Source organism: Amphiprion ocellaris, chromosome 5 (assembly GCF_022539595.1).
Source record: "Amphiprion ocellaris isolate individual 3 ecotype Okinawa chromosome 5, ASM2253959v1, whole genome shotgun sequence".
NCBI classification, from domain to species: domain Eukaryota; kingdom Metazoa; phylum Chordata; class Actinopteri; family Pomacentridae; genus Amphiprion; species Amphiprion ocellaris.
The window spans coordinates 8152389-8440746 of record NC_072770.1 but is presented as its reverse complement, the minus strand read 5'-3'; the positions used below and the strand labels follow the sequence as shown (position 1 = coordinate 8440746).

The following is a 288358-nucleotide window of genomic DNA, read 5'->3' as shown; positions in this document are numbered from 1 at the left end:
TCCAAACAAATCTCTTCTGCTTGTTGCTTTTCCTTAGTAGTGGTTTCTTAGCAGCTATTTGACCATAAAGTCCTGATTGGTCAGTCTCCTCTGAACAGTTGATGTAGAGATGTGTCTGCTACTAGAACTCTGTGTGGCATTTATCTGGGCTCTAATCTGAGGTGCTGTTAACTTGTGATTTCTGAGGCTGGTGACTCGGATTCACTTATCCTCAGCAGCAGAGGAGACTCTTGGTCTTCCTTCCTGGGGAGGTCCTCATGTGAGCCAGTTTGGTCGTAGCATTTGATGGTTTTTGCGACTGCACTTGGGGATACATTCAACATCCTTGTAGGTTCTTGGGTAGTTCCTAGATGGTTCTTGGCGAGACAGTCCAGAATAGATGGTTTTAGTTCCTCAAACATGCGGAGGGATGAGGTCATTGCTCATGTTAATTAAGTGTGCTGTCATTGCATATGCAAAAGGGTTCACTTTACCATAAATTACACCTGATCGAGACAGAAGTTGGGAATTGTTGCGAGGTGGTCACTCGTTGCAAGCCAGGGTAGAAATGCTCTTAGCAAAGAGGATTTTACCATGTAGCTCGGACGGGGGATTTAACATGATCTGCAAAGGAATAACTGTTCTACTGGAATTATGGACTAAAGGACTGCTCTTTCTACACTGTTTGAGGATTACAAAAGACTGTGATCTAAAAATAACGCTGACTGAAGGAATATTACTGAGCTCTCTTTTCTCCGTGAGGAACAACACCAGAATGGTTTAATAAGGTTTTTACTGGCCCAAACAACAAAAATGGATTCACGCAGATATAAATCTGGACCGAACCCCCTCCACTTCCCCCTGAAGCCGGTGAGCCTCGGAGGCTCGTCGGTCTTCAGGTAAGCAGCCGGCGATGGCCAGGCCGACTGCTCTTCCCCTCTAAATTACGTAATCTGGGTGATTATTACTTCTTTTATATGAAAGCATAGTTCCAGTTATGAGTCATGTTAAGCAATTGAAATAATATTAATGTTTGATTGATTGTTTGATGATTAACAGCTTATGCTGTGCCCTTGCTGAAATTATAATAAAACATTTATCCTGCAATTAAAGGTAACAGATTGGAAATTCACTTTATTCCTATCACAATAATGAGTTAATTATATATATCTTCTCTGGTTGTAAAAAGTCAGGTGTCAGTCAGTGTGCATTACATCTAAACAGGTTCTGTAAGGTTACTAGTCTTTGTGGCTGAGGGTGGCCTTTTTTAAACCTACCCCAGGGATTATTCATGTCCAACCCTCTAAACTTTAACCTAGCAACTTACCAAGTGCCAAACCCATGAGAGGAAAACTGCCGTTAACAGACATGACTGGTTATTAATTTAACCACTCGATAGGGGCTACTCAGATTAGTTATCAGAGGATGCGGGATAGGCGTCTGGATGGAGGCAGTTAGAAGCTAGGCAAATTTCTTCGCTCTGACCAGCTTAATCGTTCCTCAGAATCCCACCTGGGCTAGATTCCCTCTGGGCTATAGGGACCGGACCCGTTAGATGGAGAGCTGGTCCAGTGATTCTCTAAAAATCAATTAATTTAGTTGGTTTAGGAGATTTACTGCTATGACCTTAGGTTTTACACAGGTGACTACCTCATGAAGCTCATGGAGAGAATGCCAAGAGTGTGCAAATGCAAAGGGTGGCTATTTTGAGGAATCTAAAATATAAAACATGTTTTGACTTTTTTTCACACTTTTTTATTTACTACATAATTCCAGATGTGTTCATTCGTGGTTTTGATGCCTTCAGTGAGAATCTACAATGTAAATAGTCATGAAAATAAAGAAAAAGCATTAAATGCGAAGTAGTGTCCAAACTTTTGACTGGTAGTGTAAATAAGAAAATTCCTGTTTAGCCAAATGACTGTTTATCATTTTCTATTTGTTTAACAATTATAACTTTTTAAATCATTTGTTTTAATTGTTTGATTACCGATAGGAAAGGAAGTCGTGAAATTATTATTATCATTGTACATAATTTTAAAAATCAGGCAAAATCGATGAGAACAAAATTTTAAAAAGGTCAAAGAAAAAAGTTTTTTTCTTACAAAATATTATATAAGTAATTTTATTGTTTTATACATGTCTGTTTTTTCACTTTTCTTCGTTGTTATTTCTATTACCGTTCACTGAGCCATATGTTAGCATATTTGTCCAGTTTGTGAGCTGTATGTGTAACTGAAAATTTGGAGTTTAATTATAAAAATTTTGTGTTTCATTGCAAAAGTTTGGTCATTTATTGTGAAAGTTTGGTCTTTATTTTTGAAAATTTAATGTTTAATTGTGAAAGTTTGGTGTTTAATTTGGAAGTTTTGTGTTTAATTGTGAAAGCTTGGTGTTCAATTTTTGAAAGTTTGGTGTTTAATTGTAAAAATTTCGTAGTTTATTGTGAAAGTTTGGTGTTTAATTGTAAAAGTTTGGTGTTTAATTTTGAAAGTTTAGTATTTAGTTGTAAAAGTCTGGTGTTTAATTTTTTGAAAGTTTAGTGTTTAATTTTGAAAGTTTAGTGTTAATTTTTGAAAGTTTAGTGTTTAATTTTGAAAGTTTGGTGTTTAATTTTGAAGATTGGTATTTAACTGTGAAAGTTTGGTGTTTAATTATAAAGGTTTGGTGTTTAATTGTAAAAGTTTCATAGTTTATTGTGAAAGTTTGGTGTTTAATTGTAAAAGTTTGGTGTTTAATTGTGAAAACTTGATGTTTATTTTTTGAAAGTTTGGTGTTTAATTTTTGAAAGTCTAGTGTTTAATTGTAAAAGTTTGGTGTTTAATTTTGAAAGTTTGGTATTTAGTTGTAAAAGTCTGGTGTTTAATTTTTGAAAGTTTAGTGTTAAATTTTGAAAGTTTAGTGTTAATTTTTGAAAGTTTAGTGTTTCATTTTGAAAGTTTGGTGTTTAATTTTGTAGACTGGTATTTAACTGTGAACGTTTGGTGTTTAATTGTGAAAGTTTGGTGTTTAATTTGAAAGTTTTGTGTTTAATTGTGAAAGCCTGGTGTACAATTTCTGAAAGTTTAGTGTTAATTTTTGAAAGTTTAGTGTTTAATTTTGAAAGTTTGGTGTTTAATTTTGAAGATTGGTATTTAACTGTGAAAGTTTGGTGTTTAATTATAAAGGTTTGGTGTTTAATTGTAAAAGTTTCATAGTTTATTGTGAAAGTTTGGTGTTTAATTGTAAAAGTTTGGTGTTTAATTGTGAAAACTTGATGTTTATTTTTTGAAAGTTTGGTGTTTAATTTTTGAAAGTCTAGTGTTTAATTGTAAAAGTTTGGTGTTTAATTTTGAAAGTTTGGTATTTAGTTGTAAAAGTCTGGTGTTTAATTTTTGAAAGTTTAGTGTTAAATTTTGAAAGTTTAGTGTTAATTTTTGAAAGTTTAGTGTTTCATTTTGAAAGTTTGGTGTTTAATTTTGTAGATTGGTATTTAACTGTGAACGTTTGGTGTTTAATTGTGAAAGTTTGGTGTTTAATTTGAAAGTTTTGTGTTTAATTGTGAAAGCCTGGTGTACAATTTTTGAAAGTTTGGTGTTTAATTGTGAAAGCCTGGTGTACAATTTTTGAAAGTTTGGTGTTTAATTGTAAAAATTTTATATTTAATTTTGAAAGTTTTGTTTTTAATTATAAAAGTTTGGTGTTTAATTGTAAAAGTTCCATAGTTTATTGTGAAAGTTTGGTGTTTAATTGTAAAAGTTTGGTGTTTAGTTGTGAGAATTTGATGTTTATTGTGAAAGTTTAGTATTTAATTGTGAAAGTTTGGTGTTTATTTTTGAAGTGTGGTGTTTAATTTTGAAAACTCGATTTAATTGAAACGTCTGGTGTTTGATTGTGAAAGTTTGGTGTTTAATTTTGAAAACTTGATTTAATGCTAAACGTTTAGTGTTTGATTGTGAAAGTTTGTTGTTTAATTTTGAAACTTGATTTAATTGAAACGTCTGGTGTTTGATTGTGAAAGTTTGGTGTGTAATTGTAAAAGTCTGGTTTAACTGTTAAAGTTTGGTGTTTAATTGTAAAGGCTAGGTCTTTAATTGTGAAGGTGTGACCGGATGTCGCCATCCTCACTGCCGCCGCCTTGACTCGTCTATCAGCTCTGTTGCAGACGGAGCGTCTTTGTGGTGATTCGGGATCGATACGGATCTGATCGGTGTGATCGACGTGAAGCATGATGAACAGTGCAGGTAGGACCTTAAACTCACCACAAAACACTACAACAAACACAGGGCAGGAGCCTGAACGCCCCACCGACCCGCTGCAGCCAAAATACCCGCCCCCGGGGCAAATCTCTGAAACTGCAGCTAAAAACTGAGTTTCTGGGACTAACCGAGTCCAGGTTGAACTCGGTGCAGATTCTGACTTAGATCTGATTGAAAATAGGGCTTTTATTGTCACAGAATTTAGGTTTTTGCAGAATTTTCGCAGCTTTTAAAGCGCCAGCGAATGCGACATTCACCAGGATTAAGAAACCAGAGTCAGTAAAGTGTTTATCAGGTGGAATATGATTATTATTTCCCTGCAGAACTCTTAGACAAACAGCCGAGAGTTCACAGAGGAAACATGAGGACAGTTCGTGCTGCAGGGGCGTCTGCAGAAGCTTTCATAAGGGGGGCGCTGAAACCACAAGGTAGAGGGGATTAAAGATTCCTATGAGATTAATGGGGGGTATTTAGAGTGTTTCATTCAGAAAAACTCAAGAGAAGAAAACCTGTAGGGGAAAAGTTAATCTGTGATGTGTTCAAGGACATCTGGGTTAATCAGTTCTTACTTATAAGTCACCACAGTGAAAACAAACCCACTGATACACAGGAAATTTAGTTTATTAGACTCAGCTCTGCTTTGCTAATGTGCTTAGTCTTTATCTTTCTGCCTTCAGTGCTAATTAGCTGCTACCTGTGACATGTAGCCAATCAGAGGGAGCGGGGGGTGGGGGGGGATAGCCAAATATCAGCCTCAATAATCAGTCAAACCCAGTAAAACTCAGCCTGGTGCTGCAGATATCATCTATAAACTGTATTCATTTATTTATTTATCTGACATATTTATTTGCATAATTTTGATTAAACCGACATTTTTCAGTCCCGTTGTTTGAATGTTAGCACAAATTGAAGCCAGAATCGACCTGAATCACTTCCAACAACGCATCAATTGATTAGTTCTTCACGCTTAAATTAATCAGTCTGAGTCATTTTTTTATTAAAATGTGAGTGCAGCTTCTTAGATGTGACTATTTGCTAGTTTCTTTTCTCCTCTGTGACAGTAAACTGAATAGGATTGGACAAAACAACACTTTCTTTTACTATTTCCGAACTTTTATCGGCCAAGCTAATAAATTAATACAGTAATATTGTGCTTTTATGTCAGCTGTTGCTTTGTTTTTCTGTTTCTGGCTGGTTATAACTTCAAAATAGCAAAATATGCAAATTAGATTAAAGGATTTGAGCTTATATTTGACTAAATAATGGTAAAGTAAAGCCATGTGTTAAAAAAATTTGAATTATAATGAAAAACAAAAGAAAAGGTTGAAATGAGGGAACAAAAAACAGTCTAAATTCTGTGATTGCAGCTTCTTAAATGTCTTTTTTCCTCATTTTTGACTGTAAACTAAATATCTCTGGAGAAAATAAGACATTTGAGGAAACTCTGATCCACATTTTTCACTATTTTCTGATGTTTTAGCAAAAAAAAAAAAAAAACACCAAACCCTTGAATTAATACAGCAAATACTCAACAATGAAGATAGTAATTAATATTCGCTCTGCATGGAGTTGTAGTTTCTAATGGCTGGTTAGGACTACAAAAATGGCCAATTATGAAGATTAAATAAAAGATTATTAGAGTTTGTATGTGTATAAATAAGCGTGAAACATATCAGTATGTTCAGAGATAATTTAAATCCTAATAAAAGACAACAAACAAGATTAAAATGAGGAAACAGGGCAAAAATAATTATTTATACCTAGCAAAGTTGCAATATTTAATCAGTTAGTTGTCAACTATTTCAATCAATTAATTTTGGCAACTTTTTAAGAAAAAATATCTAAATTCTGTAATTGCAGCTTCTTAAATGTGAATATTTTCTGTTTTTTACTCCTTTTTGACAGTAAATGGAATAAATTTGGACAAAATAAGACATTTAAGGAAACTTTTGTCCACATTTTTCACTATTTTCTGACTTTATAAAAAACAAATTGATTAATTATTACAGAAAATACTCAGCATGTCATTGCAGTTTCTAATGGCTGGTTAGGACCACAAAATTTGCAAATTACGAAGGTTAAAGTGTTTTAAATGAGGCAAAGGTGGGTGAAAATATTTATTCTGTTTTAATAAAGTTGCAATGATTGATCAGTTAGTTGTCAGCTATTTATTCAATTAATTACTTTTAACAATTTTTAAATATAAACTCTCTAAATTCTCTGATAGCAGCATTTTAAATGTAAATATTTTCAGTTCTTTCTTCCCTTATGACAGTAAACTGAATATTTTTGGACCAAACAAGAGATTTTAGTAAACTGATCCACTTTTTAAAAAAAAATTTTTTTTGTACCATTTTTTGACTTTTTATGGACTAAATAGCTAATCAGTGAATCTAGAAACAGGATGTCCTCGGATAAAAATGATTTATTGCAGCTCCATAATGATGCTAAACGGTCTGGATGTTGCTCTCAGGTGACACCAAAACATGAGGCTGAAGATGTTAAAAAAAAGCAACAAAAAATCTGATTGTGATTCTTTGGACAAGAGTGGAAAAAGTTCAGGACAAACAAACATGTTGCTGCATGTTGGAGATGAAGAGTTGTGGGCCGGAGGTTTTCTGTAGCATCAGAATTCTTCTTTTATTTAAGGTTTGTTCCAACATGTTTCATCTTTCACTAAAAAAATGCAGCTCCTGTGATTTGGATTTTACACTCGGAGACATCATGATAATATGAAGTCATTATCTTTCATGCAGACGGGTTGAAAAAGTGTTTTGTCTTTTAACAAAACAACAGAATTACCTTTTTCATCAGCCTGAAAGTGTAAAAAAACAGAAATAATCATCAGATTTCCAGCTTGTCCTTGAACTACTCATCTGTGACGTGCTACTCTGTTGAAAAACTGAACCAAAGCTGAACTTAAAATCATATTTTATCAAAATTACTTTATTTCACAAGTCTTACTTACAGAAACAAGCTAGAATTACAACATTTATCAGCCAAAAACTGTAAAAACATCAGAAACTGACCCAAATCTGAGCTTAAAATTTAAATATTTAATTAAAATCAATTTAATCTACATGTCTGCTTTAAAAAAAATAAACTAAAACAAATATGACAACATTTATCAGATAAAAACTGTAAAAATATCAGAAAATGAAGCAAATCTGAGCTTCAATTTGTGATATTTCATTAAAATCACTTTATTCAACATGTCTGATTTAAAAATTCACCACAAAGAAACCCTTCGATTAAGCCAGACTCTGTAAGAAACAAAAAATTCTGTGATGTTTGGTGCAACTTTGAAGCCATCAGTGACTCAGCTGTGATCAACAGTTATGTGACAAAAATTCACAGTTTTGGCTGAACTGCAGGCAGTGTTTACAGTGCAGAGAGGAAACAAGTATGGAAAACCAGTAAAAAATGTAAATAATTAAATATCTACAATATGTAGAGCTCCTGGTGTTTTTTAGGAGTTAATAACAACTGTGTACATTTTGAAAAATGTTAAATATCTTGATTCCAGGTTTTTTAAGTTTTTTGAAATATAGATAACAAAAAAAATCTACTTTTGTTCGTTTCCTGCATTTTCTGATTTCTGTCACTCAAACTTTGTCCAACTGCACACAAGACATTTCTGAGTTTCGGCCATTTTTCATCACTCTTTAGTTGTCATGTCTTTTTTTTATTGTTGTTTCGCTTTACATTTTGGTTCTGCACCTCTATAGAAACAGAACAATCATGACTAGAAGGAGAGAGAAATCTTCTGTGCAAATATGATGCAGTTAGAATCACAGAAATCAGAAAAAAAAGTAGAATTTCTTTTTATTTATTTCACAAACTTTTAACAAAACCCTGAAGTCAACAGGTTTTCTGCATAATTTGCCATTTTTGTAGTCATCATAGAAATTACACCACCATGCAGAGCGAATATTAAAGAAAAAAGTTCATGATCAGTTTCATTGTTGAGCATTTTCTCTCTACTAATTGATCGGTTTCATCGCTAAAGTGTCAGAAACCGGCAAAAAAACTCCCAGAATTTTTGTCGCATGACAGTTGGTCACAGCTGAGTCATTAATATCTCCACAGATTTACCAAAGAAAGCAAAATTTTTGTGTTTTCACAGAATCTGGTTAGAGGAAAGAGTTTATTTTTGGCAAATTTTGAAATTTGAAATAAAATGAGTTTAAATTTGGTTTCAGATGAGTAGTTCAAGGATGAGTTGGAAAATTCGTTTTTACAGTTTCTGGCTTATAAATGGTGTCATTATAGAAATTTTGTGGGTATTTTGCTTACACCAAGTAAGAAATAAGAAATTAAAAGTATTACAGATGTTCTGTATTAAATCTTTGCTTCTTTTCAAACCTAGAGGAGGTTTTGGACTGAACTCCTGCAGCTTATAACTCTAGATAAGCAAAAGAGTTCTTTTGTGATGATTCACGAAGTCGAACAAAACAATCCACTGAAAAAATAAGTACTACACTTTCTCACAGGAAATCTCTGGTACTGTTCTTTTTTCTTAGGTTTTTTGTAGGATAATAACTTTAGTCCTCAATTAATCAGGTTAAGCGTAATAATTAATAAAACTGTCAGCCTTCATATACTGTAAATTATAGTCATGTAAAGTTGTATTTAATATCATTTTTGCAGGGTTTTATTCCTTTATATGCACATTTGTTGGTAAAATCACACCTAAAATAACACTGTAGAGTCTTAATCTCAATATGTAAACTTGTTGGGGTTAATTTGCAACACAAATTAAAACTTTTTTTTCCTGAAAAGTAGTTCAATGCATCAGCTCTTGTCTTAAAAATGGTATAAAACTAACATTAACTTTAATTACCTACTTCATATTTGCATGTTTAGGATCTTGTTGAATGTGTTTTCATTATTTGTTGTCTTGTAAAGCAGTTTTGATCGCTAAAAAGTGCTGCACGAATGTAGGTATTATGATTATTATGATGAATTATTCAGATTATAGGTTTGAGCAGAAACGGGGCTCATATCGGAGCTGCAGTTGGTGTTTTTAGTGAAAAACTTTGTGGATTAAAGTGATGATGGACCTCCGTTAGTTTCTTTGATCGGGCTGATTGATCAGATAGAAGATGATCATCTGTTGGTTATCGGTTGATTCAATGACACCAGATAAACTCGATATCTGTGTGGGAATCCTGTGGGGAAAAGCTCACGCTGAGAGTGTTTTCCTGCAAACAGAGCAGAGTGGGGGCTCTTTAAAGCCCCTCCACCACCGTTTAAGTTGACTTACTGGAACAGCTGCGTGGGCGGTGGGAGGATCCGGGGAAATGACTGCAGCCTCTCCTTTCATGTTTACAGGAGTTTTAGGCGGAAAAACGTGGCGTCGCTGCTTCTCACTGTTAAACCAGAGCAGGGAGGCTCCAATTCTAACAGTTTTTCCATTAAAACATCACCTAAAACTGAAGAAATTTTCCCTTAACCTCCTCAGAATCAGCTGATTTTATTCTCCTATAATAACTTTAGTGTATTTAATGAAGCTGTGCAAAGCTTTACCTTCATACTATGAATATTTTCAGAGTTGCAGATGCAAATTTTTGCAGTTTTTAGTACTTTTTCCATCATTTCTGAGCCTCAGAGCTTCATCAGTTCAGCAGATAGACATATGGCATTTGAGTTCTGTTAAAAACTGCAACCAGATCAGTTTTTCATCCACTAAAGGATGCTAACCCAAGGCATTTTCCTTTTATTGTGGCTAATGCTGGTGTTAGCCACAGAACATGCTAACACCAATGACTGTCCTATTGTTGTTGGGACACACAGTAACCCACCAGTCCTGTTTACTGGTTTAAAGTTTCCACAGGGATCTGACCAGTGGACATATCATCAAAGCTAGTGGTAGCCACATTAGCCACACAATGTGCTAACTCAAAGGATTTGACTATTGTTGTGGCCAATACTAATACCCCAATAGCCACATAACATGCTAACCCACAGCATTTTCATATTGTTATTGCACATTAGCAAAAACAACATGCTAACTCACAGGATTCTCCTGTTGTTGTGGGGACACAGTAACCCACACAGTTGTTGTTTATTGGTTTAAAATTTCCACAGAGGTCTAACCTGTGGGCATATCATCAAAGCTAGTGTTAGCCACATTAGCCACACAGGGTGCTTGCTCAAAGGATTTGGCTATTGTCATGGCTAATACTAAAGCCACATTAGCCACCACAACAAGCTAAACCACAAAATTTTCCTTTTGTTGTGGCTAATATTAATACTAGCGACAATAATAGGAAATTCCACAGACCATGCCAACACCAAGGATTCTTCTATTGTTGTGGGGACACACAGTCACCCAACAAGTCCTTGTTTATTGGTTTAAAGTTTCCACAGAGGTCTGACCTGTGGGCACATCATCAAAGCTAATGTTAGCCACATTAGCCACGACAGTAGCCAAATCCTGTGAGTTGGCTGATGGTAATGCCACAATAGATGTATGACAAGCTTACCCAACACATTTTCCTATTGTTGTGTGACTAATGCTAATGTTAGCCACATTACCTACACAAAATGCTAAAACTAAGGATTGTCCTTGTTGACTCCTATTGGTTCCTCAGTTTGTTACCAGATTGATAATATTAGGAGTCCGTCTAGTAGTTAGTATATGTGTGGGGTACAGTATGATTGATATGATTTTTTATGATATGATATCATCCTGTTAAGTTAGTGTTATAGTTGGGTTAAGGATATAAGCAACTGCCAAAGTTCTGTCCAGGCCTGCTCTAAGAACTGTTTGGTTGTTTGTTTGTTGTTTATTCCAGCTATCTACCCCTCTCTCAATGCCCCCACTACCCCGGCCAACATGTTTGGCAGCGTCCCCGGATACGAAGGCCTGGTTCCCGGAGGAGGTAAAAGGATTCTCAGCTATTCACACAATGTTCATGCTTTCACTGCATGACTTTTTATAAAAGCGTCGTCGTATCTGCAGGAGGTTTCCTTCCACCTCCGATGCCCGCTGAGCCTGTAGCGCCACCCCAACCAGGAGCTGTACCTGACGACTGGAGGTATGACATCACCTGAGCGGCTCATCTACCTGTAACAACCAGCCAATCACGTACTGCCCTGCATCTGTGGAGTTCAGAGAATATTCAACACTTTATTTTTATTTGTGTTTGTGTGTTGCAGCATCCCCTCTCTGTCAGAGGATGTGGCTAATGATGCGTTCAAGAGCTTCGCCTCGTCTCACTGCTGCTACAGTAAAGCTCCGGCCAACGACGGCGTCATCACCAAGATGGAGCCGTTCAACACGTACAGGGTGACTGATGTTCACACTCTTTGCTGCTGTTAGCTGTTTAAACGTAGCTGAGCTGCTGCTGGCCTCGCCCCCTTCAGGAAGAAGACTCTGTCTGTGATTGACAGATGAATGAGTATGTGAAAGCAGGACTTTATGTCTCCTAACTTTCTCTGTGAGTATCATTTTACATGAAATATCTGTGAATTCTCAGCACAGGTGTTGTTTTTAACTCATGTATTTGGTGAGTTTGTCAGACGACATCATAAAATCTGTATTTCAGCTGCAGAGTAGCAGCTTGGAAATGAAGTAACTGCTGGTTCACATGTTGTCTGAAGGAGTTTCAGTCAATATTTCATCCTCGTTCTGCTGTCTGACAACAGAAACAGGAAAATACACGCATGAGAATAGCTTTATTGTGAATTCAGCTGTATTAAAATGCAGTTTATGTGAGCACAGAGAGCAGGAGAGAAGCTAACAGATGCTAACAGCAGCTGAGTTTAGGTTGAACTGAAGTACAACATGAAAACACGGCAACCCACCCACTCCTTGTTTAATGGTTTAAATTAAAGTTTCCACGGAGCTCTGACTTATGAACACACCATCAAAGCTAACATTAGCTTCATTAGCCACACAGTGAGCCAAATCAAAGGATTTGGCTTTTGTTGTAGCTAATGCTAACGTTGGTCACATTAGCCACACAAGCTAACACTATGGAGACATTAGCATCAATAATACCAGTAATCCACTGGGTGTTCAGTTGCTCAGATGCTGTCAGTGCATGGAGACTCTTGTGTTCACTCTTACAGCAGAACATTTGGTGAGTTTAGTTCGGCCTTCAGACATTTTAGAATTTAGCAGAAGCAGCTGTAGAAAGTAAACAAACCTGGTGGACCGAGAGACAGCTGCTCATTCTGGTTGGTTCACCTGGAAGCCGTGAGGGGGGCGGTGCTACACAAAGCTGGTTCCTCAGTTGTACCAGGCTGGTAAAGTTAGGAGGCCGTCTAGTTGAGGTACAGATACTGGAATTTCAGAAGTAAACTTCACATTCTCAGAGCTTTTATTTCACACCTCTGAGTTTAGAACACCCACAAAACAGTTTTAAAAAAAGATTTCCCCATATGGGACCTTTGATTCTACATTAACAACAAATTGGAGTGTTCCCATGCCTCTAATTTGGCCACATCAGCATCAACTGTGCAGCTCTGTCACTCAACTGTAATGACCGCATGTATGTTACATGACTGGACTTGTGCACAAAGCTCTAATAAATACCCCCACAGGCTGTTATGTCAGCAAGATTTATTATGCAAGAACATCCAACTCGGTTACTGAACCACACTGGATTAGACAGTATGGTGTAATATGGGCTGTGTGAAATAAATTATGTGTCAATAGTTTCAACTTTACTTTGTGAAAAGTGAAAGTTTCATTTGGAAACCTGAAAAATTACAGCAGACTTCTGCATTTACAACTTGGGCCTCATTTGTCAACATGAAAACACAGTAACCCACCCACGTATTTTTACACATACTGTTCAATTTATCAGTCTTCTCTTCTTTATTGTACCTTTTTTTAAGTATTGGTGACACTAAGAGCAAAACAAAACAAACTGGAGCAATAAAATAAATGCAGCATGGCTCAAAAACAGTAAATGCAAATTTTTATATGAGATTTACAGAATGAAGTTATTTCAATATAATGTCATGACTTTAAGCTTAGATTTGAGTAATTAGTTCAATGGACCTATACATCACAGATAATACTTTTATTGTTAGAAAGTTGAAAATCTGATAATCTGGCAAATAAATGATAAAATTTGGGCGATATTGGCAAAAATGTAGCACCAATTTCAATTTCAAACCTGCCGGCATGTTTTTAGGCTTCAGAGGGTTAAGTGAGCCATAACAAGAATAAAATATTTAATTTTTTCTGTCATGTTTGCAACTTGTTCCTGTAACTTGTGGAACAAGAGACCACAAGTTAAAGTGGAAGTCTTTTTCTACTGAAACTTGTCTACTATCTGCTCTGTGTAAAAACTGCCTGCAGTTAATCTTAAAAGTCCCTGAATTTTTGTCACATGACTGTTGGTCACATCTGAGTCACTAATAGCTTCACAGTTGAACTATAAGTCACACATGATTGGTCCAACAAATTCTGTAATCTGTCAATACATTATGTAATTTTGGCAGTTTTTTAGAAAGATTTAAAAAAAAAACAACTCTTATTTCAAAGCCAAACTGTTGTTTTTTGGGTTAATAGTATTAATCCCAGACTCTCCTGTTCCTCCTTGTTCGACTAAATGAATCCACACAAAGAACGTTACTCCATAGACAGTTTCACATCAGTTTATAAACACTTGATTCTCACATAAATGTCATGTGACATTACAATGTGAGTTATGGTTTAAATGTTTGAGCTGATGAAGCATCTTGATGTCTGAAATAGGAATCTTGACTTACTGTTTTGCAAATATACTTATATTCAATCCAAGTCGCCACACAACAGCTCATGTTTCACTTTCACTTTATCCACAAATCTACAACCAAAAAGTCAAAATATATCTGTACCTTGAGGTGCTGCTCTGTAGTTAAAGTGTGTTTTCTGTTCTGCAGTACCGTTTGGAGACATTTACTGAGTCCAGGTCGACTGATTGGGCCACCAAGCCTCATGAAGGTACTGTACATTTGTTCAGTCGGTGTTGCTTATTATTGGTGTTTTTGGTGCAGGTGTTTGATTGACAGCTGGTTGTGGTGTGATTGACAGGTGAGCCGGCTGACTTCTACACCCAGACCGCCCCCCGACCCTGGGAGATCCAGGCCACGGCCCCAAAACTCTTCTCGGACCACAAAGAAGAGATCCGGGTGCCCTACACCTCCTCAATCAAGGTGATTGGCCAACTGCAGCTGTCTGTCAAAGTCCGCCTGGTTGCTAGGGTTACCTGCGTTTGATCTCTACTGTGTTTTTAACAAGTTTAGAGTTTGAATACTTTAGGAATCCTTGAGAAAGTTCCAGAAATGTCAGAGTGAGTTCTGTTGGTTCAGTAGGAGGTCTGAGGGGTCCTGGAAAAGACCGACATGGTCCTTTAGGCAGATGACATGAGTTGAAGAGTTTCCACAATGGATTGAAAAGATGTTGGAAGATAATTAACAGTCTTTGAAGGGTCTCAATGGACCCTTGAGAATATTTAAATTGTTCTTGGGTTGGCTCCAAATGGCACTGAAAAGCTCCCACTGGTCCTTAAACATCTCTTAGGAATTGAGGAGGTAATTACATGGTCCTTGAAATGTTTACTGGGCTCTATTCAGAGATCTCAGTGGTCCTAGAGGGGTTCCAAAACTTCTTGAAAATGTTTTAGAGACCCTGAAAGATGTTTCAAGGGTTCTTTCAAAAGTTGCTCATCGAGAAACTTTTCCATTAAGATGTTTAACAGGTTAGGTTTTTTCCACAGGTCCATGAGGTGTTCACAAGATGTCCCAAGGATCACTGAAAAGGTTTAAGAGTTCCTTGAGAAAGTTCCAATGATAATTGAAGGAGGTCATTTATATACTCCACCATAAACCTTCAGGAGTCCTTGAATAGATTCCAGAAGTAGAAAAAAACTGTTCTTACAATTTTCAAGATATTTCACAGAGACCTTGGTCTGAAAATGTGGTTGGGGTCCTTCAAGATGTCAGAATATTGAGGAGGTTCTATGGAAACCTTAGAGTTATTTGGGTTGTTGAAGTCCCAACTTGATCTCTTTAGTTTTGTGAGGATCTCTTAGATGGTTCAAATTATTCTACAGGACGTTGCTTGAGGATGTTCCAAATTTTCTTAATGTTGTCTTTGTAAATTCTGCAGATGTTTTAGAAGTTCTTCAAAGTCACTGGTTTAGGGAGGGTATAATGCACCTTGTGAGTACATATGAAGCCTTACAGACCTTCTAAGGGTCCAGAGGTTCATGAAAACTGTTCAGAAGTATAGTGCATTTTCTTCTGCTCATCAGGAATTGGGTCAGGCCAGCTCTTTCTGGGAAATCCTGAAGTGTTTCCAGGCCAAATGAGATATATACTCCCTCTAGAGAATTCTGGGTCTACCCTGAAGTTTCCTCCCAGCTTTTCACACAGAAGATTCTGTCACAAGAAATTTCCACCGTTTGGAAAGCTCCTGCTGCATGCCATGTCGTATACCTGTGATGAAATAAACTATCTTTGTTGTTGAGGTGTTTACAACAAACTGGGAGCTTCCTGCTCAAAAGGATGAGGTGATGTTGTCTTGCTGGAAGTTTTGAAAGCTTTGCCTATTTTGCTTGGGTAACTCTCCAAGGTAGTCAGCTGAACCCGGTGAGTGCACTCTGGAGGGGTCTTAAGGGTTTAATGAAGAGTTTCAGAATCTTTTAAGATGTCCCAGTGATCTTTGAAAAGCTTTCTACGGAGGGTTCCTGGATTGATGATGAGTTTCTGCCCCAAGTGAAGAAGTTTAAGTATCTTAGGAGGAGGTTCCAGAAGTCCTTGTAGCTCTTCAAGGGGTTCTTGAGGTTCCTAAGGTCCCATGTCTTGGGGAGGAGGTTCAAGTTGTGTTTGAGCAGGTTCTGCAGGCCCGCAAAGGACAACCTGGGGTTCCTTGAAGGGGTTTCAAAAGTCGTGGAGATGCCAGGGCCCCTGAAGTTAATGTGCAATGGCCCTTTCCCAGAGAATGCAACACCAGCAGCAGGTTTCTACAACAATATGGGAGCTTCCTGCTTGAAAAGATGAGGCAACATTGTCCCGCTAGAAGTTTTGAAAACTACCTGGGTCTGTTGAGGTTTTTCTGAGGTTTCTGTTAATGTTGCTTGGGTCTAGAGTCGACTGCTAACACAGCAAGTAGCATCTGCACTGTTGCCAAGGTAACTTGTTTAATTTAGGCTGAGCTCTGACGGGAACTTAAAATTTGCTGGGAATGAACAGCTGACAGCCAATTAGAGAGCAGGATTCTGAATGTCCAGCAGATAGTGATGCTATTTTTAACTCTACTGTGTGTGTGTGTTTGTGCAGGACTGCCATACCTGTCACACCACTGGGACGATGCCGTGCCAAGAGTGCCAGGGAAATGGATCCGTAAGCAGACGTCAATCTCTCAATTAATGAATCACTAATAATAACATTCATAATCACTGTTGACAGGAAAAGCTTGATGAGAATATAGAATATAGACTGAGGCATTTTATTTACCGAACAGTATCTGCATCAACATCAACCCGATTCTTTGTTTACGGCTGCTGTTACACAAATTTCTTAAAGGGAGGAAACTTGTGATGCAAATGTAGAATAAATTTCAAAATTAAAAGTCAGCAGCATAATCAAGCAATAGTGGGCATTTTTCCTGTACTGATAATGTTTTACTCAACAGACACAAGATTTCGGCCACAAAGTCAAAGAAAGTCGTTGTCGTCAATCCTAAATTGCCACAAAAGCGCTGGTCGGAGGTCATTAAGCACCATGGAAGTCTTTGTCACGGTGCCCATTGCTAACTAAACTCCTACAATGCTCTCTGCTTACCAATATTGACAATGTTATATATCTATTAACTGCTATTTAACTGTGTAATCACTAAAATGTGCCCAAATTCCATGGCATTAGCCCTCAGTATTAGCATTACATGTTACTATTAGCATTAGCCGTCAGTATTAGCATCAGCCATCAGTATTGGCATTAGTCGTCACTGTTAGCATTAGCCAGCAGTATTGGTATTAGTCGTCGCTGTTAGCATTAGCCAGCAGTATTAGCATTAACCATAAATATTGAAATTAGTCATCACTGTTAGCGTATGCCATAACTATTAGCATTAGCCATCAGTATTAGCATTACAAATCACTATTAGCATTAGCCATCACTGTTAGCATTTTACATCACTATTAGTATTAGCCATCAGTAGTAGCGCCAGCTAATATTAATACTTATGGGTAATGGTAATAGACTCAGATTCAGATTCTGAATCAGTATTGGCATTATCATCACTGTTAGCATTAGCCATCAATATTAGCATTAGCCATCAGTATTAGCATCAGTCGTCACTGTTAGCATTACACATCGCTGTTAGCATTTGCCATCACTATTAGCATTAGCCATCAGTATTAGCGCCAGGAAATATTAATACTGATGGCTATAGGTAATAGTCTCAGATTCAGATTCTGAATCAGTATTGGCATTATCAATCACTGTTAGCATTAGTCGTCACTGTTAGCATTAGCCATCAGTATTAGCATTAGCCATCAGTATTGGCATTCGTCGCCACTGTTAGCATTAGCCATCTTTTTTTTGTACAAATTCAATCGTGCTTCCAAACTTTTAGCCTGTAGTGTGCATCGGGTTGATACACATAAAATCAGCTGGATCTGATGTAATGTGGGTTTACCGTGAAACGTTCGTTTGATTTGTGTCTCCACAGAAACCCTGCTGGGTATGTAACGGTTCTGGGACCAACAACAATGACAGCTGCCATCGCTGCAACGGTTCCGGCCAAGACAAGTAAGCAACTCTGTGTGAAGGGCACCAAAATCAGCTTACATCCTCCAGTGATGTTCCCGTTTGTAGAGTTTTCATATTCAGACCGAAAGATGAAGTGAAGCCGAGCCTCCTGGTTTTGTAGTAGGAGTAATAAAATGTCATTGACAGTCCTGCAGAGCGTTTACAGAAACTTTAGTTTCACCATGATGAGGGGTGTTCTGTTTTTAACCAGATTCAAGACAAAACGTTTACATGAAGTACAATCATACACATGAATGTATGGTAATCTGGATATTGACTGTGCAGTTCTTTGCTTCTTTTTTTATTATTTTATTTTTATATATTGTTTTACATTTAATTTTTATGTATTTTTAAAATTTTATTTTAAAATATTTTATTTTTATGTATTATTTTATTTTCATTTATTTTTGTATTTTCATATTTTATTTCTATTTTTCTTATCTCTATTGAACAGTCTGATCTTTCTTCAACATAATTTCTTAATTTCACATTTTACTCTTTAATTACTCCTGCTAAAAAATGTCAGTGATTTTACTAAATAATACCTGCAATTTACCAAAAAAGAAAAAAAAAGAATATTTAAAATTTTTCAATCCTTAATGTATTTTTTTCCCTTTAAATAACAGCAAAGATCTTGAAAATAATTATATTTTTGGGCAATTTTAAAATTACCCAAAAATACAATTTTAAAATTTTAAAAATTCTCTCACTAACTTTTTCTGTGATTTTATTAGTTATTATATGTGGATTAAAAATTAGGGGAAAAGGCGATAAAATAACAGTTTAAAATGATATTTACCATTTTTCAGTGGTTAATATTAATTTTTCTTTCAAATAAATTAAAATGTCTGCAAAAATTATATTTTGCTGATTAAAATACAATAAAATGCTGCATTCTTTTAAAGGTTAATCATAAAAAACACAAATAAAACAGGGTAAAAATGTAGATAGATTTTTCACATTGTGCTACAATAAAAACACACAGATTTTTACTGTATTTAAATAAGCAAACAATATATTTTTTAAAGATATTGCTGATATTTTAAAGAAAAAATATGTATATAAAGGAATGAAAAATGGTCAATAAATTTTAAACTGTTGTATAGATTTTCTTTTTATTAAGCTATAGCAAATATTGAGTAAAGTTACAAAGAAGAGTATTAATTAGATGTTGACTACAATAAAGCAAGAAAAAAAAATCTAATTCAGTGTTATTAGAAATACTAGTTTGTTCTTTTACAGTGTTTGACTGTAAAATTAAGCTATTTCTACTGTATTTAAAATATTATTTTACAGAAACTTGCAGTTTTATTATTATTATTATTATTACTATTATTTTAGTTATTCTTTTAGTTATTCTTTTTTATTATTATTATTCTTTATTATTATTATTATTATTATTATTATTATTATTATTATTATTATTATTATTATTATTTACAGTTTTTAAATGTTACAGCTTTTATTGTCTATTTTTTCTGGCACCATTTTATCCATATTTTCAGTTCTTTTAACAGATTTTTCACACTCCTATTAATATACCACTCTTGAATCAAGATAGGAAACTAACTGGATATTCTGCTACTATCTGCGTTACCACACAACATTTTTGGGTGATAATTTAAAATAAATTAATGACTGATCTTAATGACTGTGAGGAATTATGTGAGTCTATAAAGTGATGATTTGTACTTAATTCTAAGTTAATCTGTTATCTCTGTCCGCTAGCCTAGCACTTAGCAGTTAGCATGGCTTCTCCCTCTTCCTCTCCTTCTCTTTCCTGCTCAGTGTGTCACATGTTTAGTTACTCCTCTGCCTCCTTTAGTGATAATGATACCTGTAATAAATGCAGTCTGTTTGTAGCTTTGGAGGCGAGGCTCTCTGAATTGGAAGCGCGGCTCCGCACCATGGAAAACACCCCGCTAGCTGTTAGCCAGGCTCCCTTAGCCGGTGCGGACCGCAATAATATAGCTGCTAGTGTAGCTTCTGCTAGCCGTACCCTAGCAGCACCCGAGCAGCCGGGAAGTCAGGGTAGCTGGGTGACAGTTCGTAGGAAACGTAGTCCTAAGCTCAAGCCCGCTGTCCCGGCACACCACAAACCGCTTCACGTTTCTAATCGTTTTTCCCCACTCAATGACACACCCGCTGAGAAACCAACTCTGATCATTGGCAGCTCCGTAGTCAGAAACGTGAAGCTAGCGACACCAGCGACCATAGTAAAATGCCTCCCAGGAGCCAGAGCGGGCGACATAGAAGCAAATTTGAAACTGCTGGCTAAAGATAATCGTAAATACAGTAAGATTGTTATTCATGTCGGCGGTAATGACACCCGGTTACGCCAATCGGAGGTCACCAAAGTTAGTGTGGCATCGGTGTGTAACTTTGCCAAAACCATGTCGGACTCCGTAGTTTTCTCTGGACCCCTGCCTGATCTGACAAGCGATGATATGTTTAGCCGTATGGCATCGTTTCGCCGCTGGTCGTCTACGTGGTGTACTGCAAACGACGTTGGCTTTATAGACAATTGGAGCTCTTTCTGGGGAAAACCTGGTCTGATTAGGAGAGACGGCATCCATCCCACTTTGGCTGGTGCAGCTCTCATTTCTAGAAATATGGCTGATTTTATTAGAACTCCTAAAGCATGACAACCCAGAGTTCAGACCAGGATGCAGAGTTGTAGCCTTCCACACCTCTCTGCAGTTTCCTCTCAGCTGTCACCCTCCAGGAATTCAGCTAGCTTTATTGAGACTGTGTCTGTCCCCCGACCACCAAAATTCAATAAATTAAGCAAATCAAAAATAAACAAAAGACATAGTAACCATAAAAATCTAATTAAAATTAATACCACTATTTCAACTGAGCGAAGAAACAGGACAATTAAATGTGGTCTGTTAAATATTAGATCTCTCTCGTCTAAATCTCTGTTAGTAAATGATTTGATAACTGATAACCAGATTGATTTGTTCTGTTTGACTGAAACCTGGTTGCAGCAGGAAGAATATGTTAGTCTAAATGAATCAACTCCTACTAGTCATACTAACTGTCATGTTCCTCGAATCACGGGCCGAGGAGGAGGAGTGGCAGCAATTTACCGCTCTAGCTTAAAAATGAACCAGAGACCTAAACCTAGTTACAGTTCATTTGAAAATCTTACTCTCAGTCTCTCTCATCCAGATTTGAAAGCTCAGAAACCAGTTTTATTTGTTGTTGTATATCGTCCTCCTGCTCCTTACTCTGAGTTTTTATCTCAATTCTCAGACTTTTTATCTGATTTAGTGCTCAGCTCAGATAAAGTCATTATTGTGGGTGACTTCAACATTCATGTTGACGTGGACAGTGACAGCCTTACGACTGCTTTTAATTCAATATTAGACTCAATTGGGTTTTCTCAACATGTAAATAAACCAACTCATAGTTTTAATCATACCCTTGACCTCGTTCTGACTTATGGCATAGAAATCAAACAGTTAACAGTATTTCCCCGGAACCCTCTTCTTTCTGACCATTTTATGATAACATTTCAATTTACAACAATAGATTGTATAGGAGTTAAGAATAAATATCATTACAGTAGATGTCTGTCTCACAATTCGGTGACTAAATTTAAGGAAATAATACCCTCTCTATTTAGTCCAGCACCACTTACTGATATAATGGAAGGGAAATATTATAATTTTACCCCCACAGAAGTGGATTATATTGTTAATAATGCTGCAGCCTCACTGCGTACAACACTTGATAGTGTTGCACCTGTAAAAAAGAAAGTTCTATCTCAGAGAGGACCTGCTCCTTGGTATAATTCCCAGCTGCGGACTTTAAAGCAGGCGTCCCGAAAGCTGGAAAGGAAGTGGTACTCCACTAATTTAGAGGAAGTTTATGTAGCTTGGAAAAAAAGTCTAGTAATTTATAAAAAAGCTCTTCGTAATGCCAGGACAACATATTATTCATCTTTAATAGAGGAAAACAAGAACAACCCCAGGTTTCTCTTCAGCACTGTAGCCAGGCTGACAAAGAGTCAGAGCTCTGTTGAAACTTGTATTCCTTTAGCTTTGAGCAGTAACAACTTCATGAGCTTCTTTACAAATAAAATTATTACGATTAGAAAAAAAATTAATCTGGCCCTTCCTGCAAATGTCACAGATGTATCATCGAGTACAGATACTTTAGAATTGGCTGTAAGACCAGATGGATATTTAGAATTTTTCACCCCCATACATCTCTCTGAACTCATTTCAATAGTTTCTACATCCAAACCATCGACATGTCTTTTAGATCCTATCCCAACTAGACTGTTCAAGGAGGCTTTACCTTTAATTAATTCCTCAATGTTAGATCTGATTAATCTCTCTCTAGTAACAGGTTATGTACCACAGGCTTTTAAGGTTGCTGTAATCAAACCTTTACTTAAAAAGCCCACTCTAGATCCAGATGTTTTAGCCAACTATAGACCAATTTCCAACCTCCCATTTCTCTCTAAAATTCTGGAAAGAACAGTTGCAAATCAATTATATGAACATTTACAAAGGAACAGCCTGTTTGAAGAGTTTCAGTCAGGCTTCAGAGTGCATCATAGCACAGAAACAGCTCTGGTGAAAGTTACTAATGACCTTCTCATAGCGTCAGATAATGGACTGGTCTCTATACTTATTTTATTGGACCTTAGTGCAGCATTCGATACAATCGACCACAAACTTTTATTACAGCGACTAGAACATTCTATTGGCATTAAAGGGACAGCACTGGACTGGTTTAAATCCTACTTATCAGACAGGTTCCAGTTTGTGCATGTCAACAATGACTCTTCTGAGCATACTAGGGTTAATCATGGAGTTCCTCAGGGTTCTGTCTTAGGACCAATACTGTTCACATTATACATGCTTCCCTTAGGCAACATTATTAGGAAGCACTGTATTAATTTCCATTGTTATGCTGACGACACTCAATTGTATTTATCTATGAAGCCAAATGAAACTAATCAGCTAGCTAGACTGCAAGATTGTCTTAAGGACATAAAGACCTGGATGACCTATAATTTCTTACTACTAAATTCAGACAAGACTGAAGTCATTGTATTTGGCCCCAAACATCTTAGAGAATTGCTTTCAAAGCATATAGTTACTCTGGATGGCATTACATTGGCCTCCAGTACTACTGTGAGGAACCTCGGCGTTATCTTTGACCAGGACATGTCCTTTAACTCGCACATAAAACAAATCTGTAGGACTTCCTTTTTCCACCTGAGAAATATTGTGAAAATCAGGAACATCCTGTCTCAGAGTGATGCAGAAAAACTAGTCCATGCATTTGTTACTTCTAGGCTTGACTACTGTAATTCCTTATTATCAGGTTGTCCCAATAGCTCTCTGAAACATCTACAGCTGATCCAAAACGCTGCAGCCAGAGTACTGACGGGAGTTAGCAAGAGAGATCATATTTCTCCTATATTGGTTTCTCTTCATTGGCTCCCTGTTAAATCTAGAATAGAATTCAAAATCCTTCTTCTGACATATAAAGCTCTTAACAACCAATCTCCATCATATCTTAAAGACCTGATAGTACCATATTACCCTAGCAGAACTCTTCGCTCTCAGACTGCAGGCTTACTTGTTGTTCCTAGAATCTCTAAAAGTAGAATGGGAGGCAGAGCCTTCAGTTATCAGGCACCTCTCCTGTGGAACCAGCTCCCAGTTTGGGTTCGGGAGGCGGACACCCTCTCTATTTTTAAGACCAGGCTTAAAACCTTCCTTTTCGACAAAGCTTATAGTTAGGGCTGACTGGGTGACCCTGATGGGGTGAGCTGGTGTTTTCATTTGCACAACTGACTTCCCCTCTTGACGTCCCTTTAGTTTGCCCCTAGTTATGCTGCTATAGGCCTAGGCTGCTGGGGAACCTCTCTGGATGCACTGAGCCCTTCTCTAACTACCTATGTATTTACTATATATACCATTATTGCATTACATTCACTCTGTTTCTTTCTGTGTCCTTTCTCCGAGTGTCCCTGGTCCCAGAGCTGGATGCTGGATGCTTCAGATGTGTGGCTGTGTTTTATGGTCCTTGTGTCCCACCCCCCCACCTCTCTATCTCTACCCCTCTATCTGTATCCCTCTATCTCTACCCCTCTATCTCTACCTCTCTACTTCTTCTGTCCCTCTCAACCCGCCCGGCCAGCAGGCAGATGGGTCCCCCCACATTAGAGCCGGGTTCTGCTCGAGGTTTTTTTTCCCTGTTAAAAGGGTGTTTTCCTTGCCACTGTCGCCTTTTGGCTTGCTCTGGGGGTCAGGCATATGGGTTCTGTAAAGCGTCTCGAGACAATTTGACTGTAATTGGCGCTATATAAATAAAATTGAATTGAATTGAATTGAATTAAAGCATTGTGCAGCATTCAGAGTTTATGTAGAAACAGCGGCGTGTCCCTTTAAACCCCAGCTTGGATCAGACCTCTGAAGAATGTCATACATGCATGTTACATGTCTGACCCGTGTGCACGTGTGTCATGTGTGTGCGTGTTTAGGTGCTCAGAGTGCCAGGGAAGAGGGACGAAGGACTGTGAGACCTGTAAAGGAAGACGACAGCTACTGGCCTACATCCAGCTCACGGTGCAGTGGTGAGTGCTGGTGCTGTGGTGCCTTCAGGGACCCTCAGATTCAGTTCAGCCAGGTCCTCCAAAGTTCAGATGGTGCTTGAGGGCATTTTAGAAGCTCTTAGGGGGTCTCTGAGGGGGTTGCAGAGGTTCCTGTGGTCCTGGAAGATGCTCCAGGTGGTCCTTGGAGTCATTGGGTATATTTTACCAGCTTCCAAAGCCTCTACCATCAGTAGAATCTCGTAGGAGACAAGAACTGAGCTGCAAACGGTTCTAAATGTTGTAATTATGTTTGTAAATTCTAGGTTTGTGGTCCTACATGTGTCTGTGTCTGGTTTGTGACAGTTTTACCTGTTTGTAGTCGATAAGGCACACGTGTCTTTTTTTTGTCTTGTTTTTCTTGTTTCGTGTCATTTTTGAATGTTTTCTGTCTCGTTTTGGTCATTGTTTGTCTCATTCTTAAGATTTTGTGCCACATTTTTGGATGTTTTGTATCTCCTTTTGGATATTTTGTGTCTAATTTATGACAATTTGTGTCAAATTTATAAAATTTTGTGGCTAATTTTGGTCATTTTCAGTCTCATTCTTTATATTTTGTGTCTCTTTTTGGTCATTTTATGTCTTATTTTCAATGTTTTGGGTCTGGTTTTGATCTTTTTGCCTAATTTTTAAATATTTTTGTCTCTCTTTTGCCATTTTGTATCCAATTTTTAATATTTTGTGTCTCGTTTTGGTCATTTTATGTCTAATTTAAAACATTTCATATCTCATTTAGATTGTTTTTTGTGTAATTTTTGACAATTTATTTCCCATCTTGGTTATTTTAGATCTTGTGTCAATTGTTTTGTGTCTCATTTTTTATATTTTATATTTTTGGTTTGGTAGTTGAAGGCTTTGAAAAGTTGTGGAAATTTTCTGAAACCATGAAGGTGGTGCAGTGATCCCTAAGGAGGTTTTTGCTCCTGTGTCATTTTTCCTCATTTTTCACTGCAATATAAAGTCCTGAACCTCTATGGAAACAACCGTGAAGGAGAGAGAATTCAGTAATATCTTCTGTGGAGTTTAATGAAGTTTTATTACCATAAATAATTATTTTTAAAAAGCAAAGACAAAAGTTAATTTTCTTTGTTTACTTGCTTACTTTTTAATGAACTTTACACAAATATAAATAATGTAGAATCAACATGTGCAACATTTTTCCAAGTGTCCACAGTTGTTACCAACACTTGGAACAAATGAAAGCTCCACATACTACAGATGTTTGACTATTTATATATTTAATTAGTTTCCAGATTTAGCTCTTCTCAGCTCTGTGTAAACAGTGTATGCCATTCAGCAAAGAAGTCCCAGAATTTTTGTCACATGACTGTTGGTCACAGCTGAGTCATTAATAATTTCACAGTTGCATCAAGGAGCTCAAATTTTTTTGTTTGTTACAGAATCTGGTTTCTGCAAACGATTTACTTTTGGGAAAATTTTAAATCAGATGAATGTAGAATACACTTATTAAATTTTAGGCTCATATTTGATTAACAAAGATTCTTCAGTGGTCCTTGAGAAAGTTCCAGGAGTAACAGAGAGGGTTCTAAAGGCCCTGAGGGTCTTGAAGGTGTTCCTTGATTGACTGAGGATGTTACAGTGTTCACCGTGGTTGTTTGGGGCCTTGAGGAGGTTTGAGGGATCCTTGAAAGTTCATGGGGTCCTTGAGGGGCTTCTAAGAATCACTCAGGAGGTTTGAAAGGTCCTTGAGAAAACTTGAAGATGTTACAGTTGTCCTTGAGGAAATTTTCTGAAACCTCAACAAACTTCTAGGGGTCCAGCGGTCCTTGAAGATGTTGCAGGGAGTTCCTGAGAAAGTTTGAGAGAGCCTTGAGGATGGTTTCCACAGTCCTAGAAAAAGTTTCAACAGTCCTTGGCGAAGATTTAAAGAGCCTTGAAAGGTTTCCATCCTTGAATAAATTTCAGAGGTCCTTGAGGGGGTTTCTGACTATTTCAATGGTCCTTGAAGATGTTCCAGAGGTTCTTCAGGGATTTTTTTAGGGTTTCTGAGGGTCTTGAAGATGTTCTTTCAGTGACTAAAGATGTCATAGTGTTCACTGAGGGGTTTTGGGCCTTGAGGAGGTTTGAGGAATACTTAAGGGGTTTGTAGGAATCACTACGGAGGTTTGAAAGGTGTTACAGTGGTCCTTGAGGACATTTTCTGAAACCTCAACAAACTTCTAGGGGTCAAGTGGTCCTTGAGGGTGTGACAGAGACTTCCTACAGAAGTTTGAGAGGGCCTAGAAAGAGCCTTGAATTGTTTACATTGGTTTTTGAGGGGCCTGAAAAGTCCTTGAAGATGCTCCAGTGGTCTTTGAGGGGTTGCTGGAAGGTTTGTGAGTATCCTTGAAGATGTTCCAGGAGTGAGTGAAGATGCTACAGTGCTCAGTGAGGTTGTTTGGGGCCTTGTAGAGGTTTGTGGGGTCCTTGACTGGTTCCCTGGTTATTTAAGGAGGTTGCAGGAGGGATTTTTCAGGGTCCTTGAGCAGGTTCGGATGGTTCCAGGTGTCCTTGACAGTCTGATACTGTAACCAGTATTACTACACTATCAACCTCCACTGTGTGAGGATGATATTATGGCGTCCCCTGTTGAACAAAGAGAAAATAATGACATCGAATTTACAACATTTTGTATCAAATTTCTAACATTTTGTGTCTCGTTTTGGACTTTTTGTGTCTAAGTGATAACATTTTTTGTCTCGTTTGGGACATTTTATGTTTAATTTATAACATTTTGTGTCTCATTTTGGTTGTTTTGTGTCTCAGTTTGGATATTTTGTGTCTAACTTCTAAGGTTGTGTGTCTCATCATGGACATTTTATGTCTAATTTATAGCATTTTGTGTCTTGTTTTGGTTGTTTTGTGTCTCATTTTGGACATTTTGTGTCTAATTTCTATCATTTTGTGTCTTGTTTTCATTATTTTGTGTTTAATTTATAACATTTTATGTCTTGTATTCAACATTTTATGTCTAATTTATAAAATTTTATTTCTTGTTGGGGACATTTTATGTCTAATTTATAACATGTATCTTCTTTTAGACATTTTGAAGTTTCTCAAAAGTAGAATTTATGGCAGAGCTGTTGTGTTGGACTGCATTGTATTTTACAGTAGTGTCTATCATATATTTACACAGAGTGTGTATTATTTACATATGTACGCCATGTAAACACTGTGTCTGTGTGCGTTTGTGTTCAGGACCAACCATGTGACTGACCACGTGGTCGAGCAGAACTCTGGTCTGAAGGTCGATGATCTGAGTTCAGTTAGTGGGAAGGAACTGTTCAAGAACAACCAGTACCAGGTACACACACACACACACACACACACACACACACACACACACACACACACACACACACACACACACACACACACACACACACACACACGCACACACACACATACTTCTCATTCTTCATATTTTGGTTCTCTGTTTGGTCATTTTGTATCTTATGTTTGATGTTTTGGGCCTGGTTTTGAATATTCTGTCTAAGTTGTAACATTTTGTGTTTTCTCAGCTCTACCCACTGCTCGGGTTCCCAAACCCGGCCATCTCCCAGGCCTCCGAGCGACTCATCCAGGAGCACCTGGCCCAGTTCGCCCAGAGCTCCAGGATCCTGCAGCAGGTAGGACGAGAAAGATGGAACAAAAAGAGTACCTGAGAGCACACAGATAGAAAGCAAGTTATTTAACATACATGCAGACGTGCAGCAGGGGGCGCTCAACACCATCAGTGGGAAATTAACTAAAGAGTCAGACGGGTTTCAGGAAATAAGAAAATGCACAGTCTCAGATTTAGTTCAGAGTTTTTTTTTTATTTGTTATTTGGGACTCAAAACTGAGTTCTGTAAAGTATTTTCTTTTTTTAGCCTCATGAAACACTAAAGAAGAGATTTTATCTGTTTAGTACTTCCAGAATTAAAACTCACACTGACATGAAATCTGGTGAGAACACAGACAGGATAGTTTCCAGCAGATGTACAGGATTAAATGAGTCTCATTTTTAACATTTTGTCTTGTTTTGGTCATTTAATGTCTCGTTTTTGACACTTTATCTCCTTTTGGTCATTTTGTGGCTGATAGATTGTGTATTTTTTGACAGTTTATGTCATGTTTACGTTGCTATGTATTTAATTTCTAACATTTTGTTTCTCCATCAGGTCATTTTGTGTCTTATTTTTACAGATTGTACTGTGTCATTTTTGACAATTTTTGTCTCGCTTTGGTCATTTTGTACCTCACTGTATAGATTTTGTGTCACTTTTGATAGTTTATGTCTCCTTTAGGTCGTTTTGTGTCTCATTTTTAAAATTTTGTGTCTCCTTTTGGTCATTTTGTGTCCTGTTTTGGACTATTTTTGTCTAATTTCTAACATTTTGTGTCTTGTTTTGGTTGTTATGTGTCTCATTTGTTAGATTTTGTGTCCAATTTTTGATGTTTTTTGTCTCGCTTTGGTTGTTTTTGTGTTTCATTTTTATATCTTATTAATAATTTACACAACTTAGCTTTGAATCACTAAAAAAAGTAAAGTGTGGCGGTTCAGGAACACTGAAATAACAACTGAACCAATAGTCGATTAGAAAAAGGCAAAGCTAAGCTTATGTTTGCTGAACTTGTGCTTTAACCTCAGAGGCAGACGGTGGAGCTGATCCCCATCACTAAGGTCAACTACAAGTGGAAAGGTGACACTCATGTCTACTATGTTTACGGCAACGAGAACAAAGTCAACGCCGACGACTATCCAGCAACCTGCTGCTGCGTCATCCAGTAGAAACCAACACACTTTTTTCCCTTCAGCTCCTTTTCCAGATGAATATACATCATATTTCCAGATTTAACCATTAGATCAGAGCTGCTCGAACATGTTAATCTGATATTATTCTGTCATTTAAATCTGTGTTTCACTGCAGCTTCCTTTTAATCAATTACCTGTCCTTCACACAGTGCTGAAACTTTAGCAACAAAGTGCCCGTAAAAACACACAGCAGCCTTTTCCTGAAGTTTTTCAGCATTTCTACCAGAATTATTCTGTGGATCAGTTCAGACTCTACCTCCTGTTAAAACGCTGGGATGCTTCATCAGAGGAAATAATGGACATTAGCTGCACCTCTGATTCTTTAATTTAACCTTTATGTCAACTGTTTTATCTGATTTTTTTCATTGTTAAACCACCCAACCCCAGAACATGCTGGCAGGTTTGAAAGACATTTTATCTTTTTAATAAAATACCAAAATTGCAACATTTGTCAGAAAAAAACTGTGAAACTGAAAATTTTTCATGTCTACTAAGATGTTCCATCAGAAAATGTGACCAAATCAGAGCTTAAAATTGTGATGTTATAAATATCACCAAAATTGCATCTTTTTTAGAGCCAGAAACTGTAAAAACAGAATAAATTGTCAGATTTCCAACTTTCTGGTAGTCCTTGAACTACTCATCTGCGACAAGAGCTTAAAACTGTAAAATATCATCAAAATCACTTTTTACAAAATGGGTCAAAATTTGTCCAAAATGGGTCAAAATTAGAAAAACAGATGAGTTTTTTTTTTTAAATGACTCCAGATTTATCCAAAATGACTCTAAAATGGTCTAAATGAGTTCAAAAATTTCCAAAATGACTCAAAACATTTACACAATGACTCAGATTCTATCCAAAAATGATGTAACACTGTCCAGAATTACTCCCAGTTTGGCCAAAATGACTCAAAACTCACCTAACGTGACTCAGACTTTTTCCAAAGTGGCTCAAAAGTGAAGAAAAAATGAGTCCACAGTGAGGATAAAATAGCCAACAGTGATGAAAAATGACCTCATGTCACGTCAAAATAAGCCGACAGAAATGAAAAATTAGCCCACAGTGATAGAAAAATGAACCAGTGAAGAAAAATGTGACAAGAGCAAAAAAACCCACCCAGAGTCTGTTTGTTGGGGTTCAGAGGTTTGAACCAGTTTGCTGTTGAGTCCATTATTGCTTCTGTGTTGACGTCTCTTCAACTTTCCAAAGGTTTTTTCCAGTTACAGTTTACTGCGAACATGTACCAGTACATGCCACGTTATACACAGAAACCTCATTTATCTGAAATATTTCTAGATGCTGTTTTTTTCTGACATCTGAGCTCAACTTGTGTTAGCACCAGTAAAAGGTTAAAAAAAAAAAAGGTGAATCAGTTTGTAGAGAAATGACAGAATCTGGTTCTTCTGGTTTGTTTTTTTTCTTTCCTGTTGAAGCCTGAAGGTAGAAACCACTTCAGAGTTCTAACTGTGGCGAAGCAAAAGGTGGTTTTTATTTCTCTTAAAGTTCAGTTATTCTAACTCTCAGCTTCTTTGTTTTCATCTCAGGACTTCAAATCTTTTACGGAAGAAAAAGCACTCAGAGTTGGTTCCATGTTTTCATCCCATCTGCTAACTGGAACCATGTTTTTGTGTTGCTGAATCTCAACAAAAAGCTAATAAATGACATTTTGGACGCTGCAGCCCAACGTCACGACATTTTTTTATTAGTCGGTGCCACAAATTACTCCCAATTTAGCCAAAATGGGGCAAACGTGTCCAAAATGACTCAAAACTAATCTAAAGTAACCCAAAATATTTCCAAAATGGCTCAAAACCATCCAAAATTAGTAGAGATTTGTTGGATAAAACTCAAAATTGATCAAAAATAGTCAAAAAATAGTTTAAAAAATGTCCGAAACTTAAAATTTGCCCAAAATGACACGAAACATTTCCAAAATGGCACCAATTCTGTCCATAAATGACTGAGCATCGTCCAAAATTACTCACAATTTGGCCAAAATGGGGCAAAATTGTCCAAAATTATTCCAAAATTAGCTAAAACTTCTTCCAAAATGACTTACACCTTAGTCAAAAAATCGAAATTTATTGGCTATAACTCAAAATTTATCCAAAATGACTCTAAAATGGTCAGAAATGAGTTAGAAAAATGTCCAAAATGACTCAAAATTTGCCCAAAATAACTTCAAATTGTCCAGCATTTGCTAAAACTTTTTCCAAAATGACTTAAAACTCAGTTGAAAAGTGGAAATTTGTTGGATATATTTCAAAATTTATCCAAAACAAATTGAAAATGGTCAAAATTAGTTCAAAAAAAGTTTCCATAATGACTTCAAATTTGGCAAAATGACCCTAAATATTCACACAATGACTCGGATTCTGTCCAAAATTGACTGAACATTGGCCAACATTTTGGCCAAAATAACTCAAAACTCACCTAAAGTGACTCAAACTTTTTCCAAAATGGCTCAAAACCATCCAAAGTTAGTCGAGATTTGGTGGATATAATTCAAAATTAATCAAAAATTAATCTAAAATTGTCAAAAAATTATTTTAAAAATGTCCAAAACAACTAAAAATTTGGCCAAAATGGCCCAAAACATTTACACCATGACTCAGATTCTGTCCAGAAATGACTGAACATTGTCCAGCATTATTCACAATTTTGCCAAAACGGGTCAAAATTTTCCAAAATGAACTAAAACTTTTTCCAAAATTACTTGAAATACAGTTGAAATTTGTTGGATATAACTCTACATTTATCCAAAATTGGTTCCATGTTTTCATCCCGTCTGCTAACTGGAACCATGTTTTTGTGTTGCTGAATCTCAACAAAAAGCTAATAAATGACATTTTGGATGGTGCAACCCAACAGTTTTTTAATTTATTGGCGCCACAAATTGGTGCATCAAAGTTTAAAAAGTCGTTCAGATTTAATTCACCCCGACTGTTTGTGACTTTCAATGGAATCAGTTGATTTTGCAGCTATAAATTTGCAGTTTAAATGCTTTTATGGTTGCACTCTCTGTGTTTACAGGCTAGTAAAGTGGTTCCCAAAATGGGGAAATGATCTCCAGAAATTCTAGAGTATTTAAAAAAAATAAGGAAACTATATTTTAGCCATTATTGTTACCGGATATAAAAAAAAACAGAGTCTGCTGCTCCGACGTACTGTATGTCTACTACAGTTTCTACATGTAGATTACTTTGACTGATGTGCTCTGATGTGCATTTAAAGTTTTAAACAGAAGTGTAATATCACTTAAATGTCCAATAATTCTATTTTGTATCACCTCTTAATGAATAACTGCATTATTTCTTAGTTGAACAGTAGAAATTTAGCACTTTATAAAGACGATATAACATTAACTTCTATGGACAGAGAACAAGAAAAACAACCTTGTTGCTGTTCAGAGCTAGACTTCCAGAGAAAACAATGATAAGAAAAACTTGATAAGAAGTCTGGCGAATGTTAGTGACACGTTCTTCAGTCACATGATACCAAAATAAATTTGTTTGACTCAGAAACCTGAATGTAAATATATGACACAAACCTTTTCAAAACTACTCAATGTTACACTGCAACATAAATTACTCAAAATCTGACCATTATGAGTTAAAATCTGTGCACAATACCTTAAAATGAGTCCAAAATGGCTTTAAAGTTAGTCTAAAATTAATTATCAACTTCCAAATGGGTTTAAAGTGACTCAAAACTCATCCAAAATGGCTCAAAAGTTGTACAAAATGTTTAGAGTTGTCAAAAATAAAACAAGATTTGTCCAAAATTACTCAAATTGTGTCTGAACTCACGCAAAATTATGCAAAAATATGTACACAATGGCTTAAAACCTGTCCCAAAATGAGGAAACATTGTCCAAAATGACTCAATATTTGTACAAAATAGCTCAAAAATGTTAGACGTCCAAATGTGCTCAAAATGGCACAAAGCCCATCCAAAGCTGTCTTAAAACTGTCCAGAATGACTCAAAGCTTTGCCAATGAGATTAAAAATGCTCATAGGGACTTAAACTTTGTCAAAATGTGTACACAATGACTCAGTACCTGTCTAAAAATGACTCCACATTGACCCATTTTATCCAGATCTCATTCAAAATGATTCAAGATTTGTCAAAAATAAATTTAAAAGATGTCCAAGACGAGTTAAAATTTGGACAAAATGACCCAAAACATTCACGCAATGACTCAGATTCTGTCCAAAAATGACTGAACATTGTCCAACATTACTCACAGTTTGGCCAAAATTACTCAAAACATTTACACAATGGCTTGAAACCTGTCAAATAATGACAACAACTAAATTACTCACAATTTGACCACAGTAAGTTAAAATTTGTCCAAAATGACTCAAAACTCACCTAAAGTGACTCAAAATATTTCCAAAATGACCGAAAATCATCCAAAATTAGCTACAACCTTTTCCAAATTGAAAGTGGAAATTTGTTGGATATGAATTGAAATTTATCCAAAATGACTAAAATGATCAAACATAACTTTCCATAATGACTTCAAATTTGGCCAAATGACCCTAAACATTCACAGAATGACTCAGATTCTGTCCAAAAATGACAGAACATCGTCCAAAATTATCGCAATTCACAATTTGGCCAAAATAACTCAAAATCATTCAAAATTGGATGAAACTTTTTCCAAAATTTCTTAAAACTCAGTTGAATAGTGGAAATTTGTTGGATATAACTCAAAATTTATCCAAAATGGATCTAAAGTAGTCAAAATTAATTTTTAAAAAAATGTCCAACATTACTCAAAATTTGCCCAGAATGACTTAAAATTCTCCAAATTTGACTCGGACAAAATATCAACATTAACATTGGAGACTTAGAGGTAATCTGATTACTCTGAGGTGATGCACTTGTGAATTAAATTAAAATTAAGTGATATTCCTCCCATCTGTTGAGTCCTATAAATACAGTATTCTATAAAATGTTACTCTGGTTGTTGGGTTGTTGTCTTCTTTTGTGTTTTTTCTTTAAATCCGCCTCGTTTTGGGGTCGAGGCTGAAAAGTTTGCAAACCCTGACACTGGATGAAATCATTTAGAATGACTGTTTCCTGATCTACCTGAAGTCCTTCATATTTTACCTTCAGAGCTTCGTGTGTTCACGTTTCCTGTCCTGGAAGCTGAAAGGAATTCTGGGTAGAAGAAACCAACAAAGAGAGGAAGGAAGGAAGGAAACAGAGGTCTGGAGGGAGTTTAGGACAGAAAGAAACAGTTTTAAATCTTTAAATGCTGTTTGATGCTTGAAGTTTTAACTCATCTTTAGAGATTAAAAGCATGTAAAAGTAAAAGTAGATTACACTTTTATTGATGTTGAAGTTTAAATGCTGAATAACTAATAGTTTAAGGGCTAATTGTGTTTTTATATAGTCTAGAGGGGTTTACTGTGCTTCAAGTTCATCAAATCCAGACTTTCTTTGAGTTAACTGGATCAATTAAACCTAAAACCCCAATTAGAGATAATGATCTCCTTAATTCACCTGAACGTTGATGTTTAAATGAATAAAGTTTAAAATTTGAGAGCTCTAATATGCAGCTGTGAGTTAAAAATAAGCAGCTAAGAGTCACCGAGTGGGAAAATAAATATATTAACTTACAGCTTTAACAGTTTTCTGCACCGTAAGAAAAATTCTGTCAAAAAAACCCTGCGAAACAGTGGAATAGTGTGAAAAAGTGTAAAAACAGTGAAAATAATAAGCATTATTAGTTGATTTAATTGCACTAAAAATAGTTTTACGTTCACACACTGCACAGAATTTTAAATTATAGATTTTTCATGTGGAAACTTTCTTTTTCATTCAACAGTTCAAAATAAAAAAAAATTTAGTCTTTTTAAAATCTCTAATATGCATATTTTTTCTTTCAAATACCAACAAATATCTGTCAAATACCAACATTTTTTAAAAACTTTTTATTTATTCCACAGAGGTAAAACAGATGAAGATGTACAAAAATCACATCACCACAATTTACAAACTACTCAGTCCATATCTTGTTACTTCAGTCATAAATACATATACATATCTCCTTTCCGTACAAGTCATACACCAGTCAAGATTATATATTTTACATAGATACCAACAACAATCTTGAATTCTGACTTCTAATATTCACTCGCACGGGTAAGTACGCAACCAAAAAGCTACTTATATAAATAAAAAAAATACATTGGAAAAAAAAGGGAGGTATTTAGAGCTCTGGCATCGCTTGTATAATCGGTTTCCATCTTCTCTCAAATTTTCCTAGTTTCGGTTGTAGTCTTGCTGTAATTTTTTCCATTATAAAAACCTTTTTTACTCTTTACTTGCCGTATCACATATTCCTTAACTTTGTAATCCAGAAAGCGCACAATGATTGCTCTCGGCGGTGCCACGCTGTCCTTGGGTTTAGCCACCAGTGACCGGTGCGCCCTCTCCATGCATATTTCCATGTCACCTGCGATTTGGACTTAATAAGTCCCATTGTGAAGTCAATGGTATAGTTCTTCTCTGCACCCTCTGGGATGCTGTGAATCCCTATGTTGTTGTGCCTAATTCTTGACTCCAAGTCATCGCACTTGACTGACAGTTTGGCCGTTTGATGAAGAAGGAAGGCAGCTGTCCTCCGTATTTTCAGTTCTTTCCTCCGTGTTCCCCGTTCTTTGCTCAAGGGATGCCGTTCTTTCCATAAGCTCTTTCATGTTCGTTTCGAGCCTAGCCATTGCTCTCTTGTTGTCACTTACTGCTTCGGCTTGTTCCTGTCTTAATTTGCGTAGCTCCATTAATATGACGGAATCATGTTCTCTTCTAGCCGACTCTAGCCGCGCCGTCTCTGGGGTCGTTCCCTCCACTGACTCGGTACAACTTTCCTTTGCACCGTCCTCCTCTCCCGACTTCCCTATCTTAACCATATTTTTCATACACTTTGTTCGTCGACTTATTTTCCTGATTTCCGTACCTTCTTTTGACGTTTTTGCTTTAGTTAAGAGCTAGATTTAATTGGTTTTCTTCTGAGCTACTTTTCTTGCTACTATCTACAACATGGCGCCACCGGAATTCCCACCAACATTTTTTTAATACAGTAAAAACACACAAAAAATTTTAAAAACAGTAAACAGTCAGGGGTTTTTGTAAAAATAATAATAATAATAATAATAATAATAATAATAATAATAATAATAATAATAATAATAATAATAATAATAATAATAATAATAATGTGGAGATTGTTCACAGTTAACATTATTCAAAGTTTTTTTCAATTTGTTATAAATATTACCTGTGATTAAATTATTAAAAGAGAAAATCTGTAAAATTACAAATTATTTACCATTTTTCATTCCTTCACATTATTTTTGCTTTCAAATAATGGCAAATGAGAATATTTCTTGCTGGTTTAAACACAGTTTTAAAAAAAACTAATTTTTTATGGTCAAATGTTGCAAAAATAACAGTTTATTTGAAAAAAAAATATTTTCTATATTTTTAGTTTTAATATTCATAATTTTTCTTTCAAATAACAGCAAATATCTGTCACATATCAATGTTTTTTACTGATTTAAATACAGTTAAAAAAATTTAAAGTTTTGAAAAAATAAGAAGTCTGTTTTTTACTTTTTTCAAACTTAAAAAATAAATAAGTATAAAAATATTGTTTTTTAATGTGGACATTATTCACAGTTCGCATTATTCAAAAGATTTTTTAGTAATTTGTACAAAATATCTGTAATTTAAATTGTTAACAGAGAAAATATGTATAATTATTTATCATTTTTGATTCATTCACATTATCTTTACTTTCCAATAATGGCAAATAAAATATTTATGGCTGGTTTAAACAGTTAAAAAAATAGTGTAATTTTATGGTCAAATGATTTGCTATTTAAATATAGTAAAACAAAATTAAAAAATGATTAAATTTTTACTTGGTTTCTTTTTTTTGTTTGTTTTTTACAAACATTGTAAAGGAACAAATTATGTATAAAAACTACATTTTTTTAATGCAGACTTTTTTTGTTACAGTTTTGGCCTTCTTTTTTTACTGTCAACATATAAATTAAGTATTTTTTCTCGTCATAATCTGTTATTTAATAAAACATGAAGCATCTGTAAAATAAACAGTAAATTCTTCAAAAAAGGACAATTTAAAAACTGTAGAAAAAGAAAAAAGTAATTTTTACAGTGTACCACATTCCTCTCATACATCATTTGCAGTAAAAATCTTGAATTTTACGGTAATTTTTTTTTTTCTGCACAAGTCTCCATTTTAACAACTTGTTAGTCTGACCTACACAGGCAACACATCATTGATCGATTTACTGCAGAAGAAGATGATGCCACAAACGATACGCATCATCTCTAGATTTTATTAATTCAGCAAACTCAAAGAAAGCCAGGCTTACTTTCTTCCTACTTCCTCCCACTGGTCCATTTGTCTCTAGTTTCAGTCAACATAAATAAATAAGTAAATAAATAAGGGGGGGGGGGGGGGGTCTAAAAAATAGGTTTTCACATTCTGGATAAAATCAGAGTAACAGACTCACTGTGTCATCACAAGTCTACCTATAAAACATTTTTAAAACACATTTATTTGGTCTTTCTTCAAAAATCCTTTGCTGCTTCGATGGCCACACCTCCTTGACCTTTCAACTTCTCTCCGCGCTTTCTTCAGGTTGGCTTCTAGTTCATCCAGATTCATTAGTTTGTGTGCAGTTAGAAAATTACTGATGGAAACGGTGCCTGAAAAACACAAAACGGGCGAAGATTCCTCAGTACCTAAAAACCTCGAGAGTTATCTTAAATTTGTTTTTATCAAAGGATAAGACAGAATTATGTTATTTGTAGTGAAATGCTCGCAAATGACAGCATGAAACCAGCGAATTACGACGACGTCAGGAAACAAAACACAGTTCGGTAAAGTCGGAAAGATATTCATAAATTCGGACTTCCGGCATCAATAACTCATTAAATATACGTTGTCTAAACATAAACGATGCCTCTTTTCCATCGTTGTAAGGTAGACAATGTACTACAAGCCCAATTTAATCAAAAGTATCTGTCTTTCAAGCTGCAGAAATAACATTGGTGTCTATATGAGCAGCTGGCTGTGCGACGAGTGAACAGGGACCGTCTGCAAAATGCAAAACCGCTGCAAACAGCGAAGAGACACAAATATTCAACAAATTTACTGCAGCCAGCAACTGATTCCTGCTGGTCATACTACAACTCTTGGTTTGATATTAAAACATTTTTTTAATATAATTTTAAGGATTTTTTAGTAAAAAAGAAAATCAATAACTTAACTCTAATGCATTGTAGTGTCACCAAATTTACTGCAGCCATAAACTCTCTCCTCCTCGTCAGACTACAACTCTTGGTTTGATACAAAATTTTTTTTTTTTTTAAATAATTTTGTGGAGTTTTCTATTAGTAATACAATCCAATAACTTCCCTCTTATGTTTTGCAGTGTACTTATGGGGTGGTAGGCGCCGTGCTGGGTGGGCGCTGGGGCTGGAGTGCAGCTTATAACAGGTTGGGAACCACTGCTGTAGAGGGTGCTCAGTGCCTCTGCCGCCCCTGCTGGCTGTTTCATCCATGACACTCAGGACAAATCAACGTCATTTTTACGTTTTTACTCCAAATGCTTAACCAACAGTACATGTGTTTTTATTTTTATTACCAGTGTATTTGCTACAGATATGATGTCAGTTTCTGCTTTTCATAAAAATATTTTTACAGTTAGCTGCTGAGCCTTTTGTATCCTAAATATCATAATATCTGCGTTTTTCCTGTGTCGGTATAGCTCAGCTGTCAGCGCGTTGTGATTGTAGATGTTTAACATCTCAGTGTGATGCTGCTGTGGCTAACCAGCATTAGTGCTACTAACCTAAAGATGTGATGATGCCGTTACTCTGTCTGTAATATTCTCATTCTACAGTAGATCATTAATCGTATGTTACTGTTCAAACCAAAAATAAACTCTGTGACTCCCCTGCTTCTGTCTGGTTGTTTTTATTTTGTTTTATTTGAGGTGATGCAAGAAGTTTATGAATGAATTAAATAAACAGATTATTGCTGTTTTGGGGTTTTGATGAGAGGAAATAATTGATTTAACCTAAAATCCAACATCAAGTTTAAAAGGAATGGTGTTTTTCTAAATAAGCAAAATTACACCATTTATCAGCCAGAAACTCTAAATAAAACAAGAATAATAATCAGATTTTAAACCTTTTTGTGGTCTCATCTGTGCCGTTCTGCCAGGAAGATTAGCCAAATCAGAGCTTAAAACTGTCACTTCATTTTTTTTAAATCACCAAAAATAAACCATTTGCTTTAATCAGATTGTGTAAAAAGCAAAAAAATTCTGTGAAGTCATTTTTGACTCACCCGTGATTAACAGTCATGTGACAAAAATTTGCCAACTTCTCAGTTGAAATGCAGGTTGTGTTTACACAGAGCATTGAGGCGTCAAGTATGGAAACTAATTCATTTATAATTTCATAAATTTGCTCTAATCAGATTCTGTAAAAAGCAAAAAATTCAGAGTTCCTTAATGCAACTGTGTGTATGCTTCATTTACAGGGTCAACAGGTGCAAATTAGCTGCTAGCTAGCTCTGGCTAGCTCTCTAGCTCTTTTAATTATGCACCGTCCCTGCCAAAAATAAATACTTTGCTCTAAAAAGATTCTGTGAAAAACAAAAAATTCTGTTCTCCTTGACAAAACTGTAAAGCTTTAATTGACTCAACTGGGGCCAACAGTTACATGATAAAAATTCAGAGAGTTTTCAGCTGAACTGCAGGCAGTGTTTACACAGCAGAGAGGAGACGCTAATAAACTGGTTAAAAACATAAATAGTTAAGTATCTCTACTATGTACAGCCTCAGTGTTTTTTGTTCAGAATTAGTAACATCTGTAGACACTTGAAACTGTTGTACATGTGGAATTTTTAGTTTTTACATTTTTTTGTAAAATAAATTCTCTAAATAAATCCTACATTTTTCTGATTTCTGTCATTCTAACTGTTAAACTACACAGAAGACATTTCTGAGTTTGCGCTCCTTCTTCATTCTGTTTATATAGAGGTGCAGGACTTTGTAGTGAAAAATGAGCCTCACGATGAGTAAAAATGCTCAGAAACTGCCCAGAGTTCAGATGGTTTTAGCATAAAAATGCAACATAACAAACTGTAAGAATTCCCTTTAATTTAGATTTTAACATCACAAACAGTAACTGCTTGTTCAACAGGGACGTTAAAGTGTTAGTTTTCATTCATCTAAGTTTGTTTTAGCAAATAAGATATTCTTTAATATATAGGTGACAGAGAAAATCTGCATTTTTTTTAAGAAGGATTAAAGCAGAAATTCACTTCTACTACATAACATGAGCCTTATTCCTTTAATATTTGACCAAAGCAGTTTTTATTTCACACTCTGTAAAAGTTCAGACCAGAACACTTGCTTTGAATTCCGTCCTTTGGATGTGGGAGAGGTACAGTTTGTAAAGAATGTGACGGGAAGATAAGAGCTCACCCAGACATGAACTTCTCTGACATCAGCTGACAGCGCAGGAGGAACTACTAAGGTTTCAGAACAAATACCATCATTAAAAACACAGTGTGAGGCCACAGAACAACAGCAAACATCTGGTCAGATCCAGAAGTAAAAATAAGAGGCCATTTCTGCACGTGTGTTGTCCTGAAAACCCACCTGGTCTCATGATATAAATAAAAATAACAGCTAAGTTGATCACTGACTTCATCTGTTGTTTTGTCACTTTTTATTCTTATTTTTGCAGGATTTGTCCTCATGTTATTGTGTTTTATTGTCTTGTACGACCTGCAGTTTCAGTTTTTTTTACATATTATTTACTATTTACATACCTTTTAAACCAGATGTATTTGGGAAAAGTAGGTTCCGAGTGATTTATTTTGACCTGAGACATGACGTAAAGTATTTAATGAACATGCAATGCAGCTATAGTCTACATCCACTGTAGAAACCTTGTATATCATGTCAGTGACTCCTTTAACTCTGAATTTTTAAAATCCTGTACGTCTTTGTCACACAAAAACAATCGCGTTTTGGTTCTTTCATAGATTTATTCAAGATTATCTGGAAATATGACAAAATCTGCTGGGTCAAAAATATACAAACAGCAATGTGTGGTTAAACGTCCGTTGTCCATTTTCACCTCAGTTAGGTCGTTATGGTTTCCATCCACATGTTTTTGGTTAATCTTTGACTCCTTTTGACGGAACTGGTGCAGTTAAACTAAATGTAGCCGCTTTCCGACTCCAACTTTTTTCTTCATCACAGTTCACAGGTTCTTCATTGGGTTTAAGTCAATCATTCAGACCGAGCCTCATCATCAAGGCTGTCTATGATGTCCTGCCATCGCCCAAGAATCTCAGCCAACCGTATGGTGAACACCCAACATACTCACTCTGCCCGACTCCAGCTACACTCACACACATCTCAGTGGACTGTGAGACCAGCCTCACCCAAGGCCGTTACACCTGACAACCAGGTGCTGAAGTGTCTGGCACTAAGTGCTGGAGACACGGTGGGTGAGCGTCAACGCCGTTCCACCCATGTCTTCCTGTTGGCAAGAAACAACATTTGTCCGGAATGGTGAGGGTCAAGCCTGTCTCGCCACCTCAAGACCAGATCCTGGGCAGTTGAGAGGGGCTTGCGATTGGAGGATGCTGGTAGACCTGGACCAAAAGCTCTGCTTTCCATCTGAGATCGCATCCACCAGCCTGCAACCAGACCTAGTGCTATGGTCAGCTTTGCTTAGGCACGTCCACATCATCGAGCTCACAGTGCCCTGGGAGAGCTCAGTAGAAGAGGTCTACAAGTGCAAGAAGCTGAGGAGCTTGCCGCTGATGCAAAACAGCGAGGCTGTAAGGTGAGGGTCTGACCAGTTGAAATAGGCTGCAGAAGATTTGTATCCACATTGACATTCAGGCTTCTCCAGGAGATGGGAGTGCACAGGACGGCCCACCGGCAGGCAATCAAGGACCTCTCCAGAGCTACTGAAAAGGGAAGTCAGTGGCTGTGGATGAAGAGAAAGGACTCCACCTGGGACTTCAGGTGAGTAGATGGCATCTAGGGGGTGAACCTGGTACGCTGGAATTCACTGCTGAACCCTCTGGAGGTGTCGTGGGCCTATCAGTGAAACACTGATGAAGGAGGGCGCCCACTTGATAAACCAGAGGATGCCCTCACTCACTTGACCATCCCACCGAATCTTAGTAGGTGTCTCATGAGAGATATCAACATCTAGTCCTACATAACAGATCAGAGGACTTTGTGGAGACCAGTCTAAAACCTTAATTCCAGCCGATTTAACCCTTTCTTTAGCATTTCCTCCAGAAGTCTTAAGCAAGCATAAGTTATGGCAACTGGACTAACCTCGTGTGAGTCGAAAACGTTTCACCTCTCATCCAAGAGGCTTCTTCAGTTCTGAAAGCCTGGTGGGGAGTACCAGATATTTATCCACCAGGAGGGTGGTGGCAAAAACAAGTGGACAAAGACCCGAAACCAACAGACTCGTTAGGTGTTAATGTGAGTCGTTAGCCTTTGATGGGCGGTCGTTACCCCTCCCAGCCCTCTAGGAGGGTGGTTGGGGATCACCTGACTGCAAGTGGGACAGATGGCTGCACCTCCTTGGGAGGGCTCTAAGAACAGCATTGTAAGTGGGAGACAAGTGGTGTCTGAGGCCCCCTCCTCTGTTCAAAGATGGCCGTTCTAGTTTGACATGAATGGCTTCTTTTACCCCTCTCTCAAACCATCTGTCCTCTCTCGCTAGAATGCGCACCTTGTGGTCATCAAAGGAGTGCCCCTTCTCCTTGAGGTGGAGGTGGACTGCTAGGTCCTGGCCTGTGGTCGTGGCCCTCCTGTGTTGTGCCATGCGCTTGTGTAATGGCTGCTTAGTCTCTCCAATGTACAGGTCAGAGCATTCCTCATTGCACTGCACTGCGTACACCACATTGCTCTGTTTCTCCCTTGGAATTTTGTCCTTGGGATGGACCAGCTTTTGCCTCAGAGTGTTGCTGGGCTTGAAGTGTACTGGGATCTGGTGGGTGTTAAAGATCCTCCTGAGTTTCTCTGAAATTCCTGCCACATAGGGGATGACAATGTTGAAACAACATTGTCAAAATTGATTTATTAGCATGCACATTTAGTTTACATATTTCATTATTTTGCTATTTGTTTGTAGTAATTCATTTCTCCCTTGTTTATGGGGCAGCATGGCTCAGTGGGTAGAGTGGCCGTCTTATAACTGGAGGGTTGTCGGTTCGATCCTTGCCTGGAGAGCTCATGTCCAGGTGTCCCTGAGCAAGACACCGAACCCCTAACTGCTCCTGATGGGTCGTGGTTAGCGCCTTGCATGGCAGCTTCCGCCATCAGTGTGTGAATGTGTGTGTGAATGGGTGAATGTGATGTATAATGTAAAGCGCTTTGGGTATCGTTTCCGGTATAGTAAAGCGCTATATAAATACAGACCATTTACCATTTGTTTGAGTTACCTGGCTGCTGCATGGCATTTCTGGCTTGGACAAACAAAAGATGGGGCTGAGGGCGGAGCAGAGCTTTATGCTGAAGGCCCTCTCATGGACCAAACCAAGAGCTTTTACATCATGGGGGGGATCAGGGTTTTGTTTAGCTAGTTTTATTTATTGTGTATGTAGTTTCCCCCTGTGTGTTAAATGTGTTCTGATCCATCACTATATATGTTGCCCCAGTGTCTCATTCTGGCAGGTCTGTTATTTGAGTTGGTGTTTAGGTTCTGTCAGTCTTATTTTCAGGAGCGTTATAATTTGTTGACCTCTTTTAAGGGCCCTACAACTGTGATTTAATTACCTTTAGTCATTTCTTTTGTAAAAGTTACTTTTGGAAAATAAATCCTTCTTTTTTTGAACTTTAAACCTGTGTTATTTTGTGCTTGACTGCTTGGCCCACCACAGAAGATAACATTAAATGAATCATAAATCCAGTCTAGACATTGTTAATGTGGTAAATGACTATTCTAGCTGGAAACAGCTGATTTTTTAATGGAATATCTACATAGTGGTACAGAGGAGCATTTCCAGTAACCATCACTCCTGTGTTCTAATGCTACATTGTGTTAGCTAATGGTGTTGAAAGGCTAATTGACGATTAGAAAACCCTTGTGCAGGTATGTTAGCACATGAATAAATATGTGAGTTTTCATGGAAAACATGAAATTGTCTGGGTGACCCCAAACTTTTGATCGGTAGTGTACACATATATATATATATATACATATATATATATATATATATATATATATATATATATATATATATATATATATATATATATATATATATATATATATACATACACTATATTGCCAAAAGTATTTGCTCACCTGCCTTGACTCGCATATGAACGTAAGTGACATCCCATTCCTAATCCATAGGGTTCAATATGACGTCGGTCCACCCTTTTCAGCTATAACAACTTCAACTCTTCTAGGAAGGCTGTCCACAAGGTTTAGGAGTGTGTTTATGGGAATTTTTGACCATTCTTCAAGAAGCACATTTGTGAGGTCACACACTGATGTTGGACCAGAAGCCCTGGCTCTCAGTCTCCACTCTAATTCATCCCAAAGGTGTTCTGTCGGGTTGAGGTCAGGACTCTGTGCAGGCCAGTCAAGTTCATCCACACCAGACTCTGTCATCCATGTCTTTATGGACCTTGCTTTGTGCACTGGTGCACAGTCATGTTGGAAGAGGAAGGGGCCAGCTCCAAACTGTTCCCACAAAGTTGGGAGCATGGAATTGTCCAAAATGTCTTGGTATGCTGAAGCATTCAGAGTTCCTTTCACTGGAACTAAAGGGCCAAGCCCAGCTCCTGAAAAACAACCTCACACCATAATCCCCCCCTCCACCAAAATTTACACTTGGCACAATGCAGTCCGACAAGTATCGTTCTCCTGGCAACCGTCAAACCCAGACTCGTCCATCAGATTGCCAGATGGAGAAGCGCGATTCATCACTCCAGAGAACGTGTCTCCACTGCTCTAGAGTCCAGTGGTGGCGTGCTTTACACCACTGCATCCCACGCTTTGCATTGCACTTGGTGATGTATGGCTTGGATGCAGCTGCTCGGCCATGGAAACCCATTCCATGAAGCTCTCTGCTGAAGCACTGTTCTTGAGCTAATCTGAAGGCCACATGAAGTTTGAAGGTCTGTAGCGATTGACTCTGCAGAAAGTTGGCACTATGCACCTCAGCATCTGCTGACCCGGCTCCATCAGTTTACATGGCCTACCACTTGGTGGCTGAGTTGCTGTCGCTCCCACAGAATTCCACTTTCTTATAATACAGCTGACAGTTGACTGTGGAATATTTAGGAGCGAGGAAATGTCACGACCGGATTTGTAGCACATGTGGCATCCTATCACAGTTCCACGCTGGAATTCACTGAGCTCCTGAGAGCGACCCATTCTTTCACAAATGTTTGTAAAAGCAGTCTGCATGCCTAGGTGCTTGATTTTATACACCTGTGGCCATGGAAGTGATTGGAACACCTGATTCTGATTATTTGGATGGGTGAGCGAATACTTTTGGCAATATAGTGTATATATGTATGTATACATGTATGTATATATGTATGTGTATATATATATATATATATATATATATATATATATATATATATATATATATGTATATATATATAGATATAGATAGATAGATAGATAGATAGATAGATAGATAGATAGATAGATAGATAGATAGATAGATAGATAGATAGATAGATAGATATAGATATTAGGTGTGGACACGATTAAAAAATTAATCTAATTAATTACAGGCTTTGTAATTAATTAATCACAATTAATTGCAGTTTTGTCAAATAGCAATATTTGACACAATAAGTGAAGTTTTTCAATTCAAATAAAATTGTGGTTGACAGTTGAATCAATGAATAGTGTGTTTATAATTTGAAATTTATTTAAAAAAAGAAAATGGGACATATAGAAAAAAGTGATTTTGATGACTTAAAGCCTGAATTTAGTTGTTTTTTCCACTGTATGGCATATAAAATCAGCATAAGTAGTTCAAGGAGCTTCATAAAGTTGAAAATCCAGAGATTCACTCCGTTTTCATCTTTTCTGGGTCTGATAAATGATGTAGTTTTGATGGTTCTTTTTATAGGAATATCAATTTTTATTTATGTAATTTTTTCATAAACAAAAAGTTTATAATTAAGTTATTAAAAGAGATATTTTTGTTGTTTAGGTTATTCCTCCTCCAAGGAGGCAGAGCCTCGACGGAGTAAAAACTTAAACCACAAAAATGTTTCATTTCTATTTATCTGCATTTTTCATCTGTCTGCTACATTCACAGATTACTGCAAATCTAAGTGCAATTATAGCGATTTTATTCAACATTTTAAGACTTTCTGTAAACTCAAGTACTGTCTACAAAAGTGGTCTATTATGGGATGGCTACATTGTTAGCCGTTAGCATGACTCGTAGCTAACGTTAGCTCTGGTGCTAACAGCAACATGTTTTACATTGAGGTGATACCGTCGGCTTGAAGTGACGCAGTGATCAGAAAACTCTTTGTTGTACAATTTGCACACAACCAGGCTTTTATCCAAGCTGCCATCGGGAAGATTTTTAAAAGGAAACTTTCTGCCCAACAAGCTCAATCTCATCTTCCTTCACTGTTCACCAGTGCCTGACTTCACTCAGTGCTTCCTGTGCTTCTTCTTCATGGCTACAAACTGACTTTAGGTTCATTACCGCCACCTACTGGGCTGGAGTGTTCATCAGAGTTACCGGTGTGCCAGAAATGTGGGAACTGAGGAGGATGCAATTATTTGCGTTATTATTTTTAACACGTTATTTTCGCTGCAAGTAATTAATCGAAATTAACGCGTTAACTTCATATATATATATATATATATATACATATATATACATATATACATATATATACATATATACACACACACACACACACACACACACACACACACACACACACACACACACACACACATACACATACATACACATACATACATATACATACATATACATACATATATATATATATATATATGCGCATGTGTGTGTGTTGCACTGTCAGAGTGCCTCAGGTGGTTTGTTGGTTTGTTTTTATAACAAAATGAATCTTAGAGGAGACACTGCACTCTGTCTCTGTTATCTGTCTCCGTCACTTACATTCATTCAGCCTCGTGTCTTCTTGCTCTACTCTGACATTTTGGAGACGTCTCTATCAGATCAACTCTCAGATGCCCTTTCTATCTGGAGCTCGTCCCAGAATGCACTGCAGCACAGCAACACAAAAAAACCCCCACAGAAACCGACCTGTTTGAAGCATTGTGTCTCTGCTGGAGGCGAACATTGGAGCTCGTCTCGCCTCCAGTCCTCAGATAAAGACAACAGGTGTCTCTCACCTGAGCTCTGGGGCTTTAACATGTTTACATTTCTCAGGTAAAGAATTAATTTCCATCCAGGGCGTCCACAGATCACCGGTTTATTTACATTATCTCACATATTATGATCAAAAACCCGCGAGCCAGGGCAGAGCCTTGAATACAATTTCTTTTTAGTCTTTTTCCTGTTCAGGGCGCGGCTGCATCGGCTCTGTTCTGGGGAACTTTAATCTTCAGGAAATGTAGCTGACAATAGTTTCACATTCACACACCAGTCGCTTCCTCTTTTCATCTGCAGCTTTACAAACAAACTGTTCAGCACATAGACATGAAAACAACCTGATTTTATTTTCTTACAGCTAGAAACTTCTTCATGTGTTTCTGTTTCCATGTGCATGACCTGGTTAACCTCCTCTCAGTACAGTCAGCTTCATTATGAACACAGATAGACAGAAATCAACCAGCATTAACGTTAAAATCATCATCAGAAAGAAGAAAATACCTCAAATTCTCTCGTTCTGGCATCTGAAATGTAAACATTTTCTGGTTTTCTTAATCTGAAACTCAAAATTTTCAACTCTTAGGAAGATAATAAAAGTAATTGTTTTGATAAAGAGGAAATTGTTGGCAGCAGACTGTCTGTGAATCATTTACTTGAAAAAATATAAACTTTACAGCAAATTATCTTAATGCTAAACTATGCTGTGTTAGAAATAATTATACTTATAGCTGATTTAAATACAACAAAGCTGTGTAATTATACAGCCACACATTAAAAAGAGCAAATTAAATATTTAAAACGTGGACAGTTAATTGCAGTTTTGTTTTTCTGTTTGATTTTTTTTTTTTACAGGTGACACCTAAATTAGTAACTTTTTCTGTGATTTTGCAAAATATTATTGTTTTTGTTTTTTTCGTTTTATTAGCTGTTACCTGTAATTTAAAAAATCTGGAAAAGCATATTTTTAAAAGGTTATTTAGCACTTTTAGATCCTTAATGTACACATCTTTTCTTTTGAATAACAGGTATCTTTAAAATATAGCAATGCTTTTTCTGATTTAAATAAAGTTAATGTACAGTGTAATATTACTGTCAAACATTGTGAACGAATGAATTATTTTTGTAAAAATACAGACAATATTTTACAGTTTTGGCATGATTTTATACAGTTAATGTGCGTATAATCCTTTTTTGTTTTTGTGGTTCTAGTATTCAAAAAAATAGGCAAAATGACAGCTCATCTGCTATTTTTGATATCCTTAATATTAATAACTTTCCCTTCAAGTATCAGCAAATATTGGTAAAATAATAACATTGCTGGCTTTTTAATTGCAGTGGAAAATAATGTAATTTTGCTGTCTGCCGTTGTAAAAGAAAAAACTACAATCAGTAAAAATACACTTTTTGGTAGGGGGGATGTGGACACTTCACAGTTTTGTTTATGAAATCACAGTTAAATATCACAAATGTAAACATTAGTTTTAGAGGATGAATCAGCTGGAAATATGCAAACATCAGCAGAGTTTTAACAACTCATGGTTACAGAAAAGAGAAGCTTTGAATGTTCTTTTGCGGATAGAAACCCACATCTGCATTCAAACACAATCCTAAAACTAGAAAAGCACTCAGAGAGCACAGTACTCTACCAAGGCTGTTCATTCCCTCATATGGTATTGTCAGAAATGCAGCATTTTTTCAAAAAGAAATGCAGCATTTGTTTATTTGTTTTTGATGATCAGAAATCACAGTAACATAGAATGTGACCATTTTATATAGATTTACCCACAAACAAAATGACCTTGCACTGAGCACAGGCGTGTGTTATGCATGTGTACGTTATGTATGGATGCCGAATCACGTGACCAAAATATGTAGCGGGAATTGATGGGACTCAGAAACACCTTCACAATTTAAGCAATTGTTTCTTGTATCATTTTCAACGGATAAGTCCCAGTAAGTCCTCAGTGGTGGATTTGTAGCAGGATCACAGTCATGTGATCATCAGCAGGCAGCTGACGTAGTGTTCACTTGTTGTCGTAGTTACAGTGACTCTGTGCTGCTATCTTGCAATTTTAACAAATCTGTGGATTCAGACAATAAGCCATATCACTGCCAAAATCTAATCACTTTGTCCTTGTGTCATTTTTGACCTTCCCTGAAAATTTCATCCAAATCTGTTTGTCTGTTTCTAAGTAACGTTGTGCACAGACGAAATAGCAGACAAACAAACGTACGGTGATCATCACATGACTCCGCTGCGTTCCTTGGCGGAGTAACAAACATAGAATAAATAAAATGCTCTATAGAGAAATGGTGACTCGGCCACTGACTGACAGTGATGTTAACGTTTTGACCTGTAGCTTTGAAAAAAAGAATCCAACCAAGAAAAACTCAAACTATGAAAACCAGAAACCACAGATATGAAAAGTGTGACATGAAACTGTGACTATTAGTTCAGCTCTTTAGGATCCACATATTTAAGCTGTGTGACAGTTTAGTGTGTTTCATTATTTGCACGTGTCTCGTGGTTGACGTTTTTTTCTTACTCTTCTGGTTTTGGACACGTGCACACACACACACACTCTCACACACACACACACACACACACACACACACTCACACACACACACACACACACGCACACGCACACACACTAAGCCCAACATAACCTGACATAACCTCATGTATGTTTTTTTAATAGTTAATATTATTTTATATATATTTTTGTAGTTTAAAACTCGATAATATGTAAATAATTAAAGTAAAATCACACCATAAATAACACTAGAGGGTGTGAACCCCAATATTTACAATGTCTAGGTTAATTTGCAATGCCGTCTATAATCATTTTTGTTGAAAACAACTTTGACGACTGTTATTTTAAATGTTCTGTATAAAAAGCGTGATATGACTTAACTCCTTTTAAGCACTTTCAGTAGTGTTTGTACTGTTTTTTTTACTGTATGCTTGTAGCACTGAGATTTCTTTAAATGAAAAGTGCTTTATAAATAAAGTGTTGTTATTTTCATAATTATTATTGTTATTATTATTATTTTCATTATTATTATTATTATTATTATTATTATTATTATATTATTATTATTATTATTATTATTATTATTATTATTATTATTATTATTATTATTATTATTATTATTATTATTTTCATTATTATTATTATTATTATTATTATTATTATTATTATTATTATTATTATTATTATTATTCCTGTTATTAAACTGAAAGCAACTATAGAAACTGTTCTCGAGTCTTCTTTGCTCGATTGTCGTTTGCAGTTTTTTAAAATTAAAAGTTATTGAAATGTGGGTTTTTTGTTGTTTTTTTACTTGTTGTAAAAATTTTAGGGTTTTTTACAGGTCTTCCCAGTCTTGTTACATAAGATGTAATAGTAAAATGAAAGAAAAACATTATTTTATTGACTGTAAAGACAAAAAAAGTAAATAATTTTTTTCCAAATAGTAATTTGTTCTTAAACATTTAATCAGAAAATTGTAGGTTTGTTTTTTTACTCTATTTAAATCAGCAAACATATTTTTTAAAAGATATTTCATTATGTGTAGTATTCCAATCTAATTTTCAATATTTAGATTTCCTGTGGAATATTTTAACTACATGTACAATATTTTGTATTGTATTTAAATTGAATTAGCAATGTTTTATTTAATTACCATGTGTAATATTTCAGCTGCGTATATTTCATTATCAAGTGTAATTTTCTGTTTGATTTATAATATTTCATTATTGTGTGTGATATTTATATTTCAAGTGCAATATTTTATTTCATTATCATATGTAGTATTTCTTTGTCATGTGCAGTATTTCATTATGATTTGCAATATTTAAAATTAATTTGAAATATTTATTTAATTATCATGTGCAATATTTAAGCTGTATATGTTTGTACTATATTTTATTTAATTAGCAACATTTAAGTTATTTATCGTGTGTAGAATGTTTTTTTGTGCGCAATCTTTCATTATTATGTGTAATACCTTAATCCATTTGTAGTATTTCTTTATGTGTGATATAACTTTGCAAAATAAAAGTATAAGATTAGCTCATACTTTTCTATACTGTTTTATTTTAGCTCACTTTTTTCTTTTGTCGTACTTATATCTTATTGCTTTCCATTTAGAACTAAATTCATTCTCATGTTATGTGATTTATTTTATTTTTGTGAGTGATATCTGACTCTGGAAGTCCTTTGTGTCTGCTAAAGTTCATATTAATTCTTATCCTAAAGCCAAGAGGACATGTGTGAGAGGAGCAGCGATAAAAATCCTCATACTAAGTTTTTATGTCATTCTAAACACAATAAATGTGGGATTGTAAATCTTTATGTTGGTAAAATGAAGGCGGGTCGCCACATTTTAATTATAAACATATTTATGTTCCGCTCTGACATTTTAAAGCCCACCTAATGTTGCGAAAAACATACATAAAGAAATAAAAAATAAAGATTAAAACGCATCCTTGTTACGCCCCGCCCCCATGTACGTAACCCCGCCCTGTCATCATAGTGGGCGTGGCCTCCGCTCTGCATCATCACAGCGCTGCAGCTTCACAGAGGAGAAGAAGAAAAGGAGCCGAAGAAGCAGAAATAGAAGGAGAGCCGTCCGCCACTACATGTAAGTCCTCCTTCGTTCCTTCTTACCGGAGCTCCGTACGGTGTTACCGGCTTAGTGGGAGTGAGTGTGTGAGTCTTGTGTGTCTGTGGCGGCGCAGACAGAAAACTTCGCAAAGTTTCCCCGAAACTTCATGTGAATTTGTGCTGATTTTAGCGCCGGTTGTCGGTTGTTGTGTTCGGTTTGTCGGTTTGCTGGCGGGAACAAAACTACCGTGAGTCCGGTCACAAGGAGGCAGAACAGGCAGGGGGGCGAGCCGAGCCGAGCCAAGCCGAGCCAGGACAAACTACCTCCAGACTTTCTGTCTCTACTTTATCAGGCGAGTTTTCTCTGTAGTACTACTGCGGTCCGTGTGTCTACTGTAGTATCAGACGCAGTACTTTCTGTAGTAAACCTTCTTCAGTATTTGCCTTTTTACCGTTTTCCGTTAGTCGATGATTTACCGTTATAACCGGACGACGCTTTAAATTCGGTGCTTCAAGGAAAGTTTGGGAGAAACTACAGACTGGAGTTTAACACAGAGTTTCAAGACTATTTAAAACATTTATTTTCATCTATTAAACCTTTATTCTGCTCGTCAGAGTTTAAAATAAAAGGGAATTTCACTCTTTATTCCGCAATTACTCCACACTAAATATAAAATTACTGTATATAAACTTATCAAAACTAGTCTCAGTTGACCTACAGAGGTGGGAAACTCTTTAAAACATTTGTGAAATCCTTTTTTCCAATTTTTTGGAAGGGCCGAAAAAGGTGATTTCACTGCTTTTATTTTTGTTTTTTTCCAGCACAGTTGTACAACCACTGTCAGATCTGGACTACCTTAACCCAGAGTGGCCAAAGATTCTTTAGAACACAATTTCTAAATTGGGAAAACTTTATTTTAGTGCTTGGAAGTGAAAAAAGGGAGATTAGACTTTTTTTTGTTAACATGTAGACCACATTAGAGGCAGTACAGATTTAAAACCCTGGTATGTAGACAGGTTAAATCAGGACTAGATTGTCCCAGGAAGACCAAAGACTCTTTAAAACACAGTTTCTGAATTTTAAAACCTTCCCTATATTGGTGAAAATGGGAAAAAAAAGAGAGATTTTTTTGGATCAAGACCACATTAGACCAAGTCCCGATATAAAATATTTTGTTGATGGTTACAATCTGGACTAGATTTTCCCTGAGAGGCAACAGATTCTTTAAAGTACAGTTTCTAAATTTCAAAGCCCTTATTTTATCTGTGTAAGTGAATAAAGGGAGGTTAAACTCCTTTTTTCATATGTAGACTGTATTAGAGGCAGTACAGATTTTAAACCACAATACGTAGACGGGTCAATTCAGGACTACATTAACCCAGAAAGACTAAAGACTCTTTTAAAACACAGTTTCTGAATAGCAAAACCTTCGTTATATTGGTGAAAGTGGAAAAAAAGTAGATTTTTCCGATTGAAACCACATTAGACCAAGTCCCGATATAAATTATTTATATATAGATTGATCAAACCTGGACTAGATTTTCCCAGAGAGACTAAAGACTCTGTAAGACACAGTTTGTAATTTGCTTTTTGCTGTTTATTTCACATACAGACTGTATTTTTACTGATGTTTCCTGTTTTTGTGCTACCCTCATTGCTGCTGTAAAGACGACAGATTTCCCGACTGTGGGATCAATAAATCATTATCTTCTGTTGCCTTATCTGACACCTGGACCACATAAAACCAGGTCCAGATCTAAAACCTGTACTTTGACTGATCAGATCTGGACTAGACTGTCATACGAGTCAAGCGATTCTTTAAAACACAATTTTTGATCTGTGAAACTTTTATTCTGTTTGTGAATGCGGTTAAAGAAAAGTAGTTGACACTCTTTTGTCCACATGCAGAACACGTCAGACTAGGTTTAGGTCTGTGAAACCTTTATTCTGTTGTTTGGAAGTGGGAAAAGGGAGATTACACTCCTTTTTTCACACGTCAACTACATTAGATCAGTACAGATGTAAAACACTGATGTATAGATGGATCTACATTATCTACATTATCTCAGAGAGACTAAAGACTCTTTAAAACACAGAATCTGAATTGTGAAATCTTTTTTTTATTTGTGAAAGCCAAAAAAGTAGATTTTACTCGTTTTTTCACACATAGACCACATTACACTAAGTCCAGATTTAAAATATTTATTTTTAGATGAGTCAAATCTGGACTAGATTGTCCTAAAGAGGCCAAATATTCTTTAAAAAACAGTTTCTGATTTGGGAAAGTTTTATTTTATTAGTAAAAATACAAAATAAGAGCGTTTTTTCACATATAGACTCTTTTTTTGACTAATGTTCCCTGTGTTTTTGTGCTGTAAACACTGCAAATTGACCCACTGCACGATCAGTAAAGCATCATCTTATCTTGTGTTAATTTATCTGACATCATCATAGATTCCACTGGTATTTTTTCCACACATAGACCGCATCAGACCAGGTCCAGATCTGAAATAATTACATGTAGACGAGTTAAATCTGGACTAGATTGTCCCAAAGAGGCCAAAGATTCTTTGTAAAACAGTTTCTGATTTGGAAAAGTTTTATTTTATTAATGGAAAGAACAAAAAGACAGATACAGAGTCTTCCTTTCCCCATGTTTCCTGTAGTTTTATGCTATCCCCATTGCTGCTGTAAACACTACAAAATTCCTCACTGTGGGATCAATAAATCATTATCTTATCTTATCTAGCATCTGGACCACGTAAAACCAGGTCCAGATCTAAAACCGCCATACTTAGGCTGATGTAATCTGGACTAGATTGTCATACAGAGGCAAAAGAGTCTTTAAAACACAGTTTTTGATCTGTGAAACTTTTATTGTTTGAAAGTGGAACAAAAGGAGATTACACTCCATTTTTCACATCAACCACATTAGATCCAGTACAGATATAAAACACTGATGGATCTGACCTGGACTAGATTAACCCAGAGAGATTAAAGATACAGTTTCTGAATTGTGAAACCTTTTTTTATTTGTGAAAGCCAAAAAAGTAGATTTCACTCTCGTTTTTCTACATGAAGACCACATTATACTAGGTCCAGATCTAAAATAATTACATGTAGACAAGTCACATGTGGACTAGATTGTCCCAGAGAAGCCAAAGATTCTTTAAAAAACTGTTTCTGATTTGGGAAAGTTTTATTTTGTTAGTGGAAAATACAAAAAATGTTTTTTTTTGTTGCTTTTCTCACATACAGACTCTTCCTTTTCCCGTGTTTCCTGTGGTTTTATGCTATTCACATTGCTGCTGTAAATACTACAAAATTTCTCACTGTGGGATCAATAAATCATTATCTTGTCTTTGATTATCTTATCTGGCATCTGGACCACATAAAACCAGTTGAAAAAGGGGTTATTTCCCTTCTTTATTATCATGTAGAATCACATTACACCATATTTAGATCTAGAACCGCTGTGTGTAAATGGCTCCAACCAGCGTTAGATTGTCTCTGAGAGGCTGAAGACTTTTTAAAACACAGTCTTAGATTTGTCAGAGCTTTGTTTTATTTGTAAAACCAACTATACTTAGCCTTTTTGGGACAATCTGGTCCAGATTTGACCTGTCTTTATGTCGTGGTTTTATATTTGGACTTGGTCTAATGTGGTCCAGATGTGGAGAAAAGCCTTGCAAATTCCCTTCGTTTCCATTTGAACAAACAGAGTGAAGGTTTCAATAGAGCTGAGGAAGGTTTTAGGCATAAAAACAGAGAAATAAACAAGAGAACCACTCGCTCAGCACTGCAAGTTAAATTTTCCATCACGTGCCGAATTAGTCAGCTTGTTTATTCAACTTCTTTGTTGCAGAAGTCTATTTTAGTCTCATTTTGCGCTGTTGGCTTCGTATTATCTAAGTAGTGTTTATGTGGAACATAGTTGACCCGTTTTGACCTGAACTGTTGTGTTGATCTCCTGAGCAATATCTGTGGGTCATTTGGGTTTTTAAATGATTTTTCTTTTTATAAATTTAACTCACTGGTAGTTGTAAATGTACTTTATTGTAATTTAATGTCCTCAATTTTGTCGCATTTACTGTTTTACTGTATTATTCTACTCCTGTTGATACTTCCAGCTTCTATATCTCCTATAATACAGTTTTTCTCAATTGATAAGACACTGTTCCTGAAAAATAGCACACATTTCCTAACACACTGCACACTATTTTTTTTATTTGACCACAGTTCACAAAGTACTGCACACTTGTGTCAAAAGCGCACTTTATTGTCAAATTTTGAACTTTGTTTCCAAAATTAAGACACACGAAGCAGAAGTAGGACACTGCACTGCTAAATACAAAACACTCTTCTCTCACTGTTTTCACATGAAGTGTAAAAAAATGATACAGTCCTCAAAAAAAATGACAATTTCAACACAAATGCATCTTATAAATGAATCAGAGGGGTCATTGCAGTGCCTGACTGTACATTTCAAAATAAAAATAATGTTAGACAAAAAATACAGCACTGTATTGTACACAGTACAGTATGCATATATATATTTACACCACATTTGCATCAGTTCTTTCAGCCTGGTAAGACCACAGGACCTCATCAACATCACAAGCTATGTTTTCTCTGGAAAGAAAGACCTAATTTGTCTGATCCATCCCTGACATGCATCAACAGAAACATCACCACATGACAAGACCCCTGATTGCAAGAGATTTTCCCAAAGTATGGCTGCTGCTCATATACCTTCCACCTCCATGTAGAGAAGAATTCTTCTATAGGATTCAGAAAGGGAGGATATGGTGGCAGAAAAACCACAATAATTTGAGGATTCATATTGAACTATTCCTGAATCAATAGTCCTCTATGAAAACTAACATCCTCCCAGACAACAACAAAAACCGTGTCTTCTTGCCAAACGCCCTGCTGCACCGTGTCAGTAGACCCTCACCAAGTCCATCTAGGAAAGTCAACAAATGCTGGATGTTCTATGGGCCCAGAACTGCATGATGGTCAATTACTCCATGATTGCTTCTTGCAGCACAGAGGGTTACGTTGCCCCACGCTGACCTGTGATGTTCACTATAGCCCATTGTCCAATGATGTTTCTCCCTCTTCTCCTCCTCTTGGCCAGGTTGAAACCAGCCTCATCCACATAGATTTAATCATGTGTTTCATCAGAATCCAACTGAAAAACTCTCTGGAACAAACACACACCAAACAGAGAAAAAGTCAGTCATGTACACTTTCTGTAATTTTACTAGCACTTGTGAACCAGAATTATGCATTAGATTTTTTACAGTATTCTCAGAACATTTCTGACTGCTTGTATTGTTCCAGTACAGACATGTCACTGAAGTGACAAACAACATTTACATACCATGTAAAGTGGTCCAGGACCAGGTGCAGGGGCAAGTCCAGGTTCTGGTTCTGGTTCTGGCCGTGGTCTGGGTCGTCCATGTCCTCTTCTTCCAACACAACCTCTTGCTCCTCTGACATCCATTCTGTCCCAATTCTGCTTCCTAGTGTTCAGTTTTGAAAAATGTGTGCTATGAGTGAAAAAGTGTGTTCAAATGAGCAAAAAAACGTGTTCAGTCTTTTGCAAAAAGAGTGCAAGAGTTTTGGAAACTGTGTGCAAACCATGAATAGTGTCCAAAATTTGGACAGCAGTGTCCTGTTTTTGAGAAATGTGTGCAGTCAGTTGGTGGCTGTGTGCAGTGAATGGCATTTAGTGTCTTATCAATTGAGAAAAACTGTAATCATTAACTAGTAACCTGACTGCAGTTTAGTTATATTATTGTAGGATTTCTTCCTTATAACCTCTGATACATTTACAGTTAGAGTTATTAAGCTGTCTCTGATAATATATAGAGAACTTTATGTATTTTAAAGGGGAGTTTAAGTGCTGCAGCTGTCACCTCACACACAGGATGAATATATGATCCCGTGACACTTGTTTTCTGTCGGTTTTCTGGTTATAAACGTCACCTTTGACCTTGATATGTTTCACTGTTACGTCCTTTAGTCGTGAAGTTGACCTCCTCATTAATATCGGTGGGTCATTTTGGGTTTTTAAATGGTTTTCTGTTAATAATATGTACTTTCTGGTGGTTGAAATGTATGTAGTTTAATACCCTAAATTTTGTCGTATTTACTGTTTTACTGTATTATTCTGCTTTTATAGCTACTATAATAATCATTAACTAGTAACCTGGCTGCAATTTAGTTATATTATTGTAGGATTTCTTCCTTATAACCTCTGATACATTTACATTTACAGTTATTATCTGAGAATAGATAGATAACTTTATTTATTTTAAAGGGGAGTTTCGGTACTACAGCTGTCACCTCTCACACAGGATGAATATATGATCCCCTGATATCCGTTTTCTGTCGTTTTGTGGTTATCTGACATGGTGGGTTTATAACTGTTTGCTGTACTCGCTTTGACTTTTAAATACTTCACTGTACTGTTCTCTCCTCGTACTTTTACGATATTACAACGTCTTATGGTTGTTTGAAGGAGCTCCGCTGTCGTATTTAGTGTTTGCGTAGAACATAAACGTGTTTTTAAACCTGTAATATTCACGTCAGCTGTGGTTTCCTGGAACTCTTTGATGGCCGTTGTGCAGATTTTACTGCAGACAATTAGAAGTTTCATCTGCACTTTTCCCACAGGAACACTTAAGATCAGATCAGACTATTGATCCTCAGGAGGGAAATTCAGCTTTACAGCAGCACAAGAAGCTAAGCAAATGTAGTAAATAGTTACAGGCATTTATGTCATATTTCTTTAGCATTTTTCATAATATTCCAAATCCTGTCAGTGCATTGTTGAATAATATAATAGTAGTTTATTAATACAGCTGCAACGACTAATGAATTAGCTGTCAAGTTAATCAGTTTTGAGTATTTTTTTAAATAAAATTTCCTAAATGTGAATATTTTCTGGTTTCTTTCCTCCTGTATGACAGTACAGTGAATATCTTTTGGACAAAATTAGTCATTTGTCATTTTAAGCTTTGGGAAACAATAATTTTCACAATTTTCTGACATTTTAGAGACCAAGAAACTAATATGTTATTTGATAAAATAATCGAAAATGGAAATAATTGGTTAGTTCCAGCTTTCTGTTCATATTTACGCAACATTTCACTTGAATATTTTCTAATTTGGTGTTTTATTTTCTAGATTGTGCCATGTTATCTCTTATTCGATATATCCAGATTTACCTTTTACAGTTTGCTTTGTCTGGATTTTATTTTGATAATCTGAGGATGAGTTGTAATGATTTAAAGATGGGATTAAACTTTGTTGATCCTGAGAAGGGTGCAGGTAGGTTTAAAAGCAGCATAATAATCCACATCCTGTCAATCGAATCAATTATCTGTCTTGGTAATCAGTTGGAGCATTTTTTAAAAATAAAATAGTCTGGTTACAGCTTCTTAAATGTAAATATTTTCTAGTTTATTTCCTCCTGTATGACAGTAAACTGAATATCTTTGGGCAAAACAAGACACTGATGGACATTTGTCACAATTTTCTGACACTTTAGAGACCAAACAACTAATCAATTATTTGAGAAAATAATCGAAAATGGAAATAATTAGTTAGGTGCAACCATGTTTTTCAATTGTTTCGGTTTCTGTTGATATTTAAATGGTACTTCCATTGAATGTGGTCTATTTTCTAGATTGTGCTGTTATCTCTTATTTGACATATCCAGATTGTTTACCTTTTACAGTTAGCTTTGTCTGGATTTTATTGTGATAATCTGAGCGGGACTTGTAATCATTTCCAGATGGCATTAAACTTTGTAAAAATAGCGCAAGAAACAGCGCAGCGAGACAGGAATAAATGATTGATTTCTGTTATGTTCCTGATTTTCTGTTGCACCCTGTGTTGACCTTATTGTTGTAGATTCTGTGGGAGTACTGCTGTAGTAGTAGTTTGATGTTATTACAGTATTTTTTACATATTAACTTGGTTGTCTCGTAATATTTCTACATTATCGTCATGTGTCGATGTTGTCTGTGTGGTCTTCGTGACTCAAAACCTGCCAGCGTGTTTAAAAGGCACGTTGTCTCGTAAAAAAAAAAGAAAAAAAAAAGTCAAAATCAAATACCAAAGCCACAAACTGTAAAAACGGAAAGAATCATCAGCTTTTCTGCTTTCCTACAGTCATTGAACTACTCATCTGTGACATGCTATGAGCTTAAAATCACAGTATTTTATTAACATCATGTCTCATTTAAAATTTTGCAAAAAATATACCTTTAGCTTTAACCAGATTCTTTAAAAATCTAAAAATTCTGCATTCTTCTGCGCAGCTGTGAAACAATTAATGACTCGCCTGCGACTAACAGACACATGACAAAAATTCAGAGTTTTCAGCTGAACTGCAGGCAGTGATTACACAGAGCAGCGTGGACACAAGTCTGGAAACAAATATGTTTGTTCTGTTTCCATGGAGGCGCAGGACTTTTTATTGCAGTGAAAATGAGCTGACAGTGGAGGAAAAACTCCAATTAAACTTTGCATTGGCGTTTACAAACTAAAAGTATTGTATGACACTCTACTCATACTGTAAAACGCTCCAATAATTGCTCTTTAGTTTGTCTGTTGGATCTGTTTTATCGGCACTTTACTCCGTGTGGCATCTATCTTTTATAGTATTTTGACTTTTATACATTTAAAGGAGCAGCGTTCTTCCCCTCTTTGCATCTTTATGTTCCTAAATCTGTCTGTTTTGGTCTGTTTTATTCATTTATATACCATCCTGTATGTCAAAATTATAATTTTGTGTTTACAGTAGTTGATTCTGTCGTCTTATTAAAGAGTTTCAGCAGTAAATCTGTGGAACTTTGATGGCAACAAATTACAAAACTCACACAAAAGTACTACTTTTATAATACAGGTTTAAAAAGTTATGGATCAGTATAAAGTGCTCAGACAGCGAGTAGACTATGAGGAGATATTCTCTGAATTCGATCAAGCATATTATTTGCTAGCATTCAAAATAGCAAAGGCTAGCTAGCCTTTCTCCGAAGGGGAGTTTTTGAAAGAATGCATGGTAGGGACAGCAGGTCTCCTGTGTCCAGAGAGCAAAAACAAATTTGAAAAAATTTGTTTATCACACAGGACAGTTACTTGCCGTGTTGAACAGATGGACGAAGACTTAGCCAGCTCACTGAACGAAAAAGCGGAGTCCTTCAAGTTATATTCATTAGCACTGGACGAAAGTGATGGCATAAAAGACACTGCTCAGCTTTTAATTTTTATTTGAGGGATTAATGACAATTTTGAGAAAACGGGAATTTTTGACCATGGAATCCATGAAGGGAAAAACACGAGCAGAGGACTTGTACGACAGGGTGTCTGGGGTCATCGAGAGGCTGAAGCTGCCTTGGTGTAAACTCGCCAATGTCACCAAGGATGGATCCCCAAACTTGACAGGAAAAAACGTAGGGCTGCTGAAAAGAATCCAGGATAAAGTGAAGGAGGAAAACCCTGAGCTGGATGTGATTTTCCTACACTGCATAATCCATCAGGAAGCGCTCTGTAAGTCTGTTTTGCATCTTGATCATGTCGTGAAGCCAGTCGTAAAACTCGTTAACTTTATACGAGCGAGAGGGCTTCAGCATCGTTAGTTCATTAAGTTTCTTGAAGAAACTGATGCTGATCACCAGCACTTGCTTTACCGCTCTCATGTCTGCTGGTTAAGTTTGGGGAAAGTATGTCAGCAATTGTGGGACCTCAAAGGCGAGATAAGGTCATTTTTGGAGTTAATCAGGAAAACTGATGATTTTCCTGAGCTGCGCGACAGAGACTGGCTCTGTGATTTTGCTTTTGCTGTGGACATACTGACGCACATGAATGAACTGAACGTGAAGCTGCAAGGGAAAGATTAATTTGTGCACGAAATGTACACAAATGTGACAGCCTTCAAAACCAAACTGACTTTATTCTCAAGACAAATGTCAAAAAAATCCTTCGCTCATTTCCCTACACTGGCGATGCTGACAGAGGCCTCTTGACATGTGAAGAAATATAAGGAATCACTACACAACCTACACGGAGAATTCTGCCGTTGGTTCTCTGATTTTGAAAAAATTGACAAGTCACTTCAGCTGGTGTCATGTCACCTTGTCACAAGACTCAGAAACAGCACCTCAGGAGTTGCAGTTGGAACTGATCGATCTTCAAAGTGACTCAGTCTTAAAGGAGAAGTTCAGCTCCCTTAAACTGAATGACTTTTACGCATCACTAAGTGAAGCCAAGTTTCCAAACATTTGGAAGGTGGCACAGAGGATGTTGGTGTTGTTCGGATCTACCTACGTGTGTGAGCAGCTGTTTAGCATGATGAATATCAACAAAGCACACCACAGATCCCAGTTAACTGATGAAAACCTCAGATCTACCCTGAGAATTGCCACAACCAAATTGACACCAGACTTTGATGCACTGGCAAAAAAGGGTAACCAACAACACTGTTCCCACGAAAACTGAATGTGAGTATTCTTTACTTTGTCAGTAATGTCTTTAACATGTAATTCATATTAGTTTGCACAATCTCCATCCATCTGTTGCTGGCCTGGCCCGTCTGTCGAATTTCAAAAATCAATGTGGCCCCTGAGCCAAAAAGTTTGCCCACCCCTGGACTAGACCTTATCCTTAATTGACACTGGCTTGCTCTGTTTACCTCTGCTGGGCTTTGCTGACATCTTTCTCCATTTTATAGCTACATATTTCTTTTTTATCTTGTTTGATGTTACAGTTGAAATCATTTATTGTTTTATAACATCAAGTGAGAGAGGCAGCTGCAAGGTTAATTGTACTTAGGACAATAAAATTTGCTATTTCTAATCTAAAATTTTGGTCAGCCAGCTGTGGTTTGAGCACACAACCCGGTGTTTTGGATGACCTTGGATGAGATGGATGAGTTGGTTAAATGGATCCATCTCAGAACATGTTTATGAGCTGTAAAGTGGCGATAAAGTAGTTCTTTGTTATTTACTGAAACACCAGATACATTTAGGCCACCCTGTGTGTTTTAACTCATGTTTTTAGCTGCACAAGCAACAGTGTCTGGGTGTTTCTTTGCTCCTGTCTCATTTTTCCTCACTGTGGGTTCATTTTTAACCACAATATAAAGTCCTGAATCTCTATGGAAACAGAACAACCATGACTAGAAGGAGAGAGAACTCAGAAATATATTCTGTGCTGTATATTAAAGTTATCATAAAAAAAGAAAAAAATGAAAGTCGAAAATGTAAATCAACATTTACAATATTTTTTCTAGTGCTAGAAAAAAATACTGGCTCCACATATTTAATAGTAGATATTTGATTGGTTTCCATGCTTATTATTTCTCAGCTCAGATTATTCTTTTTTTGTAGAGTTTCTGACTGACCGCAATGTTTTTGGGTTCTCATCTTCTGTATATAATGTTCTTGAAATCTCATCTTTTTGTAAATAATGTTTCTCCGCAATTATTCTACTGTGTAAATAATTTAATCTTAAGCTGCTCTTTTACCCCTTTGTCTATCTAACGGTAAACTTTCACCGCTGTGGGATCAATAAAGTTTATCTTATCTTATTTGTAAACACACTGCCTGCAGTTTAGCCGAGGAGACGTTCGATTTTTGTCACGTGACTGCTGGTCACAGTTGAGTCAATCATGGCTTCCTGGTTGTGCTGAGAAATTTAGAATTTTTTGTTTTTTACAGAATCTGGTTGAAGGAAACTGTTGATTTTTATTAATATTTTAAAATTAAATCTGTAGAATAAAGATTGCTGTTGAAATACTATAAATTTTAAGGTCAGATTTAGTCAAGTTTTCTGACCTGCACACCACAGATGAGTAGTTTAAAGACTTAAGGGTTAATTATTTTCACTGTATTGTTGTCTCTTTCAGTATTTCTGTTGTCCAGAAGTCATGGATTTATTACTCCAGTGATTTTTCTGCAGTCTAGTTGCAGTCCGAGCAGACTTTCCTTTACTCTGTTATTAACTCTAATAACACAAGAGTTTCCCACAGAGTTGGATTCTATTTGTGTCTGTGTTTGCGGACAAGGGGCCGGCTGAAGGGGAAGGAGCAAGGAGGCACACCCAGCATCAGATAATACTGTTTATAAGGCGCCTGGCTGCGAATATTTTACTTTCCAGGTACTTTGCGACAAGAAAATTACAGAGCAGCGCATTCAGCCGCCTCTCTGTGGAGTCTGGCTGCAGCTGGTGATGGCAGTCGACCACATCGTGACTGATAAGTGGACTCGATGGCGTCCTTGTTCTGCTCTGAGGCATCGGAGAGCTTTTCACTGTGCAGGTTCTTGTTGCAGTGACCCTCCAGCAGAACCAGAACTGTCGCCAGCAGCTGCAGTCCAAGATGGTGGAGGGTCTCTGGAGGGGAAGCTGAACGATTGAGGACTGACTGGGCAGCAGCCTGCAGGTCTAGAAACACTAGTTAGCATTTAAAATAACATATTGTGGTGGAGCGCTGTAAATAAGTCAACGTATAACAAACACTGAACACTACTATGTAGGTTAATAGTAATAATAATAATAATAATAATAATAATAATAATACTTTATACTACAGCTCAGAAGTTTGGGGTCACTTAGAAATGTCTTTATTTTTGGAAGAAAAGCAATATTTTTTTCCAATGAAGATAACATTAAATTAATCATAAATCCAGTCTAGACATTGTTAATGTGGTAAATGACTATTCTAGCTGGAAACAGCTGATTTTTAATGGAATATCTACAAAGGGCACAGAGGAACATTTCCAGCAACCATCACTCCTGTGTTCTAATGCTACAACCAAAACCTTTCAGAATTTTTGTCACATGACTGTTGGTCACATTTGGGTCATTAATAGTTTCACAGTTGCGTCCAGTTGTGCAGAATTTTAATGCTTTTTGCAGAATTCGATTTGAGCAAATTGTTTATTTTGGGCAAATTTTTAAATAAGACGTTCAGAATAAAGAGATTTTATTGAAATGTGATGATTTTAAGCAAAGATTTGGTTCAATTTAAAACACACAGAATGACACGAAACAGATGAGTAGCTCAAGGACTGTTGAAAAGCTCAAAATAATTTAAGATGCGTTTCTAATCGTTATGGTCATTTTTTGAGTCCTTTTGTGTAATTTTTGAGTCATTTCAGACAAGTTTAGGGGGAAAAGAGGTGCATTCTGGGTAAACTTTGATATCAGCATGTATGGTAGGTGGTTGGTCAGAACAAGTTCTAGAGAATGAAAGGATCATTTTTTAAATCTTCATTTTGATTATTTTTGATAATTTTGGCTCATTTTGGAAAAGTTTTTGTCATTTTGGCCAAAGATTTAGTAATTTAGGAGAGGTTTCTGATCATTTTGGGTGAGTTTTGGGGTCCTTTTGGATAAGTTTGGGGGGGAAAAGGTACGTTCTGGGTACATTTTCAAGGCTCATATCAGCATGTGTGATAGGTGGTTGGTCAGAACAAATTAGAGACAATGAAAGGATCTTTTCTTAACTTACATTTTGGTTATTTTTGACATTTTTGGGTCATTTTCTTAAGTTTTTGTCATTTTGGCAAAAAATTTATAATTTAGGAGAGGTTTCTGATCATTTTGGGTGAGATTTAGGGGTATTTTTGACATCTTTCGAGTCATTTTGCAAAATTTTTGAGTCATTTTGGACAACTTTAGGGGAAAAACTGCAATTCCGGCTAAACTCAAAATCTGATGATTCTTTATGTTTGTAAAGTTTCTGGCTGATAAATGTTGTTTTGTTTTTTTATTTAGAGGACATGCTTTTCAGACCTATCTGCAGGTTTTAGGATTCAGAGGATTGATGTGAAAAATTTTCTGTCATCACTGAAGAATGTTTGTGAAGCTCTTCATGTGTGTTCTGCATGAGTCCTGTGGTTGTGATATTTAGCTTGATGAGACAACCGAAACAGGACACTGAAACGCTCATGTAATTACAGACGGACATGCAGGTTGTGTGGTCTGAGTAAGATTTTGTGCAGATGTAATTACAGAGGCCTTGAATGTACTTCTGAGCTGCAGAAACTGATTTTTAGACTGTCTGTCTGTGTCTCTGCTTTAAGTTTGGTTTCATTTCTTCAACCCAGAATCACAGAAAAGTCCAGTGTGACTCAAACAAACCCAGACAGACGGGAGTCAACAGCTGGACGGTTATTATGTGGAGAAACGTGGCGGCCGCTGCCAGATTAATGCAGCACAAATATACAGAATTTCAAAGCGAGCGTACACGCCTGACTGTAACAGGATGTGAGTGAGCAGTGTTTTTTTCTGAGTTGTCGCTGAAGTCACTATTTAAAGCTTCCTCAGTGTGTTGGTGTGTTCTCAGATGTCTGTCTTTGTGAGCACCGGTTGGAGTTTTAAGAGGAGTTTCTGGAAAATGAGAGCAATCTGGTTGGTTTTGATGTATTAGCACCATCTTAAAGTTAGTTTAAATGTGTATGTGGTTTGTAGTGAAGATATTTCTGCTTTGTGAGGACATCTTGGGTCTGTTTGAGGGTTTTAGGGTTATGGATAAAATGGGTAAAATTAGCTTACTTGGGTAGAGGAATGCATTATGTCATCCAGTGTCTGTGTAAAAATAGAAAGACACACGTTGGCCTTCTTGAACCTCTCAGAGCTCGACTAATTTTCCGTCGTGTTTCAGGTCAGCGAGGCTTAACAGGAATAACAATGTCCCGTTTCTGCTGCCTTCTTGGAAACTCAAACACTCATGCATGTGCTGCTGGTGTTAAACCAGGCGTTGAGGATTTTACTTTGTGTTTTTAGAGTTTTGTAGGAGAATCGAACGCTCAAACATAAACCCTACTTGGCATAGAGCTGCAACTAGTGCTGCAATGAAGAAGGAGAAACCTGGCATGTGTTAATAATTAACTGATTAAAATACATTACTTGATTACCTGTAATTCGTAATTCAGATGTAAAAAGTGCATTCTGAGTAAACTTTCAAGGCTCATGTCAGCATGTGTGATAGGTGGTTGGCCAGAACAAATTAGAGACAATGACAGGACCTTTTTTTAACCTATATTTTGGTTATTTTTGACATTTTTGTATCATTTCGGAGAAGCTTTTGATATTTTGGACAAAAATTGAGTAGGAGACGTTTCTGATAATTTTTGATGATTTTTGAGGGTATTTTGGACATTTTTTGAGTCGTTTTGGACAAGTTTAGGGGAAAAAGGTGCGTTCTGGGTAAACTTACAAGGCTCATATCAGCATGTGTGATAGATGGTTGGTCAGAACAAGTTCTGGGCAATGAAAGGATCATTTTAAGGAATAACTAGTAAACGGGATTCCTTCTGTGGAAAAACTATTCTCTAATATATTCACATTTTAACACTCGCCCTCAATTTTTATTACGATTCTACCATCATGATTTTGATGCGTAGAGCTTGTTATCGAAAAAGGGAACATAAAGCAGATTTCGTCTTTATATTGTGTTCTGTTGTGGATGTGGAGCTGATTTTGTTGCAGATTTTAACAGAACTTCAATGTGTTTTTCAGCCCTGGAAACTTAATGTGTCTATCTGCTTTAATTATAAAGTTATGAGGCTCAGAAATGATGGAAAATGTAACGCCAATTGAAAACCCAAAATCTGGTCCCACCATTTGGATCACTCAAGAGGACCTGTCAGTCTGAAAATATTCATAGTATGAAGGTAAAATGTTTCATGGCTTCATTAAATAAACTAAAACCATTGTAGTAAAAAACATCTGCTGATTCTGAGGGGGTCAGGGGAGGAATTAGATTTTTATTTTGGAATGACAATAAACCAGTCAGCTGAGTCTCTCCCCATCTGTGTAAACAGTGAAGTGAGTTTTCCTCTCCATCGCCGTGGCAGCCGGTGTGAGAACTGGCTCCGTTCATCTTCTGTGGTGCCGTTATTTTCCAGCTCCAGAGCAGCTGCCTTCCATCATGCCGTCGACTCTGGGGGTCGGAGGTCGCGGAGAAAGACGGCGAGCGAGGCAGGAAGGAGCGCCGTCAGAAAGTTTTCTCAGCACAGGAAACCATGTGGCCTTTAACCCCGCCCCCCCACCCTGCATACCCTGAAATAACACACAGACTGTGACTCGGCTGATAGTCATTAACCCTCCACCGTCCTTTCAACTCGGCCCCGTACGCTGCGTTTACAGGCCCTTAAGTGGAGGTTTTCTCTGCTGTAAGAAGAGGAACCGGGTTTCTAATCAGCTCTTTACACTAAAAGGCTTCAGGCGGGGAAAGTAATGGCAGAAACAAGAGACTGTTTCATGTAGAACTGCATTGTTTTATTGATAATAATTCCACTGAGTGTCCAAGAATTCAATGAAGACATAATTAGGCCCTTTTCAGACATTGTTTATCTGTCAATGCTGGCTTTGTGGAGCAGTTTCAGGGAATTTTCAGCTCCTTTCACTTTTTTCCTCACTGTCTTTCACTGCATTATAAAGTCCTGCACCTCTATGAAAACAAAACAACCAAGAGTAGATGTAGAGAACTCAGAAATGTCTTCTGTGCAGAATGACACCATTAGATGTACAGAAATCAGAAAAAATATGATTATTTATTTTATGAAAATTGAGAAACCCCGAAGTCAACGTATCTAGAATTTGTCCACAGGTGTTATAAATCCTGAAAAGAATAGAGGTTTGACTTGCTAAAGATATTTACGATTTTAATTTGTGTTTATAGTTAAACACAATCCTAGCTTCTATGCACTGCCTACAGTTCATCCGAAAAGTCGCAGAATTGTGGTCATGTGATTCTCAGTCACAGCTGAGTCTCTAATATCTTAATGGTTGCGTCGGGATACACAGAAATTTTTGTTTTTTACAAAATCTGGTTCGAGCAAAGAGTTTATGTTTGTCGAATTTTTAAATGAGACGTAAAATACAGTGATGTTGAAATGTTGTGATTTTTAGTTTAGTTTTGATAAAGTTTTCAGACAGAATGATGTCTCAGATGATTTGTGATGATTAGGACCACTGAAAATTCTCTGTTTTTACAATTTTTGTGTTTGATAAATGGTGTAATTTTGCCAATTTTTTTTTGTATTTTTTAAAGACAAGCAAGCCTCGGACTGTTAAGTGACCACAGACATGGGTGACTTCACATTTATGTTTCTCACAGCTTTATTCAGACATTGCAACACAGTATTTAGATTTTTTTGAAAGTTTATTTTGAACATTTAAGCATTTTAAAAAAAACAACAAAAGACTAATAATATTTAGTCACAGTTTAGACACAAATTGCTTCACAGTTGTACCAAAAAGCACAAAATTTTTTGATTTTTTTTTTTTTTTTACAAAATTTTTTACGAGAAAATTTTTTATTTTGGGCCATTTCTTAAATTAAGCATGCAGAATAGTTATAATGAAATTTTGCGAGTTTAAGCGTAGATTTAGTTAAATTTTTCAAATTAATGTCACATCACAGATGAGTAGTTCAAGGATTGTTAGCAGTTCTCTCTGTTTAGTTTCTATGTCTGATAAATGGTGTAATTTTGTGGATTTTTAAATTTTTTTTTAAAGAACAAACTTTAGACAGTTGTGTTTTTCACAGACGTTGCAACACACAATATTTGATATCTTAGACCCCAGACAAAGCAGTGGAGGAAGTTTCTGCATTTTTTTATCTCGTTCTCTGCATGAAGGAAGAGCAGCTCTGTGATAACAGCCGTTATCCGGTGTGGTTGTTGACCAAGGAGTCCAGAACAAATTCTTTTGTGCAGTCAAACTTGTTGCTTCTGAGCTTTACTTCAGTAAACAGACACAATATATAATATATCCTACACGAATATAATCTTCCTCATGTTTATAGATCAGCGTGACACCAATAATACAGAAATAATAGTTGGTCCAAGCTTGACAGATGAATTTTTTTGAACCCTCTGAACTCCAAGCAGCAGTTTCTGGTCATTTTCAGCTCCTTTCACATTTTTACTCAGTTTTTCAATGCAATATAGAGTCCCGCACCTCTGTGGAAACAGAACAACCAAAAATAGACAGAGAGAGAACTCAGAATGACAGGAATAAGGTAAAGGAACAAAATAGTGTTACTTTTTTTTGGAAAGACTTATTTTACAAAATGTAGAAACCTGGAATCAACATGCCCAACATTTTTCCAAGTGTCCACAGGTGATCTAACACTGGATAAAAATGGAGACATTACATACTACAGATACTTTATTGCTTCTAGTTTTAATCTGTTTTCATCCTTCTATCAGCTCTGTGTGAACACTGCCTGCAGTTCAGCTGAAAAGTTCCTCAATTTTTGTCACATAGCGTTTAATCGCACGTGACTCACTGAAGGCTTCATGGTTGAGTCAAGGAACTAAGAATTTTTTCGTTTTTTACAAAATCTGATTAAGTCAAATAGTCTATTTTTGGCGAAAATTTAAATGAATAAGCAGATTTATTTAAAAATATAGTAAAATGATAGGTTCAGACTGTTGGAAAGTTCAACTTTGGAATATTCTTTCTGTTTGTAGAATTTCTGGCTGATTGATTTTTAATACATACAGGTAGAATAAATTCATTTTGATGATGGTTTTTGGTTATGTTTTCAGATTGAACAACGTGTCATTGATGGTTAGTTCAAGGACAGATGGAAAGTTGAATTTTCTTGCTAAAACTTGTTTTCTGTTTTTCCAGTTTCTGGCTGATAAATGGTATCATTTTTGAAGACTTGCCCTTCAAACCCACCGGTAGAATTTGGTGTTCAAGGGGTTCATGTTTTGAGCTTATTTTGATGTAAATTCCCGACTGGATAACGCATAACAAATGAGCAGTTCAAAGACAATGGGAAAGTTGAAAATCCAAAGATTCTTTCTGTTTTTATAGTTTCTGACATTGATAAATGGTGCAGTTTTGTTGATCTTTGTTTTTAAAAGAAATAGGGCTGCAACGACGAATCGATAATAATCTATTATTAAAAGCGTTGGCAACGAATTTCGTTATCGATTCGTTGTGTCGCGCGATTCATGTGTCACTCGCCATGTCGCGGAGCCGTCTACTTCACGTGCAGGGCTTTGTCAATGCTGGCTAACTGAAATAAAGTTTAAAAAAAAAAACTCCACCTGCGAGGTGGATGCAGAGCGGAGGCAGTATTTTCAAGGGAAAAGTAAATTCAACAAATGAAACATGACCGACACGGAGAAAACAGTTTGACCGAAGTCCTCAAAAGTCTGGGAGCATTTCACGCTTCACAAAAAACATGCGTAACATGCAAGCTTTACAAAAGTGATATGAGATGGCACAGGAGCACCACGATGATGATAGAGCGCCTGAAACGGAAACACGTTGGAGTCGCCAATGAGGATGAAAGGAGCTCAACACCAGGGTAAATCACTACAGTATCCTACGTTTGTTCCGTTATACAGCGAGGAAACATAACGTTAGTCTCTCTGGTAGCTTACCTGATGCTAGGCGTTTGTTTGTTAGCCGATTAATGACAGTCATAGGACACGTGTGTGTGTGTATATATGTATGTGTGTATATATATATGTATATATGTGTGTGTGTGTGTGTGTGTGTGTGTGTGTGTGTGTGTGTGTGTGTGTGTGTGTGTGTGTGTGTGTGTGTATATATATATATATATATATATATATATATATATATATATATATATATATATGTTAGGGATGGTCCGATCCAGGCCAAAATGACTGGATCGGGCATCGGAGTTTTTTATTAGAACCCGTCCGATCCGAACCATAAACCCAATCTATCTCATATATCCTCAACTTCACTTTGCGCGCGAACAGAGGCGAAAAGTAAAACAGCTGAGTGCAACGTTTGCAAAATGAGTGTCTCAAGGGGCGGCAGCAAAACCGGACATTTTAACACAACAGACTTAATAAAGCATCTGCAGAAGCATCATGGAAAGGAGTACGGAGACCTTTTACATGCGAGTGCAAAGAAAAGTGAACCGCGGCAACCATCGTTGCAGGAAACACTGCAGAAGAGTGCAAAACTCGCTCCAGAGAGCACCAAGGCCAAAATGATAACAGATAAAATTGTCGAGTTCATTTTGCTGGATGACCAACCACTTTGTGTGGTGGAAAATGCGGGTTTTCGAGGTTTGGTACAATATAGGGAGCCACGCTATCAGCTAGCAAACCGGCACAGCATCTCTGACACACTAATCCCACTGAAGTACAAACAGGTGAGTGAGTTCATCTCTAAACGTTTGGAAAGTGCAGTCATGGTTAGTTTAACAACTGACATTTGGAGTTCAGACGTGTGTCCAGTGTCCCTAATCAGTCTGACAGCACAGTGGATAGACTCAAGTTTTACTTAGCAGAAAGCTGTGCTACAAGCTAAGAAGTTTCATGGCTCACACACAGGAGAGGCTATCGCTACAGCAACAGATGAGATACTGAATGTATGGAAAGTTGAGAAGAGCAGAGTCCATGTAATCTTGCGGGACAATGCCAGTAATATGATAAAGGCAATGGATCGTCTTGGGGTTGCCAATGTAGATGCTTCGCCCACACACTGCAGCTTGTTGTTAATGAGGGGCTGCTGTCGCAGCATAATGTGAGTGACGCGCTAGCTGTTGGAAGAAAAATTGTGGGTCATTTCAAACACTCACAACTTGCATACTCACGCTTGCAAGACATTCAAGAGGAGTTGAATATGCCGCCCAAACGTCTGCAGCAAGACTTACGGACACGGTGGTACAGCTCGTATTACACGATCCAGAGCCTCCTTGCAGAGAAACGAGCCCTGTGTGCATACACAGCAGAGTACGACCTGCCAGCCACACTGACTGCGACCCAGTGGGATCTACTAGAAAAGACTGTACAAGTTCTAGCCCCTTTTGAGGAGTTGACAAGGGAGGTGAGCTCCTCATCTCCTTCTGCATCTGATGTCATCCCCATGGTCCAAGTCCTGAAACGCCTTCTCAGTCGACCAGAGGAGGCAGACGAGGGAATAAGGACCATAAAAGGCACCCTCTTGGAGGCTGTGAGAAGACGTTTCACACACCTGGAAACTGAGCCAATATACTCAGTTGCAACGCTTCTGGATCCAAGATATAAGCACAGGTATGTGTGGTTTCTTTACTTTATTAGAGTGAGTGAGTGGATGAATGACAGATTCACATACACAAACTGAATAATCCCACACCTATCAGTGTGTATGGATTTTTAAAAACTTATGCACTGTTATTCATAGTAAGAATGGATTTAATCACTGGATATTATGGCAGGTAAACGTTAAACCATGCATATGTTTATTTTATCGTTCCAGGTACTTCTCAGATGCAGAAGCCTCAAGACGGGAAAAGGATGTGCTATTGGCAGAGGTAATGAAGATGAAGGAAGTGATTAGGAGGACCAGAGCAGGAGCCTCAGAGCCAGCAAAGAAGACAGCACAGGTGGAGGCTGCAAGCAAGAGCAAACTTGGAAACATTTTTGACGAAATCATGGAGGAAAGCACACCTTGTCCTGAGCCAGCCACAACAAGTGCACGTGTTGAAGTGCAGACCTACTTCAGCGAGCCAACTATTCTGCGTTCAGACAATCCACTGCTGTATTGGAAGGTTAACCAACCTAGACTGCCCTCCTTGGCAGTCACAGCTGCTGAATTTCTTTGTGCACTTTCAACAAGTGTGGAGAGCGAGAGGCTCTTCAGCACAGCCTCCAACATTATTGATGAAAAGAGGAGCAGACTGACAGCTGAGAAGGCTGAAATGTTAATCTTTCTGAAGAAACATCTGCCCCTCATGTTGCAAGACAAGGCAGTTTAAGTACTTTCAGTTCAAGGTCAGGCAGCTAACATGTTTTATTGTTTTCTGTGAACATAATGTGAGTATTGGAATAGTGTTCATTCTAATATTTAGTTTCATGAGTGTTTTACATACAGTACAACATCAGCAGCTGCATGCTTGGCTTTTTGTCTCTTTTATTTCACTTGACTATCACCTCTAATGTGAGGAGAATCTTTTGAACAACTTTAATCTGCTCATTCAGTGTTTACAAAAAGAACATTGTGCTTCTTCTGTAGTTCTGACAAACCCTAGAATAATAAACGTTCCTTTTAGGTGGTCTACAGAGTTCTGAGAATGTTCTGTTTAAAAGTGAGTCAAATGATAAGCTGGTGAAATTATGTTGTCAGTAGAAAGAGAAAAATTGATAATCTTTTCCAGGTAATGTTAGAGACGAATATATTTAAGTATTCAGATTTAATTAAGGCACTAATATACTTGTTTACATATATCCCATTGCAAGTAAGGGTTCATAATTTACCTTTCTTCTGAAGAAAAGTAATCTCTACAGAAAAACAGTCTGTTATCTAAGACGTTGTTGGATTGTGTGTTCTACAGCGTGTATGAACTTGAAGCATATCCGTCATCGTAGAATATTGAATAATTTGTCGTCTTTTGACCTCGAACAGTTACTTAATCCTCTGAACTTCCGAGCCGTTTCACATTTTTCTTTGTTGTCTCGCTTTGTTCCTCACTATGACCTCATTTTTACTGCAGTATAAAGTCCAGCACAGCCATGGCTAGATATCATAATCATGCCATAAAAAATAAGACATGAAAGTGAAATTTGTCTTAGTTTGCTTTAAAAAAAAAAAAAAAAAAACTGCAATCAACATTTTTATGTCCACATATGTCACCAACACTGGATTAAATGGTGGCTAAAACACTATAGATATTTAACTATTTGCATTTTTTTTTGTTTTCATGTGTAAACACAGCCTGAGGTTCAACTGAAAAGTTTTTGAATTTTTTAAATGTAGCTGTTGGTCACAGCTGAGTCTCTAATGGCTTCACAGTAGCGATAAGGAGACCAGAATTTTTCGTTTTTAACAGGATCTGGTTAGAGCAAACGGTATATTTTTTTTAAACAACACATACAGTATACTGTAATTTTGATGAAATGTCACAATTTTAGGCTTCGTTTTAATTGAGTTCCCCAATGAGCAGTTCAAGGACTGCAGGAAAACAGTGTCTGGCTTTGATAAATGGTGTATCATTGACTTTTATTTAATTATTTATAAAACAAAATGCCTTTCAAACCTCCCCTGGTGGGTTTTTGGGCTTAAATGCTACCTTCCAGCACTGCATTTAGTGCAACTTTAATGGAGCTTTAGTGGTGCTGGTGGACGGAAAAGTAATATGTGTATTGTGGGGACATAAATCTGTGTTTGTGGACAAAACCCAAGAGTCCCTTGAATGTAAATCAATAAATTTTAGGTTAAAGTCTTAGGCCAGTAGTGCCTCCAGTGTGATGATGCAAACACAACTGTCTAAATGTCTGAGAGCAGTCGGGACAGATATCGTGGAATCAACTGGTATAGCTATTAGTTGCACAACAGTAGTGAAAAAAAAAACACATCAGCTGACAGGTTGGACCACGCACGCACGCGTGCGCGCGCGGGGTGAGAGAGGGACATTGAAGCAGACGGGACGAGAGCTGAAACAGGAGAAGCTGAACCGAATCCAGATCTGATTTGTATTCAGAGACCAAGTCCGTCTGCAGGGAGACATTCCTGCCGGAGGAGAGGGGAGGTGGGGAGGTGCAGTGGGGGAGGAGGTGAGAGAGAGGGGGGAGGAAGGGGGCGACTCCATTCATCAGCTAGAACTAGGAGCTGGTCCTCTTGTTGTGTTGTCCCCCAAGGAGATCCGTGTGTTTGTTGATGATGATGATGATGTCATCGTTCAATCTTCACTATCATCAACAGCAACGGTGACATCATCAGCAACATGCCAACACATGTTCTTGTTGTTGTTGTAGTGCATGTTGGTGGTTGCATTTTTACAAATAGTTGTTACAGATAGTTTGTCGTCAATCATTTGAGGTTTGATCAAAAAGTTACAAGAAAGTACCTGTAAAAAACAGCATGGTGAATGATACACTGTACCTTCTACAGCTTCCTTATAATGGAATTCCATTTAAAGTATTGCTGTTTGGACATAATTTAGCAGATTTATTTCAATGTGTTCACTAAACAGGACTTCAAGGTGGCATTAAAAGTGTTGCAGGAGCACTGGGAGCAGAGCATCGCTGCCCAAGTAGGCTACTTTAATAAGGATGGCGACCAAATTTAAATCAGATACAGTTTTTTGCTTTTTCTGGGCTCAGTCTTGGAACTTTATGATCATTCCTCATATGTAACATTCATAAATAGCTAATTTACAAGGTGAGATCAAAAAGTTCTGGGACCGTACCTATAAAAAGTAAAAACTGAACCTGATTTCAATTTTTTAAGCATGATACTTGTGTATTGTTGGGAAAACTAGGGTTTTATGAAATGTTATTGCTTTTTAGTAAATGCTTTCTACACGTTGTGCTTGCCAGGTGTGGATTTTGTCACGGATAACTGATCTGTCATGTGGAGAACTGCTTAGAGTAAAAATTAGAGGTTGACCGATATGAGATTTTCAAAGGCCGATGCCGATACAGATTTTTTAAAAAATTTTCAGCCGATGGCCGATATCTAAAGCCGATTGTAGAAGCCGATTTTTAAGGCCGATATCCTTTTTTTTTTAAATTACAAAAGGCAATTTCAACACTAAAAATATATACATGCATATATTACAAATTAAATATACTGCATTTTCTCTCTTACCAAGAAACAAATCTCTTACCTGTTTTTTTTTACCAAATAAGCAGGTGTGGAGCGAGGCTTGTTGTTGCCTGGCTCACTCGCTCCGCTCATGCTCCGCTCTCTGAGTGCCAGGGGTCCTTCTAAGGGAAAAGCGGTCGCGGCAGCTGCCCGTACGGGTGCCTGATCACAAATCTGCTTTATATTTGTAAATACCGGCCGATGGCCGATATTGAAAAAAGTCCATATATCGGCCCAAAATATCGGCCGGCCGATATATCGGTCGACCTCTAGTAAAAATGAAAACGTCCAAAATATGAAAACATGGGTTGATGTAAAAAATAAAGTAGTTATCAAAAATAAATCTGTTCACTTAGCCAGCTAACTTTATTTAACATGCCTGTTTGTAATGTCAGTGTGTTGCAAAAATAAAACTAATTAGTTCAACTGTATGGTGCCAAAAGTCTGCAGATGTTTTTTGTTTTTACACAAATATGATAATCTTATGAGTTGTAATACAAAGAATCATTCATATACGTCAAACAGAATGACATCATTGTATTTTTGGTGATACTGACGTCCTTTTGTCTGCCTGACCACAGATCTGTCTCCACCAAACAGAAGGCAGCAGCTGCCTTCATGGAGGTGAAGCTGAGCGCAGAGCCGATGGACACGAGGACGTCGTCCAGATGACGACAGATGACACTATGCTGACATAACAGCGGCTGATTGGTCAAAGACACGTCCTCCCTCCTCCCAGCCTGCCGCCGCCCACTCACCGCCCGTCCAGACATGTTGTTGAGAAGGAAGCTGTGCGTTGCCGTGGTGATCGCCGCCATCCTCTTCCTCATGCTCGCCAGTCAGAGCATCCAGAGGAGACACTTCCTCCCGTCGGCCAACAGCCGGGCCACGCCCACCGTCAGAGACCCAGGTAACAAGTGAACGCACCTTTAAGCACACATTAGGTCTGTGACTGTCCCATGATGAAGGAGACGTGGAAGTCACATTACCTATTGGCCAAATCAGAGTGAATTAAATTTCTATTCCGTGTTCTATCAGCTGCAGTAGGAGGAAATAAAACTGGGCAGTAAATCAGGATTAAACATCAAACCATATTTGTACGTTTTCTACATTACCAACTAAATGCATGTAGGATTCCATGGCAACATTCAGGCATCCTGCTGTAGCTGCACGGCTTCGTTCAGTGGGATTCTAACGTACAGATCAGCCGGTTTGCAAATAAAAAGCTGATTTAAATCCCAAAGTCTGAACACAGCTTTCTCCAGAGCAGGTTAGCGGTGCAGCATCAGTTTCTATTCTGATGTGGTTGTGCAGCATCTGTTCCCATGATGCTGTTAGTCACTGTTAGCAGTTGTAGCGTTGTGATGGTGATGGTTAACGGTGTAGCAGCAGTAGAAGTAGCATTAGCTGCACTAGTGCTGTGTATGTACTGTATACCAGCTAGCGGTTAGCAGACCTCCCATGATGCATCATTCTCTGACTCGCAGTCTGGTTCTTTGCAGTGGTCGCAGCCACAGCACCTCCTGCTGTCCGGACCAAAAAACTGACCCTCCCTCCCCCTATCACCACCCGGTTTGAGGCCCAGGAGAAGAAGGAGGTTAAGGAGGAGGAGAAGTCCCAGTACGCCCAGAGGTAACACACTGGAGGTCATGAACTCAGTATCCCATGATCCTCTGCTCTGTCCCTGTCTGACTCCCGTGTGTCGTCCTCTTCAGGCCCTGCAGTTGTCTTGAGTCCTGCATCTCAGACCTGGACGGCTCGGACTGGTTCAGCCAGAGATACGACCCCAAACAGCAGCCGATCCTCCGGGAGGCCAACAACAACTTCGACCCCGCTGCACTGACATGGTGGCTGGTAAGGAACAAAGAAGAAGTGATATTTCCGTTAACGCTGCTGTTTCTGTTCCAGTTAGACAGAATTTAAAATACATATCTGCACTTTGATTAATCAGTTGAAAGTTCAACGTCCAAATTTAAAAGTTAAGTTGGAATAAGCCGTATTATTATCAAGGTTTTGTTTGCCAAGAAAACATTAACAAAGCCTGATAATCTCCTAATCCACAGTAATTCTTTGAACCATTTTATTAGTCTGAAATTTATCGTTGTAAACTAGTTACAGATTGACATTTGTAAAGTTAAGTTTTTTGACTTTGTGAATGCCCTGACCTGAAGAAAATCTTTTTACTGCAATCTAAGGTCCTGCACCTCTATGGAAACAGAACAACCATGAAGGAGAGAGAACTTAGAAATGTCTTCTGTGCAGAATAACAGAAAAAGATAATAATGACAACAAAAATAACAGGCAAAAAGGACGCAAAAGACACAAAAGTTACAAAAAAAGACACAAAAATTTATAAAATGACACAAAATACACAAAAAGATATTTAAAAAACGACAACAATCCAAAAACAAAAGGCAAAATGACAAAAAGACACAAACGTAGCAAAAAAGGACACAAAAACAAGCAAAAAGGTGCGAAATTACACAAAAAGATGTAGAGAAAACAATTGTCTAAAAAATGTCTATATAAATATAAACACAATCAATCCAAAGTCCTGAACCTCTATGGGAACAGATTAGCTGTGAACAAGGAGAGAGAAGTCAGAAATGTATGATGCACAAAATGACAGAAAGAGATAATAATGACAGCAAAAATGATGCAAAAGTCACCAAAAAAGAGATGCAAAAAGGTGTGAAATTCCTAATCTAAATATATTCCAATATATGACATAAGATAGTGAAACATGATTTCGGACCAATTATTTCACACCTTTTCACTGTGTGGCTTAAAGTCCAACAATTTGCAAAAATACATTCTAACTTTTTCTGTCAGTCTCCAATCTTTCGTAATTTTAGTTTTCTATTTGATGGAAAACCAATTTCCTTCCCCTAGTGGAGTGATAGAGGAATAAACACTCTTCAAGACGTTACAGGGAAACAAGGTCTCCTTGAATTCCAGGAATTACAAAGAACTTTTGACCTTCCGGGCACTTCCCTTTTCTTTTATCTACAGTTATGTACAGCATTGCACGCTCAAGGCGTTCCATGGGCTCTGAATTAGAAGATCATCCTTTTCATATCAAATTGAGTACTAAAGATAAAAACAAAGGTATTGCCTCTGAGCTGTACAAACTGATAGCTGAGGCTTCATATAAACATCTGCATTTAAACAGACTCTGGAAAAGTGATATTGATGCTTCCTCATCTAGAAATCCAAACCATCAGATGATTCACGATAAATGTATCCATCGGTCCCATTTTACATCTCAAAGACTTCATCAAATGAGACCCAGAAATAACACATTTTATGATTTCTGTCCAGGCAATACCATTGTTACATTTTTTATTTAGTTTGGCAGTGCCCGGAAGTTAACAGTTTATGGAGGAATATTTCAAGTATATTATCTGATGTATTGGAGAGAGTGGTTCCTTGTTCACTATCTCTACTGTTACTTAATGACATTTCTTCTCTGAAATAAACAACAAACAACAGCCGTCTTCTGTTGGCTGGACTCACAGCAGCCCAGAGGACGATAGCTTGCCACTGGAAAACCCCACATATACTGTCAACCAAGGAATGACTTTCTACTTACAAGGACATTGCACAGCTAGAGCTGACCACACCACGAATACGTTCAGCTAAGGCACAAAATATCAACTATTGGTCAAACCTGGTAAGAAAAATTGAGAACTTATTATAAGAACTACATTCTAATCCTCATTTCTGGCTGTACAGTGAATTCTATGCTTATCTCTTGTGTATTTTGTTTCCTGTCCATCTGGTTAAAATGTATAAAATGTGATACAGATGTGTTTGCATGAACTGATATACTGGTATGTACACAGTGATCATGAGATTTCTGGACTAGGGTAGAATGAGTGAGTGAATGAATGATGTATGAGTGACATTTTTTTTGTTTTCTCTTTTTTTCTGCCCTTTTTTGTGTATATTTTTTGTTATTTGAACAATTTTGTGAATTTAATATGCTAACTGGGAGTAGGGTGGGGGGAAGGGAGTTAATGGTATGAGAACAAAGACAACAAAGGCAGCAATGCATTATACTAACCCGATCGATGTTTTTTTTTCTTTTCTTTTCTCATTTGTCTTAATTGTTCTCTGCAAAAGTCAATAAGCAGTTGATCACAAAAAAAGGTGCGAAATTTCACAAAAAAACGTTTTTTCAGATGTCCACAAGTGTTATCAATACTGGGGGGAAAATGGTGAATCTATTATAGATATTTTACTATTTACATTTTTAATTTGATTCCATACTTGTGTCCTCTCTGCTCTGAGTAAACGCTTCCTGCAGTTCAGCCGAAAAGTCATTGAACTTTTGCCACGTGACTGTTGGTCACAGCTTAGTCAGTCAGGGCTTCAAAGTTGCATTGTAGATTGCATGATTTTTTTATTTTTTACAGAATGTGGTTGCTGCAAATGGTTTATTTGCAAATTTTTCAATAAGATGTGCAGAAAAAAGTGATTATGTTTAAATATTACAATTTTAAGCTTGCATTTGGTTTAGTTTTCCAACAGAAAGATGAGTAGTTCAAGGACTGTTAGACAGCTGGAAATGTGAGGATTCTTATTACTCTGCCAAGGAACGTGGTGGAGTTGTGTGACGATCGGCGTTGGTTTGTCTGTCTCTCTGTCTGTCTGTTCTCAACATTACTCAAAAACTAACAGATTAGGGTGAAATTTCCAGGGAAGGTCAGGACCAAGTAATTAGATTTTGGCAGTGATGTGGCTTATAGTCTTGATCCACAGATTTGTTAAAGATTTCTGTATTATTGCAAGATAGCGGCATGGAGTCACTGTAACTATGACAACAAGTGAACACTACATCAGCTGCCTGCTGACGATCACATGATTGCAATCCTAATACAAATCCACCGCTGTGGACTTATCAGGACTTATCTGTCTGAAATGATCCAAGGAACAGTTGATTAAATTGTGGGGGTGTTTCTGAGTCCCATCAATTCTTGCCTGCTACATATTTAGGTCACGTACATAACGTACACATATATAACACACGCCTGGAAGGTCATTTTGTGTGTTGGTACATCTATATTAAATGGCCACATTCTATGGTGCCATGATTTCTGATCATCAATAACTAATAAACAAATGCTGCATTTCTAACACTGCCATATGGGGGAATGAACAGCCTTGGAGGCACTCTGCACTCTGAGTCACAGAGAAGTTTTGAAGGTGCCTTTTTTTTCTTTCTTCAGTTGTTGCCTGCAGTTTAAGAGCGATAACAAAGTGGGAGTTGTCTTCCAGGAAGTTACTGCAGGCCGAGGTGTCAACACTAATAATCAGTAAATCAGCTGATTCACTGGGAAACTTTTTTTGTTTTTGGCAAAAGAAGACTGGAGGGTAATGTGTAATGCATTGCATGGTTTTCAGTAAATAGTCAGGACCAGTAATGTATATTTCAGAGAACTGAAATGTTTCAGACAGCAGTCTGCATGAGGAGACCAACGTCTGAGTCTTTTTCCTGCATTTATAGATTAAGTCCTGCTGCAGAAACCATTAGTAGATTAAGGGGGGGGGGGGGGGGGGGGGCAGTAATGCTGCTAACATCATCAGTCTGGTCCACAGCGTACAGTATTTATTCTGAATTAACCAAGAAGCAGAGCTGCATGCTGGCACTACACTCTAGAAACACCAACGGTTTCATTCTTCATTTGTCTTTGTTGTAATTAATCTATCAGAGAAGATGAGGATGAGCCCAAATTAGTCACCTCTGACAAGCTGGAAGTTAAAGAATGTTGGTCACAGTGAGCTGAAGCTTTAAAAACACGAACAAACTAGATAAAGGCAAGGCAAGTTTATTTGTATAACACAATTCATACACAAGGTGATTCAAGGTGCTTTACAATGGCAAAGGAGTACATTCAGAAAAATGATTTAAAGGTAAACGTACATTACTGTTAGTTTTCCATGAAAACTCGTACTTTTATTCATGTGCTAACATAACTGCACAAGGGTTTACTAATCATCAATTAGCCTTTCAACACCATTAGCTAACACAATGTAGCATTAGAACACAGGAGTGATGGTTGCTGGAAATGTTCCTCTGTACCTCTATGGAGATACTTCATTAAAAATCAGACAGCTAGAATAGTCATTTACCACATTAACAATGTCTAGACTGGATTTCTGATTAATTTAATGTTATCTTCATTGAAAAAAACTACTTTTCTTTCAAAAATAAGGACATTTCTAAGTGAAACCAAACTTTTGAACGGTAGACATACATTAACATCATACAAAAAACATAAAAGTAGACGTTAAGATCATAAAAGTGAATTAAAAGGCAAGAAAACAGTGAGCATCTAAGAGAAAGCTGCGTCAAACAATCTGGTTTTCAGACCTGATTTAAAAGAGCCGACAGTTTGAGCAGACCTCAGGTGTTCAAAAAGTTTGGAGCATAATAACCTAAATGCTGCTTCACTAGTCTTCATTCTGGTTCTGGGAACACAGTAAACCTGTCCCTGATGACCAGAGGGCTCTGGATGCTTCATATGGAGATAATAAGTCCAAGAATAAAGAATAACACAAGAGAAGAACAAATACTTTCATAAAGGTGCATTTTTATATTTTTAGCTTCACGAAGCTGTTTTAACTTGAAGCTGAAACTCTCAACTGATTCTGCTCGTGTGCTGTATGGTACAGTTAGAATGACAAAAAAAATTTTTGAATTTCTTTCAGTTATTTAAAAATAGTGTTAAAAAACAAGGAATCAACATTTCTCAAGTGTCCATAAAAGTAAAGGTTATGGTTTCCATATGCCTCCTCAATGTTCTGTGGAAACACACAGCAGTTCATCCAAAAACATTTTATTTGCAGTGAGACTGTTAATCAATAATGGCTTCACTGTTGAGTCAAAGAGCTTTAGTTTTTTACAGAATCTGTTGTGTGAACAGAATATGTGTTTTGAATAGTAAAATGAGACATGTAGAGTGAAGTACTTTTGATGACATCAGAATTTTACTTTTCCTGATGAAACCAAAAGTCACACATTATTAGTATGAATGAATGAATGGTTTATTTCGGTTACAAAAATTTAATTGTGTGCATTCAGCTGACGAAGAATTATTATACATGCTTGCAGTAAACCTTATTTTTCTCAAAGAAAAATTTTAAGTACGAGCGATCAATGGAAAGTAAAAAAATCAATTTTTTCTGTTTTTACAGATTATTGTTTTGATAATGGTGTGATTTAAATGATTTATTATAGTGGGGCAGATAACTGCAAAATACACCCAGAATACTTCGGTTTGTGATGCAAGCATGAAATTTGCCAGAAATACTCTTTTTGGTCCACTCTGTTAAAAAAAATGGCGCTGGCCACCAAAAAAATCAAGATGGCGACCATTTTTCAAGATGGCCGCCATCCAGATGGAAAAGGTTTTATTCTTAAAGTAAGAAATTGACTTTAAGACAATATTTTTAGTGTATACCTATGTTTCAGGGGTCAAAGAAGCTAATAGGAATGTTTTCTTGGCTCTAGTACATAATCAAATGCTCATATCAAAGATGCTGTCCAAGATGGCTGCCATGAAATCTATAAATCTTATAATATATAAATCTAACCCTAACCCTAACCCTAACCCCCTACCAAGCTGGTTGTGTGTGGGCCCAGGCAACACAATGTCAACCAAAATCAGAGAGCCCTGCTGACTGGGGATGCCAATGGTGTGGTGAAGAATGGGAGGTCTTCTGGACAGCCAACTTTGCCATTTCTCAAAGTTGTCAACAGACTAAGTGCAACTGTAAATCAGTCTGCTGTGGGAGGTGCAAGTGCTACAGACTTGGTCTGAGCTGCACATCTCTATGCAGTTGCAGTTGCGAGGTTTAACAGCTTTTCACCTGATTGAGTTAAAGGGAGTGATGGATGTACTGGTTGTACCCTGTAAGGGCCTGGTGGGGGCACCTAGAAACCCAACCCTGATTACGCTGAATTGGCGTGTCAGGTTTCCCATCATGCATGTCTTGTGTTCTGTGGCGATGGTACTGGTTGTACCCTGTAAGGGTCCTGCGTGGCAGGAGCCAAGCCCTAGTTTGTGCTGAGCACGGTGGGGGCACCTAGAAACCCAACTTTTATTAGGCAAAGTCACTTGTGATCTGTGATGTTTGTGATGTTCATGAATAAGACCTGAGACCGCATTCTGACTTCACCACGTTTCCATTACCACACCACCCAAACCAACGCCAACTGCACGTGTTAGTAGGCTCCTGTCGCATATCGTGTCAGGGGCTTAGGCAGATGGACTATGCATGTTACACTGGTGAGCCAGCAGTAACAAAGTGTAGGCTTCATAATTTTAACAAATGGTTTATAACCATATCTATCAATAAGTAAACCCTAAAAATCTTAATTTTCTACCAAATGCTAGTTGGTGAACAATGGTTTAATGCTGTTGTGACAGCCATCTTGGATTGTATCTTTGTTTCAGCAATACCCATGGGAACTAGGAATCTAAAAGCATGTCCAACTAATTTAATGTTTCCGAAAACCTAGGTATAGATCACAAAATAGGATTCTATGTCTAATGTTTCCTGAGGTATCAGCATTTTTTTTTTGGTTTTGCGACAGACATCTTGGATACTATCTTTGTTATAACTATGCTGTGATGTGTTACAACGAATAATCAAACTAAAAATCTTAGACACAAAAAAACTTTGGTTTTAAGGCTTAATGTTGTGTTCTTTTTCAAATATTTAACTGCAGTAGAGGAATTTGCTGTGCATGTGGCGGCCATCTTGAAAAATGGCCACTATCTTGGAATTTTGCGTGGCCAGCGCCTTTTTTTTTTAAAAAAGTGGACCTAAAAGAGTATTTGTGCAAAATTTAATGCTTGCATCACAAACCGAATTATTTTGCAGTTATCTGCTCCACTATTAGTTTTTGTTTGTTAAAAAAAAAGACAAGATGTTCTTCAGACTGCACAGTGGTGTGGTGATTAGCATTTTCACCCTGCAGCTAGAAGAACCCTGGTTCGCGTCCCGGCCTTCCTGGATCTTTCTGCATGGAGTTTGCATGTTCTCCCTGTGCATGTGTGGGTTTTCTCCGGGTACTCCGGCTTCCTCCCACAGTTCAAAAACATGCTCAGGTTAATTGGTAATTCTAAATTGTCTGTAAGTGTGAATGTGAGTATGATTGTTTGTCTCTATATGTAGTCCTGTGATAGACTGGTGACCTGTCCAAGGTGTCTCTTGCCTCTTCACCCTAAGTCAGCTGGGATAGACTCCAGCCCCTCCGCGACCCTAATGAGGATTAAGTGGTGTATAGATAATGGATGGATGGATGGGTGATGTTCTTCAAAGCTGCTGCAGGTTTTAATGTATATAGGATTAAGAAATATCCGTTATGTCTTCCTCTCTTTAGGCTCTTCAGCGATCCGGCAACGACCAGACTTTAGAGAACGTGATGTCAGAGATGTTCCAGGTCATTTCCCCGCCCACTGTGGACTTCAAGCCCCTCCCCTCCAAATGCCGTAGCTGTGCAGTGGTCGGCAACTCTGGCAACCTGCGGCAGTCTGGAAACGGCAACCTGATTGATTCTCACGACTCCGTGATCCGGTTCACATCTCCAAACCTTCAAACACACACAAACGTGAGAATTCAAAGGGAAGTATTTCTCTAATCGTCCTCGTTGTCTCCCTCCTCTCCAGGATGAACAAGGCGGTGACTCGAGGGTTTGAGAAGGACGTTGGGAATCGGACGACACATCACTTCCTGTACCCGGAGAGCGCGGTGGACGTGAACCACGGCGTCAGCCTTGTCCTGCTGCCGTTCAAACTCAGAGACCTGGAGTGGCTGACCAGTGCTCTGTCCACCGGCCAGGTCAAAATGTACGACACAAACGCAAATATACCCAAAATAAACAAGATGCACGCAGAAATATGATCCACATACAACAAACGTACACAAAAATATGTATATCAGACTGAACAAAGTGCCCCAAAAACAGTTGAGGGGGTTAGAAGCAGAGTGGTCTGACCCATGAAAGATCCAAAATTGAGTTTTATATTATTTCTGTAATATTTTATGGTCTAGATTTTAGTGGTAAAGTGGTCTACACCCACAGCCCAAATACAGTGTGACAGTGAGTGTTAGACCATTCTAGAAAACACAAAAATTTGAACCCATTTTTCTCAAAAACTACAGAAAGTGGGTTAGACCATTCTGCTTCCAAACCCACCATTTTCCACCAGATAATCCACAATAAAATACAAATCCAACACATTCTGTTCATATATCCATGAAAAAGAGAAATGAAATGCACATTTGAATAAAAGTTGATTTTTCCTTCACCTCACCTGGTTCAATAAATGCATCACTAACATGAGACTGAAGAAACATGAAGTCAGATCAAGGGAAAGCAAAGACCAGATTCAGAAGAACATTCAAAGTCATTTACTGCTACATTTTCATGTAACGCTTAAGTTGCAAAATAGTTTTGAGAAGGTAAAATATGACTACAGGGAAATATTAACAATAAAATGCAAAGAATAAAATGTGAATTTATTGATTTCATGTGTCAGGCTGCTACAGATGTTCTATTTATTGTTGATGTTTAAATGTTTCACCTCTAAAAACTGTGTCTCTCAGCCGTTCAGTGACGAATCAGTCTTTTTTTTTTCTTTTAGATGATAAATTGACAGAAAACATGAAACACTGACTCAAATCCATTCAGACAAACTGGTTGTTCATCAATAATAATCTCAGCTGTCACACAGAAAATATCAAACAGAAATGATGAAACTATGGATTACAGGACTTCCGTTAATGATTATTTTATGCTGATTATTTTCTCTGTGAATCATTTGGAGCATAAAATGTCAGAAAATACTAAAACAAATATTTTAATCCCCCACAGCTCAACAATTCAACAGTTTGAATCCAAAACCCACAAAACATTCAGTTTCTTGTTAGATATGAAAAATAAAATCAACAAACTGGTTGTTCAGAAGCTGAAAGCAGATTTAAAAATCAAACAGTTCCATCGTTATGTGACTAATTAATGCTGCAACTACAGAAGTAAACTGTAGATCATGAACTTAAATCAGGGTTGAACATGAACCGACCCTCAGACACTGGAATTACTCTGTTTGAGGTTAAGGAACTCTGCAGTGGTTCCAGCATACAAAAGCCAAACTCTAAAATCTAAAAGTCAAACTCCACATGTAGGGGCTCAGTGAATGTGGTCTGGACTCTGTGGAGGAGAGTCATGGTGTCAGAGACGCTGTAGAAAGACAGAATACCTGCTCTGTGATCCAGATAAACTCCGATTCTGGAGGACTGAGGACCAGAGATGGGAGTTTCAGTGTTGTTGCATAAAAATGTGTAACTGTTGGTGTGATAACGTAAAGCCCAAGATTTGTCATTGAATCCAAATCCACATTCATCTAAGCCTCCATCTCTGCTGATATTCTTGTATGAGACAGCTACAGCAACTCCTAGTCCTCTCGACTCCACCTCCCAGTAACAACGTCCAATCAGACCCTCTTTACTCAGGACCTCATAACATTCAGTGAATCTGTCCGGATGATCAGTATAGTGTTGCTCTTCTGTCTTTACTGCTACTCTTCTGTTCTCCTCAGATAATTCCAGACATCCGTGTGCTGTGTTTGGATCCAGACTGATTTCTCTTGAATATTTTAAGAACTCATCTCTGGTCTTTGGTTCTGGTTCTGACAGTAAAACATCCACTTCAGTGATTGCCACTGAGATGTTTGTCCACATGTCCTTCAGATTGTCCTGTAGTTTACCTCTGAGCTCTTTCACATTTGCTGTCACGTCCTCATAGTGTCTCCAAGGACGAATGTTGATGCTGGATGAGTGTGTGGACTCACTGAGTGCTGACACTGAGGGGTAGTTGTGGAGAAACTGGGTGTGATCTGGTGTATCTGAGAGCTGCTTCAGCTCAGCGTCTTTCCTCTACAGGTCACTGATCTCCTGCTCCAGCTTCTCCTGAAGCTCTTTGACTCGACTCACTTCAGTCCCCTGCTGGGATCTGATCTGCTGCTTCACATCAAAGCTTCTTTTCTGGATGAGATGGATCATCTGGGTGAACATCTCCTCACCGTCCTTCACTGTTTTATGAGCAGAGCCATTGATGGCCTCCAGCTCCTGTTGAAGCAGCTTCACATCTTTCTGTCTGTCCTGGATTCTCTGCTGGATGTTCAGTCGACTCACCTCCAGCTTCTTCTGCTTCTTCTTCCTTTCTGCCGCTGCTGGGACTGTTTCATGGCCTTTATGTTCATCCATTGTGCAGAGATAACAAATCAACTGCTGATCAGTGTGACAGAAAATCTCCACCATCTTATCATGATGAGAGCAGATGTTCTCCTGGAGGTTCTTGGAGGGCTCCACCAGCTGGTGTTTCATTAGTTGAGCCACATTATAGTGAGGTTGGAGGTGACTGTCACAGTAGGAGACCAGACAGACCAGACAGGACTTGACAGCCTTCAGTTTCCTCCCAGTGCAGACATCACAGGCCACATCTTCAGTTCCAGCATAGCAGAGATCAGAAGCAACAGCTTGGAGTCGGGTCTTCTTCAGCTCCTCCACTAACTCTGCTAACATGGTGTTTTTCATCAGGACAGGCCTCGGTGTGAAAGCCTTCCTGCACTGAGGGCAGCTATAGATTCTCTTATCATCCTCTCCATCCCAGTGTGTTCTAATACAGTCCCAGCAGTAGCTGTGTCCACAAGAAATAGAGACCGGATCCTTCAGGAGATCCAGACAGATGGAACAAGAGATTTTCTCTGAATCCGGCTAATTTCTTTGCTGCGCCATTTCTCCTCTCGGTCACGCAGACTGTTCGTGTTTGACTTCTTCGTACCTGAGATTAGTTTGAGCTCTGACCTACAAATCATGTGTTCCTGCAGTGAACGTTGCCTATCAGCTCTTCCAGCCATCTTCAGAGTGCCAATCTCAAAGGGAGTAACCAGGAAAGGTGTGGAAAAATGAGCTGCTGTGTTTGTAGAGCAGGAAGAGGAGTTTTATCAGGCTGAGCTTCATTCCAGGAAGAGCAGAGAGACGTTGAGTGTTGAACCTTTTTCCAGCAGAGCTCATTTCTCATGCAACCCTCAGACGTTGGGTTTATAAAACTTACTCAGATTTCCATACTGATCAAAAAATGCTCATCAAAAACACAGCGATGAAAATATTAAATGTTCACATTATTTAGACTTTGGCTGAGCACAACTGACAAATTTAACCCTTTAAATGCCAGTTTGTTTACGTAATGTCACTGTTATTTATGATGAAAATAAATATAAAATGACTTATTTTTAATATAATCAGTGATAAGTTATAAATTCTGCCCTTTGATTATTACAATCAGGAATATATTAAAGATTATTGACGTTGAATCTGGAGTGGCTGACCAGCGTTCTGTCCACCGGCCTGGTCAAAATATACGTTACAAACACAAATATACCAAAAATATACACTCAGAAGTATGATCCAAATACAACAAACCTTCATTAAAATACGTACATCAGACTGGACAAAGTGCCCCAAAAACAGTTAAGGAGGTTAGAAGCAGAGTGGTCTGACACACAAAAAATCCAAAATTGAGTTTTATATCATTTCTGTAATATTTTATGGTCTAGATTTTAGTGGCAAAGTGGTCTAAACCCACAACCCAAATAAAGCGTTACAGTGAATGTTAGACCATTTTAGAAAACACTAAACTTTGAAACCATTTTTCTCAAAAACTACAGAAAGTGGCTCAGACCACTCTGTTTCCAAACCTATATTGCCCAAGATGCTTCAAAAATGGTCCTGAATGATTCAAAATGTGTCCAAAATGACTTGAAAATGATACAGAATTATTGAAAATTTTGAATATTTGAAAATTTGTTCAGAATGACATGAAAATAGTCTAAAATGACTGGAAAATGATCCAGAATTGCCAAAAATTTGTCCAGAATTAGACATAAATTGTCAGAAATGACAAAAATCTTCCCAAAATGACTCAAAATGATTTCAAAATGCACAAAATAACCTGAAAATTGTCCAAAATTACTAAATCTGTTCAGAATGAAGTGAAAATTATTAAAAATGACTCGAGGAGGTTAGAAGCAGAGTGGTCTAACCCACAGCCCAAATATAGCGTCCAATATTAGACCATTCTAGAAAACACCAAACTTTGAAATCATTTTTCTTAAAAACTACAGAAAGTGGGTCAGACCACTCTGCTTCCAAACCCTTATTGTCCAAGATGCTTCAAAAATGATCCCGAATGACTCAAAATGTGTCCAAAATGTCTTGAAAATTATCCAGAATTACTGAAAATTTTCCAAAAATGATCTAAGATGAAAAAGATTTCTTCAGAATTACATGAAAATAGTCTAAAATGACTGGAAAATCATCCAAAATCAGTCAGAATTTCTCTCAAACGGTTAAAAATGATCCAGACTGACTGAAAATTTGTCCAAGATGCTTTAAAAATCATCCAAAATGACTCAAAATTTGTCTAAAATGACTTGAAAATCATCTAGAATTGCAGAAAATTTGTCCAAAATTAGACAAAAGTTGTCAGAAATGACAAAAATCTTCCCAAAATGACTCAAAATGATTTCAAAATGCACAAAATGACCCAAAAATTGTCCAGAATTACTAAATCTGTTCAGAATGAAATGAAAATTATTAAAAATGACACGAGGAGGTTAGAAGCAGAGTGGTCTAACCCACAACTCAAATATAGCGTTACAGTGAATGTTAGACCATTCTAGAAAACACTAAACTTTGAACCCATTTTTCTCAAAAACTACACAAAGTGGATCAGACCACTCTGCTTCCAGAACCCCTCAGTTAGAACCATATATAATGAATATAAATTTACTGCATATTTTGTATGTGAGGATTTGTGTACAGACTTATATATAACTGGTTTAATAATAATTAGTCAAATATAAAATAGTAGATGCTTAATAAAGGATAAATCAATGTGTGTATGTATAAGAATATAATAGTGTGTAATTATAATAATAATAATTCATCCATTTATTTTAACTGTCCACGCTGATACAATACAGACATTTAAATTGATCAGCAACTTTTGTTAATCGATTGATCAATCCAGAATATTTTGTTTGTTTGTTTTCTGGTTTCTTTCCTCCTCTATGACTGTAAACTGAATATCTCTGGACAAAACATTTGTCATCTTAAGCACTGGGAAACACTGGTATTTTCCAACATTTTCAGACTAAACAGCTAATAGATTTTTCCAGAAAATAATCAATAATGAATAAAATATTTAGTTGCAGCCTTAAACAGAATGTGTGAATAAGTATAAAGTATGAATATTTAACATATCAAGATCTACTCTGTGTTACAAACTGAATGTTCTAATGCAGACTTTGTGTTTTCAGGACCTACATGAGGGTTAGAGACCGAGTGCAGGCTGATAAAGACAAGGTAAATAAACTCTCTTAATATGTTCTCTTCACTTTTCTTTCTTTTTGTTTTCAGGAACTTTTCATTTCTTCATTTCTACTCAAGTTTCTGTCTATTTTTTTTTCTTAAACTTGTGGTTTAACCTACTTTAGTTTGATGCTCTGACACAAGTTTTTATCTGCTGTGTTCCCATGATTCCTGTGTTCAGTTTAATATGTTACTATGGTAACACTGTGGCTGTGTGTGCAGGTTCTGGTGGTGAACCCGGTGTTCTTTAAGTACGTTCATGATCACTGGACCGAGCATCACGGTCGCTACCCGTCCACCGGCATGCTGGCCATCATCTTCGCTCTGCACATCTGCGACCAGGTAGGAGGAGAAGGGGGCGGAGTATGTGGCTTCATCCATGTCACACTTAAACTGTCATCATGTCCTGCAGCTGAGAGCAAAACTCATCCTGCTGGTACATTCAGGGACATGCAGACATTTTTTCTTTTATATCCATGTACAGTTATTTGATTATTGATGTCTTTAAATGAGCCACCAAGGAGAAAATGAGTGTTAGAGCTGCATAACATGTAGGTTCAACAACGACGATTGTGACAATAAATTAAATCAAATACTATTTTACTTGGTACAAAAAGAAAATTCTGCGGTTCTCATTGTACTGTCTGATAAACATAATTAACTCTGATTTAAGGCTTCTTGGAGTTTATTTTCACTTTATTTAAAAGGTTTGTTATCCTGCAACTCTAATATAAGCCCAGGAACCCAAGACAAACACTGAAAAGAAGGATTCTGTGGTCAAATTAAATCAGCTGTAGAAGCAGTGAAATTAGATCATATCTAAAGAGTTTGATTTGTTTCTAGTGTTGCTGTACATTTAGATCAGGAAATTCTGAAAATTGGCCTCATCGTGCTCGTTTTGATGCTTAAAACTAATCGTTACAAAGACTTGTCATCTTTGTGACTGTTTGTGATTCTTCTGTCGCTGTAGATGAGATTTTAACTTTACTGACCAAAAATAATGGCAAAATAATCACAAAGCAGCAGCAACAACAAAAAAACAACTAAATTATAAAGGATACGAAATGACAAGATGTGGATATGAGTGTGTGTTTAGTGACAGTACAGCTCTACAATTCTACAGTTTCATTTAGATGATGCTTTTATCCAAAGCCACCTACATTACTGGTCAAAAGTTTGGGGTCACCCAGACAATTTCCTGTTTTCCATTAAAACTCACACTTTTATTCATGTGTTAACATAACTGCAAAAGGGTTTTCTAATCATCAATTAGCCTTTCAACACCATTAGCTAACACAATGTAGCATTAGAACACAGGAGTGATGGTTGCTGGAAATGTTCCTCTGTACCCCTATGGAGATATTCCATTAAAAATCAGCCGTTTACAGCTAGAATAGTCATTTACCACATTAACAATGTCTAGACTAGATTTCTGATTTATTTAATGTTATCTTCATTGAAAAAAATGCTTTTCTTTCAAAAATAAGGACATTTCTAAGTGACCCCAAACTTTTGAACGGTAGTGTACATCTGAAAGTCGATACAACACCAGCAAGGATCTAGTCAGGAGAAAACAACCTGGATAAGCGACGTAAAACAAGTTAAAGTGTGATAATAGGAGCGTGGTGCCTACAGGCAGTGCAGAAGTAGTAAGATTTTTTACTTTCTTACTGTCAAGTGCAAAGGTGTCCAGTGAAGATCTGGTTTTTAGTCTTTAGTCTGTTAAAGACTGAGAGAGACTCTGCAGATCTAACAGAGTTTGGTAACCCGTTCCACTACCGGGGAACCACAGAGGAGAAGATTCCAGCTATGGACCAGGCCAGTAATGGATCAGGCGGCTTTTGTTAGCCGGCCGTAGTGAGTGGGAGGGAGTGTAGACCTGAATGACAGAGTTCAGGTAGGAGTTTGGTCATATGTGTTGTCACAGCATCCCTCTGTGTCTGTGTTCAGGTGTCGGTGTTCGGTTATGGTGCCGACAAACTGGGGAACTGGCATCATTACTGGGAGGAGAATCGCTACGCCGGAGCCTTCAGGAAAACCGGCGTCCACAGCGCCGACTTTGAGACGGAGGTAATCCACCGACTCGCCAAGGAAGGTAAGATCAGCCTCCACCTGTGACAAAACCACTGACCTGCTGACCGATTGTAGACCACCGATCTGCTGACTGATGGATGGACTTACAGACCAGCCAACCAGGAGTCTGGCTGTCAAATGACACTTAACCAAATCTGAGCCAGCTCTGGACCCTGTGTGCCTTATTTTTGGGGGGATGTGGACCCAATCAGACCCCTGTACTTCTTCTATATCAAACACTAGGTCTGCCTTAAGTCAGACATCCAAATATGCTGGATCGAGGATGCTGTTGGACCGAGACGTTTTAAATACCTGGATTACCTGTGGAGGCAGCTGTGGAGCTGAACATACTGCATAGGATCAGATTTCCTCCTCTGCACACTTCAGTTGGGTGTTTTTCGGAGCCTCGACCAACCGTCCTGCCGTCTGCGACTGCTGGGACCGACCACAATAACCTTTGCTCTGAGCGGGAAACAACCACAGACTTTTCATATCTTTTTTTATCTGATTTTATAGACATTTTACAGGGATAACCTCTTTATTTTTATTAAAGCACTTTGTCCTGAAGAAGAAATGGTGGGAAGATGCCATATTGTTGATCGCTGTCCAACCATGTTAGAAGACTTCTTGCATTTCATATTGTTTGTAATCCATCCATTTATTTCAGCTGAACTTTATCCGTCCTGATCGAGATGATCCTGACAGACTGGAATCAGGACGTTTTTCTTTCACGTCTATTTTTGGAAGCCAGTGATGCTTCCTGTCGACCATATATGGACCTGGAGGAAGAGTGAGAGGAGCCTGTGTTTGGTTCTTGGCCTGTGTTTGAGTGTTTCCATGATGATTCAACAGTCTGCACGTGGGATGATTATCGGTAAATTGATTACTAGGCATTCATTACTTAAGAGATTAAAATAAATGAACCAATAGCGCAGCACCAGATGGAGGCTCTGACTGTTTAAAATAAAAGACTGCAGCTTAAGATTGCAGCAACTAGTGATATTCTTGACTGGCAATCAACAGGCTGATCTATCAATAATTGGTTATTGATAACACAAGCTGAATACAGTAAATATTATCCCATAAGCTAATATTGCTATTATAAAATCATTAGCAGCTCAGTTATATGTGTGTCTGAGCTAGTATTCAAGTGTCTTGTATATATGGGCTATGAAGCGTCACAGAAGTCTTTGTCATGGTGCCCATTGCTAGTTAAACTCCCACAATGCTTTCTACCCACAAAGAGTGATTTTTCTGTAGTCTGAGTGACTGTCTCCTCTGATTGCTAAAATGTTTAACAGTAAAAAGCTCCATCCAACGGAAAAAACAGGTTCTAGAGATAATCTACAGGGGTATCCCTAAGGTCTGGACACATAGGAAATCTCATTAACTATCATTTTTTGCCTCCATTGATTAAATATGGCTTTCACGAAAGAAGAAAGAGTTGAACTGGTATTTCTCGGTGACCGTGAAGGATGGACATATCGAAAGTTGGGGTTCGGGTTAAGGTTAAGGTTGGAGTTGAGTTGAGTTGAGGTGAGGGTTAGGGTTGGGGTTAGGGAAGTGATTTTTTTGGGGCTGGCATATATTCTAGTCATGACCAATTCTTTAGTTTCGGCTGATACGTTTGATCGTCCAGAATGGGGTTTGTCCATGACACTGCCTGTTTCTTTAAACTTTTTAACCACCTTCACCACTGTGGAAAAGCCAAGTGGAATCCTCCTTGGATGCATCAAATTCATCTGCGATCTTTCGATATGTCCATCCTTCATGACCACTGAGAAGTACCAGTTCAACTCTTTCTTCCTTCGACACTTTAGGGACACCCTGTACAACACTTTATCTGACATAACTTTAATCGGTTAAATTATTAATGGAAATTAATCAGTCACACCCCTAGTAGGGGACATGAGGAGGCGGCTAGTTCCGTGTTGGCAGGCGGAGAGCATTTTGAGGTTTAGCTAGGAATGGGCCACCATGACAAAGACTTCTGTGACACTTAATGACCTCCAACCAGAGCTCAAGTTCTCAATACAAGTCGGAGTTTACTTGGAGAGCATTCCTATTGTGAAATGGTTGATGTAATCAAGACATTTTTGCTGCTAAAGCCACCTTTTTGTGGCCAAAACAGCTTCAGCATATGGAATAATGTCTGCTGTACATCATTCACATTAATAATTTATGACTTTGTAACTCTGCCAAGTATCGGTTATGGAAATGTAAAATTTGCAGCTCTAGTCTGCAGGCTGACAGCTCACAGGAACAATTTGTTCTAAAGGAATCATGATTTATTGAGACATGTTTTTTTCTAATCAGTTGTGTTGGTCCAGTAGCCAATAATATTTACGGTAAGCAGTGAAGCCAGACTGATATGAGTCACTAAGTGAAGCTGCAGACTGTTGAACTTCATGGACAGATGTGATGCGTTCCTCTGCACCACAGACAAACATGAAGGAGACCGTGTACGACTTCAACTCAAGATTTATTTAACAAAACTTATCATACAATCAGTAACATCACCGGTGTGTGCCATGAACGGATGAGTGGAAGATGTAGTGCAATTTTACTCACAGTCCAACCAAAAATAACCATTTCAACGGAGAGAGACTGAAGAGTCCAGCAGGTGGGAGCTGGGAGGTGACACGCCTGTACTGTGAATGTTCAAAAACTGTTGCTGATTGTCAATCACGGTCATCTGAATGTTAGTAGCTTCGTTTACTCTGAGAGGAGTTTCAGGGCGCTTTCATACCAAGTTTGTTTGAGTCAAAAACCTGAAATCTACTGTTGATCTTGAGCGCTAATATGATGAACAATCAGCTGTTGTTGGCTGTATGTGCAACATATGAGTAGTCAGCATCAGTTATATCAACATCAGGACTTGTGTTACTCGTGTTTGTGACACTGCCAGCTGGACATGAGTAATTCCCAACCTTTCACAGGGCAAACAGCAGCTGGACGATCCGACCTGGTGACCACAGGAGGTCTGCAGCTACCACCAAGAGAACAAACAGCAGTCTAACAGTTTTCTTCAACATTCATGGAGTTGTTACCATGAATTCGTCCCTCAGAGTTGGACTGTCAACGCAGAGTTCAACTGTAAAGTCCTGAGATGTCTGACGGAAAACATTTGGAGCTAAACACTTGACATGTTGGTACTCCAAAGTCTCTCAGCTTGGTGAAAACCAGCAGGTTTTTTTGGCCACAACAGCACAATCGTCGCTTTCCTCCCGTCTTACTCACCAGATTTGTCTCCCAGTGACGACGACTTCTTCCCCCAAAGGAAATTCTGGTTTAAATCCCACCATTTTGACACAGTTTATGAGATTCAGTTCATCACAGGTGGTGCTTGATGCACTTACCAAACAGGATATTCAGGGAGGGTTGCAGGAGCACTGGGAGCAGAGTTTCACTGTACCAGGACACTTACTCCAACAGGGATGGAAGTTAAATTCAAACTAGGTACAGTTTTTGCTTTTTATAGGCACGATCTCATGATCACACCCTGCATATTTGCTTTTATCTGTGTATTTATGCATAAAAGGTGTGATCAAAAAGTTTCAAGACTGTGCCTGTAAGAAGTAAACACCATACCTGATTTCTATTTGGCCGCCATCCACATGAAAGTAGTGTCCTTGTGCAGTGATGCTCTGTTGCTAGTGCTCCTGCAACACTTGTAATGCTCCCTGGAATCAGTGATGAGCTGAATCTCTTGAACTCTGTCAAAACAGCAACTCTTAAACTTCAAGTTTTTTGGGGGGTAGATGACTAAAGTCACAGGGAGACAAATCTGGTAAGTCGAGCAGATGGAGAGCAACGATTGTGGTGAGTGTTGTGTTAGATGCTTTTGTTCCACAGTTCAAGTCCTTTAAATGTTCTTCGTCAGACTCCTCAGGACGTTACAGTAGAACCATCAGTTGACAGTCCGACTGTGAAAAACAAGTTCATGGTGTACCAGCATTTTGAAAACAACAGCGAGCAGAAACTACAGCTCTCCTACTGTTAGACTGCTGTTTGTTCTCTGGATGGGAGCTGTTGACCCTCCTCTGGATACCGGTGATGATTCTCCACAAGAAGATTGGATCATTTCGTGCTGTTGATGTCACAAACTTTGACATGATGCTGCTTCTGTAAGCCCATGGTGAAATCGTAAACCTGGAAGTGGTCACAAAAACACATCCTGCCTCGTGAAAGCTACTGCTAACAACGAATCAGCGCTTTCTGATCACACCTCGTAGCCTTAAACTCAAAACCATTAGACTCTACAAACCATAAAACAGTGCAGTAACGTTTGAGAAAGAACATAAAAAGAACTTTCATGAATTTTGTGCTGCACATGGATGTTTAATATAATCGACGTGGGCATAATTAACATTCAACTAGTTAATTTGTTAATTCAAGACATTTCTTCGCTTTTAAAAGTTAGCAAGGACGGCAATTAACATTTTTCTTGTAGTTCTCGTTACCACAATGAACCCTGATGTTTACATTGTGCAAATTTTAAAAGGAAAATATGTGTAAATTTTACTTTCAATTGTGGAATTTAACATTGTAATTCATCCCTGATCTGCCCCCTAGTGGATGTGAGATATTTATTCATCCACATGAACAACATCCTCAGAATTGCAGTTTTTAAAGTGTACACTTAGTAAAGTCTTGTGTTAGCTCTTTAACCTCACTGTTCTGCTTGTAGGTTTCTTAACTCGACCATTTTCTTTATGAAAATGCCACAAATGTGCAGTTTTCCAGTTGGATTCCAACATATTTGTCTGAAGATGCTTAGCTGAGGTTTCCTGAGGGCTGCAATACAAAGCAAGATTAACGTGTTAGCAGCTATTTTGAGCCTTAAGTCTAAGTTTTCAGTGTCATAAAGGTGCCTTTAATTAACCAGCTAGATCACCATGGTAACTGAGATTCTGTTCAGAGTTTTAAATTTAAATAATCTGTCTTTCACCAGTTCTTTATCTGGGGTTTTAGGTTTTCATTATCCAAAGAACCCGGATATGTTGAACTTGCTTCATGGTGCATCCCTCTGCTTGATTTAGGTACAGGATCAGTAAAAGTGCTGATAAGACTGAATGTTTGGTCTCCTGACAGACGTGTCGGTGTGAAACCGCCCTGAAACCGACTCAATCTGCTTCAAACAAACTTCATGTTTCAGTGCTTCACTCAGTTGTTAAAGTGAAAGAAGTTGCTGCACTGTTGGGAAAAGGGGGTTTCAAACACAAAGAGCAGTTTGTTTGAAGCACACCGAGGAGCTATAGATGATCATAAATGCTGAAATATCATCTGGAGGCTGCTGCTCTGTCAGGTGGGCTGCGTTCAAAACCACCGACTACAGCTGCAGAACCAAAATGTAGAACGCAAAATCTGCAGTTTGTAAAAATACCTGGATGTTGAACTGATTCTAGAAACGTCTCCAGTTTACCTCATTCACTTTGTCTCAACACTTCATAACAACTTTGCTGAAGTGACATGACTATATGGACTTTTACCACCAGAAGATTTCTTGGCTGGCTTGAGTTTTAGATTTTTATTATAGGCAGAGGTATAACTAAATTTTACTTTAAAAGGTAACCTTATCATTGTGACTGATGCTGGTAGTATCAGTCAGCAACTCTGATTAAAAAGCACCCAGATTAATGTTATGTTTCAAGGCAGAAATACCAGGAGAACTACCTTAAACTCACGATTTATAACAGTTATGTGACAAAACTCCTGAGAATCTGATCCTATTTCCAATCATTTGTCATCCACATTTTTAACTTCTCCTGGACTTTTCAAGAAAAATTGGATGCGACAAAAAACAGAAACCATCTAAATCTGCCATAAAATACTGCAAAATAACACAATATAAGAGTACTGCATACTACAATGGCACACAGTAGTATGACAAGCTGCCTGCTTTGGTCGCTAGTATGCAATCGGTGGTTTTGAACACAGCCTTGGTCTCATAAATCCAACTGCTGAGCTGGCAGAAGCTTCGGTTTAATATAAAACATCTGCTGCTTGTTTTGAACGTCGTCATTCGCTGCTGAGTTTAACACTTTGTAGCTTTGTTCAAGAAAACCTCCTGCCAGCTAAACAAAGTAATTATCTTGTTCACAAGGAGCTCCGATGTCCCGTAAAGCGGAGTTCAGGCTCTAAATGACAGAGCAGCGGCCCCGAGCTTGATTCAACGTCTGGCTGAAAGGGTTTGAAAGCTGTTGTAAACACATTTGCTTCTTCACGCTTCACTTTATTGTGCCTTTAAATCCAAAGTTGTGCTCATCAGATTCCCTGCAGTGTGGAAAACGTGGAGTTTGTTCTCTGCAGATTTAAATCAGCTGCTTGTGATTCCACCGTAAATATGTCTAGATTTAGAACCGAGCGCCGACCAAACCAGACGTGTGAGATGTGCGTTCAGTTAATGTAGCTTTAATTCAGTTTATCATTGTGTTCACACCCAGACTCTGATGAATACGGAAACCTGCGAGGGTCAAAACGAAGGTTTAGATTTGCTTTCACTCGCTGTATGTTTCACCAGGTGTGTTGATCCAGCTGCAGCAAACAGTTTAAAGAAACAACCAGCAGATACAGAAAACACAAAGATGAGACACTTGATGATAAATGGTGCTTTAGTACTAATTATTAGACCACCTGCTGCTTTCTTTGTAAAAGGCTTAAAAAATAAGGATTTTAGTGATTACTTATTGTTCCAATAATTGCCATAGATTTAAATGATTAAAAACATATTACCCGATAAAGCAGAAAACATGCATGTCAGTAAATGTAGATCAGCTTTAGTACCCGGTTGTTCCACTAGCCTTATTGTTTAAGACTGTAGAGACTGCGAAGGAAAAATTCCTCCTAACTTTTTAAATTATCTTCCAACAGGCAGACGCTGTAGGCAACAGATATGCCAGGACTTTCTGCTTTGGTTGAGGTTAGAAATTACGTCCTCGACCTACGGCGTTCTGTGGTTATGTCGCCATCTTCCATAAATTTATTAAGGAAGTCTTCTTCCATCATTCCGACGTAGCGCGTTTGCGATGTTAAAACAAATTTCGCGTGGGAACTAGTTGGCGAGTGGATTGGATGAATACGTCACCACTCGCCGCTATACGAGGAAAACGGCTTTGTTTATATTCGCCGGTTGTACGCCACATTGGATTGTGCTACATTCACTTTCTTTTGTCTTTTTTTAAAACTTTTTGTCCTCCATCATGGCTCCCAAGTGTTTCTATGTCCTAGATTATGATTTTACCACTGTGTTAGTGTAGGTGAGTGACATAAGTACTTATGTACCTATGTGAGTTCCGACTTACGGAGAAAATTGCATTACGTCGTGCAGTAGGAACGGAATTGTGACGCAAGTCCAGACCCCCCTATATTTGTCTATTCTGACATGACAAAGAAGACGAATTGTCTCCATATTGGTCTGTAATCTAAATATGACCTTCTTCCAACTACAATATTTACCCAAAGATCAAAGAGAATCCTCAGAACTGAAGCTGGCGTTGCTTGCATGAACTGCTGTTCTGTCGGTGTCACTTCTCCTGATATCAGTGAACATTACTAACCTAAGTCCTCTCAGTCTCCAGTGTGTCTCTGTCTGCCTCACCGTCCCTGAACTTCCACAACAGAGACCAGAGGTAGCGAACTTATGTCATTTTCGTGTTGGCCAGCAGAGAGCATTGTGGAAGTTCAGCTACGAAAGTGCAACCATGACAACGGCTCCTGTGACACTTAATGACCTCCAACCACAGCTCATGATTAGTTGCACTAAATCGCGCCACCTTAGTGGTATTTCAAGACTGGAACCAATGAATTGTGCTACATAGGTGCTTTATGTCATGTTGCAGAGGCTGGAAAAAATGTTTCTATCATGTGACTGTAACAAGGACATGAACAATCGATTATTGATTACTAAAGCTGCTGATTCCAACTATCGGTTTAAGGAAACTAGTGAAAATTTGCATCTTTATTCAGCGCTGATCATTTAGTTTGATTTGAGAAGCTGCACATGTGACATCAACAGATAATCCAAACTGAATTTTTACACAAAAACAAGAAGATCTTTAACCTTCTAACTGGTCTGGAATCCGCAAAACGCCATCTTTTACAACCTGAAGAAGAAAACGCAGAATAGTTCCACCAAGAACCACAGAAGAAGAGACAGAAAGGTGGTCTGATAATTGTTTATAAAGCCGTTTGTCCAGATGTTGCTGTTTAAATCTGCAGATTAGTTTGTGGTGCCTTTAACTCGAAGTACTTGAGTGTTTCATTGAAGACCTGCAGGTTTAAACAGCAGCTAAAGTCCAAAAAACAACCAAACGTCAAAGATCGACCTTTTAAAATCAACAAATGCAACATTTGTGTTTCTGTATCTGCAGATTGTTTCTATAAACTGTGTTCTAACTGGACTGAACCAACACACCGGCTGTTCTTATGAAGCAGAATAAAGATAAAACTTCAAGAAAACAAGAAAACAGCAACAATCCTTAAAAAAATCCTGGCTTCGACCTTTTATCGGTTTCTGTGAATCGGAGTCTCGATGTGAGTTTCTCTTAACAACCTGCTGACCATCGGTTCATTCATAGATGCCAAACAGATGGCAGAGAACATGAACCTACCGCTGTCACTTTGAATGCAATAATAATAAAGAAATCAAAATATCTGAAAACTGAACTCCAGAAGTTTTGTTTTTTGTTTCCTCCTAGAAAAGTCGTACAAACTCCGGAGGCAAAAGTTCGGAGACTTCTTATAACAAGATATTTTTCAGTTTACAAGTTTGAGCGGGTTTTAACAAGAAACTTTACTTTGTAGGGAAAAAAAAGAAGCTTCTTGATCAGCTGATGTCACTTTTTAATAAGAATTATTTGTTCCTTTAACAAGATTTACTGGCAAAAGGTATTTTATTGTAAAGAGATGTGTTGCTACAACCAGGATTGTACATCAGTAGTTATTTTGTGTACTCTGTGCAGGTTTACTGAAGTATTTTTGCTGCTTTTAAGATCAATACACAGTAAAAACCAAAGTTACATGATCAATTCCTGCAGTTTTTGAGAGTAAAAGTACAAAAGATGCAGCAGAGGAGTAAAATTAAGGATGTCTGAGCTATTTTTTACCTTAAGATGTCACATTTTTGCTCAAAGTTAAAAAAAAAAAACCACTCCGTATATTTTAACTCATTTCCTTTCTATTTTTATCTGATTAAAATGTACTTGAGTTTACTTTTTCCCCTTACCTCTGATATTTTAAGTTTCTTGTTGAATCTTTTGGTTTTGTAGTTGAGAGAAAAATATCTTGTTATTGTGTGAGAAACATTTAAAAAGACACCGAGGATCGTTATTCCTGACCTGCCGCTTTACTCGCTGAGGTGTTGGGATTTTCTCGGGACTTTGAAGGCAGCTGGAAGCGTCGGATGGTTCCTGATTCAGACGTCTGCTGAAGCTCATGGATCTGAAACGTCTTCAGTTCACCTGAAAGTTACAGCTTTGGTCTTCGGCGTCTCAGAATTCTTTGTGCTCTGGTGGGTTTAAAGTTTCTGGTCCTGCACCGATGAAGAGGAAAAGTCCGAAGAGCAGCAGCAGCGACTCCGTAAATAAATTAAAATCAATAAATTAAAGGTACAAGTGGATTGCTGTGTGTGTTGTCCATGTGCTTAATAAAATACCCTTTTTGACTTTAAATGAATAAATAAAAAGGAACCGGAAAGGTCAACGGTAACGTTTCCATGGCAACAGAAGGCATGAAGGCGCCCGGAACATGGTCACGTGACACGGCATGTGTCTGGAGGGTGGATCAGGATCGTACCGTCGGCAGCTGCAGGTTCTGGTCCAGGATCAGATCTGTCAGTCCGACAGCAGCTGGACGAAGGAGGACGGAAACAAACCTCTCTGGTCGGGTTCGTCCTCGATGCATCCGTGCTGCATTCAAACACAAACATGTTCATGGTTTAATAACATTACTGAACATTTAGGGAAACCTAACACTTAGAAGTTGATTTGAAGACTTGCTGGTCAGTCTAAAAGGCCTCTAACCTTAAAAAAAAAACAAAACACCAAAATGAGTGAATTTATCAGATACAAATTGTAAAAGCAAACAATTGTCAGATTTTCTACTTTCTGACATTCCTTGAACTACTCATCTGTCATGTGATCTTGTAATTTTGAGTCTCATCCATCTATCTATAGTCTATAATCTATCTAGTCTATAGTCTATTTATAGTCTATCTATCTATCTCTATCCATCCATCCATTTATGCTAATCTAATTAACCAGAAGGAATCCCATTGAGATTAAGAACCTCTTTTTCCAGGGAGTCCTGGCCAAGATAGACAGCAGCAAAAACAAAACAGGGTTACAAAGTTACACAGTTAGAATAAAACACAAAAAAGGACTCAATGAAATTAACTTGGTTAGTTTCTGGTCTTTCTGCAACGTGCAGAAAAAATGATGTCATTTTGGTAATTTCTTTAAAAAATTAAATGCCGTTCACACCCACCGGTGAGTTCTGGGGTTCTATGTCTTAATTAAAAGATATTTAATTATTAGTCAATCTAAATACTGTCTGATTGAGTAACCACTGCGGCTCAGTGGACGGCAGAGTTTCCTGTGAGAGCACCAATCAGAGAGCAGGACACTGATACATACCCACCAATCACTGTCCTCCTGCCCCAGCACCACCAGAACCTGACCTTCAGAGAAGCTCAGCTCGTCGTGGTGGTCGGCCTGACAGTCGTACAGAGCCTGAGCCCTCCGACTGGCTGATCCCCGAGGCTGACGGACACGATTAAACAAATAAACATAAACATCTTCAAGAGAAGATGAGTAAATCGATTTAAACAAACTGGACGCTACTTTAATGAATTAGTTTAGATCAAATTCTTAAACGTGAATAATTTCTGGCTTCTTTTCTCACCAATGACCTGCGAGGAAGCGGCTGGGGGGCAGGGCCTCTGCTGTCAAATTCAAAGCTCTGAGAGCGCGGATTGGTTGGGGAGCCGTTGGGCGGGGCTTTGCTGGAAGGGTGCAGGAAGTGCGAGGAGCTACAGTCGCTCTCCGCCCGCCGGAAACCTCAAAAGAAAACAAATTCAGAACTGATTCATGGGAAAATGTCAAATTATTTCCAACCTGGAAGGACCAGAGCTGCTACATCAAAAACAGGTTTTATACAGGAACTAAAACACATCACTAAAATATATATTATATACAGATAAATTAAATATTTAACTTACCAAAATCAGTCCAATAAAACAAAGAGATGAGATGAAGTTGAAGTGGTGAGTTTATGTCCTGATGGTTTCATAAACACACCATGCAAATAAACTTGGCTGAACACTGGGACTAATTCAGTGATTTTATTTTAAATATGTAATTTTACCCTGATTATTTTGTTAATAAATGACTACAAATATTTGTGAACATGTGATTAATATTTGTGATACATACACTGTTTTAAGGTTACATGAGTAGTCGACCTGCATATGAACCTTATTGTTCTAATTAATTAAAGTATATATTTACTTTTTTTAAATGAATAATTATATTTTTAGTTTGTTCTTTTCATCATAACTTCAGAGTTGCTATAATTTAAACTATAAAGGAATTTAAATGTGAAAACAGCAGCTGCTTTTAAATATCTAAATTTTAAATCAGATTTGGTTTGGCAGGATTTTCATCACAACTTTTGACTTCTTGTCTTTATTTCTACAGAACAGAAAATAAAGAAAACCTCCCCTATAAGAATGTTTTTCCAGACCTTTGATTGGTCCTGAATATTTAAAGCGACATTTATTTGCTTTACAAGAAAAGTTAAATAGAGGGAAAAATAAAATCTGCAGCTGGAAATGTAATGAAAACTTTTAGAATAAAATATCACAACAGTAATAATAAATATGCAGACTACTGGCTCAATTAATTGATTATTTGGTCTGTAAAATGCCAAATAATGATAAAAACAAAGGTTAATCCCAGTTTCTTTTTTGTTTTTTTTCCATCTATTTCCTGCTATTCGAGCAAATTCTTACATCGGAGAAGCTTCATGTCACATTTTGAGTATTTTTGCTGTATTTTGACCATCACTTCTTCTCTTTATCAATAAAAATCATCAAAATCTTGTATTAACAAATAAAATTGAAAATATAATGACAGTTTCTAGTCTTAGAGGCTGTTTGTGGACAGTAAACGTACCTCTATCTGGTCGTTCAGTCAGAGAACTGAGAGGAGACGATGGACTGTAGGAACAGAAACAAAGAGAACAGAGTTTTATTGTCTGATGAAGTTTTAAATTGAAACACTGACCTGTAATTCAGCTTCTGTCCACCAGAGGTCAGTAAATCTGACAGCAGCTGAAGAAAAACTGCTTTATCTTCTTTACAAGAACAAACTCCAGATTTTTACTCAATATCTGTTTTTTTCTTCCATCTAATCACGTTATAATTTTTTCAGTAAATCGTAAAAATAACAAAAACAAGATTTACTGCTGCAGAAGGCTAGAGATTGCTAATTATTGCCCAAAACAGTTCAGATTATGCATGTAATCATCTTTTTGCATTTAAAAAAATGATTGAAAAACTATAGTCATTTACATTAGAATATTTTAATACATCTGTCACAGATTAAAGAAGCAATATAGGTTTGATAAACACAATTAGAGCCATTTAAAAAAAATCTGGCATAAAATATAATAAATAAATTACCACTTTGCCATTTTGGCCACTAAAATAAAACAAAAATAAAACAAAATAAAATAATAAAATGAATGAAATAAAATAACAAAGAAAATAAAATAATAAATAAAATAACAAAATAAATAAATAAATAAAATAATAAATAAAATCTGAACAAAATGTATTCATTAAAATTAAATTGATAATGAAAAAACAAATAGTGTCAGTTAAAGCTACTTCACTGTTTGTATAGTTTGAATCCAGCCTCAGATACTCACACACACTTCTTGAAGGAGGACTCGGGGCCACTGTAGATCCTGGGGCTGGTCGGCATCCCATAATCTGCAGAAAGACGTGGGAGTTAAAAACCGCGTCGCCCTGACAGATTAATCACACACCGTCTCGCTCCTTACCCAGCCTGCTGGACTCAGAGCAGCTTCTCTTGTTGCGGGCGGCGATGGGAGGCGGAGGAGTCGTCTTCCTGTTGGTCGTCAGGTTGAAAAAGACCTCGCCCTCCTCCTCATCCTCCCTCAAACCCTCCCCTCCAGCCGGGGGAGGAGGAGGAGGAACGCTGGGAGCTGCAGGACGAACAACACTGAGTTTTATACGCAGATTAAATAGAACAACAGGTTTTTATTTGATGGTGTCTCAGAGTAAATCCTTGTTGTTTTCAACCTTGCTGCTGTTTAAGGCATCTTATGGTTTCATCATACTATTTATCAGAGCTAGAAATTGTAAAAACTGAAAGAATTGTTGGATTTTTCTGAACTTTCTTTCAGTTTCTCATCTGTGACGAGCTGTTCTGTCAGGAAAATGACCAAATCTGAGCTTAAAATAGTCATATTTCATCAAAACCATTTTATTTCATGTTATCTTTGAAAATTTGCCAAAAATGAACCATTTGCATTAACCAGATTCTGTAAAAAACAAAAAAATCTTCACTCTTATGCACAAGCAAGAAGCCATCAGTGTCTCAGCTGTGACCAACAGTCAGGTGATTAAAAAAAAAATCAGAGTTTTGGGGATGAACTGCAGGCAGTGTTTCCACAGAGCAGGGAGGAGACAACGATGTAAACTAAGAATGTAAATAGTTTAATATCTGCTGTATGTGGATCCTCCATTTGTTCCAGTGTTAGTAACACATCTTATTGTTTTGGGGGGGTTTTTTGTCTCGCTTGTGTTGTTTGTTCAGTTTTTTGTCGTTTCTTGCTTTTGTCATTTTTTGTCTCGTTTGTCCATTTTTTGGTGCTTTGTAAGTGTTCTTTTTTTTGTCTCTTTTTTGTTCTGTTTCGTGTCATTTGTCTAATTTTTTTGTCATTGTGTTTCTCGCTTTTGTGATTTTGTATCTCATTTTTGTAATATTTTGTCTTGATTTGTCTGACTTTGGTCATTTTGATCATAAAATGAAATCCTATGTCATTCAGTTCCAGATGACTAAATGGTTTGTGCCTTTGAAGATAAACTGTGATCTGGAAGTTGTAATGTGCAAATGATAAACTGAGGCATAATGTTGTTGAAATTGAACTTATTTTTCTTAAGAAATTTCACGGTTTCCTTAAATGTGAACATTTTTGCACTATAACAAAGGAAAAAATTGGAATTTTGGTTATTTTGGTTATTTATCAGTAAAATAATAATAATAATGCTGTAATTTCACTGATAATTTTACTAATTTCACTTGAGATTAAATTGGGCTGAATGTGGAACATGAAGTAAAATGAGTTTGACACCCCTGCAATAAGGGATTCATGAGACTCCAATACAGTAGAGGTAATTCCAGCTGTCTTTGTGTTTTAAAGGTTTTTATTAGCAGCACACGCTCATTTGTTGATGCTTTTATTTGAAAATCAGCTTTTATTTTGGAATTTCTGTCATAAAAGGACAAAAGCATCAAGTTGTGCCATTTTAAAATCATTTATATAAACTAAATTGACGTGGACGGGAGCTGACCTTTAACCCTGGGGGGCAGCGGGGGGGCGGGGGAGGATGGCGGTGGCGGTGGCGGGCTGGGGGCGGAGCCTGACGGGCGGCTGTGGAGCTCCATGGCCATGGCTAACCTCCGACCCACGCTGAGGAGGCCTCCAGCTGCTGGACCTGGAGCTGCTGAGGAGGACGGAGCCACTGAGGAGGAGGAGGAGGAGGTCTGACTGAAGCTGAAGGGCCGAGAGGAGAAGGAGAAGGAGGGAGTGAAGGAGGAAGAGGAGGAGGAGGAGGAGCGCTCCTTCTTCACTGGACCGTTCTGGAAAAACAGACCGAGAGATGTTAGTTTAACGAGGTTTGTTCCTGGTCTCCATCCAGCCCCAACTACAAGGAGGAGAAAACAAACTGGACACAAATGACTTCAAGAATCTGCTTTCTGCAAATAAATCAAATGTAAATCCATTATATTCTTTTGTTGCATTAAAACAAGATGCAAAAGGCACACAAAACTATCAAAATTAGACACAATTGAACAAAAAACAAGTAACAAAATGTTTACAAAGAGATGAAATTGTCAAAAACACAAAATAAAAACAAGACAGAAAATGACTACACACACACAAAACTACCAAACCAAAACAACAAAAACAAGAAACAAATGTTTGTTTAAATCATACCCAAAAACACACAAAACAAAAACAAGACAAAAAAATTGTCCCAAAGACACACATAACTAGCAAAACAAGACACAAAAACGTCAATAGATAGATAGATAGATAGATAGATAGATAGATAGATAGATAGATAGATAGATAGATAGATAGATAGATAGACAACATAAAATAACAAAAAGGCGGGTTAGTACCATTAACATTAAAGGTTAGTATATACTCTGAAAATCTTGCTGTACAATACTATACTATAAAAAAACACTTCTAATTTAAAAATCTACTGAATACTAAATGTAAATAAAATTCAATATACAGTGTTTACACATTTCAAGGCACGGTGATTTAAAGTGACTTTGAGTGATTTAAAGTGATTTTGACAGGTAGCAGGAAAACAGTTGTATCAAACTACCTAAAGTGCAAAGACATTCTATAATAATCACATTCACATCACACAAAAATGACACAAAACAACAAAAAACAAGAAGAATTATGACCAGAAAGAGACAAAATTGTCCCAAAGAGACACAAAATTAGAAAAATGAGACACAAAATGATCTAAACAACACAAAAAAACAACAAAAAGGAATAACAGAATGTAATAAAATTTACGATCAAGAACAAAACAGACACAAAACAACAAAAAATAGACTAAATAATAGAAAGTAGACTAAAAACTAAAAAATATGGACATGGATCCATATATTTACACTTACGTGAACTTTCTGTGGTCAGAATACCACCCCTGTCAGAAAGCTTTTTTCTTTTTGTAAAAGCAAATTATTCAAAATGTGTCCTGTACTGGAGCTGTTAAATTATTTAGATCTGCTGGAAACAACTTTGTCTGTGTTCTCACCACATTTCATGGCTGTGGGAGTTTAATTTCTGAAGATATTGAACCCTTAAAGTGACTTCATAAGTATAAAATTCTCAGATCTGAAAGCACAAAATTCAGCCAAATTCTTTCACAGAACTCAGTTTTGGTTCCAAACACCAAATAAACAAACTCAATAAAATCTGAAATAGTAGAAAAATATATTTCCTGGATTCTGTGTCACTGGACAGACTGACCCAGCTGTGCGTTGCCAAGGTTACCTTGTCTTCGAAGTCGTCGTCGCTGTCGTACAGGTCGTCATGGCGAAGCCTCCACTCGTACTCCACATGGACGTGGTGGTCCAGCTGGTTGGACTGGGCCTGCTGGAGCTGTGGATGAAAAACAACCAGCAGCTGGATTCATTTAAACTTTTTATTCTGGCTTTTAATTAACATTAATGAAGATTTTACCTGCTGCTATCTTACTATTTACTGATAAAATTATAGTTTTATTTGTTCTGTTGTACTATTGGTAAAAACGTGGATCAATAACCGGATCGATGGACTCACCAGCGCCTCACAGTGGTTGTGCTTCAACCTGCGACTCACATCCAGAGCAGTTTCTCCCAAATCGTTCTCTGAAACACAAACAGGTCAAACGTTAAGAGTCTTTGTGTCTGTTAGTGGCTATTAGTAATGAGTGTGTGTGTGTGTGTGTGTGTGTGTGTGTGTGTGTGTGTGTGTGTGTGTGTGTGTGTGTGTGTGTGTGTGTGTGTGTGTGTGTGTGTGTGTGTGTGTGTGTGTGTGTGTGTGTGTGTGTGTTTTACTGATGTGTGTGTGTGTGTGTGTGTGTGTATTATTGATATGTGTGTATTACTGATGTGTGTGTTGGCTCTGGCTCTCAGCAGCAGTTTCACACAGTCGCTCTTGTTGTGTAAACAACTGTAGTGCAGTGCAGTGTTTCCTGCTGACGTTGGAGTGTCCACGTTAGAGCTGCAAAACAAACACACACAGGTAAACAAACAGGCAAAGAAACAGGTAAACACACAGGTAAATAAGAGGTAAACAAATAGATAAACAAGAAGTAAACAAACAGGTAAATAAGAGGTGTACACCCTTACAGACTGGTATACACTGTAGCACACACGTAAACACACTGACCAGTTCTGAGCCAGGAAGTCCAGGATATGCAGCGATGTCCTGTCAGCCAATAGGACGGCTAGATGGAGCGCCGTCTCACCTTTCTCCTGTTGGCATGGAAACTGTTGAGTATGTGTGTGTGTGTGTGTGTGTGTGTGTGTGTGTGTGTATGTGTGGGTGTGTGTGTGTGTATACCTGTGTACATATACTTGTATGTCAATGTGAAAATATAACTGAGTGTATACTTAAAGGGTGAGTACCAGTATGTGTATATAGTGTATTTATACCTGTATGCATGTGTACGCCTGTATGTGTGTATACCTGTGCGTATATTTGTACCTGTGCTTGGATATATCTCTGTGTATACGTGTGCGTACGTGTGTGTATGGTATACTTGTGCCCGTAGGTATATGTACCTGTGTACATGTGTATGTGTATACCTGTGTGTGCAGTATATTTGTATCTGTTTTGTGTGTACTTGTGTATATCTGTACCTGTATATATCTGTGTGTGTATACCTGCATGTGTATATATTTCTACCTGTTTGTGTGTACACCTGTGTATACTACATCTGAGTACCTGTTTGTGTACATTTGTACCTGTATGTGTGTACATGTGTGCATATCCGTATGTGTGTATACGTTTGTGTACCTGTGTATATCTATATATTTATGTATATTTTAGGGATGTCAAATTATTGTGTTATTACGATTAATTAATTACAGTCACATTTAGCATGTTATGTTTTTTTTAGTCGCGTTAATCTAATTTTTAATCTTTAACTTTACTGTTACTGTATGCCAGTTGCCTTTTTATAAAATCCGTTTTTATGTGTTGGCTTACTTGTGCTTGACTTGTTGGGGGTGCAAAACAATGGTCAGTCACACCCTAAAGTGGACATTGATTGGCTGTCATTGTGTTTGGGCTTGTTTAGCATAAACTGCTCCCATTGAAGTTGGGAGGGTGAGGAGCAGAGAGATGTGAAAATGGAGGAGCATGTGAGAGTTGTTGGTCCCATGAATGGAAAATTTACATTTCAAAAACGCCTCGACGACACCATTGATAAAGGTAGAGTGATATCCATTCTTTGTAAGAAGGAGTTTGCTTACCACCGAAGTAGCTCAAGCTTAGCTTACCACATCAACGCAAAGCACCCAGTCGCGAGCTAGTGTTAGCAACAAAGGCGTTAGCAGTTTAGCGTGCCATAGCAAAGCTCTTCCCAAAACTAAACTTGAGGAGAACACCCCGTGTATGAGCAAGTCTGCGACAGACAGGCTGACGAATGTTCTTGCCAAGTGGATAGCGATGAACTGCAGGCCGATAAACATAGTGGAAGACGAGGGGTTAACAGAGGTGTTGCAAACTGCGTCCAATGACCCATCATACAAGCCACCAATGCAGGACTACAGTGACGAACAAAATCAGCAAGATGTACGACAGCGAAAAGAAAAAAAACTCCAGATTTTGTTGGAGGATTCACATCATTCGTTAAATAGCTGTGGCAACCACAGCTATTTGGGGGTGACCGGACACTTTATTGATGGTGAGTGGAACCTCAACTCATTTGCACTGACTGTCATGAAAACAGAAACCAGGCACTGCTGATAAATGCGTCAAACAGTTTCTCAAAGTGGCAAATGACTGCTGAATTGAAAACAATATATCCACCATCGGTACAGACAGCGCAGCAAACATGCTGGCTGCTATGAGAGCTCTTCCATACGAGCCATCGCCTGCAATGCTCACATTCTCCAGAGGAGCATCACGATCTGCCTCAATAGCAGCGGGTTTTCCGGTGTACGAGCAAAGTGCCGCAAGATTGTTGGCCATTTTAAACAAAGTCCTGCGAGTACCACGGAACTTAACCAACAACAAGTAGCACTTGGAAAAATGAGCAAGCAACTTATACAGGATGTACCGACCAGGTGGAATTCGACTCTCGCAATGGTCTCACGCCTCCTACGCAACCGAGAAGCTGTCCAGGCTACATTGGACCAACAGAACAACCACAGATTGGTTATTCCAACCAAAGCTGAGTGGGGAAAACTGCAGAGGCTGGAGGTCCTGCTTGAACCATGCAGGTAAGCCCAAATAAACACCTGTCCATTTTAATGAAACAAACTACTGTTACATGTGTAATACAAAAAATAATGAGCATTAGGCAGTTACTTTTAAGGGCAATTAAACTGGAAATCAATTACACTTTAAATATCCAGCTAAGTTTATTTTGCAAACCTATCCACCTGTGCAGGTATGTGACTGAGCTGCTGCGTGGTGAGGCCTACGTCTCTTGCTCTGTAGTGCTGCCTGCTTTTCGTCATCTGGACCGTGTCATGGACATCACTGATGATGATCCTGCCTCTACATGGTAAAGTTCAAGAATGCCTTCCAGAGGATCTAGCAGCACGGCGAGCTGATGCCAACGAAACATGGTGTAGGTGGCCACAGCACTGGATCCACGTTTTAAGGATTTGAAATATCTTCCAAGAGAAAAGAGAAAACAGGTAAAGACTATAAGGATAAGCTGGACTATTGAGTCCAATTCATCAAATCAGACTTTATTTATAGAACATTTCACACATAAGAAATGAAACACAAGGTGCTTCACAAAATAAAATAAAACAAAAAGTAAAATAAAATGGCTTACCGCACTTAGTATTAATGACATTTATTCATCCACTTGTCCATGTATGCATTCATTCATTCATTCATTCATTCATTCATTCATTCATTCAGGTGTGGACCAGTCTGGAGAACATGTTCCAAGCAGCAGAGCCCAGAAAAGCAGCTACTCTCCAGCCCTCCACAGAGGATGATGAACCAGCGCAGAAGAAGAGGAGGAGCTCTCTCCTACTGGGGTCTGACTCTGACTCAGAAGAAGATGGAATGGAGTCTGGAGAGCTGCTGTGCTACAGAGCAGAACCCAGCATCAGTACTGATGACTGTCCCCTGCAGTGGTGGTATGCTAACTCAAGAGCCTATGAACAGCTGTCAGCTCTAGCACGCAAGTACCTGGCCTCCCCGGCAACCTCCTTACCTTGTGAGAGCCTCGCAGGCCACATAAGTGCAAAAAAAAGGGCAGCCTTGCTCCCAGAAAATGTGACCAAGCTGGTCTGTCTCAGCGACTGGCTGAAGAGGAAATAAGAGGCATGAGGTCAGCATAGCTGCTATGTCCTCTGTAGCCTACTAGAAATTATTGCTTGTTATTTCAGCACTTTATTTTGTGATGATGAACAATATTATTTTGATGTGCTAACTTACAGCACTGTGATTGATGGGTCTGTTTTAGTTATTTTATATTATCGGAAGCAGAAGAAACGCAACAAGTTCTGTGTTCAATACTTGTATTGCTCAGATAAAGATAAGATAAGATAAAGATAAAGATAAAGTTCTTTATTTCTCCCCACTCCAGGGGAAATTTACATTGTTACAGCAGCTTTATTTACAATATATACAAGGGTGGCAAAATTTTTTAACAGAAAAAATAAAAATAAAGTTTAAAAGTGCAGAGATGTGCAGTGCAAGAATGTCAGTGCAAATTTTATGGTTTGGGGTGGTAATGATGTAGTCCAGTTTATGTTAACATCAGCCAGTGATGCTGATGTTGTAAAGTCTTATAGCAGATGGGATGAAGGACCTGCGATAGCGCTCTTTCTTGCAGGGTGGATGTCTCAGTCTGCTGCTGAAGGAGCTGCTTAAAGACCCCACAGTGTCATGCAGTGGGTGAGAGGGATTGTCCATGATGGATGTGAGCTTTGACAACATCCTCCTCTCACCCACCTCCTCTATGGAGTCCAGGGAACAGTCCAGGACAGAACCAGCCCTCCTGACCAGTCTGTTTAGTCTCTTTCTGTCCCTTTCAGTGCTCCCCGCTCCCCAGCAGACCACTGCATAGAAAATAGCAGACGCTACCACAGAGTCGTAGAATGTCCTAAGCAGAGTCCTGCACACTCCAAAGGACCTCAGTCTCCTCAGCAGGTGGAGACGACTTTGGCCCTTCTTGTACAGGACCTCTGTATTGTGTGTCCAGTCCAGTTTATTATTGAGGTGAACACCCAGGTATTTGTATGTGTCCACCATGTCAATGTCCAAACCCTGGATGTTCACCGGTGCAGTCCGGGGTGTCCTCCTCCTGCGGAAGTCCACGATCATCTCCTTCGTCTTACTGGCGTTGAGCTGCAGATGGTTTCGCTCACACCAGTCCACAAAGTCAGAGATGACCATCCTGTACTCCCGCTCGTCCCCTTCAGATACGCACCCAACAATGGCTGTATCATCGGAGAACTTCTGGAGGTGACAGCTCCCAGAGTTGTAGTGGAAGTCCGATGTGTACAGGGTGAAGAGAAAGGGGGAGAGCACTGTCCCCTGTGGGGCCCCCATGCTGCTGACTACCACATCAGACACACAGTCCTGAAGCCTCACGTACTGTGGTCTGTTGGTGAGGTAGTCGATGGTCCAAGCAGCCAGGTGACAGTCTACTCCCACTCCTTCAAGCTTCACCCTAAGCAGAGAAGGCTGGATGGTGTTGAAAGCACTGGAGAAGTCAAAGAACATGACCCTCACAGTGCTGCTGGGTTTCTCCAGGTGAGTCAGTGATCTGTGCAGCAGGTAGACCACTGCATCATCCACTCCAATGTTCGGTTGGTAGGCGAACTGCAGTGGATCCAGATACTGGCTCACCTGGGGACGGAGGTTCCTGAGGACGATCCTCTCCATGGTCTTCATCAGGTGAGAAGTGAGGGCCACAGGTCTGAAGTGGTTAGGCTCCCTGGGGTTCCTGGTCTTAGAGACAGGAACCAGGCAGGAAGTCTTCCATAACAGAGGAACCCTCTCCAGACTAAGGCTCAGGTTAAAGATGTGCAGCAGCACCTGACAGAGCTGGTCTGCACAGTCTCTAAGGAGTCTGGAGCTGATTCCATCAGGACCTGCAGCTTTCCTGGTCTTGATCTTTTTAAGTTCACTTCTCACCTGATCAGCTGTTATGGAGAGGCAGGGGGAGGGGTGATGGTGGTGGTGGGGGGTGAGACGAGGAGGGGTGATGGGGCTGTATGTGGAGTCCGGAGGTGGTAGAAGACGGGGATCGGAGGAGGGGTGCTGTTGGTGGTGTTGGTGGTAGAGAGCTGAGGTGTGAAGAAGGAGCTGGCTGGTCGGTGCTTTGATGAGAGGGGGGAGGAGTGGGAGCAGAGTCGAATCTGTTAAAGAACAGATTCAGCTCATTGGCCCACTCCTGGCCTCCTGCTGCAGCTCCCCTCTCATGGCCTCTGCTGTAACCAGAGATGGATCTCAGGTCTCTCCAGACCTCCCTTGTGTTATTGTCCTGCAGGTGAGATTCCATCTTGGTCCTGTAGCTGGCCTTGTCCGCCTTGATCTTCTTCTTTATCTCCTTCTGCACCCTCCTCAGCTCCTCTTTGTCCCCAGATCCAAAGACCCTCCTCTTCTCCTTCAGCAGGGCCTTCAGTTCCAGGGACACCCAGGGTTTGCTGTTAGAGAAACACCGTACTTTCCTGGTCGGTACGATGTTCTCTGCACAGAAGTTGATATAGTCCGTAACAGTGTCTGTCAGTGCATCAATGTCCTCCCCGTGTGGACCACACAGCACATCCCAGTCTGTGGTCTCAAAGCAGTCCTGCAGCGCCTCAGTGGCCTCGTCAGACCACTTCTTCACATACCTGGTGGTGGGGGGTTGTTTCTTCACCATAGGTATGTAAATGGGCTGCAGTCTCACCAGGTTGTGATCTGAGTGGCCCAGTGGGGGGAGGGGTGAGGAGCTGTATGCATCCTTGATGTTTGCATACAGCAGGTCCAGGGTTTTATTGTCTCTGGTATGGCAGGTCACGTACTGGGTGAACGTGGGGAGAGTGGCAGAGAGCGATGCATGATTAAAGTCTCCTGAGATGATGATAAGAGACTGAGGGTGAGATGTTTGCAGCTGGGACACTTCACTGTGGATGAGTTCACAGGCTGCAGCCGCATCAGCCGAGGGAGGGATGTACACAGTAATGGCTATTACATGTGAATACTCCCGGGGCAGATAGAACGGACGCAGACTGACCGCCAGTAATTCTACATCCTTAGTGCAGAGCTGCTCTTTAACGCTAATGTGTCCAGCATTACACCATCTCTCATTCACATACATCGCGAGGCCCCCACCCTTTCTCTTACCACTCTCCCTCGCGTTCCGGTCCGCTCTGACCAGATGGAATCCGTCCAGAGTTAAAAGTGAGTCCGGAGTGAGTTCGTTCAGCCATGACTCCGTGAACATCATGAGGCTGCTCTCCCTATACTCCCACTGCCGCCTGGTCAGCGCCGTCAGTTCTTCCATCTTATTCGGGAGAGACCTCACATTCCCCATAATCACAGATGGAACGGACGGCTTGTAGCGTCTCCTCTTCTCCCGACGCTTCAGTCCTGCCCGGCATCCTCTCCTCCTTCTGCGGAGCTCAGCTGGGATGTCTGGTCTCTCCCACGACGGCGGCCTGGCCTGGCTCAGCGCCAACAGCTGTTCCCGACTGTAAACAATGGAGCCATGGCTGAACGGGTCACCAGATGCGGATTTAAAAAGTTCCGAAAACAGTAGTAAACAAAGTAGGGAAAACGCTATTTGCACATCCATGTCTGTCCCGTACAAAAGCGTCACCCTACTTGCTGAAAAGAAAAACTTAAAAAGAGAAGAAAACTACAAAAATAACTAAACAGACCTAAAGTTAACCGGAGCTGCTGTAACTAGCTGCTGCTGGCACGGCGCCATCTTGAAAAATAAGTATTCTTACTGTTTTTTGGTGTTAATTTACAGCACTTTATATGGAACTGATGTTTTATTTTATTTTCTAATTATTTAGAGATTGACAAAAGAACACAGCAATATTCCTCTGGTGGTCAAAAGTAAAGGTTTCAGGCAGCACTTAGGACTAGTCTTAAATACATAAATGGTTAGAAATGCATTTGTTCAAGTCTGTTGAAAACAATAAATTACTTTATAAAGCCACTTTTTTGTTATATATCAATCTTTTGATCTGCCACAATAATGTAATGAATTTAAATGGAAATACCTCAACTTGAGGGCTTTTCTCAGCAATTTTTAGGTGAGATTAAAAAAAGATTAATTAATTGCAGATCATAATTAATTAATCTCTCCTTTTTTTTAATCTCTTGACAGCAGTAGTATATTTATACCTGTGTGTGTGTGTCTGTGTCTACCTGTGTGTAGACATACATTTATACCTGTGTATAAATGTATGCGTGTGTACCTGTGCATATGTATGTGTATACCTGTGTGTATGTTCCTACCTGTATGTGTATACCTCTGTGTATGTTCCTACCTGTATGTGGATGTGCAGCGGCTGGCTAAGCTCCGCCCTCTGAGCGTACAGTTGTATCAGACTGTAAATGTCGCAGCTCTTTGTTGCCTCCTGCAGGCCGAGTCGCAGCGCTGCAGCTGAACTGTGGCTTCGCCTCACAAAGTGAACGTCCTGGTACTTAGACAGGATGAAGTCTTTACGTTCCGCCCTGAACGCCATAAACACACAGCACCACATTAAATTAAATTGATTTATAATAATGCAACAGACTGTGTGTTAGCGTGTCTTACATGTGGCTGTGCTGGGAGGGTTTCAGAGATGTACTCAGCAGGTTTGCCTCCAGTATTTCATTAAAACCAGAGTTACCAACATTCCTGGCCAACTGGGAGAGACAGAGAGGAATACAGATGAGTATTACTTATTGTTATACTGTTATTATGAAAACAAAACTGGAGTCATGTGACAAACTTTATGATCTAGAACTAACTACAGTATCAAAACTCAAGAAAAATCTAAGCTGACTGAATACAGAAGCTAACTCCAAGCTAGATGGACATTTAGGCTAACTCTAAGCTAGCAGGATATTTATGTTACCTCTAAGTTAATTGGACATAAATGTTAATTCTAAACTAACTACACCAAGAAGCCAACACTAAACTAATATGATATAGACGTTGACTATAAGCTAACTGGACCTAGACGCTAACTCTAAGCTAACAGACATTGATGTTACCCTGTCGCTAACTGGGTTTACAACCCAACTCTCAGCAAAATGCACCTAGACAGAAACAATAAGCTAACTGGAAAAAGAACCAGTTGGCCCTGAAAGCTAACATTAGGCTAACTGGATCCAGTGTTGCCAACTCCTCAGTAAGGAAAGTAGCTGTTGGTTGTCCTAAAAGTCACTAGAAGTCGCTAAATGACATCATTGCCTAATTTGCATAATTTTCCGTTTACATGTAGTTGTAATCAACGTTGTAGGCAAGAGGAATAACATTGTGGGAGAGACAAAAAGTGAATATAAAACACCCAAAATATGTTTTTATACTAGAGGCTAAATGTAGTGATTTATTTTAGTATGACAGTGAAGAAACATTTTCATTTACATCCCGCTCTGTAAGCCAGGACGAGATCTGCAACGACTTTGCGCATGTGCGATTTATCTGCCGTCTGGCCGCGGAGTGATGTGGGTCTCCTATAATCAGACAGTGGGACTGCTGCGGGGTTACTGGACTGACCGGCTGTGCTCTGTGAAGGGGAGGAGCTCACAGCGCCACCTGCTGCTCGTTGAGGGCAGTAACTGCAGAATGATCCGAGCTTTCACATCAGAGTATCCAAAACACCAGAAAAAGTTGCTAGATTTGTTGCTAGTCGCTTTTGACAAAGAAAAGTCGCCAGGAGGCTTTGGAAAGTCGCCAGATTTAGATTAGATTAGATTTAGAGAAAGTCGCCAAGTTGGCAACACTGACTGGACTTGTGAGCTAGTTCTAGATCTGCATGCTACCTCTAAGCTACATGGACATATGAACAAGTTCAACCTAGAAGTTACTTCCAAGCGAAGTTGACTTACTTTATGTTAACAAGGTTTAAAAGAAAACTCTAAGCTAACTGGATTTAGAAGCTCCCTTCTCGCTAACTGGACCTAGAACCTCACTCAAAGCTAACTGGACCTAGAAGCTAGCTGGAATTAAAAGCTAAATTTCATTCAACTGGACTGCTAAGCTGTCTGATGTTACATTGCAGCTTTCGAACAACTAAACCTGTAGCTAAATCAAAGCTAACTGGACATGAAGCTAATTTAATTCAAGGTTCTATCTCAAACTTTCTAAATTGCGGTAAATGTTCCGTCTTCTGATACGCAGAGCATAGTAAACCTGGCTGACCAAGTTCAATTCAATTCAATTTTATTTATATAGTGCCAATTACAGGTCAAATTGTCTCAAGATACTTTACAGAACCCAAGTGACCACGCATTCGGCTGCTAAAGGATTAGCTTGTATGGAATTTCATTGTACACTTGCAATGACAATAAAGCTTCTTAATCTTGCTGGCTAACAGGTGAGACCCACCAGCAGGTCTGAGGTTCCCAGACTGTCCAGGCTCAGAGACTGGATCCTGGACACGTGGACGCCCATCTCCCTGTGGATCCCTGAACACTCGATACAGGTGAGGATGCCCAGGTTGGTGGAGAGCCATCCAGGATCTACAGAGAGACAGAGCTCACCTGAACACCACCTGTAGATTTTCACCTTAAACACTAAATGATGCCCTTTGACCTCCTGGATGTTTATTCCAGAGATACAGTAATAAATGTATAAATGGTAATAGTGTTTGTGCAGCAGAATGTCAGAACCAACCAACCAACCTTCATTTGTTCACATCTGATAAATAAGCAGTTTTTGAATATCCACAGACACTTGGTAAAATAATAATTTATACACAAAAACAGTACAAATTAAAGTGTATATTTACAGTTTATATTTTGAATTAGTTTCCATACTTTTATCTTGTTTGCTCTGTCTAAATACGGTCTGTAGTCTGTAAAAGTGCCCAAATTTCCGTCACGACTGTTGGTTGCAGCTGAGTCATTAAAGGCATCACAGTGAGGCTGAGGAGTCCAGAATTTTTTGTTTTTTACAGAATATATTTAGCAGTGACGTGCGGTGAGGTTCATGGCTGGTGAGGCACTGACGTCATCACAGCCAGATTTACAAACATATGAACTCTACAGAGTAGCTTATTCACCATTTGATTGGCAACAGTTAACGTGTTTTGTTTAAAATGTCATGTCAGCATTCTTTACATATACAAACTGTAGTATAGAAAAAAAGAATTTAAAAAAAACGTTATTATCATGTTACCTTTACTTATAAATGAAGTCCATGCGCCGCTCCTTCTGAAAAAAGGCATCGATAACTTCTTTGTAGAAGCCTTCCTTATCTTTCTTCAGTTTTAAAAGTCTCTCTGTCTCAATGGAGATCACTGCCAGTGAAGAAAGTCGTCCTTGATCAGTCCTGTTCCGACTGTATGTTTTCAGTCTTTTCAGTGCTGAGAATGACCGCTCCACCGATGCTGTAGTAGCTGGAATGGTGAGCACGAGCTGGAGCAACTTTGTCGCCTCAGGAACAGTTTCAATGAGATCCTTCTGGGCCAAAAAGCTAAGAAGCTGTCCAGGAGATTTACATCCATCCCTCACCGTTTGTGAGCTATACAGTCCAACGAGATCCGCCTTTAGCTTCATAAAGTCAAAGAATCTGGCATATTTTGACAGGCTCTGCAGTTTCGCGTCATCAAAGTTTTGGGACATTTCACCGAATTTTGCGCAGTCCACCAAACCAAGGAAAGCCAGCTCACCAAAATGATCAAACCTGGCCTTCATTTGACAGCTTATGTTCTCCAGAATGTTACAGAACACTCGTTTTCGTTCACATCTAATCGAATGTCTGTCTCCACTCTCTGTCAGGCCCAGTGTGCTGCATTTCTGCTCAAATCTGTCACAGAAACTGTCGAACTTCAGTCTCATGCGCTCGAGAGCTGCAACAGTGTCGCGGATGCGTACAAGACAATATTCAATGTCCATCACTTTGTTTTGCAGCACTCTAAAAAGTGCGTCAGTTTCATTGAAAATGTCCTCATACGCCATAAGGAGAAAGCATGTTGATGCTTTTGACAGCCACCGATCGTATCCTGCTGCCATCATCAGCGTGTCATTATCCCAGCTGTCGGGATTTTCCGTAATTACCCGAAATAACGTGCGCAGATCATTTTGGTGCATGCTTATTGTCTGCAGCAGCCTGGAGTTAGAGCTCCATCTTGTAGGTGCTGCTCTGGGTAAACGGCGCTTTACAACATCATCCAGCAAGTGAGTGCGCTTTGTGGACTTGCTGAAAAATGCCGCTAGTCCCTCAGCTGTTTTAAAAAACGTGCGACATTCGGGCATGCACTTCGCTGAATGCAAGAGCACCAAGTTCAGTTTGTGTGCGTAACAGTGCGTAAACATGGCTTCGGGCACTTTTTCTTTAATTTTAGCTTGCACACCATTAAGTTCTGAGGCCATTACAGCGGCTCCATCATATGTCTGAGCTACAAGCTTGTCAGCACAGTCATATTTCTCCAACACTCCGAGGACGTACTCAGCAATGGCAGGAGCGCGTCTGTCCTCACTCACATCGTCAAAGCCCAAAAACGCTTCCTTCACCTCACAGCCTGCTTCAGATGTAGCTACATACCGTAATATGACCGAAATCTGAGCTTGGTTTGTAACATCTGTGGTCTCATCTACTTCTACAGCAACAAATGGGGCTGCACCGATCTCCTTTTTAATGTCATTTCTAATGACATCACCAACTGCTTCGATTAAATCGTTCTGTATTCTATTAGACAGGCCAGAAAATACAGTGGATGTCTCCAAATGTCTCGCTAGCCTGTCATCTTTCTCAGCGAAAGCATGTAATAGTTCAACATAGTTGCCACGATTAGCAGAGCCTGTACTTTCATCATTTCCACGAAATGCCAGCTGTTGTTTGGCAAGGAAGCAGGTGGCATTGATGAGATCTTTTAAAATCTCTCGGTTCTCCTTTACCTTAGCATTGTGGATGCTGATGTTGAGTCTTCGCTGTTCATCCAAAGCCAAGTCGATCCTGGACATCCCGAACGTTTTTAGCGCCATTTGACTTTGAATGTGCGCGGTCGACTGATGTTTGATGAGGCTTCTTTGTAAATTCTTCAGGTCGCAATATCCCATCTGAGTCCAGACATTGTCACAAGTTGAGAAAAGAAGGCAGGAAAAGCAGAAAAGGCGGTTTCTTGCTGGACATCCACACAGCCAGCTTTTTCGTGTGTACCAGTCTGTCTGAAAAGAACGGGTCTTCTGTCCCGTTGTCTGAAGCAAACTTTTTAGCTCCGGTGTTGGTCTTCCTTTAATTATTATCTCCTGCTTCGATTGAAAGTCCAGTTTAGAAAATTCTTTCAATTTAGATATGTAATCTTCCATTTTGAAAATAAGGCCAAGCAATACGAGAAAATAAATGGATGGTTGCACTTGACTTGCTAACTGTTTACTGTAGCTTGCTGTCACTAATTCTATTATTCTGCAGCCGGGGGAATCTCTGGAATCACCAGCGCCCCCTGTCATGAGGCAGAAGAACTGCGTGCCTCACCTAGTGCCTCTTCGCAGCGGTTTTATGATCGCTCAGCGCAAGAATATGTTACACACATACAGTTGTTGATAAAAATAAAATAAAATAAACACTGTACCAATTAAACTATATACACCAATTAAACTGTAGAAATTTAGTTCATAAACTAAAAGTGTTTGAACATTTTAATAGCGATATGCAGAGGGACAGCAATGCGGTCTCACTGCAGAGCAAGCCAGCAGTTAGCATAGTCATTGTGCAATCCATGGTGAGGCTCAGCGGGCTGCTGCCTCACCGCTCGTCTCTACTTAGTATTTGAACGGTAAATGTGAAAATTCAGCGATTTTGAAAAAAAAAAAATCAAAAAATGGCGAAGTTAAATGGAAAAGAACTTTAAAGTACTAAATAAATATAACTGTTTAATTTATTTTTAATTTGATATTTCCGTGATGACAGGTGAGGCCGTGCCTCACCTGCCTCCCCTGACTGCACGTCACTGATATTTAGAGCAAACAGTTTATTTTTGGTAAATGTTTGGACAAGACATGGAGAAAAAAAGAGATTTTCATGAAAAGTCTCGATTCTAAGCTTAGATTTGGTTATTTTTCCTCATCCTTCTCAACTCATCTTTCCATTTTCACAGTTTCTGACTGGTAAAATCGTGTAATTCTGGCACTTTTTTAAAGATGACATGCCTTTCAAACCTGCTGGTGGATTTTGGGGTTGAAGAGTTACTGTATCCTTTTATTATTTCCAAACAAGCCAATGCAATAATTAGTAAATTTTAGAGAGTAACGTTACAAAGACTGCAAATAAATATAGGATTCTCTCTTCAGGACTCTTTTCAACCTGAATTATCCAATAAATAATGTCTTTCATTATGGAATAATTATTTATTTTATTTATTATGATGAATAATAATAATATTTTTTTTAAAAAACAGTTCCCTAGAATCTGAGTGACATCAATTATTGAAATTCTTGCAGATAACTAAAACATTTCAGTCATTTCAAGATAAAACCTGTTGAGGTTGTTTGTTTTGAAGCTGGAGCAGAGAGGAAGAGGATCAGAGAGCAGACATGATTGTTTGATTGATTGATTGTTTCATTGATTGATTGATTGATTGATTGATTACCTGGAGCTCCACAGTCACAGCAGCTGCTGTTTCCTGGCATGCGTCGTATGTCATCGGTGATGGCTCGGGTCAGATCCTCCACGCTGCTCTCGCCGCCTCCACCTCCTCTCCGACCGCCATCCAGAGCAACGCTCAGAGCTTCCTGCTTGCTGTTACTGAGCACCGAGATCCAGCTGGACACAGAACATGTTCTCAAGTGATCAGAAACATCAGTACAGCAGAACAACACAGAGTCTCATTAAAAGAACAATCTAGCAGCTTAGCATTGCGGTCCAGTAACACTGTACTGAGACTGTAGTCTGTCCTTGACAATCTAACACTATACATAAAATATAAAGATGCTACATGGAAACAAAGATGGTTCTTCATAGTGATACAACAGAAGAAATATTTTTAGATCCACAAAGAACCTTTCAGCAAGAAGTTCTTTAAAGAACCATCAAAATGATACCTTTAGGCACCACGAATAGCACTTCAAAAATGGAACTACTTTCAAGATAGTTCTTTAAGGTTCTCCCTGGTTCTGTTTTGATTTCAGGATTTTCTGTGTTCTGATGTTTTGTAGAACAAAAGATTCATCCAGAATAAAAATCATTACATAGTTGAGGCTCTAAAGGCATGTTGTCAGCTGACACCAAACCAAATGAAGAAGTTCTTCAAAAGGTGAAGCCACTTTGAAGAACGATTTCAGAACCATAATTCTTTGGGTAATAAAAGAATGCTACCAATTTAGCATTGCACTCCGTAACATTGTTCTTTGTATTTTGTCGATGTCCATTCAACATTTTAACTCTACAAAATAAATATACAAACTGGACCCAAAAATGGTTCTTCGCAGTGATGAAGAAGAACCATTTTTAGATCCACAAAGAATCATTTATCAAGAGGTTTTTTACAGAACTCTCACAGGAATCTCAAAGAACCATCAAAAAATGAGTCCCATAGGCACCATGAATTGCGCTCCAAAGAACAAAAAAGGTTCTTTCAGGAACTATATTCAAGACTGTTCTTTTCTGTTTTTTGATGTTTAATAGAACCCATGATTCATCCAGAATAAAAATCATTTCTTAGTTGCGGCTCTAATGCCATGGTGCTACCTGCCATCAAACCAAAAAAAGAGGTTCTTCAAGAGGTGAAGTCACTTTGAAGAACCATTTAAGAACACTATCAATTTAGCATATCACTCCAGTAACATTTTTCTTTGACTGTATTTTGTCGATGTTCTTTTGACATTCTAACCCTACAGAATAAATATACAAACTGGAACCAAAAGTGGTTGCTTTTCAGTGATGCTACAGAACAAATTTCAGCTTCACAAAGAACCTTTTACCAAGAGGTTCTTCAAAGAACCATTCAACAGTTTTGTAACAAATCACCAAAGTTTCCTCAAAGAGCCAGTAAAAAATAGCTTATCTGGTCACCATAAATGGAGCTCCAAAGAACTTTGGCAAAAAATTTGGTTCTTAAAGGAACCTTTTTTAAGACAGTTCTCCAGAGATCGACCTGGTTCTGTTTCTATAACAGGACTTGATAATCAATTTTGAAGCAAAAAATGCAACAAATTGCAGCATTTCTGGGTTCTTTTCATTAGAAGACCTTTAAAATGTTGGGTTCTGGATGGTTGGTCAGAGAGAACATGTTTAAAGATGCCAGAAATTTCTTACTCACGCCACACATTCAGGTTCATCCTCAGCCAGGAAGTGATACGTCCGATTATCTGGAGGAGAAGATGTCTGCTGTTTATTACACAGGTCTTTATTTGTGTTTATATCATCAGTGTAGATACTGTTTTCATTGTTTGTTTCATTAACACTAACTGTGTTCTGTGCTTATGTGCCGTGTAAAGTTTACTAAATTTCATCTGTTGTTGTGTTTATTTGTGTGTTTGTGTCTTACGAGAGATGAGGTCGAAGCACTTCTTGTCCTCCACGCTGGGTTTAACCTGACAGGTGAGAAGATTCAGTCTGGTGGGAGGTTTGTTAGGCTGAGACACAAACAGAAGGAAGAGGGTCGATAAGAGTCGATTAATCAAAGCTTAATGTGTAGAACAGACCTTATAGAGGACACACACACACAGAAAGACACACACACACACACACACACACACACACACACACACACACACACACACACACACACACACACACACACACACACACACACACACACACACACACACACACACACACACACACACACACACACACACACTCTCTTACAGTAGCGTGTGCGATGGTCAGGTAACAGTTGTGAACCGAACATTTCCTTTTCTGCCACATTTTCCTCAACCTGAAACACAAACAAATACCTTTAGTCCTTCAGTAACACTAATAACATCAGCGGTGTGTGTAGTTGTGCGTTTGTCTTTGTGAGGATGAATTTGCGTACTGGATTTTTCAAAAGTGATGATGTTTTATCTGCTTTCTACTCCAGGACAGATCTTCAAAGTGTTCCATTGAAAGGTTAAAGTTCCAGATAGATAAATAGAACAGACATGCAGCATTCATCATGTCACTAGTCTTTAATCTCATGAACATTAAAAGTTATGTTATCTTTGAAGAAATGACAAAATTCCACCTTTATCAGAGGCAAAAACTGCAAAAACAAAGAGAATCTCCAGATTGTCATCTTTCTGACAGTCCTTGAACTACTCATTTGTGATATTTGATGAAAATTAACCAGATGTGAGGTCAAAATCGAGACTTTTTTAAATCAAATTCACAGTCTTGTTCAAAAATGTACCAAAAATAAACTGTTTGCTCTAAACAGATTCTGTAAAAAACAAAAAATTCTGGACTCCTCAGCAAAACCGCAAGGCCTTTAATGACTCAGCTGCGACTGACAGTCATGTTACAAAAATTCAAGGACTTTTCATCTGAACTGCAGGTTGTGTTTACGCATAGGAGAGGCAAATTAAAATGTAAATAATTAAATATGTACAGTGTGTATGTACATTACACATGATGCAGTCAAGGACAGTCAGAAAATTAAAAATCTGAGGAATCTGTTTATACAGTTTCTGGCTCTGATAAATGCTGTAACTCTGTTGATATTTTAAAGATAACATGACTTTTTAAAGCAGATTTTAGGTTTCCACGGGGTTAAAATATCTCTTAAATTAGAAAATTTGCTCCTGTAAAAAATGTATTATATTTCCTGGTTATTGCTTATGATGAACTGCAAATATTTTTAACTATTTTACATTGTCTTTGGTAACATAAACACCTTTAATGTATAAAACAGTACACAAATTCAGTGTTTAATTAACTTCTCTATTACATCACTGTCAGATTAAACACATGCAGGTCAGTTGTTTCTGTACTTACCCGTCACTCTTCTTGTAGAGGAACCCTGACCTCTCTGTTCCGTACTGTTTATCTCCCAGCAGCTGATGCATGCTGTACACCTGCTTCGGCAACGAGTCCTGCACTCACACAAACACACACACACACACAAACACACAAACAAACACACACACACACACACACACACACACACACGTTACTCACCTGTGCTGTACAGGTAAATGATACGGTGTCAGTCAGTGTTTGTGTGTTGGACCTGCTCTGGTTGGACAACGGGCCTCAGTTGATCTCTGAGGGCACAAAGCTGCTTCTTCTCTTCCTCCTGACGCTGCTTCACCTGCAGACAAACAAACAAACAAACAAACAAACAAACATCTCACCTCTGATCTGCAGCAGCAAAGCAGACTAATATGGCTGCTCTAGATCACCACGGTAACAGATGCTGCGCAGCTACATCACCGTGGTAACGGATGCTGTATGGCTACATCACCATGGTAACGGATGCTACACGGCTACATCACCATGGTAACTGATGCTGCATAGCTAGGTCACCATTTTATCACCAGTGATTCTTTATCAACAATAACTTTGGTACATTTAATTAATTAATGCAAAGTTTTATCTTCATTCTATGAATATTTCCTGGGTTTCAGGTCCTTGAAGTACATAGAGGTGGGTCCAAATTTCTACTTTTTAAATTTACTTTTTCCATCATTTCTGAGCCTCAGAATTTCATCAGTTCAGCAGATAGACTCATGACATTTTAGGAGGAAAAACACGCTTGAGTTCAACAAAATCAGTTTTACATTCACTCCAGTGTCACAATATAAAGACTAAATCTGTTTTTTGTTCATTTTTTCTTATAACCAACTTTGAGCATCAATATTATGGGATGTATCATAGTTTGAACAGTAAAACTGCAGCAGTTTAATGTCTATGAGTCCTAGAAATAATCATTGGTGTCCTGGATGTGTTTCTGTTTTCTGATAATTCACCAGAGAAAACCTTAAAAAGTGCATTCTGGGGTAACTTTAAGGCTCATATCAGCGTGTTGATAGGTGGTTGGTCAGAACAAGTGAGAGACAAAGAAAGGATCTTTTTTTTTAACCTACATTTTTGATAATTTTTGACAATTTGGGGTCATTTTGGAGAAGCTTTTGTCCTTTTCGGCAAAAATTGAGTAATTTAAGAGATGTTTCTGATCATTTTGGGTGAATTTTTGGGGGTATTTTGGACATCTTCTGACTCATTTTACGCAATTTTTGAGTCATCCTGGACAAGTTTAGGGGAAAAACTGCATTCTGGGTAAACTTTCAAGGCTCATATCAGTATGTGTGATAGGTGGTTGGTCAGAACAAGTTAGAGATATGAAAGGATAATTTTTAATTACCACCAACGTAACCTTGGACTTGCCAAAACCTTGCTAGAAGCATGATGCTGCTTCTATACATGCTGCGACTTCAGTTATTTACTTTGGTAGGTGGCGCTATAGAGAAAAACAAGGCTCCCAGAGCAACGTTCCTTTACTGCAGACACAAAGGACTACGGAACTATGACAACACCACTAGAACTCTGTACTAGCGCCCCCTGCAGGCTGCTTATTGTCATTACTGTGGTCAGGACTCCATTCAGCTCTTCCATGTACTGCTTCAGCCTCTGAGTGGTGGAAACACACTCCTGCAGGAAACTGACACAAAACACACACAGTAAACACAACATGTTGATTTACTGTGTGTGTGTGTGTGTGTGTGTGTGTGTGTGTGTGTGTGTGTGTGTGTGTGTGCGCGTGTGTGTTCCTACTTGTTGTGGCTGTGGTAGTGTTTGATGAGGTTCTGCAGCAGGTCGACGCCTCGCTTCGTCTTGATCTCGTTCACCTTAATCAGATACTGACAGACAGAAGATACGAGCTACTGAGGAGGTGAAGAACACCGAAGAACCAGCTGGCAGAGAACATTCCAGAACATTACCTATAAGTTCTAATAAAGTTTTTAGGGAAACATAGTAATAGAACGTTCTTCTAAAAACATGTCCACAATGATAGCAAAGGGCAAATATTACAGCAACATTTAGAAAAACGTTCTCAAGAGGTTTTTGAGACAGAAGATTCTTGATAGGACATCCCTGAAATGTGACTAATAAATTAATAAACAAGACTGGAACATTCTGCTTAGAGCATTTTCAGAATGCTTTAGGGATGTTGGGGGAACATTTTTTAGAACATACTTCTATAAACATTTTCACAAATTTTCATGATAACAAAGGAGGAACGTTCTCAAACCAACATTCAAAAGATGCTTTCCAGATGTTATCAAGGCCTCAGACTAAAGAACATTTTTTTGCAGAATGTTTATAACGTTCCTGTAATGCAATATATTAAAGGTAGAACATTTTCTCGTTTGGTTGAGGGAACACAATATAGAACATTCCTAAATAAAACATTACTACAATGATATCAAAGGAGAAACGTTCTCAAGCCAACATTCAAAAAATGCTTTCCAGATATTATCGAGGCCCAAGATGATTTTTCCTTTTTTCCTTTCCTTTAACGTTCAGACTCTATGGAACATTCTTCGATGAAACAATTATCACAGTGTTCTCCAAAAAGGTATCACATCACACACGAAAAACATTTTTACGTGTTAGAGACCTCAGACACCACGCAGTTTTTCATAAGGAACTTTTTAGAACGTTCTTGTAATCCGATATATCAAAGGTAGAACATTTAGCCGTTGTGTTGGTTGAACGCATTACAGAACATTCAATGTTCCATGATAACGATATTATCAAAGGTGGAACATTATGGCTGCAATGTTCTGAGCACATTTTGGGGATGTTGTTAAGGGAACGTGTTATAGCATCTATAAAATGTTACCACAATGTTTAATGATAACAAAGAAATGCAACATTGATGTTTGAAAACGTTCCAACAGTGTTATCGCCAAATATTGTTGGAACATCTTTAGTTATCCTCCCTTCAAGAAGAAGATTCTTGGAATTAAAAGAAAAATTCCTGTTAAAAATACTAGTAGAACTGTCTAGAACTTCCTCAGAACGTTCTAACAGTGTTATCGCCAAACATTGTTAGAATATCTTTAGTTATCTTGCTTTCAAGAACAAGATTATGGGAACTGAAAAAGAAGGCCCTGCTGAAATTTCTAAAAGATCTTTGAAAAACTTCCTCAGAACGTTCTAAAGGTGCTATTGTCAAATATTGTTAGAACATCTTTAGATATTCTGCCTTCAAGAAAAAGATTCTGGGAAGTAAAAGAGAACTTCCTGTTGAAAATGCTACAACAACTTTCTAGAACCTCCTCAGAACGTTCTAACAATGCTATCGCCAAACATTGTTAGAACATCTTTAGTTATCTTGCTTTCAAGAACAAGATTATGGGAACTGAAAAAGAAGGCCCTGCTGAAATTTCTAAAAGATCTTTGAAAAACTTCATCAGAACGTTCTAAAGGTGCTATTGTCAAATATTTTTAGACCATCTTTAGATATCCTGCCTTCAAGAAGAAGATTCTGGGAAGTAAAAGAGAACTTCCTGCTGAAAATATTGGTAGAACTTTCAAGAACTTCCTCAGAACGTTCTTGGAACAAAAACAAAATCCATCTCAAAAAGAAGAGGAGAAACACGAAGTAGAGCAGGAAGAGGAAGTAAAGGAGAAATGGGAGGCGGGGTCACTGACCTCGCACATGCTCAGTTGGAAGGAGCGCCTCTCCTTCTCAAGCTCCTCGGCGATTTCTCCTCCACTGACCTCGCTCCTCACCATCCCATACTGCCGAGCCAGCTCCCTCTTCTCCTTCTCCACCTGCTTACTGCAAACACACTCAGCTTCATCTCTCTTCCACCTGCTTCAGAATTCAAACACAAAACAAAGACGCCCTGCAACAGATTACAGTAAAATTCAGTTTGATCTTCACTCACAATCTGCTCTCATAGTCTCTCCAGGCTCTGTCGAAAGGCTTCTTCAGATCCTACAGAAACAAAACACCATTATTAGAGAGTCACTGTAATTATTATTAGTTTGACAACATTATTTTGAGGCATTTAAAAAAATATGGCCGATAAAACCATTAAACTGTAATGGTTCCTCACCCCCTTCACCTCCCGCAGGTCTCCTTTAACCACAGAGTCCAGGAAGAAGTTGATGTTGTGCAGCATGCTCTTTAACTGCACACAAACAAGCATAGGTCATCCAAAAGATTAACTCCTGAAAGGTATCGGGTAATATTTTAGGGATTACTTCATAAGGGCAACACCAGGAATATTGAATAAGACACAAGTAGATTTTTCATTTTAAAATGTTGGTTTACAAACAAAATTAACCCTCCGCACCAAAATTTGAAAATCACATTTTCAGAACCAGAAACTGTAAAAACTGAAAAAATTGCCAGATTCTCAACTTTCCCACAGTCCTTGAACTACCCATCTGTGACACTGTGTTCAGTCAGTTAAATGAATATAAATATCAGATGAGCTACACAACTGTTCAAAAGTTTGGGGTCACCCAGACAATTTCATGTTTTCCATGAAAACTCACACTTTTATTCGTGTGCTAACATAATTGCACCATCAATCAACTAATCATCAGCCTTTCAACATCATTAGCTAACACAATGTAGCATTAGAACACAGGAGTGATGGTTGCTGGAAATGTTCCTCTGTACCCCTATGGAGATATTCAATTAAAAATTTCCAGCTAGAATATTCATTTACCACATTGACAATGTCTAGACTGGATTTATGACTCATTTAATGTTATCTTCATTGGGAAAAATGCTTTTTTTTTTCGAAAATAAGGACATTTCTAAGCGACCCCAAACTTTTGAACTCTAGTGTACATGCTGCTTGATCAGTGCCACAAAGGTGAAAACCACATGACACAAAATCATATGATTCTAAATCAGAGGTTTTTCCAGTGGAATTTGGAACGGACCATCTAACTGGAATCACACAGTTTTCATTAGACGACTATTAAAGGAAGTTTGAACCGTTCAAGAATGAATCATAGGTTTTCAATCATCGAGTTAAAAGCTGAATCATTTTTAATCTAAATTCTAAAACACTTCACAGGAGAGGTTTTAAGTGCAAATATTAAGCTTGGATGTTTTAACTGTAAGTTTTCTGAATTAAATTGGGAATGATTTGGTTCTGGGAAACAGAACAACCATGACTAGAAAGAGAGAGAACTTAAAAATATCTTCTGTCCAGAATGATTCAGTCAGAATGACAGAAATCAGAAAAAAAAAAGAATTTGTTTGATTATTTATTTTACAAAAAAAGGGTTAATTAACTGGAAATAACATGTCCATCATTTTCCAAGTGCCCACAGGTGTTACCAACACTGGAAAAAAACATATTGTAGATATTGTATTACTTCCGTTTTTAATTTGTGTCCATACTTTTCGCCTCTGCTCTGTAATGAACACCGCCTGCAATTCAACTGAAAGTCCTTGAATTTTGTCATGTAACTGTAGGTCACATCCAAGTCATTAATGGCTACTCGGTGGTGCCAAGGACAGTAGTTTTTTGTTTTTCACAGAATCTGGTTACATCAAACAATGTATTTTTGTTGGTCTCAGCTGAGTCACTGATGGCTTCACAGTTACACAGACGGGTGCAGAATTTCACACACACACACACACACACACACACACACACACACACACACACACACACACACACACACACACACACACACACACACACACACACACACACACACACACACACACACACACACACACACACACACACACACACACACACACACACACACACACACACACACACACACTTTTTTTTTTTTACAGAATTTTTACTTTTCCGTTAAAAACTATGATTTTCTAATGATTTTTTTGCATCACACTGCACAGAAGATAAGGTTTGTAAGTAAGGATTGTGTTTAGGCATGGAAGAGATTAAAATTATACTTAGTTAAATATTCAGTTCAATCGTAGTCAGCTTTATTTATATAGAGCAGATTCACAGCAAACACTACGGTTCAAAAGTTTGGAGTCACTTAGAAATGTCCTTATTTTCGAATGAAAATCTTTTTTTAATGAATATAACATTAAATTAAGCAGAAATACAGTCTAAACATAGTTAATGTGGTAAATGACTATTCTAGCTGGAAACATCTGATTTTTAATGGAATATCTCCATAGAGGTTCAGAGGAACATTTCCAGCAACCATCACTCTTGTGTTCTAATGGTACATTGTGTTAGCTAATGGTGTTGAAAGGCTTTTATCCATGTTAGCACATGGATAAAAGTGTGAGTTTTCATGGGAAACATGAAATTGTCTGGGTGACCCCAAGCTTTTGAACAGTAGTGTGTCATCTCACAGTGCTTAGCATAGTAAGGTACAGACCTTACAAATTCTAAACAGAGAACAGAAAACTCAACAGTCCAAAGATGCCTTTAGTTTCCCTATGAGCAATGGTGGGAAGGAACGAAAAAATCCCTACAATACTAAAGGGAAAAAACCTCCAACAGAACCAGGCTCAGGGAAGGCGGCCGTCTGCCTCTACCAGTGGGGTGAGGTATCTATAGTATGTAGAGACAACTGTGGACACGTATAGTTGGTCATGTTGATTCCAAGTTTCTGTTGGTATGAAAACCACTGGGATCGCAGTGAGTAAGCTGGTAAATGAACTAAACTGAATTTTCATGAGAATCTGTTCACTTTAGATTTATTCAAGTAACCCTCAAAACTTCTACAGACTTATTCAGCTATAAGGTAACTTGCAAGATATCTGTACATTGCATTGAACGGTGGACACTTGCTCTGCATGGACTCTAAAATAATTTAATTGTAATCTGTGTGACGGTTTAACTTACTCGATGACAAATCGGTGCTTCATCATACAGGTAGATGCGGGGATGTGTACATAATCACTGTCTACACAGTGACAACAGTTCAGCCTGTCTTATTTAAATTGCTACTGTCTTTTTTTTTTCTCTCTCTCTCAATAATGAAAATATTTTTGTTTGTTTTTGGTAGTTTCTGATAGGTGAACTGTGTTAATAAACATGCGGTTGCATAGAGTTTCACACTGAGCACAATATGGTTTCATTTATCCTTGTTAAAACAGAGTTTAAGAGTAAATTAGGGGCTATCTGTGATGACAGATAGAAGAGTAGTGTTCAGGGCCCTCATCTTCACCCAGATACACTTGTGGTTTTTTTTTTCGTTCTTTTTTTTGCTTGTTTGTTTGTTGGTTTTGCTTTTTTTATTCTGTTTATTCAATTTGGTTCTTTTTTCTTTTTTTCTTCTCTCTCCCTCCCCATCTTCGTGTTTCCATCTTGCCTATGCTCCAGTATCATCCAACTTATAAGACATGACAAGAACAAATAACTCTAATTGAAGTCGACCTGTCCATTTTGTCTCTCTAAATGTTAAAGGGATGAATAGCAGGGTGAAAAGGCAGAAAATCATGTCCTATCTACAGCACCTGCACAGATGTAGCTTTTCTGCAGGAAACACACCTGAAAAATAATCATGTTAACTATCTTAGGAATGGCTGGGTAGGTCAGGTGTACCACTCACAGTTTAATACTACTGCTAGAGGTACTGCAATCCTAATACATAAGGATATTCCCTTCCAGGCAAAGGAGGTGATAACTGATTTAAGTGGAAGATTTGTAATAGTCTCGGGTGTGTTGTTTTCCAGCTTTGTTACGTTGGTCAATGTGTATGCCCCAAACTTTGATGAATACTCCTTTTTTGACAAACTATTCTCCACTATACCTAGTGATAACAACTACAGCCTGATAATAGGGGGAGATTTCAATTGTGTGCTTAATAGCACATTAGATAGATCATCAAATAAAGCCTACTCCGTTACAAGATCTGCCAAAGTCGTGAACAATTTTATCACCCGGAATGGTGTCTCAGATATCTGGAGATTTAAATTTGACAACAAGAAAGCATTCTCTTTTTTCTCTAATGTTCACCACACATACACTCGTATTGATTACTTCCTTCTGGACAACAGACTACTTGGTAATGTTAGCGCCTGCTCATACCAAAGTATTACAATATCAGACCATGGTGCTGTTTCATTTCATTTAGATTAATCTAAATGCATTAGGCCATCTCGTAACTGGAGGCTGAACCCTCTTCTCCTAGTTGACGAACAATTTGTATCTCATGTTTCCACTCAAATCCGTTTTTTTCTTGACACCAACACCTCTACAGAAATTTCTCACTCCACCCTATGGGAGATACTTAAAGCCGATATTCAGGGGCAAATAATTGAATACTCCTCTAGAGCAAAAAAATTAAGAGCCTCCAAACTTAATGATATCTCTGAACTTATTGCCAATATCGATAGCCAATACTCAGCCTCACCCTCCCCAATGCTATTTAAAGAAAGATTAGGTTTGCAGACAGAATATGACTTACTAACAACAGATCGGGCAGTACATTTACTCTCAAAAGCTCAGTTTAATGTTTATGATTCAGGCGACAAGGCCGGCAAGCTATTAACCCAACAATCCCATCAAGCCCAGTCCTCTCGCCTCATTCCTAAAATATATAATCAAATAGGGGAAACACTCACAGATCGCAGAGAAATAAACAATGCTTTTAAGCAGTATTACAGCAAATTATACACCTCCGAATGTGACAACAACCCATCACAGCTTAGACTCTTTCTGGAAAAACTTAACCTCCCATCAGTTGCAGTGGAACACAACTCTATGCTAGGAGGTGAAATCTCCAAGGTAGAGATTCTGGAAGCCATTAAATCCTTGAAGCATGGCAAAACTCCAGGACCAGATGGCTACACTTCTGAATTTTACAAAAAATTCGCTCATCAGTTATGCCCTCTGCTTCAAGCCATGTACAATGAGTCATTATCACTGGGAAGTCTCCCCCCAATTCTTCGAAAAGCAGTTATAACATTGCTACCAAAAAGTGGTAAGGATCTGCTTCATTGCGCCTCCTTTCGGCCTATCTCTTTGCTAAATGTCGTCTGCAAAAGTCTATCAAAGGTGTTAGCAATGAGACTGGAAAAGGTCGTTCCACAAATAATTTCACCAGACCAAACGGGCTTCATTTCAAAAAGATATCCATGTTCAAACCTTCAACGGCTTTTTAATATTATTTATTCTCCTCCATCTGACTCTCCTGAAATGGTGACATCACTTGACGGTGAGAAAGCATTTGATCGAGTCGAGTGGCAACATCTATTTTCTTCACTCAGAAAATTCAAATTTGAGGAATCCTTTATCTTTTGGGTAAAACTGCTGTATTCTCAACCCCTGGCTGCAATAATAACAAATGGACAACAATCTGATTATTTCCCTCTTGGTAGAGGTACCCGCCAAGGCTGTAGCCTTTCTCCCCTCCTTTTTGCTATCACGATTGAACCTCTGGCTGCCGCCCTTAGACAAGCCAAGGACTTTGTTGGTATCGAGCATGGGGGGCTTGTTCATAAAATATCTTTATATGCGGATGACATCCTTTTATATGTCGCAAAGCCTCTGTTATCTATACCTGTCATACGTACTACCTTAAACCAATTTGGGAAAAAATCTCAGGCTATAAGATCAACGTTGATGAAAGCGAAATGTTCCCTATAAATCAGGCAGCCACTCAAATATTACCATCACATTCTCCATTTAGAATCATCAGCAAGGGCTTTAAATATCTTGGAGTTGAGGTCACATCTGCATTCTCATCACTTTTTGTTAAGAACTTTGGTGTTTTATTTGAGAAATGTAAAAAAGACATGGAAAGATGGAGAAATATTTCGCTGTCCATAATTGGACGAATTAACCTGATCAAAATGATTGTCCTGCCAAAATTTCTCTATCTGTTCCAAAACCTTCCAATTTTGATTCAAAAATCCTTTTTGAAATCACTCGACAAAAGCATACTGTCTTTTATCTGGAACGGAAAGCCACATAGAATCAAAAAGAGTGCCCTTCAAAGACCTAAAAATCTTGCTGGCCTGGCTTTACCCAATTTCATGCACTATTACTGGTCATGCAATATAAAATCTATGCTGAATTGGACTGATGAAAACCTAACCAATAATCCTGAGGTCTGGGTCCAAATGGAGTATACCTGCAGCCCAGTTGACTTAAAGTCTGTTCTATGTGCACCAACAACTCCTCCTCTCAGCCAGTTTCGCATTAACCCAGTGGTTTATCACTCAGTTAGAATCTGGTCCCAGTTTAGAAGACATTTCAACTTCCAGACTACCTCAATATTTTCTCCTATTAGAAATAATTATAATTTCCCACCCTCGCTTACAGACGGTACCTTTAAGACATGATACTTAAAAGGTATTAAATCTACATCAAACTTATACATTAATGACAAATTTGTATCGTTTACCCAGCTCTCACAGTTATTTAATCTACCTAATGCTCACTTTTTCAGGTACTTGCAAATTAGACACTTTGTCCAGAACAGTAATACATCTTTTCCTAATCTCCCGACAAAAAACACAATTGACCATATTTTATCATTATCTCCACATAGCAAACATCTAATCTCTATCCTATACAATAGTATAGATAAATGTGTTCCTCACTCACTTCAGGATATCAAGAGACTTTGGGAATGTGACCTTGGCAAAGAAATGACAACTAATGAGTGGGAGGCAGTGCTAAAACTAATAAATACCTCCTCCCCCTGAGCTAAGCACCGTCTTATACAGCTTAAGGTTGTGTTGAGGGTGCACTTGACCAGGGCAAGGCTGGTAAATATGTTCCCCAATACAAATCCTTCATGCCCTCGTTGTCAATGCCAACCTGCAGACCATATACATATGTTTTGGTCCTGCCCAAGACTTAATACATTTTGGTCTAACATTTCTGGGGCATATATGACCATGTTTCAAATAGACATTACTCCCAATCCCTTGTGTGCCCTATTTGGTTATAGCCAGGAGATTTCTTTACTGAAACAAAATGCTCAGGTAATAATATCATTCACCTCCTTAATAGCCAGGCGTCTCATATTTCTTTCCTGGAAAGAACAGGCACCTCCCAGCTTTACTAGATGGATCAAAGACATCATGCACTTTCTAAAACTTGGAAAAATAGAATACACCCTGAAAGGCTCTTTGCACAGTTTCAGGAAGACTTGAACCCCATTTTAAACAGGGAAGGAAAGGAAATGACTGTTTCATCACAATGTGTATATGCCTGGCACCTCTGCAGTCTTGAATTACTTATATTTAGTGCATTCATAGGTGTGGGATCTGGACCTTGGGGCTAAAAGGAGGGCTGGGGTGGGGTGGGGTAGGATAAGGTGGCATGGGGTGGGGTGGGGTAGGATAAGGTGGGATGGGGTGGGGTGGGATTGGATGAGTGGGGCATGGGAGAAGAGGGATAACTTTAAATATTGTAACTGAAATGCTGCGTCAACAATTCTGTGTTCTATATTCTTACCTGCAATGTACGCCGCAAACAAAATGCATCACAATGAAGTTAATGTGAAATTCAATAAAAACTGTTAAATGAGGACATGTTAATTCCAGGTTTTCTCAATTTTCATAAAATAAATAATCAAAGAAATTCTACTATTTAATTTAATGATTATTTAATGATTGAATCTGCCATTCTGACTGTGTCATTCTGCACAGAGGACATTTCTGAGTTCTCTCTCTTTCTTCATGGTTGTTCTGTCTCCATAGAGGTTCAGGACTTTATAATGCAGTGAACAATGAACCCACAGTGAAGAAAAATGTCCAGAAATCGCTAGATGTTCAGAGGACTAACTGGAGGTTTTCCAAGTTGAAGTTTGAAATGATCAATGAAGAGCCAATCATCCATCCATCCATTATCTATACACCACTCAATCCTCATTAGGGTCGGAGTGCTGGAGTCTATCCCAGCTGACTTAGGGTGAAGGTTCACCAGGACAGGTCACCAGTCTATCACAGGGCTATATATACAGACAAACAATCACATTCACACCTACGGACAATTTACAGTGGGTTGCAAAAGTATTCACACCCATGACCAAAACTCAATTTCTCAGAACAGAACAAAGCAAAAGTGAGTTTCACCTGTTTATATGAAAGGAAACAGCACAGACACAGCAATCCATCACTGTTTTTGTTCGCAAGCACTCTTTACTATGAATAGATTGCAAAAGTCTGTATTTCATTGTTGCAAAAGTATTCACACTAAGTCATTAAGTCACAGTCAGTACTTGGTTGCAGCTCCTTTAGCAGCAATAACAGCTTCCAATCGCTTTGGATAGCTAGCAACGAGTTTTGCGCAATGGTCCTTGGACAGTTTTGCCCACTCCTCTTTGCAATACTGCTCCAGCTGAGTCAGGTTACTTGGTGACCTTCAGTGGACGGCAATCTTCAGATCCCTCCACAGGTTTTCTATCGGGTTGAGATCTGGGCTTTGACTGGGCCAGTCTAGAACCTTCACTTTCTTCTTCCTGAGCCATTCTTGTGTCACTCGAGCCGTATGTTTTGGATCATTATCCTGCTGAAAGGTGAACTTCCTCCCAAGGTTCAGGCTTTTTGCAGACTTGAAGAGGTTTTTCTCCAGGATGTCAATATATTTCGCACTATTCATAATCCCTTGCACACGGACAAGCTCACCAGGACCGGAGGAAGAGAAACAGCCCCAGAGCATTATGCTCCCACCTCCATGTTTCACGGTAGGGATGGTATGAGCCAGATCATCAGCTGTGTTGGCTTTGCGCCAAACGTACTTCTTGGTGTTCAGGCCAAAAAGTTCTATTTTCGTTTCATCTGACCAGATCACACTTTCCCACATCGCAGGAGTGTCTTTCAGATGTGTGGTAGCATACTGCAAACGAGCCTTGAGATGTTGTTTCTTCAGATATGGCTTCTTCTTTGCGACACGCCCATAGAGACCTTCCTTGTGTAAAGTGCGGGATATTGTGGACTTGTGTATGCTAGTCCCAGCACCCTGGAGAGACTTCTCCAGGTCTTCAAGAGTGACGGAGGGGTTTGCTCTGGCTTCCCTGAGCAGTTTCATCTTGCCTTTTGCCGTGATCTTGGAGGGACGCCCTGTTCTCCGGAGGTTCATAGTGGTACCATGGCGCTTCCACTTCTGGACCAGTGATGCAACAGTACTTTTTGGCACATTGAGTGAACTTGCGATGGCTACATAGCTTTGCCCATCTCTATGCTTCTCTACAACTTTCTTTCTCAGGTCTTCTGACAGCTCCTTGGACTTCATGACTGTTGTCTGCTGACAACCATGAGATGACTGTGGACAGGTGAATATTGGGCACTATTTATAGGGAGAAATCAAGCCTATACAAGTCACAAGTGACTGAATACACTCCTGTGACACTGTGATGCAATAGTTTATAGTGTGCAATCATTTTCGACTCAAAGTAACATCTTCGGTGCAAAGGTGTGAATACTTTTGCAACAATGAAATACAGACTTTTGCAATCTATTCACAGTAAAGAGTGCTTACGAACAAAAACAGTGATGGATTGTTGTGTCTGTGCTATTTCCTTTCATATAAACAGGTGAAACTCACTTTTGCTTTGTTCTCTTTTGAGAAATTGAGTTTTGGTCATGGGTGTGAATACTTTTGCAACCCACTGTATAATAATCAATTAACCTCGGCATGTTTTTGGACTGTGGGAGGAAGCTGGAGTACCTGGAGAAACCCCACACATGCACAGTGAGAACATGCAAACCTCATGCAGAAAGATCCCAGGAAGGCGGGGATGTGAACCGGGGATCTCGAAGCTGCAAGGCCAAAGTGCTAACCACCACGCCACTGTACAGCCCAAGAGCCAATGAAATGTTTTAAAATTAAAGACAACTACATTTTTGGATTTGGAGGTTTGTTATGAGTCTAGCACTGATCATAGAGTTCAGGTTTGTCCAGTTTGGCCGCAGATTCCTGACTGAGATCTCTAAACCAGTCTGTGATCAGGTGCAGGTGTTGTGACCTTTGACCTGTGTGATGTCACACCGCCGTCACTCACCAGGTTCTTCATGGGCGACAGCAGCTCTTTGGAAAAGTCGGCCAGGCGGCAGAAGGCGGATCCGACCTCCGTCTCTCCGTTTGAGTGGCAGTTGACCGACAGCTTCTCCATGGAGTTGATGTACTGCTCCAGGTGAGAAACGTGATCTGACAGAGGAACTCTGTTAGTACAGCGTAGGGATGTTCTGGTCGAGGTTTATTTCCCCCCAATCTGATCCAAGTCATTAAATATTTAGTATATGCTCACATTGAGGCCCGATCTGACACCATTTTCCTGCACAATACACACTTAAAGAAGGTTATTCAAATTCAGTGTATCTGCTTGACAGCTGATTGGCTCTGCAACACATTAAGAAAAAAACTTCAAGCTGTTCCTTAATGTTCTGTAGGTGTTCAGGAACCCTACTGTAAAGCTCCAGTGAAATATAGTGGCAGAGGGTAGCGTGTACTGTGACTCCACAAGCTCCAAAAGACGGTAAAAACTTGTTTTCTCGACAGATGTCAGTAAATGAATTGTAGATCAGCTGTAGTACCCCATTGTTCCACCAGGTGGAGCCTCTTACTGTTAAATACAGTAGAGACCAGAGGAGGCGTCACTCAGACTACAGCTAGCTCATCTAGGTTAGCGGAGAGCATTGTAGGGGTTTAGCTAGTAAAGGGGCACCATGACTAAGACTTCTGTGATGCTTAATGACCTCTGATCGAGTTGTTCAGTCCTACAACAACAGCATTTCTTCATCCAGGCTGTTCAGGAACCTTACCCTGTAGCTCCAGAAGACACTGACTGAGATATAGTGTTAGAAGATAGGGTGTACTGTGTCTCCACAATCTCCAAAAGACGGTAAAAACCTGTCTTATCTACATGAATGTCAGTAAATGTATTGTTGATCAGCTGTAATACCTGGGTGTTCCACTGGGTGGTGCCTCTTACTGTTTAATATTGTAGAGACCACAGGAGGTGAACTCTAGGGTAACATGTAGACCAGCAGAGAGCATTGTGGGGGTTTAGCTAGTAAAGGGGCACCGTGACAAAGACTTCTGTGACACTTAATGACCTCAGTCCAGAGATCATGTTTAATACAAACTAGGATCAACTATAGCTGCTCAAATGATGTGTTTATAGCTAAAATAGCAATATTAGCACATTTATTGGTGTGTGACGTAAGTGGATCTTGCTTATTATTGATCAGTTAAACAAAGCATCGATCAGCCCTGAAGCAGATCGTTGAGGTCGGATCAGCATTTTTCTTGTCTATTGAGTTGTTTGGTTTTATGTGTTTGTGTACCTTGTCCTGATGTGTATTTGGCTTTCGCAGCTTTCTTCATCTTCTGCAGCACCAACCGGTCGCTGTCCAGAACCTGAACAAACACAAACAACAGTGGTTAGTTTGTGCATCATCTGCAGTGTGTGTGTGTGTATGTGTGTGTGTGTGTGTGTGTGTGTGTGTGTGTGTGTGTGTGTGTGTGTGTGTGTTCACCTGCTGACTCAACACACACTCAGCTGCATTCTGCTGTCTGACAATAGCAGTTACATTCCTGTGTGGGTTAAACCATCATGTTGTCATCAGCTGAAGCCTCCCCATGAAGCTGCTTTAAGCTTCAGTCACACAGACGATTTTAACAACTAATAATTTATACCGAGATCTCTGTCTTTATTATTTTTGGGTCTACCAAGGTTTATTTTGGCCACATGTTCATATAGTCCATGCAATGAAATAGAAAGTGGCTGTTCTTGAGGTCCTGCAATAAAACTAAGACATTATGTAAGAATATTCTTTAAAAACAATAGAAAAATAGCAATTAATAGGTAGATATTGTGATGTTAAAGTGATGTGGTGCAGCGTACATTGTGCAGTCCTGTGTGTTTATATGTTGTGTACGTAATTTCGCATCTTTTGGGCAATTTTCAGGGCATTTTCGTGTGATTTCTCAATCAACCAGAGGATCAATTAATCAGTTTAGGACAGTTTGTGTTGCTGCTGTTTGTGTGTTTTTTACTAGCAGGCAGCAGAATCTCCCCCATCCCTCCCTCCGCAGAGTTACTGACCCGAACGCTGGCTTGAAAAACAGCCTCTAACTGCCCCCTCCTCCCTCCACCATGTACCCCCGACCGAGGCAGCATATGTTACCACGGCAACAGATTAGCCCTCATCAGTATTCATCGCCGTTGTTGTTGGACGGTAATGAGGGGCCGGAGATGATTATTAATAAACGTGAGATAATCTGTAGCTTCAGCGACCAGTGCTGTGTTCGAGGGAGGCCAGAAGGTCGTAAATTACAGCTTTTTAGGGGGGAAAATTGCTTCCTGCCTTGAAAAGCTGTATGAATTGTTAAATTTCTTCTTTTTTTTACCATCTGAACTTCATAAAGTAATCAGATTTTAAAAATGCTTAAAATGTTTCGTGTTTTTGCCCCAAAATAAGCTTTACTGGAGTTTGTAAATTTATCAACTATATATTTGGAGGTGCACCTGAGTGGAAAAATATCCATTTCAACACGAAGAGACACTGAGAAAAAAGCTCTTTCTTTACAAGGACACTACATTTAAAGCAATAAGAAAACACAAAAGTCTCCATATATGTCAATAAATTACACAATATGGGCCAAAGTCATTGATTCAGAGAAAAAAATGCATTTACTCTGTGACATGTCAGTCTGAAGGAATTTAAATTAGAGTATTATCTTTTCTAACTGTAGAATATTCTGCAGATTGTTGCACTTGTGGAGAACAGTAATTAAAGAAGTCAGGCTTAACATTTGATTTTCTAAGGAGTGCTGAGATCTAATGCAGCACAAAATGATGAAAAGCCTGAAACACTATATTAATGAATACTTTCATGTAAATTTTTGGATTCTGTTTAACTCGTAAAGCTAAAAGAAGGACCGATTTCAGACAGAAATTTGGTGAGTTTTCATCCTCATTTTCAACTTTAATGTTAAGTATTTCCATTAACTTTAAGATTTTAATTCTAAAGTACAAAACATCTTCACAGTTTCTAATTTACAGCTGAGATTGTTGCAAAAACATCAATAATTCACTCCTTTCTTTCTGCAGCCATTTGTGATGTGACGCTTCATAAATAAAGCAAAAAAGGCTCGTTTTTAGACTTGACATGAAATTCCTTGAAGTGATTCTGGTTTCAGTTCAGAACTTCAGAACTTTTTGCTCTTTTTCTGCAGATTAATGAAAGTTTCTCATGTTCTCAGAACATTTCTTCCAGTGTTTCAGCTCCAAACACCACAAAGATGCTGGATTTCTCCATGAGTGTATGACTCCTGGTTTAGTTCTAAACGTTCTGTTTCAGTGTCTGTAGCTTTAAATGTAGCTGAGCTGCTGCTGGCCCCACATGTGGAAGCAAGACTCTCTCCCTGAGGATCATTTTACTTGGAATTATCTGAATTTTTGCGCTGATGTTGTTTTTAACTCCTGTGTTTGTTACAAAATCTGTATTTTAGCATCAGCTTTTAGCATTTCAGCTTTGAAATGAAGTGACTACTGGTTAACGTGTCGTCTGAGGGAGTTTCAGTTACTGTTTCATCGTTCTGCTGTCTGACAACAGAAACAGGAATATATGTGAATAAGAACAGCTTAATTGTGAATTCAGCTGTATTAAAATGCAGTTTATGTGAGCACAGAGAGCAGGAGAGAAGCTAACAGATGCTAACAGCAGCGGAGATAAGGTTGAACTGAAGTACAACATGAAAACACAGTAACACACCCACTCCTTGTTTAATGGTGTAAATTAAAGTTTCCACAGAGCTCTGACCTGTGGACAGACCACCAAAGATAATGGTAGCCACATTAGCCACACAGTGAGCCAACTCAAAGGATTTGGCTATTGTATCTACTATATGTGGTTAATGCTAATGCCACAATAGCCGCACAACATGCTAACCCAAAGCATTTTCCTTTTGTTGTGGCTAATTCTAATGTTGGCCACATTAGCCACACAAGCTAACATTGTGGGCACATTAGCATCAATAGTAATCCACTGGGTGTTCAGTTCCTCAGATGCTGTCAGTGCATGAAGATTCTTGTGTTCACTCTTACAGCAGAACATTTGGTGAGTTTAGTTCATGATTTGGACATTTTAGAGTTTAGCAGAAGCAGCCATAGAACGTATATAAACCTGGTGGACTGAGAGGCAGCTGCTCATTCTGATTGGTTCACCTGGAAGCAGTGAGGGGGCGGGGCTACTCAAAGCTGGACCGCTATTTGCTCCTGAATAAAACTGAATAAAATTCTGACTGGTTGTAAAGCTGGGAGGTTATGTCGAAGAATAGTGTTTTCATATTCTCACAGCTTTTATTTTACCACCTTTGTGTTTTTCAGACAAAACACAGTAAAAGAAAGAACGAAATTTCCCCATAACAGACCTACATAGAACCTATATGTGCTCTAATAAAGAGAGATCAGCTGACTGAGTGCATCACGGATGTGCACGGCCTTAATGTTTCTTTAAACGTGTTTAATGTTGCAGACTACATTCATGTAATATTCAGCAACAATCTCAAAATAGAAGAAGAACTGCAGACCAACATAACACAGAGAGAGAGGAACAGATATGAGGAGTGAATGGAAGCAGCTCAGGGTCAGCTCAGAGGCCCCTTAGTAAGAACACTGTAAAAAAAAAAAAAAAAAACACTCTTAAAGGTAAACTTTTCATTCAAATAATGACAAAGATGGAAACAGCAGCTGAGTTTCACGACATGAAAACACAATAATCACCCAGTTCTTGATTACTGGTTTAAAAAATGCTAATGTTAGCCACATTAGCCACATGTCATGCTAACACCTAGAATTGTCCTACTGTTGTGGAGACATTTTCATCAAAACTACCTGTAATCCACTGGGTGTAAACATAACATTAAATAACTTTAGCATGTTTAAATCAGGAAAAAAATTAACTATTTTGCAGTGTCATTTTACAATCAAACATTACCGACAGTTTTGACTTCTGTTGTTGTGGTTGTTGTTTTTTCAGTCGATGCGTCAATAGTTTTTCTGTGATGTTACGAAATTCTATCTACAATTTAACAAAATTGTGAAAATCTGTACAATAAGAGTCAAAAGTGACTTACTTTTTCAGTTTTGAATATGCAGAATTATGTCTGAAATATTTGCAAAATCTTTTTCCTTTTTTGCTGATTTAAACACACTAAAGTAGTTTCATTTTACATTTACACTGTTTACTAAATATACTAAAATAGGAATTTTTGATATGGAATTTGTAGATTTTTGGGGGGTTTTTAGTGTTCTGGAGTCACAACAAAAAATATTTACCATTTATTAGTCTTTAAGACACCAAATGTTTCTTTCAAATAACAGCAAATATCTGTAAAATAAATATTTCTGATGATTTAAATACAGTAAAATAATTGTATTTTATGGTCACGCTGTGTAAAAGAACATTTTGGATGTGGTATGCACAGTTTTGGCCTTTTTGTTTTATCTGAGTCAATATGTAAGTTAATTACCCTTTTCTGTGATTTTAGTTATCTGTAATTAAACAAAACAGGGAAAACAGTAAAATAACAGTTAAATGATTTACAATTTTTCAATCCTTGAATATATTTTTTCTTTTAGTGCTGATTTTTAATGATATTTTTTTTTTATCTTAAATTTTTTTTGCTAATTTGAATGTAGTAGTTGATAAATTATAGAACTTTGATGTGGATATTATTTACATTTACATTATTTATTTAGAATATTTTTGGAAAGTTTTTGTTTGTTTATTTTATTTTTGTTTGTTTGTTTCTAACAGTTAACATGCAAGTATTTTAAAAATAATTTTACTAGCCATTATCTGTAACTTAACCAAATAATAACGATAAATAATGATATTTATGCTAACTTACATATTTTAAAACTGTGTAATCTTTCAGTCACACATTGTAAAGACAGCAAATTATTATTTGTAAAAATAAAGCAATTTTGTAAACATTTTTTTTTACAGTTAATGTTTTTTTTCTGTAATTTTACTAAGTATTTTCTGTAATTCAACAAAACGGGGAACCTGTAAAATAGCAGTTGATTGTTTTAAACAGTATTTTTTTTAGAGTGTAGACAAAATAATGAGATTCTCTGAGCAACTTCATGACATTAATAATAATATTCAGACCTCCTCCAGCAGGTAGACGGTGTTCCTGCAGCTGATCATCTTGGAGGTGAAGGAGGAGGTGGTGGGAGAGCTCCAGTCCTCCTGGACCTCCTGCACGAACTCACACACAGATACACACTCCGGCATGGTGCTGCTGGACCGGGGAGGACCGGGGAGGAGGACCGGGACAGACTCTCCACACAATAGACGGAGCTCCGCAGACGCTCCTCACAGTCAGATGTTGTAACAATGAGAATAAAAATTAAATATTCCGCCTGGTAAACCCTCCGAGGAGGAGCCGAACCTCCAGCCGGGACCCTGACACCAGCCCGGGCTCCCTGAGGCTGAATGAGTCGCTAATTAGCGCTGATTCCCGAACAAAAGGTGATAAAATCCAGCAGATCTCATCACTGAGGGAAACTCTGCTCCACCAGTCCGTTCAACTACCGATCCGCCTCCGGTGCAGCGTCCTCAGCAGACACACCGGCCCCAGTGTCGTTGTGCAGCGGGCGGACAAAGAGCGGAGGAGCCGAGCAGCAGAACCGGACCTCCGGACACCTGGACCGGCTTCAGAGGAGGGGAGCAGCCCGGCCTGAGCGCCCCGCTTTGGCTTCCTGTCCGTCTATCTCCGGCTTGCTTCTTTCTTTATCCACGCCGCATGGACGAGAGGCGCGTTCACGGTGCACAGCAGCGGGGTCCTCTGCCGCGGGGGGCGCGCACTGCTGCCCGTGCACTGGAAGGACTGGGAGGTCTAACTGGGAGGTCTAACTGAGAGGCTCCTGCAGATTACACCTGCTACTGGTTAACTAATGCGCTTAAAACCGGAAGCTAAAACATTTCCAGTTTATTTGTTTGCCAAAAAAAGAAAAGAAAAACATGTAAATAGGATTAAAAGCTGAAAGCAGCATAATCTGAAAATCCCTTTTCATGGTTCCATTCAGACTCTTTATGTATGTTTAAAAAAAATGTAATTAATTTGATTTCTTTAAACTCCAAACGTTTCTCCTCACTGTGGCTTAATTTTTTTGACTGAACATAAAAAAATAGATACATAAATAAAAATTTGGAAAGTATTTGATGGTAATTAAACATCTTTATTTAAGCATTGGTCGAACTTTATGTAAATGTCTTGTCAACTTAATTTATTAGACTCAATTCAACTTAGTCTAAAAAAAGTCAACTTAATTTAATCAAGTTGAGCCGACTAATTTTACAGCATTAAAATTAGATTAGTAAATAAAATAGAACTGCTTCATGCTGAAATAAAGCTATTTATTCACATGCAAGCAGTATTTTCCTCAATCTGTTTAAGTTAATCCAAAATAAAACAGTTTGACTGTAAACATTTTTAATTACATATAAATAATTTTTAAATTGAACTTAATTATATTACAGAGAGTATTTCCACATAATTAAATAGATTTTCTCTGTTGGTTCAGGTTAGTGTATTTGTGTTGAGTCAATATAATTTATCAGAGTTGATTCAATGTATTTTTCCTGTTACATGCATGGATTTTATTCTGGAATTGACTCGTTTTATGTCAGCATAAATGGATCTAATAAAAGTTAAGTTGTTGAATATCATACCAATGTTACATTATTTAATGATGTTCATTTTGGAAACATGAAATTATATTGTACATAGTATACATTGCACTTTAGCACAGTTGCCTTTTTGTTATAGAGTGTAGAATGACATAAACCATGAAAAAGCAAAAATGAAGTCTCAGGGGAAACAATCAGAGTAAACGTCTGTAAACAAACCATTTCTAACTTCCTGAGGTTCAGACACAAGACGAGGACAAAGTCTGATGGCTGAGGCCTGATTTTTACTTCAACTTTGCATGTCAAACACAAGCCAGAAAACATAAGGTTCCTTTATAGGGGCCAAGAAGTGAAAAAGTTTTTTTTTCCTGTTTTGTTTGTCTCATAAACTGTGGAGGTGTAAAATAAAAGCTGTGAGAATGAGAAGACATTTACTACAACCTTTTGTCTACCCACTTATGACTAGATAGAAAGTCCTGCTTTCACACATGCATTCATCTGTCAATCACAGACAGAGAGCGTCTTCTTCCTGAAGGAGGCGGGACCAGCAGCAGCATTTAAAGCTACAGAAATTGAAACAGAACATTTAGAAAACCAGGAGTTATACAGTCACGAAGGAATCAGTCATATTTGTGGTGTTTGGAGTTGAAACACTGAAAAACACAATCTGAAGATGCAAGAAATTAATTTGCTTTAAAAAAAATGGGAAAATATGGAAGATTTAAATGTTTGCAGCCACAGACCAACCAAGTTCACATAATCACATTTATTATCAGTCAAAGGGACAAGACCAGAACTTTTACTTTAGTAATTCAACTGCAGTTTGTTACTGATGTTCCTCTATTTTTCTTTTATTAGGTTGGTTTAATGCAGAACCTCTACATTTTTCATCTGACTTGCAGATTATTATTTTTAAACCCCCCGAAATCTCACTTCAAAATATCAGGAGTTTCTTTATAACACTGAATAATTGCATCTAAATAGGTCACACTCAAAGAAAAGCACATCATCTGGTATAATTAAAAATAAAAAGGTTGAACAAAAACCCTTTTGATCTGCTTCATTTTGACAGGGTGAGCAAATTCACATTTAAATATCGCAAAACTATGACTGGTGCACAAAATCACTTGACAGAAACTGAGAAGTGCATGAGAAAGAAATAATCATCTTTTAAGTAATTTTTTTCCGCTGTTAGACTGAGAGAACCATTGTTTCTAAATGATAATAATATTTATTTAAATCTGAGAAACAGCAGCTAGCATTCAGATTAATCATTTTCAAACTGGTACAAATAAGAATATTAACTTCAGTACTGAGTCAGTGCAAAATGAAACTTAAAATAATAAATGTGTTCAAATATACTGACTTAATTTACATTCAAGATAAAAAAATTAGGGCTGGGACCTTAACGCGTTAATTGAGATTAATTAATTACGGCGAAAATATTATAAATATAATAATAGAAATATTGACGCAATTAGTTGCACCCTCCTCAGTTCCCACATTTCTGGCACACCGGTAACGCTGATGAACACTCCAGCCCAGTAGGTGGCGGTAATGAACCTGAAGTCTGTTTGTAGCCATGAAGAAGAAGCACAGGAAGCACTGAGTGAAGTCAGGCACTGGTGAACAGTGAAGGAAGATGAAACTGAGCTTGTTGGGCAGAAAGTTTTCTTTTAAAAATCTTCCCGATGGCAGCTTGGATAAAAGCCTGGTTGTGTGCAAATTGTACAACAAAGAGTTTCCTGATCACTGTGTCACTTCAAGCCGACGTTTCACCTCAATGTAAAACATGTTGCTGTTAGCACCAGAGCTAACGTTAGCTACGAGTCATGCTAACGGCTAACAATGTAGCCATCCCATAATAGACCACTTTTGTAGAGAGTGCTTGAGTTTACAGAAAGTCTTAAAATGTTGAATAAAATCGCTATAATTGCACTTAGATTTGCAGTAATCTGTGAATGTAGCAGACAGATGAAAAATGCAGATAAATAGAAATGAAACATTTTTGTGGTTTAAGTTTTTACTCCGTCGAGGCTCTGCCTCCTTGAAGGAGGAATAACCTAAACAACAAAAATATCTCTTTTTATAACTTTATAAACTTTTTGTTCATAAAAAAATAAATAAAAATTGATATTCCTATAAAAAGAACCATCAAAATTCCACCATTTATCAGACCCAGAAAAGATGAAAACAGTGAATCTCTGGATTTTCAACTTTCTGAAGCTCCTTGAACTACTTATGCTGATTTTATGTGCCATACAGTGGAAAAAACAACTAAATTCAGGCTTTAAGTCACCAAAATCACTTTTTTCTATATGTCCCATTTTTCTTTTTTAAAATAAATTTTAAATTATAAACAGGTATATGTCTATTCATTGATTCAACTCTCAACCACAATTTTATTTGAATTGAAAAACTTCACTTATTGTGTCAAATATTGCTATTTGACAAAACTGCAATTAATTGTGATTAATTAATTACAAAGACTGTAATTAATTAAATTTTTTAATCGCGTCCCACCACTATAAAAAATATTAAAATCACAACTATAATTAATCAAAAATAACAATAGGCTTATTACAGTGGTTATGTTTTATCCAAAGAAAGATACTGATTCAGGTTTTACAGTCAAATAGTATTATATGACATAATGTTAATATGAAGTTTAAATGTGGAGTAAGAAGTGTCCAATAATCTGACAATAATTCAGATCCCTGAGGTTGCTGGGTAATCTAGTTCACCCAGGCTGACTGTATTTAATCATACAGATTTATAGCAGTTGGAATCATGAGTAAATGTGACACTGATCAATTCAGGATCAGAAACCTGAGACAGTTCAGGTGATGAAGACTCCGCAGGCTTCTTCATCCTTTGACGATGAGGGAGGTGATCTGCTGAGGCAACGTGTAGATGATGAGGGCGAGGAAGAGCGCCAGGATGACCAGGATGACCAGAGCGATGATGTACTTCTTGTATTTCTTCCAGATGAGGAAGATGAAGGTCTTCATTGGGTTGATGAACCAGGAGAAGTTGGTGGTGGGACGACTGGAGAGACAACAGGAGACAATTTTTACCAGTTTACACCAGTTTACATCAGTTCATACCAGTTTACATCATTTTACACCAGTTTATATCAGTTTACACCAATTTAGATTAGTTTATGTCAGTGTACACCAGTTTATACCAATTTACACCAGTTTATACCAGTTTATATCAGTTTACACCAGCTTATATCAGTTTACACCAGTTTATACCAGTTTAGGTTAGTTTATACCAGTTTACATCAGGTTATACCAATTTAGATTAGTTTATACCAGTTTACACCAGGTTATACCAGTTTATACCAATTTAGATTAGTTTATACCAGTTTACATCTGTTTACACCAGTTTATACCAGTTTACATGTTCATACTGACCAACAACCATCTACACCAGTCTGTTTATGCCTTTTTACACCTGTTTACGCCACTTTACACCTATTTAGACCAGTTTACACCTGTTTACATATTAGTTTACGCCTCTTTACATCTTTTTATACCAGTTAACACTTGTTTATCCTGGCCTACACCCATCTACACAAGTTTGTTTACATGTTTTTGCACCACTTTATGCAAATTTATGCTACTTACACCACTTTACACCTGTTTATACCACTTTTAACCAGTTTACAGCCATTTACGCTTGTTTACAACCATCAAGTTAACACCTGTTTCCATCTCTTTACACCTTTTTACATTTTTTTTTATACCAGTTAACACCTGTTTATACTAGTTTATATCTGTCTACACCCGTTTACAACTTTTGGCACCTATGCACACGTTTACAATAATTTACACCTGTCTACACCAGTTTCTTTATATCTTTTTACATCTGTCTATACCAGTTAACACCAATTTACACTAGTTTAGACCTGAACAGAGTGCACAGAAGACTACAGGTTCGGTCACATCACATTCAAAACAGTAAAATCTACAGTATAACATCTGTTTAAACAAAATTAGAGTAATCAGCAGATTTGCTTTCAGGGGTTAACAAAAGGAGAACAAAGTTGAGTTTATCTCTATTGGTGTGTGTGTTACTTTGGTTTGTCCAGAGGTTCTGGTTCTTTACGTCCCCGTCCCACTGGGTTTGCCTCGGCCTGCTCCAACGGCACCAGCTGAAGCTCCGCCTCCACCTTCCCCTGCAGACAAACACAATGTCAGTCACCACAAATATTTGAGTAATATTTGTTTGTCCTTGTTATTGTTTGAGTAGAATTATTTAAATAGAAAGCAGCAAAAGTCTGGAAGGAAACAATGAGGTGGGACACATTTCTGCAGCACTAATTTTAGTTTCAGTTTCATTTGATTTCAGGAACTTACATTTATATCACTGCATACAGTTGAGCTGAGAAATCACTGAATTTTTGTCACAGGGCTGTTGGTGAGAGTCAATAGTGGCTTCATGGTCGGGCTGCCGCTAACAACGAATCGCCTGAGCACGATACGCCATCAAAAGCGGAAGTGAGCGCGCAATGCAACAGCAATCACCGTCCGAGCGGAGCACGTAACACGGACGGACATCCGTGCTGCATTGCACATATATATTATATATGCTCAATACAGCGCGGCCATCCACGTTTACGATACAGCGTGGGCATCCGCGTTTACAATACAGTGCGGATGGCAGCGCTGTATTGAGCATATATAATATATATGTGCAATGCAGCACGGATGTCCGTCCGTGTTACGCGCTCCGCTGGGACGCTGATTGCTGTTGCATTGTGCGTTCACTTCCGCTTTTGATGACGTGTCGTGCTCAGGCAATTCATCGATTCGTCGTTAGCGGCAGCCCTACTTCATGGCTGTACAAAGAAACTTATAATTTTTTGTCTTTTACAGAATGTGGTTAGGACAATTTTTTAGAATAGAATAGATCTTTATTGTCACTGTTACAGAGAACAATGAAAATCGGTTTAGTGCTCTCCAAATAGCAACATCAAAAATAGTCTATATAACACACCTTACAAAAATATATACAGCATAAGAGCAAAACACCTTTAAAAGCTATATACAACATAAAGCAAAATTGCACATGGTATAAATTGCACTGACTCATAAATATTGCACTTGCAGGTATGTGGTATTGTCGTTCAGGGGGGAGGGAGCAGACATTTGACAGCTTGTTTGAGTCTGTTGGTTTTGACTCTAAGTGTCCTGTAACGTCTACCTGAGGGGAGGGAAGAGAACAGAGAGTGTCCTGGGTGTGATGGGTCTCTGGTGATTCCCCTGGCTTTCCTCTGAACTCTGCTGGTGTAAACGTCTCTGAGGGGAGGTAGTGTGGTCCCAATCACCTGCTCTGCTGCTCTCACTACCCATTGCAGGTCCTTCCTGTCTTCTGCAGTGCAGTAGGTGAACCACACTGTACAGCAGTAGGTCAGGAGACTCTTAATGGTGGAGCGATAGAAGTTTATGAGCAGCTTTTGGGGGAGATGAGCGTGACGCAGCTTCCTGAGGAAGTACAGTCTCTGTTGGGCCCTCCCCACCTGGTGTCCGCAGAGATGTGGACCCCTAGGAACCTGAAGCTCTCCACCCTCTCTACCTCCTCTCCATCAATGTAGAGGGTGGAGTGCTCAGTTCGCTTGGATCTTCTAAAGTCCAAGACCATCTCCTTGGTCTTTCCAGTGTTGAGGTTCAGGTTGTTGTGGTGACACCATCGTCGCAGATGCTGGACCTCCTCCCTGTAGGCTGATTCATTGTTGTCTCTAATCAGTCCTATGATGGTGGTGTCATCAGCAAACGGAATGATGGAGTTGCTGGAGTGAACAGGAGAGCAGTCGTGTGTGAACAGAGAGTAGAGGAGGGGGCTGAGGACACACCCCTGACGAGTGCTGGTGTTCAGGGTGAGAGTGGAGGAGATGTGGTCTCTGATCCTGATGTTCTGAGGTCTGTTGCTGAGGAAGTCCAATATCCAGGAGCACAGTGAGCTGCCGAGCCTAAGGTTGCTCAACTTCATAACCAGTTCATGAGGGAGAACTGTATTAAAGGCAGAGCTGATATCCACAAACAGCATCCATCACATAGGTGTTACTCCCTTCCAGGTGTGTGAGGGCTGTGTGGAGAGATGTGATGATGGCGTCTTCCGTTGACCTGTTTACCCTGTATGCAAACTGATGTGGATCGAGGTCAGCAGGAATAGCAGCCTTAATATGGGAAGATATGAGTCTTTCAAAGCATTTGGTTATGATGGGGGTTAGAGCAACAGGGTGATAGTCATTCAGGCAGCTCACTGTGCTCTTCTTGGGCACAGGGACGATGGTGGCTGTCTTAAGGCAGGTGGGGACTGTAGACTGGAGTAGCGAGAGGTTAAAGATGGTGGTGAAAACCTCTGCTAGCTGTTTTGCACATGACTTGAGCACTCTTCCTGTGACACCGTCTGGACCAGGTGCTTTCCTCGTGTTGACTCTGCTCAGGGTGGCTCTGACCTGATGCTGCTGCAGCTGGATGGGGGTGTCGTCCCTCTCTGGACGAGCAGTGAAGGAGTGGGCCTGTCCGTTGCGTTGGTCAAAACAAGCGGAGAACTGGTTCAGAGTATCTGGTAGGTCTCTGGAGTCTGACATCGTGTGACCATCCTTATAGCCCGTGAGTCTCTTGACCCCTGCCACATGTTCCGGGTGTTGTTTTTGTCAAAGTGTTCCTCAATGCGCTGTTTGTATTTGCACTTGGCCGTTTTGAGGCCTTTCTGCAGGGACTGCCGTGCCTCTTTATAAATCTGTTGATCTCCTGATTTGAAAGCAGCATCCCGCGCTCTCAGCAGGGCATGCACCTCGCTGTTAAACCATGGCTTTTGGTTGGGGAACACTTTAATAGTCCTTGTTGATGTGACACTCTCAGAGCAGAATTTGATGTAGGAGAGTACAGCCGATGTGTGACTCACTTGGTCTGCCCCTTCTCTAAATATCCCCCAGTCTGTGGTCTCAAAACAATCCTGCAGGGCTGAGGTGGCTTCTTCAGTCCATACACAAATTGTTTTTGGTGATTGTTGTTGACTGCAGATCTTAGGTTTATAAGCAGGAATCACGGACAGAGAGAGATGATCTGAGAGTCCAAGATGTGGCAGGGGGGTGGCTTTGTAGGTGTCTGGAATGTTTGTGTAGACCTGGTCCAGGATGTTACTTTCCCTCATTGGAAAACTCACATTTTTAAAGAATCTTGGCCGTACTGACTTCAGGTTGGCATGATTAAAGTGTCCTGCCGCAATCATAGCACAGTCCGGTGCGCTGGTAGCTGCTGGTTTATGGAACATTGTAGTGTTTCCATAGCAACCTTAGCATTAGCTTGCGGCGGCACATAAACTGCGGCTATGATGACCGATGTGAGCTCTCTTGGTAAATAAAAAGGTCTACACTGTACCATTAAATACTCTACGTCTGGACAGCAGTAAATGTCTTTGACTGTGGTGTTAGTGCACTAGTTGTTGTTCACATAAACACACAGTCCTCCACCGCATCTCTTACGGGACTCCATTGTTCTGTCCGCTCTGAAGTTAGCGTGGCCTGCTAGCTCGATCGCGGCATCTGGGGTGAGAGAGTCCAGCCAAGTCTTTGTTATTACCATCACACAGTAGTCCAAACAGCGTGAGGTAATCTGCAGTTGTACCTCATCCATTTTGTTGTTCAGTGACCGGGAGTTGGCGAGAAAAAGACTTGGAATGGTCGGTTTGTAGGGGTTAGCGTTTAGCTTAGCCCTTAGCCCCGCTCTTTTCCCTCTCTTTTGTTTACGATGCCTCCGCCGGCGCCACTTCAGCGGGGGGATGGTGAAAGTGGAGTCCTCAGTCGTCCGGATCTCTGGTGGAATAGAGTCCCAACTATTTGCAAACGAGCAGCGGTTTATGTTGTCCAAAACCATGAACAACTCAGCTCTGCTGTACTGTACATGAGCGACAATGAGTCCGTGATGAAAAAGAAATTTCAGGACAAACAATAAAACAAGAAAATTGCTAAGTAGTGGAGAGCACCGGGCCGCTGCATCTGCACGCGTGCCGCTATCTTTTTCTATATTTTCTATTTTTTAAATTTATTTAAATTTTTTGGATGAATATTTAAGTGAGACGTGACTAAAATGTAACATCACGATTTCAAGCAAAGATTTGGTTACATACAGATGAGTAGATTCTCAGTTTCTACAGTTTGTGTCTCTGCTAAATGGTGCAATTTTGGTAGTTTTGTAAAGACTCTTTGGAGTTTTAAATTCAGAAGGATATCTGAACAAAAAAAAGCATACTCCCAGTGCTGCCCCAAACAAACCAAGACGTTAAACGTACAGATTGCAGTGATTAATGAACCTCATAGTTTGTTTTTTACCATTGTTTTGTAGGTACTTCAAATTTAAAACCCAATCATTTCACACTGAATTCACACATTTCAGTGCAATAACAACATTTCATTAAAATGGAAGCAAAAGATGAGCTTCAGATTTTGTCTTGGTTTGTTGGGCAACTTTAGTTTGACATTAACGTGGTGTGTTATTATTTTTTTTTTTTTTTACCATTAACAGGAAAGTGTTGCCCAGGCTGTCGGTGTACTGGATGTCCTCCTGCCTCAGTTTGCTCCTCTTGTCCTTGGTCTTCTTCTTCTTCTTGGCCTCCTCCTTTTCCTTCTCCTTCCTCTCGAAGTCCTCGGCCGTCTTCAGGCGGATCAGCGGCCACCAGCCCTTCATCTTCTTAGCACGAAAGATGGAGAACCGAGGGCTGGCCCGATCCTTCGCCATCTCTATTGTACACTTGGTGGCTGATTTTGCAGGTCGAACCATGTCGCTGAGACTAAACTCGAGGGAGCCTGAAAGAGGAGGAGGAAGATTTTAGGATAATGAGTACTGGTTTAGTGGTGAAAGAGTTTTATCTCGTGATGCATCTTGAATGTTACATCAAAATAAACTCAAGACTACAGTAAAATGTTGGCACACCATTGTGAAAAAGAATTTAAGTGCAAAATGATTAAAAACGTAATTGTTTCCTGTTTACAAGCAGAGTTTTTCTTCTTATGAGCCATTAGAAACAAATACTACAGGAAGACTATATTGAAAATTGAAGCCCCAAAGTAAAACCTCATTACAACAAAAATTAATTTAGCTTTGATCACTGAGACATAACTCATAAAACTGTGATCACTGAAGCTAAACTGTGATTTCCAGTCAAACTAAGTCCATGAACATGGTTCTTTATTAGTATTGGACCTATGGACTATGTCTATGTCTTCATTATGGCTCCACATGGAAAGGAATTGAACAGAGGAACTGAAAAATCTGACTGGGAGACTTTACAATGATGGAAAAAGATCCAGGAAGATCAGCGGGGAACTTCACATCAGTGAACCACAGTGCCAGCAGTAACCAGGAGGTATAGAAGGAGTCATAGTACCACTAATCAGGGCTGCAGTGGTCGTCCGCCTAAAATGACTCCACAGACTCTGAACTACTTTCACAATCTGGCTGTGAAAAACTGACGGCAGCTGCTTCAGACTTGGTACAGGAGTTATCAATGGAGGTCAGAGTTTCTGTGAAGCTCAGATAGTGAAGGACACTTCAGAACATCAACCTCTATGGACGGAGGACTAGAAAAAAAACTGTTGCTGTTCAGAGAAAAACTTCTGGATAAAACTTTGTTAAATAACATGAACAGAAGTCTGATGAATGTTGGGAGAACATTCTTTAGTCAGATGAGACCAAGATAACTTGTTTAGTGTGAACCTGACCAGGAGTACCAGCGAATGCATAGTCCTGACAGTGAAGAATGGGCGGAAAGACATGAAGCTGCATAAGTGCAAAAGGTGCTGTGAAGATGACATTTATAGATGCAGCATGAATGTCTGTGTATTTACAAAAATGTAAATACTTGATAGGATTTGTGAATGCACAGAACATCCTACCCAGAAAATCATTGGCTGTGATGCGGTCGTAGTCCCAGACCTGCAGCGTCAGAACAGCTGGCTGACGAAACTCGGACTCCTCCAGAGAGAAGATGGACTCCTTCTTCTTATAAACCACCTCTTTCTACAGGAGAAGAACCATACAGACACCATTAACTCCTTGTAGCACACCGGAGAGACTGCAGGGTTCAGGGTAAAGAGTATACATAGTAATCAGGTACAACACCCAAATCACTGCTGACTGTGCACCAATCTACCCGTCAATCTCACACTTGTGAACAAGATCTCTTTACTTTAATTATTACTATTGTAAAAAATTATGAAATGAAGAAAAAATAACCAGTAGTTGTAGCCCTGGAGGTGCTAGAACATTTCTTTACCTCTGTAGGAAGGTAGTCAAAGCGGAAAACAAATCTCCAGTTGAAGTTTCCTTCTCCGGTCAGAGAGTTGAAGTGGACGTCGGTCTCCTGTTTGTCTCCTTCCAGTCCTTTAATCCAACTAAACGGAGAACACAACAGAACAGTGACCCAGCCAGAAGTTATTTGTTGTTATGCTGCAAAGTTCTAAAAAGTGATTGTTGCACTAAGAACGTTCTTACTCTGTTATCATGTATTATTGTGGATAAAGAACATTTTCTTATCTGAGGTCTTGATTACATGTGGAAAACCTTTTCTGAACGTTGCACTGAGAACATCCTCACTTTGAAATCATTGTAAAAATGTTTTAAATAAGAATGTTCTATGATGTGTTCCCTCAACAAATAGACAAAATGTTCTACTTTTAACATATCACATTGCAATAACGTTATAAAATGTTACGTACAAAAAACATCTGACGTCTTGACATCGCAAAAATGTTTTTGAATGTTGGTGTGAGAACATACTTCTGTTGTGAGAATGTTTCATAGAAGAACGTTCTATAATGTGTTCCTCAAAAACATCCCTGAAACATCCTCAGAACATTGCAGGTAGAATTGTCCACCTTTGTTCATACATCATGTAACAGGAACTTCTTATTCTGTCATCTGAGGCCTCAATAACATCTGGAAAATTTGGGGTGAATGTTTGTTTGAGAACCTTCTTTGTTTTCATTGAGGGAGGGATGTTTTCAGAAGAGCTTTTCTGTAATCTCCAAAACCTCCTAAGAACATTGTGGGAAGAGTGCGGCACCTCTGTTGTGATATCACATTGCAGGAACGTCTTATAAAAATGATCTAAAGCCTCGATAGCATCTGGAAAAGCTTTTTTGAATGCTATTTTGAGAACGTTCCTCCTTTTTATCATAGAACATAATCTGTGTTCCTAACAACGTCCTCTGAATGTTTACGTTAAAACATTATATGAACTTTATCGGAACATTTGTGGAAATGAAAATATTCCTGAAACGTTCTCTAATGTTAGCCAGTGCTGTGTTCCATGCTAGCTGTGGAGTCTTCACAGCTAAAAGGACAACACAGAATAACCTGAGTCGATGATCCTGATCCAATCAAACTGTGTCGGTTCTGCTGTAAAAATATAAAAGCAGTCAGTCTGAGTGAACCTGACCCTTTAACGTAGATGTCGGAGGACGGGTCGCCTGTAAATGGGTTGACATCGTCCAGAAACACGTCATCGGTGTTCCAGATGATCACCCGCAGCTCATATCTGTCACCATGGAAACAACAACAAGGATATTCTTAGAACTATGTCCTTATTCCGTTGTTCTGTCCTGACAGAGCGCTGACGTACTGTTCGGGGAGGCGGGGCTTAATGTCCACAGCAGGCGGAGCGGGAATGTCGGTGGGAAACATGTCCACCCACATGTGAAGGTAACCCTGCAGCATGAAGATACCCACACTGTTAACGACGTCTTGTTACAGCAGCATCTCCGTGTTCTCCTGAACGTTGTGTGGAGGTTACCTGTGGCAGTCCAAGGTTGCTCTGGTTCTGCAGAGACCGGATCTCCACGTGTTCTGGTACCAGAGGGATAGCTCCAGGGAGGAACTCGTTCATCTCCCCCCACCGCTGCAGCACGCTCAGGGCTGAATGTTCCTCCATCTCTGCCTGCTCCTCTGGAGAGCGCTCGTTCTTCTTCAGAAGAACTGACAAGAACAACAACAAGAACAACAATCCTTCACTTACTGACTGAGTCTGGTTCCATTTACCTGTCCGTCTGTCCTACCTTCTGGAACTGCATCTGGTGGTATTTTGAAGATTTTGTTGAGGACTTTGACTTCATGTAGTCGGTACTCTGGAGACGGGATTCCGTTCTTCCTGCAGAGCTCAGCTAGGATGGTGGACGGCTTCTTTGCATCACGCCACATATTGTAACCATCGCTGTGGAGAGAGGCAAAGATCAACAGTATGTTCAGGAGCAACAGTGCATACGTCTGGCGTTGAAAAGTAGATTTCTACTGCAGGAATTTGGGACGAAAACTTCATAACCGTCATTTTCAGGTATATTTATCTCCTGAAAAAGGTTCTATAGAGACAGTTCTTGCAGTCAGAACTTGCAGAAAATGATTTTTCCACAGAAGGAATCATGTCTATTAGATGATCCTTGTATCAGATGTGAGTAAAAATTGTCCTTTTATTGTTTAGAACTTGTTCTGACCAACCACCTATCACACATGCTGATATGAGCCTTCAAAGTTTACCCAGAATGCACTTTTTAAAGTTTTCTCTGGTGAATTATCAGAAAATACATCCAGGGTACCAATGATTGTTTCTGGGACTCACAGACAGTTTTACTGTTTAAACTATGATACATCCCATGATATTGCTGGTCAAAGTTGGTTAAAGAAAAAAAATGAACAAAAAACAGATTTGGTCTTTGTAATGTGACACCTGGAGTGAATCAAAATTGATCTAGTTGCAGTTTTTAACAGAACTCAGATGTGTTTTTCAGCTCTGAAAATTTCTATCTGCTGTGCTGAGGAAAAAGTCATTAAAAAGTGTAAAATTTGGTCCCATCTCTAAGTACTTCTAAGGAATGGAGCTCTGAAAATATGTTCTAGTATGAAGGTAAAACTTTGCCTGGACTAATAATAAAATAAACTAAAGTTACTGTAGATTAAAAATCAACTGATTCTGAGGGGAATTTTTGCCAGATTTGGGTGATGTTTTTGGAATAAACTTGTTCTATGTTACCATTCTGGTACTAACATGTGTTTCTGGTACTAAGATGAAGTTCTGGAACAATATGTGGTTCTGGTATGAACATGAAGTTCCAGTAATGATATGTAGTTCTGGTACAAAGATGAAGTTCTAGTGCTAACATGAAGTTCTGGATCTAACATGCAGTTCTGGTACTAACATGAAGTTTTAGTAGCAACCTGTAGTTCTGGTACTAACATGAAGTTCTGGCACTAACATGAAGTTCTGGCACTAACATGAAGTTCTGGTACTAAAATGAAGTTGTGGTACTAATTTGTAGTTCTGGTACGAACATGTAGTTCTGGCACTAACATGAAGTTCTAGTTCTAATATGTAATTCTAGTACTACCATGTAGTTCTGGCACTTACATGAAGTTCTGGTTCTAACATGTAATTCTGGTACTAACATGTAATTCTGGCACTTACATGAAGTTCTGGTACTAACATGTAGTTCTGGTTCTAACATGTAGTTCTAGTACTGCCATGTAGTTCTGGAACTAACATGACGTTCTAGTACTGCCATGTAGTTCTGGAACTAACATGAAGTTCTAGTACTAATACGTTGTAGTACTGATTCTATATGTTGAGGTACTGACGTGTCGTAGTACAGAGCCAGGCCACAGGAGGCTCTGTGATGGCTGTAGAACCGGTTCTCCAAGTCGACCCGAGTCTCGCCGATAACGTCATCAGCCCCAACCAGATCGTGGTCCATTACCGTGACAACCAGCTCTGTTTCCAGTGGGAACGACACCGTGAGTTCAAACACCCTGAAATACAGAAGGACGGTCGGTCAAATGGAGTCAGAACCAGCTGGACAGACAGTTGGAGGGATTCTGTCGGTACTGACTCTCCGAACGTCGGGTTCAGCTGTTTGGGGATGTATCGGTCTTTGGTGTCCAGACTTTGTTCTCCCACCTGAACCACGAGGTAGGGGTCGGCTTTACCATTCGGGTCTGTGGGAGCCAAACTGGTGGCCTGTAGAACACAGAGACAGTAGAACCAACAGTAGAACACAAACAGAGACAGTAGAGCCAACAGTAGAACACAAACAGAGACAGTAGAGCCAACAGTAGAACACAAACAGAGACAGTAGAGCCAACAGTAGAACACAAACAGAGACAGTAGAACCAACAGCAGAACACAAACTGGGTTTAACTGTTTGTAACCACAAACCTGCCAGGATGTTTGAAAGCATTTACCTAAAATAAAATCCCCAAAATGACTCCATTTATCAGCCAGAAACTGTGAAAACTTGGAAAATCAGTCAAATCTCAGCTTAAAGTTGTTTTTTTTTCAATTGAAGTACTTTTTTCTACAAATCTCATATAAATATTCACCAAAAATAAACTCTTTGCTCTACTTAGATTCTGTAAAAAGAAAAATTATGCGCTCCTTGACATAATTGTGAAGCCTTTAGTGACTCAAATGTGACCAAAAGTCATGTGACAAAAATTATGGAACTTTTCAGCTGAACTACAGGATGTGTTTATACAAAACAAAGAGCAGACAAGTATGGAAGCTAAAAAAATGGAAATAGTTAAATATCTATAGTATGTACAGTCAACATTTTCCTAGTAACACCTGTGGATACTTGAAAAAATGTTCTACATGTTGATACAAGGTTTTTTCAATTAATGTAACCTATATTTTCAAAGAAACTCCACCTTTGTTTTTCTTTTTTCCGATTTCTGTCATTCTAATTGTGCCAAACTGCACATAAGACATTGCTGGGTTCTTTATACTTGCAGTCATGATTGTTCTGTTTCTATAGAGGTGCAGGACTTCATATTCTAGTATAACAGTGAGGAAAAATGAGAGAAGTAAAAAACATCCAGAAACTGCCTGGACTTCAGAGGATTACACATATTTAAACCTAACATACTGTAGCTATGGTTGAGAATGTGAATTTTGTTGGTTCAAACATCTCAGACTGTTGATGAGAGTAACTCAAGTACCTTGACGATGTATACTCGGACTAAGACTTTGATCGGAGAGTTTTTGGGGATTCCATTGGTGATCTGGCACTGAGTGTCCTCAGTGTCTTCTGGATCGATCGGATAAACCAGGAAGGAGCCCTGAAGGACGGAGAGTCAGGAAGGATTTAGAATATCAGTCAGACAGATACAAACAGACAGACAAGACAGACAGATATAGACAGATACAGACAGACCTTGCATTTTCCCATCAGCCTCTCCTCATCATCCTCCTCATAGTCCTCACTACTCGCTCTTCCTTTGTACAGAGGAAACGTGTGCAGCCAATCCTGGAACTGATGGAACTCTGACTCCAGGTCGCCTCCATACAGCTGAACACACAAACAGAGGCAGAAAGATTTAAAATATCAGCTCAGTTCTCACATTAGAACATCTCTTTACCCTTGCAGAGTTTCCGGGGGTCTTAGAGAAGGTATAGGACCTTGGAACCCTATGGGGGTTCCAATGAGCCATCTGGTCTTAGTATGACCAAAATCAAAGAGGTGGCTGTTGGACTCCTCCAGGGTTGAATCTTCCCAGCTGGAATTTTAAATGTTCTGTGAAAGTTGTGCAAAGTTCCCAGAACGTTCTTCAAGGTAGGAGACCTAAAGAGGTTTTAAAAATGTCAGTGTAATAAAGTTGTCACCAAACTGAGTGACAACAAAACTGAATGTTGCGCTAAGAATTTTTTTCCTTTGTTATCATAAAACATTGTAGGAATGTTTTATAGAAGTCAGCCAAACATTTCAGCCAGAATGTTCCACATTTGTTGATACATCACGCTACAGGAGCATTTTATAAAGAACGTTCTGTAATCTGAGGTCTCGATAACGTCTTGATAACATTTCTTTAAATATTATGCTAACAACTGGACTAAATTCCTTTTAATGCACCTCCATTTCACAGAACAAGTGAACTTTTCAATAACTTCATGATCAACCTGCATCTTGCCTCGCCAGTAATCTTTTATTTCTCCTGCTTGCTACCAACATAATGTGTCTTAACCTGTCTGCTATTCACATGATCATATTTGGTATCATTCTGATCCACTCTTCGTCAGTAATGCACCTAGATAAATCATGCTCACCAAATTTCTATATTTTTGGAGTTATAGATACCACAAAATTATCTTCACATGTAATTATGCGAGGGACACCTGGACTTTAGCCCTCCCCAACAGAGGTTGGTCCAGATGCCCCCCTCCCTTAATGAGATGCAAGAATCCGTTTTAAAAGACCATGCCGGAAAGCACCACATTGAGTTCTCCTGACTATTGAAGTCTACTTGCTATCCGTCGTTTCGAGGCTCCACTCTGTCCACTGCTGTTCTGACCCGCTTCCACAGGCCGACTGGACCACATGCATCATCATCACCTTTGTCATCGTCTTCGTCATCCTCATCATCACGGGCACACAAGTACCTTCCAATCACTGAATACTTGGTGCACTCTTCTAAATTCTTATAATTTCGAAAACCAATAATTTGGCAAATTCTCAAATTGGCATTCCCAAAATTTTACAGCTGCTTTCAGGTGTAGTCTCTCCTAATTCCTTCCTCCCGGATCTCCATATTACAACGTAATATTCTCCCAATATTGCGTCGTAATATTGGGCTCTATTCCTTCCCTGCCATTCACATTCCATTCATTGTTTGTTTTGCATTTAGTGTCTTGTGTTGTATGTGTATTGTTGTGTTTTTAGTTGATAGATGTCATTAATCATAGTCAGTTGTCTTGTCTGCTATTTGTAAATAAATGTTTTGTAACTAAGTCCAGTTGACTCAATTGTCTGTTGTTCACTTTTTGGTCCCTAACTTGTATCGATTCCAGCTACCGAAATTTTATGCATAACCTTATCGAGCTAAACAATTCCCTTGATTATTTTATGAGGCTTTTCTTGTCTGCAGCTGGAGATGTTTCAGATTGCTGCATTATTATATTTAGCCTAATTTAGATATTTCGCTGGCCAAAAACCAGTTAGACTACTTCATAATTCTGCACAAAGTAATCTTAACCCCATTTACTGTACATTTCATAATTTGGTGGAGAAAATAATTTAAACCTTATAAAAATGTATTAAGAAATCCTACACCTTCAATAAAAAAGGCAAAATGTTCCACCTTTGTTAACATATCACACTACAGGAACATTTTATGAAGAACGTTCTGTCATCTGACCTCTCGACACCGTCTTGAAAACATTATTTTAAATGTTGTGTTGAGAACAACCCTCCTTCATTGTCATTGTGGAAACGTTTTACAGAAGAACGTTCTATAATGTGTTCTCTCTACTGCAATGGTAAAATGTTCCACCTTTGTTGGAATACCACAACACAGGAACATTATATGAAACATTCTGTCATCCGAGGCCTCAATAACATCTGGAACATTTTGTGAATGTCGGCTTAAGAACATTCCTCCTTTATCATGAACATTGGGGAAACATTTTTTAGATTCTATGCCTTCTATCAGCAACATTGTTAAAACGTCCTCAGAATATTGTAGGAAGAATATTCCAGGCTTGATAATATATCACATTACAGAACCATATTTTTAAAAAAATCATCTGAGGCCTCAGTAACATCTGGAAACCATTTCTTGAATGTTGGTTTGAGAACATTCCTCCTTTATCATGAACATTGGGGAAACATTTTTTAGATTCTATGCCTTCTATCAGCAACATTGTTAAAACGTCCTCAGAATATTGTAGGAAGAATATTCCAGGCTTGATAATATATCACATTACAGAACTATATTTTTAAAAAAATCATCTGAGGCCTCAGTAACATCTGGAAACCATTTCTTGAATGTTGGTTTGAGAACATTCCTCCTTTCTTATCATGAAACATCATCTGTGTTTCTCTGACTGTTGGGAGTTTAAACCTGATATTAACTTTGTAGGAATGTTACTTACACTACCAGTCAAAAGTTTGGGGCCACTTAGAAATGTCCTTATTTTGGTAAGAAAATTTTTCTTTTTCAATGAAGATAACGTTAAATGAATCAGAAATCCAGTCTAGACATTGTTAATATGGTAAATGACTGTTGTAGCTGGAAACGGCTGATTTTTAATGGAATATCTCCATAGGGGTACAGAAGAACATTTCAAGCAACCATCACTCCTGTGTTCTAATGCTACATTGTGTTAGCTAATGGTGTTTAAAGGCTCATTGATTAGAAAACCCCTGAGCAGTTATGTTAGCACATGAATTAGTGTGAGTTTTCATGGAAAAAATGAAATTGTCTGGGTGATTCCAAATTTTTGAACGGTAGTGTATATTCTCTGATAACAAAGAACGTTCTCAAACCAACATTTCAAAAATGTGATCCAGATGTTATCGAGGCCTCAGATGATTTTTAAAAGATGTCCTTGCAGAACATTCTTTGGTACACATTGGGTTCAGAAGGTTCAGATGTCCCCGTGGTTATCAGCCTTGTCATTAAATCAATTTGTGAAACTTAAATCACAGCCATGACGGCGGTTATGATGTTCCACCTTCAGTGTGGCGATCTTCTTCCTTTTAGGAGGCTCTACCTCCACCACCACGACCTCCTCCTCCTCCTCCTCGATGTTCGCCATTGTCAGATTGGCTCCGTCTGTACCATGAAGAAAACTTTATCAACACTAAAAGCCCTTTACAACCTGCTAATCTGTTAATCTGATGACATCTGAACATGTTGGTTTCAGGTCTGAATGAACATTTCCATAAAAGTCACAACAGAAATCTCACTGAACCGGACTGAGTAACTTTTCACTGTCAACACAAGTCAGTCACAACTTCAGTTTTTTGACTACTGAGTGGAAATATCAGCTGTGTGTTGGTCCAATAAATCAATCAAAATCAATGTAAAATAGGCATTATTATGATTTAAATATCACGGTGGGAGTTAAACTGTACCCGTCTCTGCTTGTTCCTCCATCTCCTCATCCTCAGCAGCCTGCAGATAGCAAACATCACACAGGTAGATCAAAGAATGTATCAATTAGTGCAGTTATTCTCTTATGTAAAGCTAAAATATGTACATTTTTAGTCCTAACTTGGTCAAAATTAAGTATTATTTTCTTTATCCTCAAGTTATAGGATCAAGTTGAATAAAGAATGCTTCAATACGTGCAGTTATTCTCTAATTTAAAGTTGATATATATAGATTTTTAGTGGCCTCTTGTACTAAATTAAGAGTTTTTCTTTGCAAACATGATGGAAAAAACTGAAACTTTTATTCTAATAATGTCTCACTAAACCATCTGAAGCCAAAACATGTCAGCAGGTTTGAAATGCAAATGAAAAAGCAAAAGGAACAAAAAAAAAAAAAACACCCAGAAACTAATTGCTTTAAAACTCTCATAATTGACACAAAACATTGAACCTCTAGTGTCTCATCTCAATGGTTGACTTAAAAAATGAAAATAAAATTATAGAATATCTATAAGGCTAAAAGAAGCACCTATTTACCTATTTCTATCTTTAAATAATTTAATTGAAAGGAATTAATTAGTTTTATAAATATTTATTTTTTTCCCCCAAACAAATCTGTTCTTTGTGTGTAAAATCTGCAGAATTATCAATCATTCAAAGTTATATTTTTTCACTATTCATGCTTTTATTTTTTAGTTTGTATCTGCATTAATGTTTATCTGCCTGAACCTAAAAACCAAATAGCAAGATTGGAGGACATGTTACCTTTTTTTTTTTAATGCTAAAATGATGCCAGAAACTGTCAAAACAAAAATAATCTGATTTTGAATGTTCCAACAGTCCTTGAACTAACCACATGTGACATACCTTCAGCTTAAAATCATGACGTTTCATCAAAATCACTTAATTCTGCACATATAACAAATTTGACAAAAATAATCAGAGAAACGTGTTTTTTGTTTTTAAAATCTGCAGAATGAACTTATTATTTAACGTTTTTATTTATCTCTATTCCCAGATTTGTTTTTAATCTACATCTGCATTGATGTTTAACACTTTTCGTCTCATATTTCTGACCTTCCTCTCCAGCTCCTCCAGTGAAGCGTAGTATTTGGACCACCAGTCCAGCTCCTCCTTCTCAGGCGCCTCCTCCTCCAGCTCCTCTCCTTTCTTCATCAGCTTCTTCAGAGGCGCCTGCAGGAGTTTTTTCACGTTAATGTCCACATCAGCTAATTTTTTACACATTTTAATTCCAGTTTCAAGTTTGTTTTTCCTGCACTCTATGGGGAGATTAATCTACTTACGTTAACCAGTTTCATGGGGTTGATGGGGATCTTGGACTGATTGACCGTCAGACCGCTCAGTCCGATGTTCTTCACCGACATCAAAGGGTTGATCTTCACAGAGTTCTGCCTCACTGCAGGAACACATAGAAAAACACCGAGTGGTGTTAGAGAAGACTTTGCTGTTGGTGGTCAGATGAAACTAACACTTTGTGGGACTCACTGAATCCAGAAAATTAAATTAATTCCTAATTCTGGTTTCAGTCTACTACGGATCAGTTCAGTTATTTATTAGACACCTCAGTGAGCTTGTAAACAGGGTTCTGGCCAGAAAGAAATCCCAAAACAAAGTAAATAAGAAGAAATATTACATAGGTGAGAAGTTGTCTCATAATATTTTACTGTTCAGAACATGTTCAATTTGCTTTATGATGGTAAATCTTCTGCACACATGAGATTAGATTTACCTTCACTGTAGCAAAAACAAAGCACTTTAATATCCAACAAGAAGTGCAAAAGAAGCAGTAATGTACAGTTATATTTGGAGAGCAGTTTTGAAGTGTCAGGAATCTGATCAATTTGGATAAGGCTATTTAGTAATATTTTAGTTTTTGTGGTTTGTAGAAGGCATTTTGTTTTGATTTTTTTCTATTCTTTTTTAATCCTGTATATATTAAAGCTTTATTTTCTTGTTTCTTACTAAAGAGAGTAAGAAATAAATACACTACCATTCAAAAGTTTTGGGTCACTTAGAAATGTCCTTATTTTTGAAAGAAAGGCATTTTTTTTTTTAGTGAAGATAACATTAAATTAATCATAAATCCCATCTAGACATTGTTAATGTGGTAAATAACTAGTCTAGCTGGAAATGTCTGGTTTTTAGTGGAATATCTCCATAGGGGTACAGAGGAACATTTCCAGCAACCATCACTCCTGTGTTCTAATGCTACATTGTGTTAGCTAATGGCGCTGATAGGCTAATTGATGATTAGTTGATTGATGGTGCAATTATGTTAGCACATGAATAAAAGTATGAGTTTTCATGGAAAGCATGAAATTGTCTGGATGATCCCAAATTTTTGAACAGTAGTGTATGTCTGGCCATTACAACCTTGTAAAACAGCAATCCTAAGACTTTTACACATTTCTGTATCCAATAATGTTATGGGAAGGGGTCAGAGAACCCAAGCGCAGGCACACAGAAACTGGCAGACAGGTGAATAAACGTAAGAGATTTATTTAACCCAAAAACTAAACCAATACATAAATGGAGAACTGAACTGAGAGGACAGAACTAAACCAAATAACTCAAAACTTGACAATAAACACTATGAGTACATAATAATAATAATAATAATAATAATAATAATAAAACAGAAGTCTACCAAAGCTAAACTGAATTTACAAAACTAAACTAAGGAGGGGCACTCACAAGATGGGGGAACTGAATACAGAGGGCAAAACAGGCTGAGGAAGTCCAGGGGGACTGGTAGGAACAACTGGCTGGAAACTGAAGCAGGGCTAACGCAAATCCAGGAGGAGAACTGAGTCCATGTGTGAGAAAATCCAGGAGGGGGGAAAATGGAGTCCAAAAAGTGGGGAACCAAATCCAAAACAGTGCACTGAGTCCATGACAGGATGTGAATTTTTGAAGGTATGTGGATCAATGATCCAGCGGGGAGTGAATGAAAGCACAGGGCTTAAATAGCAGGAGGTGAAGTAGAGAACAGGTGAAAAGAGTGAACTAATTACTGCAGCTGATGTGCATTACTGCAATCAGCAAGGTGCAGGCAGGTGAGTGAAACAAGGGAGACAGACAGATGCAGAGACCAACAGACAAACAGAGGGAGACAAGACAAGGAGAAAAATACAAAAGAGACAGATGACAAAGACAGGAAGAGGGGAAAAGGAAGAAAAGAGGAAGAAGGAGAAAGAAGGGCAGGGGCTAGAGCAGGATCATAACAAATAATGAGCACTGCCTTCCTCATCTTATGAAATATGAAACCTAAAAATGACCTTCATGTGCCCCAGTCCCAATCAATGTGATTTTAATTGATCTACATCTGCACATATTTGAGGCCAGTCCTTTCTTTTCATCTGTTGTCACACAGGTGTTATGAATGTGAAGAATTTTCTTAATAAATGTCACATTTTCAAATAATAGCTGATTAAATTGTGGTCAGAGTTGAGCCTGTTGGACTATTCTGAAGTGATGTCGCTGTTTTAAGTCACAGACACGTGATGTGGCCTCAGAGACAATATTTCCATTGTTCAGAGGTCATTAAATGCTGCAAAAGACTTTGTCATGGTGCCCATTCACAAGCGAAACCCCTACAATTCTCTGCTTGTTAACATTAACTGCCTGCCTCCTCTTACAGTATCAAACGGCAAAAGGCTCCACCTGCTGGTGTAACAAGGTACTATAGTTAATCTACAATACTTGAAGTGTGTATTATCAGGAAAATGGCATCAGGTATTGGCGGATACTTAATAATAAATGACTCAGATCCGATCTTGATCAGGACATCTATAGTTCTTCTTACCCTTTGGCTTTGCCTCCTCCTCTGCCTCCTCTGGCTCTCTGTCAAGCTCACGAGGTCCATAGTTCATGAGGTTCTGGACCACGTGACACCCGACCAGAGCCAGCTGACCGAACGCCCGATGCTCCACCACGAACAACGTCAGAGGAGGGTGGAGGTAGGACTGTTCCGGCAGCTCCTGAAAAAACCAAACCCAGACAGAACACACGGGGGTTTAGTTATGTCTACGTTCTGTATGAACACAACAGAGGTGAATCTATTAAATTCATTAAAAGAAGGTTGTATTTCCTGAAGTCTTAATCCAGCTAGATATTTTTGTTCCAAAAATGTTCTGAGAAAGTTCTGCAAATTTGTACTAGTATTTTTCAATGAGAAGTTTTCTTTTAAATGCAGAAAGTTCTTCTTCTAGGGAGGGTAACTAAAGATGGTCTAAAAATGTTGTCCTAATGTTCTTAAAACTCAGTGTTGCTCTGATAACATTATTCCTTCGTTATCATATAACACTGTGGAACATTGAGGGAAAGTTTTTTAGATTCTATAATGTGCTCCTTCAACAACATCCCCAAGCGTTCTCAGGACATGGCAGCCAGAATGTTCCACCTTTGTTATTATACTGCAACATCTTATAAAAAAGGTTCTGTCATCTAAGGTCTCGATAACATCTTAAAATGTTACCGAGACCTCAGATAAAATGTTGTTTTAAGAACATTCCTTTGTTATTATATCACAGTACAGGAACGCCTCATTAAGAACGTTCTGTCATCTGAAGTCTCAATAAGATCTTAAAAACAGTTTTTTGAATGTTACATCGAAAATATCTCGTTGTCATCATTGTGGACATGTCTTACAGAAGAATGCTCCATAATGTGTTCGATCAACAAAAAGGTAAAATGTTCCACCTTTGACATATATAATGTTACAGGGATGGCATAAAATCATCTGAGGCCTTGATAATATCTTGGAAACATTTTTCGAACATTGGTTTGAGAACATCATTCTTTTGTTATCATTCTGGAAACACTTTCTAGTAAAACGTTCTATAAAGTGTTCCCTCGACAAAAATCCCCAAAACACATCATTGCAAGCAGAATTTTCCACCTTTGTTAATATACCACATTACAGGAACACTTCAAAACAATCCTCTGAGACCTTGATAACATCAGAAAAACATTTTTTTGAATATTACTTGTTGTGTTATTGACAACTTCCTCGTAATGAAGAGAAACCATTCTAATAAAGTCATAGGAACTTCACTGGAAAAAAAAAAAATAAAACATTCTACAAATTTGGGATTAAAATATTTTCTTTAAAAAAAGTTATTAGAACTTGTAGATTGTGTTATCTAATGCAGTGGAAACGTTCCCCTACGGTTTGTTGCCATAACTCATAACTAATGACAGGAACTGACCACGTCGATGTAGCGGACCACCTCTTTGAAGTTCGAGTGAGTTTTGTAGTTCTCGATCTCCTCAGATTCCAGCTGACGTCCTGCACACTCCACCCTAACCAGGGGGCGCTCCACCTCGAACAGCTGCACCCGCTTCAGCTCCCGTAGGCCCCAGAACAGCACCTGAACGCGACACAGAGAGAACACAAAGGATCTGATAGTTTGTGCTACCTCAACTCACGTTCCTCAGTCAGTTCAAGTAAAATGTTGGATTTATTTGGAGTAACAAGACCTAACCAGATCAGTCAAAGCAACATAGAAAAACAACACTGGTGTTTACGTTTTCTACCACAATTTGAACAAAAAGACCAGTTTTCAGTATTCTTGACTGATGGAAAAAGTAAATTATAAACCACAAAATTTGGACCCACCCCTTATGTACTTTAAGGGTCTAGAAGTCTGAAAATCTAAATAGCATGAAGATAAAACTTTGGACAACTTCATTAAATAAACTAATTTTATTGTACCCTTTAAAAATCTGCTGATTCTGAGGACGTCAGGAAGGAACTTTTTCAGATTTGGTTGGATTTACCAAAAATTAAACCAATTAAAAACAACATATTGATCGATAAGTAGGAGACTAAATGTGTTGTACGTCAGCTGTAGTGCCTGTATTAGTATAACTGGGTCTATTTTAAGCTGAATATGTCTGCTATTTTTTCTAGGTGTGCGTCTCTGTGAATATGACCTCGATCCTGAAGGTCTTCAGAACTGGTCGGACTCCTTCTGGTATGACGTAACATCTCTGCTCGTCCACATAGGTCAGTTCCTGAGGGTCTACACTGCTGGGGAGGCCGGGCTGCAGAGGAGAGGATGTCGTGGTTCAGTGAATACACTTAAACTCAGGTCAGGTTGTTGTTTGGGCTAAAAGATAACTATCATTTTTCACAATTTTGATCTTGTTTTAGCAGTCTGGTCTATCTTGTACACCTGAAAAATAATAAATATAGTACAGTGAACATCAGAAGCAAAGTTTAACAGAAGAGCTTTTCTTCTTATGAACAATCAAACACAAACCATTTAGAAAGACAGCTAAAAATCAGCCCCAAAATAGACTCAAACTCAATGCAACAAAAGTAAATCCAGCAGTGATCATTTAAACTACAAAAACTAAACTGAATCCATCTGTGATTTCCAGTCAGTCTAACTGCATGTACATGCTTCAAAAAGGAGCTGTGAACAGCAGAACTTTCTCACTTTTGGACCTATGGGCAGTATCTATGTCTTCATCATGGTTCCACATGGAAAAGAATTGAACAGAGGATCTGAAAAATCTGACTGTGAGACTTCACAAAGATGAAGAAGAATCCAGGAAGATCAGTGAGCAACTAAAAATCAAAGACACAGTGTCAGCAGTAATCAGGAGGTATAGAAGGAGTCATAGTACCACTAATCAGGGCTGCAGTGGTCGTCCTCCTAAAATGACTCCACAGACACTGAACTACTTTCACAATCTAGCAGTGAAAAGCAGATGGCAGCTGCTTCAGACTTGAAACTGGAGTTATCAATGGAAATCAGAGTTTGTGTGATGCTCAGACAGTGAAGGACACTTCAGAACATCTTTATGGACAGAGAACAAAAAACCCTGATGGCGTTCAGAACAAAGCTTCCAGATGAAACTTTGCTAAAGAAAATGAAGAAAAACCTGATGAATGTTGGGATTCTTTGGTCAGATGAAGATCAATTTATTGGGCACAGATTTAGTCCAACATGTTTGGTGTGAACCTGACCAGGATGACCACAGTGAATGCATAGTCCTGACAGCAAAGCACGGAGGTGGGACTGTGATGATATGAGGCTGTATGAATGTAAAAGGTGTTGTGGAGACGACATTTATAGATGCACCATGAAGGTCTGTGGTTAAACCAAAGTACTGGTACCAGATGGCTAGTAGTCTGCTCAAGCTTGGCGGTAGACGACAATAAACTCCTCTTATTTGCCATTTTTTAAAGCGCAAACAAAAAGAGGCCAGTGTATAGAACCTGATTGATTGACTGACTGACTGATTGATTGATTGACAGATGTCACCTCTCCAAATCCGGAGTAGTCCAGTTCGATGAGCTCAAAGGCACCCAAAAGCTCTCCGGCTGGAATCCTGCCCAAGCTGATGTCATAGAAACGTAGGCGGGGCTTCCTGTAGAACAACTCAACAGGTTTGAATTCAGGCTCGGCGTAAGCTCGACCCAAAGGCTTTGAACTTCCCTGCACACACACAGAGTAGACAAAACACAAGCTAATTAAAAATATAAGAAGTAAAACATCTGTAGTATGTAGGGACACTTTGGTATTAGTGACACAATAACTTTATAAGAAGATTACTTGAAGTGAAAATAGTCTTAAAATGCTCTTTGAACATTTGATTAAAATGTGTTCTTGAAATAAATGATTAGAACTGAATTGCTGTGGGTTACCACGGTGTCGTGGTCGTAGATGTTGATGATGACCAGCGGCGGGTCCCTCTGCAGCTCCTCCATGGTTCCCTCCAGCAGAACTCTGTCGAACAGCAAACACTCGCTCCAGGTGGGAGACAGAGTGTCGGACAGCACCTGAACGCAACACACACCTACAGGTCAGTTTATCGATTTGTAATAATAGAACAGCTCCATGATACTTCTGTCATCTAAAGAGGACAAACATAACAGAATCTGTGCTACTAACTTAAGGACAGGAGTTTGAAAAATCCTACAGATATTTAACTATTTACATTTTTCCTTACTTGTCTATTCTGCTCTGTGTAAACACTGCCTGCAGTTCAGCCGAAAACCCTCTGAATTTTTATCATCAGTCACAGCCGAGTCACTGATTGCTGTGCTGGTTGTGCAAAGGAGTGCAGAATTTTTTGTTTTTTACAGAATCTGGTTCGAGCAATCTATTTATTTTTGGCAAATTTTTAAAAGAGACACAGAAAATAAAGCGATTTTGAAGATATATCACGTTTCAAGCCTAGATTTGGTTCATGTTTCTGACAGATCTGCTCATCAAAGATGTTTCATGGACCTTCAGAAAGTTGAAAAAATGATCATTTGTTGAGTTTCTGACTGATAAATAGAGAAATTTTTCTACTTTTCAACATAACGTTCCATTCTGCTGGTAATTTTTGGGCTGAGCCATAATTAAAACAAAACATTTTTATTTTTTCTTTTATACTTGCAACATGTAACTGTAACTTAGCAATAAAGAAAACAACACTTTATTTCGAGCGCATGAAAAATTTGATTTTTTTTTTGTAGACTGTGTAAGTTTTGGGGGTTTAGAGATCTCAGCTAACATGATTAATGGAAGTGACTGTAAAAGCTATAAAGTGCCAGATTTTTTTGTCATGTCACCGTTGATCACAGCTGAGTCACTGATGGCTTCTTAATTGTGCCGTGGAAATTGGAATTTTTATTTTTTTTGTAGATTCTGCTTAGGTTAGACAGTTTATTTTTGGGAAACTTTTAGATGAGAAATGTAGAATAAAGTGATTTTGAAGCTATATCACGGTTTATGCCTAGATTTGGTTCATGTTTCTGACAGAACTGCTTCAGAAAGTTTAAAATCTGAACACTGTTTTTCAGTTTTGACAGTTTGTAACTGATAAATAAAGTATTCTTTCCACTTTGTTGAGATAGCATTCAATTCTGCTGGTGGTTTTTGGGCCATAATTAGGAGAAAATATGTTTTTCATGTTTGTCAGCGTTGGTTACAGCTGAGTCTCTGATGGCTTCTTAATTGCGTCAAGGAAATTAGAATTTTTAGTTTTTTGTAGAATCTCATTAGTGGAAGTGATATATTTTTGGCAAATTTTAAAATGAAAAATGTAAATGAATTTAATAAGATATCCCAATTTTAAGCTTTTAGACTCGGATAACTTTTTAAAAGAATGACATGTCACAGGTGAGTAGTTCAAGGAAAGGTGTAGCGTTGAAAATTTTAGTATTTTCTATGTTTCTGGTTCTAAAAATGGTGTAATTTTAGTGACTTTTTAAAACTAAGATGATTTTCAAACCTGGATTTTTGGGTTTCAGAGGGTTAAACTGGTGGACGGTTGTACGTACTCTGGTGACCTGACACTGTGTGGAGAAAACCACCTTCGCAAAAGGGTCTGACAGGCCGTTGTCGTCGGCAGCCAGCAGGCCACGCCCCTGGTACAGGTGACACCGGAGCTGGAAGTACCTGCTGTCTGCAGAGAGAAAGAAAAATATCCACCTTCACCTCACCTGGAAGACTGAAGCTTCACGACTTTAAAACCTCTGCAGACTCACCCTGACAGGACAGACTGACAGGAAGCTTCCTCCTCCCTCCCTCAGCAACCAGCCTCCTCTGGTCCTCCTCCTCCTCCTCGTACACCGGAGTGAACTCCTCTGGTAAACAGTTCAGGGCCTCCTTACTGTATTTAACCGGGCCGAGCCACAGGTAGACTTCCAGCTTCGCAAAGATCTCACTGGCTGCACCTCCTGGAGACTAGAAGGGGCAAAAAATTCAGCTTTAATCATGATTTACAGAGTGGAAAGGAAGAGGTGTACGTCACTGAGGACTTATGAGCATTACTGATGATTTCAGTGATAAAGCAATAAGTTGGTGGTTTTTGAGACAGAATGGGATAAAGAGAAAGATCAGAGAGTTAAGGGGTTCTAGAGGCAGAGCAGCAAACATCAGTAAATATCAAGTGTTGGCTGCAGAGACAAAACGCTGAACCTCATAGATGATTTTAGAAACAGAACTTGAAGCGTTTTCAGTGATTTCAATGACAGAGGTGATAATTTAACTCTCTGAACACCAAAACTCGCAGTTAGTTTGACAGGTATGTTATCTTTATAAAAATGTCAAAATTACACAGTCTATCAGACCTAGAAATGGTAAAAGCAGGACGAATTTTCAAATAATCACCTTTTCGACGGTCCTTGTACTACTCATCAGTTATGAGCTGCTCCACCAGAAAACTCAACCAAACCTGAGCTTAAAATCACCATATTTCACTAAAATCACTTCATTCTACATGTCTCATTTAAAAAAATTGTCAAAAACAAACCATTGGCTCGAACCAGATTCTGTAAAAAAAAAAAAAAAAACTAAGAATTTTGAACTTCTCTGTGCAACTATGAAGTCATTAGTGACTCAGCTGAGACCAACAGTCATGAGACAAAAATTCAGGAACTTTTTAGCTGAAGTGAGCTCAGAGGAGACAAGAATGGCAACAAATAAAATATAAAAATAGTTAAATATTTTTAAGTAGAAAAAGTTCAAATAGAGGTAATTTTTCCAGGATAGTTCAAACTTGCTCAGGTCAAGTTCAATTCAATTCAATTCAATTCAATTTTATTTATATAGCGCCAATTACAGTCAAATTGTCTCGAGACGCTTTACAGAACCCATATGCCTGAACCCCAGAGCAAGCCAAAAGGCGACAGTGGCAAGGAAAACACCCTTTTAACAGGGAAAAAAGCCTTGAGCAGAACCCGGCTCTAATGTGGGGGAACCCATCTGCCTGCTGGCCGGGCGGGTTGAGAGGGACAGAAGTGGTAGAAAGGCAGAGATAGAGGGGTAGAGGTAGAGATAGAGGGATACAGATAGAGGGGTAGAGGTAGAGGGGAAGAGGTAGAGGGGTAGAGATAGAGGTGTAGAGGTAGAGATAGAGAGGTGGGGGGGTGGGACACAAGGACCATAAAACACAGCCACACATCTGAAGCATCCAGCTCTGGGACCAGGGACACCCGGAGAAAGGACACAGAAAGAAACAGAGTGAATGTAATGCAATAATGGTATATATAGTAAATACATAGGTAGTTAGAGAAGGGCTCAGTGCATCAAGAGAGGTTCCCCAGCAGTCTAGGCCTATAGCAGCATGACTAGGGGCAAACTAAAGGGACATCAAGAGGGGAAGTCAGTTGTGCAAATGAAAACACCAGCTCACCCCGTCAGGGTCCCCCAGTCAGCCCTAACTATAAGCTTTGTCAAAAAGGAAGGTTTTAAGCCTGGTCTTAAAAATAGAGAGGGTGTTCGCATCCCGAACCCAAACTGGGAGCTGGTTCCACAGGAGAGGCGCCTGATAACTGAAGGCTCTGCCTCCCATTCTACTTTTAGAGATTCTAGGAACAACAAGTAAGCCTGCAGTCTGAGAACGAAGAGTTCTGCTAGGATAATATGGTACTATCAGGTCTTTAAGATATGATGGAGATTGGTTGTTAAGAGCTTTATATGTCAGAAGAAGGATTTTGAATTCTATTCTAGATTTAACAGGAAGCCAATGAAGAGAAACCAATATAGGAGAAATATGATCTCTCTTGCTAACTCCCGTCAGTACTCTGGCTGCAGCATTTTGGATCAGCTGTAGATGTTTCAGAGAGCTACTGGGACAACCTGATAATAAGGAATTACAGTAGTCAAGCCTAGAAGTAACAAATGCATGGACTAGTTTTTCTGCATCACTCTGAGACAGGATGTTCCTGATTTTCACAATATTTCTCAGGTGGAAAAAGGAAGTCACTGGTATTTAAAGCACATTTTAAGCAACAGCACCAAAGTTCTTTCGAATAGAGATAAAAGAGTTGTCTCACAAACTAACCTTACAAATTTAACTATAGTTAAGACATTACAGTGTTATTCATGATTTGGTTAAAAGCAGAGTGGTCTAACACACAAAAAATACAAACTGAATTTTCTGTAATTTTCTGTAATATTTTATGGTCTAAATTTTAGTGGCAGAGTGGTCTAACTCACAACCCAAATACAGCGTTACAGTGAATGTTAGACCATTCTAGGAAACACAAAACTTTGAACGCATTTTTCCCCAAAAACTACATAAAGTGTGTCAGACCACTCTGCTTCCAAGTCCAGGCAATTTCATGTTTTCCATGAGAACTCACACTTTAATTCATGCTAACATAATTGCATCATGGTTTTCTAATCATCAATGAGCCTTTCAACACCATTAGCTAACACAATGTAGCATTAGAACACAGGAGTGATGGTTGCTGGAAATGTTCCTCTGTACCCCTATGGAGATATTCCATTAAAAATCAGCCGTTTCCATCTAGAATAGTCATTTACCACATTAACAATGTCTGGACTGGTTTTCTGATTCATTTAATGTTATCTTCATTGAAAAAACTGTTTTTCTTTCAAAAATAAGGACATTTCTGAGTGACCCCAAACTTTTGAACAGTAGTGTACATGACAACTAAACAAATCCAAAAATTCCCTCTAAATAAGTTTAATTTTTACTTTACATTGGTTTACAGGGTACACACTTGAGAAAATGTTGGACACGTTCATACCAGTTTTTCTTTTTGTAAAATAATCAAAAAGACATTTTTTTTCTGATTTCTGTCATACTGCACAGAAGACATTTCTAAGTTCTCTGTCCTTCTTCATGGTTGTTCTGTTTCCATAGAGGTTCAGGACTTTATTTACATTACTGTGAAAAATTTAAAACGTTACCTTCACGTAGAGGGTGTTGATTCGGCCACAGTCCCGCCCCCTCTGCTCCTCCACCAATGAGAATATGATGGAGTTGGCGGGGATCCTGACGTAAGCCAATCGCTTGTTTCCACTCAGTAACCAGATGAAAGCATCTGGGATGGTGTTCTGAGGCTGGAGACAGAATGACAGATTAAATTTCAGACCTCAGATAAACTGTTATGTTTGACATTATGTTGGACCTCTGACCTCTGAAGCCAGCAGCCGGAGTCTCTTCAACAGTTTTCTGCTGTCGTTCAACCGTTGCTTGGTCGTCCGTCTGGTCATCCTCCGCCGGGCTCGGACCGTCTGACGGGCCAACAGAACCTGGACACAGTCCGTCAGACATGTAGAGCTTTGGTGAAATTATCAGACAACCTGGTGTTTTCTTTTACAATGTCCTTTAACATTGATAGCTTCATTTGAATTTCATCATTGTGGTTAAATAGTTACAGCATCTTCCAAAAGATATGAAAAAAACTGTCTTATAATAAGTCAATACATCCAATAAATTATGTTTAAAATGATAATGTTTTGAAACTAGGATTGTCCCATCATGTTATTTTGCCTCCAGTCGGCGTCATTTAATGTTTAGTCCTACTATTGTACCATTTTCCTACCTAATACACAGTTAAAGTACATTAAGGTCAGCAGGTTTTGAGACTCAGAGAGTTAACAGTCATAATAGTTAACAGTCATTCTAATTTTTCTTTCATATTTGCACATTTTCCAGTTACCAAAGAAAAAAGAAAATAACACCTAATTTAGAACAAGAGACCACACACTAAAATGGAAGTTTTTTTGATACTGAACTGAAGAAGAGAATATACATGTCCAACATTTTACACACACACCTTAAGTATATATTAAAGTTATTATAACAACTTGTCCAAAATGACTCAAAACTTGTCCAAAATGATTCACAACCAGTCCAAAGTGACTCAAAATTTGTCCACAATGATCAAAACGGGTCTAAAATAATGCAAAAATTGCCCAAAATGACTCAAAATTTGTCCAAAATGGCTCACAATCTGTTCATAATGACTCAAAACTTGTCCAAAATGATTCAAGACGTGTCCAAAATTACACAAAACTTGTCCAAAATGACTCAAAACTTGTCCAAAATGATTCACAACCAGTCCAAAGTGACTTAAAATTTGTCCACAATGATCAAAACGGGTCTAAAATAATGCAAAAATTGCCCAAAATGACTCAAAATTTGTCCAAAATGGCTCACAATCTGTTCATAATGACTCAAAACTTGTCCAAAATGACTCAAAACTTGTCCAAAATGATTTAAAACTTGTCCACAATGATCAAAACAGGTTCAAAATGATGCAAAAATTGTCCAAAAAGACTCAAACTTTTTCCAAAATGACACAAAATTTGTCCACAATGAATCAAAATGTATCCAAAATGATGCAAAACTTGTCCAAAAGGACACAAAACGTCTCCAGAATGATGCAAAAATTGTCCATAAGGAGTCAAAATTTGTCCAAAATGACTTAAAAATTTGTCCAAAATGACTCAAAACCTGTCCAAAATTATGCAAAACTTGTCCACAGTGATCAAAACATGTCCAAAATGACGCAAAATTGTCCAAAATGACTCAAAATGTGTCCAGAATGATACAAAACGTGCCCTACATGACTCCAAACTTGTCCACAGTGATCAAAATATGTCCAAAATTACATAAAAATTGGCCACAATGATCAAAAAGGACCAAAAATGACTCAAAATTTGTCCAAAATCATGCAAAATGTCTCCAAAATGACACAAAAATTGTCCAAAAATTATTTCAAACGTGTCCACAAGTTATTATTATATTTCTGCATCCAAACTGTTCCTTAATGTTCTGTAGATGGTCAGGAACCCTGTTGTAAAGCTCTGGTAGGACACTGTCTGAAATGTAGTGTTAGAGGTACGATGGTCCGTGACTCCACAAAGCTCTTAAAGGCAGAGAAAACCTGTTTTCTCTATATGCATGTCAGAAAATGTATTGATTGTTTGATACTGTAGTGTCCAAAGGAGACACTCGCTTGGACGCTCGGACTATAGGCAGTTCATGGTGGCCAACAGAGAGTATTATAGGGGTTTAGCTAGCAAAGGGCACCATGACAAAGATTTCTGTGGTGCATAATGACCTCCAAGCAGTGCTCATGTGTTAAAGACAAACTAACATTAATTAGGACAGACTTCCTACATCGTAATGACCCTAGTATCTTTAATAAAAAAGTAATTAGGCTTATCTTTTAGGTCCTTCAAGGTATTTCACCTTAATCCAGTGTTTCTCAAATAGTGGGGCACGCCCCCCTGGGGGGGCGCAGAGGCATGTCAGGGGGGCGCGGACGACTGGGAGGAAAAGATCCTTCAACACGGAACTAATTAGCTGAACTATTGTTTTAACGTCGGCCTGTTTTTCGCGGCGTACAACAATACTGAAATTGTGCTGGCCCATAGACTGTATATGCCATAGATATAAAAAAATATATATATTAATAATAATAATGATCTTCTATATATATCTATGGTATATGCACTGGCCGTTCAGACTCCGAAGTACAGACTCCTGAGAACAGGAGAACGCATCATTAATGTGCAGTCGGAACACCAGCGTACTCAATCACGTCACATACTCGGCTCATCTCCTCCAATTATTTTTTATCAGCAATGTCAAACATACGGCCTGTGGGCCAAAACCGGCTCACCAGACGGTCCATTTTGGCCCGCGGGACGACTTTACAAATGATAAAAATCACAACAACATTAACTGTAAATTGTAAATTTGTAAAACTGTAATTTTAAAATAATTTCTAGAACTTGACAAGTTGTTCTGATCATGAAGTGAAATACTAGATTGTTCAGTTCCAGATACCTGTGACTGAATGTTTTGTGTTTTTGTAGATAAACTGTTATCTGGCAGTTACAATGCATGTGTAAATGATGAACTGAGGCATAATAGGCTACTGTTGAAATTGAACTTGTTTTCCTTAAGAAATTTCAGATTCATAATATTTTGTAAAAAGATAGTTCATTAAATGTGAACATTTTCAGAATGTACTTTTTTAAAACTAAAACAAAGGGGAAAAGTTGGAGTTTTGGTTATTTATAGGTTATTATGCTGTGATTTTACTGGTGGGGCCCACTGGAGATCAGATTGGGTTTATGTGGCCCCTTCACTAAAATGAGTTTGACACCCCTGATCTTTACTGTGAAAAACAACAAAATGGAATCAGATAAAATAACACAGCCCTGCATATTCATGTTTTCACTATATATATATATATATATATATATATATATATATATATATTATATATATATATATATATATATATATATATATATATATATATATATATATATATATATATACGCACGAAGTTATTGGGGGGGCACGAAAGTTTTTTGTCCTCTGAAGGGGGGCCCGACAGACAAAATTTGAGAATCACTGCCTTAGTCCAAGATGCTTCTTCAGATCTAACTGACTGATTGGGACTTTCAAGGTGTACATAAAGTGACTTATAACGTTCTCCGTTACAACCAGAAAAAGAAAACACAGCATGGCTCCACCTAGAACCACAAAATAAGAAGCAGAAAATAGTGCTCAGGGTGGTCTAATAGTTATTTTCAAAGATTTAGATGGTGACAGGCATAAAGAAAGGAAGACAAACCAAATTCTTCTTGATAAACTCCCTCCTGCATTTGTCCAGGTTGTTGGGACGAGACTGAGATCTCCTTTCTGAGAAACTACTGAACTGTCTGCAGAGAGAAAGAAAGGAGGACATAAATAAGATCGACATTAGGATGAATCACATGAACTGATTCTGATCAAGGACACCGACTTGCAGGAGGCCAGAAGCTCCAGCAGAACCTCCACCAGACGCTCCTTCGCCTTACTCCTCGGCCTCCTCAGCAGAATTTCCACCTCATCCAGACCGATCTCCTGAAAGAGGAGCAGTGTTGCAGTGTTGGATTGTTGTGGGCATCGAAATTAAAATTTCCCTGACTCTCACCAGTCTGTCGGCCATCTTGCTGAGCCAGTTGGCCTGATAAAGACGGAAGCTGTGATCTTCAAACTGACTCCAGACGAACAGACAAGGCTTTTGTTTCACTGAAGGAGGCTGCAGCTGAAGACACTGGAAGGACCTGAGAACCAGGTGAACAGACACAAAGAGAAAGTCAAACAGAATGGAGATCTGTAGAGCAGCTACCTGTTACAGGTAACCTTCAACCAGTAACCGCCTCCTTACAGTATACAGTGGAAGTCAGTACATCCCTGTGCAGGATGACATTAATGTCAACTGATTCAACATTGCATGACCTTGCATAACTTTTGCTCTGTTGTGAAATTTAAAATTACCTGTGTAGATTTACTATATTAAAAATTCAGGCCCCGCAGTAGGAACTCAATGCCGCAAATGTCAATATTGAGATTCCAATCATACTTTGTATATTCACCAATATTTCTGATGATAGACTCAATCGTCCTCAGCATGGAGGATTCCACAGTCCACAAGTTTCTGCACACTTCTTCTTCTGACATTTTTGGATTCAAGTCAGGATACATACTTGTTCAGGTCATAGTTTTCACTTATTTCTTGTGTCAAAATTCTTGTGTGATTTCATACATTGGATGGTTCTCATGCTGGAATATTTCTCTTCTTCAAGCTTCTGCAGACTACGAGTCATCTTGTCAGCCAGCATTTTGGTCTGTCCATCATTTGCACTCATGCAGCCTCATATCATCACACTCCCACATCTGTGCTTTACTATCAGGACTAACATTCACTGTCATAGTCCTGGTCAGGTTCACACCAAACATCCATCCATTATCCATCCATTATCTATACACCGCTTAATCCTCACTAGGGTCGCGGGGGGGGCTGGAGCCTATCCCAGCTGACTCGGGCGAAGGCAGGGGACACCCTAGACAGGTCGCCAGTCTGTCGCAGGGCTACATATATAGACAAACAAGCACTCACACATTCACACCTGAGGAAGCCGGAGTACCCGGAGAAAACCCACGCATGCACAGGGAGAACATGCAAACTCCATGCAGAAAGATCCCGGGAAAGCCGGGACGCGAACCAGGGATCTTCTAGCTGCAAGGCGAAAGTGCTAACCACTACGCCACTGTGCAGCCCTCACACCAAACATGCTGGACTAAATCTGAGCCCAACAAATTGAACTTGGTTGCATCTGACCAAAGACTGTGCTCCCAAACTTCATCAGGTTTCTTTCATTTTTTTTAACAAAGTTTCTCCATTGATAACTCCTGGACCAAGTCTGAAGCAGCTGCTGTTCATTTTTCACAGCTAGATTGTGAAAGTAGTTCAGTGTCTGTGGAGTCATTTTAGGAGGACAACCACTGCAGCCCTGATCAGTGGTACTATGACTCCTTCTATACCTCCTGATTACTGCTGACACTGTGGTTCACTGATGTTTAGTTGACCTTTCTGGATCCTTTTTGTCAGATTTTTCAGTTCCTCTTTCGGCCCGAGCTGGGTTAATCTCTATGGTTCTCCCCAGAACTCCACCCTTGGAGATGTCCACCAGGTACTGTAGACTTAACCCAACCAAACAGGAGCAATGATTACATGCTGTCTTGCTGAGAACTTTCTCCCTTTGTTGCTAAGATTCACAACATTGATTTATTCACTACTTTCTATGCCGACCTTTACTTTTGAATTCAGTGTTAATCCTCCTTAGCATGGAGGATCCCGAAATTGTCAGTTTTTTAAGTTGCTCTTTGCTGGAGGGGTTGGGCTGCTCTGTCTCTTTGAAACCCCTCAAAAGTGTTCTATTGGATTCCAGTCCAGACACAAACTGTCCAGGTTGTAGTGTCAACTTTGTTTATGTGTAGAAACAGCTGCAGACTGGGAATCATTTTGTCCGTCAGTACTTTGGTTTATCCACAGACACTGATGGTGCATCCATAAATGTCATCTCCTCAACACCTTTTGCACTCATGTAGCCTCACATCATCACACTCCCACCTCCATGCTTCACTGTCAGGACTATGCATTCACTGTGGTGGTCATGGTCAGGTTCACACCAAACATGCTGGACTTCATCTGACCCCAACAAATTAATTTTAGTCTCATCTGACCAAAAACTGTTCCCTAAAATTCAACAGGCTTCTTTCCATGTTATTTACAAAAAACATGTTAAACACCAAAAAGGTTTTTTATGTTCTGAAGTGTCCTTCACTGTCTGAACTTCACACAAACTCTGATTTCCATTGATAACTCCTGGACCAAGTCTGAAGCAGCTGCTGTCTGTTTTTCACAGCTAGATTGTGAAAGTAGTTCAGTGTCTGTGGAGTCATTTTAGGAGGACGACCACTGCAGCCCTGATTAGTGGTACTATGACTCCTTCTATACCTCCTGATTACTGCTGACACTGTGGTTCACTGATGTTTAGTTGCTGGATTATCTTCCTGGATCCTTTCGCATTTTTGTGAAGTCTCAAAGACAGATTATTCAATTTGTCTGTTCAGTTCTTTTCCATGTGGACCATGATGCAGACATAGACACAGCCAATAGTCCATATTCATGTAGTTAAGCTGATTGAAAATTACAGGTGATCTAAGTTTAGTTTCAGTTAATACAGCTTTTAAGTTGCTCGCTGATCTTCCTGTTCTTTGTGAAGTCTTCCAGTTCGATTTTTCCTCTAGCAGGGTTTGTGTGTCACTGTATGAACTAGGTTGATAGTTAGCATTACTAGCTGCTGGGGAATCTAAAGGCAACTTGTTGATTAATCATGGTTTTGGCTCAGGATGTGTGAATATAGTGTCCTTGTTACCTGTGAAGATGCAGTTGTTATTTACCTGTCGTACTCAGTGGGCTGAGGTCTCATAGCATCAGACACAGATCTGTTTTCAGGTTCAGGATTCTGCACTTCCTGTTTGTCCAGCTCATCCTCCGAGTCCAGCAGACCCTGTGACTCCTCGTTCAGATTCTCTTTGCTCTTCCTCAGCTCCTCTTTGCTCTGGCTCCTCTTGGACTTCCCAACCATTGCCGCTTTCCCATAATTCCCTGCAATAGACACAACAGTTGTTGGAGTTCAGTTGGTCTGATGTTTGGACTAATTTTGATCAAAAAGTAGATGTCACATTTTATTTCAAAAAATGGAGCCCAAAACCCAAGTGGCGCCTAGATTTGGTCTTCCACCACCAGTAAAGTATTACTTAACATGGCCAGCAACCTGGTATTTCCTTTTCACATCAGCAGAAAGTTTGTCTTGCTGTCAGTTTACAGGGTTTAGTTCAATGTCTGGCATATCTGAACCCCAACACCAACTGGCAGGTTTGAACGGCAATTACACCATTTATCAGAGCCAAAAGCAGTAAAAACAGAAAGATTTTCAACTCTCCAAAGCTCCTTGTAACTAGTCAGCAGTGATGTGCTGTTAAAACAGAAACATCCCAAAGAGGGTTGATCACAACAATAGCCATTTGATTATTCGACTATTACCCTAAATGCTACTTGGAGCAGTCTGTAGTTCTTGTATTAAAGGACATAAATTATAGTATTTCCCTATATCAGTGGTTCTCAGACTTTTTCTGTCATGGCTCCCTTTAGAGGACAAAAAGCTTTTGCGTCCCCCGATGACTTTGTAATCAGTGCAACAAAAAAAGGGGGGGATGGGCAGGGCCAGGGGGTCACAAATGAAACGGCTCTCAGCTCTTTGAAGTGAACTTTTGGAGCAGGCTCCTGCCTGGGAGTCAGAGAGCTTTTTTTCCCTCTCTCTCTCTATTTTAGCTTTTTTTCCTGTCCTCTGAGAGAGACAGAGGTAGAATACTACAGAGACAACCTACGGTGGCCGAGAGGTGCAAACCAAATTTACATAATGCAAAACACTTTTACAACCTCCAAGACAAATTTACAAGCGACAAAACACTTTTACAAGTCCAAAAACACTTTTACAAATCCAAAAACACTTTTACATAATGCAAAACACTTTTACAACCTCCAAGACAAATTTACAAGCGACAAAACACTTTTACAAGTTCGAAAACACTTTTACAAGCCCGAAAACACTTTTACAAATCCAAATGTAACCGGAAAGGGAATGTCCCAACTCCGGGGCTGAAGCGGAAGTGATGACGAGGAGCGGCTAATGCACTCTGTCGGTCTGATCTGCGCCATTTAAACACTCTAAAGACCGACCACACGAAAAACAAAACTGCGTCAATCGGTTCATATGTTCCCCACAAAACGGGCAAAACATCACCCGCTCGTTGTCCGTTGCATTAGCCGCTCCTCGTCGTCACTTCCGCTTCAACCCCTGAGTTGGGACATTCCCTTTCCGGTTACATTTGGATTTGTAAAAGTGTTTTTGGATTTCGGCAATGTTCCGTGCCTCCATTGCTGAGGCGGCCGATTGTTGCTGTGGCCGTAAGGTGGTCGGTGCCTGTCGCGGCGGCAATCCCTGAACCCGTTGGTGGACACCGGCGGTAAGGGATGCCGTCAAGCTGAAGAAGGAGTCCTACCGGGCCTTTTTGGCCTGTGGGACTCCGGAGGCAGCTGACAGGTATCGGCTGGCCAAGCGGGCTGCAGCTGCGGCTGTCGCCGAGGCAAAAACTCGGGTATGGGAGGAGTTTGGCGAGGCCATGGAAAACGACTTCCGGACGGCTTCGAAGAGATTCTGGTCCACCATCCGGCGTCTCAGGGGGGGAAAGCGGTGCACTGTCAACACTGTGTATAGTGGGGATGGTGCACTGCTGACCTCAACTCGGGACGTTGTGAATCAGTGGGGGGAGTACTTCGAAGACCTCCTCAATCCCACCGACACGCCTTCTGATTCAGAAGCGGGGCCTGGGGTCTCGGGGGTGGATTCTCCCATCTCTGGGGTCGAAGTCGCCGAGGTAGTTAAAAAGCTCCTTGGTGGCAGGGCCCCGGGGGTGGATGAGATACGCCCGGAGTTCCTCAAGGCCCTGAATGTTGTGGGGCTGTCCTGGTTGACACATCTCTGCAACATCACGTGGACATCGGGGGCAGTGCCTCTGGATTGGCAGACTGGGGTGGTGGTCCCTCTTTTCAAAAAGGGGGACCGGAGGGTGTGTTCCAACTATAGGGGGATCACACTCCTCAGCCTCCCCGGGAAGGTCTATTCAGGGGTACTGGAGAGGAGGGTCCGCCGGATAGTCGAACCTCGGATTCAGGAGGAGCAATGTGGTTTTCGTCCTGGCCGTGGAACTGTGGACCAGCTCTACACCCTCAGCAGGGTCCTTGAGGGTGCATGGGAGTTTGCCCAACCAGTCCACATGTGTTTTGTGGATCTGGAGAAGGCTTTCGACCGTGTCCCTCGGGGAACCCTCTGGGGAGTGCTCCGGGAGTACGGGGTAACAGACCACCTAATACAGGCTGTCCGTTCCCTGTATGACCGGTGCCAGAGCTTGGTCCGCATCTCTGGCAATAAGTCGAACTCGTTTCCAGTGAGAGTTGGACTCCGCCAGGGCTGCCCTTTGTCACCGATTTTGTTCATAATTTTTATGGACAGAATATCTAGGCGCAGCCAGGGTGTTGAGGGGGTCCGGTTTGGTGACCTCAGGATTCCATCACTGCTTTTCGCGGATGATGTGGTCCTGTTGGCTTCATCATGCCAGGACCTCCAACTCTCACTGGATCGGTTCGCAGCCGAGTGTGAAGTGGTTGGGATGAGGATCAGCACCTCCAAATCCGAGTCCATGGTCCTCAGCCGGAAAAGGGTGGAGTGCACTCTCCGGGTCAGGGATGAGGTCCTGCCCCAAGTGGAGGAGTTTAAGTACCTCGGGGTCTTGTTCACGAGTGAGGGAAGGATGGAGCGAGAGATCGACCGGCGGATTGCTACGGCCTCCGCAGTAATGCGGGCGCTGTACAGGTCCGTCGTGGTAAAGAGGGAGCTGAGCCGAAAGGCGAAGCTCTCAATTTACCGGTCGATCTACGTTCCTACCCTCACCTATGGTCACGAGCTTTGGGTAGTGACCGAAAGAACAAGATCGCGGGTACAAGCGGCTGAAATGAGTTTCCTCCGCAGGGTGGCTGGGCTCTCCCTTAGAGATAGGGTGAGAAGCTCGGCCATCCGGGAGGATCTCAGAGTAGAGCCGCTGCTCCTCCGCGTAGAGAGGAGCCAGATGAGGTGGCTCGGGCATCTAATTAGGATGCCCCCCGGACGCCTCCCCGGTGAGGTGTTTAGGGCACGTCCCACTGGGAGGAGGCCCCGGGGAAGACCCAGGACACGCTGGAGAGACTATGTCTCCCAGCTGGCCTGGGAACGCCTTGGGGTCCCCCGGGAGGAGCTAGATGATGTGGCCGGGGAGAGGGAGGTCTGGGCTTCCCTCCTAAAGCTGCTGCCCCCGCGACCCGACCCGGACCAGCGGTAGAAGATGGATGGATGGATGGATGGAAGTTAGATTTGTGTCACTCTAACTGGTACAGGCAGCAACTGTGTTAACCACAGTGGTGGAAAGTAGTACTCTCATAACTTTGGTGTTCTGTGAGGTTTACACTTATAAATGCGGTCTTCTGAAATGTGGAGCGCACCTGCATGTGCTGTTTTTTCTGCTCATAGAAAACATCGCATGTAGAAAAAAATCACCCGGTCATGCACTGGACAAATCTGACATTAGAACGCTCTAGTTTAACTCTTTTCAAGTCACTTTTGGTCATGCAGCTGTCTGATAGTGATAAGTGATGTGCAAAAGATACAGCTCTAAGAGTCGATGCTTTGCAGTGAATCAGACGAGCTGACTCCCAACTTTAACACTGTCCTCACAGAAACCACGTTACTGGATCCTAGGGTTAAGAAGCTTGCCTTCAGTGACAACAGAGCTGTTGACAAGGCACTTCAGAGAATAAGTGCAGCAGCAGCAAAATGTCCCCCAGCAGCCAGACGCCTCCACCATTAGAGGACCAAATAGAGGCGGAGACACAAACTTCTGCTGTGTGGAGGCTCTTTATTGAAAGAGCTACAGGAGATGATTCAGGAGAAATCCTACAGCTGATGCTATAATGGAGGCGAGATCATATCTTGAGCAGTCCCTCATCCAACCAGCAGATGACCTACTGAGCTGGTGGCAGGCCAAGGCCTCAGTCTTCCCCCACCTGGTGAAGGTGACGGAGGGGAGGCTGTGTATTGTGGAAACTTCTGTTTTATCTGAGAGAATCTTCTCAGAAACAGGGCAGATAATCAAAGAAAGAAGAAATGGTATCAGCCCATCCAAGCTCAGGCATCTGATTTTTCTGAATGCCAACCTGCACTGAGGACATTTATACTGTTTGAATACCGAGTTTGGTTCCGGTTCTGTTCTGGTTCTGTTCTGTGGGTTTGTGTGCAGTGTTTTGTTCATTTGTTTTCTTGTGCAAAAAAGTTTGATTAAAATATTTTTTTAAAAAAGAATGCCTGCTTTAGTAACAGAACAAATGCACAAAATAAGGCAATTATGAGGCTTCTAATAAAACACTGAATGCAAAAGAGTTCATCAATACACAAATCATTCCTATTTCAGGTTGGGCTAAAATATGAGGCTACAAATAACACTAAATCAGGAGCCATCTGGGGGTCGAAAGAGCCGGCTCTACTTTGGGAGCCGTGCCAAAAGAATGGGCTCTCTGAAAAAAGCTGAACTTCCCATCACTGTCTGAGCACCGCAGCTACCCAGCAGCAGCTGCTGTAACCTGCAATGTGGGGCGTTTAGGGAACATAGGTAAATTGTAGTGTCTATCGATAAGAAAATGTTCAGCAAGTGATGTGCTTTGCATGTGACAAGGTGCTACCAGTGAAAAAGTTCACCACCACAACTGCTTAGACCTCCAACCAGAGTCTACGAGACAATTTGTGCAAAAGGCTATGATTGATTATGAGTGTTTCTCTAAGCTTCACTGTATTGTTTCACCATAAATAGTAAATCTGAGGAGCCCTTGTGAGCCGAAAGAACCAGCTCTTTTTAGTGAGCCGAGCCATAAGAACTATGTCTCTTAAAAGAGCCAGAATTCCCATCACTACTGCTCACTGTGGGTGGAGGAGAATGAACTGGGGACGGTTACCGTGACAGCGCAGTTTGGGTATTGTTGTGTGCTGTGACAAACAGGCCAACATTAAAACAATAGTTCAGCTAATTAGTTCCGCATAGATGGTCCTTTTCCTCCCAGTCACTCGTGTCCCACCTGTCATGCTTCTGCGCCCCACGCTTTAAGAAACACTGACCTATGGAAAGCTCGAAGCTCATCGGTTTGGTTCCTACAGACGGATCCATCATGGTGACTTCAAATAGAGACGCAAACAGCAGAAAATCCTCCCTCTGTCCGAGGAAACCCTGAAGATGAAAACAGAAGAGAAAATTTGAGAGCTGCAGGTTTCTGTTTTCCCAGAAGTCTTCATGTCAACCTTTCTTTGTTTGCTTCAGACTCATTATGCAGTTTTACAGCTTTTTATTGCCACCGCTAAGCAGATGATATTTATTTATACATTAATAGAAGAATCTGCTTGTTAAAAATCCTGAATGAAAACAAAATAAATATCCAGTATAAGCATAACTAGAATTTCAGCTCTCTGCTTTACCTCTCATTGATTCAGGAAAACAGTTGATCTTTTACCATCAATTCTTCTTTTTCAACATAAATACTGTATAAAACATATAACAATTGCTATTTGCCCTGCATAGAACTGCTATTATCACAACATAGTTTATTTAATAGGATAATCATGATGGAGCTAATGGTGATTGTGCTGACCTCAGGTAGAGGATGGATCTCCTCTATTTCCACGGTAACGGCTTCCGGTACCTCGATTCCCGCCTCGCCTGAGTCGTCGGCCAAAGTACTCGCAGCCTGAGACGCTACAAGGAAACAAACCAACGGGATTCATTTATTCCATTGCATTCCATAGGAAATTTTTCTGGCTAATTAGTTACATTTCAAGATTTCTGCAAATATGCAAATGAGGTAGTATCTCATTAAATATGTGCTAATTTGCATAAATGAAATAAATGCGTATTTTGGATGTTTTATTTTCACAAGTCTGAAAGAAGTCATTTTCTGTAAGCAAAACATTACAGAATTTCAAAACTGACTAATACATGCAGTGTCTCAATTTAAATTATGATGAAAAAGAATCTATTAAAGGTTGTTACACAGACCTTCATTCTTTCCTTTCTTGCTGCTCCTCTTCTTCCTCAGTCCCAGCTTCCCCAGCGCTCCTTTCACCTTCAAAGACAAGAAACTGTCATCCACTGTTTTTGCTGCAGAGGAAACAACGTCCTCACTCTGATAAAACTGATAACATAACTGTTGATAAACTACGTACCTTTCCTACGGCAGCAGAGCCTGTATCCATGGCAACAGCGGAGGGGGAATTGTAAACCTCCATGTTGAGAGCGAGGAGGATTCGACCACGATAAAAAAGTCCTTCACCCAAACCCTCATTCAAAGCCTGCAGAGAAGAGAGAGGAAGGTTAGATTAGTCTACTATTAGTCCTGCACAGCCAAGATATTATCACTATCACAGACCCCAGAAGATTCTTTCAAATAAAAAGAACAGTTTTACATTTTGGACAATACTTTTACATGCTTTCTTGTTGAGCTTTAGATGAGAAATCTGATACCACTCTCCTGTCTCTATGTTGCAGAAGTGTGCAACTGTCAAATGATTCTAAGCTGTATCAGCCCTCAATGCCTGCAGTATTTCTTAATTAGACAACACAGTGTTTCCTTTTATAAACAATCAAAAACAAATACTTTAGAAAGACTATATTGAAAATTCAGGCCCAAAAGTAGAAGCTCAAAGCAACAAAAGTGAGTCTAGCTGTGATCACTGAAACTTAATTGAATCCACCTGTACTTTCCAATCACATCATTCTAAGTGGATGAATGTGGTTCTAAAATGAGCTGTGAAGAACAGAACTGTATAAGTTTATACCTATTGGCTGTGTCTATGTCTTCATCATGCTCCACATAGAAAAGAATTGAACATGTCTAATGATTCTAGACTGTATCATCTCTTAGTAACTGCATTATGTCTAAGTAGAACAGCAGAGTATTTCCTCAAGTAACTATCAAAAACAAATGCTCTCCAGAGACCATATTGACAATTTGGGCCCTAAAGTAGAAAGTCAATGCAACAAAAGTGAGTCCATCTGTGACATCCAGTCAGTCTAACTTCATGAACAGTGTTCTAAAGTGAGCTGTGAACAGCAGAATTTTCCTAGTTTTGGAAATATGAGATGTATCTATGTCTTTATCATGGCTCCACATGGAAAATAATTGAACAGAGGAACTGAAAAATCTGACAAAAAGGATCTAGGAAGGTCAACTAAACATCAGTGAACCACAGTGTCAGCAGTATAGAAGGAGTCATAGTACCACTAATCAGGGCTGCAGTGGTCGTCCTCCTAAAATGACTCCACAGACACTGAACTACTTTCACAATCTAGCTGTGAAAAACAGACAGCAGCTGCTTCAGACTTGGTCCAGGAGTTATCAATGGAAATCAGAGTTTGTGTGAAGTTCAGACAGTGAAGGACACTTCAGAACATCAACCTCTATGGACGGAGGACAAAATAAAAAACCTTTTTGGTGTTTAACATGTTTGTAAATAACATGAAAAGAAGCCTGTTGAATTTTAGGGAACAGTTTTTGGCCAGATGAGACTAAAATAAATTTGTTGGGGTCAGATGAAGTCCAGCATGTTTGGTGTGAACCTGACCAGGACCACCACAGTGAATGCATAGTCCTGACAGTGAAGCATGGAGGTGGGAGTGTGATGATGTGAGGCTACATGAGTGCAAAAGGTGTTGAGGAGATGACATTTATGGATGCACCATCAGTGTCTGTGGATAAACCAAAGTACTGACGGACAAAATGATTCCCAGTCTGCAGATGTTTCTACACATAAAGTTGACACTACAACCTGGACAGTTTGTGTCTGGACTGAAATCCAATAGAACACTTTTGAGGGGTTTCAAAGAGACAGAGCAGCACAACCCCTCCAGCAAAGAGCAACTTAAAAAACAGACAATTTCGGGATCCTCCATGCTGAGGAGGATTAAGACTGAATTCAAAAGTAAAGGTCGACATAGAAAGTAGTGAATAAATCAATGTTGTGAATCTTAGTAACAAAGGGAGAAGGTTCTCAGCAAGACAGCATGTAATCATTGCTCCTGTTTGGTTGGGTTAAGTCTACAGTACCTGGTGGACATCTCCAAGGGTGGAGTTCTGGGGCGAACCATAGAGATTAACCCAGCTCGGGCCGAAAGTGGGGTTAAACCCTGCAGAAAAAAGAAAAAGAGATTGACAACTATCATGTAAAGTGGTTTCTACTTAAAAGAGAAAATTTGAGTCATGTCCTACTTGTCACTCTAAAACTAATACTGTTTTCATTCACTGATCAGAAATAGGGAGACTTTCTATGGCAATATGATCAAATATACCGCACCGTTCCTGGTGGGGTCAGAGATCTGCTGCAGGTCCAGGAAGTGCGTTGCCAGGGCGATGTCTCCCATCTTGGTGTCATCGAGAACCTGAACTTTGATTCGCTGAGCGAGAGGAGGAAACTGCTCGATGAAGGAGATCTCCTCGTTCCAAACCGGAGAGCTGGTGGCGTTGGCGACCGATGTTTCCCCCTGAATAAACACACAGGAGGATTAGAAAGTTTTCATTTATATTGTCCAATATTTTTTTAAGAAATAAAGAGAACAACTTTATTGTGAATTCAGCCATATTAAAATGCAGCAGCATCATTCAGCACAAAGTTACATAAAAATTATGTAAAAATTGTAAGCTGATCTTGATTTGTCTTCATCAGGGTCTTTTTTTTAACTACTCAGAGCATTAATTTGTTTTAAGTGTTAACGCACATCACGAAACATCTACTACTCTTTCTAATTTTCAACCTTGCTTGTTTTGTGCCTGACTTAGTGGAAATTGAAGCTAATGTTAGATTTATGACTAATCAACGATGTTCCTGAACCATCAGACAGCTTGACACCCATCAACTTGTTCATATCTACATATCCAAGTACCTGTTGTCCAGCGAAGGTCACCTTGATGTAGGGATCAATGAATACTGTCCGATCAGTGACGGACATCTTGGCCATCAGCCCTGCCTCCATGGTGGGCAGACCCTCGGCCCTGTAGATTCGGACACGAAATCGAGCCCACGGTCGCTCAGAAGGCATCCCACGAGGAAGCAGCAGGTTCCTGCAAGAAAAACTCAAAGTCAAAACCCGGAGACAGTGGACAGGGTGTTCATAAGCAAAAACTTAACTATGGTAAGACAACGCACAAACTAATTCTGCTTATTTTTTTACTTAGATATTGTTACCAAACTTTTACATGATAAATGTTTTGGGAGTGCACTTTCCATTGAGTCATTTTGGGATGATGACCGCTACATCTCTGATAAGTGGTATTAGTAGTACCACTGATTAGCAGTAGTAGGACTTCTCCACTTATTTTGTTTTAAAAAAAAAAAATGTAAAACATTTTCCACGATAAAGCCTAATTATTTAGAAAATAATAACATTTTTTAGGCTACAGTTATAATGACCTCGAGGGGGAAAAAATGACATAATACTCCATGTAAAGCACTAGTTCGTTTAGTTGTCAGAAAAAAACATATGTTGGATCTGGTAAAGTAATATTTTCTGTTCCAATGGAAAAAAAAACTCTAGTCTGGAACTTCAGCAACATATTAGAACTGGATTAGCCCCAGTATCTTTTAAACAGATAGCAATGGTTAGGTTTCTATGTGTCCGAGTGGCCCAGTATGATATTTGGAGTTCCTCAGGGCTCAATCCTGGGTCCTCTTTTATTCCACATTTACATGCCTATTTAGGGAAATTCTGTAGAAAAATAAACCTAAATTGATCAGAAATACTCACACTTTTATGTAGTTAGTTTTTTATAGCCGACAATAATTGATATAAAGAAAAACTATGATGTTCGCATTGTGTTATTACTGACTTTTCTATGTCCTCGCTGGCTCCAGATGAGGATGTCGGTGGCAGACTGGGCATGCTCAGAGCATCTCCTTTCATCAGCACATTGAGGCTGGCCTTGACATAGCCTTTGATCCCGGACCGGGTGTCTGCCGGGTCAGTTAGTGGAGCCCACTTCTGGTAGAATCGGTGGTCTATGGAGGCAGAGAGGTCAGTGAGTACTGCAGTATTTAGACCAGAATACTGCAGTGAGAGCAGTACTGGTACCTGGCTGGTTGTACACGGTGGCGATGTCAATCTTAAAGGTTCCTATGTGGATCATCAGGAAGGCCAGAGTCCGTCTGTGGAACACCTGAGAAGAAAAAACATCACAGGTGCTTAGTTTGGCCGCTCCCCCGGACCTGTCACCATAGTAACAGTAATAAAAATTTAAAAAGAAAAAGAAAAACCAATAGAACTGACCTTTATCTCAATGACTTTATCCAAGAAGATCTGTGAAGCCTCCTGAAACTCAAACTGGAAGTTCTGAAACAGAAGATGAGAAGAGTTAAACATTTCTACTGTATTATATTGTACTGTCCTGTGCTCTGCTGTAGTATAGTATTGCATTGTATTTTATTGTACTTTGTTGTATTTGATCATACTGTACCATACTGCACTGCACTGCACTCCAGTGATTTCTACTTATTTGCGCTGACCTGCACTGTATTCTTCTGTACTCTACTGCATTCTACTATTTTGCACTTTCCAGTATTCCACTGTACTCTAATGTACTCAATTATACCACTGTCCTTTACTGTATTTTGTACAATGCCCTAGTGTATTGTACTTAAAACTGTGTTCTACTACACTGTACAGAGCTTCCCCTGCAATGTACAGTGATGTATTCTGCTGAAATCTACTTCTGTACCATAATCTACTTCATTCAAGTGTATTCCACTGCAATGTACTGTACTGTACCCGTTCTATATTCTACCGTACTTGACTGTTTTATTCTGTACTGTGCCCTGCTGTGTTCTCTTGTGTTCGACTGCATTTTCTTGTGTTCTATTGTGTTCTACTGTGTTGTCTCCACTCTGCTGTACCTCGTTGTAGAACGGGCAGTTGGTGGATTTCTGCGTTGCCGTGTGTTTTTTTTGACCTCCCACTCTGACGAACACTGCAGGGTTGATGCTGACTCCAACCAGCTTCTGAGCTTCCAGGATGTTCACATTCACCTGCACACACACAACCGATATCCCTACTGATTTAGCAGGCAAGAAAATACTTGTAACATGTAATCTCATAAATATCTAGTGTGCAAAAAGGTAGTGCAGTGTTAATATTTTCACTGAAAGCATCTGTTATAGAACATTGTGGTCGTGATTAAACTAAACCAGAACAGTAAAATTGCAGGTTGGTCAGCTAATTAATGAGTGGAAACACTCTATAAAGTTCTGTACACTCCACATTATTAACACTAGAAAAGCACTCAGAGAGCGCAGTACTCTGCCAAGGCTGTTCAGTCGACGTATCATTTCCGACGGATGAAACCTTTAATAAAAAATGACCTTGCGCTGAGCACAAGCATGTGTTATGCATGTGCATGTTATGTATGAATACCAAATTGCGTGTAAATCATTCCTTAATTAAAAGTCTGTTGATCAGTTCATCACTTTTGGCAAATCTTTGTTTTGCTACTGTTAAAATAATCGTTCCTTCCATGCTTTTGTTTTGAAGACGTATTTTTAATGTTGCGGGCTTTTATTTTGTCACCATTCCAGCAGCACAGGAAGTGATTCTCTAAGAAGCGGTTTCTTGACATGACTAAGACGCTGCCGAAAAGTCAGAAAATTCAAATAAAGATGAAAGACAACGGTTACACGCTGTTGCTGTCTAGCAAAGGATGTGTCTAAACTTAGAAGCACCTAGCTGCAATGGGGACGAGCTCTTACGGTGAATAAGTGAGTGAAGGACAGAAAGGTGAATTTGTGTTCAAAATAAGGCTGACGGCTGAACTTAACGTGTCTGGCTGGGGTTTGCTACACTGCGTGACCTAAATATGTAGCGGATGGCAGGAATTGATGGGACTCAGAAACACCCCACAGTTTAATCATTTGTTCCTTGTATGATTTCCAACTGAAAAAATCACAGTCAGTTTGTAGTAGGATCGCAATCATGTGATCGTCAGTGGGTAACTGACACAGTGTTCACATCGTGGTTATAGCGACGCTGTGCCGGCTGCTATATCTCCCAATGGGAAATCTTTAACAAAACTGTAGCTCCAGACTATAAGCCGCATCACTGCAAAAATCTAATCATTTGGTCCTTGTGTCATTTCTGGCCTTCTCTGAAAATTTCATCCAAATCTGTTGCTCCGCTTTTCAGTAATGTTTCACACAGGCAGACAGACAGACAGACAGATTCACAGATTCACAGACAAACGTACGCCGATCGTCACATAACATACTGGTATTAGATACCCGATATTAGAAGAATTTAAAAATAAAGTTGCAATAACCTTGAGGGGGAAAAAAACACTATATATCACTTTACTACTATGAAGTTCTTAGTTTAGTTATTGAAATAGGCATGTGCAGGACATGATGAAGTATTATTGTCTTCTTCACAAACTGGAAAAACCTTTAGACAATAACTTCAGCAGCATATTAAAGCTGGATTAGCCCCAATGTTTTTTAAACCAATAGCAATGATTAGTTTTGCACACATTCGAATGCATCAGCACAGTATTGGGAGTTCCTCAAGGCTCAATCCTGGGTCCTCTTCTATTTAACATTCCCCTGTCATTTTATGCATTATTAACATGAAGATATCAGTATTAGATACAAAATAGTCATAGAAATATTGAGGAAAAAATGAACATTTTACAACTAAAGTTGTAAGAAAACTTGAGGGGAAAAAATTTATATTTCACGTAAACTACTATGAAGTTCTTAGTTTAGCTGTCGAAAAAGGCATGTGTAGGATGTGATGAAGTAATATTTTCTGTTTCACAAAATAGAAAAACCTTTCATCTGGAACTCCAGCAACATATTACAGCTGGATTAGCCCCAATATTTTTAAAACAATGGCAATGGTTAGTTTCCTGTGCATTTGAATGGACTGACACAATATTTGGAGTTCCTGAAGGCTTGATCCTGGGTCCTCTTTTATTTAACATTCCCCCTGTCATTTGATGCATTATTAACATAAAGATACTGCTTATATAGGTGCTTTAATTAAAGGAGACCATCAGGAGAAGCAGAAATCCATGTGTGATGGATGACTGAAGTCACCTGGAAGATCTGGACTCTGGGCATTGCTGCTACAGCACATCTGGACAGCGGCTTGCAGCGACTACAACACAAAACCAGTAGACAGGAGATCAGTGTTACTGCACACAGGAAGTTACAGGTGAACTGACAGGCAGGTGACCAGCTGACCTCAGAAGAGGAGTGAAGGTGATGTCAGAAGCCTCCATGTCCATAAGGTCATCATCATAATCGTCATCGTCGTCGTCTTCGTCTTCATCTCCTGTCCGGACCAGACTCTGTCCCAGACGTCGAGCTTTTCTGTCGCATTGATCCGGACGGCCAGGAGTCTGCAGGCTGACAGAGAAAAACAACAATTCTGTAGGATTTGTTGTCTTTGCCTTTCTATTTTATGATGAAATATATTTCAGTAACTGGTGAATTAATGATGTAGAAGTTCAGAGCAGATGAGTGGTGAAAGAAATTTTTCAGAAGTTGAGTGGCTCCTAAATTTGAGTATGTCCAAGGAAGAACAAAAAAATTCTGCCTGCTCCTAAAAAAACAATTGTTGCCTTGAAATTATATGTTCATACATCCAAGTGACTACAGCATTACTGCTGTTTCCCCATCAGAAGAAAAGGTGCGATGAGTTCTTGACAGTGAGGAGGTGGTGGTGATGGACGGATCAACAAAACATCAGACTTCCATGTGGTAAATTGTCCGTTTTTTGATTCAAGCTAGTCTCACTTTTCTGTAGCACTGCAATACATCCTGTAAGAAGGAGCCAAGTTGGACAGTAAAATTCTTGATTACAAGTAGACCTAAATTCCAGCTCTCATCTATGGTCATGAGATCTGTATAGACACCTAAAGAATGAGATACAAGCCGCTAAAATTAGTTTCCCGTGGAAGGTGTTCAGCCTTAAAGACGGGGTTGGATGATTTGGGGTAAGCTTTACAGACTTGCTTTGGAGATACTTAAACTTCTATTTAGTTTTTAGACCAGCATCAGTTATCAGTACTGGTGATGATGGTTTTGTTTGCTTGGGTCCCCTAATTATAAGCAGTTTTGCTTCCCTGGGGTTCCCTTTCATGTACATCTGCTGTAAACTACTTTGATAGAATATATTTTTCTTTCTCTGTGCATGAACAAAAATATATCTGAATCAGAATTCATGTCTAAATCTGTGTAAATTCTCACCTCGTAGGGTCGTCAAATCCTTCATTCCTGATGACCAGAGCTGAACTGAGGATGGACGAAGAAGTAACACAAACTGAAATCAGAGAAAAGAACAACACTGCTTCCAGTGGTTGTGCTAAGCTAGGCTAAATGCATCCTGCAGGGTTCCACAAAGACAGACTTCAATGACAGCTCAAGTTACAATAATGCTCACATTTTAGCAGGAAATCTGTCTTGTCATTGACAGGACCTGAATAATTCTAGCTAAATAATTAGTTTTTTATCTTCTGAAACCCCAAAAAACTAATTGCAGGTCTTAAAAATGCCCAAATTACACCGTTCATATGCAAGAAATGAAAGTTTTCAGCCTTCTGATTATTCTTGAACCAAACATATGTGACATGTTGGACATTTGAGAAGCTCTAAATCCTGCTATTTCACATTTAAATCTCTATGTGTCACGTTTAAAAATTTGTCAAAAACAAATCTTTTGCTCTGATGAGATCCTGTAAAAAAAAAAAAAAAAAAAACTAAAAATTCTGCTCTCGTCAAGCCACTGACTGAAAAGTCTGAAGAAAAAGCTGAAGTTTAGTTTGTTGCTTCCAGTTGTTTGTAGGAATCTCTCCTCTGTTAGTTGTAGTTAAATTTTCATCACACAGACGCAATTTTCTGTGTTTAGGAAATTCAATAAAGTAGTCTTTTGTTCATTTTATATTATTATGTATTATTATGACTGGATGTTCTCTCTAATACGGTACTGTGTCTCTCTGTCACTGTGTTGGTTATATTTTAATATAACCATAAAAAAACATTAAAGTCTAAATGAATACCATCACCTTTTTTTGTTTTAATTATAATTTTTTAAAATCCTAATATGTAAATTATTCAGGTATAATCACACTACAAGGTCTTAACTGTAATGTTCAGCCTCATTAGGTTACTTTCATAATGTCAATAATAATTCTTTTTCCTGAAAGAAATTCTTTCTTAAATATTCTGTATAAAAACTTGATTGGACTTAACTAACTTTTATCATGTTCTTGTTGCATGTTTGCAATTGTATTTATTTTCTAGTTGGACATTTATCTTTTATAACATGCGATGTAAATAAAGTTAATTTTATTAGGATTTTAACACAGTGATTAATTTTCTGAAAATAGTTTTAGGAAAAACACAAATTGGGAGCCATGTTTTGCCTTTTTTGTCATTTGGTTTTGCTGATTGTTGCTGTAAAAACTGTAAAATTTAAACTGGTCGACCACTAAAGCCCAGTTTAAAACGTGTTTGTGAAGACATGAATCTTCTCATCAGACTCTCAGGGAAGCAGAGGAATAGAATAAACATTTAGTGCTGCTTTAATGTTCAGTTTCAGTAAAAAGACAACGATCTTACTCGTCCTTGTCTTCGACCGACAGGAAGTCGAGTCCCTCCCAGTGTCCAGCTGTTCCCTCCACCGGATGGAAGCGAACATCCAGCTCGATGTAGATCTGCAGGGAAGCAGACAGATGTGACCAAACATCAGGACTCTTCTTCTATACAGCAGATTGTGTTTGTGCATCCTCACATCTGTCAGGCTGTAGTTTGCGTCAGCGAGCGGTTCCCGTAGCAACAGCCTCCCTGAGGTGACAACATGCTGCAGACTGATGACCAGCTGACCGAGGAGTCTGCAAACACAAACACTGTTATTGTGGCTGGTTTATTTGTGTATCTATGTTTGTAGATTGTATATCTTTGTGAGAACTAAGACTTGTTTAAGAGTTCAGGTTAGAATCATGTGAAGGTTGTTTTATTCGACTTCAACTTTGGTTTTAAATGAGGTTTGCACTCAAGTATTTACAAAAAAGAGAATTCACTGAGAAAAAAAATCTGTGGTGGAATTTCAAATGTATAGTCCAGTTAAATTTAAATAAAGTTTTATTGATATAGCATCAATTCACAACATATGTCATCTAAAGGCAGCTCACAGTCAGATGAAGTTCATAACCAGCTTTAACCTTCTTTAACCTTGTGTCAAAGTTTTCTCCAGCTCAGTGCAGACAAGACTAAAGTGATTGTTTAAGATCAGTGCTCACCTTGACTCCACTAGAAGTTACAAATCAAGCCAGAAACCTCGGCGTCTTTATTGACTCAGACCTGAATTTTAACAACCACCTGAAAGCTGCTACTAAATCTGCCTATTACCACCTCAAGAACATTGTAGAATCAAGGGTTTCCTGTCCAGAGAAGACACAGAGAAACTTGTTCATGTATTTATTTTCAGTCGGTTAGAGTATTACTCCACCAAGGAATGGTGGAGGTATGTGACGTGACAATCAGCGTTGGTTTGTCTGTCTGTCTGTCTGTCTGTCTGTCTGTCTGTCTGTCTGTCTGTCAGCAACATTACTCAAAAATGGACCAACGGATTTGGATGAAATTTTCAGGGAAGGCCAGAAATGACACAAGGACCAAGTGATTACATTTTGGCAGTGATGCAGTTCATAGTCTGTATCCACGGATTTGTTAAAGATTTCTGTGTCATTACAAGATAGCTGCACAGCGTCACTGTAACCATGACAAATGAACACTATGTCAGCTGCCTGCTGAAGATCACATGATTGTGATCCTACTACAAATCCACCACTGTGGATTTATTGGGACTTACCTGCTGGAAATGATACAAAGAAAAATTGATTAAATTGTGGGGGTGTTTCTGAGTCCCATCAATTCCCGCCGCCCGCTACATATTTTGGTCACGTGATTCGGTATCCATTCATAACGTACACTTCATAACGTACACAGGCATAACACATGCTTGTCCTCAGCGCAACGTCATTTTTTTTGTGGGTACATCTATATTAAGTGGCCACATTCTATGTTGCTGTGATCCTCTCTATTTTTAAGACCAGGCTTAAAACCTTCCTTTTTGACAAAGCTTATAGTTAGGGCTGACTGGGGGACCCTGACGGGGTGAGCTGGTGTCTTCATTTGCACAATTGACTTCCCCTCTTGACGTCCCCTAGTTATGCTGCTATAGGCCTAGGCTGCTGGGGAACCTCTCTTGATGCACTGAGCCCTTCTCTAACTACCTATGTATTTACTATATATACCATTATTGCATTACATTTCACTCTGTTTCTTTCTGTGTCCTTTCTCCGAGTGTCCCTGGTCCCAGAGCTGGATGCTTCAGATCTTTGGTTGTTCTCCCACCAACTGGCCTAATCTCCATCATGTCCACTGTGGGATGCTGCTGCTGCTGACCTTCCTCCAGCCCACTGCTTCCAGCTGCCCATTTCAACAATCTACTCTGCATTGTCCTCCCTATACTTGATTTGCTCATCTACATATCTTTGAATTTACCACCAGCTATATATGCAGTATATTTAATGCCAGAGCTGTACACCATAGCAGTAAACTATAATCAGTTTCCATGTTAGTTGTACTTTGCATGTATCATCTGTCTTATCATGCATGTATCAAATTGTGTGTTTTATGGTCCTTGCCCCCCCCAACCTCTCTACCTCTACCTCTCTACCCCTCTATCTCTCCCTCTCTACCTCTATCTCTACCTTTCTACCTCTTCTGTCTCTCTCAACCCGCCCGGCCAGCAGGAAGATGGGTCCCCCCCATAAAGAGCCGGGTTCTGCTCAAGATTTTTTTCACTGTTAAAAGGGTGTTTTTCTTGCCACTGTCGCCTTTTGGCTTGCTCTTCACTTATGGAACAAACTTCCTGAACACCTGAGGTCTGCTCAAACTGTTGGCTCTTTTAAATCAGGCCTGAAAACCAGATTGTTTACTGCAGCTTTCACTTAGATGTTAAATCTATTTTCTTTTATTTCTATGATTTTAATGTATGACCTTAATGTCTATTTTTAAATCATCTTTATAATACATTTTCTGAACATATCTCTTTGCCATTGTAAAGCACCTTGAATTGCCTTGTGGGTGAATTGTGTAATATGAATAAATTTGCCTTCTGAATCTCAAAACCCACCACCAGGCTTGAAGGACATGTTATCTTTAGAAAAGGATTAAAATGACACAGTTTATCAACCAGAAACTGTAAAAACAAACTGAAGAAAACGATGGATTTTTAACTTGCTGATGGTTTGTGAAATATTCATGGACAATCGGGTTCCAAAACTGCACCAAATCTGGGCGTTGAGTCGTGATATTTCATCAAAATCACTTTATTTGACACGTCTCTTTAAAAAAATCTCCAAAAATGTGAATTAGTTCCAACCAGATTTGATACAAAATAAAAATTGTGCACTTGGATCCTGCTTGGAGGGTTCAGATAATTAAATTATTTTGCTGAATTTAAATAACTTTTGTTTCTGAAATCTGAAATCTGTTTCTCTCTGACTCTTACACATAAATCTGACCGATTATGATCATTATTAGTTGTATTATTAGCGTATGTGTGTGTGTGTGTGTGTGTGGGTGTGTGTGTGTGTGTGTGTGTGTGTGTGTGTGTGTGTGTGTGTGTGTGTGTGTGTGTGTGTGTGTGTGTGTGTGTGTTTGTGTGTGTGCGTGTGTGTGTGTGTTTGTGTTACCTGTTGGAGAAAACTTTACTGCAGTTGTAAACTCGTACGGACAAAACTTCATCATTGATCCCTTTGCCATAGTGAGGCCAACGGAAATGCTGCAGAACACAACAAAACGTTTAATGACACAATTAAAACTCATTTTTTAATTTCATATGTTGAGATCAAAGGTTCCTATTTAATCTTTTTCAGAATTTTCAACCACATTTACAGACTTCTTCAGTGAACATAGACTTAGCTGTACTTTGGTGACCTTAGACCTCCAGAATAAACCTATTTAACAGCGTAAACTGAGGTTGATGTGAACAAACACTCACATTAAATTTGGGGTTTTAGTGTTTTCATCAAAGGATTTCAAAGGTGGAGATTGAACCAGCAACCGTTTGATTAAAGTCAAACAAACTGCTGCACTGTTTCAAAAAGAAAGCTGAGAAAACCCAACATTTTAAGGGCAAACTTCAGCAAGTGTGTTGTTATGATGGGAGGCTGCTGAGGGTCTGAGTGTTTCTGAGAACACTCAGACCCTCAGCAGCCTCTCATCATAACAACAAGCAGCAGAACATTCGCTGGATCTGATAAAATACATTGGAACAAACTGAGACCACGTTGTCCAAACTAGTCCCTCAGAAAACAATAAAAACATGTTCAGTCCTCCATCCTAACCGTCATTTCAGAGCATATTAACCGCTGACAATATTAAATAAAAATGGAAGTAAAGTGATCCCATCTGGTCAAAACAAACAATATATTTGTGAGCTGTGTCTTTTCAAAAACCCCGGCTTGTTTAGAAATGACAAAAAGAGACTTTTAAAGTCGTCGCAGAGGAAGACTAGAATACTTCCAGTACTGCAGTCTGAGTGATTAAACTACGCAGGTAGTTTGTGTTATATTTTTGTATTCCTTTTTACATCCTTGTGAAGATGCGTATCGGACTGATCGGTGGCATGATGAGTCAGACTATGGTCTCTAATTTTATCTCTGGATTCCATCGTTTCCTCTCACCGTTCATAAAAATACGTGTTTTTTTTTTTTTATTGCGACCAGCATGTTTCTTTTTACTGTCTGTAGATGATATTTACATGGATATAGACTTTATTAAGTAGTGATGTCGACGTTTTTCGGTCTTTTTTATCTAGTATCCTTATTTCACACACAGCCAGGTCTGGGTCGGGACGAATCTGAGGACGAAACATCTGGAGACGGAAAGTATCACCAGTTAACCTGATCACCAGTTAAACTGGAACATCAGCACCAGTAGATGACCAGTATCCCGTCATAAACTGTCGTCCACATGTGGGATCTGACTGTAAAACACACAGAAGTGAAACATAACATTCTACAGTTAATAAAGTATGGCACTGAAAATAACATGTGGTTAACAGATCAACCTACAGCTCTCTCCAAATCAGCATTGGACACATGGTTGATCTTCTTAAACTGTTCTCTATGCAGAACCTCCTGACTCTCATTATAGAACAATGTGGAGCTCCATGATTTCTGCGTGGGTTTTCCACTCTTAAAGGGAATTAAATAGGAAAAGGGCTGGAGGACAGCCATTCTTGATGTGTTCATGGTCCAGACCAGCTCTAAACTGTTCTTCCTCGGCGACTTCCGGTGTTGCTACAAAATAAAACAACAGCCGTATTTTGTATTTCGGGTTTAAAAAGCTAAAGCACAAATCCAACACTGCGGTTTTTTCATTAGTTAAATAATACATTTCTACGTTTAGGTTTTAAAAACTGACAAACAAAAAAACAACGTGGTTTATTGTTTTAGATTTTATTTTGAAACGGAAAAACGAATGAGCGAACCATACACGGATTATTTTTCCATCATCGATAGAATCTGACTTTACCTTTCTGTTATTACAGTACTTTAACTGAAGTAAATTTCTTTTATTTCATGAAAAGACTAGAGAAATTAAAAAGAAATATACATTTGTGTAACAGAATTCTGAATCTTTCCTCTCTTGTTAATCATCTCACAACAGATTTACTCTGGAGATCACAGGATTGGAAACCGCTGGATTGCACCAAACTTTAAAATAGTGAACCTCTGAAACACAAAGCCCTATAGTAGGATTGAAAAGGGTTTTATCTTTTTAAAATGTCATCAAAATGACACCAATTTATTGGAGAGAAACCGTAAAAACGGAAAGAATTGTCGGATTTTCAACTTTCAGACGGTTGTTGAACTACTGCGATGTGTGAAAAAATGTTGGAAAACTTCACTAAATCTAAAACCAAAAAAATGATATTTCATCACAACTGCTTTATCCCCCATGTTCACCAAAAATCAATGACTTAAAATAAAAATGAAGGAATAATAAATGAACCCACACTGAAGAAAGATGTGACAGGAGATGAAAATACCCAGAATCCATTGATGGTGTTGTGTCAAGGCGGGCCTAGTTTTGAGATCCCAGAAGCAACCACTACCAGGTATACTAAAGGTCAGAAGCAGATTAATAAAAGCAGGCTAATAGAGAGCTACAAGAGAAACTAAATAAGGTAACCACATGATTATGCTTGAGCAGAACAATGATTTTCATAGGCTGATATATATTCTGAAATGCTGAAGTTTTTAAGGAAAAGATAAATATGAGTGATTTAAATAGGTAATTTTTCATAAGATGATTGAAATGTTTACAGTAGAACGAGTTGTATGATCACGAATGATTATAAGTAAAAGCACTGTGCATGAAAAGAAGAAGTTGGTTTTAAACTGCGCACTTACAAGAAAGAGGAACTAAAGCATTAGCCAATGTTGAGAAATTCTTGGCTTCTGCAGGGCAATGACCTTTGCAGGATACAGTTCCAAATATGGTTATAGCCAGTACTTATGTTAATCAATGAGACAAGATGAATCATGTGTGTATAAGTGTGTATGTGTGTGAGTACACTGTCTGAAATCACACTGAACTGTAATGTAATCAAAGTACAATCACTAAGTGTGTAGTAGAAATGTGTAACTGTGTAACCAGTGTGAGTTTAATAGTTGAGAAACTGAGCGTGTAGACAGTATGTGTGTATTAGGAGATGACAGTATGAAAGAGAGACAGACACTGTATTCGGAGTCGCAGCACAGAGTTCTTTGAGGACATCGTTGGACGGAAAGTCAGTCGGACTTTGTTCAAGAGAAGAGGACCAAACTCTGCTGAAAGGAGAAGAGTTCCAGTCGGTCTGCAGTTTCACTGAGGGGAGAAAAGAGAAAGACATCTGCAACACCCAAGAAGGCAACGGAGACGACAGCAGGGAGCTGGTCAGCTGGGGACTTTGAATCTCTCCCACTGCCGTTCCATCTTCTGTTATCAAGAACAACTGCATGACCAAGATTGGTTTTTGGGACTTTTCCACTCCTCCTGCCGAGGAAGGACACCGTTTGGACTGAAAGAGACTTTGTACGGAGTTTCCAGATCCAATACAGAGTTCGACCAGACGCAGGTTAAGACCGGACGCGGCAGCTAAGGCCAAGCTGTCCGTCCTCTCTGTCTCCTAAATTATACAAACTAGAGAAGATTTCTTAGAAAAGCTCAGTTTTAGTAGTTTTTATTTATTATTGATTAACTTTGATTATGATTGATACACTGTCTAATCACGAGCTGATGCTATGCCCTTGCTGAAATTATTCAATAAAACGCTATATTGCATTTAAAGAGAAGATTTATGTATTCTTTGAGTTTCACCTACTCTGCATGCTAGTAAAAAGTTAATTGTGTGCACCAGATCTATAGGTTCCTATAGGTTGCTTTAGTCCTAATAGTTATTTTAAATCTTACCCCTGAGGTTTTCTATTCCTAACCTCTAAAATTAACCTAGGAAAGTCACCAAGTGCAACCAGACATAAGAGGAAAGCTGTCGTTAACAGACGTGACTGATAGATAGCTCTGCTACTGAGGCTACTTAGTGGGGTTGTATATGGGAGTAAGAGGGGTAAAACGTTTGAAAGTAGACAGTAAGAACCTAGGCGAGTATTCCTCGACACCAGCTTAATCATTCTGCTGAATCCTGTTAGGTGAATCACTAATAGGCAGATAGAATCTGACCCTAGAGATGGAGAGCTGGTCCTGAATTATCCTGTAGAGGGTAAGGAAGGCTTATCTGAAAACAGTTGATAAAAGTCAAACCAGAGGTAGAAGGAAGAGGCTGCTTCTGTCTTTACTCTGGACGTTTTCCATTTTAAACATTCATTTTTCAGGGTTAGATCAGCACACATGCCTGGTCACACCTGAAGAACAAACACTTGTCTGAGAAACAGTGTTGACGTCACACAGAGATCCCTGTATCACATCGTATCAGTCAGTCTGTTCATGTCAACAGACAGGAGGTGATGTAAGAAAAACAGACAGAGGCTTTACTTCAACAAATACGTTCTCCGTCTGTAAAACTATGTCATAAAATTTGTTTCAGAGGTTCAAAATCACTGTTGGATTATCAGGAGGAAATGTTTCAGGTTGTTTTCTTCAGACTGTTGCTATGGAGATGCCTCTTTTCAGAGATGTAAAATTCACCCAACAAGTTTGGGAAAGAAACTGAGCCTGTAACTTCAACAAGTCACATCAAGCTCATGTGAATCAATGACATCCAGGTTCTTTAAGAAGTAAATACAGCTCAGAGTAATATCATTAAAATGCCTATTGATTCTAAACTGTATCATCTCTTAGTAACTGCATTATTTCTAAGTAGAACAGCAAAGTATTTCCTCAAAAAACGATTATAAACAAATACTTTACAGAGACCATATTGAAAATTCAGGCCCCAAAATAGAAAATCAATGCAACAAAAGTGAGTCCATCTGTGATTTCCAATTAGTCTAACTGCATGAACATGGTTCTAAAGTGAGCTGTGAACAGCAGAACTTTCCCAGTTTTGGACCTATGTGATATCTCTATGTCTTCTTCATGGCTCCACATGGAAAAAAACTGAACAGAGGAACTGAAAAATCTGACTGTGAGGAGACTTCTCAAAGATGGAAAAGGATCAACTAAACGTCAGTGAACCACAGAGTCAGCAGTAATCAGGAGGTATAGAAGGAGTCATAGTACCACTAATCAGGGCTGCAGTAGTCGTCCTCCTAAAATGACTCCACAGACACTGAACTACTTTCACAATCTAGCTGTGAAAAACAGACAGCAGCTGCTTCAGACTTGGTCCAGGAGTTATCAATGGAAATCAGAGTTTGTGTGAAGCTCAGACAGTGAAGGACACTTCAGAACATCAACCTCTATGAATGGAGGACAAGAAAAACACCCTTATTGTTGTTCAGAACAATACTTCCAGAGTAAACTTGAACATAAAAAGAAGTCCGAAGAATGTTGGAGAACATTCTTTGGTCAGATGAAGATGAATTTGTTGGGCTCAGATTTAGTCCAACATGTTTGGTGTGAAACTGACCAGTTCTACCACAGTGAATGCATAGTTCTGACAGTGAAGCACAGAGAAGGGAGTGTGATGATATGAGGCTGCGTTAGTGCTAAAGGTGTAGAGGAGATGAAATTTATAGATGAATATCTGTGAATAAACCATAATACTGTCTGACTAGATGAACCCTGATGAAGAGAAATATTCCAGCATGAGAACCATCCAAACAACTAAATCACGCAAGAGTTTCTACACAAGAAAAGAGAAAATTACAACCTTGACAGTATGTATCCTGACTTCTTTGGGCAGCAAAATTCTTACCTAAAGATATTGATTTGATATCACAAGTTAATTTTTTCCTCTAGCAGACCTTCCAGCGCAGCAGAATACAGTAGAACCAGGTCTACAGTAGGTGTCTGTGTGTGTTGAAGGAGTGGTTGGTGTATGTTCTGTAGGAGCGGTTCAGCTTCTATCAGCTCAATTAAAATAGTTTCAATCTGAGGCAGCTGCAGCCACCTGCTGAAACACTGCTCCTGTGTTGTTAGAAGCCCATCACACAACTGTTCAGTGCAGAGCTGCACAATAGCAAAGAAATGTGATAGAGAATTTGAGTTTTTCTGCAATATAAACTGAAAAAAATACAGGAAGTTTCAGCACATAGCTTAAATAGCTCTGTTTAGAAAGAATGGATATTTCCACAAGGACTGAGTGATTTCCTAGAGAAGTACATTTAAGGAAAAAAAATCTAAAAAAAATCTTAAAAAAAAAAAAAAAAAAAAAAAAAAGCCGAAAAAAGCAGTTGGAAACCTTTTTCATACAGTGTAGGTTTGACATCTGAAATTGTTCTTTTTATGTTTTTTTGTTTGGTCTTCACAAAATTAATTATCAGAAATCTCCGCTTTTGCATAACCCGACTATCAGTAAACTTATCATATGTAGACAGAACTTTGTGGGTTTCTCATTCACTTCAATACACTCTGTTAAAATAATCAAACCCTGGTGGACATCAGAGGAACTACAGCTCAGCACATGTCAGCTACGAGGCTGATGATTGGCTGTTCGTACTAATGTGTTCTGAGTGGTTTAAACAGCATAATTTCTGACCTCGTTGAAGATGGCGATGTTCTCACACTGTAGGACTTTGGTTTTATGGGTGAAACCTGGAAGACAGACAGACGGACAGACTGGTTACCATAGCAACGGCACTGATGCTTTAGCCTCTTGTAAACCAGCGGATTAAACTAACTTAAACTAGACCACAGAGCAGGGTCAGAGCAGTCTTTGAGGACAGAGTGCCAAATAAAAACTTTGGCACCTTTACCTACAACCAGAAAGAAGCACAAAACAACCACATAAAAATAAAAAATGACCATAAAGAGACACTAATCAATCACATAGGACACAAAATGATCACAAACAAAACAAGCTGTAAAAGAGATGCAAAACCATCGCAAATAACACACAAAATGGCCACATACACAAAATGACTATAAATAAACACCAAATAACCACAAAGAGACACAAAGGGTCACAAAAACATGAGAAAAAGAAGTGAAACAAATATAAAGAGACACAAAATGACATCAAAGAAGCACAGAAAGATCTTCAAGCTACATATTTTTCCTGCTTCAACACATCAACTTCGAGAGCCGACCGTTCAACTGCTGTCTGATGTATCACCTGCTAACGACTGCCATGGCAACCAGGTAATCAGTGTTACTCACTTCACCTGTGGGTGGTTTTAATGTTGTAGCTGATCTGTGTAAATTGTGACTTGATATTACAAATGTACTCTTCCTTAACCCTCCGAACCTCAAAAATAAGTTATCTTTTTAAAAATAAACACCAAAATTTCATCATTTATCAGAACCAGAAACTGTAAAAACACAAAGAATCATCAAATTACACCAATATCATCTTACAAATCCAAGATTAAAGTCATTGTATTGAATCGAAATCACTTATTCGTACATAAAAATGTGCAAAACATAATCAGTTTCACAAAACAAATTCTGTATAAACAAAAAAAATGCACCTTGGTGCAGCTGATAAGCCATGAGTGACTCAGCTGTGACCAACAGACAAGAATTCAGAGACACAAAACAATAATGAAAACCAAATGACCACAAAGAGACACAAAGCAATTAGAAAAAAGAAATAATGACCACAAAGAAACACAAAGTTACCACAAATAGACAAAAAACCACCCAGAATAGACATAACACTATCACAAAAAACACTATATGACTACAAAGAGATGCAAACAATAAAAACACAAACACAAAATGATCACAAAGACACACAAAGTAATCACACAAAGCACAAATCGACCACAAAAAGGCATGAAACAGTTAGAAAAAAACAAAAAATGACCATAAAGACACACAAAAATATGACAAAGACACACAAAAACAATTAGAACAAAAAATAATCACGACACACAAAACCACCCAGAATAGACACAAAGCAATCACAAAAACCAGAAAATGACCACAATGTGACACAAAACAATAACAAAAGCAGCACAAAGAGACAAAATGACCACAATGAGACACAAAATTACCACAGAAACAACATGATCACAAATAGATGCAAACCTATCATAAAAACACACAGTGACCACAAACTGGACATAAAACACACAAAAAACACAAAACTATCATGAAATCACCACACGATCACAAATAAACATATAATGATTTCAAAGAGACACAAACTACTAAAAAAAAACTAAACTAAAAAATAACCTCAACCACTAACAAACACAAAACTACCACAAGGAGACAAAATAATCACCAAAAAAACACAAAAAGGACTGTAAGGACACTTTGCTGCTAATATTTCTATAATTTTAAACAGTACTTTACCCTCCAGTGTATGGAGGACTAAAAGTGCCAAAATTAAATAAATAAATACATCATTAAATAATTAATTAAATATGTCATTAATTAATTAAAATTGGAATTAAATATTTCATTAATTAATTAAAATTGGAATTAAATATGTCATTAATTAATTAAAATTGGAATTAAATACTTAAATGTGTTATTAAATAAATATATCATTAAATAATTAAATATGTCATTAATTAGTTAAAATTGGAATTAAATATGTCATTAATTAATTAAAATTGGAATTAAATACATAAATGTGTTATTAAATATGTCATTAATTTATTAAAATAACAATTATTTTAAGTAAAAAACATATTTCATTATTTCACGATTTAATTAATTATTTCATGGTCCTTGTGTTGCAGTGGATCATGAATTAATTTTATCTGTCAACCTCGCCCGTCAAAGTCGGTGGGCGGATCCTAACACCTGATTGGTTACCCTGCACATCAAGTCAAGGCAAATCGATTCCAGATAATGGATTGACGCAGAGCTTGTGAACACATTCCGATACACTGGGTGGCGCTATTCACCTCTACGTTGGTTTGGATACTCAATAAAACAAAACTTTATTAGCAACCGCTAAAGACTCGGTCCTCTTTCCCAAATGTTGATACATGCGGTGCAAGACAAATTTTCCTTTAGCATTTCCTTTAGCATCTACTCGGCGCGCCACGGCTCGTCTCGGTTTAGTTGTTTTTCCATTACATTGAGAACCACCTCATCGTGGGTGGAGTCGTCATAGCACGGCGGTCCGAAAGTCCCTTACCGTCATTTCTGTGCGACACAAACGCAATGCAACAATGTACATGGAGGCGATAGTACACCTGCTGCTCGGTCTGTGGCTTTCTGTCAGATTCAGAGTAATAGAAGAGTCGGAGAAAGCTGAGAGCGACGAGTCGAAACACTGAGGAGACACACAGGAGAGTTTGGGAGGCGATAAAGCAGTATCAAGCCGAAGACAAGAGGATATGAACGAGACGACATATGAGGGTAAGCTAATGCTAGTTCGCTAGCTATCGTGTATCAGTCCTGTGAACGACCCTGTAATGGCTGCAGTTTGTCACTATTAGGTATTAAAATATGTATGCTGTGTATGTGTTTCAGATGCTCTCTGATGAGACTTCATGGGATTTACCTGAAGCAGCAGCACATGAGCCTGCAGTGGCACAAGGTGTAGAGGAGGAGGACAGAGATGTACAGGATGCACTGATGCACTACGTGTCATGCAAAGTTATTCTTCTTGTTATACTTCTGTTTTTCGGTCCCCGGACCGCTATTGTTTTCTTTAATGCAATTCTGACAATAAACTTTTGTAGATGTGTCTATACTATTGTTTGTTTGTGAAGGTTAGCAAGATTAAATAAAAAATTAAACGCCAAAACATTAAAACAGCTGTTTTAAGAAAATTCCAGTTTGATAAATCAGTATTGCTTTGGTGTAATTCAGTCACCGGAATTATGCACCATAAAGGAGTTTGTGTTAAAACATGTTAAATCCCATTAAACACAAATACATTATTAGGGAATATAGAATTGTTTGGTTCAGACTGTTGACTCTTTTTCTACCAGTGTCTTAACAGACAAAATGAGAAGTTATGATGCAATCACATAAGTCACAAAATAGTTTATTAGTCAGCAGCAAAATCAAAACTATTTACAATGTGCAAAGTACAAACTGTGGTGGGCCTCTCCTACAGTGGAGGACTAAAAGTAAAACTATATACAACTACAGGTGCTGGTCATATAATTAGAATATCATGAAAAAAGTTGTTCATTATTTCAGTAATTCCATTCAAAAAGTGAAACTTGTATATTATACTCATTCATTACACAGACTGATATATTTCAAATGTTTATTTCTCTTAACTTTGATGATTATACCTGAATACTAACAAAAATCTCAAATTTGGTATCTCTGAAAATTAGAATATTGTAGAAAGGTTCAATATTGAAGACACCTCTAATCAGCTAATTAACTCAAAACACCTGCAAAGGCCTTTATATGGTCTCTCAGCCTAGTTCTGTAGGCTACACAATCATGGGGAAGACTGCTGACCTGACAGTTGTCCAAAAGACAAGCTTTTTCATGATATTCTAATTATATGACCAGCACTTGTAAATCTCAAGTCTATGGGAGGTGGACTCGCTCACACTCGCCGGCTGCCCACTGCCTACCCAGCTACCCCAGCACACCCAGGAATGACTGGTTGAAGGCAGTATTCTGGGCCATCTCCTCCCGCTGCAAGGCCGCTTCATTCTCTCTTGCCTCGCTGAGGAGCAACCAGATGTTCTCATCATGCTGGGCATGACTCCACTCCTCCTCAGCCTGCATCTCCACAAGTACGCTAGGAAGGTCCAGTTTTCTGTGGCCCCCTTTCCTCTTGCCTAGACCAAAGACAGAAAAGTGATCAGAGTCAGCTTTAATGGCCAAGTAAGTACACAATATACACGGAATTTGGTTTCGGCTGTTGGTGTCATCCTAGGAATATGGAAGAGAATAATAAAAAATAAACTATAGAAAGAGGAACAGGGAGGAAAAAGAAATAGTAGTAAAATAGAACACAATATAAACAGAAATGTACAGCTAGACTGGAATGTATGAACACATTAGCAAAATGGTAATTGCTATAAACACAGTAGTGGTGATTTTTGTGTACAGGGCTCTGTAGTCCAAATGTCCAGGGTGAGTGGGGTCTCTGATGATGTTTTCTGCAGTCCGTACTATGGGCTGTAGTCTGTTTCTGTCCTGCTGTGTGGTTGATCCAGAGGTGCACAGGACAGATCGGATGACTGCAGTGTAGAACTGGATCAACAGCTCATGTGGCAGGCCATGTCTCCTCAGCTGTTGTAGGAAATACATCCTCTGCTGAGCCTTTTTCAGGAGGTCCTGAGAGATTGTAGTCCCCAGGAGCTGGAAGGACTCCACAGCTATGATGTGATGTGTTTAGCCACCCGTCCATCCATTTTCAATCATGATCATGTCTTTGATACTTTAATAAACTTCTGGCACTCTTCGCTTTAACCAAAGCACAAGCAGTAACTCCTCCACCACAAACAAAAACGACGTGGTGTGAACTTCATTTCATCCTGTGCACATTTTGGAGTTGCTAAGAAGAGCTGTGTTTTCTCATTTTTATGTATATTTTCATTCAGTTTCACAGCTACCTAGTGACTATAAGAAGAATGGTTGCAATACTACACTGCACCAGAACGTAAATTAATTAGAGTGACTTACTTGTTAAGTCAATGGAAAATAAATGCAGCTGCATGTGTTCTGTTTATGTGTCACTGCAGCTACATGTAGCTTTCATCAGGCGTTCCTGAGCTGGCTGCTGCACAGTTTGCATTTACACCTGCCTGAATTCTTGGTCGTTGGTCTCACTGTTCTGATCATGCTTGCAGGCATTTACACCTGTAGTAATAATAATAATGCGAAAATCAACCATGCTCTCTGTTTACCGTGTCTTACCGGTGATAAGACGGTGCTGTTGACAGGGTCGGTGTCGAAGCTGGTGCTGGAGAGGAGCTGCTGCTGGTGGTGGAGAGGAGACAGGGCAGCCGGGGGCTCCGCGACGGAGGTGGAGTAGGCTTCGCATGTGGAAAGGGATTCTTGAACAGAAATAAACACTCACTCTAAGTACAAGAAAAACACGGCATGCTGACTGAAGTATTAGCTTCTGAGAGCTAAACGTTAGAAACAGCAGCACGAAATACAAGCAGAGCACGGAGTTAGCGCCGATGGCTAACTAGCTATCTTATTGTCTGCTCCAGGAGACAACGACGTTACTTTCTAAAAATACTTGTTTGCTTAAAAGAAGCTTGCCACCAATGGAATAAATGATGTATAAGTTTCTTGAAGTCACAAAACACTCACCGTCCTCGAACGTCTCCAACAATGAAGCGGCTGAGTCTCCCTCCTGTTGCTCGCCGGTGCGGTGCCAGTAAATAGCTTCCATTAAACCTCTTCCAACACCTCCTGGTTGACCCACGCCGGCCGTTGTGGTCCTGGGTGGACCGATAGTCACTTTTGAGCTTTTTCAGCTTCTCCCTACACTGCTTCTGTCCTCTTTATATACAGTCTACTGTATATGTGAGCGGCCATCCGCTCAGAGACCTCCTGATAAACTTTCTCCGTCCAGCTCTCTCTGTATTCTTTGGTCCACCACCAAAGACAAAGTCTCGACCTCTTCATTCACCCACGGTACAGGTCTGGCTGTCACATTAAAATTATGAAGAACAGAGAGTTTCGTGAAGAGCAATGCACACCGTCGCTGTTTACAGTCATTTTTTAATGCAGGATTTTGTTTTCGTGCTGAAGTTGCTCTGTGTCGTCACTCCCTGTCCAATCAGTGGCCTGCACTATGTAAACGCCACATTATCGGCTCATCTCAGCTCGCTGGGAACCTCAGCCGAGAAGGTGCTGAAAATTAGTCCGTATGGAAACGCTCGCTAACAAAGATGAGACGAGCCGTACCGTGCCGAGTAGATGCTTGTGGAATCGCGGCTAAACAAAGACGAGCGGAGCCGTGCCGCGCCGAGTAGGTCCTAAAGGAAAAGCGCTCGACACTCCGAGCATCGCTGCAATTTGACAGGCTGGTAATCCACAAAGAACGTGATGTTCCAGAACTTCCCTCGGTATGCCAAACGCCCTGGTCCCTGTGTGTGCTCCTGTTGCACCCTGGTACCAGAAAACCGGCGGAGTACTTCCTCTAAATTTGCAGTCACTCTACGGTCAACATCTTGGTCGGAAAGTGCGGAAATAACTTCAACAACTTCAATAAATTCCTCTGCTTTACACGCTACATGCTCGCGGTCAGCAGGTCCTGCTTCCACATACTCTGCAAGGTCTAAAAGATCTCTCACCAACTCTCTAGAAAGTTCACAGCGACTCTCCCTCTACACAGCCACCATGTTTAGAAAGACTTCTACTTCCGGTTTCAAGGCAGACAAAAGCAGTGGATTAGACTAGATTCACGTTAGTCCCGCCCACGGACTTTGACGGGCGAGGTTGACAGATAAAATTAATTCATGATCCACTGCAACACAAGGACCATGAAATAATTAATTAAATCGTGAAATAATGAAATATGTTTTTTACTTAAAATAATTGTTATTTTAATAAATTAATGACATATTTAATAACACATTTATGTATTTAATTCCAATTTTAATTAATTAATGACATATTTAATTCCAATTTTAACTAATTAATGACATATTTAATTATTTAATGATATATTTATTTAATAACACATTTAAGTATTTAATTCCAATTTTAATTAATTAATGACATATTTAATTCCAATTTTAATTAATTAATGAAATATTTAATTCCAATTTTAATTAATTAATGACATATTTAATTAATTATTTAATGATGTATTTATTTATTTAATTTTGGCACTTTTAGTCCTCCATACCAGTGTAGTATTTTTACTGTCTAGTATTTGTACTTTTACTGCCTGTTGAAAGGAAGCTGGAGGTCTGAACATCTTTGATTCCTCTGTAACTTTACCCTGTTCTCACCTCTGAAGCTGAGCTCGACCTTCCTGTCGGATCGACCCGGCAGGTTGGAGATCCTCTTCAGGTTCACAGTGATGGACATGATGGCCGACACCTGTCTGTCTGTCTGTCTGTCTGTCTGTCTGTCTGTCTGTCTGTCTGTCTGTCTGTCCATCTACATGGCGTCTCTGACCCGACTGTCTCTCAGCAAGTGGAAACTAACTGCAGAGTTTCTGAGTAACTGTACATGAAGTCTGTTAGGGCAGGTCCTCTATCATGTTTGAGAAGGCAAATAGAGTTGCTCAACAAGTTTCCTCCTTGGAAAACACACACACTACAACATACACACTGCTACACACACAAAAGCAAATTAAGACGGTATTTCAGAGGCGCTACAAAAACAATGAAGGAGGTCATTTATGCCACAGTTTTGTCTGTAAATGAGATTAATTCTGTTCATCAACTAAAAATAAATTTATTTATGATAATAAATGTTTACAAAGTTCTTTAACTGACAACACAAGACCCACAAGTCAAGTCCGTCCTGGTATTTATACATTTTAAACAGATGTTTCAAAATTCAAGACTTCCCAAACAGCCCATAATCTGCTGTTTGCCTTTTCCCCCTTTCAACTATGAAGAAACTTAAAAATAAATAAATAAAATGAAGTAATATGTAGGAGACAGACTGAGGTATAGGTGCACTGTCTAAGTGTGTGTGTGTGTTGCAGAGGCGGTGTTTCACCTGGAGTGGGCGTGTACACGTGAGAAAGGCTGTGCGTAAAGGCGCGCGCTCACCTATGGCACAGATGGAGAGTCAGGGTCGGGCATAGCCGTACTTTTTGTTGACCGCATTTCATTCTTCCATAATTTAATTATATGGTTTTTCTTGTCATGTTGCTCATACTGCTGCGCTCTGATAGCCCTGTCGTTTTGTCCTGCAATAAATGCACCAAAATGTATCTTCGGATCTGAGCGTATTTGTACCTATAAAACTCCTTGCGCGTCTCCAATATACGAACCCAGGACCCGACCTCACACTCTCAGCGGCTACAAGGTTTGGTAAGGGGAAGCCACAACATAATAGTTCTGAACCAAAACCAGCTGAATTAAAGTTACTCTCTGGTTTACTGTGGCTGTTTCTCTGTTTGTTAAATCAGACTAAAATTAAAAAATTTAATGACAGTGATGACAAGTTTGTAATAAACAGGCTCATATCTGAGATCTGGTAAAACGTAGACAGAAAATAAAGATGCAGTCTGGAATAAAGTTTAATTTTAAAGCAGCAGCTCTTCACACTGAAATACAACAAAGAGACTTTTCTTCTTCTCCCAAGTTGTTTTTATTGGATTCTAACATGCAGCAGTCGACCAGACGTGATCTTACTGGTTATACTGTTTAGTTATACTGGTTAGTAGATGATTGAAGAAGTTACAGCTGGTGGTCACATGATGCTGTTTAATCTCAGCCTGCAGAGGAGAAGCACAGCATCATGGGAGGTGTAGTTCTTTAACATTTTCCCTCATAGTTTTTCTTCCTGAACTGAAGCTGTGATGTTTCCTCCTTTACGTGATGACATCACAGCACCATGTGACCTTTCATACAGCAGAATTTAGATCTGGGCCTGTTCCATATAGTCAGTTTACCAGATAATCCAGGTTTATTCCAGTTAGTCTGACTTACATTTGGAATATTTTGGCTCCATAAAGCAAATTCAGCATAGTTCAAGCTCAGTTATTCATACTGAAAGCCTGATGTTGTGAACTTAAACTGAACTTAACAGGACCAGTTTAGCCACAACTGATTTGCTAGCATCATTCAAGTCAAGTTTTAGACTTTGATTTCAATTTTTCTTAGCCTTTTTATGGATCAGGCCACAGATCTCTATTGTGATTTTCAGATACAGCTTTACTTCATTAATAGTTGCTTCAAAATAAAATGTAAAGCTTCTTTAAAACAAGATTTTCCTTCGGCAAAGTAGAACCCAAAAAGTGAAAAAAACTGCAGATCGACAAAGTTTGCCTCAAAGAAATCTGCAGCTGCTTGGCAACGACATAAAAACCAGAACTCATGGTCCATTTAGTGCATCTCAGCTGATGAAGCTCCTACAGAATCTGGTTTATCGGAACAAACTTTACAAAGTAGTTGGTAGGATTGTTTTCTGGAGATAAGTTAATGAAAGTTCCCCACATAGAACATGTTTCTAAAGATGTTTCGAAAACTGTGGATCGAGCTAAGCTTACCAATGTGCAGCGCTTTGAGATGATAGACGTTGTGAATTGGCGCTATATAAAGGAAATTAATCTGAATTAAACTGATTAACGGATCAGGAAAACAGAAGAAAACTGGATATTTTCACTGGATAATCCCATTAATCCGACTTCAAAGGCAGGTTGCGGCAACACAAGAATAAAATGCTGAAAAACAGAGAAAATGTTCTTGTTTCAAATTTCCGACTCAGAAATCAACACTTTCATTCTGATTTGTCATCTGTTCAATCTCTGATTTAGAGCTTCGTTGAGGAGATGTAGGAGGCAGGTGAAGTTTTCTGCTGTCACTTTTTTTAAAAAAGAAACTGGAAAAATTGTGAACGGTCGCTACATAAAACACCGTTTTCAACTAAAAATACACAACTGATGTTTGACAAAATATTCTGAACTTGCCTTTTTCCAGATCTTTCAACCACATCTCATGGTCTTCCATCTTTCTTTGCTCATCTTAACAAAACCAGATCAATACAAACAATATAAAAAACAAATATAGGATGTCCAAAAAATTCCCAAAATGTATAAAAACTGGATTAAAAAAAGACAAAAATGGCCTCTAAAGAAGTATTTATGATTCTCTGGTTAATGTTTCCTGATAATGTAATTTATTTAAGCATCTACAGCACAAGTGGTGATTAAAAGAGGTTAAAAGGTGAGTTAACCCTCTGAACTCCAAACAACAGTTCCTAGATGAGTGTTTTTCCTCATTTTTCACTGCAATATGAAGTTGAAAACTCAGAATTTTTGTTACATGACTGTTGGCTGCAGTGGAGTCAATAATAACTTTACATTGTACCAAGAAACACAGAATTTTATTTTTTATTTTTACTGTATCTGGTTTGAGCAAATGGCTTATTTTTGGCTAATTTTTAAACGAGACATGTAGAATAAAGCGCTTTTGTTCAAAAATCACAATTTCAAGCCTGAATTTGGTCATTTTCTCAATGGAACGGCGCCTCACAGATGAGTAGTTTAAGGACAGTTGGAAAGTGTAAAAGCCAAAGACTGGCTCTGATGAATGGTGCACTTTGGTGATTGTCTAAACTATTTAAGTTTTGAAGTTCAGAGGATCGAGTCAAATTAAAAACCACAAAGTTCAAGTTAAACCAGAGACTCTTCTCTCCTGTCATTTCCCTATCGGTAATAAAGGCACAAAAACAATAATTCAAAGTCATTTAAAGCGTTTAAAAGTGGTTACAGTTGAAGCGTCTGCAGCGGTGTGTTTTCATTTAACTTTTAATGACATTAAACGTGGCTTTGCTGCAGTAAACATGAGTTTTGACACATTTCAACATCTCAACACTGTTGGTGTGTTCAGGTTATTCCAGGAGTTTAGGAGACAGTTAGTGCAGAAACACAAACATGGTGGACTTTTAAAAACCCCCAGTGTGATGCTGCTCAGCTAATCGTACTCAGATCGTGTTAAACGATGGAGTCTGAGAACATCTAAAGCTGCGTTTCCACGAAACACGCCCTGAATGCTTCGTTCTAGGAACTAATCCAAGGAACTAAAGCTCTGTCTACTTCTAAATCAAGATTAGCTGGTAGTGGCTACAACGCCTGCAATACAATACAAAAGGCAGATGAAAGGAGTTCCTCAAAAGGTTCTCAGTTCCTAGAAAAAGCTCCTGTGGTGGAAATGTGGCTTTAATGATCATCAAAGTCATGTGAAGATGAAACAGAAATCAACCCTAAATCAGAATCCAGTTAGAACTATTAATCAAACTTTAAGGTGCCATGTTGGTTAAATGTTCAGACAGATGACCTGAACGCATCTCAGATGTCTGTTGGCTCCCAGCAAACATTAATTTCATTCAATAAGGCACTTTACTGTCAGACACATCTTTGCTTTAAGAACTTTAATGCTCTCTATGCTTTGCATTTCACATTTCTTACTCCTTTATAATTGCTATCTTTTTCATTAGCTCTTTGTTTTTAAGATGTTTAGTTTTCATCTCCAGCAGGAAGTTCAATTAAATTTTCTGAAAGTTTGCATAACGTGCATTTCATCGTCTGTATGTCGCATATTTGAAACCTAATGAACAAAGATTGATCAAAAAGTCCCAAGACACTGCAACAGACTTTTGGGCTACACTCCCCAAGGTCAGCAGATGAGCTAAATAGAGTTCTTAGGATAATGGGAAAAGGCCATGAAACAGCCAAATACTATAAGATTTTGATGGAATATGGAAGAGATGGAGGTATCTCCTCACTTAGAACAGCTTGGGAAAGAGATTTGGGGGTCTCTTTTAATGAGGAGAACTGGGCTAAGATATGTGGCAACTCCCAAATGATGTCAAGAGATCTGAGGTTGAGGCTCATTCAATTTAAAATACTACATCGATTTTATTGGACACCGAGTAGACTTTTCAGACTAGGTCTAAAGGATACAGCTGCCTGCTGGAAGTGTGGTAGGGATGAAGGTACACTGATACATGTGTTATGGTCATGCCCCAAGATCAGTCAGTATTGGAAGAAGATTCATATTAACATCACTAATGTTATCAAAAGACAATTTGTGCTCTGTTCAAAACTTTATGTTTTGGGGGACTGTACAGTGATGTTTGGTTTTCCACAACCACTGAAACATTGGCTACAAACTGCTATTATGATCGGTCGACAGATCATCCTCAGAAGGTGGAAGAAACCCGGAGAACCCTCTTTTCAGGACTGGACAATGGAATTGGGCAGAGCTGCTGCTTATGAAAGAATGTCATACAGGATACTGGACAGAAAAGAAAAATATTGTCTGAAGTGGGAAATGTACCTCGATAGCATCCAGATGTCACAGTAAAGATCGGGCTAATGCGCAATTATGTCAATGAGCTGGTGCCAGATGTATTTTGTTCTATTTGTTGTTACTCAGCCAGCTTACTCACTGTACTGCCTTCCATAATAGGCTGAGATGCAAATCACCTCTGAGAGTGATGGACCCTTCTTGGTTGTGGGTAGGTGGGATGGGGGGGTTTGAGTGTTGATGGTTTTGTATGCTGATAGACGTGTATGTGGATTCTAAAATTTAAAAACTACAAATCATTAAAAAAAAGCCCCAAGACAGTTGGTGATGTGTCACGGTCACAACTGTGAAACATGTACGAGCAGTAACTGTCATGAGTCATGCTGCGTGACATTCAAGAACATTAAAACCCCCTGAACCGAGACACAATGGATTGACAATGTTCCAATGCAGTTAGAACATAAAAGTTACTCTTCCCCAAAATGAAACTCCAGTTTAAGAGATTCAGCGCATCACAGATGGAGGTTGATTTGTGTAAATAATGTGACTTCTAGGAAGCAGAGTACCGCTGCACAAGGAGACTCCTTTAAGGGGTAAGGCAACCAAAGTTAAATCACATACAGTCTTTGATCTTTACAGGTGCTGTCCTGATACTTTTTGATCAACCGCCCACCTGTTGGCATTTTTGGGCTTTAAAATGATCCCTGAATGGAGACAACCTGCATTCAGATGATAGCATGATGACAAGCTGAACTGAAAACAATGACGACATCATGTGTGAAATGCTGGGAGCCAAGATGGCTGCATCAACAAACATCAACATTCAGGCTGAAGCAGCATCACACCAGCTACACTAAAGTCTACACTAAGGCAACAGTAAAGTTTTTAGTAAAGCTACAAGATTAAACCTATGATCAGGAGAATATAATATCATTCATATTACAGTTTTCCAGCATTAAGTGCAACAGCAAAGTGCAAAGTATTGGCACCTGATGAATAAAGCTACTCAGAGCCTCCACACACACAGGCTGCAGTTCCTCTACTGACCACTAGAGGCTGCTGTGATAAAACTCAGACCGTACTGAAATGAATGTGTAGCGGTGATGTGACCTTCTTCTGTTACTACGGCAACAGTAAGAGCGGTGGAATATGGAGTCAAAATGGCCGACATGATGTGTATTTTGTGTGTGTGTGGCTGTGTGATTATCACACGTGTTCGCAAACACGTGATCTGCATAGATATTTTGGAAGCAGCAGAAGGACTAAAATATAACCAGTAATCTACATTATTATCGTTCCACTTATTGAAGAGAGAAATCTGGAAACACAGCGGATATAAAATTGATTAAAAAAAAAAAAAAACAAAAAAACGGGGATGTTTGCCCCTAGCGTCCTGATTGGCTGGCAGCAGAGTGCTGCTTTGTGATTGGCTGACGCATCAGGTTGGCCCATGAAGATTGGTCGATTTTTGGGTGGAAGCTGGAATAAGATGGAGGTGGGTTTTGGGAATGCAGGTGGTGGGTTTAAGACATGTGGGGGGTTCAGGGTTTGGGAGCAGCTTGTGGTTTCATTGGGTCGAAGCCTCTCATTTTGAAGTAAGACACCAGCTGGTTTGGAACCTCGGCGAGGACAGACTGAGCTAGAGCCGCCTGGGGAGCCTGGACAGACAGAAACATGATGTCAAACAAACATACAGTCAGACTGCAGCTTATTAAATGCAAACATCTTTTAGTTGTTTTCCTTCTGTTTGAACAAAAACTGAGTATCTTTAGGTTGTGGACAAAACAAGACATTTGTAATCTTCATCCACATCTTCTACCATCATCTGACATTTTAGACCAAAAAAACGAATCCACTGATTGAGAAAAAGCTAAGTGCAGTCCTTTAGATCTGTCTTAAAGTGTCTAATTTGTATAATAAAAGCAGTCATTTTCCAATATGAGCACTGAAACTGTTTTTTCTTGCTGCAATTGTTCCTCCTGTTCATATTGGTCATTAATTCTCTGGCAGGAGAAAAAAAAGTTACACCATTTATCATCAAGAAAGCATAAAAACAGCAAGAACTGTGGCATTTAAAATTTTCTGACTGTCTTTGAACTACTATCTGTGACGTACAGCTGCATCAGGAAAGTGATCATTCATCAACATCACTTTATTCTACAAGTTTAATTTAAAAAATTACCAAAAATTAACCATTTTCTTGAACCAGATTCTTTAAAAACCTAAATATTCTGAGCTTATTAATGCAACCGTGTAGCTATTAATGACTCAGCTGCCAACAACCATCACAGGACAAAAAATCTGGGACTTTTCAGCTGAACTGCCTGCAGTGTTTACACAGAGCAGAGAGAAGACAAATATGGATAGTAATTAAAAATGTAAATAGTCAAATATCTAAAGTATGTAGCGCTTCCACTTTTTTAAATTTTTTTTTTACAATCTTAGCAACACCTTGTGGACACTTGGAAAAATGTTGGACAAAAATGTTGATCTCAGAAAAAAATGTGTGGAGGGAGTAAAAACACCCAGAAACTGTTCAGAGTGCAGATGATTAATGTAATAATTTTTCTATTCTATAAAATTAATATGAAGCTCAGATGAAGTTGGGCCAATAGCACTAGTATTAATAGACCAATTAATATAGCAATGGTATAAAATTCCCTCTTGGTTTTCCCAGGAGAAGAAAAGTCACAAAAAGATGGAATCCTGCACTAAAGAACCTGTAAGATATCATCCGATTTATCCAGTTCAGATGTCTGACATTAATAAATCACTTCTGCAGGGTTTAGACACTAAACAGTGACGCAGGACTTCACGTCTCACAGAAAAGGCAAAACTAAATGTTTAAATCTGTCAGAATGGATGCACTGAAACACCTTCACAGCCTCAGACAGGTGAAGAGGTTTAGAGTCAAACTTTGTGACAGGATTTTAAGGAGGACAATGAATCCTTTGTGTTTGTTTTCTCATTATAACCTGCTGTAAACAACACACAGCCTTACGTCTTTGAACTGTCTGTACGGGACGAACTGGACGATGTCTCTGGCGACGGCCTCCCCGACCGTCGACCTCAGCACGCCGTTGTCTCCGTCCAGGAGCTCCATGGCCTTAAAGTCGGCCGGCCCGACCCCGACGATGATGATGGACAGGGGCAGCCGCGACGCCCGGACGATGGCGTCTCTGGTCTGGTCAAAGTCTGTGATCTCTCCGTCGGTGAGGATGAGGAGGACGAAGTATTGCTGCAGAGACAAGCAGACGCAGGTCAAACTCCGGCTGCGTGTTTGGAGTCGGTTTTATTTCTGGCGTTTTCAGGGTGCGTCCTCACTGAGGCGCTGTTGGCCTGAGCGGCGCTGGCGGCGATGGAGGCGACGTGGTTGATGATGGGAGAGAAGTTTGTTGGTCCAGACAGGCGGAGCTGAGGAAGAACCATCCTGTAGGCTTCAACTATCCCTTGAATGCCTGAAAGACAGAAGGAAAGACTGCTTAGCTGCTGAAACCAGAGCAAATGTGAAGACAGATTTGAAATGACTGTAATTCTAAAAAGCTCTTCCTAAAATCTGAACAAGTTTCCTGTTTTTTAGAACGTTTCTTTTCTTTTTTCTCCTGTTGTTCATCTCAGATTCTCTTTGCAGGAGCTGGATCATGAGATTGGAAATAACTGGATTAAACTACCAAACTTAAAGTAGTCAGTCCTCTGAACCTGGCAGGTTGAAGAGGCAAATACACTACCGGTCAACAGGTTTACAACGCCCCAATTTTTCCAGTTACTGTGTTCAAATGTCTGAAAAGCTTCTTTAAAGATCTTCAAACAAAATCACCAGGAAAAGTCAGCAGAGTTTATTGTCGACAAAAAAAACCCAGGAGCAGTTCTTAGCAGCGTCCAGCGCTACAAGAAATACTGAAAACATTGAGCTGTGCATCGGTTCTTATGCTGTCAGCGTTGGTCATTTTTTCCAAGCCTATAGAACACATTATTGAAGCAACAGTTTTCACATCACTATACCTTTCTAAATCTATTGGTCAGATCTTGACATCAGGTTATCATATTTCACCACTAGGTCACACCCTACAGAGGACATTAAGTTATCATTAGGTACACATGTTTTAACTCCATTCTTCAGTTTAATTGCCCCTAACCCATCCCAGACATTTGAGAAAATCCAAAAAAATTCTATATCAAAAGTTATGGGAATAGTGTGCAATGACTTTTGGTGGAGAGTTGTCATACATTTTTTAAAGAAATTTGTAAAACAAACAAAAGAAAAAACTCTTAAAAATCTAACCGACAGACACACGCTGACACTCAAAATTTCCTCAGACAGTTTCGAGTTGTTGTACTGTTTCTGTGGAGGCGCAGGTTTTATATTACAGTGAAAAATGAACTCACAGTGAGTAAAAGTCCAACAAGAACAATTAAAATAACCAGAAGGTTAAAATGCTACTTGCACATTAATACATGAGCATTAGTAGTCTACAATTCTCATATATAATCATATATCAGTCACTTGTTTAACAGAAGAAGAACTGTTAAAATGTTGAATAGACAGCACTTATTCTGTGTTCGTACCTTGGCAGTAGGGGTTAGTGGGGTTGAAGTTCATGGCAAACTCGTGGTGCGCCGCCTGCAGGATGAACAACACCAGAGTTTAATAAATCAGAAATTTATGACACCGAGTGGGTAAAGAATAAAAATAAAGTTACACGGGGAGCTCACCTGGTAATCTGGAGGCAGTTTGGCTCCGAAACCAAATGCTGGGAAAAGTTTATCACTGAAACAAGAAACACAAAATAACTACTGTTAGAGTCAAACTAGTAAAAGCACTTTGGTTCTCTACAAGTATTCAGAATTCAGGCTGTAAGACGAATGAATTAGAGTGTTGGGTATTCATGGTGTAGGAGGTGGAATGAAGGCTCTCGTGTTGGGAAAATGGTATAGGTGCTGAGGTAACGGTGTTTAAAATGTAAGGTTTAAGGTGCAGGAACTAGAGTGCAAGTTCTAGAGTGTAGAATGTGCAATATCACTTAAATGTCAAAATATTCCATATTGTATCACTCCTTAATAACTGCATTATTTCTAAGTGGAACAGCAGAATATTTCCTCTTATAAATAATCAAAAACAAACACTGAAAATTCAGGCCCCAAACTAGCAACTCAACGCCGTAAAAGTAAATCCAGAGAACTGAATTGAGTGATCTTTGATTTCCAATCAGTCTAACTGCATGAACATTGTTCTAAAATGAGGTCTGAACAGCAGAACGTTGTCAGTTTTTGACCTATGAGGAGTATATATGTCTTCATCATGGCTCCACAAGGAAAATAATTGAACAGAGAAACTGAAAAATCTGACTGACAGACTTCACAAAGATGGAAAATGATCCGTGGAGATCAACTAAACATCAGTGAACCACAGTGTCAGCAGTAATCAGGAGGTATAGAAGGAGTCAGTCTGCTCTCAGCTCTCGTAGGAGGTGGTCGCATTTTTCCTCGCTCCGTATCTATCCCTGTTCGTCCCCACACCCTCATGTCTTCTGCTTGCTGCATTTTCGTCTCGTCTGTCTGACTTGGAGTGATCGCTTGGCACTGGACCTTCGAAACACCGATCATGGAATTGATTAACTGGTCTCTCAACGCAATTGACAAGATTGTCACCACAAAGAGCACAGGCCTAGGGGAGCCTACCTGCCCGGATGGGAGTTTTGCCTCTGGTTACGTGATCGACGCCTGGGGGAAGTAGAAGGGGATCATGTGCCTGGCACCCCTATCCGTGGAGGATGTGGGAGATGTTTATATATTTGGATTTATGATGACAGGCCTGCTGATAATTGGCTTGTTCACTGGCCTGAGCTTCTGGATAATCAGAAAGACCGCAGACAGAAACGACGTCCAAACACTGCTGGTCTGTGCAAACGATCGGATCACGGCTGCCGATGCTCGGTATGACAAACTCAATCGTAAGATGAACAATTTGCTTGGTGTGACCGTTGATGTGAGTCGCAAAGTGGAAGCCATTCAGGGTGAGAATCGCTACAGCTGGGGTCTAAAATTGTTGAGAGCAGTAGGGGGAAGGTGAAATTGCTCCTCTCCCGCCTAAACATGAAGGAAATTGATTACATTCCGGCGCCCCTGGAACAATAACAAACTCCTCTGGAAGTTTCATGGCCAAGAGATAGCTCTCCTAACCCCCCCACCCCCCCACCCCCCCCCACTTTCCCAAGGACACCTGTTGACTTTTGGACCGGGCCAACCGATGACGTCTCCATAGCAACCTGCTGTGTTATCGTGCTCCCACCCTCGCGAACTGAGACACCGGAGGTCTGAGACGGAAGAAGATGGGCTACACGCATACACACACATCGGACTCATTGAACTGAGGACTGAGCTAAACATTCGCACACACTTTCCCATATCCCCCCTCCCCCCCGCCTCCACAAGCTTCCCTTGCTATGCACAGGGGTCAGGTATCCGTGCGCAGAAATTGCTGCACAGCAACTGACTGTGCTCCCCCCTCCACCACCCCACATCCTTATCCCAACTATCCTTGTCTTATGTCATGCTTTGTTTTTTTTTTAGGTTCCTTCTCAAATTGAATTTCCCAACATTGGAGGTTTCATTTGGTACAATGAGCCTTTTTTTTTCATTTACCCTCTCCTATCCCTACCCAGATGCCAACATGTCCTTTTTCTTTTTTCCTCAAGAAAGGTGCGCGCAGCACTGCGCAGCAGCCAGAGCTGTCATTGGCATTGGTTGTTTTGTATGATTTTTTGTCATGTTTTTGTCATTTGTGCATTTTTTTGTCGTTTTGTAACTTTTTTGCCTCTTTGTTTTGTTTCATGCCATTTTGTGTCTCATTTTTGTCACTTTGTGTTAGGGCTGGGCGATATGGCCTAAAAAAAAAAAATCTCAGATTTTTTCACAAAAAAATCCCGATTCACGATTTTTTTTTTTTTTTACCCCCTACCTATTCTCAGCACCCTGGAGTCCAGTCTACTCTATGCAAATGAGCTGCAGCCCTCTCCAGGTAAACACACCGGATCGCAGCTGGAAATGTGCTGCATGTGGCATGCTGGTCCGGTTGCGGTGCATTTCCCGCTGCGATCCGGTGTGTTTACCTGGAGAGGGCTGCAGCTCATTTGCATAAAGTAGACTGACTTCTACTTCAGTGGTTCCCAACCTGTGTGGCTTGGAGCCCCTCCTATAAGCTGCACCCCAGCCCCAGCGCCCCACCCACCAACCCACCACCACCACATAAGTACACTACAAAACATACGAGGGAAGTTATTGAATTGTATTACTAATAGAAAATTTCCTAAAATTACAAAAAAATATTTTATATCAAACCAAGAGTTCAAGAGTTGTACTATGACGAGGAGGAGAGAGTTTATGGCTGCAGTAAATTTGTTGACACTACAATGCATAAGAGTTAAGTTATTGATTTTTTTTTTTTTAAACTAAAAAATTCCTTACAATTATGAGAAAAAAAAATTTAATATCAAACCAAGAGCTGTAGTATGACCAGCAGGAGTCAGTTGCTGGCTGCAGTAAATTTGTTGAATATTTGTGTCTCTTCGCTGTTTGCAGCCGTTTTGCATTTTTCAGACACCGTTTCCGTCAGTAATTTTGTAACTGTAACACAAACTAATGAATCGGGATGAACTAGAGCCAACCTGAAGAAAGACCATATAATTGTTTTTTTTAAAATGTTTTATAAGCAGACTTGTGATGACACAGCGAGTCTGTTACTCTGATTTTATCTAGAATGTAAAAATCTATTTTTTATAACATCACAGCCTCAGAGCAGACAAAGCGGACCCCAGGTTGGAAACCACTGTTCTACTTTATGCAAATTGCATGCGGGTGCAGAGATCCCACGCATCGTGAAACTGTTCTCAAACTTCTAAACTTTATGCAAACTGCATGCGGGTACAGAGATCCCACGCATCGTGAAACTGATCTCAAACTTCTAAACTAGGCGTCGGTGACCTAAAAGAAGGACAGATTCAGCTGCTGCACAGATTATTTCTCGCCTCAAATGCTTTCAGAAATACTTTTCGCTGACGTGTTTTTGAAATAAAAGGGAAAGTTTGCGGCCGAGCCGCTGTGTTAATCCGACTTGTCTGCAGGACCGTCCAGCTGAAAGCTCGGTCACGTGACCACGTAGCAGCCTGCTGTTGCTCAGCGCTGTCATGTGACCGTGTTGTGGTCCGCTAGTGACCGTCCGCCGTCCGTGTGATTTTCAGATGCGGTGCGTTGCCGTGCGGGAAAATAGCATCTAGTGGACACGTGCCTTTAGATCTGCACCGCTCGCCGCCATGTTGTTTGTGTATCAAGCGCGGGGGGGAGGGGGGCGCGCACTCTGAACTACAGGAGCCCAGCGGCAGGCGTTGGTGGCGGATGTTGATGAGAAAATCGATTTTCATTAAAACAAATCGACATTAAGTACAAAGTCGAATAAATCGATAAAATCGATTTATCGCCCAGCCCTAATTGGCAGGGCAGCTCAAATGAAATTTCGTTGTATATGAAAGTGTGCAATGACCAATAAAGATTGGTTGATAGTACCACTAATCAGGGCTGCAGTGGTCGTCTTCCTAAAATGGCTCTACAGACACTGAACTACTTTCACAATCTGGCTGTGAAATACAGACGGCAGCTGCTTCAGACTTGGTCCAGGAGTTATCAATGGAAATCAGAGTTTGTGTGAAGCTCAGACAGTGAAGGACACTTCAGAACATCAACCTCTATGGATAGAGAAAAGAAATAAACTCTTGTTGCTGCTCAGAGCCAAACTTTCACAGTTAAGCTGAAGAACATGACAAGGAGCCTGATGAATGTTGGAGAACATTCTTTGATCAGATGAAGATAAATTTGTTGGAATCAGATGAAGTCCAGCATGTTGATCTGAACCAGTTCAACCACAGTGAATGCATAGTCCTGACAGTGAAGCACGAAGATGGGAGTGTGCATGAGTGTCTAAAGGTGTTGAGGAGATGATATTTATAGATGCACCATCGGAAGATAAACCAAAGTCCTGGGTGACTAGATGACTCCCAGTCCATCCATCCATCCATCTTCTACCGCTGGTCCGGGTCGGGTCGCGGGGGCAGCAGCTTTAGGAGGGAAGCCCAGACCTCCCTCTCCCCGGCCACATCATCTAGCTCCTCCCGGGGGACCCCAAGGCGTTCCCAGGCCAGCTGGGAGACATAGTCTCTCCAGCGTGTCCTGGGTCTTCCCCGGGGCCTCCTCCCAGTGGGACGTGCCCTAAACACCTCACCGGGGAGGCGTCCGGGGGGCATCCTAATTAGATGCCCGAGCCACCTCATCTGGCTCCTCTCTACGCGGAGGAGCAGCGGCTCTACTCTGAGATCCTCCCGGATGGCCGAGCTTCTCACCCTATCTCTAAGGGAGAGCCCAGCCACCCTGCGGAGGAAACTCATTTCAGCCGCTTGTACCCGCGATCTTGTTCTTTCGGTCACTACCCAAAGCTCGTGACCATAGGTGAGGGTAGGAACGTAGATCGACCGGTAAATTGAGAGCTTCGCCTTTCGGCTCAGCTCCCTCTTTACCACGACGGACCTGTACAGCGCCCGCATTACTGCAGAGGCCGTAGCAATCCGCCGGTCGATCTCTCGCTCCATCCTTCCCTCACTCGTGAACAAGACCCCGAGGTACTTAAACTCCTCCACTTGGGGCAGGACCTCATCCCTGACCCGGAGAGTGCACTCCACCCTTTTCCGGCTGAGGACCATGGACTCGGATTTGGAGGTGCTGATCCTCATCCCAACCGCTTCACACTCGGCTGCGAACCGATCCAGTGAGAGTTGGAGGTCCTGGCATGATGAAGCCAACAGGACCACATCATCCGCGAAAAGCAGTGACGGAATCCTGAGGTCACCAAACCGGACCCCCTCAACACCCTGGCTGCGCCTAGATATTCTGTCCATAAAAATTATGAACAGAATCGGTGACAAAGAGCAGCCCTGGCGGAGTCCAACTCTCACTGGAAACGAGTTCGACTTATTGCCAGAGATGCGGACCAAGCTCTGGCACCGGTCATACAGGGAACGGACAGCCTGTATTAGGTGGTCCGTTACCCCGTACTCCCGGAGCACTCCCCAGAGGGTTCCCCGAGGGACACGGTCGAAAGCCTTCTCCAGATCCACAAAACACATGTGGACTGGTTGGGCAAACTCCCATGCACCCTCAATGACCCTGCTGAGGGTGTAGAGCTGGTCCACAGTTCCACGGCCGGGACGAAAACCACATTGCTCCTCCTGAATCCGAGGTTCGACTATCTGGCGGACCCTCCTCTCCAGTACCCCTGAATAGACCTTCCCGGGGAGGCTGAGGAGTGTGATCCCCCTATAGTTGGAACACACCCTCCGGTCCCCCTTTTTGAAAAGAGGGACCACCACCCCAGTCTGCCAATCCAGAGGCACTGCCCCCGATGTCCACGCGATGTTGCAGAGGCGTGTCAACCAGGACAGCCCCACAACATCCAGGGCCTTGAGGAACTCCGGGCGGATCTCATCCACCCCCGGGGCCCTGCCACCAAGGAGCTTTTTAACTACCTCGGCGACTTCGACCCCAGAGATGGGAGAATCCACCCCCGAGACCCCAGGCCCCGCTTCTGAATCAGAAGGCGTGTCAGTGGGATTGAGGAGGTCTTCGAAGTACTCCCCCCACCGATTCACAACGTCCCGAGTTGAGGTCAGCAGTGCACCATCCCCACTATACACAGTGTTGACAGTGCACCGCTTTCCCCCCCCTGAGACGCCGGATGGTGGACCAGAATCTCTTCGAAGCCGTCCGGAAGTCGTTTTCCATGGCCTCGCCAAACTCCTCCCATACCTGAGTTTTTGCCTCGGCGACAGCCGCAGCTGCAGCCCGCTTGGCCAGCCGATACCTGTCAGCTGCCTCCGGAGTCCCACAGGCCAAAAAGGCCCGGTAGGACTCCTTCTTCAGCTTGACGGCATCCCTTACCGCCGGTGTCCACCAACGGGTTCGGGGATTGCCGCCGCGACAGGCACCGACCACCTTACGGCCACAGCAACGATCGGCCGCCTCAGCAATGGAGGCACGGAACATGGTCCACTCGGACTCGATGTCCCCCACCTCCCTCGGGACATGGTTGAAGTTTGACCGGAGGTGGGAGTTGAAACTCCTTCTGACAGGGGACTCCGCCAGACGTTCCCAGCACACCCTCACGATCCGTTTGGGTCTGCCAGGTCTGACTGGCATCCTCCCCCACCATCGGAGACAACTCACCACCAGGTGGTGATCGGTTGACAGCTCCGCCCCTCTCTTCACCCGAGTGTCCAGGACATGCGGCCGCAAGTCCGACGATACGACAACAAAGTCGATCATCGAACTGCGGCCTAGGGTGTCCTGGTGCCAAGTGCACATATGGACACCCTTATGCCTGAACATGGTGTTCGTTATGGACAATCTGTGACGAGCACAGAAGTCCAATAACAGAACACCGCTCGGGCTCAGATCGGGGGGGCCGTTCCTCCCAATCACGCCTCTCCAGGTCTCACTGTCATTGCCAACGTGAGCGTTGAAGTCCCCCAGCAGAACTATGGAATCCCCAGAAGGGGCGCTCTCCAGCACCCCCTCCAAGGATTCCAGAAAGGGCGGATACTCCGAACTGCTGTTCGGCCCGTAGGCGCAAACAACAGTAAGGAACCGTCCCCCCACCCGAAGGCGAAGGGAGGCCACCCTCTCGTCCACCGGGGTAAACTTCAACACACAGTCACCGAGCCGAGGCGCAATGAGTATTGACACCCCTGCTCGGCGCCTCTCACCATTGGAAACTCCAGAGTGGAGGAGAGTCCAACCCCTCTCGAGAGGGCTGGTTCCAGAGCCCCTGCTGTGTGTCGAGGTGAGGCCGACTATATCAAGTCGGAACTTCTCAGCCTCGCACACCAGCTCAGGCTCCTTCCCCGCCAGAGAGGTGACGTTCCACGTCCCTAGAGCCAGCTTGTGTAGCCGGGGGTCGGTACGCCAGGCTCCCCGCCCCTGGCCACCGCCCAACACACATGAGTTAGCACCAAGAGGCCACTTTATAACTTGTATCCAGGCCTCAGATGCTGACAGGTCAGATTTTGACAAATTGGAGTACAGCATTTTGTCGGGAAATGAAAAGATGAATTTTCTACTGGAGAAAAAAACAGGGATCATCACATTGTCCAACCACCGTAAGCAAAGAATGGAGTCTTACAAACTAAATCTAAACTGTTAGTTTGTAACTTGACATGACAGCAAATACTCTACTGTTTTACTTAGAAGTAGTTTAATTACTGTCAGGTGTTACAATTTTACATTAGTTGACATTTAGGTGATATTTCACACAAACTGCATGTTTGTTGGGCTTAGAAATTGGTGTGAAGGGTGTCAGAGGTTCAGGTTGTGTAGTTTGTGTTTGGGTGTGCACTAACGTGTCGTAGTCCTGAACCACTTGACCCACAGACCACAGAGCAGACAGGTACTGGTTCAGCCCGTCTGGACTCATGTAGTGCAGAGAGTTGGGTGAGCGAGGATCACCGTTAGAGCCGGTGAAGTCGATCCCAACCTGCAATGTTCATACAACATAAAACAGACACTCATTAATCAGCAAATACATTCATCTACATGCATGTAAACTGTGTCGTTTAACTGGTCAGATAACTAGAAAGGTAAAATTAAAAGGCATCCTAAAGATACAGAGGTCGACCAACATTAAGTGTCTGTAAATATGTGTTTCCTGTAGCACTGAATGTGAATAATTTGGAAAAGTAAACTATTTAGAATGTGTGTGTTTGATGTTGACATACGGTGAAGTTGATCTGACAGCCGCCCATCACGTAGTCCAGGAAGGTGTACTGAGCCACCAGCTGCAAACAAACATCAAGAATCAATTAGTCTTCATACACGAGACAGAGAAAATAGATTGTTAGGATGTAGCGACACACAAAAGCCAAATTCTCTAGCACCGTCAGCAGAAAAAGATCCAGGTGTAAGGCAACATTGCCTTCCAAACACAGCTCCACTAATTCACTAAAGCTGTTACAGTCTGTTAATGTGTTCCTCTGTCCATGTCTTTCGGCTTTCAGTGTTTGCTGATTGGCTGTTATTAGTGACACGCAACCAATCAGAAAGAGCTGTGGGCGGGACATTGCCAAGACCACAGAAGGACTACAGAGAGAGGCAGCTGCATCAGCACCAAAGTAACAAACCTCAACTATCTGTACGATAATACACTATCACTCAAAAGTTTAGTGTCACTTAGAAATGTCCTTATTTTGGGTGCCAAGATAGCTCAACTGGTTGACTGAGCGACCCATGTATGCAGCGGCCTGGGTTAGATTCCAGTTCACAGCCCTTTACTACAGGTTTTCCCCCCATTCTTCTTCCTGCTTTCCTCTATGCCTTTTGACTGTGCCCATCAAATAAAGCCAGCAAAAGGCCAAAAAAATGACTTTAAAAAAAGAAATGTCCTTATTTTTGAAAGAAAATCTTATTTTTTCAATGAAGATAACATTAAATTAATCGGAAATACAGTCTAGACATTGTTAATGTGGTAAATGACTATTCTAGCTGGAAACGGCTAATTTTTAATAGAATATCTACATAGAGGTACAGAGGAACATTTCCAGCAACCATCACTCCTGTGTTCCAATGCTACATTGTTTTAGCTAATAGTGTTGAAAGGCTAATTGATGATTAGAAAACCCTTTTGCAATTATGTTAGCATATGAACAAAAGTGTGAGTTCTCATGGAAAAAATGGAATTGCCTGGGTGATCCCAAAAGTTTTGAACGGTAGTGTAGGTTAAAAATAACGATGCAGATAACTGGAAAAATGGTGAACATCAGACATGATAATTGATGGATCCGTATTCTGTACTGCTGACTATTTGTGCCTAATTCTGGACCTTTATTACATGATACTACATTATATTATACCGCCACCGTGTCACCAATGAAATTTTAAAAATGCACAATAATGAGGCATTTTTCTGTTTTGCCTTTTATCCCCAGCTGCTCCCACAGGGGAACTCTGGGTAATGTAGTCTCTACCTTGCAATTCTTCACACAGACAACTCCAGAGTTCTTGTAGCTCTTCTTCTTCTTCTGTTTCTCAGGATGAATGCAGTCGAATTCCACCTGGAGGACAGAAACACGTCAGCGACTTCAGAGCCAACAAACAGAAATACGATGCATGTTTGTCCTCAGCAGAACTCACTGGAGAACCCTGTCCAACTTTCTGCAGCTCAGAGACTTTAGTGGTGAATGAACCGATCAGGTCGTGCGATCCATCGCTGTCATGATCAGAACAATCCACCTGGAGGACGAGGAGGAAGAGGAGGGTTAATGTGACAGGTCTGACTGGTGCTTATCAGTGAAGGTAGATTCTGATTGGTGGAACCTTCAGAGTTCTTTCCAGGTCGCTGCTGCAGAACGTCTGCAGAGGAACGGTGAACTTCTTCCAGGAGGGATTCAGGTTGTTCTTCACCACCTGGAAACAGAAACAAGCATCATCTTTAACTACAGTGATTTCATCCTGACTGTGTTCTTGTTTGAATTCTGAATGTTTACCTCAGTTCTGTGGACCAGCTGCCACTTTCCATCGTCTCCTTGTTTGAAAAACTCCAGGAACGGATCAGACTTCCCAAATGTATCCTGAAAATACACAAAACAACACGTTTCCTTCATCCACTGTCAGAGTAACAGAAAGATAAATTCTTCAGCTAGTTTCCTCTTGATAAACCCCACAGAGTTAAACTGTGTGAAGAGCTAACAGGTTTGTAATTGGAGCAGGTTGGAGAACACGAATGCTCAGGTTTGTTTGATTTAAATAGAAACAAACTGTGAACAGAGGGAACATTTCCTGGACAAGAGCAGCTCATCAGTGAAGCAGACGGCTGAAAAGTTTAAAATAACCCCCTGAATCCCAAATTTCATCACAGAAATCTTTGCTCTGCTTGACATTTTTGCACACTTTCACCTTTTGCACCATGAATATGACACAGTTTTCTGCACATACTCTTTAGGCACTGCTCTGTGTATATTTAATTTGTCAACATCGGAATTTAAAACAAATCTGTAGGACTTCCTTTTCCACCTGAGAAATATTGTGAAAATCAGGAACATCCTGTCTCAGAGTGTTGCAGAAAAACTAGCCCATGCATTTGTTACTTCTAGGCTTGACTACTGTAATTCCTTATTATCAGGTTGTCCCAATAGCTCTCTGAAACATCTACAACTGATCCAAAATGCTGCAGCCAGAGTACTGACGGGAGTTAGCAAGAGAGATCATGTTTCTCCTAGATTGGTTTCTCTTCATTGGCTTCCTGTTAAATCTAGAATAGAACTCAAAATCATTATTTTGACATATAAAGCTCTTAACAACCAATCTCCATCATATCTTAAAGACCTGATAGATCTGCCATATTATCCTAGCAGAACTCGTCGCTCTCAGACTGCAGGCTTACTTGTTGTTCCTGGAATCTCTAAAAGTAGAATGGGAGGCAGAGCCTTCAGTTATCAGGCGCCTCTCCTATGGAACCAGGTTGGGTTCGGGAGGCGGATACCCTCTCTATTTTTAAGACCAGGCTTAAAACCTTCCTTTTTGACAAATCTTACAGTTAGGGCTGACTGGGGGATCCTGAGGGGGTCAGCTGGAGTCTTCATTTGCACAACTGACTTCCCCTTTGTCCCGTAGTTCTGCCCCTAGTTATGCTGCTGTAGGCCTAGGCTGCTGGGGGACCTCTCTGGATACACTGAGCCCTTCTCTATCTACCTTTATATTTATTATATATACCAATATTGCATTACATTCACTCTGCTTCTCCCTGTGTCGTCTCTCCGAGTGTCCCTGGTCCCAGAGCTGGATGCTTCAGATCTGTGGTTGTTCTCCCACCAACTGGCCCAATCTCCATCTGTGGGATGCTGCTGCTGACCTTCCTCCAGCCCACTGCTTCCAGCTGCCCATTCCCACCAATCTACTCTGCATCACCCTCACTATACTTGATATGCTCATCTGCATATTTTTGAATTTTACCACCAGCTATAGTACATATCACTATCATACATTCTATAAGTACACTATATTGCCAAAAGTATTCACTCACCCATCCAAATAATCAGAATCAGGTGTTCCATCACTTCCATGGCCACAGGTGTATAAAATCAAGCACCTAGGCATGCAGACTGCTTTTACAAACATTTGTGAAAGAATGGGTCGCTCTCAGGAGCTCAGTGAATTCCAGCGTGGAACTGTGATAGGATGCCACCTGTGCAACAAATCCGGTCACGACATTTCCTCACTCCTAAAAATTCCACAGTCAACTGTCAGCTGTATTATAAGAAAGTGGAAGTGTGTGGGAACAACAGCAACTCAGCCACCAAGTGGTAGGCCACATAAACTGACGGAGCGGGGTCAGCGGATGCTGAAGCGTATAGTGCCAAGAGGTGGCCAACTTTCTGCAGAGTCAATCGCTACAGACCTTCAAACTTCATGTGGCCTTCAGATTAGCTCAAGAACAGTGCTTCAGCAGAGAGCTTCATGGAATGGGTTTCCATGGCCGAGCAGCTGCATCCAAGCCATACGTCACAAAGTGCAATGCAATGCGTCGGATGCAGTGGTGTAAAACACGCCGCCACTGGACTCTACAGCAGTGGAGACGTGTTCTCTGGAGTGACGAATCGCGCTTCTCCATCTGGCAAGCTGATGGATGAGTCTGGGTTTGGCAGTTGCCAGGAGAATGATACTTGTGGGACTGCATTGTGCCAAGTGTAAAGTTTGGTGGAGGGGGGATTATGGTGTGGGGTTGTTTTTCAGGAGCTGGGCTTGGCTCCTTAGTTCCAGTGAAAGGAACTCTGAATGCTTCAGCATACCAAGACATTTTGGACAATTTCATGCTCCCAACTTTGTGGGAACAGTTTGGAGCTGGCCCCTTCCTCTTCCAACATGACTGTGCACCAGTGCACAAAGCAAGGTCCATAAAGACATGGATGACAGAGTCTGGTGTGGATGAACTTGACTGGCCTGCACAGAGTCCTGACTTCAACCCGATAGAACACCTTTGGGATGAACTGGAGCGGAGACTGAGAGCCAGGCCTTCTGGTCCAACATCAGTGTGTGACCTCACAAATACGCTTCTGGAAGAATGGTCAAAAGTTCCCATAAACACACTCCTACACCTTGTGGACAGCCTTCCCAGAAGAGTTGAAGCTGTTATAGTTGAAAAGGGTGGACAGACGTCATATTGAACCCTATGGATTAGGAATAGGATGTCACTTACTTTCATATGCGAGTCAAGGCAGGTGAGCGAATACTTTTGGCAATATAGTGTATATTTAATGCCAGAGCCGTACACCATAGCAGTAAACTATAATTAGTTTCCATGTCACTTGTACTTTGCATGTATCATCTGTCTTATCATGCATGTATCAGATTGTGTGTTTTATGTTTCCTTGCCACTGTCACCTTTGGGCTTGCACTGGGGGTCAGGCATATGGATTCTGTAAAGTGTCTTGAGACAATTTGACTGTAATTGGCGCTATATAAATAAAATTGAATTGAATTGAATGACAAGTGTGTTCTGTAATAGTTTAATTGCGATACCAGGTGGAGACAAAGGGAGCAAAGAAGTTCACTGCACTGATACCTTGTGTTTTGCTTCAAATGAATGTTAAATGCAAATAAAGCGAAATTTACAGTTTATCAGATCCAGAAAGTGTAAAAACAGAAAAAAAAGTCAACTTTTTGATGGTTATTGAACAAGTCACACGCTATTCTGTTGGAAAAGTGGTGATTTTGCACCTTTTATGGTATTTTTGCATGTTTTTGTAGTGACTTTTGCATCTTTTTATTTTCTGTCTTTCTTTGGGGAATTTCACACATTTTTGTGGTGATTTTGTGTCTTCTTGTAGTAATTTTGAATCTTTTAATGGAATTTTTGCATCTGTTTGTGGTGATTTTGGGATCACATCTCAACTTAAAGTTATGGTTTTGAAATTCCTTGTCTCATTTATTTATTGCCAAATATAAAGCCTTTGTTCTAGAAAGATTTTGTAAAAAACTAAAAAATTGTGAAGCCACGGATGACTCAAATGCAACCAACAGTCACATGACAAAAAAAGGGGCGTTTTTTTTGCCAAGATGTAAAATAAATAAAATCAATCAGCTTTTACTTATTTTTTTTCAGATTTTAGTCATTGTAACTGCTGCACAGAAGACATTTCTGAGTTATTTCTCTTTCTTCATGTTTGTTCTGTTTCCACAGAGGCGCAGGACTTTATAATGCAATGAAAAATGAGCCAGCAGTGAAAAAAAATGTAAAAAGGGCAGAGGAAAAAAACAAAAAGTGCTTCAAGTTCAGAGGCTAAAGCTGCATCTGAAGCTACTGACTTAGAGAAGAAGCTGAATTAGTTTACAGTTTGAATTCAAAGACAATAAAACACTACAGCCTGATTTACTAAATCAGCTTAGAAAAGACCCAAATTCTGAATTTATGAAAAGCTGCTGCAACACAGACCTCAGGAGGTGGAGAAGGAGATGAGAAAGAAGAAGAGTGAAGTGAGGATGTAGAAAAGTAGAAACTAGAAGCAGAATTACCTTCTTGTCGAGGTTTTTGGCCTCCAGCTCCAACACAATGGCTCTGTTGTCCTTAATCTCTTCTGCTGTGATCTGCAGACACAACATGGCTTCAGTCTTCATGCACAAAACTTACCTTTAGCTGTATAGTCTAATCTGTGGATTTAAGTTTCATTTTAAATGTTTGGCTGTGTACGTACGGTGATGGCTCCTTTCCCTGCTGGTTTGCCTTTCTTCAGCTGCAGGGGTCTGGTCACAGATTTACTGGAAACGATCTGAAACAGAGACGGAAACATCTCTAGCTCAACAGACTCCCATCATGCATCAGTGTAAGACTCAGTTTGTCCAGCAGAGGGCGGTGTGAGTTTTAAAATACTTAGGAAACCTGAGCGTCATTTCTGCATCAAACAAACCAGCCGATTTCTTTTATTTACAATAACTTTTGTATATTTAATGAAGTCATGCAAAGTTTTAACTTCATACTATAAACATTTTCAGAGTCAAAGGCCCTCAAAATACATAGAGGTGGGTCCAGATTTTACACTTTTTATTTTTTCATCATTTCTGAGCCTCAGAACTTCATCGGTCCAGCAGATCGACACATGGCATTTGAGTTCTGTTAAAAACTGCAACCAGATCAGTTTTACATCCATCCAGGTGTCACAGTCTAAACACTAAATCTGTGTTTTGTTTCTAATACCAACATTGAGCATCAGTATTATGGGATGTATCATCACTTGAACAGTAAAACTGCAGCAGTTTTATGTCTATGAGTCCTAGAAACAATCACTGCTATCTTGGATGTGTTTCTGTTGTGTTTGTCCACAATGAGTCAAAAATTTATCAAAATACCTCCACCTTTCCACATTATCTCCAAAGTTTCCCACAGTGGTTAAAAAAAAAAAAAAAAAAAAAAAAAAAAAAAAAAAAAAAGCTAAAAATGATTATTAAATTGTCCAAAATACTGACAATGTTTTTTGGAAATGTAACAAAAAATATCAAAATTGAGTCAAAAATAGTTAAAATTGATTCAAAAATTGACTAAAATGACATAAAACTGTCGTGAATGATTCTAAATCTGTTCTAAAGAAGTTAAAAATGAAGCAAAATTACCAAAAAGAGACCACAATCGATGGAAAATTGTTCAGAATTATTAAAAACAAAACAAAAAATGCAGAAAGACTCTAAAATGACCCAGTCAATTTTATAACCAACTTTGGGTATCAGTATTATGGGATGTATCCTAGTTACAACAGTAAAACTGCAGCAGTTTAATGTCTACGAGTCCTACAAACAATCATTGGTATCCCGGATGTGTTTCTGTTTTCTGATAATTCAACAGAGAAAATTTTTAAAAAGCTCATTCTGGGTAATTTTACAAGGCTCATATCAGCACGTGGTTGATCAGGACAAAATAGAGACAATGAAAGGATCATTTTTACAGACACTTTCACACGTGGACAAAATTGTTGGTAATAATAATTTGAATCTGACAAAAGTAATAAATAAAAATTCTATGAAAATTAACCAACAGAAATCAGATATTGCTTTTGAACCGTGGTTCAACAGAATTATTTTAAAAAATAAACTCATGAAACAGGCCTGGATAAAAATGATGGTACCCTTAACTTAATATTTTGTTGCAGAACCTTTTGAGGCAATCACTGCAATCAAACTATTTCTATAACTGTCAGTGAGACTTCTGCACCTCTCAGCAGGTATTCTGGTCCACTCCTCATGAGCAGACTGCTCCAGTTGTCTCAGGTTTGAAGGGTTCCTTCTCCAGACGCCATGTTTCAGCTCCTTCCACAGATGTTCAATAGGATTTAGATCAGGGCTCATAGAAGGACACTTCAGAATAGTCCAATGTTTTCCTCTTAGCCATTCTTGGCTGTTTTTAGCTGTGTGTTTTGGGTCATTATCCTGTTGCAAGACCCATGACCTGCAACTGAGACCAAGCTTTCTGACACTGGGCAGCACATTTCTCTCTAGAATACCTTGATAGTCATGAGATTTCATTGTACCTGCACAGATTCAAGACACCCTGTGCTAGATGCAGCAAAGCAGCCCCAGAACATAACAGAGCTTCCTCCATGTTTCACAGTAGGGACAGTGTTCTTTTCTTGATATGCTTCATTTTTGTGTCTGTGAACATAGAGCTGATGTGCCAAAAAGTTCCAGTTTTGTCTTGTCTGTCCATAGGACATTCTCCCAGAAGGTTTGTGGCTTGTCAACATGCAGTTTGGCAAATTCCATTCTGTTTTTTTTATGATTTGTTTTCAACAATGGTGTCCTCCTTGGTCGCTTCCCATGAAGATAAGATAAGATAAGATAAAGATAAAGTTCTTTATTTCTCCCCACTCCAGGGGAAATTTACATTGTTACAGCAGCTTATGTAACAGTAGACGTAGTGATAAGAATAAAATAATAATAGAACAATAGTAATAATATTTACAATATATACAAGGGTGAGAGATGAGGATAAAGTGGCTTAACAGTAAAAATAAAGTTTAAAAGTGCAAAGATGTGCAGTGCAAGAATGTCAGTGCAAATTTTATGGTTTGGGGTGGTAATGATATAGTCCAGTTAATGTTAACATCAGCCAGTGATGCTGATGTTGTAAAGTCTTATAGCAGATGGAATGAAGGACCTGCGATAGCGCTCTTTCTTGCAGGGTGGATGTCTCAGTCTGCTGCTGAAGGAGCTGCTTAAAGACCCCACAGTGTCATGCAGTGGGTGAGAGGGATTGTCCATGATGGATGTGAGCTTTGCCAACATCCTCCTCTCACCCACCTCCTCTATGGAGTCCAGGGAACAGTCCAGGACAGAACCAGCCCTCCTGACCAGTCTGTTTAGTCTCTTTCTGTCCCTTTCAGTGCTCCCTGCTCCCCAGCAGACCACTGCATAGAAAATAGCAGACGCTACCACAGAGTCATAAAATGTCCTGAGCAGAGTCCTGCACACTCCAAAGGACCTCAGTCTCCTCAGCAGGTGGAGACGACTTTGGCCCGTCCACTTTGGCTCAAACAACGACGGATGGTGTGATCTGACACTGATGTGCCTTGACCTTGGAGTTCACCTTTAATGTCTTTAGAGGTTGTTCTGGGCTCTTTTGTTACCATTCGTATTATCCATCTCTTCCATTTGTCATCAATTTTCCTCCTGCGGCCTAGTCCAGGGAGGTTGGCTACAGTCCCATGGATCTTAAATTTCTGAATATGTGCAACTGTAGTCACAGGAACGTCAAGCTGCTTGGAGACGGTCTTATAGCCTTTACCTTTAACATGCTTGTCTATCATTTTCTTTCTAATCTCTGGAGACAACGCTCTCCTTGGCTTCCTCTGGTCCATGTTTAGTGTGGTACACACCATGTCATCAAACAGCACAGTGACTACTGTAACCCTATAAATAGGCCGACTGACTGATTACAAGTTTGTAGACACCTGTGATGCTAATTAGAGGAAACACCTTGATTGAACATGTCCCTATGGTCACATTATTTTCAGTCTTTTCTAGGGGTACCATCATTTTTGTCCAGGTCTGTTTCATGAGTTTATTTTTAAAAATAATTCTGTTGAACCACGGTTCAAAAGCATTGTCTGATTTTCATTGGTTAATTTTCATAGAATTTTTATTTATTATTACTTTTGTCAGATTATTTCTGTGACCATTGTGGGTTTTTCTTTCATTAACCGAGGGGTACCAACAATTTTGTCCACGTGTGTATACCAGGATCATCTAATAAACAGGATTCATTCAATGTCAAAATCTTTTCCTAATATAATCATATTATTATAAATTTGTAGTAGTCTTCTATTACCATGACATGATGCTCAAAAGTTGGTTATCGGTTGATTATTAATGGAATAACCAAATAAATCAGCTTTACTCTCCACCTCAAACTGCAGAATCAGTCTGACTCACTTTCCACTTTGTGAAACCACCATCCTCTATTGTGACTTTCATTTTTAAATTATTCATTCAGAATCATGACTCCATGTGGCTTCCAAAGTGAGTCAACACTCCACCCTAACCCAACGACACACAGGGAAGTTGAAAAACAGTCCTAAATATTCCTAAACTGACACGATTAGTGAATTAGTCAGTTGACAGAAAATTAACCGGTAACTATTTTTAATGTTCATCATCAATTTCAGTCATTTTTTAAACAAAACTGCAAAAATTCTCTGATTTCAGCTTCTCAGATGAGAGAGTTTGTTGGGGTTTTTTTTGGTTATATGTGACAGTAAACTGAATACCCGGAAGCAAAACTTTGTATTTTTTACCATTTTCTGACCCTCTATAGACAAAATACTTTACTGATTAAAAATGACCAATTTTACAGTCAAGTTTAGTGTGATCTTCTGAAATCTTTCTAGCTTTAATATATCAATAAACTAACCATTACTGTCATTGTTGGACTCTGGATCATTCAATTTGCTGCATGGTCTCTAAAATGTAAGAATATGCTAAAAAAAAAGTTGATTAGTGTCTTGTTTTGTCAAATATATTCTGTTTATTGCCACAACAGAAGAAAGAAACCAGAAAATATTCACATTAAAGAAGCTGCAATTGCAGAATTTGGACTTTTTTGTAAATAAAATACTCAAAGTGATAAATCCATTCCCTAAATAGTCATTAAATAATTCAACAGTGGGCATCTAATCGATAAATATCAAGACTTGCACCTCCATGGAGGCAGCACAAAGTTCAATTTCTTTGATTATTATTAAACAAAAAAAAAAACATAAATCATGTCCAACATTTTTTTTCCAAGTGTCCACAGGTGTGACCAATAATAACAAAAATTGCGACTCTATGAACTATAGATATTTAACAATTTACATTTTAATTAGTTTAAATAGATGTCTCCTCTCTGCTGTGTAATTAACAGTTCAGCTGAAAACTCCTTAAATTTTTGTCACGTGAATGTTGGTCACATCTGAGTCATTAATAGTTTGCTGGTTGCATAGAAGAGCACAGAATTTTTCATTTTTAACAGAATCTAGTTAAAGCAAACGGTATATGTTTGGTGAATTTTTATATTTAGACATGTAGAATAAAGCAATTTTTATAAAGCTCCTGATCAGACAGCAGATCACAGATGAGCAGTTCAAGGACTGTCGGAAAGTTCACAGAAAACTCCTTAAATTTTTGTCACGTCACTGTTGGTCACAGCTGAGTCACTCATAGTCTCCTTGATGCAAAGAATTTTTAATTTTTTACAGAATCTAGTTAAAGCAAATGGTGAATTTTTAAATCTAGACATCCCGAATAAAGCGATTTTGATAAAGCTTCCTGATCAGACACTTGGTCACAGATGAGTAGTTCAAGGACTGTGGGAAAGCTGAAAATCCACATCTGTTTTTACAGTTCTGGCTGATAAATGCTCTAGTTGTTGTGTTTTTAAAAGATATCATGCCATCCAGGTGCAGAGGCTTAATGGACGTGGTCCTACCTGTCCCAGCGTGATCTCCACCCCTCCCAGGTAGTCGTCATCGCTGAGGTCAGAGGTGGAGTTGTCGATGTCGTAGACTCCCAGCTTCAGGTTCTGAACCGTCTCGAAGTGATAATCCACTCTGAGGCGCTGACTGAAGGCCGGGCTGGAGGTGTTCTTCAGACGCTCGGTGCGACCGAGCTGACAGACAGAGGAGAGGGTCGGTTTTTATCAGCTCACTTTAAATTAAATCTGACATGAACACGCGTGTCCTGCAGCGCTGCGTGTTACCTCGGTCCACTTGTCTCCTCCTGTTTTCTGCAGCAGCACGCACAGAGGATCAGACTTGGAGCCGACATCTTTGTCCAGCAGGTTTGTACAGGAGACGGTTAGCTCCACTTTAGAGACACAGTCGGCCATCTGAGGGGGAAAAGAGATGAGAAGATCAGCACAACATCACAGAGCAGTTTACAGAATAAACACCTGATCTTTGCGACAAAAAACAATCGGATTCTCTAATGTGGATGAAATCTGTATTTTTATAATAATGTTTGAAATGTGAAAACAAAGCAACAGTGTGAAAACAGGCCCACCAACATCTTTCTCTGTAACAGCTGCATCATTCCATGAAAAAAGTATCAAACATGAAAAAGGTTTCCACTGATTTGCTCAGAATCTGGTGATTTAAAAAAAAAAACTGCAATAACTTTATTATATTTAATGAAGCCATGCAAAGTTTTACCTTCATACTATGAATATTTTTAGAGTTACAGGCCCTTAAAGTACACAGAGGTGGGTCCAAATTTCTCACTTTTTATTATTTTTTCCATCATTTCTGAGCCTTAGAACTTCATCAGTTCAGCAGATAAACACATTACATTTGAGTTCTGTGAAAAACTGCAACCAGATCAGTTTTACATCCATCCAGGTGTCACAATCTAAAGACTAAATCTGTTTTTTTGTTTCTAATACCAACATTGAGGATCAGTACTATGGGATGTATCATAGTTTCAGCAGTTTAATGTCTATGACTCCTAGAAACAATCATTGATATCCTGGATGCGTTTCTGTTGTGTTCGTCCACAATGAGCCAAAAAATTTCCCAAAATATCTCCAAGTTTTCCAAATGTTATCAAAAGCTTCCCACAATGAGACAAAAATGCCAAAACTTCTATTAAATCATCCAAAATACCTAAAATCTTTTCGAAATTTAACAAAAAATGTGAAATTGACTCAAAAATTGACTAGATTAACATAGAACTGTCCAAAATCATTCTAAATCCGTCCTAAAGGAGACCACAATTGATGGAAAATAGTTCAGAATGACTCAAAAATTACCCAATCAATTTTAAAACCAACATTGAGCATGGATATTATGGGATGTATCATAGTTCAAACAGTAAAACTGCAGCAGTTTAATGTCTGCTGCAGTTTCACTGTTCAAACTATGATACATCCCATAATATTGATGCTTGAAGTTGGTCACAAAATACAGAAACAAAAAACAGATTTAGTCTTAGGGTGCTTTCACACCTGTTAGTCCGCTAGAGTGGTTCGTTTGGACCCAAAAGTTGTTACAATGTTGCTATTTTCAACTGGTTCGGTTCGCATTCACACCAGTGTTTTCGCAGTTGAACCTACTCCAATTAATGTTATATCTCCCCCCAGTCGTTTGGCGGCGCTGTTTTACAAAACAAGGCATTTAAGTTTGTCCCCTGTTCATCGTAAACGCAGGCTCTCGATCAAACTCGTGTGGAGAATGTGGTTTAGCTAGCGCAAGTTTTTTTGCGCCTCCCAAAATTCCCTGTGCAGGTTGCTACGGAAGCTCCCGTAGACCAAAAAGTCTGCTGCGCCATCAAGCCTGTCCGAATCGAGACAGGTTTGTGTTTTCACCAGGAGCGAACCGAACTGGAGTTCACATAGAAGCGCACCGAGACCACCTCCCGAAAGTGGTCTCGGTGCGGTTCGTTAGTCCGAACCAAAAAAATCTGGTATGCTTTCACATCAGCCCAAACGAACCGTACTTGCAGGTGTTGCGGACTCCAGTCCGCTTTAAGCGGACTAAAAGACGTAGGTGTGAAAGCACCCTTAGATTGTGACACCTGGATGGATGTAAAACTGATCTGGTCACAGTTTTTAACAGAACTCAAATGTCATGTGTTTATCTGGTGAACTGATGAAGTTCTGAGGCTCAGAAATAACAGGAAAAGTACTAAAAAATGCAAAATCTGGACCCATTCCTGTGTACTATAAGGGTTTGTAACTCTGAAAATATTCATAGTATGAAGACAAAATTTTGTATGGCTTTTTTAATATATTAAAGCTACTGTAGATGATCAAGAAGGGCCTAAAAACACTGACGTCCGACTAACTGAAATGAGATGTAATTATTATCACAGTCTGCAGACAGAAGAAGAACAAAAGCACTTCATCATTTCAATCTGAAACTTCCGGCTGATTCACCACAAATGTCTCCAGCAGCAGAAGCACGTTTAAACACTACCAATAAAACAATAATTCTGCAAAAACTACAGCCGATCCACTGAACAGCTTCTTCAAACTTCAGTCCTGCATCAAAACAATTCAGATCAAAGTCGCTGTGACACCAGTTAAAGTCATAAATAGTAGAGTATAAGAGTTCAAGTGTCTCCATTATTCCTCTGTGAGCTTATCATCTCTCTCTCTCTGATACAAATTTAGCTCATTTAATGGTGCACCAGCTTCCCTCTGTGGCAGATAAAACTATAAAATTAGACAAATTTATCTTGTCCGACATGTAAAAGAGGCTGACGATCCTCCAGCAGACGCTGAATAAACAGATGAAGCCTTCGCAGAATCTCCTTCAGCAGCAGCTTTTCCAAATATTTGAACAAATATTATCCATTAACCTTTAGAAGATGATTTGAATAACTCTATTTGTAAAGAATGATCAGGTAGGGGAGTGTATCTGCAGAGAAAATTTTTAAGAATCGCATTATAAAAAGGCAAAAAAAATTAACTTTCTACAGCACGGAACCGGTTTCATATATTGTAAAATTGGTTATAAAAAACAAACAAAAAAACCCCACATCTGAAATAGTTCATAGAATAATAAATATTGACAAAAAACTGACAGAGGCTGCATCATTATGGACAAAATGATAGTCAGGATTGATATAAACTAATATTTTATCACAAATATTTATCACAATTATTCACTGGTTTTAGAGTCAATTTTATTATTCAACTTTCACATTTAAAATATTCAGATCTTTCAGTTTCATGTTGTGCTACAGTCCTGCTAATACATCAAAATCAGACTGAAAATAATCTAACTGAATTCAGAACCTCTCCTGGAAGATATACACTATATTGCCAAAAGTATTCGCTCACCTGCCTTGACTCGCATATCAACGTAAGTGACATCCCATTCCTAATCCATAGGGTTCAATATGACATCGGTCCACCCTTTTCAGCTATAACAGCTTCAACTCTTCTGGGAAGGCTGTCCACAAGGTTTAGGAGTGTGTTTATGGGAATTTTTGACCATTCTTCCAGAAGCACATTTGTGAGGTCACACACTGATGTTGGACCAGAAGGCCTGGCTCTCAGTCTCCGCTCTAATTCATCCCAAAGGTGTTCTATCGGGTTGAGGTCAGGACTCTGTGCAGGCCAGTCAAGTTCATCCACACCAGACTCTGTCATCCATGTCTTTATGGACCTTGCTTTGTGCACTGATGCACAGTCTTGTTGGAAGAGGAAGGGGCCAGCTCCAAACTGTTCCCACAAAGTTGGGAGCATGGAATTGTCCAAAATGTCTTGGTATGTTGAAGCATTCAGAGTTCCTTTCACTGGAACTAAGGGGCCAAGCCCAGCTCCTGAAAAACAACCCCATACCATAATCCCCCCTCCACCAAACTTTACACTTGGCACAATGCAGTCCGACAAGTATCGTTCTCCTGGCAACCACCAAACCCAGACTCATCCATCAGCTTGCCAGATGGAGAAGCGCGATTCGTCACTCCAGAGAACGCGTCTCCACTGCTCTAGAGTCCAGTGGCGGCTGCTTTACACCACTGCATCCTACGCTTTGCATTGCACTTTGTGATGTATGGCTTGGATGCAGCTGCTCGGCCATGGAAACCCATTCCACGAAGCTCTCTGCTGAAGCACTGTTCTTGAGCTAATCTGAAGGCCACATGAAGTTTGAAGGTCTGTAGCGATTGACTCTGCAGAAAGTTGGCGACCTCTTGGCACTATGTGCCTCAGCATCCACTGACCCCGCTCCATCAGTTTACGTGGCCTACCACTTGGTGGCTGAGTTGCTCTCGTTCCCACATACTTCCACTTTCTTATAATACAGCTGACAGTTGACTATGGAATATTTAGGAGCGAGGAAATGTCACGACCGGATTTGTTGCACAGGTGGCATCCAATCACAGTTCCACGCTGGAATTCGCTGAGCTCCTGAGAGCGACCCATTCTTTCACAAATGTTTGTAAAAGCAGTCTGCGTGCCTAGGTGCTTGATTTTATACACCTGTGGCCATGGAAGTGATGGAACACCTGATTCTGATTATTTGGATGGGTGAGCGAATACTTTTGGCAATATAGTGTACATATGAAGTCAAACCCTAAACTCTTCACTCGCTGAACATTTGCTAACCAATGGATGCTACAGTTTCCAGATGTTCCTGAATGCCTCACAGTCAATAATGCAATAAGGAGCTCTAATGTCAAATTTACTTAATTTAACTTTAATAATGACTTTGCACAATTTTTCAGTCATCCTGGAAAGATCTTGAGTCACATCTGAGACATTTTGGGCAAATTTTAAAGTTGTTTTGGATAGGTTTCAAGTATTTCAGACTATTTATGAGTCATTTTGGACAAATTTCAAGTCATTTTCTCTTGAAATAACGAGCCCTAATGTCAGATTTACCTGAAATCAGGTGATTTTACCTACAAAGACTGTTTTCTACAAGCAGAGGGGTTTTAGACATCAATATCACAGTCAATTAGGTTAACTTAACGCAAAATCACGGTTAATATTCCATTAAATGTGCAACCCTACACCCCTGACTTGGTTTTTGCTGCAGCAAAATCTTCCTTTTCAGAGTTTCTCACCTGTTTAACTTTGAGCTGCAGGTCAACAAACTCTGTGTCCTTTAAATAAAAACTCCAAGAAGCCTTAAATCAGAGTAAATTATTCTTTTTTGTATACAAGTCATGGAAAAACGGTTTTCTTTAAGTGTCCAGCGGCAAAAGTTGAATTATTTTACACAAACGTGTCAAACTGAAACTATACAAGGTGCAGGCCTGCTGTAAACTGAGGCTGGCCTCTCTGAATGGTGTTGTATATTACATTTTTTCTAAACTAAATCACAATATACTGACATATTATCATGAACACACATAGTTACACTCACCTGACCTCAAACTGCTCAGCTGACTGATCACTGCTGCAATTACACAGTGAAAGCTGTCAAGTGACCGTGCCACACCTGAACTGTTACCAGAGATTGTATATAGTTTTATGACTGTAACAGAGCTTGTACAAGCATTTTATGACTGTAACATAGACTGTTTGTGGAGTTTTGACTGTTAGCAGAATGTTTCCTCCATAAACTGATGGCACCTGAAGGCAGCTGCATTGCATTAAATGGAGATTTGACTTAAACCAACCAGCCCGGTAATCTACCACAGTTCACCAACACACTCCAGTTCTCTCTCCACACACACATACACAAATAAAGATAATTACACTGAGGTAAACTGTGATAAAAACTGTGTAAATCACCTTATCAGAGCCGTTAGATTTTTATCTCAGACCGCAGGAACTAGCAGCGAGACGGAGGACGACCACTCCCACAGTTCCGGACAGCAAACCACAGCTTCTGCGTCAGCTTAAACACGCTTGAGAGGCCGCTGACCGCTACCTGAGCTCTCCGGTAGAGTATTTACTGAAAACAAGCCGCAGTTGGAGCTCGTTTTGTGGCTGAAACTGAAGCAGAAAGTCACCGTTCGACTCCGTTCAAAAGCTCCAGCTAACAGGGAGTGGTGGACAGACTAGCAGCTCTCTGATTGGACAAGCAGCGGCAACACCACATTCTGATTGGTCAGGGCGGCTGTCAGTCACGCCCTCTAAGTGACGTTTCAACCAGCAATACTGCTGACTGCACTCCTTCAAAATAAAACACCACATCAAAAGTGACATTACAAAACTGAAATAACGTTTTAAAGTAAGAAACGAGTTTGAAATATTTTGTTCACCACAACTAATAGTGAATAACCTTAATACACAAAACAAAATGTTCTATTTACTGTATGAAACTGTATGGTATTAATTTATCACATTTCAATCCAACATAAACTTTATACACATATACATTTTATAATTACTTCCACTAAACTCTACTAACTTTAATCTATGTGGCCACAATTCATTACATCAGCCTCAGCAGCAAGTGTTATGGTCAACACTGTACAAAGCTACAGTTCAAACTGCAATCACAAGACAGCAAAGTGCATAAAGCCAATAACACAAAGAGGACACAGCAGTAACAACAAAAAAAGGCCTAAATATTTCCTGTAGAACTGAAAGTGTTCCTTCCAAACACAAATATGCCAAACAAACTGGATAGATTTCATGTCAAGCATACAGACCTCCATTAATGCAATATGTTGTGTTTAACAGATAGAAAGGTAAACAAAACAAAAGACACGGATGAGAAATTTCCAACCCAACAAACACATATTCACTAAAACCACAAGTCTGACAGATGATTTATAGAGAAATGAAATCAAAAATGAATAGCACACCGCCAATTTTAGATTTCACCATCACTACTGCAAAGAGAGGCGGGACTTAAAGAGTTGCACAACACATCCCTGAACCACTTCACATTTATAAAGTAGTTTAATGATAATAATGGCCAGCAGCAATGTTAGAAGATTAAATTGCTGCCATTACAAAGCAAGATTTGGTACTTTTAATGTAATGAAAGTCATAATAAAATACCACATTATGTCAGAAAATGTTATCGCACAGGTCCTCCTCAGCTCATCCTGCTTGCTGCTTCATCATGCAGATCATAAATGGTGATTACAACCAGTGACGTGCGGTGAGGTTCATGGCTGGTGAGGCACTGACGTCATCACAGCCAGATTTACAAACATATGAACTCTACAGAGTAGCTTATTCACCATTTGATTGGCAACAGTTAACGTGTTTTGTTTAAAATGTCATGTCAGCATTCTTTACATATACAAACTGTAGCATAGAAAAAAAGAATTTTAAAAAAACGTTATTATCATGTTACCTTTACTTATAAATGAAGTCCATGCGCCGCTCCTTCTGAAGAAAGGCATCGATAACTTCTTTGTAGAAGCCTTCCTTATCTTTCTTCAGTTTTAAAAGTCTCTCTGTCTCAATGGAGATCACTGCCAGTGAAGAAAGTCGTCCTTGATCAGTCCTGTTCCGACTGTATGTTTTCAGTCTTTTCAGTGCTGAGAATGACCGCTCCACCGATGCTGTAGTAGCTGGAATGGTGAGCACGAGCTGGAGCAACTTTGTCGCCTCAGGAACAGTTTCAATGAGATCCTTCTGGGCCAAAAAGCTAAGAAGCTGTCCAGGAGATTTACATCCATCCCTCACCGTTTGTGAGCTATACAGTCCAACGAGATCCGCCTTTAGCTTCATAAAGTCAAAGAATCTGGCATATTTTGACAGGCTCTGCAGTTTCGCGTCATCAAAGTTTTGGGACATTTCACCGAATTTTGCGCAGTCCACCAAACCAAGGAAAGCCAGCTCACCAAAATGATCAAACCTGGCCTTCATTTGACAGCTTATGTTCTCCAGAATGTTACAGAACACTCGTTTTCGTTCACATCTAATCGAATGTCTGTCTCCACTCTCTGTCAGGCCCAGTGTGCTGCATTTCTGCTCAAATCTGTCACAGAAACTGTCGAACTTCAGTCTCATGCGCTCGAGAGCTGCAACAGTGTCGCGGATGCGTACAAGACAATATTCAATGTCCATCACTTTGTTTTGCAGCACTCTAAAAAGTGCGTCAGTTTCATTGAAAATGTCCTCATACGCCATAAGGAGAAAGCATGTTGATGCTTTTGACAGCCACCGATCGTATCCTGCTGCCATCATCAGCGTGTCATTATCCCAGCTGTCGGGATTTTCCGTAATTACCCGAAATAACGTGCGCAGATCATTTTGGTGCATGCTTATTGTCTGCAGCAGCCTGGAGTTAGAGCTCCATCTTGTAGGTGCTGCTCTGGGTAAACGGCGCTTTACAACATCATCCAGCAAGTGAGTGCGCTTTGTGGACTTGCTGAAAAATGCCGCTAGTCCCTCAGCTGTTTTAAAAAACGTGCGACATTCGGGCATGCACTTCGCTGAATGCAAGAGCACCAAGTTCAGTTTGTGTGCGTAACAGTGCGTAAACATGGCTTCGGGCACTTTTTCTTTAATTTTAGCTTGCACACCATTAAGTTCTGAGGCCATTACAGCGGCTCCATCATATGTCTGAGCTACAAGCTTGTCAGCACAGTCATATTTCTCCAACACTCCGAGGACGTACTCAGCAATGGCAGGAGCGCGTCTGTCCTCACTCACATCGTCAAAGCCCAAAAACGCTTCCTTCACCTCACAGCCTGCTTCAGATGTAGCTACATACCGTAATATGACCGAAATCTGAGCTTGGTTTGTAACATCTGTGGTCTCATCTACTTCTACAGCAATAAATGGGGCTGCACCGATCTCCTTTTTAATGTCATTTCTAATGACATCACCAACTGCTTCGATTAAATCGTTCTGTATTCTATTAGACAGGCCAGAAAATACAGTGGATGTCTCCAAATGTCTCGCTAGCCTGTCATCTTTCTCAGCGAAAGCATGTAATAGTTCAACATAGTTGCCACGATTAGCAGAGCCTGTACTTTCATCATTTCCACGAAATGCCAGCTGTTGTTTGGCAAGGAAGCAGGTGGCATTGATGAGATCTTTTAAAATCTCTCGGTTCTCCTTTACCTTAGCATTGTGGATGCTGATGTTGAGTCTTCGCTGTTCATCCAAAGCCAAGTCGATCCTGGACATCCCGAACGTTTTTAGCGCGATTTGACTTTGAATTTGCGCGGTCGACCGCTCATGTTTGATGAGGCTTCTTTGTAAATTCTTCAGGTCGCAATATCCCATCTGAGTCCAGACATTGTCACAAGTTGAGAAAAGAAGGCAGGAAAAGCAGAAAAGGCGGTTTCTTGCTGGACATCCACACAGCCAGCTTTTTCGTGTGTACCAGTCTGTCTGAAAAGAACGGGTCTTCTGTCCCGTTGTCTGAAGCAAACTTTTTAGCTCCGGTGTTGGTCTTCCTTTAATTATTATCTCCTGCTTCGATTGAAAGTCCAGTTTAGAAAATTCTTTCAATTTAGATATGTAATCTTCCATTTTGAAAATAAGGCCAAGCAATACGAGAAAATAAATGGATGGTTGCACTTGACTTGCTAACTGTTTACTGTAGCTTGCTGTCACTAATTCTATTATTCTGCAGCCGAGGGAATCTCTGGAATCACCAGCGCCCCCTGTCATGAGGCAGAAGAACTGCGTGCCTCACCTAGTGCCTCTTCGCAGCGGTTTTATGATCGCTCAGCGCAAGAATATGTTACACACATACAGTTGTTGATAAAAATAAAATAAAATAAACACTGTACCAATTAAACTATATACACCAATTAAACTGTAGAAATTTAGTTCATAAACTAAAAGTGTTTGAACATTTTAATAGCGATATGCAGAGGGACAGCAATGCGGTCTCACTGCAGAGCAAGCCAGCAGTTAGCATAGTCATTGCGCAATCCATGGTGAGGCTCAGCGGGCTGCTGCCTCACCGCTCGTCTCTACTTAGTATTTGAACGGTAAATGTGAAAGTTCAGCGATTTTGAAAAAAAAAAATCAAAAAATGGCGAAGTTAAATGGAAAAGAACTTTAAAGTACTAAATAAATATAACTGTTTAATTTATTTTTAATTTGATATTTCCGTGATGACAGGTGAGGCACGGCCTCACCTGCCTCCCCTGACTGCACGTCACTGATTACAACATACAGCGAGGAAGAAACCTCCAGAAAATACCAGTAAGATCTTTATTCCAGATTTTCACCTTAAAGTAAAACTGATCACACATTTCAAGTATCTGTCAAAGTTCCTGTGCATTAATGCTGAACAGCATGAGGTTCTGCTGCTGCAGCTAAAACAAATCTGTGATGAAGCACTAAAGAAAAGAGAAAACAACAAACTGAACACAGCAACCGTGCCGTAGAGAAAAACACGGTTTGACTTCATTCATCCTTTGCAGCAGAACCACAGGAGTCAGAAAAAGCTGCAGAGCATCACATCCCCGGTGAAACGGAACAGAAGAGACCGAAACAGATAAACAAGAGTCCTGAGGGGAAAAATGGCAAAATATTCTCCTGTTAATGCCTTGAAATAACACACACACAAATATCACAAATATGTCGCTCTGAATTTTGGGGAAACATGTTTAAATCTATTAGACGGAGAACAAACTGAAGCCATGCTTTGTTCTGTTAAATTAACCATTAAAATCACAAATACGGTTCTTCAAACAGCAACAGAGTGGTTGTAAAGATGCATGTGAAATGTGGAAAAAAAATTTTTTTGACTCTTTTACTTTTAAGATTTGCTTGGGATTAAATAAATTCATTCATTTTTTAAAAACACACCAGTAAACCTGCATGGGCCTGGAAAATAATGGGAAATAAAGTCACGAAATGCCACCATGTACTATATAAATGCTGCTATCTGCCGGAAACCATCTAAAGGCTGATTTAGTTGAACAGCAGAGTATTTATTCTGATGTCAAATTAAAACCAAAGAGTTTAGATTTTCCATTGGAACTCAATGCATTGAAAGTCAGTTCAGCTCTCATTACCGAGATTCCAATCTTTGATTTCTTCAATACTTTATACTTCCTCCTTTATTGTTAAATATAGACTCAATCATCTTCAGCATGACGGACACCAGAGTCCATGAATTTGTCACGCTCTCACATTCTTCACACACTATTGTTTTCAGCTGCTCTTTGATGATCACTCTCAATGCCTTAGTTTTCACTTTGTTATTCTGTAGAAACTCTTGTGATTTTTGTTCTTCGGATGGTTCTCCTGCTGGAATATTCCTCTTCTTCAACGTTCATCTCATCAGCCAGTGCTTTGATTTATCCTCAGACGTTCATCTATAAATATCATCTCTCCAGCACCGTTAACACTCATGCAGCCTCATCTCATCACCCTTTCACCTCTGTGTTTCTCTGTCAGGACTATGCATTCACTGTGTAGTCCTGGTCAGCTTCACACCAAACATGTTGGACTCATCTGAGTCCCATACATTTACCTTGGTCTCAGCTGACCACAAAATGTGCTTCCAACATTTATCAAGAGTCACTTTATGCTGTCTAGCAAACATTTCATCTTGAAGGTTACTTCAAAACAGGTTATTTGCTTGTCCTCCATTCATAGAGGTGGATGTCACACCATCTGAGCTTCACACAAACTCTGATTTCCATTGATAACGCCTGTACCAAGTCTGAAGCAGCTGCCGTCTGTTTTCACAGCTAGACTGTGAAAGTAGTTCAGTGTCTGTGGAGTCAATTTAGGAGGACGACCACTGCAGTCCTGATTAGTGGAACTAACTATGACTCCTCCTATACCTCCCGATTACTGCTGACACTGTGGTTCACTGATGTTTAGTTGACCTTCCTGGATCCTTTTTCATCTTACTAAAGTCTCTCAGTCAGATTTTTCAGTTCATCTGTTCAATTCTTTTCCATGTGGAGCCATGATGCAGCCATAGACACAACTTATTGGTCCAAAACTGAGAAAGTTCTGCTGTTTACAGCTCATTTAGAACCATGTTCAAGCAGTTAGACATGTGGACTCAGTTTAGTTTCATTGATCATAGCTGGATTCAGCTTTGTTGGGCCAGAGCTTTAAATCTAAAGTATTTATTTTTGATTGTTTGTAAGAGGAAATACTCTACCGTTCAACTTAAAATTAATGCAGTTACTGAGTGATGATACTGCACAGAGGTGTCTTCATTTATGGTGTGTACTGTACCAGCTACAGGCCACTTCCTGTCATATATAACCCTCCAAAAACACCGTCTACAGTTTACCAGATGCAGGCTACTGTCTACAAGCCTCCATTTGCAATCCATAGACCATTATCTATGACCTACTGGTGGTTATCATCCACCTACTGCTTTCCAGCCACTATCTCTGTTTTTTGTTACTCATCATTGTACATTATTCCCATCAAAGGCTAAAGATAATTGATGATGGTGGTTTGCAGGCTCAATTATCTGCAATTTAGCTTAAATTGAGCACATTTTGTGTCTGTCACTCACCTGCTACCTCTGCCTTCAGTCTGCCTATAAATCGGGAAGGTTCAGCTCAGCAGCAGTCACTCAGCGATAATTTTACCTCCGTCACACCCACCGACACACTCTCCGCTCAGACTCACATCCACTCACGTCTGCAGAAGCCAAATCTGTCATCAGGATATTTGTGCATTTTCTCTTTTCTCTCTGCACACCAGATTCATCTTTCCACACAGCCTGTTCTCTGCAGCGTTTCATTTCACTTTATTATTTATCTCTTTCACACACAAACGCCAACAATGCATGCACAGGGGGTTGTTTTTGTACCTGCTTGGAGTTTAACCATTTCCTGAAAGCGGACAGTTCTTCTTCAGACAAAACAACATCCACTAATGCTGTCCACTTCTTTGACTAAAGCTCTCTACACTCATTAAAGAGACGGAACTAAAAAGGAAAGAACTGCAGCATAAAGCACATCAAGTGACAAAGGTTGTTATCACATCTTCATCTTTATGTCACAAAGCTGCTATGTCACATCCTATTCAGCCCTGCTTTGTCCCTGTCATTTTTGCTTTCTTCTCTCTGTTCCATGCATCACACTAGGATGAAAACAGTAAATGAAGGACAATTCTTAGATTATGACATTTGTTTTACTTCGACAACCTGACTATTAAATCCTCATCTTAAATCTTTAATTTATAAGACTTTATGTCAGATAAGTAATTTGGTTACTCTGGAGCCACCTGAAGGTGATAGTAAACTCCTTTTATGCCCACTTATAGTACTTTTGGAACACATCACAATATGTTTTACACAATTCCCTCTGATCCATAACTCTGATTAAAAAATTGAGAATTGGCTGCTTGTAACCACAATACAACTGGATGTTAAAGTTTTGCAGGAATTCAACAATATTTCAGAAACAACTGCTCTCAGCTGCAACATGAATTTATACGTTTGTCTGTACATTAATGATTCTAAATACTGAATAATACATGATGTATTAGAGTTGCATGGTATGTCATTTCAGTAACGACACTGACATAAGATTAAATTAACTGAAGCACATCAGGCTACACTTTTTCTGCTACTTGATACATCAAGAAAGCTCTCACAGGTCTCCTTTAGCAAGACTGATCTATAAGAGAAGTCTGATAGAACATCATTTAGTCTGATTTAGAGCTTCTTTTTTTTTAAAAAAAAAAAAAAAAAAAAAAAGAAAACTTTAAAAGACAGGATTTTGTTGACCTGCAAGGCTCCACAGCAACATGAGCAGGAACAGGAGAGAAAACAAGACTTGGTGACAAAAATGGCTGAAGTACATATAAAAAAAAAAAAAATCCTCTGGTTTCAGGCAAATCTGACATTAGAACTCACTTTACTCTTTTAACCCCTTGATGCCTGAATTTATTTACATTTACATGAAAAAATAATTATTTTGCTTTTGCTTTCCAGTTGATGCTAAATTAAGTGGAGATTGTTAATTTATCTACTACACAGAGAATAGATTTAGAATAATTAGGTCCCACTCTGACCGGTCCTATGAGAAACCAGTGCTTGCAAAAGGTTCCACGGTACGTATTGAATATGCACAAACTGGCATTGGAGGAATGGACACACTATCTCAGCTGCAGTCAGAATGAAAGCGGTACAATACGAATTCAGGACGGTCGGCGTCAAGGGGTTAAGCTAATGTTTGATCTCTCAGCGGTCTGAACTGCTGTAGTCACTGATGGAGACTAGAAGCTTCTCTGAGCACAGACGACTAGCAGCTTCTACTGATGACTGTGAGGTGTTTAGGGAACATCTGGAAACTGTAGTTTGTGTAGATAAACGGATGTTCAGCCAGTGAGGAGTTTTGGGTTCAATTTATTTTCACCCTCTAGGACAGCGGTCTCCAATCTTTTATTCAACACAGACCGCTTTCAAGCAAGACAATTTTCTACGGACCGATCATCATGCTCATAACAAATAACCATTTTTATTTTAAAAATGTGCCCTAATGAAATTAGTTTTTATTTCTGAATATGTATTTACTTTTTCTTCAGTCTCAGCCTCTCCCCCTTTTCAAAGAAGCTCTCCAGAGATGTGTTTTTTTAATTAATTTTGGCAGGGGTTGGATTGACGACTTCATTTAATGGTGGAAAACAAGTACAGACGGAAGTGACGGGAAGATGGTCTAGTCATTTTTCAAAGTAAAACAGCCTGTAGACTATGCCGGAAACAAAATAGAAAAAAACTTTTTATTCTTTCTGTGCGGCCCAGTTGTTGGGGCCCGCTGCGCTAGGAAATACTCTGAATTCAGCTGAGGATTATTTCAAGTCTGCTTTTGATACAGATTTGTAGATTAGCAGGAATGTAGCACTACGTAGAACTGAAAGCAGAACTCTGTTTATGGAAAAGTTAATATCCAATAGAAATATTTTGTCTCTAAAAATCTATGAATAATTGTGATAAATGAACATGATCTCAGTTTTGATCAATACTAATTTATCATTGTGTCCATTAGCCTTCATCAGTTGTATGGAAACATTTCAACTACAGAAAGGACAATGTTCAATAAAAACAGGTTCTCTTGTCTGTAGTTGTTTATGATTTAAATCAGCAGCACAAAGCTCTGTACGGGAGCAAAGATCTGAATGAATCCAAAAATAAAAACTATTTTAGATGTCTTTGATAGTGTTGCACTGGGCTTTTTAAAGACACTTTCTCTGCAGATGCCTTCCCCCACAAAATTGCCCCAATTCTTCTAGAAAGATTTTCACTCTTTCCTAATGGAGTTATTCAAAACATCTGCTGAATAAACGTTATTTTTTCTTCTGTTATCATGCAGAATTCAAATGAATCCGTGGTAAATACTGCCAAGCCATTAGCTTCTATGCTAATTTAGCTGTTATCATCAATGTGTAGGTGGATAAAACTGCTGAGGAACCATTCAGACAAAAACTACTCAACTGGGCTTGTAATAACAAAATATGCCAACACAACATAATTCTAACAGTTAGGTTTAACATAATCATGGAAATTTAATATTTAAATTCAGATTCATGATCCTGCAAGCCAGAAAGCAGCAGCTGTCCAGGCAAGACACAAATAAATTGTGAGATGAGGTGGTAGTTTCATTTTAGTTGAAGCACAAACTTGAATTTTTATGTATCTCACATCGCATTAAAGATGTCACATGAAACCAACCTAAAGAAAGCAGAGACCCCTTAACCCATCATCAGACAAGTTTCCATCATCAGACAGTGAAGACCAGGCAGTCAGAGAGAGCTGATCGCAGTGAGGAATATCCTTTTATTAGCCAAAGCAAAGGAGACTCCACATCATGTATGGTTATTCCATCATACAAGTTTGTTCACACTGACAATAGAAACAAAAAGGAGCTTTAAGGTGGTAAACATCCAAAACATTACCAAACATACAGCAAAAAAAAGATACCAAACTAAAAACACTACAGACTTCATCTCGATGCTCTACAGTCCAAACATCTACTGAGCATGTGCTGTGGAAAAGGGAGGAGTTTGGGGCGTCATTGTTCAAACACAGCAACGTCATAAAAAGGAGACACATGAAAAGAATTCAGCAGCCCTACAAAAGAAAACATGATTCAGCAATCTGTCCATCCAGCATCCTCTCCATGGCAACAGAGAACCGTGTTGACATTTTTACCATAACAGTATCAGCCTTTTACAACTGCAACAGAGCTTGATGTCAGTGTAGTTTCTTACCACAGCAATGTGACATGTCAACATTTCACCATAGCAACAGAGCATAAACATTTGATCAGGGCAACATAGCTTATCACAATTTTACCATAGCAACATGGAATGTGAAGACTGTACCATAGCAACAAAGCGCTGTAGCAGAAAGGCTTTTCATCTACAGCATGTTTAAGCATTGCAACAGATTTTACCATACCAACAGAGAATGTAAAGAGGTTACCATAGCAACAGAACATACAAATTTTTGTCATAGCTGTTCATCACTTTACCTTAGCAACAGAGCAGGTTAAGATATTACCGTAGCAACAGAGCATGATGAAAATTTGAAACCACAGCAGCACAGCAACAATGTTTGTCAGCCACTATACAGTGATCATGTTACCATAGCAACAGAACAGGTGCGCATGATAAGTCTGTCAGCTCCGACATGATTGGACAAAAAGCTGCGCCATCACCAGTTTGTGCTTCCAAAGTCAGTGAAGCAGCTGCAGACAAGAGCAAAGTCTGGACCACAGTCCTACTGGACAGACTGTGGGGCGGGGGGCTTACCTGCCAATATCTACACTCAGGGGCAGGAGCTTCAATAGTGACTGACAGTGGATAGGGCAAGGTTTAAACTGGGTTTCTGACTGTTGAGTTTAGTCCAGAATCTGGTACAGATTGAGTTGGCTTTGTTTCACTGAGATGGTTAATCTAGGTAGCTGTAATATCCTACATACAGTCTGTCTGTGTCAGGTGGGGTATTAACCCAGGCTTATCTTGACCTTGCGAGCTCCAATTGGTCGGTCATTGAGGTCCATGACTGCCGCAGCAGCCTCCTCATGACTCTGGAAGGCCACCATGGCCTCACCAGTTGGCAGGCCCTTTTCACTAAACTGTAAGCAGACTGAGCCTGGCAGCACCTGGTAACCGTAAAAGAAGTCCATGATCTCATCAACAGTTACTGTGAATGGCATGTTCTGAAGTTTTACAATTGTCGGACCAGCAGCACCACGTTGACCATTGGGATTGTTGGATCCTCCGGGAGCCGGCTGGTTGCGAATCCCTTCAGCTCCAGGAGTGAACACCTGCTGTCCGCCGGCTGCCCCGCTCCCTGGACGTCCCTGGTTGTTGTTGGCTCCTCCCCGATTCTGTCCTCCTCCACTTCCTTTTCTGTTGGCATTATCAAAGGGCACCAAACCTCTTAGCCCATCTTGGCTAAACGGAGCTCCGCCTGCAGAACCAGGTCGAAAACCTGGTGGCTCCAAGATTGGCGCTCCAGGAAGACCAGCAACTAGAGGTGGAGCTACTCCCAGATTTACGTCCCCGAGCCCTGCAGCTAACGGGGGCAGAGGAGGAGGGCCTGCCAGCCCATTCCCGGGAGCTGAGAATGGAGTAACGAAGGGGGCATTGTTGAGGTTCCCCATGGTGTTTCTGAGAAAGTTAAACTCCTCCCCACTAATCCCAGCAAATGGGTTGATCTGCGGCTGTTGGGAACTGGGCTGGGCTTGCTGGTGCTGGTTCTGGTTATGATTCTGCTGGTTCTGGTTGCGTTGGCCCCTCTTGTTTTGAGGTGGAGGATTTCTTTCAATTTCCTTCATCTGATCAAAGGTCACCAGGTGGACAAAGGCATCACGGCCATTGAGTTTTTGACGGTGCAATCTTTCGGCTTTGCGGGCATCTTCCTCAGTTCGTAGTTGAAAGATAGCCTGCCCTAAACCGTTGCCATGGCTATCTGTCAGGACCTTCAGGGTGTCCTCATAGAGTCCGATGCCCTCCAGAAAAGCACGAACATCTTTCTTGGAGACATTGTAAGGGATGTTGGTGATGTGAGCACAATTCCTGGGAGCTTTAAAGCCATCCTGGTTCTTGCCATCCCCCTGTGCTGCTTCACGTTTGCGGATGGTATCAATCTTTTCAAGCATTCCCTTTCGGTTTATTGGGTGAACCTGGATGAAGCGGGTGCCCATGTACTGCATGTGAGCACCCAGAGCACTTTTGTAGTCCTGTTCTGATTTGAACTCAAGGAAACCCTCCCCTGTGGCTCGACCGTTGGGTCCATAGGCAATGTAGATGCTGTCTTCCACAATGGCCAGATTCTTAAAGAATTCCATAATTTGTTTCTTGTCTGCCTCGTAAGGAAGGCCCTTTAGATAGACACAAAACTCTTGCCGATGGGGAGATCGCGACCTTCCTCGCTGGTCCCTGGCTCCTGACCCAGCATTACTACGACGGTGCTGCTGGTCTTGCAACTCGTTGCTGTTATTTGATTTGCTGCTGTTGTGCGGGACGTGACCTGTCCCATTGTCACTGAGGCTAACCCATTGACGCTCAGAGCCTGGAGTGATCTCAATGAATCTTTGGCCCATCATGCCACCTCCCCGCTTCACAGCCTCAAAACTGTCTTGGGGTGAGAAGAATTTGACCATAGCCCTGCCACTTGGCCGACCCTGCCCGTCCCTCAGGAGGCGAACCCCATCCACCCCCAGACCCCGAAAAAACTCCCTGACTTCCACCTCTGAGCAGGAGAACGGGAGGTTCTGCAGGAGAATAAACAGCTCATCGGGATTAGCCGGGCCTACCCCAGTGGCAGCGGCAGCTGCAACCTTCATGTGGGCCTGAAGATTTAGCGAGGCCAGAGGGGAGAGTGGGTTAAACAGCATTGGGTTGGGGGTTCCAAGAGGGAGGCCAGAAGCCAGTCCTGCTGGAGGAGGCAGGGAGGGGTTGAAGGGAGGCAGTGAGGACATGTGGGGGAGGTGGGACATTGGAGGCACTGGAGGACCTTGGGACAGCGGGGAGACAGTAGGGACAGGTGGGAGGGAAGACACTGGTGGAGGAACTGGAATGGTGGGAAGGGTGGGCATTGGGGGCATGGAAGGCATGCTGGGAAGTGGAGGGATGGGTGGGGGACCTGCGCTGAGTGAAGCCAGAGCTGTGGTGATTGTCGGAGCGGAGCTGTAGCTATTGGGGAAGCTGGGCACTACGCTGGCCAGGCTGGCAGCTGCCTTGTTGCTCGGCGGCTCCTGAGATGAGCTCGCTGCTGTCACAGAGGCGGTGGTGTTGAAGCCCTGGTTTCCATGGCTACCGCTTCTTCCCCCTGGGCCAGATTGCACTGTGGGTATGGGGGCAGTGCCCGCTTGGCGGTTAACATTCCCCGCTGTGGGTGCAGCCATCTCCACAGCCCCTGCTCCAGCCTCAAATCTGCGGCGGCTGAGTTCGATCATGTTCTGCATTTCCGTCTTGCTGCTAAGCAACAGTGACACTTTGGACCCCTTTATGGCCCCGCCTGTTCGCATCATCCCAAGTCGAGCATCCTCGTCAGTGGCAAAGACGATGAAGGCCTCACCATGTTCACCACCTACGATGTGCACTCCCCCGTCAGGAATGGTGAGGCCAGAGAAGAAGTGTCTGATGTCCATGGTGCCGGCTACTATGGGCAGACCCTGCAGCCTGATGACTACCGCCATACTGACTGCTAAACAACAGCCCTACAACCTGGGGAGAAAGCAACACTATTATCAGATAAAGAGCAGGAAAAGGGAGACCAGTGGTTTCCAGATGTTTTCTCAGTAAACTTTGATATGAATTTGCAGGCCATAGAGGTGTTTACACAACTTAATTCATGTTTTTTGCATTCGCAAGGGTACATGTAAATGTTGTCATCCACCCAAATCCAAACCCAAGTTTGAGACAGTGCAGACTGTCTGCAGTGCAAATGGGCCAACCACACATGCACAAGGAAAAGAGATGGTGCCTAAAACAAATGCTTGTGTAGAAGAGAGACTGTAGGAGGAAATTCTCCATCATCTAAACATTGATAATTCATCAAAAAAAAGAGATTTTATTGCAGTAGTTGCTGTAGGACTTTGGATGAGCTTTGATTTATACATGCTTTCCATTGATGGAGCCCAAATACAGTAGGAACTCTTGTTTTCTCCAGAAATTCTGTGTCAAGTCTGCCCACTATGCTTGGCACACCTCAGGAATAATTACATTAACACGGTGCAACAGCGTAATCTGTAACCAGCTGGTGTATCTTGTGTGTTTTTGTGCCCAATATGAGGGTGAATGCCATTGTCCTTGTAGCAAACCTATCTGTAATTGTAGTACAAATAGAATCATGTTAAACATCTGCTTTCAAAAGCCACATTGGACTACATAAATAGATGCAGAAAGCGTGAATTGGCCCTTAGATTACAGCTTCTTCAGAATAACCCAGAGACCATTTTAAACTCTATACATTAAGTTTGGGTTCGAACATTTGGAAACCAGTGGTATTTGGGGGAGAAGGGATATGGCAAAATTTAGAGAAAACTGGCAAAAAGCTAAGCTAAAATGGTAGCCTCTACTCAATTTTAGAGACTTGTTCCTCAATGAAAATTCATAATTTTTTAAAAACACAACAGAAGCGACCTTAAACATGAGCATAGCTTCAGTGTCCAGTAACTTGTGCTGTAAAAAAATACATGAAAGGAAATAAATGAGGGGAAAGCATAGGTATCAAAAGGAAGGCTTAAAGAAAAGACCAAACTGTGCTGATGCATGGTACACTATTTCCTCAACAGCTATAAATTGCAAATTTAGAGCAATTTAACAGGCTAAAATGTGTTTCACATGCCAAAACAAACACAAACATTTTTCATCTGTGATGTCTTTCATCGTAAACCTTTTGCACGCAAGGTATCTATACCAATTAAAAATGTTTTTACAGCAAGCATGCACCAGGGCCAGGTAACACTATAAATTCTTATTAAGTCTGATTTGTGAAATAACAACTCACAGATCTTGTAATATATCCAGCGAGTGTTTTCAGGTTTCAGCAGACCTTTCACATACCTTGTGTGAGATCCTTTTCCTTGTGTGTTTCAAAAAAAAAGCTCAAAGTGATAACACAAGCTTTATAATTCAACTTATTTTGCTGGAAATTCAGATCAGTACGCTTCAAATGAAATGCTCGATGAATACAGTATCAGCATCTTAGGCCCATTTACAAAGTTGGAATCTTTTCAACATGACATAAATGATGAAATATTAGATGATATTGTTGTACAACCCAAATCATTTGAAGAGTACTGAAGCTTCGATCTCAGCAGAGGCGATCTGTTTACTGACCTCTGTACAGAACTGAGAAGCTGTTTGTAGTTTAGTTCTTTAAAGTAAGCTTCGTTGTTGTCTACCATGCAGTACAAAGATGTTGCTTGTGTATTTCGCTCAGTGTGACATATTTCGTGCAATAGTAAACCTTCATGATTCTCATGCAACTTGAAACTCACCAATGCAACTAAGCTGTGTGTATAATTTCACTGTAACAGACAGAGGATTTCTGCAGGATACTGAAACCTGGTGAAAAGGTCAGAGAAACAAACATTCCTGTTCAAAACATCTTGATGGAATTCAACCTGTACAACAGACTGGCAGTAGGGTTTACATTAGCTTCTGGTGACCAGCGTGTTGGGTGTTTTCAGCATTTAGCAGGTTGTTCTGTATTAGTGTCAACAGCTAGCTCTCAATCAGACGCAAGACAGTGTTAAAAGTCAGCAAAGTATTGTGTAATGTATGATTTCAGCCTAATAAATAAATAAACGCCTTTGACCTCAATACAACACCGACAACTACTCGAATCTCAAAAGAAAGTCAACTTGGACACTCTTAAAATAGCAGATAAACAACTTATTCAGACAGCAGAAGCTTTACTTCCTGACATCAAAATGACACACATATCCAAAACCAACCCTCATTGTCACTAAAACACTCTGTGTACACAAACAATCAAGCTACACTCAATCTTTCCTCAGAACAAGTAAAGTAGAAACCTGAAGACAGAACCAGAGATGCTTTTCCACAGCAGAAACTCAGGCAAGCACGTACATGAACAAAAACCAGCTGGCAAACCATCAGCAACACCTGGCAAATACAAAGCAACAACCCAGGGCCTGTCTGGCAATCTGGTGACCAGCAAGACCACAGAGACCCGGATCCTCAAGCATGTCTGAGACAGCAGGCAGCACTTCACCACCACATGAACAACATGTCAACCAGCAAATCTGCAACACATCGTCATCATTGTCAGCAAATCATTGCATCAGGAGCAGCAACAGTAACTTATCAACCAGAGCAGTAACAGCAACATCATCAACATTTTGACAAAAGCAATGCCAGTTACATGTAAACCAGAGCAGCATTAACATCATGTCAACAAGACCATTAGCATTATATCAACCAGAGCAACATTAGCATTATGTAAACCACAGCAACATCAGCAACTGATTACCAGCACAGCATCAAAGACAAGCAGCTGATCAGAAGAAGAAGTGAAAAGCAATGCAGTGCAGAGCAACACATCAGGTAAAGCTGAAAAAACATGTTGTTGAGCAATAGCAGTTAGAGCAATGCTTGCTGCTCCCACAATCCTCTGCCTCCCCATCGAAAATGGACAACTCACCAACACTTCAGTCAAAACAGAAAACAAAACCCTGAGACATGATGAAAATACAAACCCTTAAAGTCTGTACGTGACGCTGCTACCTGCAGCTTACCAAAATCTCCAACATGATGCTCAACATCATCATCGTCATAAAGTGGGAGCAGCGTTCAACGTCAGCAAAGACAAATCACTGGCAGATGACTGGTATTTTTTGAAATTGGTACTTCAAAATGGATTTTCAAACCTGGGCGTCCACTCGTCTCATCATTTCTTGGTGTCAAACTACCAACAATCTGTGAAACAACAGCAACAAGAGGATAAAATGGAGCAGAAGAAGAAACAGCAACAGCTAATATAGTCAGAAACAACTCGTGTTGAGAGGCAGACGAAAACTGAAGCGTCATCGTCCACTCACATAAACAGGAAAACCCAGGAGCTGATAAGAGACAGAAAGCAACCTCCGGCAAACAGCCAGAAAGAAAATTTCAGTACAGCAAATTCATGATCAGAGAGGTAATAGATGCTAATGTTTCTCAGTTTGAAGCCGGAAAACATAATTGGCCACAGCAAAAACAAGTGAAACTGAACGAGAAGAGCGGAACGCTATAAATGACTCAAACACAAAGAGAGAATCTGTTTAAGAACAAGGAAGATGGACTCATCGTCAGAGCTCAAATCTCAGACAACAAATAGAAGCCTCTGAAAACTACAAGGCCTTTTATATGATGAGAACTTCAACTATAGCTGTGTGCTCCACTCCTCACCTCTCCATCCATTTCAGATCTCTGCCTCTGCTTGTACAGAGCTCCAGTGACGTGATCCAGACCAAACAAAAATAAATTACTGATTTTCCGTGTTCAACATTTGATTCACAGAAACACCAAACTCAGCTACACTCCCATTCTGACATGCACCCGGTTATGTGAATGTTTGGGCAGTTTCATACGGTCGTTGCATGCATAAATATTATTTTGCGTTAAGTTCTGAAGAGGACACACTTTGAACATCGGTCTCTGTGCATTTTCAGCTCTTATTTTACAAATCAGCAAAGACGAATCACAAGAAATCACATCATTTCCTGGTGGTTCCTGGACTATTTCTGGTGAAAATCTTTTTTTTTTTTTTACCTTGTTAACATCATCTTATGTTTTTATATGCTAGAAGACTTAGCATCAGTGAAATAAGCAGTCAAATGATGGCTGAGTGAAACTTCTGTGTACTGATATCAAAAACAAAGATTTAGACTTCCAGGGTTTCAAACTTCAGGAACAAATGCGGTTTTCTGTATCATGATTCTTCCTTCCAGTTCAAACTGAGTAGTTTTACAGTGTTTGTGGCAGGTGAGCTGATATGTTCGAGGTGCAGCAAGCGACAGAGGGATTGGACTGTAGATTGCAGTTATACACTCACCAGCGGCCAACCATGTCAAACCGCTTTCTCCTCCATCTCTTGTGTTACCAATTACAAAATCCCCTTTGCTTCACTCAACCTCCGAGCGTCAACCTACACACTGAAAATTTAAAATTTAGCTGTGGATTTCAATCAGGCACAGAGTTTTTTCTTTCAGTAAATCAGCCATTTAAATCACAGTTTTCATATCCCTGCAAACAAGCGTTACACCAAAACCATTCCCCAGTCACTACTTTGTAGCACCACCATGGCTGAAGCCTTCATGTAGCTCAGCCTACGATGACTGTATGGACTAAAGAAACACAAACAAGTGAGAGCATTTTTCCCCTTATAGCAGTATGATAATGAGGTGCAGTCAGACCATTCTGTACTGCAAAATGATCCGGCTATGAGACCAGGCCAACTGTAAATAACAATCTGAATGGAAGACAACATTTTTTGGCTATTAAATTTACAAATCAGTCTCACATAGCCAGCTCATTCTGCAGCACTGAATGGTCTGACTGCACCTCATCATCATTCTGCCATAAAATTTAACTGAACCAATCACATCTGTCATGAATGGAGTGAAACCAAGGATGCAGCTTCAATGTTCCCTCAAAATAGTAACATGGGATTGTTTTGGTGGAACATTTGCACACAAGGAGATGAGAACTGTCATTATAATGGATAATTCACTACAAAAAAAAATAATAATCACGGCTGCCAACATGAAATTTTCTGTGTGGTAGTTTGCTGCTCGGATTGTTGTTGCTTCCTGTAGAGAACAGTCCCACACAGAAACCACGCTGAGCTTAAACCCACAGTGAATCTGACTATATTTCAAGTGAGACTGATCAGTTCTTCAAATTCTTTTTGTAGTTGTGCTGGTGTCTCAGTGGGTAAAACAGTTTACCTGCATACGGGAAAATGTCCACTGTGATAACTGATTGAGGAAATTGTTTAAAATTGTACATTTACATGACTAGTTTTACAGATTCCATGACTGAAAAGGGCTGCAGTCGCTATTAAAGCGGTGTGAGGGAACAGTGTGATCACCAGCTACCACACCACGTCTCCATGGGAACCGTCGCACACCTTGAACACCTGTCCATCTGGGAACTTCAGCAGCTCGTGCTATGGAAGGCTTCACGGCAGAGGGCGTGGCCTGAGTCTGTGGCTTCAGGTGGGCCGAGACCGACGGTAAAAGAGACAACCGTTCAGAGACCAAACCCAAAAACTGTCCTCCCAACGCCTCAGCGCACAGAGCAAAGAAACCACAACAGCAAACCGCAATGGAGAATGCACTAATTACAACCTTCCAGCTAACCGTAGCTAGCAGCTCCGGATAACACAAAACTACCGAAACCTTTTTAAACAAGTATTCACTGTATTTACTAAACACGAATGTGAAGCCTCTACACGCAGTTCCTAACACGCAGAGTTAACTAGCTGGTTTGCAGAAGGAGTCCTGACTGTAACTAGTTCAGCTTAGCGTGCTAGCAGGCTAATGCTAGCTAATGCCTGACTTTGTGTGTGTGCGTGTGTGTGTGTCGGAGCGGAACAGCGAGCAGGATGCGTGCTTCCAGCGGCTCCTGTCGTGCTCAGCTCCCGGTGTGGGTGCGTCATGGAGCGGGCTGCCGCAGGTGGATTCTTACCGAGAAATTAGTCAACAAAAACAGTGAGGTTTAACTCATGAACGTCGCTCTTTTCTTCGCCTCTCCTCTCTGCGGGAATCTGCTGCTTCTAATGCGGCACAAAATGTCGGCACACAAATACCGCGATAACAGACGGGATGCCGCGAGAGGACAGCAGCCTGATGTCAGAGCAGCAGAGCCCTCTGCCGGATGAACAGAAGCAGTGAGGAAAATTCACTGTACAAGCAAAGAATATTAAGTCAAGTCTTTTAACTACATTTTAAAACATATTTTAGATAATAATTAAGGACAACTTGAAATTAAATATATAATAATAATAATACTAACTTTATTTGTATAGCACCTTTAGGAAGAACATTCACAAAGAAAAAATTACAAAAATGTACAGAATGGATAGCTAATTAAAAACTGGTTAAAAGGATGACATCACACAAGGGGGTTAAGAGAGAAGCTGAAGAGAAAATAAAAGATAGAAATAGATTAAGATCAGGAGATTAGAAAGAGGGACTACAAGCAGTGAAAATTTTTAAAGGGACAAAAAGGCAGAGAGTGATAAACGAGAAATAAAAGAAAACTTTTCTTGAAGGCAAGTCTAAAAAAGTGGGATTTAAAAGAAGTTACTGATTCTGTGAGCCTTAAATCTCCTCAGGCAGGTGGTTCCAAAGCCGAGGGGCCCTGATGGAGAAGGCCTGATCGTTCCTTTGGATTTAAGGAATGATCAGGAGGGACCCACACGAGGATCTAAGGCTGCGTACGGGGTTAACGTCTAAAATATAGCCAGGGGCAAGGCCAAGGCAAGCTTTAAAAATGATCAGTAAAATCTTAAAATCAATTCTAAAATGGACAGGGAGCCAGTGAAAAAAAATAAATTATTTATGTTATGTTTTTCATTATTCATTTAGATTTTTTTTTTTTTTTGTAATTCTCTTTTTATTCCATAAAGACGTCAGCAGATACACAATTTCTTACAAGCGTACATTGCAAACTGTTTTTCAATTTTATAAACGAACAGACATGCGGAACAAGTGTATAAAAAATTTAAAAATAGAACACATACATACACACCAGGAAAATAGATAAACTGACAAAACGAATAGAGACAAACAAAACAAAACAAAAACAAATAAACCTGTGTAGCAGAGAACCAGGGGTGTCATATTACAACTTATGTCATTTAAAGTCTGATCTATATGGGCTAATAAACTCAATCCAATCATTCCAACATTTCTCAGACACATCTGTTTTGAGTCTCAGTGCAAATGTTAATTTCTCCATTACATAAATATCACGCACCACACTAAACCAGTCTTCTATAGAGGGTGGGTCCTGACATAGCCATTTTTTTGTAATGGCTTTTTAAGCTGGCAGCCAACAGAGTTCTAGACAAATATATCTTAGGGTAACCAAAGAGTTGTGGTGGTGTCTTACCAAAGTATAAGACCTGGAAACAAAGATCAATCTTAATTCTTAAAACCTTCTCCATGCTATCTCTGATCATCTTTCAGAAGCTGTGAATCCTAGGACACCCCCAAAACACGATAATGGTTTGCCCCCAAATTGCCACATCCTCTCCAGCAAGCAGCCCGCCTCTCCCTGAATTGTTTCTGAGCTGGTGTTATGAAGAATCTCACCATATTTTTCCAGTTAAACTCTCTCCAGGACAGTTAATTGGTTGTTTTCCATTGTTTGTCATTCAGGTCTTCCCATTCCTCCAATGACATGGTAAAGTTTCCCTCTCTTTCCCACTTTTCTTTTATGTGGGATGTATTCACCCCATTTAACTCTAAGAGACCCTTGTATAATTTAGAGATTGTTCTGAGGCCTGCATCTGCCCTATAGGCTGAGATAAAAACTCCTAATATACCAGGTCCAGATTTTGATTCATCCAAGTCCACTTTATTTAGTATTTTGTCAATATGGTGTCTCAATTGTAGAAACCTAAAGAAGTCCTGCCTGGCTAAGCCGTACTGCTCCCTCAATTCTTGGAAGCTTCTAAGTGAGGATGTCTCAAAGAAATCCAGATATAAACTTAGACCATGCTCCTGCCATGATTTGAAGGTTGCATCGAGCCTATTTGGAATAAAACTTGGGTCATAAGCCACCCAGCTGATCAGAGAATATGGTTCCCTTTGCCCCAAGGATTTAGCTACTTTGAACCAGTTTTTAATTGAAAGGTCTAGCCATGGGTTAGGGTTTTCTCCCAGGTGGCGTCTTAGCTCACAACTTCCAATAATAGCCTGTAGCGGGACCTTGGCGGAGAGCTGGCATTCAATTGACTTCCATCGTGCTGAGAAGCCCGGGTTACAAATATTTATCAGGGGTTTGATCTGAGCTGCTATGTAGTATGTTTTTAGACAAGGGAGCGCCAGTGCCCCTTTATCCCTTGGGAGTTTGAGTGTCTTGAGTCTGACTCTGGGTTTCTTTCCCTGCCAAAGAAATCTAGAAAGCATCTTGGCCCATTCTAAAAATGTCTTGTCTGGGATGTCAACTGGCAATGTCTGGAACAAGTAAAGAATTCTTGGGAGGATATTCATTTTAATTATCTCGACGCGCTAGGTCAACCGCCAGAAGGGCAGCAGGCTCCACCTGGCCAGGTCTCTTCTAATGTTGGATAGAAGTGGTTCGTAGTTTCTCGAGGTTAGGCTTGCCAGGTCTTTTGGTATTTGTACACCCAGGTATTTCATACTGTCTACTTCCCTAATAGCGTATTGGTCTCCGATGTGCTGACTGGGCGTATAACTAAAAGTTAATAGTTGGGATCTGTGAGTGTTCAATTTATACCCTGATACTGATCCAAACTCCGTAAGTGTTTGTAATAAAGCTGGGAGGGAGTTGGCCGGGCGAGTCATGTACACCAGAACATCATCTGCAAACATCACTGTCTTGTGTTCTCCTGCCAGTAACACTCCCTGTATCTCCTCATTTTGCCTAATCAGTTGACTTAAAGGCTCTTTAAAGAGTGCAAACAGGAGGGGGCTGATAGGACACCCCTGCCGACATCCGCGTTCCAGTTCAAAGGACCCTGATAGAGAACCATTAGCTTTTATTCTTGCTATTGGATTGTTATACAGAGCTTTCATTGTCTGAATGAAGGTTGCATGGAACTGAAATTTGTACAGTGTTTTATATGAGAATGACCAGTATACAGAGTCAAAGGCTTTTTCTGCATCTAGACTCACAATGGCTGCTTTAATTTGTTCCTGGCCTATTTTTTGAATCACATGTAAGGTGCGCCTGATATTATCTTGAGTTTGCCGCTGTTTTATAAAACCTGTTTGGTCTAGATGTATAATTTCGGGTAGGATCCTCTCTAGTCTTTTAGCCATTATTGAGGCAAAAAAATTATAGTCCTGATTTAAAAGGCTCATTGGCCTGTAATTTGAACAGTCGGATCTATCTCCTCCCTGCTTAGGAATAACTGTTATTACAGCTTTGTGCCAAGAGGGGGGAGTCTCACCTTCCTGTAGCACCCAATTAAATGTTCTCAGTAATAGAGGAGTCAGTGGTTCTTTAAGCACCTTATACTATCCGGCCGTATATCCGTCCAACCCGAAATTTTTATTGGTTTTTAAGTTAGAGATAGCCTTATTCACTTACTCGGCTGTTATTGGTGCCTTTAAGGCTTCATTTTGAGCATCTGACACTGCTGGGAGATTCAACCCGTTAAGCACAGACTCTACATTATGATCGTTAAATAAATTCGGTTGAGTGTATAAACGTTTATAGAATGCTTCAAAACTGTTGCTAATGTCAACCAGGTCATATTTTATTTCCTTGTCATAGGGGTTGCTTATTTTGTAGATGGTTCTCTCGGCTTGCTGCTTTTTTAGTCTGTATGCCAATAGTTTTGTTGACTTACTACCCACCTCATAGTATTTCTGTTTAATAAACATGTTTTTAAGTATGCTTTGCGTTTGTATATTATTCAGTTGAGATTTTATCTGTCTCATTTCTTTGGCAAGATTTGGACCCAAGGTAGTTTTGTGTAGCCTTTGTCGTTCTGCTTCCAGATTAAGTAGTTTCTGTTGGTTAAAATGTTTTCAATGCAGCTGTTTTAGCAATTGTCTTCCCTCATAACACTGCTTTGCATGCATCCCACAGAATAAGGGGTGAGACTTCTCCATTATCATTTTCTTCCGGGTATTTCTCTAAATCTCCCTTCAATTCCTCCTTCATTTTCTCATTTAGAATGGAGGAATTTAGCCTCCATGAGATAATTCTCCTTTTGAAGTGAAACTTTATCTCTATTTGAACTGGACAGTGGTCCGATATGTCCATTAAAACAATGCCACATGATTTGATTGTATGCACATCTTCGTGGAACATTAAGAAATAGTCAATTCGTGAATAGGTGGAATAGGAAGACGAAAAGAAAGTAAAATCTTTAGTTGCAGGGTGAAATTCCCTCCACACATCAATTATCCCTGAGTCTTGCATCAAATTGTTGATTTTTCTGCAGAGTGATCTGTTCTGTGGGCTCGTCCCCCGAGAAGAGTCCAACTTTGGGTTCAACCTAATATTTAAATCTCCCCCACAAATCATGAGGCCCTGAGCTTTAGTTACCATCAGATCAAAAATTTGCTTGTAAAGAGCCCAGTCTGCTCCGGGCGGCACATATACATTCAAAAATGTGACCTCAGTCTTCTCTAATCTTCCCCCTACCATAATATATCTCCCCTCTTTGTCTTTGATTTCTGAATGCACTTCAAAATTGAGGTTCCTTGCTATTAGTATTGTTACTCCCCTTCTAGGTCCGGATTTATATGAGGCTGAGAAGACCTAGCTGTAACCCATACGCTTAAGTTTAGCGTTTTCTGGTTCTGAGAGATGTGTTTCCTGTAGGAACACAACTCCCACCTTGTCCCTTTTCATTTTGCTCAATAACTTACTCCTCTTGATAGGATTGAGAAGCCCATTCACATTATATAAAATGACCTTAATCAGACCTGATGACATACTCTTTTTGTTGACATCTTCTGCCTTGAACCCATAGTAACAACATCCCTTTTGCTACACACAAAAATAAGCAACTCCAAATTAAATCAGAACACAGTGATGTGGAACACATTGATGAACAAAAAGACACAGAGAAGACTCCCTGAACTGGAGTCCTATTTATGACCCTGTATGAACCGCGGTGTCTTGACAGTTTCGAGGGAAAACGTTCCTCTCCCATAAAGGGTAGAGAGACTTCTTTAGAAGAAAATGAGCTGCGATACATGAAGAAAACGGCCCCCCTCATTACATGTTCAACAAAGCCATTAGTAAGCATCTCTCGGAGCCTCTAACACGGAGGAGAGGTTACTATATATTAAACCAAGATTCTTTTACATGTTACAAGGGACAGAATGTTTAAGGAAACGTTGCATTAATTCCAATATTGCAATAGAACTCACCATTAGGGTTGCCACCTGTCCCTTAAAATATGGAATCGATAACCAGTGAGAGGCAGTAATGGCTGCCGTGGTGCAGACACATAGTTTTGCAAGTCCTGGGGGTTTGCTTAAAAAGTCATCCGAAGAACAAATTGGACCTTGGATTGTGCTGTCAACGCATTCCTTTATTGTTTGGATAACTCTCTATCTTTTGCTAAGTTCAATCTGTCCAAGAAAAAGGGATACTCTAACCTTGTATCCAGCCAGATGGAGGCAGCACATGCTGTTCACAAGGGTACTGGACTGTGGCCACGCCAGGCCACCCCCAGGTGAGCAGGAACAGGCTGGTATAGGCAAACCACTCCTGGGTGTTTTTAATCTCTTGCTGATACTTCTTTTGGCTGGTGATATTAAACTAAAACCTGGGCCAGTGCCAGCTGGGCCTCCACCTTTGCCAGCTGGGTCAACATCTCTGCTAACTGGGCCTTCACCTCGGGCAGCCGGGCTAACACCACTGCTAGCTCAACTAACGTCACTGCTAGTTGGGCGTCCATCTCTGCTAGCTGGGCCTCCACCCCTGCTGGCTGGGCTGACACCACTGCTGGCTGGGCCTCCACCCCTGCTAGCTGGGCTAGCACCACTGCTGGCTGGGCTTGGACCTGGGCTGACAATACAGCCAGCTGGACCTACACTGCAGCCAGTCGAATAATCTTCGATGAAGGCCGGACCACCTTCGTTGGTATTTGGGTCGTCATCGCCTCTGGCTGGGTCTCCGTCGGCACCAGCTGGTCTGCGGTTGGCGCTGGACGGATCGCCGCGTTTGCCAGGGATGGCGTCGAGTGTGCATGCTGTGGCGGCCGCCTCGTTGGCCTCTGGTCGCCGGAGTTCTGCTTCGCCGGCAGGTGGGACCGGAGCCCCGTTTTTGCTCTCCTGTGGGTTTGGGAGCTGCACAGCAGCTGGAGGTTTTTTTTTTTTGCTGATGCAGAAGCTGGCAGCGTAAAGCTACATACAAACATTGCCAATAAAAAAAAAAAACAGGCGGTTGCCAAATCCCGCAATACTAAAACACCGGGAATTCAGGGTGTTTCAAACCGTTAACAACTCTAAATTAATATGGGACCCAACACAAAAAAACAAAAGGCATTCTTTGTGCACACTTAAATATACGAAGTATTCAAACAAAAAGTGATCAGGTCCATCACCTTCTCACTGACTCAAATATTGACTTTCTTTGCCTCTGAGACATGGCTTCATGAATCTTCGCCCTCAGCAATACTATCTGTACCTGGTTATAAAATGTTTAGAAAAGACAGACAGGGTTCCAAGGGAGGAGGCGTTATGATTTATGTCAAGGACACTTTTAATTGTAATGAGATACATGTTACAGATGAGAATGGATTAGAATTTCTTGGATTAACTGTTTCCTTGTCACAGCAAATGTCTTTTACAATTTATAGGCCTCCTTCAAACACAGATTTTTATGAAAAGTTGGAAATTTTATTGAAACAACTCAGTCTTGCAAAAGAGGTGATAATAATGGGTGACCTAAATGTTACCTGGGAAGTTAACGAAGTTAGGAAAAAATTGAAAAAGTTTATGGATAATATGGATATGACTCAGGTAGGACTGCCACAAACGACGCGTCGACGAATCGCCTGAGCACGATACGTCATCAAAAGCGGAAGTGAGCGCGCAATGCAACAGAAATCACCGTCCGAGTGGAGCGCCGCATCGTGCATATACTATATATGCACGATGCGGCGCGGATGTCCATGCGTGTTCCGCGCTCCACTCGGACGGTGATTTCTGTTGCATTGCGCGCTCACGTCCGCTTTTGATGACGTATCGTGCTCAGGCGATTCGTCGACGCGTCGTTTGTGGCAGCCCTAGACTCAGGTAATTAATGGCCCTACGAGAATAACAAACTCCACCAGTACTCAGATTGATCTAGCTTTTACTAATAGGCCAGAAAGAATCTCGAACTCATACAATATGCTCACAGGATTGTCTGATCACAATCTTATAATGGTTACAAGAAAATTAAATAAAAAAACGCTTTAAACCCTTGGCTGCCACCGAATTCTACAGGATACCAAAACAGGAACAACAAAATTTCCAAGATTCAATCCAAGAAGTAAACTGGGATGAATTACTTGCTGACAAAAATTTAGATGAGGATTGTTCTAAATTTACTAACAAAATACAACAAATTATTACACAATTTACACAGATATTTAAACTAAAAGCTAGAAAGAATGGCCTTCCTTGGTTAAACAAATCTATTCTGAAACTGATGAAAGAACGAGATCACTCTGAAGTTATCAGTCAAATCACGACGTAACAGACACCAATTTATTTCACTGAGAAATAGGGTGGTTGAAGAAATAAAATCTAAAGCTAATTTTTTTTATTACTGCTTTGAGTAGTGCAAGAGGAAATTCTAAAATAACCTGGAATTATATTAAAAAATTATTGGGTGATTCCCAACAAAATAAAACAAAACTAATGCAAATTCAATTAAATGGAAAAATCCTGACGGAACCTCAAGTGATGGCTGATGCTTTTAATAACTACTTCATTGAATCTGTGTCAGAAATCTGATAAGTTTACAGTAAAACAAAGGAAGGAATATCCTGCATTGTCTGCAACGCAGTCCTTTACCATTGCAAATATTACTGAGGCCAAAGTTGTCCACTTAATTCAGTCATTCAAACCATCTAAAGCAAAGGATGTTTTTGGAACGGACATGAACATGCTTAAAGATCTAGGTTCAGCTCTTTCCACCCCTATTGCTTCAATCATTAATCTTTCAATTTCATCTGGTCATTTTCCTAAGGCCTGGAAATCTGCTATTGTTACCCCTGTTTTTAAATCCGGTGAGTCAACCTCTCTGCATAACTACCGACCAATAAGCATTCTTCCGGCCATTTCCAAAATTGCAGAAAAATGGGTGGCAGAGCAGATAGTCCATCACTTAAACAGCAGTTCCCCCTCTCTCCACGCCATGCAGTTTGGCTTCAGATCCAAGCACTCTACTGAAATGGCTACATGCCTCTTCATTGAGGAAAATAAAATCTTTTCTCGATAAGGGTGGAGTTGTAGGGGCGGTGTTTTTGGACCTCAGGAAAACATTCGATACTGTAAATCACTCTGTTCTTCTTACCAAGCTCTCAGAATTTAACTTCTCTCACAATGCTGTGAGCTGGATTGAATCATATCTGCATGATCGAACACAATCTGTATCAGTTAACAACTGCAGATCTGGTTCTCTTAAGCTAACCTCCGGAGTCCCTCAGGGATCTATATTAGGCCCCCTTTTATTTAGTCTTTATATTAATAATTTGCCCACTGTTTGTCCCTACGCTGAATGCTTAATGTATGCAGACGACACGGTCTTCTTTGTCCATGGTCGCTCCAAAGACACTGTTGCTGCTAAACTCATTAAAACAATGTCCTGTGTTACAGCTTAGTTGCAGGAGTGCTGTCTACAGCTAAATGTTTCTAAAACTGTTGGCATGTATTTCACCAAAATACATAGAGTATCACCTGACCCCGACATACATTTTAATGGAGGGTTCTTGGGTCTTGGGTTAATAATAGATTCACAGCTTTCCTTTAAAGCACATAACAACTTGTATAAAAAAAAATCAAGTTAAATCTCGCAAATTTTCGCGGAATTCGAAATGAAATGTCAACTGAAGCCGCAAAAATGTACTTGCATTCAATGATTTTCAGTCACTTCAACTATTGCCTAACCAGTTGGTCCCAGGCTGGTTAGAGTGCAAGAAACCCTTTGGAAGTTTTGTACAAACAAGCAATTAAAGTTATGGATTAAAAAAAAACCTAGGCATTATCATTACTGTGTAATTTAAAAAAAAAACACATTTTTTTACACTGGGACAGTCTTCACACATTTGCAGATTTAAATCTGATTTATAAAGTAGTGCATGATTTGGCTCCAGATCCTCTGGCAGAGTTCATCAGCCAAAGAAACAGCTCTGTGCGTGTCACTCGAGGCTCTGTCAGAGGTGATTGTTTCATTCCTCTGCGCAGGAGCACTTTCAGTAAGTCGGCCTGGTCAGTGAGGAGCTCAGTACCAGAGGAGGTTAAACTGCTTATAAAGTCTTCACAAAAAAATTGAAAATGTGGCTTATTGACACCTATAGCTGCCAACACTAAAAGACAAGCCTATTTGTGATGTTTTGATGTGATCAAATGTGATGTCTCAGTTTCTCTTAATTGTACAGTAAGTGTTTGAATATGTATCTTATATTTTATAGGCATTGTGTGCCTTGTGCTCTCTTAACAGTTAGTTGTATATGTTATTTGTTATATTTAGTGTCCTATCATGTGTCTATTTATGTTTTTCTCTTGTAGATGTATTTTACTGCTTTTTTACATCATGGCCAGGGGACTACAGATGAAAACTAGCCTTCTGGCTAATTCTCGCTTTTTTAACCATGTGTGATCATGTGTTTTATGAAATTGTACTGTCCCCTTTCAAATAAACTAAATTGAATTGAATTGAGTCCTTTATTTGACAATTAATTGTTGCGTCCCGTATTGAATCAATATGGGACGCAAACTGTTCCATATTTTTATAAATGCCCCATGCACGTCTGTCACACACTCATCAAAATTGCATAAGGAACAAAATAAAACACAGGAAATACTAAGGGCAGCCAATTTAAACTTCGTAGGACCTATGTAGCGAGGACCCGATGCCAGGTCCAGCAGATCACGCTGCACCCGCGTGTTTAAAAATGTCTACACCCGAAACTCCACCACGTCCACAGAAGCAAAAATGTTTGTAAATGTACCGACGTGAGTGGGAAGAGTGGAACCCCTGGCAATGAGAACAAGGCAAACTGTGTTATCTGTTGCTCATGGACTGGCTGAAGTAAAGCAGCATCAGGAGACCAACATGTAAGAAATATGAGAACAGAGAGAACCCAACCAGTAGGTCACAGTTTATCATCCCCCAATCATCTCCTGAAGTCGGTACAGTAAGGGACATCAGTATATGGTTGTGAATTTACCTGAGGATGCTTATAATCATGCTGATGTGGCCACAGACTCTACAGTATTTTAGTGACTCAATAAATGCTTAAGTTGTTTAGTATTTTTTAATGCTTTTTAGTTTTTAATAAACATTTATGTAATAGCCTATATGTAATCAATAAATGGCCTTTGACTATCTAAAGAAAAACTCACTCAGAACTCTGATATGTTAACAGCACTAAATAAATCAACAAGTACATGCATACACACATAAATAAGTTAACACATTAACTGTGTTAAGATTTACATTTAGATGAAGAAAATGTCTGTAAAGAATTTCGTTGTCCAGTATTCTACATTCAGTTGTTTATGTTTTTGCGGGATACAGTACTGCTCACTGGTTGCTCATTACATTTTATTTCATTAGTATGTTTTCACTGTTTAAAATGATGCCACTTCTTTTCAGGTAGAACCTGTGATCATAAAACAATACAAAACTCTTAGTTTCATGTTAATAAAGCACTTAAAGCTTTAAGTATGGCTAAATGCTTTTTCAGAATTAAATATATCACTCCTTGGGTGGTAGTGGCCCCAAGTTCAGTAAAGTTGGAAAGATTTTCACAGATTTGGACTTCTGACATCAATAACTCATTAGATATAGGTTGTCAAAACATAAACAATGCCTTTGTCCCGTCGTTGTAAGGCAGACAATGTGCTACAAGCCCAGTTTTATCAAAAGTAGCTGTCTTTCAAGCTGCACAAATATCATTGATGTCTATATGCACCTGGCTGTGTGACGAACGCACAGGAACTCTCTGCAAAACCGCTGCAACAGCAAAGAGAGACACAAATATTCTATAACTTCAATCTTGGTCTCTGTAGTGTCACCAAAATCACTGCAGCCTTCAGCTGGCTCCTGTTGACACCAATGTTATTCCTGCAACTCGAAAGACAGCTACTTTTGATAAAACTGGGCTTGTAGCACATTGTCCACCTTACAACGACGGGAAAAAGGCATTGTTTATGTTTTGACAACATACACTATATTGCCAAAAGTATTCGCTCACCTGCCTTGACTCGCATATGAACATAAGTGACATCCCATTCCTAATCCATAGGGTTCAATATGACGTTGGTCCACCCTTTGCAGCTATAACAGCTTCAACTCTTCTGGGAAGGCTGTCCACAAGGTTTAGGAGTGTGTTTATGGGAATTTTTGACCATTCTTCCAGAAGCGCATTTGTGAGGTCACACACTGATGTTGGACCAGAAGGCCTGGCTCTCAGTCTCCGCTCCAGTTCATCCCAAAGGTGTTCTGTCGGGTTGAGGTCAGGACTCTGTGCAGGCCAGTCAAGTTCATCCACACCAGACTCTGTCATCCATGTCTTTATGGACCTTGCTTTGTGCACTGGTGCACAGTCATGTTGGAAGAGGAAGGGGCCAGCTCCAAACTGTTCCCACAAAGTTGGGAGCATGGAATTGTCCAAAATGTCTTGGTATGCTGAAGCATTCAGAGTTCCTTTCACTGGAACTAAGGGGCCAAGCCCAGCTCCTGAAAAACAAGCCCACACCATAATCCCCCCTCCACCAAACTTTACACTTGGCGCAATGCAGTCCCACAAGTATGGTTCTCCTGGCAACCACCAAACCCAGACTCATCCATCAGATTGCCAGATGGAGAAGCGCGATGCGTCACTCCAGAGAAGGCGTCTCCACTGCTGTAGAGTCCAGTGGCAGCGTGCTTTACACCACTGCATCCCACGCTTTGCATTGCACTTGGTGATGTATGGCTTGCATGCAGCTGCTCGGCCATGGAAACCCATTCCATGAAGCTCTCTGCTGAAGCACTGTTCTTGAGCTAATCTGAAGGCCACATGAAGTTTGAAGGTCTGTAGCGATTGA

General features: G+C 39.5%; 6 protein-coding genes, 1 long non-coding RNA gene and 1 pseudogene across 9 annotated transcripts; 4 read left to right on the top strand and 4 right to left on the bottom strand.

Moving 5' to 3' along the window:
• Positions 1-4045: 4045 nt before the first annotated feature.
• Positions 4046-39401, top strand: LOC111582422 (protein SSUH2 homolog). Its single transcript, XM_023291081.3, has 12 exons — positions 4046-4202; positions 11018-11104; positions 11185-11260; positions 11382-11511; positions 14103-14163; positions 14254-14375; positions 16503-16565; positions 17896-17975; positions 24487-24579; positions 27793-27898; positions 28116-28223; positions 29228-39401. Exons 1-12 carry the CDS (start codon positions 4187-4189, stop codon positions 29366-29368), a joined length of 1083 nt encoding a protein of 360 aa, XP_023146849.2. The 5' UTR covers positions 4046-4186; the 3' UTR covers positions 29369-39401.
• Positions 39402-52405: 13004 nt separating this feature from the next.
• On the top strand, positions 52406-103248 carry st3gal8 (ST3 beta-galactoside alpha-2,3-sialyltransferase 8). Its single transcript, XM_055010697.1, has 9 exons — positions 52406-52503; positions 77643-77971; positions 78564-78693; positions 78777-78915; positions 86456-86649; positions 86742-86921; positions 92457-92502; positions 92731-92850; positions 94459-103248. Exons 2-9 carry the CDS (start codon positions 77833-77835, stop codon positions 94624-94626), a joined length of 1116 nt encoding a protein of 371 aa, XP_054866672.1. The 5' UTR covers positions 52406-52503; positions 77643-77832; the 3' UTR covers positions 94627-103248.
• Positions 72155-74531, top strand: LOC118471419 (zinc finger BED domain-containing protein 4-like). The gene is made up of 2 exons (XM_035955900.2): positions 72155-73529; positions 73735-74531. The coding sequence occupies exons 1-2, from the start codon at positions 73120-73122 to the stop codon at positions 74231-74233; spliced, it is 909 nt and encodes a 302-aa protein (XP_035811793.1). The 5' UTR covers positions 72155-73119; the 3' UTR covers positions 74234-74531.
• LOC111579921 (E3 ubiquitin/ISG15 ligase TRIM25-like) lies at positions 88927-89871 on the bottom strand (annotated as a pseudogene).
• Positions 97045-149463, bottom strand: unm_sa1614 (un-named sa1614). Its single transcript, XM_023287446.3, has 28 exons — positions 148734-149463; positions 143898-143970; positions 142613-142758; positions 132748-132822; positions 132577-132626; positions 132338-132467; positions 130451-130536; positions 130262-130337; positions 128907-128987; positions 128672-128769; positions 127565-127634; positions 127242-127329; positions 127014-127062; positions 125346-125518; positions 121142-121275; positions 119363-119454; positions 119094-119280; positions 111796-111881; positions 111512-111627; positions 111205-111272; positions 110917-111024; positions 109184-109472; positions 107647-107811; positions 107512-107575; positions 106755-106798; positions 105484-105638; positions 105216-105341; positions 97045-104489 (listed from the first exon to the last, which is right to left on the bottom strand). The coding sequence occupies exons 1-28, from the start codon at positions 148857-148859 to the stop codon at positions 104415-104417; spliced, it is 3030 nt and encodes a 1009-aa protein (XP_023143214.1). The 5' UTR covers positions 148860-149463; the 3' UTR covers positions 97045-104414.
• Positions 149464-151008: 1545 nt separating this feature from the next.
• fer1l4 (fer-1 like family member 4) lies at positions 151009-221749 on the bottom strand. Of its 3 annotated transcripts, none has more exons than XM_055010696.1 (49): positions 221528-221749; positions 214210-214265; positions 207755-207843; positions 204787-204886; positions 204615-204709; positions 203244-203288; positions 202236-202400; positions 202089-202149; positions 199899-200030; positions 199276-199338; positions 199081-199165; positions 198839-199007; positions 197896-198073; positions 197310-197496; positions 197063-197142; positions 195183-195308; positions 195016-195082; positions 194612-194715; positions 194085-194193; positions 188725-188932; positions 185909-186041; positions 185738-185838; positions 185567-185654; positions 182103-182219; positions 181875-182027; positions 178700-178898; positions 178526-178617; positions 176867-177001; positions 176484-176657; positions 175144-175254; positions 174417-174578; positions 173012-173186; positions 170490-170602; positions 170263-170379; positions 169168-169207; positions 168765-168865; positions 165469-165603; positions 165254-165373; positions 164146-164273; positions 163895-164065; positions 162325-162479; positions 162063-162244; positions 161892-161977; positions 161709-161807; positions 160545-160662; positions 160165-160288; positions 158786-159075; positions 154340-154440; positions 151009-153305 (listed from the first exon to the last, which is right to left on the bottom strand). In XM_055010696.1, the coding sequence occupies exons 1-49, from the start codon at positions 221676-221678 to the stop codon at positions 153125-153127; spliced, it is 6171 nt and encodes a 2056-aa protein (XP_054866671.1). In that variant the 5' UTR covers positions 221679-221749; the 3' UTR covers positions 151009-153124. The 3 variants fall into 3 exon arrangements, with proteins under 3 accessions (XP_054866671.1, XP_035811794.2, XP_023143218.3); XM_035955901.2 differs by having other exon boundaries at positions 178493-178617; positions 221528-221748; XM_023287450.3 differs by lacking the exons at positions 214210-214265; positions 221528-221749 and having other exon boundaries at positions 178493-178617; positions 203244-203316; positions 207755-207796.
• Positions 216008-217327, top strand: LOC129348943 (uncharacterized). Its single transcript, XR_008601716.1, has 2 exons — positions 216008-216992; positions 217107-217327. It is a non-coding gene; the product is annotated as an uncharacterized LOC129348943 (long non-coding RNA).
• A 3180-nt stretch (positions 221750-224929) lies between the features above and the next one.
• Positions 224930-276169, bottom strand: LOC111582809 (uncharacterized). Its single transcript, XM_055010616.1, has 20 exons — positions 276081-276169; positions 271883-271949; positions 267377-270104; positions 257830-259709; positions 256302-256317; positions 250815-250943; positions 250545-250724; positions 245287-245361; positions 245108-245179; positions 241084-241167; positions 240914-241003; positions 240731-240829; positions 240565-240651; positions 239320-239379; positions 238945-239078; positions 231221-231275; positions 231074-231128; positions 229832-229965; positions 229509-229745; positions 224930-228165 (listed from the first exon to the last, which is right to left on the bottom strand). Exons 3-20 carry the CDS (start codon positions 270074-270076, stop codon positions 228049-228051), a joined length of 6204 nt encoding a protein of 2067 aa, XP_054866591.1. The 5' UTR covers positions 270077-270104; positions 271883-271949; positions 276081-276169; the 3' UTR covers positions 224930-228048.
• Positions 276170-288358: the final 12189 nt, after the last annotated feature.

Excerpts from the sequence above, each read along its gene's own strand:
- fer1l4 (XM_035955901.2), bottom strand. The coding sequence starts at position 221,678 with ATGGACAGACAGACAGACAGACAGACAGACAGACAGACAGACAGACAG. Across the intron at positions 202,150-202,235 it reads ACCTTCACTCCTCTTCTGAG|TCGCTGCAAGCCGCTGTCCA; the intron begins GTCAGCTGGTCA and ends TTTGTGTTGTAG. Across the intron at positions 185,655-185,737 it reads GAGCTTCTGGCCTCCTGCAA|ACAGTTCAGTAGTTTCTCAG; the intron begins GTCGGTGTCCTT and ends TTCTCTCTGCAG.
- st3gal8 (XM_055010697.1), top strand. The coding sequence starts at position 77,833 with ATGTTGTTGAGAAGGAAGCTGTGCGTTGCCGTGGTGATCGCCGCCATC. Across the intron at positions 78,694-78,776 it reads AAGTCCCAGTACGCCCAGAG|GCCCTGCAGTTGTCTTGAGT; the intron begins GTAACACACTGG and ends CGTCCTCTTCAG. Across the intron at positions 86,650-86,741 it reads TCTCACGACTCCGTGATCCG|GATGAACAAGGCGGTGACTC; the intron begins GTTCACATCTCC and ends CCTCCTCTCCAG.
- LOC111582809 (XM_055010616.1), bottom strand. The coding sequence starts at position 270,076 with ATGGCGGTAGTCATCAGGCTGCAGGGTCTGCCCATAGTAGCCGGCACC. Across the intron at positions 245,362-250,544 it reads TGGAGATCACGCTGGGACAG|ATCGTTTCCAGTAAATCTGT; the intron begins GTAGGACCACGT and ends TCTCTGTTTCAG. Across the intron at positions 229,966-231,073 it reads CACTAACCCCTACTGCCAAG|GCATTCAAGGGATAGTTGAA; the intron begins GTACGAACACAG and ends TCTGTCTTTCAG.
- LOC111582422 (XM_023291081.3), top strand. Across the intron at positions 14,164-14,253 it reads GGCCACCAAGCCTCATGAAG|GTGAGCCGGCTGACTTCTAC; the intron begins GTACTGTACATT and ends TGTGATTGACAG. Across the intron at positions 27,899-28,115 it reads TCAAGAACAACCAGTACCAG|CTCTACCCACTGCTCGGGTT; the intron begins GTACACACACAC and ends GTGTTTTCTCAG.
- unm_sa1614 (XM_023287446.3), bottom strand. The coding sequence starts at position 148,859 with ATGCCGGAGTGTGTATCTGTGTGTGAGTTCGTGCAGGAGGTCCAGGAG. Across the intron at positions 127,330-127,564 it reads TGACCATCGCACACGCTACT|CCTAACAAACCTCCCACCAG; the intron begins GTAAGAGAGTGT and ends TTTGTGTCTCAG. Across the intron at positions 104,490-105,215 it reads AGGAGGACAGTGATTGGTGG|CACGGATGCATCGAGGACGA; the intron begins GTATGTATCAGT and ends GTTTGAATGCAG.
- LOC118471419 (XM_035955900.2), top strand. The coding sequence starts at position 73,120 with ATGCCGCCCAAACGTCTGCAGCAAGACTTACGGACACGGTGGTACAGC. Across the intron at positions 73,530-73,734 it reads GATCCAAGATATAAGCACAG|GTACTTCTCAGATGCAGAAG; the intron begins GTATGTGTGGTT and ends TTATCGTTCCAG.